The following is a 288,358-nucleotide window of genomic DNA, read 5'->3' as shown; positions in this document are numbered from 1 at the left end:
AAATCCCAAATACAAAATCTAACAGCACACCTAAAGGAAATAGAAGCAGAACAGCAAAGGCAGCCTAAACCCAGCAGAAGAAGAGAAATAATAAAGATCAGAGCAGAAATAAACAATATAGAATCTAAAAGAACTGTAGAGCAGATCAACGAAACCAAGAGTTGGTTTTTTGAAAAAATAAACAAAATTGACAAACCTCTAGCCAGGCTTCTCAAAAAGAAAAGGGAGATGACCCACATAGATAAAATCATCAATTAAAATGCAATTATTACAACCCATCCCTCAGAGATACAAACAATTATCAGGGACTACTATGAAAAATTATATGCCAACAAATTGGACAACCTGGAAGAAATGGACAAATTCCTGAACACCCACACTCTTCCAAAACTCAATCAGGAGGAAATAGAAAGCTTGAACAGACCCATAACCAGCGAAGAAATTGAATCGGTTATCAAAAATATCCCCACAAATAAGAGTCCAGGACCAGATGGCTTCCCAGGCGAGTTCTACCAGACGTTTAAAGCAGAGATAATACCTATCCTTCTCAAGCTATTCCAAGAAATAGAAAGGGAAGGAAAACTCCCAGACTCATTCTATGAAGCCAGTATTACTTTGAATCCTAAACCAGACAGAGACCCAGTAAAAAAAGAGAACTACAGGCCAATATCCCTGATGAATATGGATGCAAAAATTCTCAATAAGATACTAGCAAATCGAATTCAACAGCATATAAAAAGAATTATTCACCATGATCAAGTGGGATTCATTCCTGGGATGCAGGGCTGGTTCAACATTCGCAAATCAATCAACGTGATACATCACATTAACAAAAAAAAAGAGAAGAACCATATGATCCTGTCAATCGATGCAGAAAAGGCCTTTGACAAAATCCAGCACCCTTTCTTAATAAAAACCCTTGAGAAAGTCGGGATAGAAGGAACATACTTAAAGATCATAAAAGCCATTTATGAAAAGCCCACAGCTAACATCATCCTCAACGGGGAAAAACTGAGAGCTTTTTCCCTGAGATCAGGAACATGACAGGGATGCCCACTCTCACCGCTGCTGTTTAACATAGTGTTGGAAGTTCTAGCATCAGCAATCAGACAACAAAAGGAAATCAAAGGCATCAAAATTGGCAAAGAGGAAGTCAAGCTTTCGCTTTTTGCAGATGACATGATATTATACATGGAAAATCCGACAGACTCCACCAAAAGTCTGCTAGAACTGATACAGGAATTCAGCAAAGTTGCAGGATACAAAATCAATGTACAGAAATCAGTTGCATTCTTATACACTAACAATGAAGCAACAGAAAGACAAATAAAGAAATTGATCCCATTCACAATTGCACCAAGATGCATAAAATACCTAGGAATAAATCTAACCAAAGATGTAAAGGATCTGTATGCTGAAAACTATAGAAAGCTTATGAAGGTAATTGAAGAAGATATAAAGAAATGGAAAGACATTCCCTGCTCATGGATTGGAAAAATAAATATTGTCAAAATGTCAATACTACCCAAAGCTATCTACACATTCAATGCAATCCCAATCAAAATTGCACCAGCATTCTTCTCAAAACTAGAACAAGCCATCCTAAAATTCATATGGAACCACAAAAGGCCCCGAATAGCCAAAGGAATTTTGAAGAAGAAGACCAAAGCAGGAGGCATCACAATCCCAGACTTTAGCCTCTACTACAAAGCTGTCATCATCAAGACAGCATGGTATTGGCACAAAAACAGACACACAGACCAATGGAATAGAATAGAAACCCCAGAACTAGACCCACAAACGTATGGCCAACTCATCTTTGACAAAGCAGGAAAGAACATCCAATGGAAAAAAGACAGCCTCTTTAACAAATGGTGCTGGGAGAACTGGACAGCAACATGCAGAAGGTTGAAACTAGACCACTTTCTCACACCATTCACAAAAATAAACTCAAAGTGGATAAAGGACCTAAATGTGAGACAGGAAACCATCAAAACCTTAGAGGAGAAAGCAGGAAAAGACCTCTCTGACCTCAGCTGTAGCAATCTCTTACTCGACACATCCCCAAAGGCAAGGGAATTAAAAGCAAAAGTGAATTACTGGGACCTTATGAAGATAAAAAGCTTCTGCACAGCAAAGGAAACAACCAACAAAACTAAAAGGCAACCAACGGAATGGGAAAAGATATTCGCAAATGACATATCGGACAAAGGGCTAGTATCCAAAATCTATAAACAGCTCACCAAACTCCACACCCGAAAAACAAATAACCCAGTGAAGAAATGGGCAGAAAACATGAATAGACACTTCTCTAAAGAAGACATCCGGATGGCCAACAGGCACATGAAAAGATGTTCAGCGTTGCTCCTTATCAGGGAAATACAAATCAAAACCACACTCAGGTATCACCTCACGCTAGAGTGGCCAAAATGAACAAATCAGGAGACTATAGATGCTGGAGAGGATGTGGAGAAACGGGAACCCTCTTGCACTGTTGGTGGGAATGCAAATTGGTGCAGCCGCTCTGGAAAGCAGTGTGGAGGTTCCTCAGAAAATTAAAAATAGACCTACCCTATGACCCAGCCATAGCACTGCTAGGAATTTATCCAAGGGATACAGGAGTACTGATGCATAGGGCCACTTGTACCCCAATGTTCATAGCAGCACTCTCAACAATAGCCAAATTATGGAAAGAGCCTAAATGTCCATCAACTGATGAATGGATAAAGAAATTGTGGTTTATATACACAATGGAATATTACGTGGCAATGAGAAAAAATGAAATATGGCCTTTTGTAGCAACGTGGATGGAACTGGAGAGTGTGATGCTAAGTGAAATAAGCCATACAGAGAAAGACAGATACCATATGGTTTCACTCTTATGTGGATCCTGAGAAACTTAACAGGAACCCATGGGGGAGGGGAAGGAAAAAAAAAAAAGAGGTTAGAATGGGAGAGAGCCAAAGCATAAGACACTGTTAAAATTGAGAACAAACTGAGGGTTGATGGGGGGGTGGGAGGGAGGAGAGGGTGGGTGATGGGTATTGAGGAGGGCACCTTTTGGGATGAGCACTGGGTGTTGTATGGAAACCAATTTGTCAATAAATTTCATTAAAAAAAATAAATTAATTAATTAAAAAAAAAAAAGAAAAAGAAACTGATCCCATTCACAATTGTACCAAGGATCATAAAATACCTAGGAATAAACCTAACTAAAGACATAAAAGATCTGTATGCTGAAAACTATAGAAAGCTGATGAAGGAAATTGAAGAAGGTACAAAGAAATGGAAAAACATTCTGTGCTCACGGATTGGAAGAATAAATATTGTTAAAATGTCAATACTACCCAACGCAATCTACAAATTCAATACAATCCCAATCAAAATTGTATCAGCATTCTTCTAGAAGCTACAACAAACAATCCTAAAGTTTTTATGGAACCATAAAAGACCCCGAATAGCCCAAGTAATATTGAAGAAGAAGACCAAAGCGGGAGGCATCACAATCCCAGACTTTAGCCTTTACTACAAAGCTATAATCATCAAGACAGTATGGTATTGGCACAAAAACAGACACATAGACCAATGGAATAGAAGAGAGACCCCTGAATTGGACCCACAAAAGTATGGCCAACTAATCTTTGAAAAGCAGGAAAGAATATCCAATGGAAAAAACACAGTGTCGTTAACAAGTGGTGCTGGGAGAACTGGACGGCAACATGCAGAAGAATGAAACTAGACCACTTTCTTACACCATTCACAAAAATAAACTCAAAATGGATCAAGGACCTGAATGTGAGACAGGAAACCATCAAAACCCAGAGGAGAAAGCAAGAAATACCTCTTTGGCCTCAGCTGCAGCAATTTCTTACTCGACACATTTCCAAAGGCAAGGGAATTAGGAGCAAAAATGGACTATTGGGACCTCATCAAGATAAAAAGCTTCTGCACTGCAAAGGAAACAATCAACAAAACTAAAAGGCAACCAACGGAATGGGAAAAGATATTTGCAGATCACATATCGGACAAAGGGCGAGTATCCAAAATCTATAAAGAACTCACCAAACTCCACACCTGAAAAACAAATAATCCAGTGAAGAAATGGGCAGAAGACACGAATAGACACTTTTCCAAAGAAGACATACAGATGGCCAACAGGCACATGAAAAGAATCTCAATGTCACTCCTCATCAGAGAAATACAAATCAAAACCACACTAAGATACCACCTCATGCCAGTCAGTGGCCAAAATGAACAAATCAGGAGACTATAGATGCTGGAAAGGATGTGGAGAAACGGGAACCCTCATGCGCTATTGGTGGGAATGCAAACTGGTGCAGCCACTCTGGAAAACAGTGTGGAGGTTCCTCAAAAAATTAAAAATAGATCAACCCTATGACCCAGCAATAGCTCTGCTAGGAATTTACCCAAGGGATACAGGAGTGCTGATGCATAAGGGCACTTGTACCCCAATGTTCATCGCAGCACATTCAACAATAGCCAAATTATGGAAAGAGCGTAATTTCCATCAACTGACGAATGGATAAAGAAGATGTGGTTTATATGTACAACGGAATACCACTTGGCAATGAGAAAGAATGAAATCTGGTTAATTGCAGCAATGTGGATGGAACTGGACAGTATTATGCTAAGTGAAATAAGTCAGGCATAGAAAGACAGATACCATATGTTTTCACTCATATGTGCATCTTGAGAAACTTAACAGAAGACCGGGGGAAGGGAAGTGGGGGAAAGTTATGGGGGGGGGGGGGGAGTTACAGATAGGGAAGGAGGCAAACCATAAGAGACTCTTAAATACTAAGAAAAAATGGAGGGTTGATGGAGGGTGGGGGAGAGGGGAACATGGGTGATGGGCATTGAGGAAGGCATCAGTTGGGATGAGCACGGGGTGTTGTATGGAAACCAATTTGACAATAAATTTTATATATATATATGAAAAATTATATGTATATATATATATACATATATATGTATATATATGTATATATATATATGACTCTTTTTTTTTAATATATGAAATTTATTGACAAATTGGTTTCCATACAACACCCAGTGCTCATCCCAAAAGGTGCCCTCCTCAATATATATGACTCTTAAATATAGAGAACAAACAGGGTTGCTGGAGGGGTTGTGGGAGGGAAGATGGTCTAAATGGGTAAGGGGCATTAAGGAATCTACTCCTGAAAACATTGTTGCACCATATGCTAACTAGCTTGAATGTCAATTAAACAATAAATAAATTAAAAGAAAAAAGAGAAAAAGAAAAGAATTACCCAAACACACACACACACACACACACACACACACACACACAACACACACACAAAAGAGGGAATCAATAGTAGACTACAGGAACCAGAATGGATCAGCATCCTGGAGAATAGAGTAATGAAAAGTAATCAAGGCAAACAGAAGACAGAAAAAATAATAATAAATGAAAATTGAGTAAGAGAATTCAGCAACACCATCAAGCATAATAACATTTGCCTTATAGATATCCCAGGGGAAGAGAGAAGAGAGGAAAAGAGGCAGAAAATGCATTTGAAAAAATAATGGCTGAAAACTTCTTGAATCTGGGGAAGGAAAGAGAAATACAGATCCAGCATGCACAGAGAGCCCCTAACTAAATCAACCCAAGGAGGTCCACACCAAGACACATATAACTAAAATGGCAAATAGTCAGGCACCTGGATGGCTCAGTTGGTTGAGCATCTGACTCTTGATTTCAGCTCAGGTCATGATCCCAGGGTTGTGGGATCAAGCCCCTGCATCAGACTCCACGCTGAGATTGTGGTTTGCTTATGATTTTCTCTCTCCCTCTGTCCCTCTCCCCTCACTCACACTCTGTCTATATATACAAAAGTAAAAATAAAAGAAAATAATACAATTTTAAAAACTTTTAATGGTGAATAGTGGTGATAAAGAGAGAATTTTAAAAGCATGAGGAGAAAGAAAATAGTTACATACAGGGGAAATCCATTAAGCTATCAGCTGATTTTTCAGCAGAAACTTTGCAGGCCAGAAGGGAATGGAATGATATATTTCAAGTGATGAAAGAAAGAAAAAAAAAAAAAACCTGCCACCATGAATACTCTTTCCAGCAAGACTATCATTCAGAATAAGAGAGATAAAGAGTTTATCTTATCAAACAAAAGGTAAAGGAACTCATTGCCCCTAAATCAACCTCAAAAAACATGTTAAAGGGGATGGTTTGAGTGGAAAGGAAAGACCATAAGCAAGAGTAAAAAAAAGTAGGAAGCAAACAATCAGTAAAATTAAGTATATCTATAAAAATTAGTCAAGAGATTCACAAGACATAATGATATAAAGTATGACATCAAATACCCAAAACATGGTGGGGAGGGGAGTAAAAATGTAGTGCTTTTGGAATGAGTTCAAACATGGGAATGCAAACTGGTGCAGCCGCTCTGGAAAGCAGTGTGGAGGTTCCTCAAAAATTAAAAATAGATCTACCCTATGATCCAGCAATAGCACTGCTAGGAATTTACCCAAGGGACACAGTAGTGCTGATGCATAGGGGCACTTGCACCCCAATGTTTATAGCAGCACTTTCAACAATAGCCAAATTATGGAAAGAGCCTAAATGCCCATCAAGTGATGAATGGATTAAGAAGTTGCAGTTTATATATACAATGGAATACTACTTGGCAATGAGAAAGAATGAAATATCGCCTTTTGTAACAACATGGATGGAACTGGAGAGTGATATGCTATGTGAAATAAGTCACATAAGTTTTCACTCTTAGGTGGATCCTGAGAAACTTAACAGAAGACGACAGGGGACGGAAAGGGGGGGAAAAAAGTTACAGAGAGGGAAGGAGGCAAACCATAAGAGACTCTTAAAAACTGAGACTAAACTGAGGGTTTATGGGGGGTGGGAGGGAGGGGAAAGTGGGTGATGGGCATTGAGGAGGGCAGCTGTTGGGATGAGCACTGGGTGTTGTATGGAAACCAATGTGATAATAAACTTCATATTAAAAAAAAAGAATGAATTCAAACATAAGTCACCATTAATTTAATATAGACTACCATATGCATAGCATAATGTATACAAACCTACTGGTAACTACAAATCAAAATCCAGTAATAGAAATACAAAAAATAAAAAGAAAGAATCCAAGTATATCACAAAGACAGCCATCAAATCATAAGAGAACAGAGCAAGAGAAGAAAGGGACAAAGAAGAACTAAAAAAAATAATTGTAAAAAAATGACAGTAAGTACATACCTATCAATAATTACCTTGAATTTAAATATACTAAACTCTTCAATCAAAATAAATAAGGTGACAAAATGGATATAAAACCAAGACCCATCTGTATGCTAACTAGAAGAGACTCACTTCAGACCTTAAAACACATACAGAATGAAAGTGAAGAAACAGAGGGGCACCTGGGTGACTCAATCGGTTAAGTGTCCAACTTCGACTCAGGCCATGATCTCATGGTTCATGAGTTCAAGCTCCACATCAGGCTCTGTGCTAACAATTCAGAGCCTGGAGCCTGCTTCAGATTCTGTGTCTCCCTCTTTCTGCCTCTCCCCTGCTTGTGCTTTCTCTCTCTCTCTCACTCTGTCTCAAAGAATAAACATTTAAAAAATAATAAAAATAAAAAATTTTTTAAAAAGTGAAGGGATGGAAAAGCATTTATCATGCAAATGGAAGTGAAAAGAACGCCGGGGTAGCATCTCTTATAACGGACCAAATAGACTTAAAATTTTTTTTAATGCTTATTATTATTGAGAGACAGAGACACAGAGTGAGCAGGGGAGGGGCAGAGAGAGAGGGAGACACAGAATCTGAAGCAGGCTCCAGGCCCTGAGCTGTCAGCACAGAGCCCCATTCAAGGCTCGAACTCACAAACCACGAGATCGTGACCTGAGCCAAAGTTGGACGCTTAACCGACTGAGCCACCCAGGCGCCCCTGGACCAAATAGACTTTAAAACAAAGGTAAGAGGAAACAAAAAAGGACTCTATATAATCATAAATGGAACAATCTAACAAGAAGATATGAAAACTGTAAATATTTATGCACCCTACATGAAAGCACCCAAATACATAAAGCAGGCAATAAGAAACACAAAGGAAGTAATTCATAATAATCTAACAATAGTAGGGGAATTTAGCACCCACTTATATCAATGCATAGATCATCAAAACAGAAAATCAACAAGGAAACAGTGGCTTTGAATAACACATTGGACCAGATGGAACTAACAGATTGATTCAGAATATTCCATCCTAAAAGAGCAGAATACATATTTTTTAATGTTTCAAATTTTTATTTAAATTTTAGTTTGTTAACATATAGTGTAATATTAGTTTCAGGAGTAGAATTTAGTGATTCATCACTTACATATAACACCCAGTGCTCATCCCAACAAGTGTCCTCTTGAATACCCATCACCAATTTAGCCCATTCCCCTCACCCACCTCCCCTCCAGCAGCCATCAGTTTTTTCTCTATAGTTAAGAGTCCGTTTGATGGTTTGCCTCCCTCTCTTTTTGTTTTCCTTTCCCTTATGTTCGTATCTTTTGTTTCTTAAATTCCACATATGAGTGAAAATCATATGGTATTTATCTTTCTCTGACATACTGCTTAGCATAATAGACTCTAGCTTTATCCATGTTGTTGCAAATGGGAAGATTTCATTCTTTTTATGGCTGAGTAATATTCCATTGTGTGTATATAAAGATATATATACCATATCTCTATCCACTCATCAGTCAATGGACTTTTGGGCTCTTTCCATAATTTGGCTATTGGGGATAATGCTGCCATAAACAATGGAGTGCATGTGCCCCTTTGATCAGTATCTTTGTACCTTTCGGGTAAATACCTAGTAATGTAATTGCTAGATCACGGGGTAGTTTTATTTTTAACTTTTTGAGGAACTTCAAAAATTGTTTTCCAGAGTTGCTGCACCAGTTTGCATTCCCACCAACAGTGTAAGAGATTTCCCCTTTCTCTGTATCCTTACCAACATCTGTTCTTTCCTGTGTTGTTAATTTTAGCTGTTCTGACAGGTGTGAGGTGATAGCTCACTCTACTTTTGATTTGCATTTCCATGATGATGAGTGATGTTGAACATCTTTCCATGTGTCAGTTAGCCATCTGTAGGTTTTCTTGGAAAAATATCTATTCAAGTCTTCTGCCCATTTCTTTTTTTTTTAATTTTTTAAACATTTTTTCTCTTTTTTTAGAGTAAGAGAGACAGAGCATGGGTGGGAGAGGGGCAGGGATTGAGGGAGACACAGAATCTGAAGCAGGCTCCAGGCTCTGAGCTGTCAGCACAGAGCCCCGTGCGGGGCTCGAACTCACAAACCGTGAGATCATGCATGACCTGAGCTGAAGTTGGCCACTTAACCGACTGAGCCACCCAGGCTCCCCGTCTTCTGCCCATTTCTTAACTGGATTACATTCTTTTCAAGTGCATATGGAACATTCTCCAAAAGAAATCACATTAGGACACAAAGCAGGTCTCACCAAATTCAAAAAGACTGAAGTCATACCATGAATCTTTTCTGACCACAACACTATGAAACTAGAAATCAACCAAAAAAATCTGGAAAGAACACAAATACATGGAGACTAAATAATATGTTACTAACAATGTATTGGTTACTATAATATAATATAATAACATGTTACTAACAATGAAAACAAGAACTCAAAGAAGAAATCAAAAATATATGGGACAAGATGGCTTCACAGGTGAATTCTACCAAACATTTAAAGAAGAGTTAATATCAATTCTTCTCAAACTATTCCAAGAAATATCAGAGAAAGGAAGGCTTACAAATTCATTCTATGAGATCAGCATTACCTGATAACAAACCAGATAAAGACACACACACACAAAAAATGAACTTCAGGACAACATCTCTGATGAACTTAGATGCAAAATTCCTCAACAAAACATTGGCAAACTGAAAGCAACAATACATTTTTAAAAAGTCACCACTATCAAGTGAGATTTATTCCAAGATGCAAGGGTGGTTCATTATTTGCAAATCTATCAACTTGATACATCACATCAATAAGAGAAAGGATTAAAATGATATGGTCATTTCAACATGATGCAGAAAAAGCATTTGACAAGGTACAACATCCACTCATGCTGGCTATTTGAAAATAATGAAATAAATAATAATGATGATGATGAAAATTAAAATCTTCAACACAGTGGGTTCAGAGGGAACACACCTCAACATAACAAAGACCTTATATGAACAACCCACAGCCAACATCATACTCAATGGTGAAAAACTGAGAGCTTTTCTCTTAAGTTCAGGAATAAGACAAGGATGTTCATAATCATCACTTTTATTCAACACAGTACTGGAATTCTAGCCACAGCAATCATACAACCAAAAGAAACAAATGGCTTACAAATGGGTAAAGAAGAAGTAACTTTCACTATTTGCAGATGACGTGATACTCTACATAGAAAATCCTAAAGACTCCACAAAAAAACTAGTAGAACTAATGAATTAATTCAGTAAGGTCACAGAAAACAAAATCTGTGTACAGAAATCCATTGCATCTTGAAAAAGAAAAACAAAACTGGAGGTATCACAACCCCAGGTTTCAAGATACACTACAAAGCTTTAGTAATCAAAACTGTATGGTACTGGCATAAAAATAGGCACATAGATCAATGGAACAGAATAGAAAGTCCAGAAATAAACCCATGTTTATATGGCCAACTAATCTTTGACAGAGGAGGAAAGAATATGCAATGGAGGAAGACAGTCTCTTCAACAAATGGTGTTGGGAAAACTGGACAGCGATGTGCAAAAGAATGGAACCAGACCACTTTCTCACACTATACACAAAAATAAACTCAAAATGGATGAAAGACCTAAAAGTGAGACCCAAAAACATAAAAATCCTAGAAGAGAACACAGGCAGTAATTTCTCTGACATCACCCATAACATTTTTCTAGATATGTCTCCTGAGGCAAGGGAAACAAAAGCAAAAACAAACTATGGGGACTACATCAAAATGAAAAACTTATGCAAAGCAAAGGAAGCAATCAACAAAACTAAAAGGCAACTTACTGAATGGAGAAGATATTTGCAAACAACACATCTGAGAAAGGGCTAGTATCCAAAATATAAAGAATGTATACACCTCAACACCAAAAAATCAAATAATCCCATTAAAAATGGGCAGGAGACATGAACAGACATTTCTCCAAAGAAGACATACAGATGGCTAACAGATACCTGAAAAGATGCTTAACATCACTCATCACAAGGGAAATGCAAATCAAAACTACAATGAGATATCACTTCACACCTGACAGAATGGCTAAAATCAAAAACACAATAAACAAGTGTTGGTGAGAATGTGGAGAAAAAGGAATCCTCATGTACTATTGGTGGGAATGCAAACTCATGCAGTCACTGTGGAAAACAGTATGGAGGTTCCTCAAAATATTAAAAGTAAAATTACCATAGGATCCAGTAATTTCACTATCGGGCATTTGCCCAAAGGATACAAAAACACTAACTCAAAAAAGTACATGCACCCCTGTTTTTGGCAGCATTATTTTTAATATCCAAATAATGGAAGCAGCTCACGTGTCCATCGATAGATGAATAGATAAAGATGTGGTGAGTGTGTGTGTGTATGTGGGTGTACATGTGTGTATGTTACAAAGCCATAAAAAAGAATGAAGTCTTGCCATTTGCAACAACATTACTGGATCTAAAGAGTATAATGCTAAGTGAAACAAGCCAGTTAGAGGAAGACAAATGCCATATGATTCCACTCATATGTGAAATTTAAGACACAAAGCAAACAAGGAAAAAAAGAGACAAACCAAAAAAAACAGATTCTTAATTATAGGAACAAACATATGATTTCCAGAGGGGAGGCGGAGGGAGGATGGGTAAAATAGGTGAAGGGGATTAAGAGAGCATTTATCATGATGAGCACTGAGTAATGTATAGAATTGTTGAATCGCTTTTCCCTTTTTCGGAAGATGGCGGCATAGGAGGGCGCTGGGCTCACCGCGTGTCCTGCTGATCACTTAGATTCCACCTACACCTGCCTAAATAACCCAGAAAACCACCAGAGGATTAGCAGAATGGAGTCTCCGGAGCCAAGTGCAGACGAGAGGCCCACGGAAGAGGGTAGGAAGGGCGGCGAGGCGGTGCGCACTCCACAAACTGGCGGGAGGGAGCCGGGGCAGAGGGGGGGCCCGCCGGCCAAGCAGAGCCCCCGAGTCTGGCCTGCAAAAGCGGAGGGGCCAGACGGAGTGGGTTCCGACAGCAAGCGGGACTTATATCTGGGAGGTCATAAGTTAACAGCTCTGCTAGGAAAGCGGGAAGGCTGGAGGACAAAGGGAGGGAGAGTTGCTGAGCCCAGGGACAACAGAGCGCAGTTTGGCAGGGAACAAAGGCGCTAGCCAGCGCCATCTCCCTCGCCCATCCCCCAGCCAAAATCCCAAAAGGAACCAGTTCCTGCCAGGGAACTTTCTTGCTCCACACAAACACCCAACGCTGTGCTTCTGCGGAGCCACCCCTCCAGCAGCGGGTCTGACTCCCTCCCGCTGCCACAGGGCCCCTCCTGAAGTGGATCACCTAAGGAGAAGCGAGCTAAGCCTGCCCCTCCTGCCCCCGTGCACCTTGCCTACCCACCTTGCCTACCCCAGCTAATACGACAGATCCCCAGCACCACAAGCCTGGCAGTGTGCAAGTAGCCCAGACGGCCCATGCCACCATACAGTGATTCCCGCACCTAGGAGAGAGGAAGAGAAGGCACACACCAGTCTGACTGTGGCCCCAGCGGTGGGCTGGGGGCAGACATCAGGTCTGACTGCGGCCCCGCCCACCAACTCCAGTTATACACCACAGCACAGGGGAAGTGCCCTGCAGGTCCACACCACTCCAGGGACTATCCAAAATGACCAAACGGAAGAATTCCCCTCAGAAGAATCTCCAGGAAATAAGAACAGCTAATGAACTGATCAAAAAGGATTTAAATAATATAACAGAAAGTGAATTTAGAATAATAGTCATAAAATTAATCACTGAGCTTGAAAACAGTATAGAGGACAGCAGAGAATCTCTTGCTACAGAGATCAAGGGACTAAGGAACAGTCACGAGGAGCTGAAAAACGCTTTAAACGAGATGCAAAATAAAATGGAAACAACCACGGCTCAGATTGAAGAGGCAGAGGAGAGACTAGGTGAACTAGAAGATAAAGTTATGGAAAAAGAGGAAGCTGAGAAAAAGAGAGATAAAAAAAATCCAGGAGTATGAGGGGAAAATTAGAGAACTAAGTGATACACTGAAAAGAAATAATATACGCATAATTGGTATCCCAGAGGAGGAAGAGAGGGAAAGGTGCTGAAGGAGTCCTTGAAGAAATAATAGCTGAGAACTTCCCTGAACTGGGGAAGGAAAAAAGCATTGAAATCCAAGAGGCACAGAGAACTCCCTTCAGATGTAACTTGAATCAATCTTCTGCATGACATATCATAGTGAAACTGGCAAAATACAAGGATAAAGAGAAAATTCTGAAAGCAGCAAGGGATAAACGTGCCCTAACATATAAAGGGAGACCTATAAGACTCGTGACTGATCTCTCCTTTGAAACTTGGCAGGCCAGAAAGGATTGGCACGAGATTTTCAGTGTGCTAGACAGAAAAAATATGCAGCCGAGAATCCTTTATCCAGCAAGTCTGTCATTTAGAATAGAAGGAGAGATAAAGGTCTTCCCAAACAAACAAAAACTGAAGGAATTTGTCACCACTAAACCAGCCCTACAAGAGATCCTAAGGGGGATCCTGTGAGACAAAGTACCAGAGACATCACTACAAGCATAAAACATACAGACATCACAATGACTCTAAACCCGTATCTTTCTATAATAACACTGAATGTAAATGGATTAAATGCGCCAACCAAAAGACATAGGGTATCAGAATGGATAAAAAAAACAAGACCCATCTATTTGCTGTCTACAAGAGACTCATTATTTTTATTTTTTTTTAATTTTTTTATTTATTTTTTATTTATTTATTTTTGGGACAGAGAGAGACAGAGCATGAACGGGGGAGGGGAAGAGAGAGAGGGAGACACAGAATCGGAAACAGGCTCCAGGCTCCGAGCCATCAGCCCAGAGCCTGACGCGGGGCTCGAACTCACGGACCACGAGATCGTGACCTGGTTGAAGTCGGACGCTTAACCGACTGCGCCACCCAGGCACCCCCAAGAGACTCATTTTAGACCTGAGGACACCTTTAGATTGAGAGTGAGGGAATGGAGAACTATGCCAAAAGAAAGGTGGAGTAGCCATACTTATATCAGAAAAACTAGACTTTAAATTAAAGGCTGTAACAAGAGATGAAGAAGGGCATTATATAATAATTACAGGGTCTACCCATCAGGAAGAGCTAACAGTTATAAATGTTTATGCACCGAATATGGGAGCCCCCAAATATATAAAACAATTACTCATAAACATAAGCAACCTTATTGATAAGAATGTGGTAATTGCAGGGGACTTTAACACTCCACTTACAGAAATGGACAGATCATCTAGACACACGGTCAATAAAGAAACAAGGGCCCTGAATGATACATTGGATCAGATGGACTTCACAGATATATTTAGAACTCTGCATCCCAAAGCAACACAATATACTTTCTTCTCGAGTGCACATGGAACATTCTCCAAGATAGATCATATACTGGGTCACAAAACAACCCTTCATAAGTATACAAGAATTGAGATTATACCATGCATAATTTCAGACCACAATGCTATGAAGCTTGAAATCAACCACAGGAGAAAGTCGGGAAAACCTCCAAAAGCATGGAGGTTAAAGAACACCCTACTCAAGAATGAATGGGTCAACCAGGCAATTAAAGAATACATTTAAAAATATATGGAAACAAACGAAAATGAAAATACAACAATCCAAATGCTTTGGGATGCAGGGAAGGCAGTCCTGAGAGGAGAAACATTGCAATCCAGGCCTATCTCAAGAAACAAGAAAAATCCCAAATACAAAATCTAACAGCACACCTAAAGGAAATAGAAGCAGAACAGCAAAGGCAGCCTAAACCCAGCAGAAGAAGAGAAATAATAAAGATCAGAGCAGAAATAAACAATATAGAATCTAAAAGAACTGTAGAGCAGATCAACGAAACCAAGAGTTGGTTTTTTGAAAAAATAAACAAAATTGACAAACCTCTAGCCAGGCTTCTCAAAAAGAAAAGGGAGATGACCCAAATAGATAAAATCATCAATGAAAATGCAATTATTACAACCAATCCCTCAGAGATACAAACAATTATCAGGGACTACTATGAAAAATTATATGCCAACAAATTGGACAACCTGGAAGAAATGGACAAATTCCTGAACACCCACACTCTTCCAAAACTCAATCAGGAGGAAATAGAAAGCTTGAACAGACCCATAACCAGCGAAGAAATTGAATCGGTTATCAAAAATATCCCCACAAATAAGAGTCCAGGACCAGATGGCTTCCCAGGCGAGTTCTACCAGACGTTTAAAGCAGAGATAATACCTATCCTTCTCAAGCTATTCCAAGAAATAGAAAGGGAAGGAAAACTCCCAGACTCATTCTATGAAGCCAGTATTACTTTGAATCCTAAACCAGACAGAGACCCAGTAAAAAAAGAGAACTACAGGCCAATATCCCTGATGAATATGGATGCAAAAATTCTCAATAAGATACTAGCAAATCGAATTCAACAGCATATAAAAAGAATTATTCACCATGATCAAGTGGGATTCATTCCTGGGATGCAGGGCTGGTTCAACATTCGCAAATCAATCAACGTGATACATCACATTAACAAAAAAAAAGATAAGAACCATATGATCCTGTCAATCGATGCAGAAAAGGCCTTTGACAAAATTCAACACCTTTCTTAATAAAAACCCTTGAGAAAGTCGGGATAGAAAGAACATACTTAAACATCATAAAAGCCATTTATGAAAAGCCCACAGCTAACATCATCCTCAATGGGGAAAAACTGAGAGCTTTTCCCTGAGATCAGAAACACGACAGGGATGCCCACTCTCACCGCTGTTGTTTAACATAGTGTTGGAAGTTCTAGCATCAGCAATCAGACAACAAAAGGAAATCAAAGGCATCAAAATTGGTAAAGATGAAGTCAAGCTTTCGCTTTTTGCAGATGACATGATACTACACATGGAAAATCCGACAGACTCCACCAAAAGTCTGCTAGAACTGATACATGAATTTAGCAAAGTTGCAGGATACAAAATCAATGTACAGAAATCAGTTGCATTCTTATACACTAACAATGAAGCAACAGAAAGACAAATAAAGAAACTGATCCCATTCACAATTGCACCAAGAAGCATAAAATACCTAGGAATAAATCTAACCAAAGATGTAAAGGATCTGTATGCTGAAAACTATAGAAAGCTTATGAAGGTAATTGAAGAAGATATAAAGAAATGGAAAAACATTCCCTGCTCATGGATTGGAAGAATAAATATTGTCAAAATGTCAATACTACCCGAAGCTATCTACACATTCAATGCAATCCCAATCAAAATTGCACCAGCATTCTTCTCAAAACTAGAACAAGCCATCCTAAAATTCATATGGAACCACAAAAGGCCCCGAATAGCCAAAGGAATTTTGAAGAAGAAGACCAAAGCAGGAGGCATCACAATCCCAGACTTTAGCCTCTACTACAAAGCTGTCATCATCAAGACAGCATGGTATTGGCACAAAAACAGACACATAGACCAATGGAATAGAATAGAAACCCCAGAACTAGACCCACAAACGTATGGCCAACTCACCTTTGACAAAGCAGGAAAGAACATCCAATATAAAAAAGACAGTCTCTTTAACAAATGGTGCTGGGAGAACTGGACAGCAACATGCAGAAGGTTGAAACTAGACCACTTTCTCACACCATTCACAAAAATAAACTCAAAATGGATCAAGGACCTGAATGTGAGACAGGAAACCATCAAAACCCTAGAGGAGAAAGCAGGAAAAGACCTCTCTGACCTCAGCCGTAGCAATCTCTTACTCGACACATCCCCAAAGGCAAGGGAATTAAAAGCAAAAATGAATTACTGGGACCTTATGAAGATAAAAAGCTTCTGCACAGCAAAGGAAACAACCAACAAAACTAAAAGGCAACAAATGGAATGGGAAAAGATATTCGCAAATGACATATCGGACAAAGGGCTAGTATCCAAAATCTATAAACAGCTCACCAAACTCCACACCAAAAAATCAAATAACCCAGTGAAGAAATGGGCAGAAACATGAATAGACACTTCTCTAAAGAAGACATCCAGATGGCCAACAGGCACATGAAAAGATGTTCAGCGTCGCTCCTTATCAGGGAAATACAAATCAAAACCACATTCAGATATCACCTCACGCCAATCAGAGTGGCCAAAATGAACAAATCAGGAGACTATAGATGCTGGAGAGGATGTGGAGAAACGGGAACCCTCTTGCACTGTTGGTGGGAATGCAAATTGGTGCAGCCACTCTGGAAAACAGTGTGGAGGTTCCTCAGAAAATTAAAAATAGACCTACCCTATGACCCAGCAATAGCACTGGTAGGAATTTACCCAAGGGATACAGGAGTATTGATACATAGGGGCACTTGTACCCCAATGTTTATAGCAGCACTCTCAACAATAGCCCAATTATGGAAAGAGCCTAAATGTCCATCAACTGATGAATGGATAAAGAAATTGTGGTTTATATACACAATGGAGTACTACATGGCAATGAGAAAGAATGAAATATGGCCCTTTGTAGCAACGTGGATAGAACTGGAGAGTGTGATGCTAAGTGAAATAAGCCATACAGAGAAAGACAGATACCATATGGTTTCACTCTTACGTGGATCCTGAGAAACTTAACAGAAACCCATGGAGGAGGGGAAGGAAAAAAAAAAAAAGAGGTTAGAGTGGGAGAGAGCCAAAGCATAAGAGACTCTTAAAAACTGAGAACAAACTGAGGGTTGATGGGGGGTGGGAGGGAGGGGAGGGTGGGTGATGGGTATTGAGGAGGGCACCTTTTGGGATGAGCACTGGGTGTTGTTTGGAAACCAATTTGACAATAAATTTCATATATTGGAAAAAAAATTGTTGAATCACTATATTGTACTTCTGAAAGTAATATAACCATGTATGTCAACTACACTGGAATTAAAAGAGGAAAAAAATTTAATTAATAAGATTATAAGCATGTTTCTCATCAGAAACTTTGGAGGTTAGGAAATGGTAAGCTGACACAATCAAAGGTCTAAAAGCAAAATCTCTGAACCAAGAATCCTACATGGGCAAAACTGTCCTTTAGAAGTGGGTGGGTAGAAAATCAAGACATTTCCGGATAAACAAAAACTTAGGAAGTTTGTCACTACTAAACTTCCCTGCAAGAAATACTCAGGAGAGTCCTGTAAGATACAGGATAAGGCCTGTAAGGAAAGGACACTAGACAGTAACTGGACGTTACATGAAGAAATAAAGATCTCAATGAAAGTAAACATGTGGAAGGCATCTGGTTGGCTTAATCAGTTAAGCATCCAATTTAGGCTTAGGTCATGATCTCACAATTTGTGAGTTTGAGCCCCATATCAGGCTCTGTGCTGATGGCTCAGAGCCTGGAGCAACGTTCACGCTCTGTCTCTCTCAAAAAAAGGAATTGTTCTTTAACTAAAAATATTTTTAAAAATTTAAAAAAGGTAAACGTGGACAATAATGAAAGCTAGTATTATTGTAACAGCAGTTTATAACTCCATTTTACTTTCTATATGATTTAAGAAACAAATATATATAAACAGTCTGAAATCTAGTATTACTGTAACTTTGGTTTGTAATTTCATATTTTCTTTTCTACGTAATTTAAGAGACTAGTGTATTAGTAGAATTATTAGTATGCTGGGGCACACAAGGTAGAAAAATGTAATTTTGTGAGATCAACATCAAAAAGGGGTGATGACAGACTTATAAAGGAGCTAGTTTTTGTATGTTTTTGGTTTTTTTTGTTTTTTTTTTTTGTTTTTTTTTGTTTTTTTTTTTGTGTGTGTGTGTTTTTGAAGTTAAGCTGGTATAAAATCAAATTAGAATGATGTAACTTTTGGATGTTAAATGTAATCCCCATGGTAACCACCTAGAAAATAACTACAGAATATCAACAAAAGGAAATGAGAAATAATTTAAATTTTTCACTATAAGAAAACTAAACACAAAAGAAGATAATGCAGGAAACGAGGGACAGAACTCTAAATTACATAGAAAATAAACAGCAAAATGACAGAGGTAAGTCATTCTTTCTCAGTAATTACTGTAAATGTAAATGGATTAAGCTCTTAAATCAAAAGGCAGAATGGTTTTTGAAAAATACGATGCAACTATATGTTGTCTATAAAAGACTCACTTTAGATCCAAAGCCACAAATAGTTTGAAATTGAAACAACCGAAAAGGATATTCCATACACACACACGCACGCACACAGAGACAGACAGAGAGAGAGAGTGCAGTAGTGGCTATACTAATATCAACAAGACAAACTTTAAATCCAAAAAGTTTACAAGAGACAAAGAAGACACTATACATTACTAAAAAGTTCAATAAAGCAAAAAGATAGAATTATAAACATTTATGTACCTAATGACAGACCATCACAATATATGAAGCAAAACTGCCAGAATTGAAGAAAGAAATAAATAGCCCTATAGTACTACTTGGAGACTTCAATACCTCACTCACAATAATGGATAGAACAACCAGTAAGGAAACAGAAAAACAACACAATAAACCAACTAGATCTAACACACATACAGTACACTTTACTCCACAACAACAGAATAAAAACGCTTCTCAAGTGCACAGGATACATTTTACAGGCTAGAGTATACATTAGGCCACAAATTAAGACTCAATTGATTTTTGTTCAATAGATTAAAAAAAACTTTTTTTAATGTTTATTTATTTTTGAGATAGAGAGAGACAGAGCATGAGCGGGGGAGGGGCAGAGAGAGAGGGAGACACAGAACCCGAGGCAGTCTCCAGGCTCAGAGCCATCAGCACAGAGCTCTACGCAGGGCTTGAACTCATCAACTGTGAGATGACCTGAGCCAAAGTGGGACACTCAACCGACTGACCCACCCAGGCACCCCTGTTCAATAGATTTTTAAAGATAGCTATCATATGATGTATCTTGTCTGACTACAATGGGATAAGGTTTGAAATCATTAACTAAAGAAAAACTGGAAAAAAATCCCAAAATTGTGGAAACTGAACAACATATTCTTAAACAATCAATTGATCAAAAAGGACATCACAAGGGAAATGAAAACATAATTAGAAATGAGTGAAAACAAAAACACAATATGCCAAAACTATGGGATGCATAAAAAGTGCAAGTAAGGGGGGAATTTATAGATATAAATGGTTACATTAAACAACAATCAATCTCAAATCAACAACCTACCTTTACAACTTAATGTTGTAAACTGGAAACAAGAGAACAAGGTAAACCCAAAGCTATTGGAAAGATGAAAATAGTAAAGACTAGAGCATACATAAATGAAATAGAGAACCAAAAAAGCAGTAGAGAAAATCAATGAAAACGATAAAAACTCTTAGAGAAAACATAGGGCAAAGGCTTCACAACACTGGATATGGCAATGATTTCTTCAATATGACACCAAAGACACATGAAAAAAAAGCAAAAATACACAAATTGGACTTCATGAAAATTTTTTTCCCAAACTTTAAAGCAAAGTTGACCCACAGTGTTACCTTAGTTTCAGGTGTACAACTTAGTGATTTAACAAGTTTATGTATCCTGCTATGTTAACCACAAATGTAGCTACCATCTGTCCCCATACATTTTTATTATAATATCATTGACTATACTGCTTATGCTGTGCCTTTTATTCCTTTGACTTATTCATTCCATATCTGGAAGACTGTATCTCCCTTCAACCATTTTGCTCCACCTTCCATCCCCAGCCCCCATCTCTGGCAACCATCGGTTTGTGCTCTGCATTTATAGATCTGATTCTGCTTTTTGTTTATTCATTTGTGGGTTTCTTCTATAGATTCCATAGGTGAATGAAGTTATATGGTATGGAAATTTTTAAATTTTGTGCATCAAAGACACTATCAACAGAGTAAAAATGTAATCCACAGAATGGGAGAAAACATTTGCAAATTATAATCATGATAAAAGAATCATATATCTGAATATTCTGATAATGTGCAGAAGATATAGAGAATTCCTATAATTCAAAAACAAAAATACAAACAACCCAGTTCACAAATAAGCAAAGGATGTGAACAGACATTTCTCCAAAGAAGATATACAAATGACTAATAGATACAAGAAAAGATGGTCAACAACACTAATCATTAGGGAAACGCAAATCAAATTACAATGAGATACAACTTCACTCTCAGTACAATGGCTGCTATGAAAGAAAGAAAGAAAGAAAGAAAGAAAGAAAGAAAGAAAGAAAGAAAGAAAGAAAGAAACAAAGAAAGAAACAAAGAAAGAAACAAAGAAAGAAAGAAAAGAGAGGAAAGAAGGAAGGAAGGAAGGAAGGAAGGAAGGAAGGAAGGAAGGGAAGAATAAGTATTAGCGAGGATGTGGAGAAATCAGTAACCTTGTGCACTTTGTGGGAATGTATAATGGTACTGCCGCTATGGAAAACAGAATGGAGTTTCCTCAAACAATTAAAAATAAAATTATATGATCCAGCAATTCCATTTCTTTTTTTTTTAATTTTTAAATGTTTTTTATTTATTTATTTTTTTAGAGGGGGAGGGAGGGGCAGAGAGAGGGAGACAAAGAATCCGAAGCAGCTCCATGTTCTGAGCTGTCAGCACAGAGCCTGACTTGGGGCTCTAACTCACAGACTGCAAGATCATGACCTGAGCTGAAGTCGGAAGCTTAACCAACTGAGTCACCCAGGTGCCCCCCACCCCCGCAATTCCATTTCTGGGCATATACCCAAAAGAATTGAAAAGAGGGTCTCAGAAATATTTGTATAGCCATGTTCAGAGTAGCATTATCCATAATAGCTAAAATGTGGAAGCAACCCAACTGTCTGATGACAGATGAATAGATAAGCAAAATGTGATATATACATAAAAGGGAATATAATTCAGCCTTTAAAAAGAAGGAAATTCTGTGGGGTGCCTGGATGGCTCAGTCGGTTGAGCGTCCGACTTCGGTTCAGGTCATGATCTCGCGGTCCATGAGTTCGAGCCCCACGTAGGGCTCTGTGCTGACAGCTCAGAGCCTGGAGCCTGCTTCAGATTCTGTGTCTCCCTCTCCCTCTGCCCCTCCCCCACTTGTGCTCTGTCTCTCTGTGTGTCAAAAATAAATAAACATTAAAAAAAAGAAGAAGAAGAAGAAGAAGGAAATTGTGGTATAGGCTACTATATGCATAAGCCTTGAGGACATTATTTTAGGTAAAATAAGCCAGTCACAAAAAGACAAATACTGTATGATTCTACTTACAGGAGGAACTTAGAGTAGTCAAAATCACAGAGACAGAAAGTAGAATGGTGGTTGCCAGGGGCTGGGAAGAGAAAAGATGGGGAATTACTGTTTAATGGGTATGATATGGGAAACAAAAGCAGAAGGAAATGGAAGATCAAATTAAATTTCCTTATAACCTGCAGCCCACTGACAAATACTTAAGGCAGGCAGAGTAACTCCCCGCTGCCCCCCCCCCCACCCCCACTCTCTTAATGCTAATGCTTTCCTAGAAGTAAAAACAACCTTAGTTTGACAACAGCTAGGCCTCCAGTACCCTGTGAGTCTTCAGCATATGAAAATCTCTTGGGAAACTTCCTCTTGACTTACCTCCCCCAACTCCCAAGTATATAATCAGTCTCTCCTCAGGGTCCCGGAGCAGCTCTTTCTGCCCACGGGTCCTGTCCCTGTGGTTTATAGAATTGCCTTTAGGCACCAAAGATGTCTCAACAATTCTTTCTTGGCCATCAGCTTCAGACCCGCCCCCCCCCCCCATCACTCCCAAAACCCTACCAAGTACACAGTTTCAGTGTTACTGAAAAAAATTATAGACGGAGATAAAAAGAATTATAGATGGAGATGGAGGGTAGGGATTCTTTTTCAATCTTTTTGTGGTGACAGCCACAATATCTGGGGTGCAGATGTGTGTATAAGCTTCTTCCAGAAAGATACTGGTGACTAGTGACTTGGAATGAGCTAGAGGGAGAAGGTGAGAGAGGAGCTCTGGCTTCCCAAGTCCCTAGTGCCTGCTAAGTTAGAAACCTGGCCCTTTGGGGTCAGCTTTTAAATTATGCAGACAAACCTGTTTCAGGGAAAGTAGAGGAGAGGCAATTGTGCCAGCTCCCTCTGCACTGAGCCCTAAGGGGATAGTCACAGCAAGCGCTGTGTGCTCATTAAGAATTGCTTCTTTACTTGCTGTAGTTTTGGAGTCTTACGGACACAAGCCTTGTTGCTTTCCAATATGGGTGTTTCAGGAGTCTGTTCCTTCAGTGGGAGTATTAAAAGTTGGGATGCTAGATGTGGGCTTCCATCCCAATTGTGTGGCACTGTGTTGGGGTGGGGCTTATAGCAAGACAGTGTCTTGGCCTTTCCTATTCATTTAGATGTGGGTATTTTCTCGTTTGTTAGATGTGTAGGAGCTGTTCAGCTAGTTTCCAGATCTCTGTTACAGGGAATTGCACCATGTGCAATTGTATCTGTACATTTGGTGTGCGTGTGGAAGAAAAAAGCTCAGGGGCTTCCTATATTTCCATCTTGGTCAGCACTTCAGAATCTGCTGACATACTATTCTTGTCATCGGTCCTCTCTCACCTCCTTACCTTCATCTACTTCCACTCCCTTTCACTAAATCTGCTCCAACCACGGTAGCTTTGCCCATACAGAGCATTTAGAATGAAAAGAGCTACTAGGCTATGAAAGAAACTCTGAGAAAGATTTACATGTAAGGACATGTGCCCCAGGAAGTCAGTCTGCCAACCTTGGCTCTGTCTGTAGATATTGAAGCAGCTCTATGATCGAATTCCTGTCCTACTCAGCTACAATCCAGGAGCAGTCCTGCCAGCCTAGGCACCCAGCAGGAGGTATGCCCATCTGTGACCGTAGACCTCAGTCACAGCTGTGGCCCCCAAAGCAGCCCTGTGACCCAGTCCCAGCGCCTCTCAGCTGCAGTTCAGACCAGACCTACCTCCTACCCAGAGACATGCCCAGTGACATGCCAGGAGGCTCCCAAGCACCCAGAGGGAGCCATGCACTAGGTTTCTAGTCATAATCAAAAAGGCATTCTCCACTCCAAAGTTGTAATTGCCTCATGTTTTATTTGTGTTTATTTGGCCTTATTTTTAACATCTAAATCTTTGATTCACTTGGAACTTACCCTCCTATACTATTAAGTATAATAATATTAATCCAACTTTGCATTCTTCTAGATGGTTTTAGTTGTCCCAACACTATCTGAATAGTATCTTCCCCCCCCACCCCATTGATATCATCTTATCATCTACTAAATTCCTGTATGTTTATGGGTTTATTTATGCTTTTTTGTTCTATTGGTCCATCTGCTTATTTCAAACACCATTATCATACCTTTAAAATTGTTGTTGCTTTATGCTTTAATATCTGATAGACATAACCCTTCCTCATTGCTCTTCTCTGTCAGAATTTCCTGGCTGTTCTTATTTGTCTCATTTGTCATATGAACTTTTGAATACACTTCACCACTTCAGGGAGGAAAGTACAGGCATTTTTATTGGGATCATGTTAAATGTACAATTTACCCTGGGGAAAACTGTCAACTTTATGGAAGTGTTTTTCTAAGACCATGCAAAAGGTTTGCATTTGTTCAAATCTTCTTTCATATTTTTCATTGACTTCTAAAGTTTTTTTCATCTGTGTCTTGCTGAATCCGTAGGTATTTCATCTTTTTGACTGCAATTCCAAGTGAGATCTTATCTTCTAACTAGTTGATATATACAGATAATGGTACGGATAGAGAGATTGCCACTGATTTCCCTAGAGTGATTTTGTATGTAACTATCTTTGAATTCCCTTATTGCTTGACAAAACTTTTCAATTGATTCTCACAATTTGAAAGTATAACATCACTATCATCCCTATATATGATAGTTTTATCTCCTTTGCAGAAAGACTAAAATGCATGATGCTGATATTTGAGCTGAGATTAGTTTATTAGAGCAGTAAAATTTCCACTATTCCAATAATATTCCAAAATCATACTTTTGCATGTGGATATCTAATGTATGCAATACCATTTGTTGAAAGACTATTATTTCCCTCCATCAAATCATCTTGGCCCTTTATTCAAAAGCCAACGGACTATAAAAGTTAGGGTTTACTTCTGGACTCTAAATTTCATTCCATTGATCTTTATGGCAGTACCATACTGTCATCACTTTGTAACCTCACAGTACAAACTGCAAAGTACATAGCTTTGAAACTGCAAGTGAGTCCTATAATTGTGTTGTTCTTCTCAAGAATGTTTTGGCTGTTCTAGATCCTTTGCATTTCCACATGAATTTTAGGATCAGCTTGCCAATTTCTGGGATTTTGCCAGAGACTGCATTGAATTGGCAGATCAAAGTCAGGGAGTACCGCCATCTTAACTTGCTGTATTGTCTTCCAGTCTATGAACATAGATGTCTCTCTGCTTATTTAGATCTTTCATTTCTTTCAACGTTTTGTGGTTTTCAGTATACAAGTCTTACCCACTTCTATTTAAATTATTCTTATTTTATTCTTTTTCATGCTATTATAAAAGAAATTATTTTTGAATTTCATTTTCAGATTGTTTTTTGCTAATGTATTGAAATGCAACTGATTTTTTAATATTGCTCTTATATCCTACAACCTTGCTGAAGTTGTTTATTACCTCTAATAGGTCTTCAGTGGGTTCTTTCAGTTTTTCTATACACAAGATCATGACATTTGCAAATATAGTTTTACTTCTTCCTTTCTAGTCTGGATGTCTTTTATTTCTTTTTATTGTCTAATTGCTTGCTATAGGGTGAATATTTGTGTCACTCAAAAATTCATATGTTGAAGTCCTAACATCCAAGGTCATGGTAGTGGGTGGAAACTTTGGGAGGTAAATAGGTCATGAGGATGGAGGAGTTAGATTAGTGCCTCTATAAAAGAGGCCTAGGATAGGTCCTTGACCCTTCTACCATGTGAGAACACAGGGAAAACAACCAGGAAGCGACCCCTTACCAGACACCAGACTGCTGGCACCTTGATCTTGCATTTAGCCTCCTTACCAGCAGGAAATAAATTTGTTGTTTACAAGCCACCCATCTATGGTATTCTGTAATTGTAGCCTGAATGGACGAAGACATTGCCCCTAGAAAGAATCTCAAGTAGACTACTGAACTGAGGTGGTGAGAATGACATCTTTGTCTTGTCCCTTATCTTACGAGGGAAAACACTCAACCTTCACCATTAAGTATATTAGTTGTAAGTTCCCATAGATGCTCTTTATCAGCTTGAGAGACTACCCTCGTATTTATAGTTTAAGTATTTTTATCCTGAGCAGAACCTGACTTGATCAAATGCTTTTCTCCACCTATTGAAACGATCATGTAATTTTAAAATACGGCATATCACACAAATTAATTTGAAATGTTAAACCACCCTTGCGTTCATGGGATAATGATATCTGGTATGTAAAACTCTTTGATAGGTTGATTAAATTTGCTAGTATTTTGTTGAAAATGATTTTTGCAGCTACATTCGTAATGGATCGGCCTATAGTTTTTATTCTCCTGATGTGTTTGGTTTTGGTATCAGGGTAAAACTGGCCTCAGATGATGAGTTGAGAAGTATTCCCTCCTCTTGTACTTTATGGAACTGTATGAGTTGAATTCTAGCTCACTCGATATTAAGATTAGAACCCTCTTTGCTTATATTTGAGTTTCCTGGTATATTTTTGCCCATTCTTTCATTTCCAACCATTTTAAAACATTGTTTTAGAAGTGTGTCTTCCAAAAATATAATTGAGTATTGTTTTGTGATCCCAAATAATCATGTTTTGCTAATGGTTAAGCAAAGTTTTACAGCTATTTTGAACAAGTTGCTTTGCAATTCAATTTTGAGCATTCGCATTGGGCATAAGATTTTCCATGTAATGTTGAATGGCACATAATTTGGGGAAAGAGGACAGGGTGGGTTCTTAATTATTTACACATGTCTTTCTGCGATGAACTTAATTCTATGACATAAATATGAAAGTAAACCCACTAAAAACTGCAGCTGAGGAAACAGGGTTGAACAAACAGAGTTCCTGCCTGCTGAGCTAGGTAGGAACAAACGGGAAAAGTAGGAGTGGGACATTTATATTTGTGGTAATCTTCCTACGTGTCAGATGCTTCACCTCACTGACTCATTTAGTGTTCCTAACAATTTTCTCAAGTAGTTATTTTCATCCCCCCCCCCTTTTTTTCCAGGTGAGAAAACTAAGGTTCAAATAGTTTTCGACACTCAAAGTGTGACTGTCAACATCTTCACCATCTGGGAGCTCGTTAGAAATGCAGAACTTCAGGCTTCACACTAGACCTACAGAAGCAGAATCTGCCTTTGAACAGAAACCTCAGGTGATTTATAGGCACATTCAATTTTAAGACTCACTAGTGATTCTCCCAAAGCCAAAGTGTATAAATAGCAGAACCTACTCCAAAGCCTGAGCTCCTTGCAATAGAGTCAAGTCAGTTATAGCTGGATGTAGGGGTTCATGTTGTAATATCAGACATCAATTTTGTCATCTATTAAAGAGTTAATTACCACCCTAAAAACTGATTCTGTACCTCAGAATAAATAAGATGCTTTGAACACCTAGAACGACAAATAAATTCAACTGCAATAAAAGTTTGTCATATTGAACACTGTTTGAGGTTGAAATGCCACCTTAAGCCCCAAATCCTTTGTTATGCAAGATGTATATGGGTTGCAATGGGACTGGAGCTTATTTCTGAGTGATGCTAACAGCTCTGTACACACTGCAGGTCCATACATCTTCTATATCCATTCAGACCGGAAAAATAATCCTAGTGCACCAATCACATAAACTAAATGTGGGTAACAAAGGAAAGTCTTTCATGGAATGCTACAATAACTCTTCTAGACCTGGGCCTAGGCCTTTAAATGTGAATGACAGTTAAATAAATTCAATTCACACCAGGTACTGAATCAAATTCTTTCAAAAATCCAAAACTGTCCTTCTTTTTATCCTGTTTCTCCTTGTTGACTTTGTTTTTCAGTTTTAGAGGAAATACTGTTCAAGTTTGGTTTTGTTTTGCTAGGAAAAAAATGCCGATGCACTTTGGATCTAGCTCTGGTGCTCTGAGATACGCCAGCTTGTTCTGCTCTGAGGGCTTCACAGAGCCTTTTAAAGAGTAAAATCATAATACAGTTCAGGATCCTGACTGTCCCCAGTGAGACCTTCTAAAACTTGAGAAGACTGGATCATCCGCCTCAGAGAACATTGCATACTGTACCTTACTTGCTTCCTTTGGAATTTGAGAGCAGAGAACCACTTCAGAATCGTCTTTATAGACAATTAATACAGCCCCACTTGTGGCGTTGTAAAAACTAGCCTCAATTTGTGGTTAATTCTCTCAGTAAAATGTAGCCGTTTTTAGAGCACCAGTTTTATGAGAACACACTGTAGTCACTGATGCTATGGGGTGGTTCGTATCTTTTCCCAGCTGGCAAACTCTCTCTAATGATATCCTAGGGATGAGACAGAGAAAGAGATCACATCTCAGGATTTACATGGCAAATAAATCCTTTAAGCTCGTAACTTGCCCCAGGCCAGGGTGGTGGTATGATGAGTGGGGTGAAAACACAGGTAAATAGGACTGAGAGAGAGACAAACTCCTTCACAGCTCCAAAATAAAACATGTCCGGGGATTAATATTACGGTCACCAGCTATGTTGCTTTGCACAAGTCCTCATATCTGTTTGAGCCTCAATATTCTCATCCATAAAATGGAACCAACCACATGTATCTTGCAGGATTGTTGTGAGAATTAAGTGAGTTAATGGATATAAAGCATGTGGCATGTAACAAATAGGAATTATTACTGTAATCCAATTTAAATCTCTCCTGGAAAAGAGAACCTGAAGTTTAAAGACAAAACGGGGGAGTAGAACAGAAGTATTCCTCTTTGGAAGAGGATTTCTTTCCATTAGTGCCAAAAACATTCATCACTCCTCCCCCTGAGAGAGTGTAGGACTCTGGAAGGGTAAAGAAGAAACCTGGCTGTTGTGGAGAGGAAGCCTGCCTGAACCAAGGCTGTGCTCTCTGTGGGGCAGATCAGAAGAATTTGGGAATACCAGCTCTGAGCTCCCCACACAGTTTGCCACCTCACCTCCTTTTCTCTCAGCTTTGATGACTCTGGATTGACCAGAGCACTGAGGCCACAGCGTGGTGGAAACATGGCCAAAGATATAAGCCAGCAAGAAAAAAGCCAGACATGTCACTTTCCTAGCTAACCTAACCCAAGCCTGTACATCAAAAGAAGAGGACCCTCCTCATTCACACTCCAAGAAGGTACAGAAACACCAAAGAAGGGGAGACTGGAATTGGTTTACACACTGCAGCAAACTATCTGCCTGCACCCCAAACTGTCAGCTTCAGTTAATCCCTGAGAAAAAGGGGAAGGAACTAAATGATCATTTTAAGACAATCTGGGCCAGGCACTCCCTCATAAATCCCCTGTCTCACTCCCCACCACGTCTCTGTTGGTGAGGTAGGTATTATGGCCCCTTTTAAGGAAGAGCAGAAGCTCAGAGACTGGCAATCTGTCCAAGGTCACACAGCTCAACAGTCAGAACAGAGATCTGTCTGACATCTAACAAACCGGTCAGCAATGAATGTTGTTATCTGGTATATAGAATTTATTTATTTTTGTGAATTTGGGTTTGTTTGTTTGGTCATTTGGTTAGTTTCTCTTTGGTTCTTCTTTTCCCCTGAACACTGTTAACTTAAGCCACAGGTAAGAAATCCCATCCACTTCTTTCTAAAGGCTTTGAAAAAGATACTTCAGTTCTTCAGTTGAAATGAATATTAAATATTCCCTGGCAAATCTTTAGATTTCATAATCATTTATTATTGTAGGAAATCTAAAGAATATAAGAAAGTAGAAACCTAACCCTGATGGGTTCTTTTCCACAGTGGCTGTTATTTCTCTGAAATAACGGATTAATTTCTTGTTGGCACATTCATATAATACGAATACGTCATATAATATGGAGCAGTCTTTATAGAAATTATTATCAGGACTTCTCAGGCAGGAGCAGCACAAAAGGCTGAAAAGCATCTCAAAAGGACTGCAGGCAGGACACCCATTTAAAGACCTCATATATGTTTTTATATAATTTACTTTTTTTCTTTGTTCTATGACATTAAAAATGTTTCACCCACTTTATGCCAAACAGGAGGGCATAAATTACTATACCTCTTTGAAGGCACTCAGCATTTTCATGTGGTCTTTTAAAAACAAAATGCATGGGGCACCTGACTGCCTCAGTACAGCATGTAACTCTAGATCTCAGGGTCATAAGTGTGAGCCCCATGTTGGGTACAGAGATTTTTTTTTTAATGTTTATTTGTTTTGAGAGAGAGAGAGAGAGAGAGAGAGAGAGCGAGAGAGCATGCCAGCACAAGCAGGGGAGGAATGGAGAGAGAGAGAATCCCAAGCAGGCTACCCACTGTCAGCACAGAGTTCAGGGCGGGGCTCAAACTCACAAACTGCAAGATCATGACCTCAGCCAAAGAGTCTGATGCTTAACTGACTGAGCCACCCAGGCACCCTGGGTATAGAGTTCTTACTCAAATAAAATAAAATAAAATAAAATATATATAATAAAATAAAATAAAACCAGAAGATGTTGGGGCCATGCAAATATTTGTTGAGCTAGCTAAAGGATTATATGTGAAATGACTCCCATCTCCTAAGAATACTGGTTTTATTGAGGTTTTGTTTTGTGGGGTTTTTAAAAATATTTTTTTAATGTTTCTTCATTTTTGAGAGACAGAGTGCAAGCAGAGCTGGGGCAGAGAGAGACTGAGACACAGAATCCGAAACCTGCTCCAGGCTCTGAGCTGTCAGCACAGAGACGGATGTGGGGCTTGAACTCATGAACCAGGAGATCATGACCTAAATGGAAATTGGCCAGCTAATTGACTGAGCAACCCAGGAGCCTTGTGGGTTTTTTTTTTAAAACAACATACTACTCCATTAGAAACAATAGGGTATTAACCAGCATAGCCCTGTGATTGTTTGGTTTGTTCTTTATCCCATTGGAGATGTTCCTGAGCCCTAAAAAGACAGATCAACATTCACAGAAATAGACAGTACTAAGCAAAAAGGAAGTAGTTCATCCATTCCCTTTTACTAATTATTTTCCTACATGCCCACCACTCTTCTGATCATACTAGTTTCTTTTATTCTTCAGTGTCCCTTTCAAACATGCCTCAGTGTTTCTCACGTTTCCTCAATAACCCATTCCTTTATGCAACCAGTCTTTCCCATATCTTCAACTATCAACTCCACATAAATAATATTTAACCATCTCAGATCTTTATGGAGGACAGATAAAGGAGGGAGAGAAGAAAGAGGATAAGGGAGGGAGGGACAATTTATTCCTAAAATCTTTTCCCCCACCTTCCCCCAGAGTTACACATCCCTTTTTCCAACCCTAAGCTGGACATGCCTACCTGAATTACCCACACACAACCTCAAATAAATGCATGTTAGAACCATCTTTTTAAAAAACAGTTTTGAGATATAACTGAGATAAAATAAGCTGCACATATTTTATTTTAAGTGTGTAATTTGTTGAATTTTGAAATATGCTTATACTTGTGAAACCATCACTGCAATCAAGATAGTAAACACTGGATTATGACCCCAAATTTCTTCAGGTCCCTTTGGAATCCCTTCCTTTCCCACTTTTCTGTGCTCCTCCACCCTACATACCTCCCCAAACAAACTGATCTGCTGTTATTGTTGACTGTATCCACAATTCATTCCTTTTTATTGTTGCTACAATGGCATTGTATAAATATGCTACCATGTGCTTATCCATTTACCCATTGATGGAAATTTGGGTTGCCTATCACTTAGGGGCTACAAAGCTGTTATAAACATTTCTGTGCAAATCTTTACAAGGACATAATTCCTTTTTTTTTTTAAGTTTATTTATTTGAGAGAGAGAAAGAGAGAATCCAAGTCTCATGAACCCTGAGATCATGACCTGAGCTGAAATTAAGAGTCAGATGCTCAACCAACTGAGCCACTCAGTTGCTCATCCTTTTCTCTTGGGCAAATAAAAATCTTGGAGTGGAATGGTTGGGTCATGTAGTAGATGTATACTTAACTTCGCTGTTGTTGTTGTTGTTGTTGTTGTTGTTGTTGTTGTTGGTTGGTGAATAAGCTTATTATTGTCTTTATCCAAAAAATCTTCATAGAAAATTGTGGTTTGGTTTATTAGCTCTCAGCAGCCCACTCCTAAGCTCTAAGGAAGTTTGCCTTCTTCTGAGCTACCTGATCTTTCTTCTGGGCAAGAGACATTTGGGGACAATTCCACCTCTTCTTTTTAACTTCTTTCTTAGGCTCCTTCTCATAGACTGGATTCTCTCATATAGCAGCAGGAGCTTTCTTATAAAGGCATCTGATTCTTGTAAGCATCTCATCTTCTTCCCTTAGGTACTGCATATAATCTGTAACGTTTTGACCCATGATGTGCTTCCGATGCCCTTCTGCATTGAATTCCTTGCTTTCTGAATCATAACCAGGAAATCATTTGGTACTGTGAGGAATAGGCAAGCCTCCATCCACAGCTCCCTTGAGGACCCCCAAAATTTTATATCTCCAGTAGTATTTCTGGCAAGCCCTGCATCCAAATAGCAGGTGAAGGCACCAGGTTGATCATCAATACTTTCCACACTGCAGTCATCTCTAGTCACTTCTACTTGGCCTTCATAGATCTTATCCACACCAAACCTATGGAGAAGCCTGCAGGCCAGCAGCAGGCCAGTACAATATGCTGCAGCATAACTTGTCAGGCCAACCTTCACACCATACTTTGGGAGTTCATGAGCATAAGCTGCACAAACTATCATGTCTCCTTCTATACGGGCATAAACAATCTGACAAATGATGTCTCTGTTGCTTACATGAAATATCCTGTATTTAGGTGTGTTGTACTTATTTTTATCCTGAATTACCAAGCATTTCCGGGCATAGTAATCAGTTTTAACTTCTTGTCTTCTTCTAAATTTCACTTGGTATCTCTTGAAGTAAGCCTTATTCTTGATAACTTTAACAAACCCCATCCTGCACAACAGAGACCGGCATCAGCAGCTTGCCAAAGACCAGCAGGCTCAGCCATATTTTTAACATTTTTAAGTAACTGCCCAACTGTTTTCCAAAGTGTTCATACATTTTACATTCCTACCAGTAGTATGTGAGAGTTCTAGTTTCTCCACATCCTCTCCAACACTTGGTGGGGTCAATCTTTTTAATTTTAGTCATTCTGAGAGCTATGTAGTGATATCTCATAGTTTCTAATTTGCATTTTTCCAATAAGTCATTTGGGGAAATCGCAGGGGTCAGCACATCTGGAGTGCAACAGATGAGCCTCACCCTGGGAGAACTACCTTTGTGATCATGGTGTCTCCCCTGCCAGGTAAGTTTTCTATTAGCCATATTTTCATGTAATTTCTTGCCATCTATAGATCTTCTTTGGTGAAGTCTATTCAAATATTTTGTCCATTGTTATTGGGTTTTCTTATTATTGAGTTTTGAGTGTTCTTTATATATTCTGGAATCAAGTCCGTTAGTAAATATATGCTTCCCAAAGATTTCCTCCCAGTCTGTGGCTTGTCTTTTCATTCTCTCCTAACTGTGTCATCTGAAGAACAGAAATGTTAGATTTTGAAGAAGTCTAATGTATCAATTTATCCTTTTATTCAGTGATTTTGGTATTTTTTTCTAAGAAGTATTGTCTGATTCAAGTTCACAAAGATTTTCTACCATGTTTTCTTCTAGAATTTTTATAGTGTTAGGTTTTACATTTAGGCATATGATCCATTTTGAATTCGTTTTTATAAATGGTGCACAGTATGGATCCAAGTTTCTTGTTTGTTTGTTTTTTTAATATAAATATCCATGGGTGCCTGGCTGGCTCAGTTTGTGGAGCACGTCACTCTTGGTCTCAGGGTTGTGGGTTCAAGCCCGATATTGGGTGTAGAAGTTAGTTAAAAATAAAATCTTTAAAAAAATAAAATAATAGACATCCAATTATGCCCACACTCTTTGGTTGAAAAGGCTATCCTTTACCCATCGCATTGCCTTTGCTCTGATATAAAAAAAAAAAAAATCAATTGTTTGTAATGTATGGGTCTATTTCAGAACTCTCTATTCTGTTCCTTTGATGTAACTGTCCATTTCCATGCCAATACCACATTGTGTTGGTGACAACAGCTTAATAATAATGTTTAAAATCAAGTAGTGTACCCTTCCAACTTTCTTCTTACTATTTTAAGGTTGCTTTAATTATTTTAAGTCCTTGGCATTCCCATATGAATGTTACAATCAGCTTACCAATTTCGAACCAGAACAGTCTGAGATTTTTATTGGTATTGCATTGAATGTATAAATCAGTTTGTAGAGTACTGATACCTTAACAATATTGAGCCTTCCAGGCCATTTACAAGGTATAGCTCTCCACTTCTTGAAATTTTCTTTACTTCTGTCAGCAATATTTAGTAATTTCCAGTGTACAGGTCTTTCACATATTTGGTCAGATTTACCCCTAAATGATTGATAATTTTTTATGCTATTATAAATGGTACTTTAATTTCAAACTCCAATTGTTTGTTGCTTGGTACATGGAAATACAATTTCCTGTTACTAAGATTCAATGTATCTTAAATAACCAATATACATTAAAATTATAAAAAGTCTGGGGCGCTTGGGTGGCTCAGTCGGTTAAGCGGCCGAGTTCAGCTCAGGTCATGATCTCGCGGTCCGTGAGTTCGAGCCCCGCGTCGGGCTCTGTGCTGGCAGCTCAGAGCCTGAAGCCTGTTTCAGATTCTGTGTCTCCCTCTCTCTGACCCTCCCCCGTTCATGCTCTGTCTCTGTCTCAAAAATAAATAAACGTTAAAAAAAATTATAAAAAGTCTGGCATGTAACAAGGGATATATGTGTTTTACAAGCATCAGCAAGATCTGATAATGAATTAATTCTATTGTATGTGTATGGCAGGTGTGAAGAAAAGCTAATGGTCAAAAATAAAAGATATTTGAGAGTTCTGAGATAACATGTGGTGGTAATCTTATTAACCAAAATGGTGACAATAGGGTAAATTCACTTCATAGAGAAATTTCGGGACATTGTGTGGCAATGTCTTTTTTGAAATCAAGATAGAAAAATCTAGCAAGTAATTGGAAACTAGACTGTGTTCCTTTGGTGCTTTTGGGCTCCAAGGAAGGCAACTACGTAATCTTGAACCTTCACTGCTCAACTTCCCAGAGTTATAACATGCTGATGTAAACTGCAGATCTTTAAGGTGAGTGGAGTGGGAAGTGCCCATCACTTCCCAAATTTATTTCCTCATGAAACTCTTATTGGTGAGGAGAAACAAAGCTAGTGCTCAGAGATACTCTTTGGAAAACAACACTCTAAATGACAGAGAATTACGGTATTATATCACGTATCAGCTGCTTGAAAGCCTCCAACTCTTGCACTTGCTCAACTCATCCTGTCTTCCAGTATTTAAGCAAATTGGCTCAAACCTTCATTCCACATATATTGGGAAAACTGGTATCCTTTCTAATATGTCTGGGTGCCTGGTGGGGGCTACACATTTCTTTCTTTCTTTTTTTTTAATGTTTATTTTTGAGATAGAGAAAGAGGGAGGGGAAGGGAGAGAGAGAGAACAAGTCAGGGAGTGGCAGAGAGAGAAGGAGACACAGAATCTGAAGCAGGCTCCAAGCTCTGAGCTGTCAGTACAGGGCCCGATGTGGGGCTTGAACCCACAGATCACGAGATCATGACCTGAGCCGAAGTCAGAAGCTCAACCGACTGTGCCACCCAGGTGTGGGGGCTACATTTCAACTGAGTTCCTGCTTCCACTAAATTATTGATATCTATTCTGAATTTCACTTTCTTCCTTATATCAAGCTGATGGGCCCTCCTTAATCCCCTTTCTTTCTGGAACACTACTGACTCAAAGATGAGGGTATGAATGGTACAATAGAGAGGAGTTGAACCCTGTGTGACACAGTCAACAAAAAATTGAGAATTAGAAATCCCCATTAATTTAAAATGCTCTTAACTATCCCTGCTTCCAGGAAAGTTACACTGGTTGTCTTTTATATTTAAACTCTTCTTTCTCATATTCCTAGGCCCTCCTTTGTCTCATCTCCTCTCCTGGCTCACCCCAACCCCAAGTAACTCTCTATCTCACTTATAACCCACCTAGAGAAAGTCCTGAGGGGCAGATTTTCCACAACCATACAAGCTGGTCAGAGGCAGTTTGAGATGGTTCCCTCCCCTCCACAGAATTCCACCACCAGTATTGATTCTATAGGCCATTTTTCCTCCTACCACAATTTGTAGGGCACTACACCACCACTCTGATCCTCCCCCATTGTGATGTCTCTCTAGACATCCCTAATGTTGCCTGTCTTCCCACATTCAACTTCCCCTCAAAGGAAAGAGTTGATGAGTTGGTCACTATCTTGTGTCAAGAGTCCCTATTGCATGTCTTTTTCCTAAGGTACCTAATCCTCATTCAATCAATCTGGCCAAGGTCAAAACTCATAATGCTACAATCCATAAAGAACTTCTCATTTTGCTCATAAGTAAGATGGAAGAAAGGGAAGAGGCAGAAAGAATAAAAGCATAGAGTTATAGTGTTTGTTGGCCCATTTAAGATAATTGAGAGTCCATTCATCTTTAAGAGAAAGACAATGACAAAGAAGTCAAATGATACATTCCAGGTAACATGAGGATTGACAGAGAATTGACTTGGACCAGAGTCTCCTCACTCCAAATCCACTCACAATACCCTTCCACCTGATAAACAAGTAACTTTTAAAACTTTTTTGGCCACAACTCACAGTAATAAACATATTTTACATCAGGACAAGCACACACACACATTATTGATAACCTTTTACACAGCTCTTACTATGTGCATATGTGTGTATGTGTGTAGATATATAGATCTGTGTGTATATCTGTGTGTGTGAATAGATGGATAGGTAAACAGAGAGAAAGGGATTTATAAATTCTAAGCTCTTTACATATGTTAACTCACTTAATTCTCACAATTCTGTGAGGTAGGTACTTTTATTACCTTAATTTTACAGATGAGTAAACTGAGGCACATAGAAACTTGAACAAGACAAAGAGCCAAGCCAGGATTTTAATACACACAACATGGCTCCAGAGTCTATGCCCTTAATCATTACACATACTATCTTTCATGTGTGTTACACATGTAGGAATATATTTATGTATACACATATATGTGTGTGATATTTCATAAAACAATACTTATCTTACTCCCTGTGATGCACTTTCATTAAAAAAATTTTTTTAATTGACTGAAACCCACTAAATTGATTTACAACCCACATTTTAAAAACATTTGAAAAAACACTGCTAAACTAACCAGGCTAGGTTTCCTTTCTAGATCTTCCTTTTAGAAAAGAAGGGAGACAAGTATGAAGACAAATATAAAATGATCACTAAGTAAAAGAGGGAAACCTCCAAGTTTCCACCTCATGGGAAGACAGTTTTAATATCTGTCACTTAGGAGAGAAAAGAAGAGATGGAGAAATGGGTATTAGTGAGTAAATATGCCTACAAGTCAGACATGGAGAAACAATTCCCTAAACCTTGAGCTCATCATAACAGCACAGCTTTCATATTAGTACACCTGACCTATTAGTGTACTACCTATTAGTACCTGACCTATTTTTAAATCAACCAATCCTATCTGCAAAAGATTAACTTCAACAAATATTTTTTACGTTAATAAAAGTAGTACAACACCACTTTAGTTCTTACTATGTGTCAGGATCATTTTAAGCACCTTACATGTTAATTAACTAACTTATTAAGTCTCACTATTCTATATGGTGGGTGCTATTATTAAGCCAGTTTATAGATGAGGACATTTAAGACTTGTCTGTGATCACACAGCTACTAAGTGCGAAGATGGGTTTTACCTTAGCTTCAATCTAACAGCTGTGTTCTCCCAACCACTACTCTAGGCTGTCTTCCACTCAGTGTTTAAGCCATTGTGCTGGGTACTACATGGAAATCTCTGAAGTAAAATAATTTATGATTTCTTATTTAAATTTTTTTAAGATTTTATTTTTAAGTAATTTGTACAATGAATGTGGGCTCAAACTCCCACCCCCGAGATCAAGAGTCACACACTCCACCAACTGAGCCAGCCAGGTGCCCGATTTCCTATTTAAATTGATTAAGTAACACGTGGTCTTCTACAAGTATGCTAAGACAGAATTAACTCAATGTTCAATCCAAACAAGTATTAATTCATCATTTAATAGGTAATATTTGCATACTGTAATGGTTTATATATTATTATGGTATTATATTATTATTAAAAATTTATATTTAAAATTCACACTGGTCTATAACCCATGATTATAGTATGGACTCATTGAGTAGATTCTATTGAAATTGACATCGTGTGATGTTATCATCTTTAAAAATTTTTTTTTTAATTTATTTATTTTGAGAGAGAGAGAGCAAGCATGAGTGGGGTAGGGTCAGCGGGAGGGGGAGAGGGAGAGGGACAGGGAGAGGGGGAGAGAGGGGGAGAGAGAGAGACAGAGACAGAGACAGAGAGAGAGAGAGAGAGAGAGAGACAGAGACAGAGAGAGAGAGAGAGAATCTCAAGCAGGCTCCACACTGTTAGTGCAGAGACTGGCACAAGGCTCACACTCACAAACCACAAGATCATGACCTAAGCCAAAAATGAAGAAACGGATGCTTAACTGACTGAGCCACCCAGGCACCCCTGATGTTATCACCTTTATCATAATTTCTATCTACTTCTACCACTAACATTAGCAATAAAAGTTTCCCATGGGAGGAATGCAAACTGGTGCAGCCATTGTGGAAAATAGTATGGAGTTTCCTCAAAAAATTAAAAGTAGAATTAACATATAATCCAGTAATTCCACAACTGAGTACTTACCCAAAGAATAGGAAAACACTAATTTGAAAAGATATACATACCCATTTCCTGCAGCATAAATAGCCAAATTGTGGAAGCAATCCAAACATCCATCGAGAGATGAATGGATAAAGAAGATGTGGTAACATACACACACATACTGGAATATTACAGTCATAAAAAAAAATGAAATTCATTCTTGCCATTTGCATGGATGCAACATGGATAGATCTAGAGAGTATAATGCTAAGTGAAATAAGTCAGAGAAAGACCAATACCATATGATTTCACTTATATATGGAATTTGAGGAACAAAATAAGTGAACAAATTGAAAAAGACACAAAATACAGACTCTTAACTACAGAGAACAAACTAATGGTTACCAGAGGGAAGGTGGGGGGAGATGGGTGAAATAGGTGATGAGGATTAAGAGTAGACCTATTGTGATGAACACTGAGTAATGTATAGAATTAATGAATGTAATGTGCAGAACTGTACACTTGAAACTAATACTGTACATTATACTAGAATTAAAATTTTTTAATTAAAAATAAAAAACAAAAATGTTTAAATGTTTCCCATGGAGGGGTTTATATATGTGCATATATGTATATGTAAGAATATATGTTTCTGTTTATATTTATACATGCACTTCACACACAGTCCAATGATCTCATGCAATTTCTTTCAAGTTGTTAATATTTACTCTATTTCCCATTTCCTCTGCTGTTAGAACTTGCCTCAATATTCAAAATTAAGGACAGCTGGGGCATCTGGGTGGCTCAGCTGGTTAAGCGTCCAACTCTGGATTTCGGCTCAGGTCAAGATCTCATGGTTGATGGGATGAAGCCCTGTGTCAGCCTCCATGCTGACAGCACGGAACCTGCTTGCGATTCTCTCTCTCCCTCTCTCTCTCTGCCCCTCCCCCACTCATGTGTGTGTGCTCTCTCTCTCTCTCTCTCACACACACAAAATAAATAAACTTTAAAAAAAGAGTTAAGGACAGCTGAATGAAATATTTCAAGGGGGAAATTTTGAACCACAAGAGAAGTAGTGGGAAGTAGTCTTAGTTGCCTATTTAGTTGAGCAGTAGAGTCTAGTCTTGTCCTTGGCCAAGAAGATTTTCATAAATGCCACCACATGATAGCAGCCCAAAAAGAGATCATACAGATTAATATTATCCTTCTTTTTTTTTTAATGTTTATTTATTTTTGAGAGAGAGAGAGACAGAGCGTGAGTGGGGGAGGGACAGAGAGAGAGGGAGACACAGAATCCAAAGCAGGCTCCAGGCTTCTGAGCTGTTTGCACAGAGCCCAACACGGGGCTGGAACTCATGAACCGTGAGATCATGACCTGAGCCACCCAGGCGCCCCTAATGTTATCTTTCTGACACTGCTTTTCAGTTCCCTAGATGCACTGAATCCGCCAAAGAAGCATTAATAGAGCAGCTACTACTAAGCAGAGACTGGTTATGTTTCTGAAGTAACACAGTATATAAGCACAGGATCTGGAGTCAGGGGACCTGGGTTTGAACTCAATTCTGTCACTTATTGAATAATCAAGAGTAACTCAGTTAATCTTACAGCCTTTTTACGAATTTCATCTAACTTTGTCTTTGACCATTCTTCTTTTGTTCACTTCCCTCTAGTCCCATCTCTCCTACGATTCTTTCTATTCAATTCTTGAACACATCAAGAAGCATTCCCTTCTTCAGGCCTTTCTATGCCCTGTTTCCTCTGCCTGGAATATTCTTCCTCTGGAATCCCAAATGTCACATCATCAGAGAAGTTTTTCCTGATCATTCTAAATAGAGCAGCATTCATGGACATCTTCCATGTTCCCTGTCCTTTGTACCCTACTCAACTTTTCTGTAAGGGAATGACATACACCTATGTTTGTTTGTTGTCTGCCTCTCCCCACTAGTACAGAAACTCCACATTCACTATGTATCACCAATGTCTGTCAGAGTAGAGCATTCCTCAATACTTGTTGTTTCTTGGTTTGCCTCCTTCTTTTCCCTTTGCTCAATTGTTTCTTAAATCCCGTATGAGTGAGATCATATGGTATTTGTCTTTCTCTGACTTATTTCCCTTAGCATAATACTCCAGCTCCATCCATGTCATTGCAAATGGCAAGGGTTCATTCTTTTTATGGCTAAGTAATATTCCATTGTATGTATATAAAATATATATACCACATCTTCTTTATCCATTCATCAGTCGATGGACACTTGGGCTGTTTCCATATTTTGGCTATTGTTGATAATGCTGCTATCAATCTCGGGGTTCATGTATCCCCTTGAATTGGAATTTTTGTTTTCTTTGGGTAACCAGTAGTACAAATGCTAGGTTGTAGGGTAATTCTATTTTTAACTTTTTGAGAAACCTTCATACTGTTTTCCACAGTGGCTATACCAGATTACATTCCCATCAATGGTGCCAAGAGGGTTCCCCTTTGACTACATCCTTGCCAACACCTTTGTTTCTTGTGTTGTTGATTTTAGGCATTCTGACAGGTGTGAGGTCACATCTCATTGTACTTTTGATTTGCATTTCCCTGATGATCACTGACCCTGAGCATCTTTTCATGTGTCTCCTCACTATCTGTATGTCTTCTGCCCATTTCTTTACTGGATTATTTGTTTCTTGGGGTGTTGAGTTTTCTAAGTTCTTTACATATTTTGGATACTAACCCCTTATCAGGTAGGTCATTTGCAAATATCTTCTCCCATTCCATGAGTTGCCTTTAAGTTTTGTTGATGGTTTCCTTTGCTATGCAGAAGTTTTCTATTCTGATGAAGTCCCAATAGTTTATTTTTGCTTTTGTTTCCCTTGCCTCAGGAGTTATATCTAGAAAGAAGTTGCTATGGCCAATGTCAAAGAAGTTTCTGCCTGTGTTCTCCTCTAGGATTTTTATGGTTTCAGATCTCACACTGGGTCTTAATTATAGAAAACAAACTGACGTGGATTATGGAGCACACTTGTTGTGATGATCCCTGGGTGTTATATGGAAGTATTGTATCACCACCTTGTACACTTAAAACTAAGTAAATAAATACTTATTGAATTAACTTTGTTTTGGTGTATGACAATATAGTTCCCATCTAGTTCACATAGATGTAAAAAGTCAAATGATTATGTGAAAGCACTTTGTAGAGTGCTACATAAATGATGGGGCTTCTGGGTGGTTCAGTCGGTTAACATCCGATTTCAGCTCAGGTCATGATCTCACAGTCTGTGAGCTCGAGCCCTGCGTCAGGCCCTGTGCTGACAGCTCAGAGCCTGGAGCCTACTTCAGATTCTGTGTTTCCCTCGATCTCTGCCCCTCCCCTGCTCACTCTCTGTCTCTCTCTGTCTCAAAAATAAATAAAAACCTTTAAAAATTTTTTTTGTTTTAAAAAGAATGCTACATAAATGAGATGCTTTTCCTACAGTGAGGAGATTATTAAATGACATTTACATGGCTGTAGATTGTTTACAAAATGCCAAAGAATCCTAACTCAAAAGATCAGGAAGAAATTAGCCATATCACTCATATTTAAGCCCTAATATAGAAGCAACGACTAGGAAATGTAAAAGCCACTCATATTTGACTATTTTGAGAACTTTTTTTTTTATTTGCCATATCAAGAACTTGTTAGTTAACTAATTTTTAGGTCTTCAGAAAGTTAAATGTTTCAAAATTATGTTTCCTTCTCCAGAGCAATCACAAATCAAAATAACATCTTAAGTCAGTTACAAATCAAAATATTAGAACAAAGTTGTTTAATCACTAGATTCGAAGAGCCAGAGCTCAGGCCAGTCTAATTTCTTATATTATTGTGTAATCGCTGCCACTTCTACTCTTACTTTAAAAGATTTACAGAAGGAGTGAAAGTTCTGAACAAAATAATTTTCTATTAGGGGGGTAACAACTTTAAACCTTACATCTTGATTTATTTCAGCTACTTACTGATTCCAGTCTTGTGCCATGTAATTGGATGATCTAAGGATACCTTGCCTTTTTGAGAGTAAGAACTGTTTTTCATTTCCTCTGGAGCTCTGAGATCACTGGCTAGGAAAGGAAGAGGATTAATGATGAGAAAGAAGTCCTTCCCATTTCCTCTGCTGCCAGAAACTTATCTCATTATTAAAGGTTACAGATGGCTGAATGAAGAGCTTTCTTCCTTCCTTTCTTTCTAATAGACCACCCCATTTCAATTCCAAACAGTCTTCTCTAAACACATTACAATGAAACTGTCAAAAACCAAAATCAGAGAGAGAATTCTAAAAGCAGCAAGAGAAAAATAGATATTAAGCTATAGGAACCTCGATTAGGCTATCAGCAAATTTCACAGCTGAAACTGTACAGGCCAAGAGAGAGTGGAATAATAATCAGAGTGCTTAAAGAAAAAAAACAGTCAACCAAGAATACTCTATCCTCTAAAACTATTTTTCAGAAATGAAAGAGAAATAAAGACTTTCCTAAATGCAACTTAACTATGGCATAAAGATTAAAGGAGGGGCACCTGGGTGGCTCAGTCATTTAAGCTCCGACTTCAGCTCAGGTCATGATCTCACAGTCCATGAGTTCAAGCCCCGCGTCGGGTTCTGTGCTGACAGTTTGGAGCCTGGATTCTGTTTCAAATTCTTTGTCTCCCTCTCTCTCTGCCCCTCCCACACATTCTCTCAATAAAGGAATAAACATTTAAAAAAATCTTTAAAAAAAAAGATTAAAGGAAAACATCAGTAAAAATAACTATTGCTACTATAGCTTGTTAATAAATGTATAATACAAAAATAAGTAAACTGTGACTTCATAAACATAAAAGTAGGGGAGTAGAAGGGTCAAGTTTGAGTATGAGATTGAAGTTAAGTTGCCATTGGCATAAAATGAACTGTTCTATGTTTTATGTAAACCTCATGGTAACAAAAAGTAAAAACCTATAATAGATTCACAAAAGATAAAGACAAGGGAGTTAGAGCATACCACCATGGAAAATCACTAATTCACAAAGATAGTCAGCAAAAGAGGAAAACAAAGGAAAAATGAGCTACAAAACAGCCATTAATTAATAAGCAATTAATAAGCAATTATTAAGATGGAATTAGTAAGTACTTACATATCAATTACAATAAATGTAAATGGATTGAATTATCCAATCAAAAGGCAAAGGCTGGAGCACCTGGGTGGCTCAGTCAGTTAAGCATCCCACTTCAGCTCAGGTCATGATCTCATGGTTTGTGAGTTCAAGCCCCACATCAGGCTCTTTGCTGTCAGCAGAAAGCCCACTTCTAATCCTGTGTCTGCCTCTCTCTCTGCTCCTCCCTAACTCACGTGCGCACATACACGCACTCTCTTCCTCTCTCCAAAATAAACAAACATTTTTTAAAAAAGCAAAGGCTGGTGGGCTGAATAAAAAAAAAAAGAAAGAAAGAAAAGAAAAGAAAAACAAGACCCAACTATATGCTGTTTACAAGAGACTCACTTCAGCTTTAAGGACACACATAGGTTCAAAGGGATGGGAAAAGATATTCCATGCAAGTGGAAACCAAAAGAAAGCAGAGATAGATGTATTTATATCTGACAAAATAGACTTTAAGTCAAAAATGGTAACAAGAGACAAATAAGGTATGATAAAAGGATGAACTCATCTAGAATATGTAACAATTGTACATATATGCACCTAATGTCAGAACACTTAAATATATTAAGCAAACACTAAGAGATGTGAAGGGAGAAAAAGAAAACAATAATAATACAAGACTTCAATACTCCACTTTCAGCAATGTATAGATCATCCAGACAGGAAAATCAACAAGGAAATGGACATGAGCCATACTTTAGACCAAATGAACCTGACAGGCATAAACAGATATTCCATCCAACAGCAACGGAATACCTATTCTTCCTCACTGCACATAGAATATTCTCCAGAATAGATTATATGATAGGCCACAAAGCAAATCTAAGCAAATTTGAGATTTAAATCATATCAAGCATCTATTCCAACCACATTGCTTTGAAACTACATATCAACAACAAGAGGAAAGCTAGAAAATTTACAAACATACAGAAAGTAAACAACACACTCCGGTCAAAGAAGAAATCAAAAAGTAAATCAAAATATCTTCAAACAAATGAAAATGGAACTACAACATAAGAAAAACTATGGAATGCTGCAAAAGCATTTCTTAGAGGGAAATTTATAGTGACAAATGCATATATTAAGAAAAACAAATATTCCAAATAAACAATCAAACTTCTTACTTCAAGGGACTAGAACTAAAAATAAGCCCAAAGTTAGCAGAAGTAAATAACAAAGATCAAACCAGAAATAAATAAAATAGAGATGAGAGAAACAGTAGAAAAGATCAACTAAAAACTGCTTTTTTTAAAAAAATATAAACAAAATTGACAACTGATACCACAGAAATACATAGGATAGTAGAGGACTACTATGAACAATTATATGCCAACAAATGGGATAACCTAGAAGAAATGGATAAATTCCTAGAAATATACAACCTACCAAGACTGAATCATGAAGAAATAGAAAATCCACACAGACCACAATGAGCAAGGAAGATCAACTGGTAACAAAAAACTTCCCATCAGAGAAAAGCCCAAAAGCTGATGATTTCACTGGTGAATCTACCAAACAGTTAAGGAAGAATTAATGTCAATTCTCCCCAAACACTTAAAAAAAAAAAAACTGAAACAGAGAGCAGTCCCAAATTCATTTTATGAGGCCAGCATTACCCTTACATTAAAGCCAGAAGAAGACACTGTAAGAAAACCGCAGGCCAATAAGCCTGATCAACACAGACGGAAAAAATACTGAACAAAATACTAGGAAACTAAATTCCACAGCACTCCAAACCATACTCTATGATCAAGCTTCTATATTGCAAAAGAAATAATAAAATGAAAAAAGCAACCTACAGAATGAGAGAAAAGTTCTACAAACCATGTATCAGATAAGAGTTTAACATCCAGAACTCATATAACTCAGTAACACAAAACAATCCAATTAAAAAATGGGCAGAGGAACTGAATAGACATTCTCCAAAAAAAAAAAAAAAACATACAAATGGCCAACAGATATGTGAAAAGATGCTCAGCATCGCTAATCATTAGGGAAATGCACATCAGAACTACAATGAGCTATCACCTCACATCTGTTAGAATGGATATCACCAAAAAGACAAGAAATAACAAGTGTTGGTGAGGATGTGGAGAGGAGAGAACATTTGTGTACTGTTGATGGGAATATTAACTGATGCAATCACTACAGAAACAGTACAGAGGTTCCTCAGGAAATTAAAAAACAGAACTGCCGTTATGACTCAGCCATCCCACTTCTGGGTATACATCAAAAGGGGGGAAAAAACTGGATATTGAAAAGATATCTGCACACCCATGTTCACTGTAGCATTATTCAAAATATCCAAGATATAGAAACAACTTAAGGTCCATTCATGGATGAATGGATTTTTTTAAATGTGATTACACACACACACACACACACACACACACACACACACACACATCATTCACATAAAAAGGAAGGAAATGCTGTCATTTGCTACAACATGGATGGACCTTGAGTGCATTAAGCTAAATGAGGTAAGTCAAACAGAGAAAGGCAAATACTATAAGGTATCACTTACATGTGAAATGTAAAGAAATCCCAAACTCGCAGAAACAGAATAGACTGGTAGTTGACAGTGGCTGTGGAGTAGGGGAATTGGGGATATGTTGGTCAAAGGATACAAATTGGCAGTTAGAAGAGGATTAAGTTCTGGAGATCGAAAGCATAGCATTGTGATTATAGTCAACAATACCGTACACTATATTCTTCAAAGTTGCTAAGAGACTACGGCCTGAAGTCCAGAATTGTGATGCCTCCAGCTTTGGTTTTCTTTTTCAACATTACTTTGGCTATTCAGGGTCTTTTCTGGTTCCATACAAATTTTAGGGTTGTTTGTTGTAGCTCTGTGAAAAACGTTGGTGTCATTTTGATAGAGATTGCATTGAATGCATAGATTCCTTTGGGTAGCATTGACATTTTAACAATATTTGTTCTTCCAACGCATGAGCATGAAATGTTTTTCCATTTTTTTGTGTGTCTCTTCAAATTCTTTCATTAGTTTTCTATAGTTTTCAGCAAGCAGATATTTTACCAAAGCTGTATAATCAAGACAGTATGGTACTGGCACAAAAACAGACATAGATCAATGGAATAGAATAGAGAACCCAGAAATGGACTCACAAATACATGGCCAACTTATCTTTAACAAATCAGGAAAGAGTATCCAGTGAAAAATGACAGTCTTTTCAACAAATGGTGCTGGGAGAACTGGAGAGCAACATGCAGAAGAATGAACCTGGACCACTTTCCTACACCATACACAAAAATAAATTCAAAATGGATGAAAGACCTAAATGTGAGAGAGGGGAAACCATCAAAATCCTACAGGAGAAAATGGGCAAAAACCTCTTTGAGCTAGGCTGCAGCCACTTCTTACCTTTGACATATCTCTGAAGGCAAAGAAAATAAAAGCAAAAATGAACTACTGGGATCTCATCGAGATAAAAAGCTTCTGCACAGTGAAAGAAACAATCAACAAAACTAAATGGCGGTCAATGGAGAAGACACTTGCAAATGACATATCGGAAAAAAGGTTAGTATCCAAAACCTATAAAGAAATTATCACACTCTGGGAATGCAAGCTGGTGTAGCCACTCTGGAAAACAGTATGGAGGTTCCTCAAAAAGATAAAAATAGAACCACCCTACGACCCAGCAATGGCAGTACTAGGCATTTATCCATGGGATACAGGTGTGCTGTTTCAAAGGGACACATGCACCCCCATGTTTATAGCAGCACTATCAACAATAGCCAAAGTATGGAAAGAGCCCAAATGTCCATCAATGGATGAATGGATAAAGAAAATGTAGTATATATATACAATGGAGTATTACTCAGCAATCAAAAAGAATGAAATCTTGCCCTTTGCAACTATGTGGATGGAACTGGAGGGTATTATGCTAAGCAAAATTAGTCAGTCAAAGAAAGACAAATATCATATGACTTCACTCATATGAGGACTTTAAGAGACGAAACAGAGGAACGTAAGGGAAGGGAAACAAAAATTATATAAAAACAGGGAGGGGGACAAAATACAAGAGACTCTTAAATATGGAGAACAAACAGAGGGTTCCTGGAGGGGTTGTGGGAGGGAGGATGGGCTAAACGGTAAGAGGCACTAAGGAGTCTACTCCTGAAACTATTGTTGCACTATATGCTAACTCATTTGGATGTAAATTAAAAAAAAATTTTTTTTTTAAATTTTTTTTTTCAACGTTTATTTATTTTTGGGACAGAGAGAGACAGAGCATGAACGGGGGAGGGGCAGAGAGAGAGGGAGACACAGAATCGGAAACAGGCTCCAGGCTCTGAGCCATCAGCCCAGAGCCCGACGCGGGGCTCGAACTCACGGACCGCGAGATCGTGACCTGGCCGAAGTCGGACGCTTAACCGGCTGCGCCACCCAGGCGCCCCCAAAAAAATTTTTTTAATTAAAAAATAAAAATAAATTAAAAAAAAAGAACTTAATCACACCCAACACCCAAAAAACAAATAATCCAGCAAAGAAATGGGTAAAAGAAAGGAACAGACACTTTTCCAAAGAAAATATCCAGATGGCTAACACACACATGAGAAAAAGCTCACCATCACTCATCATCAGGGAAATGCAAATCAAAACCACAATGAGAGGGGGCGCCTGGGTGGCGCAGTCGGTTAAGCGTCCGACTTCAGCCAGGTCACGATCTCGCGGTCTGTGAGTTCGAGCCCCGCGTCGGGCTCTGGGCTGATGGCTCAGAGCCTGGAGCCTGTTTCCGATTCTGTGTCTCCCTCTCTCTCTGCCCCTCCCCCGTTCATGCTCTGTCTCTCTCTGTCCCAAAAATAAATAAACATTGAAAAAAAACCACAATGAGATACTATCCCAAACCTGTCAGAATGGCTAAAATTAACATCAGGAAACAACAGGTGTTGGTGAGGGTCGAGAGAAAGGGGAGCCCTCTTGCACTACTGATGGGAATGCAAACTGGTGCAGCCACTCTGGAAAACAGTATGGAGGTTCCTCAAAAAAAATTAAAAATAGAACTACCCTGCAACCCAGCAATTGCACTCCTAAATATTTGTGTAAGGGATACAGGTATGCTGTTTTGGAGGGGCACATGCACCCCAATGTTCATAGCACTATCAATAGCCAGATTAAGGAAAGAGCTCATATGTTCCTTGACTGATGAATGAATAAAGATGTGATACACACACACACACACACACACACACACACACACACACATAATGGAAACTAGTTGGTGATGAAAAAGAATGAAATCTTGCCATCTGCAACTAAGTGGATGGAACTAGAGGTTATTATGCTAAGCGAAATAAGTCAGTCAGAGAAAGACATCATATGATTTCACTCATATGTGGAATTTGAAAAACATAATAGATGAACATAGGGGAAGGGAAGGAAAAATAAGATAAAAACAGAGAGAGGCAAACCATAAGAGATTCTTAAATACAGAGAACAAACTAAGGGTTTCTGGAAGGGTGGTGGGTGGGGGGAATGGGTTAAATGGGTGATGGGCATTAAGGAAGGCACCTTTTGGGATGAGCACTAGGTGTCATATGTTACGAGATGAATCACTGGGTTCTACTCCTGAAGCCAAGACCACACTGTATGTTAACTAACTTGAATTTAAATTTAAAAAAAAAAGTTGCTAAGAGACTAGATCCTAAATGTTCTCATCACAAAAAGAAAGCAAAAGCAAAAGCAAGAAAAAGAAAAAGAAAAAGAGAGAAAGAAAGAAAGAAAGAAAGAAAGAAAGAAAGAAAGAAAGAAAGAGGAGGGAGGGAGGGAGGGAGGGAGGAAGGAAGGAAAGGAAGGAAGGAATTACACTTATGTGACATGCTGGAGATGTTAGCTAAGGCCATGGTGGTAATCATATTGCAGTATATAAATGTATCAAATCATCACATTGTACACCTTAAACTTACACAATGTTGTATGTCAATTGTTATATCTCAATTAAAAAAAACAATTCTGGGTCAATTCTTCCCCCATCTCTACTTTTGTTTCTTACTGTTGCTAAATACATAGAATTATAATTAGGGCTTACATTTCAGTAAGTCTATTTTAAATACATTTATTTTTCAGATATCATTCTGATGTCCCTGTGTAGTAACTAAAACAGTTATCATTATCCATATGGCTAAGAAGTAGTAAAGGTATGATTCAATCACAAGTTCCTTGAGGATGACAAGACTTAAAGCCTAAGATGATAAAAACGCTAGCATAATAGACAAAGAAGAGCTTGTTATTAATTTCTGATACACTGAGTTTATGGAGATAGCAGGAGTCCAATGAGATGGGCAGCTCTTATTTTCAACGGCTTGCCAGTTTGAAAAATAATTGATGCATAGTGGCCTAGGCCAGAACATTGTTGTATCCCTCTTCTGCAGTTTTAGGATTCTGAATTTCCCAGATCTGCTTAAGTACCTTTCTATTCCAAGCCAGTTCAACCTGGACACCCTGTAAATAAAATCAGAATAGGCATTTTGTGTACATGACTATTTGCAGCACAATGCTGACACCTAGTGTACTGACTGATTTTCTTTCATTCTTCCTATTTTCCTTTCTTTTGTCCCTTCTTTCCTCCTTCCCTCCTTTTCTCCTTCCATGCCTCCCTCTTTCCTTTTTTCCTTCCTTCCCTTTAAGAATGGCTGTTGGGATGTAGTTTAATAATAGCAAACATTTACTGAGAAATTACTATGCATTAAGCATTGCACAAGCAGTTTCAACATATTTCTCTTCATGAACTATGAACAACTTTTTTTAACATCATTCCTATTTCACACAAAAAGGGGAAAGAAGCTTAAATAGTTAAACCAAATTTTATTCCTGCGTAAGTTAGGATCCAAAGGCAGGTCTGTCAGACTCTGGAGCTGCAGCACCCAATCACAGTTTTTAAAGGAATCAGGTAGGATTGTTTTATTAGATGGCTAAGTTAGATTCTATGTATTCACTTGAAGTACATGTTTACACAGACTTTATTCATGAGTTACCATAGAAAACACAACAAAATCTGAGGCCCACAACTTTGAGCCAGCCCTCCTCTTGAGGTAATGTCTCTTTCTATGGCCGGTGTCAGCCCTAGAGTTATCCTGGTCCTCTACCTTCTCATTCTCCCTCTGAGGGCAGAGAAGACTCTCGTGGAGCCTTCTGGGCAGGTTCCAGCTACCTCTGAGTGTTTCAAGGACAACTCTTCTCCTGTGAGCAATATACATTACAGTGTAATTTTTTGGGAGGTGAGCCTATCTTTCCTTAAATTATCTTGTTGCTTTCTAGGCTAACTGCTCCAAGAAGCAAGAGAGAGCATGTGCCTTTCGCATTTATTGAAAGCAAAAAACTTAGCACATAGGGACTACTCAATAATGCACAAATACATTAATGAAAGGCTAAGAATCTGTTATTTCTTTTCTAATGTTACTTTCTTTACACCTTTAATTAAGAATATGCAGGTATTTGAGTTCCACTGCTTAGCAGCTGGTGCTTAGACTATGGTTGTGAGTACAATCCCCAAGTGAACTGTTCAGCCTCTCTCTTTGAGAAACCATGGTCCCCAGGTCTTGACAGTGTCTCACTGCTGCTGCTCCATTGTCTCTGTCCAATTGGCAGAAGTTTTATTTCCCTTTCTCTTCTTCCTTCACAGCTACACTGTCCCAAATCTGATATGAAGATGCTGTTTTAACCCAGTGGGAATAAAATTGTTATGGAGGTGAGTAACAAGCTCAATGTCATGCTTTTCAATTAGTTTGATCAAGCATAACTTGGCTGCTCCCAGGGCTTCCCTTTTAACTTTCTTAGAGCAGCCTGTAATTTAACCTTTCCAACTGAACCTAATTAAACCTGTACAGAACCAGTCAAATTACTTTTAAACCAGTCTGCTAGACTGGTTTTTACTCCCACTTCCAGTGTCGAGTAAATCACAAATTCTCAATGAGAATGTCTATTAGAGGAAATAATAACTCACACTGATCAAATACTCAGCATATGCAAATTGGTTGCTTAACACAGCATGTGATCTCATTTCACAATAAAAGAAACCTTACTGTTTCCATTTTACAAACTATGAAACAGGCACAGAGAAAATAAGTAATTGATCCAAGAAGCAAGTGTCTTTCCTAAGTATCAGTTTGAAACTGTTCTGTAGAAAACATCTAAATGAAACTGGCAGTCTTACCCTTCTAGACTCTACTCAAAAGTATCCTCTATTCTGAATGCAGTATCCTGCAGCCCCTTTTCTGGGAAGCTATGTTAATAAATTAAAATTAAAATCTGTATGACTAATCCTTGCTGTTTTCTGCCTCCTTTGACAGAAAATCAGATTTAATCGCATCAGTAACCTACACTGTTATAAGAAAGTAATTTCTTTTGTCTGCAAACAGCTGATATTAAAGATTTCTAATATCTGACAGTGACATTAATTTTACCACACTCTCCCAACTGTATAGATTTTATCACTTCAGTAGTACTCAAACTTCAATGTACAAATTCATGTGGAAAGAGGGCTAAGAGTTGAGATTCCTGGGCCATCCTCAAGGGAATTCTAATTCAGTGGCTTTGGTATGAAGCCTAGGAACATACAGTTTTAATAAAAACCCAAGGTAATTCTGATCTAGGTGGTCCTTGAACCACATTTTATAAATTTCACTTTGAAGTAAAAAAAAAATTCAAGTGAATGAAAAATATTCTGTTCTGGTAAGTGGCATTCAGCAATTATGATGTGCCTTGTAGCTTCTCCATGCTTAATCTTTGTTCATTTTGTTTCTTGCACCTGTGCATTTCCAGTTTTTAAGAAACTTGGAAAATTTTTGAATATTATTTCTTCGAACACTTTTTCTGTCCCTTTCCCCTCCCACCCCCCACCCCCTTTGTCTGAGACTCAAATTACACCTATGTTAAACTGCTTATTACTATCCCATGGATCACTGATGCTATTTATTCCCTTTACACGCCTCTTCTGTTTTTGTTTCATTCTGGATGGTAGTCTTCAATTTAATCTCCTGTTAATCCCATTTAGTGATTTCTTATTCCAGATACTTTTTCATTTCAAAAAGTTCCAGTTTGGTCCTTTTTTTAATCCTCCACTTCACTCGTTGTGCTGTTTTCTTATGCCTTCTTGACCACATGGAGCATGGATTATTAATGTCCCGCTACTCCTATCACTGCTGGCATTTCTGGGTCTCTTATTGATTCCACCCCACACCCCCTAAGTTGTGGGTCATGTTCTTCTGCCTTTTGTGTACCTGATTTCTTTCTACTGGATGCTGGACATTCTGAATCTTGCATGCTGCATACTGGATTTTTGTTAAATTCCTTTAAACGTGGTTGGATTTTATTCTGGCAATGGTTATTCGGGGTCAGCTGGATTCTTTGAGTCTTGCTCTCAAGCTTTTTATTAAGGACAGGTACAGAACAGAACCCTAGTCTAGGGCTAATTTAATCCGTTCTGAGGATTCCTCCCATACATTGGTGATGGGAGCAAACTACTCCTAGTCATCTCAGCTCTGGAAACCATTATGCCTACTCTTTTGTAGTCCTTCATTTCCTGGCCTCAGATCATTTTCTCTCAAACATGCGCAAATTAGTACTCACCCAAGACTGAATGGGACCCCTCCGCAGGTCTCTAGAGCCCTTCCTCTGTAGAGCAAACCTCCTCTGTTACTTGACTCAACAAATTCAAGTCATCTTGGCTTCTCCAAGATCTGACCTGCTTCCTAAACTCTGTCCACCCTTTGTGCTATTTGGGTTCCCTGCACTAACACTACCTCCAGGTGGTAATCTGGTGCAGTCATATGGTTGAACTTGTTTCCCTTCACTCATGAATCCCAGTCTTGCACTGTCCAATATTTTATCCAGCTTCCTAGGTGTGGGCAAACAGGGACTTGTATAAGACTTATTTATTAAACACTTAGCTGTCATTCAAGTCACTTTTGTACTCCGATACTGCATAGGAAGCAAAAATAAAAGGAAAAACCTCTGAATCAAGAAAGAAAATTTTCTTGAATTGATTGAGAAAGCTTAGAATTGACAATATAGGGGCGCCTCGGTGGCGCAGTCGGTTAAGCGTCTGACTTCAGCCAGGTCACGATCTCGCGGTCCGTGAGTTCGAGCCCTGCGTCGGGCTCTGTGCTGACAGCTCAGAGCCTGGAGCCTGTTTCCGATTCTGTGTCTCCCTCTCTCTCTGCCCCTCCCCCGTTCATGCTCTGTCTCTCTCTGTCCCAAAAATAAATAAACGTTGGAAAAAATAAATAAATAAAAAAAAAGAATTGACAATATAATTTTTTTATCATAAGCTAACATCAAAAACCCTAGATAAAAACTAAATGTTATAAAAATGGTTATATTTCTGTATGACTTGTGACATGGTATCCTCCTTATATAATCAATGGAATATTATGTAGCCACGAACACATTTTGGAACAATTTTAATACACTGGACCATTTTTCCATGATATTTAATGAGAAAAAAAAAGCAAATAGACTATATATGGTGGGATTCCACTTTTAAAAAAATATATAAAAGACAGAAATGCACACTCAAACATGTATGTGCAAAAAATATTAACAGTGACCATCTCTGGAGCATGATACTATTGATTTCTTTTTTCTATCCTTTTATTTACATGCTTACTCTTAAAAATAGATACGTGTGATTGGATTTTTCCCTACAAAAGATTTTTTTTTTTTTTTTAATTTATGGGTCAGGTATGTCTAGGGTATAGATAAGGGGAACTTACAGGCTTGCAGGACCAGCTAACATTTGCCTCGTTGGTGGGGAAGGAAGCAGTTTCTTACTGTCTTGGAACTCTTGCTGACATTAATATACAGAATTGAATGGCCAGATGTTTACATTCCCAAAGAGAAAATAAGTATGGGGGCTTGCATGAGTCACCATTTCAAACTATCCAGTATCAGATCACACAAAAGTTGGCCAAAATCTTCCAGAATAAGTCGCACTGGGATCATTTTTGTGCTGAGTCCATGCCCTGGGGAAAAGCATAGAATCACAGGTTCTACTACACTGAATGCAAGGCAAGGAACCGTGAGAAGTGATAGAAGCATTAAACATCCCATGCTCAGGAATTCTGTAATAGAGCTGAGAAAAATAACACATGAAAAGAAAGTAATCAAGTGCTAAAACTGCATGAGAAACAGGGTACAGGAATTCATAGGGAGGAACATCAAGAAGAAAGGAGAGAGAGTAACAGGGCAACTGGTTGGGAAATAAACAATACACTCCAGCAAAGGTAAAACAGTAGAGATGGAAAGTGAGGAGGGAAATGTGAGGTCTTCCTGGATAGAAATATGAGAAAATATTGAGGAAATTTATACCAGACTCAAAAAAGAACAAATTCCAAAAAGTTCTGAGGAAAACAGGTATAATATAAAAGAGCACTGGCTTTGGAGTAAGACAGGCCTGGGATTGGGGCGCCTGGGTGGCTTAGTCGGTTAAGTGTCCAGCTCTTGATTTCAGCTCAGGTCATGATCTCACAGTTCATGAGACGGAGTCCCACATCGGGCTCTGCAGTGACAGCATGCAGCCTGCTAGGGATTCCCTCTCCCTCTTTCCATGCCCTTCCACCACTATTCTCTATCTCAAAATAAATAAATAAACTTAAAAACAAACCAACAACAGCAACAAAGACAGGCCTGGGATCGAATCCAAGTCTGTTCCCTATACACGAGTGGCCTTGAATAAGCTTGCTCCTCCTGAAACTGTTTTCTAACCTAGGAAAACACCTACTTTAAGATGGGGTTTATTGTGAAAATTGACTAAAACAAGGTATAATGTTGAATAACACAAAATTACAATTTTAGTAATGTAAAAATATGGTTAAATGCAGGAATTTCATATGGTTGGAAAAGAACCTTTGTATCTATCATGCAGTAGGTACTCACTACATGTGCTGAACCACAATGCCTTATTTCTAAAGAAAACAAACAGTTTAAATAGAAGAATCTAACCAGAGGGCAATGTATTTTCTGCACAATATTTACAGGTCTAAACTCATGTCATAGCTCAGCTACGTACTGAGTGGGTTCAAATTAGATACCTTTTTAAGTTGCATAAAATGAGGATACCTATCTACTTTTTATGATTATTTTAAGGATAAGACATTCTGGTACAAAGTAGGTTATCAGTAGATTGCAGCTAGTATTAAGATTTGTAAGGGATATATGGCACAAACCAATGACAGGAGAATCAGAAAGGTGAAACCCATTCCTAAACCAAAACCTCAGACAAAAAGACTGGTCATGTTTTTACCCTCCTGAAAGTCAGACAACGTGCATGCTCTAATGACACTTACATGGGGCTAATGTGCACTTGCTCTGTACTTCTTTTTAATAAAACTATGCGCTCCTGGGTGGCTCAGTCAGTTAAGCCTCCGACTTCAGCTCACGTCATGATCTCACAGTTTGTGAGTTCAAGCCCAGCGTCAGGCTCTGTGCTCACAGCTCAGAGCCTGAAGCCTGCTTTATATTCTGTGTCTCCCTCTCTCTCTGTCCCTTCCACACTAGCGCTCTCTCTCTTTCTCAAAAATAAACACTAAAAAAAAAACCCAATTCTTTTAAATAAATAAATACAACCAAATGTCCAACTGGAGAAAAGATTCCTGAACAGATTACTCAAACAAATGCAGTTGACAAAAGTAAAAAGAATATATAAAAGTAAAAATAGATAAAACCTGAGAAAAATGCAGAAGTCAACAAAAGAGGTTCTCATAACTATGATCACAGGAAGAAGGAAAACAAAAGACATAGACCTTAAGTTTAAAAGAAATGGCTTATATTTTATATACATAATGTATTGCTGTATATTTACTATATATATTTAGGTATATTGCTATATGTGTACTAGAGTCGATGTAATACACCACACACATCCACACACACATTGATCGAATGCTGTTCAAACTAAAGAGAATACCAAACATTACAGGAAAAGCACTGAAAAAAAAATTTAGGATGTAACAAGAAAAAATCCTGATGCTTTAGTGTGCATAGGTAGTGATGAAAAGAAAAACAACACGTTATGAACCCTGGCCTTGGAATACCATTCATCCTCTGGCATGCCTTTTGAGCCAAGATTAACAAGATCAGGAACATGAAGACAGGTGTTGAGCGGGTGTTCTAGGCATTGTGAACAGCAAATGTAAAATCACCAAAGTGCTAAGCATAATTTTGTAGGGTTAGAGAAGAAAATGGAGGAGGTCAGAGGTGAGGCTAAATAAGAAACTCTTTAAGCTCTTGTAAAGGAATTTAGATTTTATCCCAATGATAATGAAACAGCATTAAGGAATTTAAACAGCGGGGAAGCAGAATCAAATTCTGCTATTAGACAACTCTGGTGCTGGTGTGAATAAGAGACTGAAGATAGAAAGAGACTCAAAGCAGGCAGACTAGTGAAAAGCCTACTACAGAAGTCTTATCTATAAAATGTGGACAATGATACCTGCCTTGCTTGTGTCACTTAGCGTACTGTCAGATGACCAAATGAGAGTATATGTGAAAGTGTTTGGAAACACTTAACAAGTGGTTATTACATACAGAAGGTGAACCAAATGTACGTAAGATGTGAGAGTTGGTATTACTTCTAAAAAATAATGGAAAGCACAGGAGGGGACAAAAGACCAGAAATTGGTAAATACTATTCAATTTTTTTAAAGTAGAAAAGGGTGCATTTCCAGAAATTTTAGACTGTTAAGCCTGAACTGGAGCCCCATTCTAGAATCATCTCTACATTTTTAACACATGCAGGGCCAACACATGGAATGGTCTAGGCTCCCCTAGCCCACTGTGAATAATCTTAGTCTATTAGGGATTATAAAAAGATGTCCTTTAAATGTCATGTGGTAGGCATCCTCTAAGATCCCCAATGATCTCAGCTTCTTGTTAGTTCTGATGTTATACAGTCCCTTCCCCTCAAGTAACTTGCTTCTAACCAACATTGAGAAGGCATCACTTCCATGGTTAGACTACAAAAAAAATTTGACTTCTGCGTTGCTTAGCAGGCTCTATCCCTTGCTGGCTTTGACCAAACTGCTGTACTGGGAAGCTGAAATGGCTAGGAAGTGAGGGCAGCTTCCAGGCAGCAGCCAGAGACCTGACGCCTTAGTCCAACAGCCCAAAAAAGAACTCAGTTAAGCCAACAACCACATAAGTGAGCTTGGAAACAGAGCCTTCTCCAGACAAGCTTTCAGATAAGACTTCAGCCCTGGTTGACACTTTGAAACCATAGGAGATGTCCATGAGGTAGATGACCAGCTAAGCTGCGTCTGCATTCCTAACTCAGAGAAACTGTGAGATAATAAATGTGTGGGTTTTAACCATTACTTTTTGTTACGGTTTGTTACACAGCAATAGGTAACTAGTACATACTAGCAGGAGTACCTTGCACAAACACAATGGCTATGGAACATTCAATTACCTAATAAACAGGAACTGACAATATGCCAGGACACTCTAGTATTCTTGTGAGAAGAAAGTGCTATTCTACTGTCAGGGCAACTTGATAAAGTGATCTTACTTTAGGAGGTGGAAGGCAGAAGATGAAAAAGCATCCTGGTCCAGGACTTCACTATAACACCATGCTCCTATTACCAAAGAGTGATAAAGAAATAGCACAGAAAAGAGCATTAAAGATGCTTAAATGGAAGTATACACTAAAAAAAGATTCAAGGGGCACCTCAGTGACTCAGTCAGTTGAGCGTCTGACTTCAGCTCAGGTCATGATCTCACGGTTCATGAGTTCGAGTCGCGCAACAGGCTCTGTGCTGACAGCTCAGAGCCTGGACCCTGCTTCAGATTCTGTGTCTCCTTCTCTCTCTGCCCCTCCCCTGCCTGTGTTCTCTCTCTCAAAAATAAATTAATAAACATTAAAGAAAAGATTCAAGACCAGGAATGAATTAGACCAGGGAAAAGTAGTCTGGGGTTGTGGAGGTAATGAAGTCAGAAATGTTTTCAAGTACGTAAGGGGAAAATAAACACATGGAAGTCATTTGGTAAAATTATGAGGTTTCCCCTGGAGCTCTTAAAGAAAGACAGCAGGCTCGAGATCATTTCTGTTTTAAAGCCAACCAACAAGCAAGTTGACCTCCCGAAGTCTAGATTCTATACTTAGAAATGTTGTAGTGGTCACTAGAGAATCCCCTGACCATTCTGAAGACTGTACCCAATTCGGCAGACCTCAGCAATCTATATTTATAGAACAATTTATTCATCACCACTTGAAAGGTATTGACAATTACATTCCCTTCTGCAATAAGGAAATCTTTGAAACACATACATATTTACTCTCCAATACTTTTGCAATAGTAAGTGATGCTATGGGATCAAAAGATGTCCTGAAAAAAAGGGGGAATAATAAGGAATATTGAAACTCCATGAATTTCTCTTTTTATTTTAATTTGTGTTTGTTTACTTATTTGAGAAAGAAAGATAGAGAGCAGGGTAAGAGCAGAGAGAGGGAGGGAGACAAAGAATCCCAAGCAGGCTCTGCACTGTCAGCACAGAGCCCGTTGTGGGGCTCGAACTCACAAAATGTGAGACCATGACCTGAGCCAAAATCAAGAGTCGAAAGCTTAACCGACTGAACCACCCAGGCACCCCAAGTTCCATGTATTTCTTAAAATTTAGAATTGAGATAACAATACACCTTTAAAGATATTACCATCAAAATAGCAAGAAAATGATCAGACCATGGCACTCTTTTCCCTCACATATTAGGACATGGCTGGAGTACTTCTGAATCTTAGTCTCCAAATTCTAGTTAAGTTCTGTGCTTCCAGAATCTATATCATTTCAAAATTCCACAAACCAATGACATTACAAGTTTGAACCCTCTAACTTGGTAAAAATATGGGAAGCAGTAGCAGAAGTACAGCCACAGGTCCTGCTGCTAAGGTAGACAGAAATTATGGATAGCAAATACAGACATGCCTGTCTACAGGAGTACTAACTATTATTTTTATTACTGCTGCTATAATTTTGGTTATACAGATCTACAAGTATCTTAGGAAACTCCACAAATACTATATATAGATTCAATATGAACTTAAATATCAAAATAAATTTTTATTTTCACTCTCAAGTTAAACTCTGCCAGAAAGGTACTAAGGGAAACTTGTAAATAAATGGTTGCCATTCAACCCTTTATCACTTCTAAGTGATAATGAAATATCTTGTGCTAGGGTACCAACAGATACCTTACCACATAACTGCATTAAATCATCCCAGGTAGGGGCGCCTGGGTGGCGCAGTCGGTTAAGCGTCCGACTTCAGCCAGGTCACGATCTCGCGGTCCGTGAGTTCGAGCCCCGCGTCGGGCTCTGGGCTGATGGCTCAGAGCCTGGAGCCTGTTTCGGATTCTGTGTCTCCCTCTCTCTCTGCCCCTGCCCCGTTCATGCTCTGTCTCTCTCTGTCCCAAAAATAAATAAACGTTGAAAAAAAAAAAAAAATAGAAAAAAAAAAAAATCATCCCAGGTAGCTTTAAAAGACTGAGCTTTTCTCAAATCAAACCATTTCAACGAGAGTTTGCAGAACCGCAACTTGTTCTACTTTTTCAGCAGGAGGAGAGGCCTTAAGAATAGGGAAATGGGGGGTGGAGGAGTACCTGGGTGGCTACTGGTTAAGCATCTGGACCTTGATTTTTGCTCAGGTCATGATCTCACAGTTTGTGAGATCGAACCCTGTGTTAAGGCTCTGCGCTGACAGTCCAGAGCCTGCTTGGGATTCTCTCTCTCCGTCTCGCTCTCTGCCCCTCCCCCAATCATACTCTCTTTCTCTCAAATAAACATTTAACAACCACAACAACAAAAAAGAATAGGAAAAGGGGATATGAAAACAAATACTGTAGTAAAATTGGGTTCTTTTTTTAGTTTGACTCCAGGTTACCAGTTGCATTCTAGATATGTCTCACACAAAGGACTTTAACTCTTCAGAGTTCTGAGTAAATAAAGAAAATAACTTTTCATGGTTATTCAAATCTTTTTTGCTGTTGTTGTTCCCCTGGCCAGTTATTCCTTTGGTAGGGGTCATGACATAAAAGGAGAGTAGGGTCACTAAGATGACAGAATAGAAAACCCTGGACCCTCCTTCCCCAAAAGTCGATACCAACTCAACAATTCATGGATAAATTCCATTTGTGAAAAACCCAGAAACTAGTTAAGAGGCTAAAATCCAAAAAACTGACAACACCAAAAGCTGAGGAGGATATGGAGTAATAGGAACTCTCATTACATTGCTAAAAATGCAAAATAGTACAGACACTTTCACAGACAATACGCAATTTATTAAAACTAAACACATTCTTCTTTTTAATGTTTTTATTTATTTTTGAGAGAGAGAGAGACAGAACGTGAGCGAGGGAGGGGCAGAGAGAGAGGGAGACACAGAATCCAAAGCAAGGTCCAGGCTCTGAGGTGTCAGCACACAGCCCAATGCAGGGCTCCAACCCATGAACTGTGAGATCATGACCTGAACCGAAGTTGTACACACTTAACCAACTGAGCCACCCAGGCACCTGTGAAACTAAACATATTCTTAATGTGACCTAGTAATCGCACTACGTGGTAGTTACATAGAGCTGAAAACTTATGTCCACAAAAAAACCTGCTAAAAGATGCTTACAGAAGCTTTATTCAAAACTGCTAAAACTTGGGGAAAAAACAAAATGTCCTTCAACAGGTGAATGGATAAATGTGTGGTGTACCCAGAGAATGGAATACCAGTGCTAAAAACAAAAGAGCTATCAAATGAAAATGACATGAAGGAATTTTTTTTTTTTTTGAGAGAGAGAGAGCCTGAGCAGGGGAGAGGGGAAGGGAAGGTGGGGGGAAGGAAAGGAATGGAGAGAGACAGAGACAGAGACAAAGAGAAAGAGAGACAAAGAGACAGAGAGACAGAGAGAGACTGAATCTTAATCAGGTTCCATGCTCAGTAAAGAACCCAACACAGGGCTTGACCCCAAAAACCATGAGATCAGGCCCTGAGCTGAAACCAAGAGTCAGACATTTAACCCACTGAGCCACCCAGGTGCCCCTATGCAGATTTTATATTAAACAGTACTTCCTATAATAAGAATTGACCTGTGTTATAGCCTACAAATTGACTGAACATTACAATGTTCTGTATCATTTTCAATTACTAGGTAAATAATATACTCAAAATATTCATTATATGCAAAATTTTACAAAAACAACAACAAACTTTTAAATGCCGTATGACCTTTAAAAGAAATTATGAGTACGGCCAAAAACTGTTTTAAGTATACTGCTATTTTTATTTTATTTTTGGGACAGAGAGAGACAGAGCATGAACGGGGGAGGGGCAGAGAGAGAGGGAGGCACAGAGTCGGAAACAGGCTCCAGGCTCAGAGCCATCAGCCCAGAGCCTGACGCGGGGCTCGAACTCACGGACCGCGAGATCATGACCTGGCTGAAGTCGGACGCTTAACCGACTGCGCCACCCAGGCGCCCCAGTATACTGCTATTTTTAAAAGCACAACTAACAGTCTTTAAGTGGCATTATTGCTGTAAGAATCAGAGCTGCAGATGTCTTCATTTCTGTGCCAGATTAAAAAAGAAATATCAGTTCATCACCAAAACAGTAAAACTGAAGGATGTCACTTCAAACATCTTTTAAATTTTAATGAAGTAAAAGTTAAGATTTTTCCTATATCAAAATCACTAGTTCAGATCTCACCAAATGTCAGAGCGATTCTAAGGAATTTAGTTGTTAACAACAAATTTTGAGCTTTTGCATTTTCAAGAGCTGTACTTTGACATCACTTATCAATTTCCACTGAAGTGTCCAGGAGTTTCAACTACATAATCTATAAGTCTTCAGATCATTTGTACTGTTACATGGTCTAATGGCCATCCACCAAGTTAAAATCTTGACCATCCTGCTTATAGATTGGAATTTAAGATAAAGCAATGATTCTGAAATTTTTGAGGTATATTCTTTCTTGCTTCCCTCTCTGAATCCCACATGCACACATACACCACACAAAACGGCCCATGGTGTCACTTTTAATAATGAATTCTACAATCTCACCTTGGACTGAAAACCATCTTTGAAGCACTTCCAGGGCAGCATCTCACCTAAACCATTACTGATGAAGTTATTTCCCCTTTTCTTCACCAAACTTTCCCATGACTGTGTGCTGTTATGCTCCTGGAGCTGCACGAGTACAGGTTCCCCAGAGTCCAGTCTCACTGATGACTGTTTAAAACTGATTATTGACTAAAATAAAAAGGAAGTCCTCATCATCACCCAAGCCATGTTCTTTCCCATACCTAAAGATACAGTCAACCCTGATCTCTCCACTTTACTCGTCAAACATTTTTAAATTGTTCATCCAAATCCTGTTTCCTCAAATCATCATTCATGTGTGCCACTTACCTCTGAGTTTTTTCTCCTCTTTCCATGTGTGGAGTCCAAAATTAAGCACAAAATTCTTATGTTTGTAAGGACTCTGCAAAACACTGTTAGGACAGCCATTTCTTTCCAATGTACATTAGATGCCATATTGAGTGGATTGCAATAAGCAAAATTTCTATTTCCAAAAAAGTTATTTTTTTCTTTTTGAAACTCATTGGTTTTCATGAATGACAGTATATCACAAAGATGTCCGACCAATAATTAGTTTTTCAATGGTTTAGTAAATGCTGTTGATCAACCAGTCGAGACGCCTAATTTATTCAAAAACAATATTTAGAAATCAATGAGAAATGTTTCAAGATGGTGACACAGAAGGATCCTGAACTCACCTTCTCCTAGAGACACGCTGAATCCATAGCTACATATGGAACAATTTCCACTGAAAAAGAGCTGAAAACTAGCTGAGCAAATCCTTCACATCGAGCAAACAAACAAGGCCACACTGAAGCAGGGAGCAGAGCTGACACACCATCTCACCATAAAACTCAACCCCAGCTCAGTGACTCAAAATCGAGAGGGCACTTGCAAACCTGAAGCTTCTACCTGAGGAGTGAAGGGTTCATACCCTACAATGGACACCACAACTGTTAGGACCTACACCTGAGAGATGAGCCCCCAAAACATCTGGCCTTGAAAACCAACGGGACTCCTATCCAAAAGATCCACAGAGCTGTAGCCAACCGAGAAGCAGCTCTTGGAGAGCTCACACATGGATCACTCACACAAGGGCCCAGGGGCCCACAGCGTCATTTGACAAATGCTCAGAATTTATGTGTAAAAGATCCACTTGCTAATCTGAAAGCATCAGCCCGAGGGGAGGGGCCTGCTGAGATACTCTCTAAGACAGAGGCTGGTGAGAGCCATCTCTGCACTCTCCTTCTGTCTTGCAAAAGCCAGTGGCACCTTTTTTCTCCTGTCTCGATGGGCACCATCTTCACACTCTCCCTCTGCCAAGCTCCAGGGTACCAGTATCTCCCAGAGGTAAGCTTTTACACACACCTGGTGCCCCAGTTTTTATGGGTGCCATCCAGAGGATGCCCCTTTATCACCTGGCTCCGGTGGAGAAGGAGACGTGCATTTTTGGGTCCCAAAGACCATCACAACTGGCACAGCCCCAGAGACTGCCAGCCCCAGAGCACCAGAAAGACAGCAGACATGCCCCCAGTCTTTCTGAGGAAAAGCCTATATGCTTGTCCTGGAGTTTTGGACCAAGGGGCAGGCTTCAGATTTGGTACACATCTAGAGGCCCAGAAAACTGATCTTGGGGAATATAGGCCAGGAGATGCCATCTTTACACTGTCCCTCTGCCTTGCTACAGCTCACCAGTTATCTCCCAGAAAGGAGCTTATACATTCAGCTAGAGCCCCAATTTTTGTGACTGTCACCCAGGGGATACCTCCAGATCAGCCAGCTCTGGTGGCCAATACCGTTTACGCTTATGGTCTACCAGAACTGTATATATTTGCATCATTTAAAAGCTGCTGAATGAGATTCTGGCTACCAATCAGCCTGAATCTATGTGTTGACTGCAACAGTCCCCTTTAGAACACTGACAGGTCTCTGCACACCGTCAGCTGCTGAGATCTATTAAAAATAAAATATGAGCGCCTGGGTGGGTCAGTCGGTTGAGTGTCCAACTTTGGCTCAAGTCATGATCTCACAGATCCTGAGTTCAAGCCCCGCATCAGGCTCTGTGCTGACAGCTTGGAGCCTGGAGCCTGCTTCAGATTCTGTGCCTCCCTCTCTCTCTCCCCCAACCCACTCACATTCTGTGTCTCTCTCTCAAAAATAAATAAACATTAAAAAAAATAACAATAAATAAAGTAAAATAAAATAAAATAAAGTAAAATAAAATAGGCTACTTGGACAACCATGAAGGTTACAGAGACAACCAAGAACTACAGCGGGGTTGAACTAAGGTTCATCTCCCTAAACAAGGCTACTCCTTCAAGGCTAGGAGAGGTGGATGTTTCATTTCATGCATATAAACCAACACGGACATGAAACTGGATCACTATCTTACATCACACACAAAATTAACTCAAAATGAATTAAAGACTTGAATGTAAGACCTGAAGCCATAAAACTTCTAGAAGAAAATATACACGGGTAAGCATTCTGACACAGCAACTTCTGAAAAGGACTCCAAAAGCAAAGGCAACTGAAGCAAAAATAAACAAGCAGGACTACTAAGCTTTTGCATAGCAAAGGAAATCAACAACAAAATGAAAAGAAAACCTACTGAACAAAAGAAATTATTGTAAATCACATATCTGGTAGGGAATTAATATCCAAAATATATAAAGAACTCACACAACAACAGTAAAAGAATGAACAATCCGATTTAAAAAATGGGCAGAAGATGTGCATAGACATTTTCCTAAAGATGTACAGATGCCCAAAAGGTACATGAAAAGATGCTCAACATCACTTATCATCTGTGACATGCAAATCAAATCCACAATGAGACATCACTTGCTACCTGTTAGAACAGCTATTAACAAAAAGAAAAGAAATAACAAGTATGGGTGAGGATGTGGAGAAAAAGGAACCCTTGTGCACTACTGGTAGGGATGTAAATTGGTATAGCCACTATGAAAAACAGTATAGGCATTTCTCAAGAAATTAAAAACAGAACTACCATATGATCCAGCAATTCCACCTGTGGCTATTTACCTGAAGAAAATGAAAACACTAACTCAAAAAAATAATGCACCCTTATGTTCACTGCACCATGATTTACAACTAGACATGGAAACCACCTAAGTACCCATCAACAGATGAATGAATAAAGTAATGGTGTTCATGCGTGTGTACACACATACAGAGACACACACAGACACTGGAATATTATTCAGCCATAAAATATAAGATGAAATCTTGCCATTTGTGACAACAAATGTGACAACCTTGAGAGCATTATTCCAAGTCAGACAGAGAAAGACAAATACCAAATGATCTTACTTATATACGTGGAACCTAAAATAGTGGTAAGCTCATAGACACAGAGAACAGAATGGTGGTTGCCAGAGGTGGTGACAGTGGATGGGCAAAATGGGTGATGGTACAAACTTCCAGGTATGAAATAAGTCATGGTGATGTAATATACAGCATGGTGGATATAATTAATAATACTGTATTGCATATTTAAAAATTGCTACAATAGTAAATCTTAAATTTCTTATCACAAAAAAGTTGATAACTATGTATGGCAATAGATGTTAACTAGATTTACTGTGGTGATCATTTTACAATATATACAAATATTCTCTCATTATGTTGTACACCTGAAATTAATGTTATGTGTCAATTACACTTCAATTTAAAAAATGTCAATGACACTCTTTCTTAAATAAAGGGGGTAAATACTGTTTGAAAATTAAAGCATAAAAAGCTATATCCCTTCTGATGTGATGTGGTGTAAAAAAGTCAGATTGCAGTGTGGCTTTAGACTTGCACAATTTGCCCTACTATACACAAAGGAACCCCATTCAAGAAGAAACTAAAAATCCATTTTTATTAATAATTTTTTGGAGGGAAAGAAAAACGACATATTTACATACATGTTTACAAACACTTGCATAAAATAACTTTTCCTTTCCTTTGAAAAGTTTTTTTTTTCATTTGGCAAAAGATTAAAACATTATTTATCATAAGCAGTGAAAGCCAATACCTTTATAAATGGTCATGTCTCCGATACGCTTAAAAGCTATGTAAATTGACACCAACATTTAGAAGGACGATGAACGAGTAGGATTACTGATAGGACTGCTCTATTAGGAGATAATACTGAAGTGATGAGTGATAATTAAGAATATGAAATACAGTAATTACATGCTTATAGGGTCTTATTCTCCCTGTTGTGTTTCAGTGAAGGAGGGAGAAAAAGAGTAGGAAAGAGTCAGAGGGAGAAAGAGCAATAAGGAGGCTGGTTTTGGGAGGCCAGAGTTGTTAACGGGGGGAAGGGGAGATCAACCATCTGAGAACACCACTACAAAGGGAGAATGTGCCCAAAATCATGTGCCCAAGCAAATGTGGCGCTGCTGTGAGGGTATCGTATCTCCTGAGCTCCACTCTCCGTTAAAAAAAAAGTTAAGGCTAAAAATACCACAGAATGGACAGATTACCTATGACAAGGAGCTACAGGTTTAAAACTACCTTGAAAACATTTCTCTACAGTAACAGCAGCCTTTTCAGAACTTTAAAAGCAAGCTTATTTTATTACTGTTGTTTTTTATATACAGAGAAAAAATACAACAAAGAGGAAGGGAGGATGGACATATCAGTATCTTTTCTCATTTATCTTAGGGAAATGTGTTTAAATGTAAGAAAATAATAAGCATTATAGAATTAAGCCAGTAATATTAGCGAAGTACCTGTTCCAATTACCTAAAAAGGAGGAGAGAAACAGATGAATCCTGGCATTTACTGCTCTAAAGGCCACATATATATAAGATAATTTAAACATACAGTATCTTTTTCTTGGGAATAACCTATTTAATTTGTTTTCAATATAGTTTATATCTTTAAAAATAGTTTTAACTATTCATATTTTTGCACTATATTCTCCATTTGTAAGCCTCATTATCTTCATTGAAAGAACATTTTTCTTCACTGGACATGACAAAATCCCCACGCTCAAAAATCTCAGTATCTCTATTTTACTATACAACCCATCTGCTTCTTTCTTGAGGGTGTTCCTAGGCTGATCTGCAAATGAGTGTAACATTTGGTAAAGGTTTATTCATTAAGAATATTAAGTGCCATAAGCTGTTATAAAAGAAGGAAGTAAAGTACATCTCCTTATCACAGTACTGCTCATCTTGAAGAGAAAAACTAAAACTCAGTGAAAATGACTCCTTTTTCAAATATCTAGTTTCCTAAAATTGTAGAGAAGATACCAACAACGTAGACATTAAAAAGGGAGAGGAGAAGGAAGAATAATAGGGCAGAAACTAGCAAGAAAAGCTAAAGATCCTAATCAGAAAGCTTTTCATTACCATGTAGTAATGAAATTACTATAAAATTTCTGCTAAAAAATATCATTCTAAGCCATTGTATAGTAACAGTAATTTCACTCATATGAGTTGGGCACAGACACCTGAGGCTATTATGGACAGACATCTCTTCAGGTAAAGAGGTAAAATTTCAAGGAAAAAATAAAGGAAATGTGTTATACCATATCAAAAGCTATTATGATGCACAGAACCAAAGTTCCTTTCAAGTAATAAAGGGGTAATAATTTAAATACAACATATTTACCTACATTTCTATTACTTAAAAATTATTTAAATCTCCGTTTAAAAAATAAGCATAAATGAATCTGGAAATTAAAAAACATTGTTGATGCAAAATCTCTACATTAACATTTAAAATGTAAATTACAATCAAGTAATTCTGAATCTAATGTTAACTCTGAAGTAAATACCTGAGTAGAAACTGATATCCTTTAGATATTCAATCCAAACCCCATTCAAAACGCCAGACCTAAATTTCAGCCTGTTTTAGTACTAATAATTGGTTTAACCTTTCCCCATTCAATAATGTAAACATTTATTTCAAGATTAGTTTTGTTAAGAGAAATTAATGTGAAGATTTTTTAAAACAGCAGAAAAAAAAAATGCAAACCAGGTACTATAAGGTACAATATTTTCCTAACACACAAATAATTCTGAGAACAAAAATTATAAAGTTATCTGTGGCAGTTATAGAGATTTGATTTTAAACAGAAATTTTTAAAATTTTTAACTGTTAAAACATGCATCATTGTTTCATCCAAGTTAATCTTCTCTGACAATTGTACAAAGCAGAACTTTCAGGAAAAGACTTACCCTGCAAGATTCATCAAATTAATAAACATCCAGAAACACAACATTTTCAAATCAACACAAGTACTTAACATTAGTGGAGGGCAGGGAGCGCTTTTGAACCTTAAAAAGGCCAGCTTGTATTTAAATCCTTAATACAGAAGTACTGTATAAGTGGCCTACTGGTGATAGAAAATATGTTAACTTTTGAAAAGAGACAATTTTTTAAGCTTATTTTATTGATCAGGTTATCATGAGATTGTTCACATTGTAGAAGTCAACTTTCAGTAAAGACTTTATAAAAAGATATCCCCCATTTTTAATCACTTCAATATTTAGTGTTCAGGAAATGGGCCAGCTTTCTTACACATTTTAAAAATCATCTCTGGTTCTTATACCAGATTTCAAGCTATCATATTGAGATATCTGAAATGCCAAAAGCCTTGTCTGGATTTAGGCAGCTGCTTGGATGTAACATGTCTAAAAAGTAACAAGATTAATTTTTTGAAGTAACAAAAATTATTTTTACAAATAGTTACTTTAACAGACTACAAGCTTATTCCAATATGCCACTATCGAAATTGTGGAGAGTCTCCACTTTAGGGCAGTTTAATGTATCCCAGGAGAAAGGCAGACTTATTCTTTTACCACTAACATTTTTCCCTCTAAACCATATTGTCCAATCTCATCACCCCGCTGACTTTTGACCATTTCTAACAGACAAATATAACCCCAAAGGTCAAATGTCCTGTCACGTACTCAAAAACACAGTAGAATCTTGAAGGCACCACAAGGCAGTTACACTGAGGGGAAAACACTATGTATATACTCTCTGGAATTTTTCTTAAAAAAATACAGAGATGTTTTAGGATGGTATTTTGCAAACAGAATAACTAATTAAAATATATTCTTCCAATGTTTTGTTTTTCCTTTGGGAAAATATTTGTGCATGCTAATCTTAGAATGGCCCTAAAAAACAGAAATATAAACCTGTTTAAATTCATCTATATTCCATTTCACAAACCAAATCAATACAGCATAAATTTCACACACATATCACAATTTTTACATGATAAAAGAAAGAAGACTGACAATTAACATGTGTCTAAAATGAATGCTTCCCAATTGTTTTTTAAAAACATGTAAAACCCAGTATTCCTAATTCAAAAAAAGATATCAAAGAGCTATAAAAGATAAACTTACAATGCACTAAATTTAATGTACAGTTTATTCAAATTATAAACTCCATATTCCTTAATCCTTAATAAGATCACAAAAAAGTTTGGACTTAATGAGAATCATAGAAAAATCTCTGGGAAAATTATCCAGAAACTAAATTTATCCTTACAATCAGTGTTAGTCAAGGTTAATCCTGGTCCCTGACTATGAATAAGCAGGCCCTGATAAGAAACGAGAAAGTAGGATCCAAGTAGGAAATAATCTATAATTTTAGTTGAACCAAACCCTTTTTAATTTCTACCAAAACAGGTAACTCACTGTGTCCTTCTTAAGATTTCCACCTAAGATATTTAGCTTGTATTACTACCTAAGAGTTTTTACTTTGAGTTTTTCCTTCGCTATGAAATGAAGCTAAGGAAATTAAATTAAACATGGATATAATTTTGAGACAAGCTAAAATAGAACACTAAAATACTTGTTTTAGATCTGGTTCAAAATAATTGTCTTTTTTTAAAGAAATCTTTCATATCTAACAAGAATACTAGTAATGACTTACTTCCTAGGTGAAAAGTGTTTTCAAGAAAAAGTGTTTTAGATGGTCCCAGACACTGACTCTGAGACAAGAATTCAAAAAACAAGAAGCTCATTTGGGAGGTAATCCCAGGGAACACTGGATAAAGGCATGGAAGTGAGACAGTGAAGAGGAGGAAGAAAATAAAGAATACATATTTAACAGTTTCCTGCTGTGGGCAATGAAGTCCAGTCCCACGGGAAACTCTTTAGAGGCAATGTGAAATACGCCTCAGAGTATCACCAGAAGGGCAAGTTAGCTAGAATAATTATCCTCCAACTCCCGTCCATCACTGGCTGAGGGCTGCTCCCAAGGCATTATCTTCCTAGCATTTCCAATCTGCCCTGTGTACAGATGAGACAATCCAAGGCAGAGTCACGGGTGCTTGCAGGACACTCTACGCATGGACTGGAAGGGTGAGAGCCAAGCGTTTGCTGCAAAGTCTCACCATCAGTAATTCACATACCAAATAACCTAAATTTCACTTTTGTCAGTGTCCCATTACAAACCAGCGGTGCATTTTAACGATGGCAAGCAACAGAATAGAATTTTTAGGTCTTAAAGCAAACTTCCGAGAAAAGAAAATAGAAGTCTTCAGAGTTAGTAAAAGTATGGAGTACTTTAATCTACCAAAAGAAGTCTATTTTTGCCTAAATTAATCAAAGTAGACATGTACATGAATGATTCCCATTTTTATTAAAGTTGCAAAATCCCATTACTATTTGAATTTAACATATCTCAAACAGCCAGCACCAAAAACAAAACATAGAGTAGTAATAGTAAGGTATAGCATTTCTAACACATAGGACTGAAAATTAGAGGAACTGAGTTCTTGTCCTTGCTCTGACACTAACTAGCCATGCAAACTCATGTTAAGTCATATTATTTGTATGGGCCTGCATCAGGTTCTCTATCAATAATAAAGTAATAATGTCTGGCCTACTTATTGTAGAGACTAAGAGGAAAGAAAAAGTTGTGAAACGTTTTAAAAATTAAAAGTACAATATATTTAATAATAAGGTATTATTATTGTCATAAAAAGTCAAAGGTGGAAAGGGGTCATATCATTCAATTCTAACTCTGCTCTAGCAAAGAGCAGTGACTTGTTTCAGCAAATCCGTAGCAACTCATCAGCAAAGCTGAAAATGAATTCCAGTGAAAAAGAAGCTATAGTATCTTACTAGTTGAGAGTTGGCTCGACATGTCATTGGGCAAGCAGCTCAAACACATTTTAATTACTGTTTTTAAAACTTTGTAACACTTCTAAATACCAGTAAACACCAAAAGATACTGTAAAATATGAACTAAGAACCTTGGGCCAGTGGTTTCAAATTTACCAGATCACTTACACTATCATTCATTTCATTTGGCACTACAAAGAGCCTGGGAATATTAAGTTCTACCATCTTTTAAAATCAGTAAGGAAGCTGGTTTCCACAATTAAAAACTGAAAATGGAAAAATCCAATTAAAAAATGCTTCCAATTAAAAGGATTATACTTTCCTGTCCTTCAGAAAACACTTCATATGAAGACTCTCTTTTGTTCTCCTTGCTTTAAAATTCATCAAAATCGAACAAATTTTGTCTATTAGATTCAAGTGGATAAATTTTAATAGAAAAGAAAACTTAAAAAAAATTCCATTTATGAAACTGTTAAGCTAAAAATACTTTTGTTAAATCTATCTACTTCAACAGTCTAAGTATTTCATTTAAAAACTCACAAAACTCTGTCATTCATATGTCATTTATATATCATTCTAGTGTTTGTGTTGGATTTTTTTTGAGTTTTCAACATGTTCTAGTATTTCTTACTTAAATGTATGTAACACCACGTTCAGTAAGTAATTTAGAGAATACGGTGGCCAGAAAAATTAAAATATTTTTGAAAAGTTACACTGGCCGATTTAAAGACCAGAAGTCAGGTCTTGCACACAGCCAAATACACTTGGTCTTCAATAGCTTAATAATGGTATTTATATGCTCTTTGGTTTCACTATTAGGATGACAGGAAAAAAATAGGACTACAGCTAGTAAAGTTAAAACCTCACTGTACAGTATAAAATATGCATTTAAACATTTTATAATGAAAAACCAATTGTATTAAATTATGGCTTTCAAAATCAGAAGAATTGGCTTTAAAAGTTTTTTCTATTCTTTTATAGGGTGTTGGCAAAAACCTTGTATTAGAGTTAAACTTACACACATAAGCAATAAATGTGACACATCTTGGGCACAAACCACTCTGAAATCCCCCAGAGAACCTTTAAATAAACAACAAATCTAAAACTCTAAATTTCACATAGTACCCCCAAAAGCAGCATTTATCAATGAACTCATGATAGGCAAACAAATTCCATCCACAACAGTGACTTTAAAAAGACAGAAGTCCCAGTTACCAGCATCACTTGAAGTACTTTTACCAAATATAGCACAGTCAATAATAGTGTGACCTGTCACTCAGTCGTACTTAAGGGTAAAAGAGAAAGAAGGCAGAGAAAATTTATCTGCCAGCTGCTCTTGGCTCCCTTCCTAATATTCGGACATTCACATGTATAAGAAGAGCAAGCTCCCTCAACACCCTCTTCTGCTATGGTTATGGCTGTTTTAATGTTGAAGAAGCACCTGTTTAACAAAGTTAAGTCAATGATTTAAAGAACAACTTAAATGTATTTTAGTAAATAGAAACTTCTAGCTTATATTTAAATGTTTTAACTAAAACAAAAGTATATTAATTATTCTAAGGGTCCAGTGTTCTTCCACTAACATGTAACAATCAATTCATAATCTATGTTGAAAGTTAGTGTTAAATGATCAAAATCAATTTTTACTTAAAAATTACTGCCCTTGATAATTTTATACACATGAAGTAAGTTCCATTTTATTTGTACTAATTCCATTAGCTTTTTTTCAGCTTGGTGTTCCATCATTTAAGATCTACACCAATAATATACCCAGGATGATGCTGATGCTGAAAGTAAAGGATGCTACTCTGAGAACCACTGATCTAGCTTTTGAGTACTTCCAATGCTTTTATGAGGACACAGCTGATTTGCATTTAGAAATTCTCACACAGAACATTAAATGTGGAACCAGAAACTTCCATTTCTTAATTTTTCCACCAAGAACAACAAAGAACAACTCTATTCCTTCCTACACATGGTAATCAAGTATTTGGGGGGGAGGGGGGGAACTCCCTCTCTTTAAACTTATCTTCTCCAAAATAAATATTATCAATTTCTTTAACTACATCCACTCTCTATAGCACTTACGACTTTCATCATTCCAGATGCTTCCCTATGAACACTATAGTTCATAATGTCCCCCTTAATATGTAGCACTTACCATTCAACATAATATAAACGTTTTAGACTGAATGTCAGACTGGATGTGGTTTATTACACCTCCTAATCAGTAATAGTTCTACAACCACACTAGGTCTTTCAAGCAACCATACCCCAGCACTACCCAACTGCCAGTCTATGGACTAATACTAATCTTTGATGAAGTTTTCAGTGATCCAGAGTAAATGAGACCAAAACAGTGTAGTAATTTTCCCATCAACTAAATATTGGGCAGGGTGGGAGTGGGGGGTTAAATATTAAGGGATGGTGATGAAAGATGGTAGTCACAAAATAGAGTCACATTTTACCATATCTCTTAAATTACTGGTCTATGCCTAGAATACTCAGGTAAAAGGTTCATCTCATCCATCTTCTAATACCATCTACATAGCCAAGGGCTTAAAATAATGTCTATAATTTGCAACAACCAGTCACAACCTCTACTCATCACTCTTTTAATTTTTGGTAGCAAAGCAAAACTCTCAATGGACTTCAGCAAATGAAAGGGCTTCAAAGTGCTTTAACACTAGCTCCTAAGACCTCCCAGTTTCCTTTACCCACTTCCTTACTTATCTTTATAATTCTACATAACACTCAAACCCAGCCATGCAGACTACATCAAATTAAGAGAGATTTGGGATAATATAAACTTACAATCATTTGTTGCAATTTTACTGACCAATATTTGAACTACAAGTAAACTACAATATTTAGGACAGGGGATAGCAAACTATGGCCCATGGACCAAATCCAGCTGTATTTTTGTGTAAATAAAGTTTGAGTGAAACAGAGCCACATCCATTCACATACATATTGCCTATGGCTGCTTTTGTGCTACAAGTGGCAAAGGTGAATAGTTGGGACAGAGACTATATGGCCTGCAAACCCCCAAAATTTAGTATCTAGCCCTTTACACAAAACATTTGCCAACGTCTAATCTAGGGCAATAAACTATTTACTGCCAAAGAAAAATGTGTGACCTGCAACAATAATCAATGACTAACTCTGGACATACCACCCACACTGGAGTATCTAAATATAAACACTGGGATATCTGAATAGTCCTTTATCCTACTCTGTATGAAGATTTGTTGCCCACCCAAGACAAAGCATTTACTTACCTGCTCACTGAGCTAATCTTTAACATACATTTCCCAACGCCTCACTAGTAGAATAGTGAAGAATCCATGAATATACTGCTCTGTGCAATCTACGGTTAAAAAAAAAGTTGCTGCAAATAACTCACAAGTACATAATAAAGAAGAAACTGTACAGAACTACATAATAATTTCCTTTACATTTTAGATTTCAAATACAAAACACTTTTAAGGCACTTAAAGTAGAAAAGCTTATTATTTAGGTAATAGTAACTGTACTGAATTATGCAAATTAATTTCCCTTTTGTGTTAAGACTTTCATTTTTATGTATGCAGAGGTGAAATTAGATAAAACTTCTAATCTAATTTAATCATGTAGCTTTTTAACATTTAAGTGACACCAGAATCTCTAAAGAATAGTCCCAACACTAAAATACTTTGATACTAAAATGTCCTTAAAAGATCACTTCCACATTTTACAGATGAGAATGTCTCAGTAGAACACAAAATATTTATGGTAAGAGAACTCAACAGTGGCACAGACTGAACTAGAATCCAGTACTCAACTACCAGTTTGGAACTCTTTCTACTTCATAATTGAGTATGAAAGATATGCTCATATTCTAGGAAAGGGTAGAGTGATGGTGAAATATTCCAGAGTTTCAAATGCACAGTAAACATATTCACAGGGGTGTCACCCACTCAAGCTAAGCAATCCTCTCATGTTTTCTATTAATCAATCAACTACAAAATCACAGAAGGAAAAAAAAAATGTATTCACGGTAAAGCCACTCTTACTAGAATGAACAAAAGTACAACCAATTATTTGCTTAACAAATTGTCAAAAATTTAGAAAATAATAATCAATAGTGGAGAAGGGGAAGTATGATGGGTAGTCATGTATTGCTAATTTGGTACAAACTTTCTGAAGGGTAATTTGGCCATATTTTAAAGTGCCTAAAAAGTTCTCACCATCTAAACCAATTATCCCACTCCCATGAATATATCCTTAAGAACTAGTCTAATATACAGTTCAAATTTCACATACAAAGATGTTCATCCCACTATTATTTATAATTGTGAAATACTAGAAACAATCTGATATCCAAAGAGAGAACTGGTTCGATTATGGTATATATTCATACAATAAAATATTAGGCAGCCATTTTTTAAAAATCACACTTTCCAAGATATGGGGGAGTACTTAGGAAGTTATAAAAAGTAGGATATACAACTATATGGTCAATATAATCTCAATTTTGTTATTATGCACACACACAAACACATATACACACTCATACATATAAATAGCATAGACAAAGACTGAGAGGAAATACAAAAAATATTAACAGTGTTATCTCTGGATAGTGAAGTTGCAGACAATTTTTTCTCTTCTTTATCCTTTTCAGTATTTTCTAAATTTTCTATAATAATCATGTATCCATTTTATACTCAGAAAATAATAAAAATGCACTCTGTAGTCAAGTTTAAAATGTTTATAGTCTGTATAATAAATAAGGAATAAATATTTATGGTACTCAAAAGTATACCTAAGTGATGGGAAATAAATCATTAACGTGTACAAGTATAATTTCCATACACATATAGGTGGGTAATTTTGAATCCAAAACATTATTTTTTCTCAATTCTTGAGTATAGAAAGTTGATATTTAGTAAGTAAGAAATGCAAATCTTTAAATAAAATTGGTGCAAGGCATCTAAAAATTGTGCTATTCCGGCATAAGACTGAAGATACAAATGCTCTCCAGTGTGATGTAGATACCCAGTGTTATACTGAAACAGGTATAATCTAATACATGCATGGTGGCCAATAATTAACTAATCAAATTATATATATTTATATATCTTTTCCCCCCAAAGTGACTAGGAATGGTCTATGCTAAAAAAAGAAATACAACACCATACCATTATTTTAGTTGGAAGAGCCGCACCAAAAATCATGACAAAAAAATTTGTAGAACTGTAAGAAAATCCAGTGGCTTTTTTTGTTTTTGTTATTGTTAATGATTTCTTGCTATAAATTCAAATAGAGAGTCAAACTGCTTAAAAGCACTACAAAGGCATAGCAGTAGTGTTTGGTCTGCAATGATTTGAAAATCACTAAGAATACTCTTCAACATTTCCTCATTTGCAGACTAGTGCCTATCAAACACAATCTTTGAAGGAAAGGACTACATCTACATTCTTTTACCAATCTTGAATTTATATCGTTACAATATAGTAATGACACAAAGTGATGTCACACACAAAAAGGCAAACTATATGTAATTTAAAAGCTAACTTTAAAATATGATTCTATCTGTGATAAAAAAAATCACATAAATATATAAAAAATAAAATACATCCTAACATATCTCTACATGAGCTGAAGTTTACCACTTTTAACATAAAAATTCTGAGATGGAATTAATAAAAAAACAATTTTCTTATGTACCACAGAGCAATAAGTTTAAATCAGACTATTTTGAGTTGTGTAGCCCTTTATTAGCAACTAAAATAGAAGGTATCTGTTGTACAACACGGGTAGTAATTGACTATAACTGGAGATTTATTATATTCTAATACAGATCATTTATAAATGCAATTTCTTTATTAAAAAGCTTCCACCCTTTTTTGTTTGTTTGTGTACAATTTGCAAAACTATTCTGAAAGCGGAATATATGTGCACAAGTCTGCAAAGAGTGCAAATTTAGGATATGGTAAATGCTTTACAAGTTACTCTCAAAAAAACTGTCTCCCACAACTGGGCCTTCACATTGCCATCTTTTTTGATCAAAATATTTTGATGCCAGCCTTCCTTCCACTGCCCTAAACTATAAAGCATTTTTTAATGAGTTGAAATTAAGGAAGGACTACACCTACTAGAAAAGAAGAGAAGAAAGTTCTATTAGTTTGAGGTTTCAGAATCCCCCCAAACCAGGACCAGTATCTTGGTAAGGGCTAGGCTGGGACCCCGGACAGAGAATGAGTATGTGCAGGTGGCATCCCTGAGGATTCAGAGCTTCAGTGGACCGTGAGTGCTCCCGCTGCATAACTCACTGAACTGTCTTGCCAGTTTCTACACTGGCTTGACTGGGCATAATTCAAAAAGGAAAAGCTCATATTCATTCCATTCTTCTGGAGCTCTGTGATAGCCTGGGGGGGGAAAGAAAAATTAGTTACAACAGACCTCATAATAAAAAAGTGAGTACTCTTTGAATGTGTTGGTGGCTTAATTTTGTCCGCTCCACAGCTGAAGCCTAGATTCTTTACTCTTCTCTTGAGTTGTTTCTTGAATATCTTGTCACATATTAAATAGGTAAAACAGAGGACTCCTTATTTCATTCTCTCAAAGAACTTCTACTAACCTAGCTTCTTGATAAGTATCAGTCATCTTTCACCCTACCTTTATTATATTTAATAAGGCCACTTTCAAGAAAAATATACCTCTCTTTTCTCTAAACCAAATCAGAGCCACTTCTGTCATGAAATACTGGGGTCTCTTCTTTGTCTAAGTTTGACGAGATGTGAAATATATATATAAATTAAGTTCTAGATCTAAGAGGTAAACCAGGATTTTTACTTTAATTGTGGATTAGTTCATCATTTACTTCATTAAAATTTTATTTGCTCCAATTCAGACTTTAGGAAATTAGTGCAGCTTACCTAGTTTAAATTTCAAGAATTAGTTTAAAGCCCTGAACAGGCTCTTCTTCCAGCCAATACTGCTTAAGAGAAAACCATTCCTAAAAATCCACAATGTACTAAATCAAATCACACTAAACGAACACTGGACTTCAAGGTCCTACCCTACCCTGTTCTAGACTAACATTACCTTCTCCATGATTTCTCTGCCTCTCCAAACAATGAACACATTATTGCTTCCTCCTCTCATTCCTGAGTATATACACTTTCTTCTTTCTTAAAAAGTCTCACATTTTCTTTCAGGAATGCCATACTGTTTTATTTATTAGAGGAAAAATTATTGTTATTATCTCTTTCAAAAATCCAACTACCTGAAACTTCTGCCTCTTACTACTCTTTACATGAAATATTATTGTTATAAAGAGAAAAATATATACATGCCATCTGTCTTGTGTTACTAAATTATGAATATCTGAAGTTCAAGAACAGAATCTTCTGTTTATTTTTTATGGAGTCTAGAACATTAAATAAAACCAAAAAATTAATAAGGTTACTTATTACCAAAGGTTACTTTTGCTTCTATTTGTAAAGAACATAATGGCTGTGAGTCAAGAGAAAAACTAGGCTTCTATTCTAAATTATTTTTCTATATTTAAAAAAAATTTTTTTTCAACGTTTATTTATTTTTGGGACAGAGACAGAGCATGAACGGGGGAGGGGCAGAGAGAGAGGGAGACACAGAATCGGAAACAGGTTCCAGGCTCTGAGCCATCAGCCCAGAGCCCGACGCGGGGCTCGAACTCACAGACCGCGAGATCGTGACCTGGCTGATGTCGGACGCTTAACCGACTGCGCCACCCAGGCGCCCCTATTTTTCTATATTTAAAAGAAAGCACTGGCCTGTCTTCCAGTAAAAACTTTATTCATGTAACCAAAATAATGGAAATCCAAATTATCTTAAGTGTACTAAAAAGAATATTTACTATATATACCTAAAAACAATGCTAATAACGTAGCACAGATGATAATAATTAAGATATTTTGAAACATCACAGGATCAAATGTTAAAAATCAAGGCTTCCTAAGGATACTCACATTTAATAACACCCCAATGGGATGTCTTCCACATATAGTATTATGGTATTTCTTCAAGTAATTGCTAAAAGATACGGGGTCTAATTGTTCTATAATACTCATACCCTAAAAAAGGAAGAGAAAAAGAAGATGAAAGACAAAGAAAAAGGTACATAATTTATTATTTTCTCATGACATTTTAAAACTGTTACTTAGAGCTAAAAACCATAATTTTTTAGTTAAAGAGAAGTAAAGAAAATACATTAAGTAATCCTTGTGAAATATCCAACTCATTCATCAAAGGTAATCTCATTATAGTCAACTCTAAACAATATGTATACTTTAGTAACAGAACACTTCCAATCCTCAGTTTCAGTTTTTTCTGACCTCCTGGTGTGTTTCTACAGCACCATCACCAGTTACCACTTGGGTCACAATCCTCAAACATTTCATTCACAATTTTACATTTTTCTTATATAAATATATTTACGAAAGTAAATCTGCTGTGAAAATGTTCATATAAAATCTAAAATTAAATTTGACATATGGCTGGTTTTTCCCCATAACCACCATATTTCTCCTGCCACTGGCATAAATAATTAAAATTTTATTATAATTTAGCTAATTCCATAACATACACTTAAACATAACATGCAAGGCATTCTGAATTATCAGTATGTGATAAAAAGATAGCACAAACTAAGAAAAAGCTACCATATTTTAATTAATTTAAAGCTCATAAAAGATAAATGCTTAAGCAAAATAGTCCTTCTTTGAATAGTTTTTAAAAATCTTTTTCTCTCTTGATACTTTCAACTATAATGCATTATTTTTAAGATTTTAATTCAGAATCAAAAATATTATTAATATTATTAAAACAACCACTATGACTTGGACACTTATTCACACTAAATTCCATACTCTGCAAATGCATTTAAATAATGTGTTCATAGTACAATAATAGAGAGCACCTTTAATAAAGCAAATAAATCACTGATTCTCATTCATTCACCAATTACCTTACCTTGTTTTCTAATTCAGGTAAAATATTTTACATTTGTGTCCAACAGACTGGACTAACATACTCTGAGAGGAATGTAAATTGTGGTTTAACCAAGGAATCAACTGCTATATTTTGTGTGGTTTTTAAATCATATTTCAACAAGTTTTAAAACAACAGCAGTGGAAAAGCACCTAGAGTAATCAGATGAACACTCATCTGAAAAATGACAGTAATCAGTAGATTAGTAGCTTGCATACAAGTACTGCAGTGGCAGCATGAAAATTTAATTTTATAAAGAACCTGTTTTCAGAGTATTCAAGTCATTCATAAACATCATCACACTTTCTTGCAAATACATCTGAAAGATAGTTGTGTGTATGTAATCAACTTTCAATTGATTGCACATCAATTAGCCCCTCTCAGATCTGTCCACAACCAGTGTTTAATGTGCTAAGTTGTTTTCCCTTACAGACCAGGAGGCTTCCAGGTCAACAGTCTCCAGTGACATATGGTGCAAGTTCAGAGAAATATGAACAAAAATGTAAACCTAAGATAAACAATTAGTATCATGATTCCGGTACAAAGAAAATGACACAATATATTTCCAAACCAAGTAGTAATGCAGAGATGGAGTTACAAATCTCTTCCATACATATGGATAATCAAGATATAACTTCCTACAAGATGAAGAAATTGAGGCATTAAAAAAAAAAACAGTTAAAAGCTTGCCTCTAAATTTCTAATCTGAGGCTCTTTCTCACTGACTTACTCTGCTTCATATAGTATAAGAGACATACAAACAATTCTTTAAATACTCTCACATAGTTGTAACTGGTACACACATTTTGAGAGAACTTTTATTATTTCTGGATGAAGTTGGGACAGCTTACCTTAAATAGAATTCTAGTCATTAGCAAATTAGGCAACACTGAGGTTCTGTTATATGTTTTAATATTAAAATCTTAATGTACATTTTGAACAAACTTATCACATTTATATATTGACATGAAGAATTCAAAGAGAAGAAAACTTAATGCTCAAATTTGTTAAAGACAAAGAATTCAAAATGGCTGGCCAAGAAGCTTCACAGAGAAAGATATAAAGTTATACATGTAGAGAAGACACTACTAAATAACGTGTTCAAAATTAAGATATAATAGTTAAATTACAGAAGGGAAAAGAAAAAATTGAGATGATGAAAACTAAGGGATTAAAATTAAATTTTTAATTCCCTAAAGTGTGTTATATACCTACTAGGACAAGAATCAATTCCATTACAATCAATTCTCTGACAAATAAAGACAGTGAAAGGGTATGCACTTTTATAAAGGGATACAGAGAAAAAATAAGGCTTTTCTCATGAGTGAAAGTCTCCAATTGGAAAATTCATAAAGTATTGCAAACAACAGCAATAATGATAATGAGAAAGAGGATATCCATTAAGTAATACAGAACATTGGCATATATTCTTTTGTATATATTTATATTTTGATGCTAACAATTTTTAAATTACTGTTACCAAAATTCCAAGGAGATGAAAATGCTAATTTAACACTACTGCCAAAATTCGCAGAAGATGAAGAAACTAAGTGCTTCTCAAATATGCTTAATCTTCTATTCCCTAAAATACTAGAAGATATGATCAAAGAATCTGAAGTCCAGGTGATGAAAATCTTGCCTAGGGCCTAGCACATTGAGAATCTGTTGGCATGAATTTAAATCTAATATGAAGCAGTGAGGATCTAAGATACAAAACAAACATCATGAACTCCAAAAGCCTATATCCATCACGATGTGGGTTTCTGAGAAATTTAGCAGCTTCAGCAAGAAATCCTCAGACTGAAAGCTAACTCTCTACCTTGAGGGGGGACAAGGGCAGAGGGAATCTATCATTATGCTGACTCTCCAAGTAATGAGTAAAAAAGCCTGTAATGTCAAATCCCAAGTGGCAATCCTAAACTGAATACACAGTTTTAACTGACAAAGCTGAAAATTCAGGACTCTGATTAAGACAACAAAAATCTTCCCTTTTAAAAAAAGTTTATCTGTATATGATATTTAATTTAAATTAAAATTTTTCAATGTTTATCTTTGAGAGAGGGAGGGGGGAGAGAGAGAGTGGGGGGGGGGGGAGAGAAGGAGCGGGGGGAGGCGCAGAGAGAGAGGGAGACACAGAATCAGAAGCAGGCTCCAGGCTCTGGGCTATCAGCAGAGAACCCCATGCAGGGCTCAAACACATGCACTGGGAGATCATGACCTGAGCTGAAGTCGGATGTGTAACTGACTGAGCCACCCAGGTGTCCCAAATTTAATTTAGTTTTAAATATTATCACCCAGAAGCAATCTCCCTCTAAAGTAACAAGCACAAAAAAGGAGCAAACGTTTTTAGAGGACTTTAAGACATAAGAACTAAAACCATGTCTTTTTATTACTACAAACACATAATTAATCCCATATTATCATTGAGGCCTCATTTTCTAAAGTAAGGATATATATATATTAGAGAGATGAGTGTACATTTAGGGAGGCAAGGTAAGAAAAGGAAATATTCTGCTTTCTGTAAGAGACGACAAGATAAAATCTTAGAGTGAAAGAAGTTTTATGGGGGAAAAAATCACCCTAAAGACAGTAGTGCTAAGAAGCAACATACTAATAAATAGCTCTCTTAAAAGAAGATATTATAAAACCTTGGCCTAAGTTCAAGAAAGAATAGGAGTAGACAAATATGAACAATTTCACTTACAAAAGAATAGGAAGAAAAGTAGCTCAAGTTCAAATTAAATGAAAGGACTACTAATAAATTTGGAAGGAAAATACATTACAAAGATGGCTACAATGACACTTTCAGATCCTCTTTGCCGAATCATAAATAAGCTGGCAATGTCCATAATGACACATTGGTCTACATCAATAGTGGTACAGAAAAAAATTACGTTATGTGACATATATAAGATATGTATGTATGTACTTATGTATCTTTAATGTTTCTAGTAAATAATCTCCAAAGTACACAAAAATCAATGTCTTAAAGTATGTTCTGCTTTGGTCACTACGATTACTAAAATTGCAAAGTACTAATTACCAAAAACATAATCAGGAGCCAATACTATTGTAACACTTCCAGAATCTATATCTCCTGTAACTAGTTACTCTTTTTTTTCCCCAATTACAACATCTGGAAGATCCAGTTTATTTTCCTATATATTTTTCTTTACATATCTTTTTCACATAATTCAATTCCAAGATATTCAAATTTTAGAGATATAATTATTTTGCAATAAGAGGAAAAGCTGTTTTTCTTCTGCTTTTAGAACCTAGAAACCCTTTTACTTACTTTAGTAACTATATGTAATAAGATTTTCCTGATAACAAAAAAAGAGCCAAAACTTTATTACACACTAATTTTGAACAGATTGTACCTAAAATTTTATAAATAGTTTTTCATTTTATCAAACTTCAAAAGGCATAATAATTACAATTCAGAATTGCTAACATTGCTAATGTATTGCTAATACATCTAGAGAACCATCCAATTATATTTGCTCTCAAAAGATTGCACACATAAACTAAAATATGGTTCTCGAATGAAATAATTTATAACATAAAATGGCACTTTGGAAAAGGAATATACAGAGGGATATTCGCCATTTGGTTATATCAATCAGTTAAAAATCAGGTTATATAAGAGTCTAACAGTGAGTGTACATATATACATATATGCATAAAGACATACATACGTGATTATATGTATGGAACTAGCCATTCTGATTATTTCAACCCATTTACTCCAATCCCCCAGAATTGACTTATAACTTGAATTTAGAGCACGCTAATAAAGGAACGGAACACTTATGAGCCATTTAAAAATTCTATAAATAGAAAGGGACCACAAAAATCAGACTCCAAGTCAACTATCAAATCAAATATCAAATTCAAACATATTAATAAGAAGCAAATACTCAATATTCAGTAATTGTATCCCAGTCTATTTAAATAAAAATTTAAAAATTATGCCCTGGTGATTTTGGACATCTAAAGTGTGGTAAATCGGATGCAGACTTAGAAGCCAATCTTAAGCTTACTGGTTCTACATACACTTTTGAACAAAAGTTCTAATTTCAAAGACTTAGAAGCTACCAGAAAAGGCAACAATTTCAGGAGAATTATGAGAATGATGCCAACGGATAAATGTTACTCTTTTTGCTCTGCCTCAAAGTAAGAAACCAAGGTCTATCTGCCTAACTGATAATATACATCAAGAAAGATAAACAGGGGCGCCTGGGTGGCGCAGTCGGTTAAGCGTCCGACTTCAGCTCACGTCACGATCTTGCGGTCCGTGAGTTCGAGCCCCGCGTCTGGCTCTGGGCTGATGGCTCGGAGCCTGGAGCCTGCTTCCGATTCTGTGTCTCCTTCTCTCTCTCTGCCCCTCCCCCCTCCATGCTCTGTCTCTCTCTGTCTCAAAAATAAATAAACGTTAAAAAAAAAAAAAAGATAAACAAAGCTACTTCTCTTAATAATAGCTAACAATCAATATAGAATTAAAAGACTAAAAGAATTGGGGCGCCTGGGTGGTTCCGCCAGTTAAGCGTCCGACTTCAGCTCAGGTCACAATCTCACAGTCCTTGAGTTCAAGCCCCACATCAGGCTCTGTGCCGACAGCTCAGAGCCTGGAGCCTGCTTCAGATTCTGTGTCTCCCTCTCTCTCTGACCCTCCCTCATTCATGTTCTGTCTCTCTCTGTCTCAAAAAATAAAATTAAAACATTTTAAAAAAATTTAAAAAAAAAGACTGAAAGAATTAAGTACGGATATTTATATATAAATATATATACATATATATATATATATACACACACATAGAATAATAAATAATATTAAAGTTTTTAAATGTGACCACAGTTCTAGAGAGTTCCAAAGAATGGCACTATGTTTGGTGACTTCAGAGCACCGGGTAAACTAATATTTTGGGGAGAACATCTCTCTGTGCTAAAAGCATCAATTCATGGATTCACAAATTCTTACCTGTGCAAAATTAAATGTTGCTTAATTAAAGTTGACTAATGATTTAAAGAGCTGAATAGAAAACAAGGGAAGACAGATAAATAGGAAATTTTGTTCTACTTAAACAGATTAGGGGCTATAGTAAGACAGTTTAAATTCACCTAACAAAGCAAATTTAGGAGTAAAAAGATGTTAGGACTCTTTCCATACTACCAAAAGGCGATCTCCTGGGGCAGGTACGGGCAAGTCTATTTTGAAAAAGTTCCATGGATGATTTAGGTTATAAAGACAAGGTTAAGGATTACTATAGTAGACAATCTTACCTCTGGTCTGGCTCTGATTACCATCTACCTGTTAGAACTCTCAAACTTACTCCAGGCCTGTTCTCTGGGCTTCAAGCCAATATAGTTAATTCCTTAGCAAAGCTCTGTTTAATACTTCTGAAAGAGATCTCAAATCTACCAACTTCTTTCCATATCCACTTATACCACCCTAGTCCAAGTTACTATCATCTCTCCCCTCAACTACTGCCCACGTCCATCATTACTACTCTTGAACCTTATGTAGAATCCATCCTCTACACAACCACCAGAATAACCTTTAAAAGAATGTGATTACATCATTTTCACTTCCCCTTGTACTTACATACATTTCTTACCCTAGAATATAAAGTCCTCCATTATCTGCTCTCTCTCTGTCCCTCCTGCCACAGCTTGTACCATTCTTAGCCTTACCTACTGCACTCCTGCAACACTGTCCTTTTTTTCCTTTTCTTCACACACCAGCCTCTTTCCCATATTTGCACGGGCAGGTCCCTCTGTCAAGAATGCTCACTCCTCAGATCTGAATTTGGCTTGCTCCTTCTTACCATCACTATCTCAGCTTAATGTCTCTCCTCAGGGAAGTATTTCTACAATCACTCAGTCACCAATCACTCAAATCATTTACCATTTCAAAACCCTTTCTATATTTTTCTGTATAGCATATATCACTATTGGAAACTAACTTATACATACCCTTACCTTTATTATATATATATATATATATATATATATATGTATATATATATATATATACATACACACATACATATATATATGTGTGTGTGTGTGTGTGTATATATATATATGTATATATATATATATATATATATATATATATATATATATCCTCCTGTTAGAAAAAAGTTCTGTGAGAGCAAGTGTGTTTACTGCCATATCTCCAACAGTGCCTAGGACTGTAAGTGCACTCAAAAATAACTAGCAAAATGAAAATCCAAATGCCTACCTGACTGACATGTCCACTTGGACATCTTAAAGGCAACAGCAAATATAACACATCCTTAATGGGATTTATGATTTCCCTACTTCCTAAAACATCAGTCCTATCTTCTTGTGCTTTAAGCCTAAGTGAATAGTACCAACACCCAACCAGCAGCATAAGTCAGAAATTTAGAAGCCATCCTTGATACTTCCTTCCTCAGCAAGTTCAAGCAATCTCCAAGTCCTATCATCAATCTATCTCTTAAATACGCTGAATATATCCACTCTGTCCCTCTCTTCCACCATCACCACCCTATCCACTGTCTAAATTACCATCTGTCACCTGGATTACCAAATTGGTCTACTGATTTCTCTTCTGACCTCCCACCAGCCTACTTGCTACACAGCAGCTATGTGATCTTTTCAAATACAATCTGATTTTATCACTTTCCTATATAATACCCCTTAAACAGCCTGCTCCAGATTCTCTAGCTTCATTTCTCACCACTACCCTGTCCATTCTTCCATTGATTCACTCAATAACTATATATATTTAGTACCCAGTGAAAGGCCGAAAATAAAAAATGGACAAAGATCCTGATCTCATAAAGCTTATAACCTAATAGGGAAGGGTATCACCAAACAAATCAACAAATAACAAGTCACACAGTAATTACTATTGAGAAGAAAACTTAAGTAGGGTAGGGTCATAGAAGGACGGTTTACCATAGGGGCGTAATGGAAAGTTGTGGGCATATTTTTGCGAAGTCCCAATAATTAGAAGACGCTACTGGGGAATTTAGTGAGTGGGGTCCAAGGATGCTGAATGTCCTCTAACACAGGACTGTCCTCCACACAAATAACTGTTCTCATCCCAAAGCACTCTGACATGTCCACATAGATGAAACAATCATGTATAATTCTTTATGCCCTTAACCCTATTTTATATATAAATACTAAGAAGTTTTGCCTGGTTTTAATATACAGTAGATTCGCCAGAAATTTCCATATCACGTAAACTGAGGGAAGGCTATATTTTGTTTAGGTTACAACTTTTCTAAGAATTATTCTCCATTTTGGGAAATCGAGTCACCCTGCAACACAGCTTAGTAATGTGAGTCACAAATATAAAATAACTGTTTAGGTCTGGATTGGTGGCTCTTATATTAATGATACAATGTGGAAGCATTTAACTACTTCATAATGTCTCCTAATATAGTTGGCATCTGGGTGCTTACACTATTAAAAAATATACTAGTTTATCATAAATTACTTTCCCTTTATTTCTTTTTCATATTACAGTTAGGGTATTTGCTTAATTTAATTATGTACGGAGGAAGATTATATTCACTAATTCATTCACTTGAAAAATATTTATTGAGCACCTACTAATGTTCTACTCACAACTCTAAGCACTTTGGATATGTCAGAGAACAAAATAAATTTCCTAACAAAACTGTGATAAGTACAATATTTAGTTTGTTGAAAGAAAAACTGCAGCAGGGTTAAGTGGATTGGGAATGCTAAATGGGTATGATGCAAAATTAAACAGGGCAGACAGTACCATTGGGAAGGTGAAGCAGAGCAAAGCCACAGAGTAAGTGAGACAGTCGAGTGTAGAAAGGGCAAAAGTCCTAAGCTAGGCACACGTATGTCATTTTCATGGAACAATAAGGAGAGTGTGTGTCCTAAATATCTCTTACATCTCTACACCATAATAGCTTCTAAGTCTGTTCAATGACTACACTGTAAGTTCCATGAAGTGGGAGACAATGTTTTCTCTTCTTAACATCTGCAATACTTCACACAATACCAGACACGCATTAGACACCCATTAACCACTTGCTACATGAAAAAAATAAATGACAACAGAACCAGAAAAGTTTTCTGAGGCAAGTGAGCACTAAGCCTCAGAAGAATAAGATCAGAAGAAGCCAGAAAAGAATTAAAGACTGAAACGACAACATCATAAAGGCAAAAAAAAAAGTCAGTAGATTAAAATCCAAACAAAATTCCAAAGCAAAAGTGTTCAGACATAATTGGATCTAAGTAACAAGATAAACTTAAATATGATAAAATCTCCTAAGTAACTAAATTTGCATTCATTCCATTTTGCCTTTAATAAAATATACAAGATAATAGCCCAGCTATAGTTTTAGATCCAGATTCTTTACTAAAATGTTTTATCTACTTTAGACTAAATATTCTTGTACTAAAACATATGCATAAGGCTTTTCAAACAGGGGTAAAGTTGATTTTAACAGATCACAGGCTTAAAGTCTGATGGAGTTTAAAGACAATTTAGAGACCACCTACTCCAAGTCTCTTATCTTAGAGATGACAAATTGAGGACTAGGGAACTAAAATGATGTCAAAAGTCAGAGCAAATTAGTGATTTATCTGCTATATTTAATATTCTGTTCAAATTAGAGATTCATCTATATTTAGTATTCTGTTCAAATTAATGATGTATCTGCTATATTTAATATTCTGTTCCAATCAGTGAGATATCTGCTATATTTAATATTCTATTTTAGGTAAAAAAAAAAAAATTATTTGTATGACTTTTTAAATATGAAAACAAGTACTATGACTACTGTACTACTTCAAGGAAAATGACAGCAAGATCAATGTCTACTGTAGTCCTGGGCCATGTAAGAATACAATCATATTTTTAAATTCTATATATAAAACAACAAAATGAAACACCATTTCAGAAAATCCAAATGGCCAAAAGATACAATTAAATAATAAAATAAACTAAGAATTTGCTGTGGTTGTTTCTGCTTAAAAATAAGTAATGGCATTAGTATCCTGTCTTCCCTAAACCTGAGACACTCCCCCAAATAGCATCTAAAATCCAAATCTAATTATTCTTAGTCTCATTAATCAAAAAAAGATAAAGGAAATTTCAACTAATAGAAAAGGGATTATTTTTATAATCAATATTCATATGATGATAAACTATATTTTGCACATTTAGTTAGGTAGGTAGGGAAAGAATTATTAGTCCACTGTATAATTCAACATATTAAGTCTTGAATCACTAAACTGAAATGAAAGAAAACACCTTAGAGCATTAAAACCCACACCTGAAAGACTTACCATTTTATCTAGATGTTCAATGGATCTATAAATCTCCCCCTGGGATTCATCATAGTAACTGTAACGGAACCTTTGACCTTGAAACAAATATCATGTACAAAATAAAATAGGGAAAAATTAGAAGCTAAAAAGAAAGCAAGCGCTTACCAAATAATTTCAGTTCTCATGGAGGGCAAAGCACAGCTTAAGCCTCTGAGAGAATCATTCCCAAGAGCCCTTGTACATAAAAATAAAAGGCATATTTGGGAAGGTGATAAAGAAATGATATATCAACAGTGTTTTATGATGTTAAAAACTATTTCAAACTGTAGAACCTTAAAGTGACGAGCAATACAAAAGACTAAGGAAACAAAACAGCTTAAAAGTTAGAAGCAATGTTAAACATATTGTATCAGTCTGTAACGGAAGGTAAACCCAAAGAATACGATTCAAGGAAATTTGGTTTAAGAAAACTATCTCAATGTAACAAATCAATGGAAGCTTAGCTTTTGCTGGATAAGTACAAAGATTTGATCTCTATTACAGAAAAAAAAAAAAATTGCAGGTCAGAGAAACACATGGCTTATGTGATTTTTATGACCTCAATAAAAAAATTTATCTCATTTTTGCAAAACTCTCTACTTGAAAAAGCAATACAGGTGCCTTAAAATAGGAGGCACAAAAGAATAAATATAATAAATAGTCCTACTCTGACAAAAATCTCAGTAAGAGTACAAGCACAGAACATTCAACGTTTAGCTCTTCTCCAAGAAAGAGAGGGTAAAATGGAAGAAGCTTGAAAAGAAGACAGAAAACAAAAGGCTCAGGTAATACATTTTGCTTCCTACTATAGTTACATAAAAACCAAAAGTTAAATATAGTCATAACTAATTGTGGTTATCTTATTCCACTGATTATGTTGTATTTCAGATACATCTACACTTGTATTTATTTCTGTGATGCCTATGTAGGAACTCATTACTTTTGTATTTAGTCATTTTTAAAGATCCATCAATGCACTTAAAAAGTATTATAGAGTATACCAGTCATGTATGCACACACTATGTGTCTTGTAGCTTCATTTTTACAGCAAAGTTCCCATATACAATTATTATCTTCACACCCGAGAAGATGGGTTTCTCCAGCTGGATAATTATGATTTCTAAGTTTTCTGTTTAATCTTACTATAAATGACGAGCAACGGAAAATAAAAAAAACTTCTTTGATGCTCTTTTTTAGAAAAAAAAAACCACACATCATAGTTCTCAACACTTCCTTTACATGTTGATGTTGGTCATATTTGATGGTCATCTTTCTATAATATACTGTATTTCCTTAAATTTTACATTTTAGCTTTTCACATACATTACTATGTACAATTACTCAATGTAGCAGTTCTTACTTTCCCTCAAGAGCTTCTATTAAATCAGTATCGCATCTTATAATTCATGATATCCTAGAATCAGCAATAGGATTCTAAGACGATTATCTGCTTTCTGGATACAACAACTTTTTTTGTAAACACTGAAGATTACTAAATGTTGCCATAACTATGAGATCCATTACAGTCCTTGCACTGAAAAAATTCTTACATAGTGACAATTCATCACTCAATGCCCCTATGTTAAATAACTCATCACACATTTCTTTCAAAATTTAGAGTTAGGCTTAGTTTTGTTTTTCTTTACAGAATGTACATACTTACTCCTACCTAATAATGAGAACTCTATAACCCTATTTTTCCTATTTTCCAGGTGGCTATTGGAAGGCTCAAAGACATATCTAAAGCCTGTCCCAATAACTCATTGATTCAATTCATTAGTACAAAATTTCTACTTCTATTTCAAAGTTTTTTTGATAGAGTTATGCCAAATCATTTGTGAAATGAATGAACAATTAAATGAATAATCTTAGACAAGAAAATTCTGACTCATTGTCAACTATAGTAAGAGTAATATCCTTGGAAGCAATCACAGTGAATATTCTTTGAACTTGAACTGCTTCAGGTTTATACTAATGTATTCTTTTTCTTGCTTCAGGAAATAGCTATTAGTTTTAGCTGTCAATAAACCCTGTGACTGGGACACAATTATCTAATCTGAAAACTGCTACTCTTCAGGTGCAGAGTAAAATGCATGGACTTTGTGATAACCATTTGCTACTGAAAAGTCTTTTCTGCGTATTTCCAAGTTCGGAGCTGCCATTTTCAAATGAATGAAGTTGGTCAAACCTGCCTTAATCATAAGTGAAAAGGGTAACTACTTGAAAATGCTGCCTTGTTCGTATGGACAGTTTTCAATGTAACATTCACTTAAAAGCTACTTCTGAAGAGAAAAATACAGAAAATGTTTCAAATGTTTTAAAATATTAAATCAGCATGTGATTTAAAAAGGACAAAATACACAGAAGATTGATGAGCAAATGTTTCTAACATTTTGCTATCTACCTCTTGCTACTCTTTAGGTAGCTACCTTGCATTTTGTAGCTGAAGAATTGAGTAGAAATACTTATGAGCTCTAAATAATATATTGACTAAGTAGCTAAATCCACACTACATATAGCTACTACACTGAAAAAATACCTTACTTAAACAGCTCAAACTGTCTTCACAATAATTTTTAAAAATTGTACAAGCATTTAAAAATTACTTGAGTAATTCATTCTGGTCACAATTACTTGAGTAATTCATTCTGGTCACTACACACACAGAAAACATCTAATCTGAAGTAGTTTACATCATCCTAGCCTACATGTGTATATAGGTGTGGGTTGGTGTGCACGCGCTCATGCATGCACACACTTTAGCTACACACCTCTTGGAATTTGAATGCAAAAAAAAAAAAAAAACACTTTTGTATTTAATTATTAAAAAGAAGTTTATCCAGATTTTATTTAGTGAGAAATAAGAGACATGACAACACTAGCACAATACACTGTTTATCAAATGCACCTTTAATCAAATATTTATTGATTTAAAATATATTATGATTTCATATAACTCATGATCAGACATTTGTTTTATAATACTTCTAACATTCAGTAAAGCTTATGCATCTAAACTGAGTAAATACAGTTGCCTATGTACCTGGAGAACTGGACTTGCATATTTTTATAAGTATGAATAAAGCATATCACATAGTAAGAGAAAATTACTTACCTGAAACTTATCCTTTCAGAAGGTACACTGGGAAAATGGATTCTTTGAGCCCCTGTTTCAAATCCAAGTATGAGCTTTCTAGCTTTAAGAGCCATTGACACTGCCCCTAGGGGCAGCACAAGCTTTGGAACTCCCCTAGTGAGTATGTCAGTAGTTTCTTCAGGTGCCTTCCCTCAGTTCTTTTCAAATTCAAAAGATGAGAGGAAAAATAACCCAAGAAAAAAAATCCTGTAAAGCAGAAACCTTACTCTTTGAGGGAAGGAGGGTAGCTCATTTGTGAATCCATTCCAGAGCACGCTTTCTGAGAAAAAGAAATACAGGTAAGTAATTTTCCCATCTCCAAAGGTGACTGGTGATTAATGAGTGGATTCACAGAGTGTGGAGAGTAAGCTCCAGGGATGTCTGTTTAACACACAACAATCAACTAATGAGGACAAACATAACAATGAATGGTACAAGAACCAACACTACTTTTTAAGTACCTCAAAACAAAAAGTAAAAAAATATCAAATACCTCAACATTAAGCTATACACTGGATTGTAGAAATAAACAATGAGCTTGGAAAGTTGATCAATAAACCTCCCAAAAGATTAGTCAACAAGACAGACTTTCAGACATATGTCCAGTAAAAACTGTACTATTATACATTCACTTAGTCACTTTATGTTTATATATTAAAATATTTTCAATTATTTGAGTTAACCTCACAACAACTTGTGAGATAGACTATGAGGCCATTCATTCTATACTAAGGGCCTAAACTGGGGACATTCATAATTGAAATCATAAAAAACTATAGTCCTTACATTCTGAAGTCTTAGTTATAATGTAAAAATAAAGTCTTCTCTCATACTTGCAAAAAATCAAAAACTTAAATATGTCAAATTAGTATGTATGAAATTTGAGAAGACGAATATGAAAGCTTCGATAAGATGTATTTCAGAAATTAGCTAACTTATACTCAAACCAATTTCAATATTTAGAAAATAGTAATACCCTAGTATACTCCTAAGAGACTGACAACAGAAAGGAAAAAGAGCATGCATGAATAATCACTCGTTAATATATATTAAAGTAGAAATCTGAACTAAGATATAAAATCATAAATATTTAAGGGAATGCCACTTTTAATACATGACACATACTTATAAAAGAGAAATTATGTAAACTTAGACAAATAAAAGTTTATATGTAAAAATCCAAAATTGCTGAAGTGACTGTAGCAAACTTTATTCATATTTTAATAATTTATCATTAACATTTACCAAGTAAATTTACTGAAGTTGATTTGTACTTAAAACCACCATAAAAGAAAAATTACATAGAAGAATGAATCAACTTTAAAAATTTCAATTTCTGTTAGATCCAGTTTCATTTAGAAACATCTTACAAGTTAAAAATGTTAATGAAAGCTATCAATAATCTAAATTTGAAAATATGAATTTCAGAGCGATCAGAAAAGTTCAAACATTGTGTGTGTGTGTGTGTGTGTGTGTGTGTGTGTGTGTGTGTGGAGAGAGGGAGAGAGAGAGAGAGAACAGAAGAGCAAAACTGAAAGTTAGGAAAACAGAATGAAAATTCTACCAATTAGAAAAACTAAAATAGGGCCAGTCAAAATTCTCTTATATGGAGCCATCTTATAGGACAAGAAACTTGATCAGAAAAAGTATAGGGTTTACATTACCTAACCAGAGTAAAAATCAATTACTAGCAGCAAATGTCCTTCACTTATGCCACAATCCCTGGTAGCAGCAAGAAGGGTGAAATGAGGTAGGATTATGAAAAGAGTTACTAGGAAACATCACTCTATTGGGCTGACTAATGAATTTCCATGTGGATTAGATTTACGATAAAATAAAAGGCGAGAATTGAAATGCTGAGGGTTTGCGGGGGGGGGGGGGGGGGGGGGGGCGGAGGCAGGGTGCGGATTCAAATGAAGGGACAGAAAGAAGGGGCATAATGTAATCCAGGTTCCCACTCTCCCTTAGTTTTTCCCACCCAAAAAAAAAAACTTGAGAATATTTTAGTCTTTCTGCTTTTTCTCTCTCTAAAGCCATTTTCAAGTCCACATAAAATTTAAATGGGATCTGAGAGATGGAACATCTTTAAAACAAGGTACAATTGAAAAAAAAAAAGTCATTCTTGTAATGGACACTGGCTAACAAATAAAATCAACCAGGCAAAACCCTGCCAATTACATACAGGTTTCCCACTGTCTCTGTCACCAAATTCCCTGCTTTGTTTTTAACAGAAGCTGGACATAATATAAACAATGACTAGAAATGAAATTTGTTGTCTCTGCCAGGACTCTAATCCACTATTCAACAAAAACAAAATTCCACTGTATATATCTGAGTAATTTGTCAACTGTACCATAATCAATTTTGTTTCAAAAATCAGCTATTTAGAAATATACAGTGTGTTGACAGCTTAAGTCAATGATGCTTTGAAAATCTCTGAGTATTTGAGGAAGTGAATCCTTCCTATGAAATGACTTACAGTTCAGTGTTACCATTAATATGATATAGTAAAAGCAATCTATATAGTATCTTCACAAAAAAAGAAAAAAAGACAGAAGAAGAAACCATTAAGAAATATCTTCACAAGAAAAAGCTAGTTTTTTGAAGTGGGAGTATAGCATCCATTAATATAGAAAAGATGACCAACGCCACCAGAGCATGAATTTGAGAAACATGAAAATTTCTGAGACATTTTAACCCATAACTAGACCATGATTCATATTACTTCAATTAGGCACATAAAATAGAAAATAAATCTTACTTTATAAAAATGACAGTTACTATTAGAATTATAGAGGGAAACACCAATTTTGAAATAGTATCCATGCAATACCTTCCACTTATCACCAGACCTTCATCAACTTTCCCAATAAGAATTAGTACAGTGCTTTTTTCATAAGTACAAAGTAAGCACTTAATGGGTATTATTAGTGATAGTCATACTAAAAAAACAAACACTTGGAAAAGTTCTATTACTTAACCACCAAATGTAGATATAAATATGTTTTAGTTTCTGGATAATTCTCATAACATCTACCAATCTTTGGAAACTTGGGGTTCTTTTTTGTAATTATCACCAGGAAATCTTATCTTATAATTTAAATACCAAAATTTTCTAGAACACAGATCAAATGGCCTAAATAATTTTCTAAAAACCTAGGTAGGGTATAAAACAAAATTCATCTCTCTCTCTCTCAATATCGTACTTAAATATAGTAGTGAACTAGGGCTTGTTTGCTTTAGAATTCATTATTGAGGTGAAAAGGATGATTTTACAGAGAAGAGCACTATTATAGCATTATACTGATTTCTGTGTGGATGTATGCTGTGAGTGCACGTGGTACCAACCTAGAGGGAGAACTTCAATTCTGAAGAACAGTATCAGGGGAACTAACTACTTAAATCTTAAAAGTAAAGTGATTCATAGAGGTCTTAAAAGTGAAGAGGGACGGGTCACATGCTTTAAGAATTTTTAATTTCTGGGGCACCTGGGTGGCTCAGTAGGTTAAGCGTCCGACTTCAGTTCAGGTCATGATCTCACAGTTCATGGGTTCGAGCCCCACATCAGGTTCTGTGCTGACAGCTCAGAGCCTGGAGCCTGCTTTGGAGTCTGTGACTCTCTCTGTCTCTCTCTCTCTCTCTGCCCCTTCCCTCCTCAAGCTCTGTCTCTCAAAATATAAATAATAAAAAAAAATTTTTTAAGAATTTTTAATTTCTAAAACATATGGACATGCTTTACTACCAATGTAAATTCAGAATACTAAGAAAAAGAGCCCTTTTTTCCAATAATGATATACCTTAGTTTTTAAGATCAACTATGACTAAACTTCAGAATTTCTAAGAAAAGAACTCTTTTTAAGCAAATACCTAGCCCTCAGATCTAAGTAATATACTTGTAATCCATAAAAAAAAACTTCTGCCAAAGGTAGCAAACTAGCCAATAGAACTGATTACTAAACACCTCTGAGAACCTCTTAGGGAGTTTGGCAAGGTAGTACAGCTACCTGCATACCTTAAACCTGGGCTTCACCACCTCAGCTCTACTGACATTTTGGGCAGGATAATTCTTTGATGTGGAAGGCTGTCCTGTGTACTGTAGGATGTTTATGAAGCAGCTTCTCTGGACTCTACTCAGCAGATGCCTAAAGCATCCCCGCTTCCCACCTCCACCCCATTGTGATGACCAAAAATGTCTCCAGACATTTCCAAATGCCCCCTCAGAGGACAATCAGCCCCAGACGAGAAATCAGTGACTTAAACCCCAATACTTATCTATACCATTAGGGAGGATGGTTCTCTTAAAATGAAATCTCAAAACCACTCACAGAGCAAGGTAAGAGAAAATATCAGCCTAACCAGGCCAGATAAATATTGTCAGCTCTAGGAATCAATGCTTAAGACATATAAAAGCCAGGTCTCCCTGTATCTCATTGAGGATGTTTTTCTGGCCATTCTAGTACTATATCTTAAAATTTATAGTCTTGTGCCTTCTGTTTTCTCTATAATCAAAGAAATAACTGAAGGATGAATAGATATTGGCATTCTTAAGCCAATGAGAGATGTCCTAAAAGGAACAGGATTCAGAAATAATTCAGCACAGCAATGGATAAAGGAGAGCAAATTGTATCCAAAGAAATCAAAAATCAAAATTTACTAAAAGAAGCATCCACAAATGTCTCACTTTCTTTATGATCTATTCACTGTTAAGTTTCCTTACTCTTTTTATTCACAATAACAAAAATCACTTCAGAATCCTTATCCTTATAAACCATTACCAATGAAGACCACAGTGCTAATAGCCAACCTGTTACAATCTTTGTAGGGTAGCTCTAAGCTAATAGCAGAAATTAAGCACCAAAAGAAAAATAGAAAGAAAAAATACACTAATTACAAAAAAAGAAATGTGGTAAAGGACTGGCATAGCACAAAGCGCTCTCCTACCTTCTAAAGAAGAACATTTGTTTTATCTACCAAAAAACTAACTTCAGAGAATCTACCACACAACTCTACCTGGAAATAGGGTTAAAAGATCTTTACTCCCACTATCGTAAGTAGCTAAGCAAGGATGCCCTCACAGTGTGAATCCAATTATACCAGTCGCCTTTGGAAATGTATCCATGACCCACTATCATAATCTGATCCTTTTTAAATGACCAAAAGACTTTTTTATTCACTTTGAAGTATTGTGGCTAAAAGTAAAACTCTCCAAGGAAAGTGATAAGGAACAGAAAATCAGAGCTTACAGTGAAAAGATACCATTAAGCACAAGTATATAATATCTACCATGATATGTTAACATCTAGAACTTACCCCAATGGCAGAAATCAGAAGAAACCACAAAGAGATTACTAGGATCCGCTAGATATTTACTGAAGAGTTTTCCGAATTCCTGTTCTTTTGACTCACTCAGAGCTCCAACCAGTACAGGAATAATGGTAAACTCATCCTTATGGCTTAAAGAAAACAGAAGAAGAAAAAAAAAAAAGTCATTTAAGAAGTATAAGAATAAAAATAGTTTTCCAGTGTGTTGGCACTAAAAGTGGAACATTATTAATTGTGGTAAGGATAATATACATATTATTGAATTTTTTAATCTGCAAATAAAATGTTTAAAGAAGACCATTTAAAAATGAGAGGGGCGCCTGGGTGGCGCAGTCGGTTAAGCGTCCAACTTCAGCCAGGTCACGATCTCGCGGTCCGTGAGTTCGAGCCCCGCGTCAGGCTCTGGGCTGATGGCTCAGAGCCTGGAGCCTGTTTCCGATTCTGTGTCTCCCTCTCTCTCTGCCCCTCCCCCGTTCATGCTCTGTCTCTCTCTGTCCCAAAAATAAATAAACGTTGAAACAAAAAAAAAAAAAATTTAAAAAATAAAAAAATAAAAAAAAAATAAAAAATAAAAATGAGAGACACAATACTAAAAATATCTATTTAAATTACAGAAATATACAATACTCTTTAGGTAAACAAAGCTATTTTACTACTAGGTATAATAATATCCTCAAAAATAAAAATAAGCCCATCAGACCATCACCAAGTCAAGTCTTTTCAACTACCAAGCAAAGCTACAATCATCTGCCCAATCCTTCCGCAATTTTAAAAGAGCATTAAACTCTTCCTCAATATTTTAATCCTATCCTGTTACAAATACCACGACTTCTGGCACTTCTATGACCTTGCCAAGTGAGACCTAAAGAACTTAACCCTTGGCTCCCATAAGATACACCAACTGCACCTTATACCTATACTAACTAATAAACAGATACAGGACAGTCTGACGATACAACTCAAAATTCACTGGTCTCTAGGGTGGACACAGAATTCAAGGAAGTAGATATTAATTTCTAGCAGCAAGAAAAAGACACCACAACCACCCACAATGTTTATGACATATCCACAAGTCCCTTTTTCACTCCACAGATTGACAGATTTATGGAAAAGGAACAGAGCAGATTAATAAAGAATAACTATGATGGGCTATAGAAACAGACGTTTACCCCAAACCTTTTAAAATTTTCATTGTTGTGAAATTTTACTTACATATATTCAATATTATTTATATTCTAAATGATCCCAGATTGGAATTTTAGAAGCGTGAATCATGTTTGTCTGACTTGTTCTGAACAGGACTTTAAAAAAAAAAAAAAATCACCATTATAATAAAGGCTTTTTAATATGATAATCTGACACTTAACTGATGTAGGACAAACAATTCATAAAAGGGTTTTTAAAAATACGAAATTTTAGTTTATTCCCAAAATAAGTGTTAGCCCAGCTTCATAAAGCTAAATTCAGGGCACCCAAGCACCTCCCCCATAAAGGCCCCCTTACCCTTGTCAATTGCGAAATAAACAGATCATACAGATCTCCAGTCCCTCTGCAATGCAGGGGCTTCTTGGGCAGAATCTGCATCTATGGAGTAAGAAAAAAAGAGGAAGCTGGCAGAGGAAGCTGCCATGGAATATCTCTTTCTCTGATTCTTTCACCAGTTTGCTTTACAACTCCAGGAAGGAATAGGGGCTCTTCAGTAAGCTAAGAGTGATTATCATTTGAAAGAAAAGAATTTGAGCTCTAGTAAAAATTCAAGAAGACTGTTATGAATTGTTCTAACTTCAAGTACTACCTACATAAATTAAAAAAAAACTAAGATCATCAAAGAGTGTAAGTAATTATGACATGGTAGGGATGCAGTTATATAAGAGTATTAAAAAACAAGAAGTCAGAAGAAATAGGTTCAAGTACCATCTCCATCATATAATTAAAGTTGAGAGGGTGGATAAATCACTAACCTAAAAACGTATTTTACCTTATCTGTCAAATGATCATAATTACAATATCTATTTTCTGAAACTATTATGAAGTGAGCAACACTATAGGAAAAGTAGTTTATCAACAGTAGTTGGCTCACTCTGAAGAAATAATACATGTCTACTATTCCATACAGCCACCAAACCATTCAATTAACCTCGGTCTCATCTTGCAAGGTGATACGAAGGTAAAAGGCTCAAACTACTCAGAAATCTAAGCTTTGAATCAAGATCCATCTATCTACTTCTTCGTCATTTCTCTTTTAAAAAAGTACTTGTTCTATCTTCTCACAAAGCATGAATTAGAAAAATGAGTATTTGGCTTTGAAATATAATATTCCTAGGCTCTAGAATACAAGTTGTCAAGTTGGTTTTTCCCAGTGAAGGAGTACAAAATCTTGCCCTCAGAAAACAATGATAAAACTGTCAAAAATAACCATTTTGTGGCTCTAGAAATTCAACAAGGCAAAAAACACAACGAGAAGAGTTTATCAGCGTAAAATAAGTGAACATCTTGGGAAGAACAGTGGAAGTCTGGCATCTTACCAGGAGCTGCCTCCATCCCCCTGCCCCAATCCACCAACATGGCAGAGGCTGCCTATGAAAATCAGCAGCTTCACTGCTAAAGGGGGCTCACTTTGACTTGGAGTACAGAGCAGAATACTCACACCCAGCAGGAAACAGAAAAGCCCACAGCTCTTGTAGCCTGAGGTTATGGAACCACTTGAGGCAACCCACAAACCTAGAAATTTAACATGGAGACTCTGGAAAGGAGAGAGCCACGCAGGGACCAGATAAATTCATTTATTCTGAGGAAAGGATTGATGCCCTCCACAAAACCCCATGTGATTAGAAGCCAGCAAGCACAAATGTACAGGGGAGACCCCTAAGGTCCCTAGCTCCCCCCAGAATGCCAGCTAATTAGGAGGTTAAGAACATATCCAAGGCAAATTAGAGACCTGAGAAAAACCAACATCTCCCACATCCTAGGCTGCCTGGAAATCTGCATGTATACACAGGGAGACCAGAGAAGACCCAATAGAAAGTAAAGGAGGCAAGCTAGAAAATGGCCCAAATTTTGAACATACTCCCCAAAATATACACAATCCGCCAGCAGAGGACAAAAGCCTTACTGGCTCAAGGTGTTCAATTACAACTTCCAACCAAACATTTACTAAGCACTAAGCAATGCAGACACAGAGATGAACTCTAGAAAGCCAAAGTTCATAAGAATTTTTAAAAAGTTGAGGAGATAAATCTGTAGCCACACATTTTGGGAGAGAGAAATTCTGTAGATAAAGCCAATCAAGTTACTTAAACAAACAAACAAACAAACAAATGAAAAGTGAATGAATGAATGAATGAATGAATGAAACTACCACCACTACTACCACCTGCAGAAAATTTTAATAAAACCAGAATCAAGGGGTGACTGGGTGGCTCAGTCAGTTAAGCGTCCAATTTCAGCTCAGGTCATGATCTCACAGTTCATGAGTTAGAGCCCTACGTTGGGCTCTGTGATGAAAGCTCAGAACCTGGAGCCTGCTTCTGATTCTGTGTCTCCCTCTCTCTGCCCTTTCCCTGCTCGTGCTCACTCTCGTTATCTCTCTCAAACATAAATAAACATTAAAAAAATTAAATTAAAACTGGAATCAAGTTGCTATAAGATAAAAAGTCCAGTTGTAAGAAAAAATTATGAGCCACAGAAACAGGACAATGTGACACATTATCAGGGGGGAAAAAAAGTAACCAATAGATAGAAGCTGTACCCACGTGAGACCAGATTTAGCAAAGACTTCAAAACAATTCCTATAAATATGTTCAAAACATCAAGGAAACCATGCTTTAAAAAGTTAAAATATGGCAATGACTAAATAATTAATGAATATCAACAAAGAAATGCAAGCTATTTAAGAGAATTAAATAGAGGGGAGCCTGAGTGGCTCAGTCAGTTAAGTGTCCGACTTCAGCTCCAGTCATGATCGTGGTTCATGGGTTCAAGCCCTACGTTGGGCTCTGTGCTGACAGCTTGGAGCCTGCTTCCGACTTTATGTCTCCCTCTCTCTCTCTCTGCCCCTCCCCTACTTATGCGCTCTCTCACACGCGCGCTCTCTCCTCTCTCTCTCTCTCAAGAATAAACATTAAAGGGGCGCCTGGGTGGCACAGTCGGTTAAGCGTCCGACTTCAGCCAGGTCACGATCTCGCGGTCCGGGAGTTCGAGCCCCACGTCAGGCTCTGGGCTGATGGCTTGGAGCCTGGAGCCAGTTTCCGATTCTGTGTCTCCCTCTCTCTCTGCCCCTCCCCCGTTCATGCTCTGTCTCTCTCTGTCCCAAAAATAAATAAACGTTGAAAAAAAAAAATTTAAAAAAAAAAAAAAAGAATAAACATTAAAAAGGAGGGGGGGGGCACCTGGGTGGCTCAGTAGGTTAAGCAGTTAAGCATCCAACTTCGGCTCAGGTCATGATCTCCTGGTTTGTGGGTTCAAGCCCCACATCTGGCTTTGTGCTGACAGCTCAGAGCCCAGAGCCTGCTTTAGATTCTGTGTCTCTCTCTTTCTCTCTCTCCCTGCCCCTCCCCTGCTCGTGCTCTGTCTCTCTCACTCTCTTAAAAATAAACATTAAAAATTTTTAAATAAAAAATAAAAGAATCAGGGGCGCCTGGGTGGCGCAGTCGGTTAAGCGTCCGACTTCAGCCAGGTCACGATCTCACGGTCCGTGAGTTCGAGCCCCGCGTCGGGCTCTGGGCTGATGGCTCAGAGCCTGGAGCCTGTTTCCGATTCTGTGTCTCCCTCTCTCTCTGCCCCTCCCCCGTTCATGCTCTGTCTCTCTCTGTCCCAAAAATAAATAAAAAACGTTGAAAAAAAAATTAAAAAAAAAAATAAATAAAAAAAATAAAAGAATCAAATGGAAATTTTAGAGTTGAAAAGTACAACAAATGAAATTAAAATTTACTAGACGGTCTGAAAAGCAGATTCAATATTACATAAAAAATCAGTGAAATTAAAGATAAAACAAATAATTGAACCTGTAGAGAAAAAAAAAAGATTGAAGGGAAATGACCAGAGCATTGGAGACTTGTAGACAACATCAAACACACTAGATGCATACAATGAGAGTCCCAAAAAAGGTACAGTAAAAGACTTAAAAGAAATAATGGCTGAAAACTTTCCAAATTTCATGAAAAACATTGATCAACAGTTCCAAGAGACTCAACAACTCAAAATATGATAAGCACAAAGAGATCCCCATCTAGATACACTGTAATGAAACTGACCAAAGACAAGGAGAAAATCTTAAAAGCAGCAAACGGAAAATGACTCATTACTTAACAGAATAGTGTTTTCAACAAACAGTACTGGAACCACTGCATATCCATATGAAAAAAAAGTGAACTTAGACCTTTACCTCATACTATATACAAAAATTAACTCAAACTGGGTAATAAACATAACTATTAAGAGCTAAACTAAGAAAACTTCTGGAACAGGGGTCAGCAACAATCTTTTCAAAGGAGCCGTAAAGTAAATATTTTATATTTTCTGGGCCAATCTCTGTAGCTGCCAAAGTGTCACTGTAAACAGAAAGCAGCCACATATGTAAATGAGTGGGTATGGATGGCTATCTTCCAATAAAACACTTACAATAACAAGTTGTGGGCCAGATGTGGTCTGCAGGCTATAGTTTGCTGATTCCTGTTCAAGAAGAGAAAAATCTCTGTGACCCTGAATTAGACAAAGATTTCTTTTTTTTTTTTTTTTTTTTTTTAGATAGGGAGAGAGAACAAATGGGGGAATGGGGGAGAAGGAGGGAGAGAGAGAGAGAGAGAGAGAGAGAGAGAGAGAGAGAGAGGGAAGGAGGGAGAGGGAGAGGGAGAGAGAGAGGGAGAGGGAGAGGGGGAGAGGGAGAGAGGGAGAGAGGGAGGAGAGGGAGGAGAGGGAGGAGAGGGAGGAGAGGGAGGAGAGGGAGGAGAGGGAGGAGAGGGAGAGAGGGAGAGAGGGAGAGAGGGAGAGAGGGAGAGGGAGAGGAAGGAGAGAGAGAATCCCAAGCAGCCTCCATGCTCAGAACAAAGCCCAACTCAGGACTCAATTCCCGAACACTGGGATCATACCCTGAGCTGAAATCAAGTCAGATGCTCAACTGACTGAGCCACCCAGGTGCCCCTAGACAAAGATTTCTTAAATATGATACCAAAAGCAAAATCCACACGAGAAAAAAAATGATAAAATGATTTCATCAAAAACTTTTGCTCTTCAACAGAGTGAAATAATCTGTATCTAGAATATGTAAAATCTCTCAAAACTCAGTAAGAAGGCAAATTATCAAATTAAAACTAAAGCAAAATATATGAACAGACATTTCACAAAAGAAGACATAAAAATGACTAATAACCACACTGAAGAGTTGCTCAATATCATGAGTCACTGGAAATATGCAAATTAACACCAAGTCAGGTTATATATATCTATTAGAATGGTTGTAATCAAAAATGTTATTGTACTCTGACAATAACAGATACTGGCCAGTATGGGGAGAAACTAGAGACCTCGTGTTCCTGCTGGCATATAAAATGGTGCTGCTACTCTGCAAAATAGTTTGGCAGTTTCTGAAAGAGTTAAAACATAGATTTATATGACCCAGCTATATCATTCCTAAGTACTTATTCAAGAGAAACGAAAACATATGTTCACATAAAAACTTATATGATATGTTATTTATAACATTATTCCTAATAGCCAAAAATGGAATTGATCTAAGTGTCCATCAACTAGTGAATGGATAAAGAAAATATCACAGATTCATATAATGTAATAACTATTTGGCAATAAAAAGGAATGAACTAGTGATACATGCTAAAAGATTGGTGAACCTCAAAAACAGTATGCTAAGTGTAAAAGGATAGTTACGGAAGACATCTTGTAGGATTCCATTTACATGAAATTTCTAGAAAATGCAAAATTCTGGGGCGCCTGGGTGGCTCAGTCAGTTAAGCGTCCGACTTCAGCCCAGGTTATGATCTCACGGTTTGTGAGTTCGAGCCCCGCATCGGGCTCTGTGCTGACAGCTCAGAGCCTGGAGGCTGCTTCAGATTCTGTGTCTCCTTCTCTCTCTGCCCCTCCCCTGCTCATGGTCTGTCTCAAAAATAAATTTAAAAAATAAAAAAAGAAAACATTAAAAAAAAAAAAAGAAAATGCAAAATTCTATAGAGACAAAGCAGATAAATGGTTGCATAAGGTTGAGAGTTGGAGCCAGAACTGCCCTCAAAGGGACACAAGGTTTCTTTTTTGTGTAGTGCAAAATTCTAAAACTAGATTGTGAGAATGACTGCCCAACTCTGTAAATTTACTGAAAATCATTGAGTTGTACTCTTAAATGAGTGAATTTTATAGGATGTAAATCATCTTTCAATAAATCTGTTAAAAGAAGAAAAAAGAAAACCCATCTTTGCCACTTGTAAGCTGTGCTACCTGCAGTAGGTTACCTAAAACTATCCTAAGCCTCAATTTTGTCATCAGTAAAACAGACTTAATAATACTTGCCTTACAGGGCTCTTGTGAGCACTTAAGTAATGTAGAGTTAAGGTTTATCCCTTCTTTTTCTGTCCTATATCTTAAACCATGCTGCAGAAAATTAATACATCCAAGATGTGTAACAAACTAAAAGAAACTGAAATCCCAGAACCAAGAGAGGAGCGCTCTCTTTAAAAACAAACAATATTAGTATACCACCAATATTCTTAATGGCACAGAGCACTAAAAATCTATATTGGAATATTTGAGGACCTTGACTGGGGCCACAGTCAGAAAGAAAAGTAAAATTTTAAGATCTAATACAAACCTAAGCTATAAGGAGGGTTAGAATTTCTTTTAAAATAATGAGTCAGAAACTTATGGCAGGCTGGAACTGGCAAAAGAGGAATGGGACTTTTGTAGGAGAGTTAATAGACCTAGTCGGTCTGTTGCTCCAATTTTTAGAAGGGGCTGCTTGTAAAGACTGGCCCTTGGCTTTTACAATGTTCCCTGTGGTGATTAAGCCTGCTTTACCACTTGGGACACTGTACCAGCTTGCCTGGATTGTAAACAAAATGATAATGGCAAACACCTACTTTCCTTCTGAGAGCAGAGAATCTCAGTAGCTGGAGCTAGTTATGCAAGCAGGGGGTCCCTACACGACCAGTCCCCAAACAAAATCCTGGAGTTTGAATCTTAGAGCAGGCTTTTCTGGCCAGAAACACTGCACATGTGTTAAACTGATGTAGGAAACAACGTTCTATTTAGCCCACCCTGTGAGAAGGAGAATGATGGAAGCATACACCTGGATTCCTCCAGATTCTGCCTGATGTGTCTTTTCCTTCTGCTGGTCCTGTTGTGTATCATACCTCTTTCAATAAACCATAACCATGAATAAACTGTGAGTCCTTCTAGTGAGTCTTCAAATGTGAGACTGGTGGTGGAACTCTTGAAACTGCGTTAAAGGCAAAGTGGCATAAAGGAACCATAACTGCAGAGGTTTAGGGAGTCTTCTAAAAAAAATAATTTCTCATCTTTTCTTCCTGATCAAATTCACCTTCAGACCACAGAGACATACATATAGACTTTGTAAAGAATACTATGACTCACTCAAAGGAAGAACAAACTAAAAAGATCCAGAAAACATCAAGCAGAACCGAAGAACCGAGGAAGGAGGAGAAAGGAAAAGGAGGAAGTAAGCTAGCTGTCAATGACAACTAAAAGTAACATTTAAGTCATTATAAATCTTTGCCATATCATCAGGTAAGTAAATCTAATCAGATTATCAAAATAAATTTCAAAGGTTATATAGGCCTTTCTTAATTTCCATTTGAATAAGAATACTAAGAAAAAAGGTTTTTTACATGGGCAGAAATATCTCAGGTACTACTCAACCATCTGAAGCAAAATAATCCTATCATAAATTGGCCAAGCTTGCAATCCAAATTATAGAGAAATTTCAGTATTTTATTAGGAACAAGTCAACATTTCTATTCCCTATATTCCCTTAAACTGATACCTATTGCTAACTTTACCATCTCTGATAATGATATACAATTTGGCATTTCACTTTTGCACTCTTAAAATCACATTACTGCTCCAGACAGAAACATTTACCAAGTTCTATGATTCTAATCTTCAAATGTCTCCTATTATCTGCTCAGTTTGCTACCCCATCCACCACTGCCTTAGTTCAAAGTCCCATGACTTCTTTACTAAACTATTTCTTTCAATCTTTTCCAACTCGAATCCATCCTTCACCATCACACCATCAAGGAGTAGTATTCGGGGTTCCTGGCTGGCTCAGTTGGTACAGCATGCGACTCTTGATCTCAGGGTCGAGAGTTCAAGCCCCATGCTGGAGATGGAGCTTACTTTAAAAAAAAGGAGTAATATTCTTATGATTCCAAGTTCCAACCATGTCCTCCTTCCTTTGCTAAGCAACTTTTACTAGCTCTATACCAATCAGGGGATAAAATACAAATATCTTAAAATGACATTCAATGACCTCTATAATATGGTCCCAACCCACTGTTCCAACTAGCTAATCTTGCCCCTCTTACTGTATGTCTTTACAGGTCACTTACCCAAATGCCTCCAGCTCCAGGCTGGCATTATATACATGTTAAAAGGTGGATAAGGTATAAGATAACAGGAAGTGGCAGGACTAAGAGCCAACCAAAAACATTCATATATATAAGAAAATGTTTTCTAAATTTGCAGGCCACACAAAATAATCTATAGACATACCTCAGTTACTAGGCAAGCCTTCTGCAACTACATTAGGCCAAGGCAGGTAGCTCTCTATTCTTAAGCCCTGGGTTTTCCTACTCCTGTACTTTGTATTGACAGAAGCCCCTTTCCCACAGAAACCTCCTGCCTCATTCTGAGAAAACTTTAGCCATCTTCAAAGTCCACTCAAATGCTCTCTCTGCCATGAAGCAACCTGTGTGCTCTCCTAACTTCATCTCTGTTCCCACATCCCCTTTTTCTGATCCCACAAACTCAACTGCACTTAATACATTTTGTATTATATTACATTTATTTATATACATTTTTTAACTTTCTTACCAGGCTATATGCTGAGAAAAATATACCATGTTTGCTTATTTGTCTATTTCCCATTATTCTTTCCACAGAGATTAGTACAGCTAGGTAGCTCTATAACATTTGAAATGTTAACATATTAAATGTTAAAATAACCAAATGTTTTAAATCTTGACAGGAGAAATGTCTTAAACCATTTTAAAACCAATCAAATTTTTATACATATTAACTAGAAAAACTTAAGGGAGGAGAATCACCACTTGGGAGCCAAAATGAGTTTTGTTTACTAGCCTACAAAATTACTCCCCATATATAAAATACATTATTCTTAACTTGTGATTTAAACAAACATCATTAAAGGAGTTTCTCGTGTATTCCTGAGGTGGTGATAAAGAATTCCTTCTTTCGGGGCGCCTGGGTGGCGCACTCGGCTAAGCATCCGACTTCAGCCAGGTCACGATCTCGCGGTCCGTGAGTTCGAGCCCCGCGTCAGGCTCTGGGCTGATGGCTCAGAGCCTGGAGCCTGTTTCCGATTCTGTGTCTCCCTCTCTCTCTCTGCCCCTCCCCCGTTCCTGCTCTGTCTCTCTCTGTCCCAAAAATAAATAAATGTTGAAAAAAAAATTTTAAAAAAATAAAAAAAAAAAAAAAAAAAAAAAGAATTCCTTCTTTCAACCCAAAATAGCAAGTACTAAAAAATACAATCAGAGGTATCAACTATTAAAAAGTTCTTCAGAAAAAGGGAAAATGATCTAGGTCAGAAACTCAGATCTACATCAAGAAAGAAAGCAATAAAGCAACATCTTTAGTTTATTTCCATTTATTTTTCTTATTTTTTTAAGTTTATTTACTTATTTTTGAGAGAGAGACAGACAGACAGACAGAAAGCACAGATGAGCAGGGAAGGGGCAGAGAGAGAGAGAGAGGAAGAGAGAGAATCCTAAGTAGTCTCCACACTGTCAGAGCAGAGCCCTACACAGGGCTCAATCTCACCATTGTGAGATCATGACCTGAGCTGAAACCAAGAGTCTGATGTTTAACCAACTGAGACACCCAGGCACCCGTATTTTTCTTATTCTTAATTGATCCAAGAGATAACAATTCCTTCAAAACTTAATAGTAGCAACATGCTGTAATTATAGCTTACAAATGACTGCAGTATTACAAGGGACAGGAAGGACAAATAGGAAATACTGTTATAAGATACTTGTACTACCTATGGAACAGTACAGTGTTGTTTTAAAGTGCACTTGGATTCACTGCAAATGTATGTTGCAAACTTTAGAGCACCCACCAAAGGTTTAAAAAAAAGTACTATAACTGGTATGCTTAGAGGGGAAAAAAATGGAATCATAAAATGCTCACTTAAAACCACAGAAGGCAGAAACATTAACAGAAAGCAAAAAAGAAATAAAAAACAAGGGCAATAAGTAGATAGCAGTAACACATGTGAGAGATATTAATCCAAGTATACCAGTAATCCTTTAAGAGGTGAATGGATAAACTGTGATACATCCATAGAACACAATATTCTCAGCAATAAAAAGAAATAAGCTATCAAGCCAAAAAAAGACATGGAGGAATCTTGAAAGTATATTATTAAATCAAAGAAGCCAACTTGGGCTGCATATAGTATGGTTCCATTATATGACATTCCAAAAACAATATGACTATATACTATGGATACAGTAAAAAGGTAAATGGTTACCAGGGTATGGTTGGGGGGAGTGGAGGGGGAGAGGATGAACATGCAGAGTACAGGGGATTTTTTAGGACAATGAAACGATTCTGTATGGTACTATAATGGTAGATAACATGACATTAGGTATTTGGTAAAACCCATAAACTATGTAACACCAAAAGGGAACCCTAATTAAGCTACGGACTTAGGTATTAATAATGTATCAATATTTCTTCATCAACTGTAACAAATGTACACTAATGCAAGACATTAAGAACAGAGAAAATTGTTCAGTTAATAGTGTTTAATACCAAACCAAGCCATCGGATAGTGTTCTCACTCGAGGAACTCAAACATATAATCAATATGGACAAACATAAGAATTACAAGACTTCGGCTTAAATATCTGGGTAAACTACACAAAATCAAGTTGCTGGTTTTTTTTTATAATAGTCTAAGCACTTCAAGAGTTATCAAATCCTAACCACACTGAATTTATAAGATTGACTAGAACCTAAAGCAGAAGATGGGACAGATTTAAGTACATTGTACTGTACTTTCAAGTTGTCTATGTTCCAAAATATTGGCAGTAACAAAAAGTAGTAAATGGCTAAGATAATAATGATGACTATTTTTATAATGAACATGAACGGTTTTAGAGTGCCATATTTCTCAATGGAACACTTTCAAAGTTACTAAAGCATTCTATTTACTCTGCACATTTCTCTGAACAAAAAATTGTGCAACTGAGGCAGAGGAATTGTTTTATATCTGGACTGTGGTGGATATATACAACTCTGCATTTGTCAATACAGAATTCTGTGCCTTAAAGAGTACATTTTACTGTATATAAATTGCCAAAAAAATCAATTAAAATTTTAAACTGCAAACAAACAGTACATGGGTATGACACAGAAAGAATGTGGGGGGGGGGGGAGACATTAAATGTAACTGAACAAGTAAAATAAAATGGGGAAAAAAAAGAAGAGCTGAGATCCAGTGCTGTTAATTTTCAGAGTTAACTCAATTTTTTCAAAATGGATCATTTCTACATATCCTAAATTAACTGTCTGAATACAATTATTAGCAATATAAAAATTATTATGAATTTCAATAGTAAAGATAATACATGGAAAAAAGGATCAAAATAAAGTACCTAAGATATTATCTCGTTTGCAGGTTTTATTCACACAAATAAATATGTATGTAAATCTTATATATATAATATATATATACACAAACACATATGCATACATATATTGTTAGCATATGCATAACAATTTCTACTACTAATCAACATTGGTTGAGGAGAAGCAGGGAGGCTTTAACTGTTCATTTTATTCTTTTTGATGCTGTTTACATTTTGAAGCCATGTACGGTACTGTACAAGTATTTTTTTAATGTCAACAGGATCAAACCAAGCAAGGAGATTATGGGTCATATCATGTTTTCTCCTTTACACTACTCATTATTATTTTAAAAGTTGAAATGAGTATTGTTTTTTAAATCTGTTTAAGATAATACACAGAATTATAAGTAACACCTTAGGTATTTAATTTTTAAAAATCTGTAATGATTATAGTGAAAAAAATGAAAGAAAAGTTAGGAAATTAAATGGTCAATTGATTAAACTATTACATAAACATATACTACAAAGTCCATGTATACTCAATCAAAAAGAGTAAAAATGACATGGAAATATGGTCATGATATGAAAAGCTGCTAATAAAAAAGAACATCTGACCTCACTTTGGGAAAACTATTTAATGAAAGTATTGCAAATGGGAAGATCATTATTAATTCACTTAACAATTAATTACAGAAATCCTTTTGTGTACCAGGTACCGAGCTGGGCACGGAAGGTGAAGACAAGCTGCCCTCAGGCACAGAGAAGACTGGGGAATTACCAGGGATAGGCGACAAACAGGTAATCACCAAAAGAGCTATTTAACTGCAGTGGTACTATGGTAGGCTGCCTTTAGGTAACATCCCTGAAAATTCCTCCCACTTCTGAATGCTCATGCCACTCCTCCCATGAAAAGTAGAGTCTCTTTCTCCCTCCCCTTGAACCTAGCCTTGAAACTTGCTTGAATGAGTAGAATATGGCCTGACACTGTGCCAGTTCCAAGCCTAGATATTACAAGGCCTGAACAATTCTAGCCTGCTTTCTTGCTGCCCTGAACTGCCATGAACTTCATAATAGTCCAAGGCTATCCTGCAAGAGGACACCATGGGAAGAGAGAGGCCCTGAAGGGCAACAGGTGGAGATGGGAGATGGGAGATCACAAAGACGAGAACCAAGCTGCCTCAGCAGACAACCAGCATCACAGCCCCAGACAACAAGTGAAGGCATCTTAGAGCCTTCAGCCTATATCAGCCTGCTTCAACTGGCAGCAGATGAAACAGAGAAGAGCTGTCAGCACTCACCCCTGACCAAATTTCTAGTTCAGGGTCATAAGCAAAAAAAAAAAGAAAGAAAAAAGGCCCTTTGAGGTGATTTGTTATGCTATATACAATAGGTAAGTGAGACGAACAATGGTGCTTAAAAAGGTTACTACTGGAACAGAAAACCTAAAGCATTGGCTTTGAGGACACAGAGGCAGGCAGAATCTGAAAGGGCAACAAGAAGACAGTAAACTGGAAGAGCAGTAAGGAAACTGCTATGCAAGACCAGGAGAAAAGGGGCCCGTATTGTTTACTGTCAGAACAATTAGCATAATTACACACAATTCCAAGTAGTAACTTAGAACATTAAAAATATACCTAGTGAACACGTAGATCTAGCTAAGAAGATTTCCAGGCAAAATATTCAAAGTGTCACTGGCTTCTCTATAGCCAAGTGTGAGAAGGTAAAAGAAGAATAACATGAGCTAAAGAGTTACAGGCAGAATTTAAACGAAAGATTTCTAAGCAGGAGTTGCCTAATTGGAAAATAGCTGTTTCTCATCACAAGCCTCTACAGATAGCAAGAGACTGTCAAAGAAACAACATAAAGACAAAGATCAAATTCGGCGTGCTGCCAATAAATCATGGGCTCACAATCATCAAATCAAAAATTCATCTGTAAAACCTTTTATTAAGACCACAAAAAGACTTTTTTTAAGTTTACTTATTTTGAGAAAGAGTGAGAGTAAGCAGCAGAGGGGCAGAGAGTGAAGGAGAAAGAGAGAATCCCAAACAGGCTCCACACTGTCAGCACAGTGTCCAATGCAGGCCTAGATCTCACAAACTGTGAGATCAGAACCTGAGCTGAGATCAAGAGTTGGACAGTTAACTGAATGAGCCCCAAAAACGGAAACACTTAGTAAGGTAAGGCTTAAATACTCTCTTAGATAGGCAAAAGGGCTTCTAAGAACCTTACAGGATCCTAACTTGGGATCCAAAGTAGAGAGAGTCCTGTCACTGAAAGAACTGTGGATGCAATTTTTGTCTAATGGAATGCACTTATAAACTGATAAATAGAAAACTCACAGTATTTAATGGAGTTCTATCCGTTTGGACTAAAACAAACACTGTTCCAAATGAAAAGAGAGAGGCCTTTAGGTTTTCAAACTGTCACATACATGAAGCCGGCTGAAATGGCTACTTAGGTGTAAACAAGGCCCATTTCTTATGGAGAAATAAAAATGAGTCAGTGAGTAGAGCCAAGAGCCCAAAGGAGCAAGCTAAGAGCTAAGAAAAATAAGGAATTATGAAACTGCAACCAGAAGCCAGAAACAAGCCATAATCAAAGAACATTCTCTGTTCCCTGATCAGATTTCAGAAATGCTTTGGGTCAGAGGCTGCCATTCTTTCACTCTCCACTAGGAGGCTCTATTGTGATTAAGTGTTCCTGTCTCAAAATTGTATACTGAGTGTGTATGGCAGGGTGGGAATGGAGTAAAACTTGTCTTCTTAGTTCACAGGTATCCAAATCAAGAGGAGCTGTACCCAGAAAGCCTCATCCACATCTTAACCTCATGCAGATCATAAGGCAACAGACTTTGAACCTGAGGGTATAAATGAATGAGATTTCTGGGCATCTTAAGAGGGCTGAATACTGCATGTTGGAGAAACACTGAATTGCCCACCAGAAGAACTGTGGTAATCCATCTGCAAAGATGGCTGCCAACAATTCTTCCTATTCCTGTCTACACGTGCTACTTCTCTCATCAAGAAAAGTATTGATCATCTATTTCTAATCCTGAAACCAATATTATACTATATGTTAACTAACTAGAATTAAAAAAAAAGGGGGGGGGGCGGAATCTATTTATTTCTCCTTCCTTTAAATCTTGGCTGACATTGTGTTCTGCTTTAAAAAAGAGACTGTGATAGGGGCACCTGGGTGGCGCAGTTGGTTGAGCGTCCGACTTCAGCCAGGTCACGATCTCGCGGTCCATGAGTTCGAGCCCCGCGTCAGGCTCTGGGCTGATGGCTCAGAGCCTGGAGCCTGTTTCCGATTCTGTGTCTCCCTCTCTCTCTGCCCCTCCCCCGTTCATGCTCTGTCTCTCTCTGTCCCAAAAATAAATAAACGTTGAAAAAAAAAAATTTTTTAAATAAATAAATAAAAAGAGACTGTGATAAAAATAATGCCATGTAGTTTCAGACCTAGCCCTTAACAGGCTGAGAAACTTTTGTTTTTGTTCTCTTGCTACCAAAATCACCATGTAAACAAATCCAGGCTATGCTTCTAGACAGAAGCCAAGAAGAGAGAAAAGCCCTGGTTGATGAATGAACCAGCTACCTAGAGAACAAATGAGGTCAACTAACAACTAAAAACCAGCACTAAGGCCATCTTGGATCCTCTAACCCCATTCAGGTTACCTCAGTCAACTCTTCATGGACCAGAGCAAGGTGTCCCCTGCCTAAACTCTTGACCTAAAAATTATGAGCAATAAAATAGTTGTGATTTTCAGCCTCTAAGTTTTGGAGCAATATCTTGTGCAGTAACACATAACTAATATACACAGTGAGTGCACCAAAGGCTATAAAGGAAAAGCACTAGGTACCTTCTAGGTACTAGTCAGTATCAGAGATGCAAATGTAATCTGGGAGAGAGGGAAGGTCTCTTGAGAAGTGATATAATTTAATAGTGGTTATTTAACACCATTTGATAGAAGGGGAATTATTAAAAAGAATTTTTGTTGATTTTAAGTTTCTATTTTCCTAAATTTTCAATATTACACATTTTACTTTTGAAATAACAACAAAAAATGTTATTTTGTTAAAACTTCCTTAAGGATATTGTTGGCTTTAATTGTACTGGTTCTAGTGTGTTGAAATTTACCAGGCCTAAAATATATTTTTTCATAACAAAATATGCAAACATTTCAGGAAATAATAAAAGTTTTCTCTTATTCTATGTAACTGAAGAATGGAGTGTTCTGATTATACTAGCATTCCGAGAAATAAACAGCATACATTGGTTTAACAATTTCTGAAGAATTAGAATGTAGTAAAACACAATTAACCTAAAATTATATTCTTTATAATTTATTATCACACTGATTTTTGGAAACTTCTTCAGGTATATACAATTCATCATAGTTATCACTGTGTATAGATGTGGATAACATAAGACTGAGAGAAGTTAAATAATACTTTGATAACAGAATTAAGAGTGGAAATGATCCAAAAAGACTGCCATAATAGACTAAAACCAATAAGGAAAAATTAAACAGTAGTAACTGAGGGTTGAAAGGAAACCCCAAAAGTACAAGAGAGAAAATAATTCAATTTAACTGTATGAAAAAGACTTGGGTTTTAGCTGGCCACAAGTGTATTAGCCAATAGTATGTAAGCCATATCAGCATGGATAATGTTAATGTGATCTCGGGCTACAATGATCATTTAATTAAAAAACATTTACTGAAAACCTATATGATATACCCTGTATTTTACTAAGAGAATATAGGGACAAGATCCAGATGGAATAATCTCACCATATTTAGAACTAGTGGAACTATGTACGGAATATTAAGTCCATATAAAGGAAACAGTTGAAAAATTAGAGAAATGTGACCTACAAAAGGAAGACTTTCTAATTTGAATACTGCCCTAAAAGAAGAAAGAAAGCTCTTTAAAAAATTTTTCTTTTTACAAAATACATTAATGACTGTGTAATGGGCATTGCACTACGCACTGGGATACAAGTGAAGAATAAAATAGATACTGTCCTTGTCCTCATTCTACTTAGTAGTTTTGTGTACATCCTATCACTGGAAGACCTTTAGGAGTCCCAAATAATAATCTGTCACACATATTTTAAAAGATATTCATGTACTTTGCATAAGACTGAAATAAATGACCTTCTATGTAATTTCCAAATCTAAAATTGTGTGATTACTTACTTACAGCATAAAAGAATGTAACTGTTATTCTGAGATAAATGTCTAATGAATAAAATAACAGGCAGATCAATACACACACACACACACACACACACACAGGTTTTTAAAATATTATCACCCAATAAAACAACCGTTATCAATTCATATGGTCAGCCTTTATAGGCAAACTAGTCAAAACCAACTTCAATCCACAATAGGAAAATCTATCGCAAATTTTTATATCATTTCAAAGAACAAAAAAAACTTTTTTAGGACTTTTTATTTTTAAGTAATCTCTACACCCAGTGTGGGGCTCAGACTCACAACTCCAAGATCAAGAGGCACATGCTCTACAACTGAGCCAGCCAGGCGCCCATCAAACAACAAAAAAAATTTTTTATATCTCCTTATCCTAAAAATTATTTTACCCAGTGAAAATAATTCCAAAGAAATTAATATTTATGATTTCTCTGGGATTTCTTATATTAATCAGTATACCTTTCCATGGCTTTAGCTGTATAAGGCAAATGCATTTCAATACTGTGTTCGTCTTCATCTGTCTGCAGAGACATGCGTTCAAACATTCCTGTCTTCCATAGTTCTCCGTAAACTAAAGAGATTTCAAAATATAGTAAAACAAATATATTAATGTATATCCTTATTCTGTGAGACTCCACTCAGTAACAAAAAACTACACGCTTTGGCAAGAGACAGAAGTACCACATAATAATTTCCCTCGTTTTTATCTTAAAAAAAGAAGAAAAACGTAGCTTTTTATATACCAGACAAAGCAATAACACATGTAATGACTACTTAGCACTTTCATATATTACACAGTTATATTAAAATAGTAATTCAAAATTCTCATCAGTTCTTTTCATTACATCTAAAATCACCTCTGGGTCTAAGCTTTTCCTTGACTTTAATCAGCATATGCCAACAAGAACGTAGTTGATTAGAACTCCTAGTAAAATATGGCAAAGCCACTGATCTACCTACTTGTGAGGTTAATAATACAGTTTTTATGTTTTGTTTTCTTTTATAATAAAATCTATGGGATTATTATTTCCCACCTCAGATGCCTGCCACACTGGGAACAGAAAATTCCTATGAAGCATGCTATATTCCTCAAAATTAAAAATTAGGCCTCTGGGGCAGCCCAGAACATAAATTCACCAGAGTACCATGCCATAAATAATCTTAAAATGATCTAGTAATTCAGACCCTTCTGATAAATCAAACTTAAAACTGGATATTGTATCAAAAAAAAGATGAAATTTAATATGTAAAATGAGTGAGAATAGTTTTATCATAGAAGAGAACCAACATTTTTATAAATGGGTTTACCAATATCAGAGAAAGACACAAGTGATGGTATAACTCTTTTTTTTTTTTTTTTTTTTTTTTTTCAAAACTATAACCTTATTAAAAATCATCCATTCCCTCATTAGGAAGCTATCTAAAACCAAAATTTTCTGAATGCCCCAAGGTATTAAAAATAAAGTGTGTCCCCTAAGAGCATCACAGAGAATAATAAGGCTAGTTATACTCCAGCTTCATTAGTAAAAATTATTCTAACAACAAATTACTAATACTCCATGGTAATGAAAACCCCAAACTATGAAAAATTAGGCCTAAAAATAGGAAAATGAGGTGATCATCTATTTTGCAAATGGCTTCTTTCATTCTACAGAAGAATGTGTTCCAAAATTTCTAGAAACAATAAGCACACAACATACTTAAAATGTAATTTGATGCCCTGGAAGAATACACAGCAAGTTCATGAAGATGGTCTTTGGGAAAGTAAACAGAATTCAGATAAGGGAAAAATTCTGAGTCAATTGTGGATGGTAAGTACAAGAATATTTGTTACACTATTCTCTGTACTGTTCTGTATTTTTAAAATTATGCTCCCCCCTCCTCCAAAAATACTATTATAAAGTCAAAGGTTTTAATTTATACATTCAATGGATAAAGTGAGATACAACTAAATAAAGATGTGATTTCTAAAATCCTATGGAAAAAATATATCAAAGTTAACAGGCATGTTTTAAAAATAAAATACACTTGAGATTTATTTCAGCTTTTGTTTCAGAGTTTCACAAGTACCATCTTATTTCTTTTCCCCCATAAAGATTATTTGAGAGGAAATAAAGGCATTATCAGAATAATCTATTTACAATGAGGCAAGTAATAACACAGAGGCAGACTAACATGTCCAGGATCTTTCATCAAGTTACGGTGCATACTAACTTCTTGTCTCGTGGTATAGTGAGTACATGGTACTTCCCTCAATACAGATGTAACCACTAACAGTCTGGAGACTAGTGGACCTGACAGATTTTTGTGGCTGGCAAAAAAAGTCTAGTCATCTTTTAGGCATACAGAGGATATCCTTTCTTTGTTTTTGCTGTTTGCAGATAAGTTGCAATCAATTTTATCTTTAAAACTGAGAGAATACTTACAATATTCACATTTTCAATTTTTTAAATTAACTTACAATTCTTATTTTAAAAACTCTTTAGCTGTTTAAAAGCTATAAGATTTCTATATACTTACTCTTTTGGTCAATACGAAGGTCATACAGAGGTGTCCTATATATATCCACACTGGAAAGTGCACATCGAGAGAGGGGCACATGATGAGAAGGCCCAAGGATGAAAATTCTCCGGCTAGGAGATACACAACAAAAAGCACAGAACAATTGCACTTCTACACAAACCTTATTAAACGAAAGGGAAAAAAACAAGTAATTTTTAAAAATCACATGTGGTACCATTTTCCTTCTTGACTGATTTCATTACCTACTGTTATGAGCTAAATTATGCACCCCTAAAATTTATGGTGAAGTTCCATCCCAGTACCTCAGAACATAACCATATTAGGAGCTAAGGTATTTAATACATCATTAAGTTAAAATGAGGCTGTTCGTGTAAGGACTGAATCCAGTGACTGGTATCCTTATAAGAAGGGGAAGAGATGCCAGGGGTGCACATGCACAGAGAGGCGACCATGTGAAGAGGCATCAAGAAGACAGCCATCTGCAGGCCAACGAGACAGGCTTCAGGAGAAACCAACTCTACCAGCACCTTCATCTTAGACCTCCAGCCCCCGAACTGTGAGAAAATAAATTTCTGTTGTTTTCAGCCACCTACTACATGGTATTTTATTACGGCATCCCTAGCAAACTAATATGCCCACTAATGATTTGCTTCTCAGTTAATTAAATTCAATTCCTTATCTTTGTCTTTTTGTTGGAAGGCCTTTAAAGGAACCATTTTCAACACCTAGGCATACTAGTTATTGATTTACTGATCTACAGTAAAGCAACTGATATGCTTAAAATCATTTCTGTATTCACAATGCCTAAGATACAGAAGGTTGTCAGTAGCTATATTAACTGAATTTAAACATTTCAGCTATTAAATAAAATCTTAAAATTCTAACACATTCTAACCTTGCCTCCGAAGATCTGCCACAATTTTAATAGAAATACATAATAGCATAACTTATAAAACTCTACAAAATATCACTACAAAGAACCATTCTGATAAAGTTATTTCCACATTTCTACCATAGCAGAGAAAAAAGGAATCTTGTTGAGAAAAATTCTGTATAATAAGCTTTCTCTGTTCCCATTCAAGTAGAAGTCATTCTCAAAAACAAAGAAATTTGATTATGTGTTATTTGCACTATAGCTAAAGAAAAGAACTGGGTTAAACTATAGCTTAAATCTTTGTAATCCCTTTATCTTGACATCAAGAGTAAAATTAACTTCCCCTCATTTTACCTCAAACATCCCTACAATCTAAATTCTAAAACTATCCATTTTCTCTGTTTTCCCAGATTCATATGAACGAAACTTCCCCCCACCACACATACACACAAACTTTTAGACTCGAGAAACCAAACCTATGGGAAAGAAGGGGTTATATGATAAGCTATGTACCTAGAAAAAATTAATTACTACTCATTGCTCAATTAATGGACAAAGACTGAGACATTACCTAGTTTTTTCATATCAAAAATTTGCAAGTAGGGGCACCTGGGTGGCTCAGATGGTTAAGCGTCTGACTTTGGCTCAGGTCATGATCTGGCAGTTCATGAGTTAGACCCCCACATGGGGCTGTGTGCTGACAACTCAGAGCCTGAAGCCTGCTTCAGATTCTTTGTCTCCCTCTCTCTCTGCCCCTCCCCCGCTCATTCATTTTCTCTCTCTCTCTCTCTCTCTTAAAAATAAAACATCAAAAAAAAAAAAACTAAAAAAAAAAAAAAAAGAATGGAAAAAAACTTGCAAGTCAAGGAATGTACTTAGGCAATATACTTATTTTCATAAAATTCAATTACAGCTAAGACAACCTATTGTCTGCTATATGTTACATGCTATGGCTGCGGGAGGGGACGGTAAGAAAGCTGTGGATAAGGAAACAGCAATTCTCAGTTTAGAGTCCCAAAACTTCCTCAAGATGTCATATACAGAAAACCATAAGACCTGAACCACAGGCCATTTCTAGTTAAAATCATAATCTCCTTTCCTCCCCCTCTTCTTACACTACTAATACTCACTTCTTGTCATCACCTCTATGAGCAAATCAACAACCATTTACACACACATACACACACACACACCAAAGATCAAATCAAATTACAATGCTAAATGAACAAAAGAGCTATCAGTATGTCCTCTTATCTTAACAGTACATAAATATCACCACAATTTTTAAAGTTAAAGTCTAATGTGGGAAACAGACAATGGTAACTCTGAGTGCTCAGGTGACTTGCCTAAGGATGGCTATTACATGAACCAAGAATCAAGTATGAAAAAGAAGGCATTTTTATGACTGAGGAATGCATTTCTATGAAAAGACAGAAGAATAGAATATTTAAAATCAGAACACTTCTAGGAAATCCATCATATATAATTAAAATATGAGATGACTTTTAAAACACCAATTTAAACTCAAGACATAGATACGTTTCTAGGTAAGTGTAGCAAGGTTCTAACAGTGACCAAAATAGGAGCACTACTCCAGAAATAAACATCAGAGGTCAGCATGTAAAGTCTAATTGCCTCCTCTGGTACCTGACTATTTATTTACCTTGTTCACCTTTTTTGCCAGACCCAACCTGGATGAAATGGTAACACCTACAGGGAAGAGTTCCCACTCATCTTAATTCGCCAGTTGTGTACCCAACAGACTCCTTCTAGTTTGGCAGAAACTCACTCATATGCAACACAGAAAAAAAGTTTAGGTCACATCAATATAAAACCCTTATAAGTGATGAACCCCAAAATTAAAAAAGGCTACATGACAATGAAAAGAAGGAAAAAAAAGTGCATAATCTCAAAATGGGTCTCTTTGTTGGCTACATGCCAACCAAATTAATACTGTAAATAAAAAACACTATTTTCTTTCTTTTTGCTAGATTGCTAGATCCATAAACACCACGGCCACAGGAATATTTTGAAGAGAAATAAGTAATACAGGCATTGGAAGCAACGTCACTTTCCCTTCTTTCAATTAATTTCAAAATTCTTGCAATTAAACACACTCTTGGTTTCAGCTCAGGTCATGATCTCATGGTTCATGTTATTGAGCCCTGCATCAGGCTCTGCACTGACAATGAGGGTCCTTCTTGGGATTCTCTCTCTCTTTATCTCTCTCTTCCCCTCCCCTGCTTGTACTCTCTCCCTTTCAAAATAAATAAATAAAACTTAAAAAGAAAGAAAGGAATGTAGTTCATGTATAATACCTCCAGAGAATTTACATTTGTGGAATTACTTACTACAAGAATTATAGTCTATGCATCAAATATGTAAGTTACCTTAGTATCTGCCCTTATAAATATTCAACAATTTAATCTAAATAATGGAATACAAGTAATTCTCTAAAGATGTTTCCTGGCAAGTGGAGATATTTTAACTGAAGAACTAAATGACATGTGGCCACAAAGAAGATTCCTTTGGCTCTCTTTTCCTAACTGAAAGGCTTTCTGAAAGATATAAATCAAAATCCAATTACTATCTAAGTACATCCTGAATTCCAGGTTTTTAATTAGAGTTTTAGTAATAGGAAAAGACTCAGCAATGATAATTATGGGAAAGAACTTACTTAAATGCATCATTTTTTAAATTCCTTTACTCCTTTTGAAACATAAATCAGATCCTATCACTCCCTTGCTGAAAAAGTCTTGGGGCACCTGTGTGGCTCAGTCAGTTAAGTGTCCGACTTCAGCTCAGGTCATGATCTCACAGTCTGTGAGTTCAAGCCCTGCATCAGGCTCTGCGTGACAGCTCAGAGCCTAGAGCCTGTTTGGATTCTGTGTCTCCCTCTCTCTCTGCCCCTGCCCTGCTCTCTCTCTCTCTCTCTCCCTCCCTCCCTCTCTCTCTGCCCTTCCCCCACTTGTTCTCTCTCTCTCTCTCTCTCTCTCTCTCTCTCTCTCTCAAAAATAAATAAATGCTAAAAAAATTTTTTAAAGTCTTTCGGTGATTTTTCATATAATTGGAGGATAAGATCTAAAATCCTTAAAATGGGTTCTAAAGTGTCAGTGAACTAGCCCTGTCTTGCATTACTTTCCCCACCCCCACCCCTTGATCACAATAGTCTATGATACTGGTCTTGCGGTTCTTTGATGACTGGAACAACTCCATCTAGGCGAAAGCCTTCACACATGCTACTGTTCCTTCTGCTTGGCTTCAAAATCATTTCTTTCCCTAAAATCAAATGCCTTCCCCAACACCTTTCCCATTATCTAAATCCAATCATCCTGGTATCACAGCATTTCTTGAATTGTGGACTGTAGATGCCTCAAGACCCTTCCAAGAAGTCCATAAAATCAATACCGTTTTAGTAATAATGAGGAACCTGCCTTTCCCACTATGTTGCCATCTGCATTTATGGTACAAAAATGCGGCTGGGTAAATTAAACCATTGGCACATCAGAACTGTGATCAAGATAATGGAATCAGAACGCACTACTAGTCATACATCCGTTACCTCCACCCACACCAAGGTTTTTTGCTTGTTTTTTTAAGGCCAGTATCACTTACTTCCAATAAATCTTGAACTGTGAGTAAAATTTTATAAAAATATTTTGTATGACAAATGTTTAAATTTGTAGTGATTGAAATGCATAAAGCACTTTTGATATATATAGAATTATGTCTCAGGGAAAACATTTGTGTGATTTTTGAGTGTAATCCAAACCTAGACCTTTTTTTCATGGAACACAATTTTTACTTCAAAAAATGACTGTAGACAAATTATGGCTATACCAATTTAGGTACTTAGCAGAAATTTCCTAGAAAATGAACAAAATTGGCCTGCCACTTCAAAGAAAACATTACCCAAGATATACCTGAAGTTTTCCAGTGAAAATTAGACTTCTGCGAAACTTCTATGACTATGAAATTAACAGCTTCCCAATAATTAAAGATATTTCTGATGAAATTTGTGGTAATATCAACAAATGTGTTTTTTTGGCACTTTCTAATGAAATGTCAACTTTCAAAAGATTGGCAAAACTCAATTAACAAATATCTTCTAGGGGTGCCTGGGTGATTCAGTCCATTAAGCAACCGAATTCGGCTTGTCAGGACCTCACAGTTTGTGACTTCAAGCCCCACGTTGGGCTCTGGGCTGACAGCTCAGAGCCTGAAGCCTGCTTCGGATTCTGTGTCCCTCTCTCTCTGCCCCTCCCCCATTCGCATTCCCTCCCTATCTGTCTCTCTCTCTCTCTCTCTTTCTTTCTCAAAAATAAACATCAAAAAAAAACCAAATATCATCTAAATGTTCTATGTAAGATGTTAATGAAATGATGCAAAGGTAAAAGATCCATTCAAAGTACAAGATAGTACAAAAGATGATCGTGGTTGACATGTAGGGAATGAATTAGTATGGAAGGTAAGAATGGAAGCTAGTGGTATAGAATTTAATCTCTCTTGGACTGTTATTTCTTCTCTATACTTTTCATAGTTCCCAGAAGGATGTTCTTTCTCTATTTTCTCAAAGAACTTTGTAACACTGCCAATCTCAAGGACAGCCACCTTCAAGAGAATACAGCTATGACTGTGAATTATTTTTAATATTAGGACCTTTAGATTTATTCAAAATTCAATTATTATATACTAATTACAAAAATAGGCTGATCACATCATCATGCATCATTTGCCTCTCTTTACTCACTCACTTTATCATCATCATCTTAGTCCTTGGCTTTCTTCCTTTTTCTCTTTTTCTTCCCATTCTCACTTTCTGTCCACTTATTTAATACATGCTTTCTGCTTCTACCAATATAGATTCTATATCTCTCTACATAACATTATCAAATAGAAAAAGGTTTGGGAGGGGCGCTTGGGTGGCTCAGTTGGTTAAGCGTCCAACATTGGCTCAGGTCTCCAACGTCGGCTCAGGTCGTGATCTCACAGTTCCTGAGTTAGAGACCCACATTGGGCTCTGTACTCATAGCTCAGAGCCTGGAGCCTACTTCAAATTCTTGCCTCCCTGTCTGTGCCCCATCCCCACTCATGCTCTGTCTCTCTCTGTCTTAAAAGTAAATAAAAAACATTAAATATATATATATTTATATATACATATATATGTGTGTGTATATATATATATATACACACACACATATATATATGTGTGTGTATATATATATATATATATATGTATATATATATATAAGTGAAAGAAAGAAAGAAAGAAAGAAAAAGGTTTGGGAAAGGCTATCATATAAACTACGTTTGATTATCACTGATTTACAGACCCAGGATCAAATGAAGGAAGCTTCTGAAAATCTTTCCAATCTATTTTTGCTCTTACATATGAAATACATTAGTTAAAATTGTAGATTAAATAGGTATTAAATACTTGCTAAAACACTCCTCAAAACATAAATGAAGGCTAACCAAAACTTCATCAATTTGGCAACATTTTATTTATTATGAAAAACTTACTAAAAATAATTTCCAACAAAGGTATGATACAATGAGCAGAGCACACTACATAAGAACAAAAAAGAGCATCTCTTTTGAACAAATTGCTCAAAGGCAAAGGAGGAGGCTGTGGGGTGAGGCTTCCTTTTTAAACTCATGGCTGCTGTGAGTTACTTCCTTGGAATGATTACATCCACCGCCACCAGCACAATTCGAACCTAGCAATCAACATTTGACACAGGGAAGATAACTGACTTTACCTATGTGTAGAGTGTCTGTATAACTAGCATACAGACTGGAGCCTGATACTGGTTCACATTTGTGAATTAACTATTTAAATAAAATGCTAGTCAGTAAATTAAGTAATTTGGGTGACTATTTCTAGCAGAAGCTTTTCAAACTTCACAAATTTCTTATTTTAGAGAATAGTGTATCACTTTATAAGTCTCAATTTGCCAGAAAAAAATTTTAAAGCTAATTTCAGAGCTCCCACCAAATTACTAAGAGCTAACATGCTTCAAACGCCATATTAAGTTCACTATCAGATTCTAAAATAATTCAGCTACTTCATCTTGTCAATGAAATATTATTTTCTTTCATTAACCACAAGTACAATAAAGAATTTTTAATTACAAAATGATTAACACAGAACAAAGTGCTCTGCATTCTTCTTAAAGATGTTCATCTCCTGGGTTTTGAAAGAAAACTTTAAAAACCAAAATATTTAACCTTCTAACAGTTCCACAACTAAACATTTACCGACAAAAGGAAAAGTCAAGACTAAATGTTCAGAAATGAGAAACAATACAAAAGCTTCTCATGATCTATAGAAGGTATTAAATAAAAAGTCAAATTCCTAATGAAATCGAGTATATGACAATAAGCACGCAAAAGCAAATTACTTCATGAAAGAGCAGTTATGATATAATTCCCAACCTTCTCCCATTTAAACAAAACCATGTATTACTTACGTAATGGATGGATCCACTTGTTTGTAAGCATGAGCAGCACAAGACCCACAGTACGTATATCCTGCGTGGCTAAAAAACAAAATATTTTTAAATTTAATCATCCGATTCAAAATCAAGATGTTCTGAAACAAAAAAACCTTTTGAAAGAAATAAAACTATGGTAAACATAACAGAAGTGAGTGTAAAAATAAAAGCAATATAGCTAATGATGCAAACTCTAGAAGACAACAGAAAACACATAATTGCTTTATGTTCCAATTTTAAATTTTAAAAAGTCTTTTGTAACATTTTTGGTCTACAGGACAATTAAATTTAGATATTCAAGGCTTACTTAAGTTGCTAATGTAATACTAACAGAATTTATACATTCCTCTTCAATACCATTAGCAGACTCTTACATAGTAGTAAGACCAAGAGCAAGTCAAATCTAAATAAATCAAATATCCTATAATAATAACTCATCTTTTTTAAATTTCTTTTTATTTTTTAAACTTTTTTCTCAAATTTTTATGAAATTCTAGTAATTAACATATAGTGTAATATTGGTTTCAGGAGTACAATTCAGTGATTCATCACTTACATACAACACCCCGTGCTCATCACAAGTGCCCTCCTTAACAACCATCACCCATTTACCCCAGCCCCCACCCACCACCCCTCCAGCAACCTGTTATTCTCTATAGTTAAGAGTCTCCTTGGGAATGCAAGCTGGTGAAGCCACTCTGGAAAACAGTATGGAGGTTCCTCAAAAAACTAAAAATAGAACCACCCTACGACCCAGCAATTGCACTACTAGGCATTTATCCAAAGGATACAGGTGTGCTGTTTCAAAGGGAAACGTGCACCCCCCATGTTTAGAGCAGCACTATCAACTACAGCCAAAGTATGGAAAGAGCCCAACGTCTATTGATGGATGAATGGATAAAGAAGATGTGGTATATATATACAATGGAGCATTACTTGGCAACCAAAAAGAATGAAATCTTGCCATTTGCAACTACCTGGATGGAACTGGAGGGTATTATGCTAAGTGAAATTAGTCAGTCAGAGAAAGACAAAAATCCTATGACTTCACTCATATGAGAACTTTAAGAGACAAAACAGATGAACATAAGGGAAGGGAAACAAAAATAATATAAAAACAGGGAGGGGACAAAACAGAAGAGACTCATAAATATGGAGAACAAACTGAGGGTTACTGGAGGGGTGGTGGGAGAGGGGATGGGCTAAATGGGTAAGAGGCACTAAGGAATCTACTCCTGAAATCATTGTTGCACTATATGCTAACTAATTTGGGTGTGAATCTTAAAAATAAAAAGTAAAATTAAAAAAAAAAAAGTCTCCAAAAAAAAAAAAAAAAAGACTCTCCTATGGTTTCTTATAACATAACATACAGGGATATATTAATTTCAGGTATATAAGATATGATTCAACAATTCTATTCATTTCTCTGTGTTCATCAAGAAGTATATACTCTTAATCCTTTTTACCTATTTCACCCATCAACCTCACAGACCTCCCCTCTGGCCACTACTAGTTTGTTCTCTGTATTTAATAGGTTGGTTTTTTGTTTGTCTCTTTATTCCTTTGTTCGTTTTATTTTTTAAATTTTACATTGGAGTGAAATACTGTATTTGTCTTTCTCTGACTTACTTCACTTGATACCCTCTAAATCAATCTATGCTGTTGCAAATGGCAAGCTCTCATTCTTTTTTATGGCTGAGTAACATTCCTCTGTGTGTGTGTGTGTGTGTGTGTGTGTGTGTGTATCTCACATCTTCTTTATCCATTCATCTATTGATGGACTGAATTCTTATGTCCATAGCTAAGCAATGGCTGCAACTGACAAGTGTAGAACAATAAAAATACATGCCTGACATGAATGACTTCTCTGCTGATTAGATAAGTTTTCAAATATTAGGAAGAATATTTCCTTCTATACTTTCATACACTTTTTTTTTAAATGTTTATTTTTGAGAGAGAAGGAGAGAGAGTAGGGGAGGGGCAAAGAGAGAGGGAAATAAGAATCTCAAGCAGGCTCTGCAGTGTCTGCGCAGAGCCCAATTCAGGGCTCGAACTCCAACCAAGAGATTGTGACCGTGACACAAAAAACAGACACTCAGATCAATGGAACAGAACAGAAAACCCAGAAATGGACCCACAAATGTGTGGTCAACTAATCTTTGACATAGCAGGAAAGAATATCCAATGGAATCAAGACAGTCTCTTCTGCAAGTGGTGCTGGGAAAACTGGACAGCAACACGCAGAAAAATGAACCTGGACTACTTTTATACACCATACACAAAAATAAACTCAATGTGGATGAAAGACCCCAATGTAAGACAGGAAGCCATCAACATCCTCAAGGAGAAAGCAGGCAAAAACCTCTTTGTCCTTGGCCACAGCAACCTCTTACTCAACACGTCTCCAGAGGCAAAGGAAATAAAAGCAGAAATGAACTACTGGGACCTCATCAAAATAAAAAGCTTCTGCACAGTGAAGGAAACAATCAGCAAAACTCAAAGGCAACCAACAGAATGGGAGAAGATATTTGCAAATGACATATCAGATAAAGGATTAGTATCCAAAATCTATAAAGAGTTTATCAAACTCAACACCCAAAAAACAAATAATCCAGTGAAGAAATGGGCAAAAGACATGAATACACACTACTCAAAGGAAGACATCCAGATGGCCAACCGACACATGAAAAAATGCTCAACATCACTCATCACCAGGGAAATACAAATCAAAACCACAATGAGATATCACCTTATACCTGTCAGAATGGCTAACATTAACAACTCAGTCAACAACAGATGTTGGCAAGGATGCGGAGAAAGAGGATCTCTTTTGCATTGTTGGTGGCAATGCAAGCTGGTGAAGCCACTCTGGAAAACAGTATGGAGATCCCTCAAAAAAATTAACAATAGAACTACCCTATGATCCAGCAATTGCACTATTAGGTATTTATACAAGGGATACAGGTGTGCTGTTTCGAAGAGACACATCCATAGCCAAAGTACGGAAAGTCCCAAATGTCCATTGATGGATGAATGGATCCGTCATTGTATATAGAATCTAGTGAATATACCAGGATGGCAAATAAGCACACAAAAGAATGCTCAACGTCATTCAGTCACTATGGAAAGGCAAATTAAAACTACAAAAAGCTACCACTAAACAGCCAGTAGAATAACTGAAACCAAAAAACGTGACCATATCAAGTATGTTAAGGATGCAGAAGTGAAATTCGAGCTATACTCAAAATGTAAAGTGGAAATGTATACTGGAAATGTAAAATGTTACAACCACTTTCAAAACAGTTTGGCAATTTCTTAAAAAGTTAAATATACTCCTACCATATGACCCAGCTTTCCAGTCCCAAGAAAAATGAAAGCATTATTACCACAAAGATTTGTGCACAAATGCTCATCCCCGCTTTATTTGCAACAGTAAAAAACTGGAAACCTAATTCCTCAAAAGATGAATGGATAAACAAATGGAAGTATAGAGGTGCCTGGGTGGCTCAGTCGGTTAAGCGTCCAACTTTGGCTCAGGTCATGATCTCGTGGTTTTTGAGTTTGAGCCCCATGTTGGGCTCTGTGCTAACAGTTCAGAGCCTGGAGCCTGCTTCAGATTCTGTGTCTCCTTCTCTTTCTGCCCCTACCCTGCTCTCATTCTCTCTCTCTCAAAAATAAATAAACATTAAAAACAAAAACAAAAACAAAAACACAAAAAAATGGAGATACAGTCATATAATGGAAAACTCTCCAGCAACAGAAAGGAACTATTGATACACCCAGAAATAATTATACTTAAAAAGATGGTTAAAAAAAAAAAAAGAGAACGCAACAAAGAGTTCATACTGTATCATTACACTAAAAAATAAAAACTAATCTGTAGCAACAAAGAATAAGTCAATGGATGTGACTGGAAAGGAGAGGCAGAGAGGTACAGAAGGCATGAATCACAAAAGGGCACAAGGAAACTTGAGGATGATGAATATGTTCATTATCTTCACTGTGATGGTTTCATAGGTGTATAAATATTTCAAATGTATCCAACTGTACACTTTAAATATATGCAGCTGCAGGTTAACCTACCACAATAGAGCTGTTTTAAAAAGGGTCATCATCTGATCTAGCTTAAGATATGAATAGAGAAAAAGAGATTCACATAAGTCAATCAGAGCAATATAGGATAGTAGTATGCTTAATCAGGAGTTAAGTAATATGGTACCTACACTAAGCACACTGAAATCACTAAAGGTTTTATTGGTTGGGTTAATGTAGTCACTCTATCCGTATACTTCTGGCAAGAGAGCCTATCAAGTTGCTTTAGTACAGCAATATTCTCCACAACCCGGTTCTAATCTTAGCCAGAAGAAATGTAAGTTGTTCTATGGCTCAGCACATTCGGTTTTGCTGATCTTGATATTCTAGCCTAACCAGGGGCTCAATTGTTTCCAATTCGGTCCCCAATCCTCCAGTGCCAAACACCCCAGTACAAACTACTTCAGATTCCTGACAGCTGTTCCTGATCTTAACATTACTGGCTTCCCCTTGTCAATTCAGAAATATGTTAGCTTCCCTAGTCAGGTGGACCTTAAAAACCATTTGATCCACCAGCATCTGTCCTGGTCTGTGTCAAACCAGAATAATATCTCAAATTTTCAATACTGCATTGCTCTCAGCTGTCACTCATATCCTATCCATCCATGTCCCAACCCTTATTCTTTAAATTGATACATCTTAGATCAGCTTTTCAGACTTTAATTCCTATTTGCCATTCTTCAATTTAAAGGCCCTGACCTTCATTCCATACTCCGATTTCTCAGTCTGTCTTTCCAGTGTGAATCTCTCCCAGTTTCATCAATCCTGTTCCTACTCAACCACAGTTCTTAAAAGCCAGAAAGTTGTCTTAGAAACGTGGGATTCTTGAAGTACAGATACGATAGAAATAATAGTAAGAGTAGAGAAGTAAAGGCACAAAGGAAGAGCATCAAAGTTGAAGGAAGAACATGTGCAAATGCCCCAAGTGTATGACGTAGGTGAGAAAATAGGAGACTGGCCTGAGTGGAACAAGAAGTAGTTTGAAGGCGCAGACAGACAAAGGAGTCTGGGCTTGATAAAACAAGTTACTGAAAAACTGCTGTACACTCTGGAGCAGTGTAGTGACAATACGAAACTGTTACTAGTCTAGAACTGAAAAATATAAGATCAGAGACAGGAAGTGTTAAATGACTCTCTCTCAAAAATTTGGCCTGTGGTAGTAATGTCATGGTCTAGAAAGATCTCAATGCCAGTGGGAAATGAGATATGAATGACCTACACTGTAAAAAGAAAAAGTGACATAGCTTAGTAACCAAGGAGGTATCGGGGAATGAGGAAGAGGAGAAGGAAGAGGGTAACTACGATAATGATAATAAACTAACATTTACTCAAAGCTTACTATGTGTCACTCATCCACGTAAGGCAAGACAGCAATTCACTGAATCCTCACACCAACCCTATGAGGTAGGAATTACTATTTTTCTTCTACAGATGAAGAAATTAAAGCAGAAAGGTTAAGATAGTTACTCTAAGTCACACAAATAGTAAGTGGCCACATCAGGACTTAAAAGGTAGGCAGTAGAGTTCCAGAACCCATTCTTAACCTCCGTAAGAGACCTTTACATATTTTAAGGAAGAAGGGAATGTTTTTATGGTGTAGGAAAATCAACGACCCTAAAAACTGGAAGAATACCATATATCCTATAAGACTGTAGGGAAGGTGGGTGGTTCTGAAAACATGATTAATTGACGTAAGTATGCTTTATAGTATACTCAGTATATATATAATATATATATAAAGTATATAATATACATATAAAGTATAAAGTATATTTTATAGTAGAACTCAGACTTCATAATTTCAGATTTTCAAGTTGAGGGCTTAAAAGTCTGCTAGAAGACAAAACAGTTGTAAAAAGAGAGGAAGAATCTTATTAACTTGAATAGAGAATACACTGCGGAGTGTTTAAAAAAAATCATTAAGTGTACCATCCCTCTTAACCCATATCCTGAGAAACTCTACTTCATAAAAGGACCAAGATCATAGCCAAAGAAAAGAATTTCTAGTACTTTCCTTTATCCTGGCCCAGACACATGGTAAGTAAGAGAGCCATGGTAACAATCATCAAATCTCATTAATGATCCTCTACTCCTACACCCTTCTCTTGCTAATAGAATCCATGATTACACATACATGTGGAAGCAAGGTTTCATTAAGGGATCATTCACCATAAAAGAGGCTTCACTAAGGGAACAGCTAAGGTATTTTTCATTTGTGCCTATAGTCGGAAGAGCAATGAAAATGTGAGCTCTACAGGGGTGCCTGGGTGGCTGAGTCGGTTAAGTGGCTGACTTTGGCTCAGATCATGGTCTCACATGGGTTCAAGCCCAGTGTCAGGCTCTGCACTGGCAGCCTGGAGCCTGGAGCCCACTTCGGATTCTGTCTCCCTCCCTCTCTGCCCCTCCCCTGCCTGTGCTCTCAAAAATTAATAAACATTCAAAATTTAAAAAAAGAAAATGTGAGCTCCACAGATATTTGAATATACATCATAAAAGTATGTTCCAATCAGTCTTTCAAGGCTCTTAAAACCTTAATGCAAAGTCATCCCTGTTCGCTTTTCCAGATCACTCTGGTTCCCAATGTAACCTCATGAAGACAAACACAAATTTATACTGTAACACCTATCATTTCTCATTAGACTAAAAACATGTCTCTAAAAACTGATCCTTCTTATAACACAGGGTACTTCTGCTTCTGTCCTTGTTCCTACACACCAGTTCACCTCCTAACCTTCTAGAATTTCTGTATCCCCCATAGAGCTGCAACAAATGAGGATGCAAGGGTACTCTCCATGGTCATTCACAGTTTCGCACACAGCCAGCCTTGCAGTGTGGGTATAATTAAAATTCCTATGTGAGGAAAATTGCCAATTACTACATGACATGGACTTTCACTTATTCATTCTGAGACCTTCAAAGGTTATAGGTGAATAGCATAAAGTGTGAATGCCAAGAGCCTACCACATATTCTATGAGAGGCTTTTCATCAAAGAGGATATGGAGAACAATAAAAAAACACTTGGACTCAACAAAATCAGGTTCTCATAGCCTGGTTCTATTTAATAGCAGCAAAAATACAAAATAAAAAGATTGCCCTAGATGGAATGAGAAGATGGGACCAGATAAAATAATCTCCTGCAGCAATAAGAAAAGTCAATAAGATCTACTAAAGCTATGATCTAGAAAGCCAGAAACTAAATTTAAAAACACTTGGGAGCATATGGGATTAACACGAACAACTGGTTCTAAACAGTTCCCAGAAGCAGCGGCCTCACATTGCGACTCTCCATTTTACTTTGCTGCACCTCGTCTTTTATTCTTTTATTCTCATAGGCATTGCTCAAAGGTCCCCAAGATTCCTGCTTCATAAAAAAATATTAGATGAGGGGCACCTGGGCGGCTAGGTCAATTAAGCGGATTTCAGCTCAGGTCATGATCTCACAGATCATGAGTTTGAGTCCTGTTTGGGATTCTTTCTCTCTCTCTCTCTCTCTCTCTCTCTCTGGCTCTCTCCCACTTGTGCATGAACGTGCTCTTTCTCTCTCTCAAAAAGAAATAAACATCAAAAAAAAATTTTTTTATTTAAATGATTATATCTCAAAAAACGTCCAGGTTCAAAAGTCATTATTCAGAATATTTTATTTTTAAAAATGGAATCTTACAAGTATTAAGTAAACAATACTATGAACTAATAAAAGGTATTAAAATTATCCAAGTCAAATAAGAACAAACTGACCACAATGTTCCACATCTAGATTGTCTGACCGCTGAAGTATACAGGACCTAAGATACTGCCATAAATAACCTACCACTTAAAATAAACAAGGACTAGAAAAAAACAATTTATATATCTCCAGTAACTTAAACGAACTACATGATTTATGAAGATTCATTGTCTCATGATACACTGGTGGAGCTCAACAGGTATGCCTCACAGTATGTAAACTGGTCTTCTATATAAATGTTCCTCAGCTTTTTAAAATTATTAAACTCACTTTTGTGTTAAAAGTAATACATGCACACAGTGTAAAAAAGTCAAACAATAAAAAAGGGGGCACAGTGAAAAGTGAAAGTATCCTTTACTCCATACTACTCCTACTAGGTTAACTAGTAACAAATCAAACTCTAGTTTAAATACATGAAGAGTGCTTCAATATCCACAGTATCTGCTTAATCATATAAGTAAGCCCCTTTACTTGTGTAAGTAACCTCTCCAATTATCTGATTATATTTTTCTATCCAACATGAGGTTTATTTTTTTTTTACGTTTTTATTTATTTTTGATAGAGACAGAGCACATATGGGGTAGGGGCAGAGAGAGAAGGAGAAACAGAATCCGAAGCAGGCTCCAGGCTCCAACCTGTCCGCACAGAGCCTGACGCAGGGCTCGAACGCACAAAACCGCAAGATCATGACCTGAGCTGAAGTTGGAAGCTTAACCGACTGAGCCACCCAGGTGCTCCTCCAATATGAGGTTTCTTAAGTGATGCATAACTGTACAGCTCCATTCTAAGGGTTCCTGAGATATTCCTGCGTACTGCAAGATAAACAACAATTTTGGCATCAAGGTGTCTTGCAGTCATGGTAGGAAGGCTTTTGGAACTCCTAGTCCATGAGATCATTTCAGTATATATCTCTGGGCAACACACTGTTTCCTGCACCTCAAGGTACATAAGGCGATCCTAAATTCAATCAAAGGATATTTTTAAATCAAATTAAATTCTTCTGAATCTTCCAACTGTGCCTGCCTATATGTCATATAGATTAAAATCATTAAGATTGATCAACAGTTGGTTTATGGGTCGATATTTATTCTTTAACAACATCATTCTATTTAATCTACATCAATAAACAAATGAGCAATCTGTTAAAAGTAATCTGTTAAAACTCAGGTTCTGAGTTGGGTTTTGTTTGTTTTTAAGGCTCCCCTTACAGAATTTATGCCTATGAAGGTAAAATCTAAGAAAAGCTGGCCCCAGAGAGCTAAATTTTATAAAAGTTAAATAACTTTTTTTAGGGACACCTGGCTGGCTCAGTCGGTAGAGCATGCAACTCTTAATCTCAGGGTTCTAAGTTCTAGCCCCATTTTGGGTGTAGAGAATACTTAAAAATAAACCTTAAGAAAAAAAAAAGAATGTTTTTTTAATAGACTTCAAAGTAGAGATCTAAAAATTTTAAGTTTTCTAATTACTAGATAAGCATGTTCTTAACAAAGATGATTTTGTGTCTCTACATAAACAACAAAATATTTGTTGCTGCTTTTCTACCTCAAAAAAAAAAAAAAACTACTTTGGGTGTCTGGGTGATGCAGTTAGTTAAGCATCCAACTCTTGATTTCAGCTCAGGTCATGATCTCACGGTTCATGAGATCGAGTCTCTCACTGGGCTCTGCACTGGCCATGAGGAGTCTGCTTGGGATTCTCTCTCTCCTTCTCTTTGCCCCTCTCCCACTTGCACTCTTTATCTCTCTCTCTCTCTCAAAAATGAACAAATAAACTTAAAAAAAGACACTTCTGGAAAGGAAAAGCATTACTTCTGGAAGCCATATAATAAGATAAGCTTGAATATATTTAAAGTTTTCATATTAACAAAATGGAAATTGCATTATATATGCATAAAAATAACTACAAAGTCACTATATAACAGAAACATTCACACCAAAGCCAAAACTATTTTCAAATATCCATTTTAAAACCTAAGGTAACCTGGGAATCTTTTCCAAATCAATTTATTTGTAACTTAGACTCAAAAATTTCATTTCCCAGTCTATTGCCAATTTCAACTTAAAGCTAATAATAAAAAGGAAACAAGTCTAGCTACACTTTCATGAATAACTAGCCTCAACTTAATTGTATGTTCATTTAGCACAGCTTCCACATTTAGAACAAGTTTTAACTAGGAAGGTAGCATAAAATACTTAAATACCAGCAAAGTAATTAGAATGACAATAGGACCTATGTCTTGAGTTACTATAAAGACATGATTATTAATCCATTCTTACCCAATCGAGAATTATGCAAACTTCCCCCCCCATCCCTGCATCAATTTTTCTTTCTCTACTGGATCATTTCATCTATATCATAAACACTTTAATATCTCCCATCTTAAATAAAAATTTTCACCTGACAACATACTCCCATTCCCTCATTTCCTTGATTTATAGAAAAGCCTGTTAAAAAAAAAATCAAAAAAAAACCATCCTCACTCATTTCCCTCTCCAATTCTTTCTTGAACCCAGTGCGATCGTGCTTTCATCCCTACCAGTCCACAGAAATCGTATGTATCAAGGCCACCAGTGATCTCCAAATTGCCAAATCCAATTATCAATTCTTAGCCCTCATCTTATTTGACCTATTGGCACAGAATTTGACACTGCTGATCATTTTCTCCTCCCAGACACATTTTTCATCCTTTTTTGCCTCCTACAGACACCACTCACCCCTGGTTTTCCTACTTCCCCACTGGTCTTCCTTCAGTACCTCCTTTGCAAATGCTCACCTTCATTCAGATCTCTAAATGAAATTAGTTTGCCTAAGGGCTTAAGTCTTTGAACCTCTTCTCTGTATTTTACTTGCTACACAACCACAGGCTGTTTAGACTTTAAGTGTGATATATGTATCAACACAGCCATGGCCCTTCTTCTCTGTACTCCAGATTCGTATTTTTAGCTGCCCATTTGAGATCTCCACTTACAGACACCTAACAGGCGTCTCAAAACATTAACATGGTCAAAATACAATCCTAGATTCTACAAAACACTTTATTTTTTTTTAATATATGAAATTTATTGTCAAATTGGTTTCCATACAACACCCAGTGCTCATGCCAAAAGATGCCCTCTTCAATGACCATCACCTATCCTCCCCTCCCTCCCACCTCCCATCAACCCTCAGTTTGTTCTCAGTTTTTAAGAGTCTCTTATGCTTTGGCTCTCTCCCTCTCTAACCTCTTTTTTTTTTTCTTCCCCTCCCCCATGGACTTCTCTTAAGTTTCTCAGGATCCACATAAGAGTGAAAACATCGTATGGTATCTGTCTTTCTCTGTATGGCTTATTTCACTTAGCATCACACTCTCCAGTTCCATCCATGTTGCTACAAAGGGCCACATTTCATTCTTTCTCATTGCCACGTAGTATTCCATTGTGTATATAAACCACAATTTCTTTATCCATTCATCAGTTGATGGGACATTTAGGCTTTTTCTACAATTTGGCTATTGTTGAGAGTGCTGCTATAAACATTGGGGTACAAGTGCCCCTATGCATCAGTACTCCTGTATCCCTTGGGTAAATTCCTACCAGTGCTACTGCTGGGTCATAGGGTAGGTCTATTTTTAATTTTTTGAGGAACCTCCACACTGTTTTCCAGAGTGGCTGTACCAGTTTGCATGCCCACCAACAGTGCAAGAGGGTTCCCCTTTCTTCACATCCTCTCCAGCATCTATAGTCTCCTGATTTGTTCATGTTAGCCACTCTGACTGGCGTGAGGTGGTATCTGAGTGTGGTTTTGATTTGTATTTCCCTGATTAGGAGCGACGTTGAGCATCTTTTCATGTGCCTGTTGGCCATCTGGATGTCTTCTTTAGAGAAGTGTCTATTGACGTTTTCTGCCCATTTCTTCACTGGATTATTTGGTTTTTGGGTGTGGAGTTTGATGAGCTCTTTATAGATTTTGGATACTAGCCCTTTGTCTGATATGTCATTTGCAAATATCTTTTCCCATTCCATTGGTTGCCTTTTAGTTTTGTTGATTGTTTCCTTTGCAGTGCAGAAGCTTTTTATCTTCATGAGGTCCCAATAGTTCATTTTTGCTTTTAATTCCCTTGCCTTTGGGGATGTGTCAGGTAAGAAATTGCTGCGGCTGAAGTCAGAGAGGTCTTTTCCTGCTTTCTCCTCTAGGGTTTTGATGGTTTCCTGTCTCACATTCAGGTCCTTTATCCATTTTGAGTTTATTTTTGTGAATGGTGTAAGAAAGTGGTCTAGTTTCATTCTTCTGCATGTTGCTGTCCAGCTCTCCCAGCACCATTTGTTAAAGAGACTGTCTTTTTTCCATTGGATATTCTTTCCTGCTTTGTCAAAGATTAGTTGGTCATACTTTTGTGGGTCTAGTTCTGGGGTTTCTATTCTATTCCATTGATCTATGTGTCTGTTTTTGTGCCATCTACAAAACACTTTAAAATCTACTTCCCACCTCTACCTCTGTTTGCCCCTTACAGTATAAAATCAATTCCATGTTTGCAGTTTCACAGGCCAAAACTTAAGAGTCATCCTTGACTCTTCTTCTACTCTGCTGGTCCTACCTTCGAAATATATCTGGAAGACACTGCTTCTCGCCACATCCACCACTAGCCCCCTGTCAAAGCCACTATGTCATCTCTTTCCTGTGCTATTATAATAAGCCTCCGAAACTGGACTCCCTGTTTCCACAAAACTAAACATCCATACAATAGCAAGAGTAATCCTTTTCAAATCTAAGTCAGGTCACGTCATTTCTCAAAATTTTTCACGACTTGCCATATCACTTAGAATAAAACATAAAGTTTTCATAACAGCCTACAAAGCCTCCTTACAATGTAGCCCCTGGTGCCTGTCTCATCCACTACTGTTCCCTTTGTACATGCCACTCCAACTACACCTTCCTCCGTGCTTTTCCTCAAAATATGCTAAGCATATCCTGCTCCAGAGCCTTTGCACTCACTGTTCCTCAACCGGAAAACCCTTTCCCTGGATATCTGCATAACTTCTCTCTCGCATTATTTAGGCTCAAGTGTTAGTTACCTTATTGGGGAGACCTTTCCTTACTATTCTATATAAACTAGCACCTCCAAACTCATATTGTCACACTCTTGATCCTCTGATCAGCTTTATTATTCTTAGCACCCATTAGCATCTGATACAGAATATACAGGCATTTTATTGTGCTTTGCTGTATTGCGCTTCACAGATACTGCTTTTTTTTTTTTTTTAAGCAAACTATAAAGTCTGTGGCAACCCTGCATCAAGCAAGTTGATCGGCACCATTTTTGCAACAACATTTGCTCACTTCATGACTCTGTGTCACATTTTGGTAATTCTTGCAATCCAAGCTTTTTTATTGTTATTACAAGGTTATCTGTGATCAGTGATTATAACTCACTGAATGGTAAACATTTTTTAGTAGTATTTTTTTCTTTTTTTTTTTAAGTTTATTTATTTATTTTGAGGGGGGGGGGCAGGGAGGGAGGGCAGAGAGAGAGAAAGGCAGAATCCCAAGCAGGCTCTGCACTGCGAGCATAGAGCCCAATGTGGGGCTCAAACTCACAAACCATGAGATCATGACCTGAGCCAAAATCAAGAGTTGGATGCTTAACTGACTGAGCCACCCAGGCGCCCCTAGAATGTTTTCTAGTTAAGGTATATACACTGTTTTCTTAGACATAATGCTATTGTACACTCAAAAGAATACAGTGTAAACATAACTTTTATATGCACCGGGAAACAAATAAATTCATTGGTCTCATTTTATTGCGATATTCGTTTAATTGCAGTGATCTGGAACCAAACCCACAATATCTCTGATGTATGCATGTAATTATTTATTGTCTGCTTTTCCCAAGTACTCAAAGGTAAGCACCATGAAAGTAGTAATGTGAATTTATTCATAATGCAACTCTAGGAGGGTAGTCGAAAATGGCAGCACAGGAAGATCCTGAACTCACTTCCCACGGACACACCAAATCTACAGCTACATATGGAACAATTCCCTCTGAAAAAGATCTGAAAACTAACTGAATAGTTCCTTCACAACAAATGGTAAAAGGGCCACATTAAGATGGGGAGGAGAGACAGGACAGTCTCATCAAAACCCGACCCCTAGCATAGGGACCCACAATCAGGAGGACTCTCACAAATCCAGAGTTTCTCCCTGAGAACTGAAGGGTTTGTGCCCCACATTAGGTACCCCAATCCTTGGGAAGCGTAACAGTGAGACAAACCCCAAAAACATCGGGCTTTGAAAAACAACAGGGCTCATATCCAGGAGACCCTGAAGGGCTGTAGAAACTGAGATACTTCTCTTATGGGCTCACATGCAGACTCAGTAGCTCTGGAAATTGGCACAGAAACAGCAGTTTGCAAAGTGCCTAGACTGTAGGGAAGAAGATTCACTGGCTAATCTTAAAGTGTCTACCAGAGGGGCAGGAGTCTGTTGGAACTCTCTCCAAAAACAGAGGCACAAGGCCATTTTTGTACTCTCTCTCTACCTTGATAGCACCAGCAGGGTGACCCAGCATCGTGCTTTCCTATGGCCCTGTAAAAAGCTGATGTGTACACATCAGCCATGCACTCTCCCGTGGCCTTGCTAAAGCCGGCAGGCACACGCAGTCTACACAGGGGACACTCCTTGATCGATCACCTGCTTCCTGTGGCCAAGGCGGCTTGCGTTTCTGGGTCCATTGGGCTATAACAATTGGAAAGACAGTTCTGGACAGGCTACCTCCAGAGCACCAAGCAGACAACAGTCTGAAACATATCCTAGTCTTTCTGTGAAACAAGCCTATTTACTTGTCCCAGAGGTTCAGCCTGAGGGGCAGCATTCACGTTGGCCACACAACCAGAGGCTACGGAGGTGCTTTCAAGGAAAGTAGGCCAGCGGACACCATCTTCACACTCTCCTTAAGTCTCACTACAGTTCCCCAGTACCTCCCAGAAAGGAGCGTGTACACTCATCTGAAGCCCTGATTTTTGCCACTGTCACCCAGGGAACACCTTTAGGTCACCTGGTCTGGAGGCCAACAGGGTTTACAGTCTCCAGGACTATGTATGCATACTTTAAAAGCTGCTGCCTGAGGGTCTGGCTTCTAATCAGACTGAAACTAAGGGCTGAGTGAGATCTTTCAGAACACTGACAAGTCGTGGCACACTCTCAACAACTGGGACTTATCAAGAATAAATCAGGCTGCTCAGACATTCACAAAAGTTTCAGAGACAGCCAAGAGCTAGGGTAAGGTTGAAAGATAAGGTTCATCTCTTACACAAGGCCACTCTTTCAAGACTGGGAGAGAGGGGTACTGCACCTCATGCATAGAAACAAACACAGAGAGTCAAGCAAATTAAGGAAATAGAGGAATATGCCCCAAACAAAAGATTAAGATAAAATCTCTCCAAAAATCTTAACGAAACAAAAAACAGCACTAAGAACACCTGGCATTTAGCCAGGTACATATTTGTTTAAGTTATTAGTTTAAGTTATGCTAAAAGTTTATAAAGATTAACTGATTTAATCATCAAAAACCCGGGGCGCCTGGGTGGCGCAGTCGGTTAAGCGTCCGACTTCAACCAGGTCACGATCTCACAGTCCGGGAGTTCGAGCCCCGAGTCAGGCTCTGGGCTGATGGCTCAGAGCCTGGAGCCAGTTTCCGATTCTGTGTCTCCCTCTCTCTCTGCCCCTCCCCCGTTCATGCTCTGTCTCTCTCTGTCCCAAAAATAAATAAACGTTGAAAAAAAAATCATCAAAAACCCTATGGAGGTACTATTAATATTTCAATTTTACCAATGAGACAAAGGCACAAGAGATTTAGTAACTTGTATGTCACATTCCTTGTAAGTGGTACAGTCAGCCTCCTATATCTATTAAATGAGATCAAGTTAGATCATACAAATGGAGCATTTAACAAAATGTTTGGCACATTAAATACCTAGTATTTATGGAGTACTTATTACATGTGCCAGACATTAATGTAGACTCTTTATGTGTATTTACTGATTTCTCATATTGTTTAATAAGTAGATGCTATATTATTATTTTCACTATTTTTTATTTATCGGGGCACCAAACCTAATGCAACAGAAGTTATAGAAAAGACACTGCTGTGAAAGAAATGGGAGAAACACTAACCTTTACTCTTCTCAGGAAACAGTTAACATGTGCTTAAAAAAATGTGTTTTGAAAGTTACACTGGAAACCAAATCAAAATGAACTGAATTCCTATCACATACAGACACTCTGTTAACTGTTTATTTGTTAGCTTGTAGTTCCAAAAAGCCTTCTGAGATTCAAAGACAAAATAGTCACAGATTTTCTGTCAATAAAAAAAAAAAACAAAAAACAAAAAAACAAAAAAACCCTCCCACAGGTTTGTTTGCTACTCCATACTGCATGATATTCTGTTTAACGCACCTTTTTTAATATAAGGAAAAAGTTGGCTGAATAAAAGTAGATCTTTTTAATATTTAAAACCGAGATTACTCATTTACACCAATCTGAAATCACCAAGTTTATGTAATGCAAATAACCCTCAGCTTTAAGTCAGTTTTATTACCAAAAATAAACTTTAAAATTACTGCACCTGAGAAAATAGCTAATTCCTTTATCCTTGAGTTAAAGTGGAAGCCAAAGGAATCATGAAAATGGCTAAATATAATTTCTTCAGCTCAACATAGCATTTATTTTTTAATTTTTTAAAAATTTAGTTCAATTTGTAGTTACTCATTCTATATTAATAATTAACATATGAAACATGTAAAGATGTCTTTAAGGTAAAGAACCTTAAAACTTACGGTGCAATAATGGCTCTAGCAGGTCTTTTTGTAGACTGTACTTGTGAGAGCCAACCTTCTAGCTGTGCGTTCAGCTGCGGTCCTATAAAAAGAGAAAGAGGGAAACTGGAGTCAGCAGAGAAATGTACTATATATAACTATATGTGACACAAAGCCCTCACTGAACCTATTTAGGACTAAAATAGCTTAATGGGCAGTGGGATCATTAGCTTGGATGATAATGTTTGAAAGTTAACCAACTACTAAGCAAGCCATAGATAAGATCATGTACTGATTAAACAATATTTGCTTTTATCCATTTACTTATTTATATCCGTCTTCATTCCAGAACTATTCAATCTACAATTTGAGGCACTGTTTAAACAAAACAAGAAACAAAAGACTGTTGGCAAATGAAAAGAAAATACCCAAGTGATTGTTTTCAGAGTGCCAAAACTTGGTTAAGTCACTAAAATCACATCCATGGAGTGATCACTCCCACACCTAATACCTTTCCCTCCTATCCATTCCAGCCCCTACTCCGCTGACCACATTAATAACCGATGACTATGCCATGTCAAAAATCTCAATTTCAGTTGCCTGGGTGACTCAGTTGATTGAGCATCCAACTCTTGATTTCAGCTCAGGTCATGATCTCATGGTTTGTAAGTTCAAGCCCCATGGCAGGCTCTGCACTGTCAGTGAGAAGCCTGCATGGGACTCTCTCTCTCTCCCTGTCTCTCTGCCCCTCCCCCATCTGTACTCATGCTCTCTCTCACTCTCTCTCTCTCTCTCTCTCAAAAATAAGCATTTAAAAAAATTTTTAAGTAAAAAACAAAATAAAATACATTTTTTAAAAATCTCAATTTCAGGGTGCCTGGGTGGTTCAGTTGGTTAAGCGTCCAACTTTGGCTCAGGTCATGATCTCGTGGTTCATGAGTTTGAGCCCCGCATGGGGCTCTGTGCTGACAACTCAGAGCCTGGAGCTTGCTTCAGCTTCTGTGTCTCCCTTCCTCTCTCTCTCTCTCTCTCTCTCTCTCTCTCTCTCCTCTCTCTCTCTCTCTCCCTCTGCCCCTCCCCTGCTCATACTCTGTGTATGTCTCTCTCTCAAAAATTTAAAAAAAAATTTTTTTTATTAAAAAATCTCAATTTCAAACATCCCACTCTCCTCACATCCTATCTTTCCAGTTCACTTCTAGAAATCTGTTCGTTCCCAACAGATATGGAGTTACTTTTCCCACTATCCTTCCTCTCCTTTCTTCTTCACCTCTTAACCCAGCCTGAGACTTGATGATCCATCACTACAATCATTTCCTTGCCTTTGCCTTCAGTCTTGTACCTCTCTTCCTCCATCACAGTAAAGTCATAGTTAAAACCATCTTTCCACTTGACACAGTACCTTCATCTATATAGCTGAATGAGATAACAAAGAAATACAACCAAATGAACTTTGAAATTATGCCCATAAACTTCAGCAGACCCTTAGGAAAGCTCAGAAAACATATTACATTAACTTAGAGAATTTGCTCTCTCAGCCTTAAGACAATCACTTCATAGAGCTTTCCATTTTATCTTGAACTCTCATCCCCCTCTCACTCCCAGATGATCATGCTTTTCAATTTGTCAAAGAAAATCAGAAGATGGCCAACCATCCTGGTTTACCCAGGACTTTCCCAGTTTTAGCAATGCAAGTTCTGCATCTTGGGAAACCTCTTAGTCTCAGGCAAACTTGGACATTAGTCACCCTAAATTCAGAAAAGAACTCCTTCCCCTTTCGACCACTTATTCTGCTTTCTCTCCTGTGTCAACAAATGGTCCTTACTCCTATCAAAAGCCAACAAATTACTTCTGCACTGGGTACCATTGTTTTTCTTCTCAAGGACGCTGCTCTTTTGTAACTATCCCAGTCTTCCTACACTAACTTGGTCCCTTTTTACTAGATCATTACCATTAACATGCAAATATATAAAATAAGCGGACTGATTTCCCCCCAACTACCACTCATTTCTCTGGCCCCCTTTTTCTCTTTTTTTTAAGCTTTTGATCATAACATATTTAAACATTACAAGAGAATCTAGATAATAATAAAACAAACACCCATGTAACCACTGTCCAAATATAACATTCTTATTTGCTTAAGATCTTCCTTTATTAAAAAATAAAATATTACAGACACAGCAGAAAAAATTGCTGAGCCCATTATATATTTCCCTCCTTAGAGGTAACTACTTCCTGATTTTGGTGTTTTTCATTGCATTACAGTTTTACTAATATATATACCTATAAAACTATGCATTTCTCTGCACAGCTATTGTTCTACATGTTTTAAAATATTAAATAAATATATTGCGCATATTCTTTTATAATTTGAGTTAGTCACTCAACATTGTAAGTTATTCATGTTGATTTTGTAGCTCTAATTCACTCACTCTCAATACTGTTAGTATTGTGTGAACATACCAAAATTTACCTATTCATTCTCTTCACAGACATTTGGTTGTTTCCACAGCTTCACTGTTAATACTCAATGTTACAAGTCTCTTATAAACATGTATTAAGAGTTTCTCTGGGATTTAACTAGAAACAAAAGTACTGGATCATAGAGTAGGCACATCTTCAACTCTGCCAGAACGTTGCAAACTAAATTGCCCACTAAAGTGGCCAGATCAATTTACCCATCAGTGTAAGGGCATAAAAAATGAGAGCTTTAACTCTCCCTGTTAAAACTAAGGGAAGAGAGGGACACCTGGCTGGCTCAGTCAGTGGAACATGTGACTTTTGATCTCGGGGTCGTGAGTTGGAGCCCCACGTTAGGTGTGGAGCCTGCTTATAATATAATATAATATAATATGATATAATATAATATAATATATAATATATAATATAATATAATATAATATAATATAATATAATATAGTATAATACAATATAATACAATATAATACAATATAATACAATATAATACAATATAATACAATATGGGTCATCTGGTTAAGCATCCAACTCTTGCTTTCTGTTCAGGTCATGATATCACAGTGTATAAGTTAGAACCCCGCATCAGGCTCCACACTGTTAGTGTGGACCCTGCTTGGAATTCTCTCTCTTCCCTCTCTCTGCCCCTTCCCCACATTTGCATGCTCTCTCTCAAAACAAATAAATAAGCTTTAAAAATAAATTAACTACATAAAATCAAACAGGGAAGAGATACCCCACACATTTTTCTTAGAGCACTTTCTCTAGAAAGCTTGTAATTGTAAATTCTTTCTTTATCCCTTTGAAATATATGTATATGTAAATCATTTTAAAAGCTAAATAAACTTCTATCCCCTCCACGCACCCCAGCTGGGGCTCAGTCAGTAGATCATGAGACTTTTGACCTCAGGGTCATGAGTTCAAGCTCCATGTTGGATGTAGAACTTACTTTTTAAAAAATTAAATAAGTAAATAACTATGTAATGAAAAAACAAACAAATAAATAAATAAGCAAGATTCTAACCAGCACCCCAGGACTATCTTAAGGACCTAATAACCACTTCTTTGTAATGTTATTTGCACCAAAGGAGAGAGCACCCTCTTTCTGCCAGTTTCTGTGGGAAGACATGAGCACTACGTAGCCAGCCACCTACCTCCAAGTTGCAAAAGATTCAAGTTTATTTTTAGCCAATTAACAAATACATATGGTCACCCCAATTACCAAGAGATTTAGGATAAGCCACATGTGAGAAATGCTGCTATCAAGTTCTCTTACTTGAGCACTACTTACAATTTATCTTGACAGCATGTATGTAATGAGTTGTATCTGCTTGGCTATAGAAAAGCGTGAGCTCTCCTTAGATCTTTGCACTCTTTTAGCAGATTGCCTGTAATGTGCTTCACATTCTGGCTCAATGCTTACTCAAGAAAAAAAAAAATTTCTTTCTCTTCTACCTCTGAAGAGAGGTTTTTCTGAAATAGAGGCTTTGGCTTAAATTATATTTCTCCAACATCAGGAATGCTCAACAATTTGCATTTCTCTTCATCCTTACAAATATATGATACTGTCAAAATTTTTAACTTTTTGGCAAATTATGGGTATATAATAGTATCCCTTTATTAAATCTTATTTGTATTTCCCTGATATCCACTCAGACTAAACATCTACTGATTTGGATATCCCTCTGTATATATATTTAGGACTATACACATAAAAGAGTTTATAATGAACAGCCCCATTAGTAAAATACCAAAGTAGAAAAAAGTTCTGATTTCAGCAAATATTGTGGTTTGTTTTAAAATTTTAACTTTTTTAAAGTTTATTTATTTATTTTGAGAGAGTGAGAGCAAGTGGGGAAGAGACAGAGACAGGGGGAGAGAAAGAGAATCCCAAGCAGGCTCTGCACTATCAGTGCAGAGCCCAAAGCAGGACTTGAACTCACAAACCATGAGATCATGACCCGAGCCAAAGACACATGCTTAACCGACTGAGCCTCCCAGGCACCCCTAAAAACTTAAATTTAAGGACAATTACCCCAAAAAAATTATATTACATAATCTCATTAACTGAAGGAAAAATAGTTCAGATTTTCAAAGTAAATTTTTAGCTACCTAACAAATTTCATACTAACTTAAAAAATAGTGCTCTAAATATTTCCACATTATAGAAAGTTTATAAAACAGAAAATGAATAATGGATAAAAGCAAAGAACATATTATCTCCCAATTTAGGCACTCTACTGCCATCAACTTCACTGATTTTAAGCTCTAAATCAAGCTCTCTTAGCAGTCTTTTTATTAAAACACCAATTTCCTCAGAAGGATCCTAAGGTAAAAGCTAAACTCCAAGTTTCTTAACTATCTTTAAATAAGATAACTGAGCATATCTATTTATTACATATGGTTGCTTAATTGTTGATCTACAAAGTGTCAAGTAAAAAAATGAATTCTTCCAGAGAGGCTAACTGATACTTGGCCATAAGGTATCCTTACTTAATACAAGATGATGATGAACTATTGCTTTATTTTTCAAATACCACTGGATTTGAAGGCACACTAATGAGTAGGAAAATCAAAAGTACTATTAAATCCTAGTAAAACTATTTAATGGCTGTGTGATCTTGCCCTAAAAGGGATAAATGGGTATTTACTTCTTAGGATAAGATACTAAAAGTAGGCTCCCAAAGGATCGATGCTCAGGTATTTCCTTAGAAACAGACAATAAATAATGGGCTGTATTTACTATAATGTAACTTATTAACACTTCTGTTTTTATCCTTCTTGAGTTAAACAAGTTCACAAGCAAGTTTATTCTCATGGTGACAAAACTAAAGAGATACTACACACACACACACACACACACACACACACACACACACACGCACACACACACAAAACCAATCCTGCTCTTCCTATGCAACTGACACAATTCTAAGATATGTAATTGAGTAAGCCAAATTGGTTTTCTATACTTTTCTATCTGTTTGGCCTGCTGAAGAATAAGATATTTTTCTTTGCAAATAAAAACTTTCAGTGGTCTCCTACTCTGAACAAAACTCATGTGTTCTGTAAGCTCTTCTCTTTTTCTACTGAATAAATTAACACATCAGAGGGTTCGTTATGACCAATAATGTTCTAACGTCACAAATAACTTTGCCGTCATTTATTAATTGAATAAATATTTATGGAACACCTATTTATGTGCCAAGAAGTGAAATGGATGATGCAGTTACAGCATTAAAAGGACAGATGCGATGCCTGCCTCCATGGAGCCTCTGTCGGTGTCTTAAATCCAAAGAATGGCTCAAAGACAAAAACTTCAGACACCAGGACAATCTAGTAAAGGAGACACTTTTGGTTAAAAGAAGAGACTTCTAGAGTTGCTCAAAGTATCTCATATATATCAAGAATGACCAACTGCCACAATTTTTTTACCATTAATTTTTAAGTGGTACCTGCCCATTGACACAGTAAACTTAATTCCACAGGACTGGTTAAGGCAAAGTAACACGAGACAAAGCAGAAGCAAAAAATACAAATCCAAACACAAGTATGCTGTCAGATTTTGTTAGCAATCATTCTGTGAAACCTCTTCAAAGTAAAAAACTAATCTGTGATCAAAAATCTACAAATAATAAGAATTTATGCTAGACTTTTTATAACAGTGGCTGCTGGATCTCTGAGTTTCAAAGGCCAATAAATTTCAAAAAAAAAAAAAATGGGGGTAACCAACACACTAATTTTTATTTTAGCAAGAAAGGACACTTAAAACATATCAGCCATTTATCTACGATCACCATGACTTCATAAAATAAATAACACCAAAAAGTAAGATGAGTACAAAGTAAGATAATCTCAGTCCTTTAAACTGAATAAATTAACCACATTTCGTTGAATGTGTTAAAGAAAGAGAATCCCAGTGTTAAAGTGCATCATTTAAAATAGAGACTTTGGCTTAAATTATATTTCTCCAACATCAGCAAAGCTCAACAATTTGCATTTCTCTTCATCCTTACAAATATATGATACTGTCAAAATTTTTAACTTTTTAACTTAACCCAGTATTAAAGTGCATCAGTGTTAAAGTGCACCATTATGTACCACTAAGAAAGACAAAAATACTCCCAATTAGACTAGGACACATGGCGTCTCATCACTTAGAATTTATTTACTAAGAAAGTTTTTTAAAACTTACCGAGATATGAATTATCAGAAACATTCATGTTTATATTTTAAAAAGCAAAATAGGAGCACCTGGTGGCTCAGTCAGCTGGACATCAGACTCTTGATTTTGGCCTCCATGCAGTCAGTACAGAGCCCGAAGGGGGGGTCTAGATCTCACAAACCCATGAGATAATGACTTGAGCCAAAATCAAGAGTTGGTCACTCAACCCACTGAGCCACCCAAGCACCCCTCAAAATATTCTTAACGTCTTCAAATTCACAATCTGATATCTAAATTGCTTTTTAACTCACAGTCACTGGTAATCTTTGTTTTTCCATAAAATCATCCTCTGTACCATTTATGGAATTAGTGATGCAATATTTTTTTTTTATCTTTTTTTTTTTTTTAAGAGAGAGCAAGCATGAACAGGGGAAAGAAGCAGGGAGAGAGAGGGAGGGGGGAGGGAAGGAGGGGAAGAGAGAGGGAGAGAGAGAATGAATCTCAAGAAGGCTCCATGCTCAGCTCTGAGCCCGACATGGGGCTCGATCCCACAGCCCTTGAATCATGACCTGAGCCAAAATCAAGAGTCCAAAGCTCAACCAACTGAGCCACCCAGGTGCCTTAAAATATTTCTTGTAAAAGCGTTCTTCTATTGTCTCTGGGACTCGTGTCCAAAAAACTGACACAAACTGTCCAAGTTCCCATGCCATACATTTCTTGATCTTATGAAAAGTGTCACCAGAAAATGTAACTAATGAAAGGTTTCAGAAGACAACCCAGGAATGGTAATCTCTTCCACAAATGGTCCTTAAATGCTATGTTAACTAAAACATCAAGGGGTCACAGGTGTCCAGTCATAGAAGCAGAATGAATTCTTGAGTTCACATATATGTAGACAGTGGCAACTATTTCACAACCAACAATAATGTCAAGGTGCCATTGATTATAAAACATATCAATTTCAGAAATGTTAAAATGTGGGAATATATACATCTTAAAATTGATGAAATACAGTAGGCACTATAAAAACTACACTCACTACAATGTTCTGATTTTTTCCTTTTATCAGTGCAGAACAGCAAAAATTATATTCATCAAAGACCAACATTTGGGACCACTGCTTCTCACTACAATGAAAAGTGTTTTGAGAAGCCTTACCAACTATAATAATCTCATTTAATTTTAAGTAAACTTTCAGCAGTTCTCCCTAAATCCTTTCTCTCATTATTGATGCTGTATTGTAACCACATACCTAAAATTTATTGTTATGCTATTTACAAAACTTAGTATCTTATTTTTAGATACATCTAAAGAGATACTATTTGTTTTTATGTATCTATGACAGGACTAATCACATAGAAAATAATATGCTCTTGGGACCACAGGCATTGCCACACTGAATCTAACCTAAAACTATCCAGAGCATTACTATATCAACCCAAAAGAAACCTTTGCTGTGAAGAACAATGATTATTCTCTTTAATAAAAACCTTAAAGTTTAGGCCAAATCCAAATATCTTGGATTCCTTATTATCCACCAATTTATTTAAACATTTTAAGAATTTACTCACATTTTTAAAACTCTGTAATTCAGAATACAATTGCATTAGAGCAATTAATCATTCAAATAAATGTTTAGTGTGTACCAACCAACTCTTATATTTGGCCAACCGGAAATTATGTCCCACTCTTCTACCCACTCATATACAGTTTCTCACAATTTTCACAGTTAATACCAATTCCATTGGCATTTCATATCTAAAAAGGTTGCAAATTTGGAAGATAACAGTGTATTTCTCCCTCCAAGTCACACAGAAAACTGTCATCTGAAAATAGGTTTAGCAGTAATCTCTTTAACAGTCTATGAATTTGCGTTGTCTATTCCTACTCCCATTCTCCGTTTATAAACAAATTCCCTATCCCTAACAAATGAGGGCACTTAGGTGGCACGGTCAGTTGTGTATCCAACTCTTGATTTCAGCTCAAGTCATGATCTCACAGTTCATGGTATCAAAACCCACAGCGGGACCAGCGCTGACAGCACAGAGCCTGCTTGAGATTCTCTCACTCCCTCTCTCTACCCCTCCCACGCTCACACAGACGCTCTCACTCTTGCTCTCTCTCTCAAAATAAACTTAAAACAGGGGCGCCTGGGTGGCGCAGTCGGTTAAGCGTCCGACTTCAGCCAGGTTACGATCTCGCGGTCTGTGAGTTCGAGCCCCGCGTCGGGCTCTGGGCTGATGGCTCAGAGCCTGGAGCCTGTTTCCGATTCTGTGTCTCCCTCTCTCTCTGCCCCTCCCCCGTTCATGCTCTGTCTCTCTCTGTCCCAAAAATAAGTAAACATTGAAAAAAAAAGTTAAAAAAAAAAATAAACTTAAAACAAAATGTGACCCAAAATTGCATCCGTTCATAATTATGTATGACAATGCCTATTTCACCAAAACCTCACCATTCCCTTCAAAGTAATATTTTGAAAGATAAAGTAATTTAATTCATGCCCCCATTTGATAAAAATTAAAATCTAATGCCCTTATATTTGGCATTTCAAATTAAATTAAATATTCTATTTCTTTTTTTTTTTTTAATTTTTTTTTTCCACGTTTTTATTTTATTTTTGGGACAGAGAGAGACAGAGCATGAACGTGGGAGGGGCAGAGAGAGAGAGGGAGACACAGAATCGGAAACAGGCTCCAGGCTCTGAGCCATCAGCCCAGAGCCCGACGCAGGGCTCGAACTCACAGACGGCGAGATCGGGACCTGGCTGAAGTCGGATGCTCAACCGACTGCGCCACCCAGGCGCCCCAAATATTCTATTTCTTTAACCAAAGAAATGTTAGTTAACTTCTAAGCAAAATGTATTTGGACTTCTAAGATACTTATTTCTGCTTGGATGGTAGAACAGCAATGTGATTCTTGCCAGTCACAAGTTTCCCATTACCAATGTTCAGCAAACAACTACTATCTATAGGCCTTTACAGAAGACAAGTTCAATTCAAAATCAAGCGTATTATGCTGCATCATGCTGCTGTTTTAAATCACCATCCTGAAGATTTTGACATGCTCCTACCATTAAATTTTCTAACTAATGGGGTTTCTCCTTCAATAGTCAAAAAGTGGTCTACTGGGGCGCCTGGGTGGCGCAGTCGGTTAAGCGTCCGACTTCAGCCAGGTCACGATCTCGCGGTCCGTGAGTTCGAGCCCCGCGTCAGGCTCTGGGCTGATGGCTCAGAGCCTGGAGCCTGTTTCCGATTCTGTGTCTCCCTCTCTCTCTGCCCCTCCCCCGTTCATGCTTTGTCTCTCTCTGTCCCAAAAATAAATTAAAAATGTTGAAAAAAAAAAATTAAAAAAAAAAAAAAAAAAAAAAGTGGTCTACTGACCGGAATCATCTGATGTGTTTACCTAAGAAAGAGATCTCTAGGTCTTACCACAGAGCATCACAAAGCCATTATCATTGCAATCTCAGGGGATGAAGACATTTTTTTAAACAAGATTTTAACAAGCTCTCCAGGGGACTCCTATACACATTAAAATGTTAGGCCCACTGCCATACATGAGTTTATTTGCCCATGCTATATGAATGAATGTGGCAACAGGCTCTTGGAAGGTTTACAACTGAGATTTTTTCATTACCATAAAAAAAAAAAAATCACATAATCTTTAAATTAGCAAAATATAAATGGATGAACTTTTACCTCCAAACTACTTTAAAGCTGTAACTTTCATTGTTTCTTAAAATTTACAATAGTTTATTTTTAATGATGTTTTTAGCCTCCCATTAGGATCACTGCCTCTCCAGCTTTTGCTCTCAAATAACCTTGATGACAAAGTCAACTCAGATTCTTAGAAACTAGGTGATACACAAATTCAAATTCCCTCTTAAATCTTCTGTTTTAGTCCAAAAATTCATGACATTTATATTTGTGTTACCATAGTAATAGGAGTAACTATTTGTAATCTCAAAACTCCCATACTCCTATTTGCAATTTAAATGGAGGCTTCAAGAAGATATACCATGTTTATCCTCTAACACAGAGTCAGGTATTCTACTGAGGAAATATGAACCTGAATCATAAAAGGCAACCACCTAAAATGATAGAAATGCTTAAAATTGGGTCCATAATACTTAATGGGTATCTAACCAAGAATCATTTTCTTCCAATTGCAACTAGTGTGTTTTTCTTCCTTTTTCTAATGTTTCTTTGGGTTATAACCAGTCAGTTGATTGATACTAGTGAATCTGGATACTTTGATAGCAAATCCAAAAACATAATCTGTAGAAAAATAAAACAAGTCTGCCTTATTGGACAGAATCAGGACTAAGGTAACACTTCCCACACAAGGTAACACTTCCTTCACCAAAAAAAAAAAGAAAAGAAAAGAAAAGAAAAGAAAAGAAAAGAAAGAAAGAAAGAAAGAAAGAAAAAAGAAAAAGGAAAAAGTTTAAAAGGAAAAGTCAGAATTTTCACTTTTCACATATTTCCACCCCAAAACCGATTTATAGACATGACCACATTCTCACCTTATTCTGTGTAATACAGATCTTCTTCTCTAAGAGCTTTCACTTACAGACTTTAACCAGAAAAAGTAGATCGGGCCCAGTGGACTACATCAAATGAAACGTGTAATATGACTGCCTATTTGTGAACTGATAGAACAATAGATCTGAAACAATCTAAGCGTCCACCAAAAAAACCCAACCAAACAAAAGAAATGCCTGATTAAATAAATTATAGTGAATCCATGAAGTAGAAGACTAAACAAATGTTAACCAGTGATGCAAATTTTTATGAACCCCTATGGGAGATGTCTTAATTCAGAAGAAAAAGAAAAGCACTGTACAGAACAGAAGGTATAATATGTTGTCATTTTGTATGTGCACATATGTGATTATGTAAAATATTTCTGGACGAACATGAAATAAGTGGATAAAAGTAACTGCATCCTGACTAAGAGTAGAGCGAAATTATACTTCTCACTGGGTAGTTTTTTTGTATCTTTCACATTTTGTACTATGTACATGTACCACCTATCCAAAAACTGAGTACAAAAAAAGATGGTGCATTCATATAACATAATAACATGAAGTTATAAACAATGATGCTGCACCAAGATACGGAAGCAACCTAAGTTCCATGAATTACTGAATAAAGAAGATGTGGTATGTATACAGAATGGAATAATGCTCCATTAAAAAAAAAAAAAAAAAAAAAAGAATGAAATCTTGCCATTCATGACAACACGATAGACCTACAGGGTATTATGGGAAGTGAAATACTCCAGAGAAAGACAAACACCTTTATCATTTCCCTTATATCCAGAATCTAAAAAACAAAGCAAATGAATGAACAGGCAGCAACAACAAAAGAGAAACAGACTGGGTGGCTAGAAACAGACCCAAGAGGAACAGACTGAGCACCTGGGTGGCTCAGTCAGTTAAGCACCCAACTTTTGATTTAGGCTCAGGTCATGATCTCATGGTTCATGAGACTGAGCCCTGCAATGGGCTCCATGTGCTTGAGATTCTCTCTCCCCCTCCTTCTCTCTCTGCCCCTCTTCCACTCACTTGCATGCATTCTCTCTCTCTTAAATAAATAAACTTCTTAAAAAAAGAAAGAAAGGGGCGTCTGGGTGGCTGAGTCAGTTAAGCGTCCGACTTCAGCTCAGGTGATGATCTCACTGTTCCTGAGTTCGAGCCCTGTATAGGGCTCTGTGCTGACAGCTCAGAGCCTGGAGCCTGCTTTGGATTCTCTGTCTCCCTCTCTCTCTGCTCCTGCCCTGATCACACTCTGTCTCAGTCTCTCAAAAAGTGAATAAAAGCTAAAAAAATAAAAATAAAAAAGAAAGAGAAGAAAGAGAGAAATAGACTCATAAATATTGGGAACAAACTGGTGTTGCCAAAGGGGAGAGGAGTGGAGGGATAGGTGGAATGGGTGAAAGGTATTAGAGGTACAAACTTCCAGTTATAAATAAATAAGTCTCAAGGATGAAAAATGCAGCATAGGGAATATAGTCAACATTACTATAATACACTTATCGTGGTGAACATTTTGTAAAGTATATAAGAGTTGAATCAGTATATTCTATACCTGAAGCTAATATTTTATGTCAACCACATGTCAATTAAAAATAATTTTTTAGGGGCACTTGTGTGGCTCAGTCAGTTAAGCATCCAACTTCAACTCAGATCATGATCACCCCGTTCATGGGTTCGAGCTCCACATCCGGCTCTGTGCTGACAGCTCAGAACCTGGAACCTGCTTCGGAGTCTGTGCCTCCCTCTCTCCCTGCCTCTCTCCCGCTCAAATTCTGTGTGTGTCTCTCTCTCTTAAAAAAAAAAATAATAATAATACTTTTTAAATACTTTTTTTTTAATGTTTATTTATTTTTGAGAGAGAGAGACAGAGAGACAGAGTGCAAGCAGGGGAGAGGCAGAGACAGAGGGAGGCACAGAATCCGAAGCAGGCTCCAGGCTCCAAGCTGTCAGTACAGAGCCCAACGCCAGGCTTGAACTCATGAACTGCGAGATCATGACCTAAGCCAAAGTCAGACACTTAACTGGATGAGCCACACAGTGCCCCTCTTTTTTTTTTAATGTTTATTTATTTTGAGAGAGGGAAAGAAAGCATGAGCAGGAGAAGGGAAGAGAGATAGGGAGACAGAGAATCCCAAGCAGGCTCCACCTGTCAGCACAGAACCCAACGTGGGGCTCAAACTCATGAACCATGAGATCATGACCTGAGCTGAAATCAAGAGTTAGACGCTTGACTGATCCACCCAGGAACTCCTGAATTAAAAATAATTTTTGTAAAATGATGCTGCATGGGACGCCTGGCTGGGTCAGTCAGTGGAGCATGCAATTCTTTGTCTCAAGATAATAGGTTGGAGCCAGGCATTAAAAAAGAAAAAAAAAAAAAAAAGATGCTGCAGACATCTGTTTATTGACATGGGGAAAAAAGCCTCTAAACGCTAAACCCAACTAACAAACCATTGTTAGACTTAAGACAATACCTATATTAATAATCTAAGTTAAATAAAACCCACTGCTAAAAATTGCCATTGACCAAGAAAAGATACATTAAAGTATTAGGATACATACACATGGACCAATTTGACAAGATTTCCCCCACTAGCAAAAGGGGATTTCCCCTTCTTATTTCACTTCCCTACCCTATTTCTGAAAGGTATAAACAGAGAGCAAGAAAACATTCTAGGAGGACCTGGGTGGCTCAGTCGGTTAGGAGTCCAACTCTTGGTTTCTGCTCAGGTCATGATCTCATGTTCATGAGTTCGTGCCCTACATCAGGTTCTGCGCTGGCAGTGTAGAGCCTGCTTGGGATTCCCTCTCTCTCTCTCTCTCTCTCTCTCTCTCTCTCTCCCCCTATCTCTCTCTGTCCTTCCCCTGCTCGTGTTCTCGCTCTCTCTCAAAATAAATAAACTTTAAAAAATTTTTTGAAAGCATTCCAGACAAGAAAAGAGGACATTAAACACCTTATTAGTATCTTCCTTCATGTAATATATAAAACATAATAGTTTCAGGTTGGTTGGTTGTTTTTCTCACTTGTCCTGCAAGAGATTTGAGTTATTCTCCACTCTAACTCTTTCAGCCATCATTTACCAGACAATGTAGAGAAGTCAAGTTGCTTTTTGAAGTAATTAACTATAATCTAATGCAATTTTTGTTTTTGTGCTTTTGTTGTGGCATGTTTGAGGCCTGTTTTTTCAGTAAGCATTGGTAGTGCATGTGCCAGCTCATCCGTCTAGAATTATGTTTCTGATTTTGCAACCATAAGATGTAAACAAAAAGAATCTCAGCAAGTTCTTCCTTGCTAACTAGCCAAGAAAACACACCTAATATGCACTAAGAGATGGGCATGTCAGGTATCAGATACACACGAAAAGGAAAGGTAGTCAGGCATAATGGCCACAAAGATAAAAGGCTTTCCAAGGAGTTCACAGATGGGTAATTTAGGAGGAAAACTAACTTTGAAAACTAAGGGCTGTGGTTAAACATGGAAAGTGAGCTGTATGTGTGCATCCACTCTACCAAACCTTTCCATACCCCTTTGGATTATTTTCACTGAACTATCACTAAAGCAAATGTATTAAGGTAAAAGCTTCCCAGATTGAAGAATATTTGGGTTTAAATGCAGGTGCGTCCTCTCCCCATTCCCAGAAGATCATACCATAAAAGTTTTGAAAGCCTCAGCCATGCTCAAGAACTTGTACCTTTAAGAGGTCTTAGACAATACCACTGGCACCTTCTTTTAAACCACAGCCACCGGAAAAATTCAACTAAAGAAATAAAAACTCCTTCCCAAACCCCCTCTGCACTTAGGCCAATTAGATAGATAGATAGACAGACAGACAGACAAACAGACAACCACTCAACCAACCTTAGCTCTATAAGCCAGCATTTCCCAAAATCAGAATTGGTAGACCTCTGTATCAAAATAAATTGGAGGGGGTGAGTGAGCCAATGATGACTATGTTGGGGACAGGAAAAACAAGAGTACCAATACCAATGACAATTAAGGAAGACCACGAAGTCTTTTCTAAGATGAAGACTTTGACTTGGACACACTGAAAGTTTTAGGAGGCAGAAAGACAACTAGGTAAGATGTCTAGCTGGTAAAGAGTAAGAGCCTTAAGTGCAAAAAAAAGCATGAATGACAGAAACGTATATTTCAGAGCCATTTAATTAGTGGTGAAAGATGAGAATGGCTGAGCAATCTTAATATGCACAAACTACTGATGACAGCACAACTGCTAAAAACATAAGTCTTTGGATACAGACACTTGAGCATGCAAGTAAGAAGTTGAGCCAGGGAGAAAGAAAAATGGGGTGCAGCTCAAGACACAGAGGGAAAATACAGTACAGTGAAAGCAAAGAGTTAAAATTTTCGATGTAAACAGAATTTGATGCACTGTAATGAATGAGCACAATGAGAACAGAGAAAATGCTAGTCAATGTATTTGGTGAGTATGAGAAATCAGTAACCCTAGGGCAATTAGTTTTCAGTATTTGGGGGTAAACATTAAATTACAAGTAGTGAAAGACCAGAGAAGTTACAAGAAAATGGAGACGGCAAATGAAAACCGCTCCAAGAACAGCTGAAAGCAGCTATCATTGCCTTAAAAAAAAAAAAAAAAAAAAGGTCTCTATGTCTCCCAATCTGAAATCTCCAACACCTCAAATACATCAATTCACTCACTTTATGAAATAGAACCTTAGGCATTAGCAATCATATGTTTAAACCTCCCAACAAAGTAAGTTATCTTTGCTGTCATGGGAAAGTCAACATTTTTTTAAGCATGCTTTTGGAATAGATGGCAACCAACATGAATGAGAGGGCATTTTTTGGAAGATAGTTTCTAAGATTTTTCTCTACACATTCAAATTAAACATGTATTAGACATTAACAATCCTGTACATGGTTCTATAGAACTCAAGCCAATAGTTCATACTAGTTTTTTAAGATTTTTTTTAATGTTTATTTTTGACAGAAAGAGATAACAAACGGGGGAGGGGTAGAGAGAGAGGGAGACAAAGAATCCCAAGCAAGCTCCAGGCTGCCAGCACAAAGCCCTACATAGAGCTTGAACTCATGAACCATGAGATCATGACCTCAAAATCAAGATTCACATACTTAACCAATTGAGCCACCCAGGCGTCCCTTAAAGATTTTATTTGTAAGTAATCTCTACACCCAACGTGGGGCTGGAACTCACAACCCCAAGATCAAGAGTCACATGCTCCACTGACCCAGCCAGCCCGGCGCCCCATCAATAGTTCATGTTAAAAAGGAGAGTGATAATTTAAAATACTAGCATTTGGTAATGGTAGCAAAGCTTTCATCTAAGGACATCAAAGCAACTCTTAAACACCTATTAATTATAGTCATTCTGAACTGTCCTGTTTGCTGCAGCAGAATACAAGCATGAACATGATCACATTCTACCTGAATGACACAAAGTATTATTTAAAACATTTGTGTTTAATATTCAATAATTATGATAAATGGGGGTATAACAACAAAAGTTGTTTTGGATAAGTACTTCCAAATGAAAAGTAAAATCTTCTCAACATGAACTTCAGTAACTGTCATCCAGAAAAATTCAGAAGGCCAGAATAAACTTTTTTTATTCTACTAAAGAAAAAAATCTATTAAATAAACTACAAACACTGTAAAAAAAAATACAACAAAAACACTGTTTTCAGCTACTTTAGATATACTTGATGTTTAATTCAAAAGGAGGTAATAAGGCAGAAAGAACTACAAAATGGGAGTAGAGGAACAGCCAGAATTTAGTGTACCTACAATGTGACAGGCACAGTACTGGGTTCCTTAAAATGTTATTCTTGGTTAACTGTCATAGCAATCCTATGACACAGTCACTATTATTTTTAGCTTACAAACAAACAAGAACACCAGAGTTTCCTCAAGTTCATATAGCCAGTAAAGGGCAATGCCAAGATTCTTGGCCACGCTGGTCTGTCTCTGAGCTGTGAAGCTGTCCTACTCAGCACAGTACCTACTCTAAGAAGCAAGTGATCCAGGTTAAAGTACTAACATTTCCACAGATCTAGGTTTCAGTTTCCTTTTCTATAAAATGAAGAGGGTAAACTCAATTATGTCTATAATTCTAGGTTATTATAATATACTAAGAGGTAGAATTATTTAGATTCATGCTTAAAGATACTTACCAATCACTTGTATACATTTTACTAGGTATAGCTCTAGGTTATCAGCTTTCATTCTATGCTCTTCTTGAGTGTTCTATCAGAAACTTAAAAAAGATCAACATAGGGGGTACCTGTCTGGCTCAGTCAGCAGAGAATGCAACTCTTGATCTCAGGGTCATGAGTTTAAGCCCTACATTGGGTGTATAGCTCACAAAAAAAAAAAAAAAAAGAGAGAGAGAGAGAGAGAGAGAGAGAGAGAGAGAGAAAGAAAGAAAAAGATCAACATAGGAGAGACAGAGCAGATACCAAGACCTCATTCCCAAAAGTAAGAAAAGAAATACACCAAAAGAAATATATAAGACAATTTAATGATGCTTAAGAAATTACAACTTTTGGGGCGCCTGGATGGCGCAGTCGGTTAAGCGTCCGACTTCAGCCAGGTCACGATCTCGCTGTCCGTGAGTTCGAGCCCCGCGTCAGGCTCTGGGCTGACTGCTCAGAGCCTGGAGCCTGTTTCCGATTCTGTGTCTCCCTCTCTCTCTGCCCCTGCCCCGTTCATGCTCTGTCTCTCTCTGTCCCAAAAATAAATAAACTTTAAAAAAAAAATTTATAAAAATAAAAAAAAAAGAAATTACAACTTTTTTTTAATGTTTATTTATTTATTTTGTGAGAGAGAATGAGCATGAGCAGGGAAGAGGGACAGAGGGAGAGGGACAGAAAATCCCAAGCAGGTTCCAAGCTCAGCGTGGAGCTAGACACAGGGCTTGATCCCACAACCCTGGGATCATGACATGAGCTGAAATCAAGTCAGACACCCAACAGATTGAGCCACCCAGGTGCCCAAAAAAATTACACCTTGATAAAAATCCTACAACAAAGCCTTTTAACATAAAGCTTTTAAATTTATGAATCTTAATGTGTTTTCATCATCAAAAGAATCACCAGAGTTCATTTATTAATTGCCAGCATTATTTATAAGACTTTGACACTTTGACTTTAAGACAGTAAAGACTGAGGTTCTTTGGAAAAAATGGCAGATTCTACATCTGGGGCAGGAAATGTAAAATGAGCCTGGAACATCTTATCCCAGATATGATGGTTAATTTTATATGACTCCTTGACTGCCAGGATGCCCAGACATTTGTTCAAATACTATTCTGGGTTTGTCTGTCAGGATGTTTCTGAATGAGATTAACATTTGAAATTGTAGACTAAGTAAAGCAAATTGCCCTCCCTGATGTGGGGAGCCCTATCCAATCATTTGAAGGCCAGAATGAACAAAAAAGCTGACACCCTCACAAGTAAGATGGAATTCGTCCTGCCTGACAGACTTCAGGCTGGTACACTGGTTTTCTTCCTTCCTTCAGACTAAAACCAAAAAAACACTGGCTCTTCCTGAGTCTTGAGCTGGACCGGAACTACATACACCACTAGCTCTCCTGGGCCTCCAGATGCTAAACACAGATCTTGAAACTTGTGAGCCTCTAAATTTCATAAGCGAATTTATTATAATAAATCTCTTTCTATATATATGCATATATCCTTTTGGTTATGTTTTTCTAGATAATACAGACTAATACACCACAATGCAAGAAAGTTATCACCGACTATTAGGGCCATGTCTAGAGGACGCAAGAGTCAGCTTAAAGAGACTCCAACTGACTAAAGATGGGACAAATTGAGTATCTTTTAAGTCTATGAGTTCACAATGACACTTGAAAAATTTTTTTTTGCTGGTCACCTGTATCCAAAGGTACCTTTTATCCTAATGCTAAGGAACCAATTCATTATTTTGATAACTGGTAAATAAAGGAAAAGGATCAAGCATTACTTATCCCACTTTTTCTAAATGAACTGTTCCTTCAAGTAACTAGATTGAGGACAGGAAATATCCTCTTAGAGAAATATTATAGATAATAAATGAGGATAGAGTGATTAAAAACTGTCACCACTTCACAAGTCCTAATAAATTATTAGATCTAAACAGTGATCACGAATGGCTACCGGTATCACCAAAGAGAGACAATCAGGCAATTCCCTACTGTCTGACAAAAACAAAAACAAAAACCCTAAATCTGATCTAGTCCCTAAATCTGTGTTGTTCACTACAGGAGTCACTAGCCCCATGTGGCTACTAGGCACTTGCAATTGTAGCAAATTCTAATTGAGATGTGATATGTGTAAAATATACACCAGATTTCTAAGATTTAGTACAAAAAATGTAAAATACATCAATAGTTATGCTGGCTTCATGTTGAAATAATATTCTGGATATAGTAAGTGGAATAAAATATATTAAAACCAATTTCTCAGGGCGCCTGACTGGCTCAGTCAGTTAAGCGTCTGACTTCAGCTCGGGTCATGATCTCATAATCTGTGAGTTCGAGCCTCGCGTCGGGCTCTGTGCTGACAGCTGAAAACCTGGCACCTACTTCGGATTCTGTGTCTCCCTCTCTCTCTGCCCCTCCCTGCTCACACTGTCTCTGTCTCAAAAATAAATGAAAACATTAAAATAAATAAATAAACAAATAAATAAATAACCAATTTCTCCTGTTTTATGTTTTTAAAGTGGATACCAGAAAGAATTCAAATTATCAATATGTGGCTCAAATTTATGGCTTTCTTTTTATTTATACTAGACAATGCTGCTCTAGATCTCATTAACAATTTTTATAAAATAAATGTGACAGAAAAACATGTTGAACACCATCCCAGAGATGGAGTTACAAAGATCCAGGCTGCAAGAATCTCTAAAAAAGAAAAGACCCAGTTTCTTCAACAACAAAACAAAATTGCAAGGAAAAAAAAAAAGAAAAAACAGAGTGAGATGGAAAGGGAATGTGTAGATTTAAAAAGACATAATATAAGGAAGGAGGCAAAAAGGTCTCCTCATCACATCTTTTCTTTCTTTCTTTCTCTTTTTTTTAACATTTATTTATTTTTGAGAGAGAGAGTCCAAGCATGGGAGGGGCAGAGAGGGAAGGAGACAGAAAATTGGAAGCAGACTCCACACTATCAGCACAGAATTTAACGTGGGACTCGAAGTCATGAACTATAAGATCATGCATGACCTAAGCCAAAGTTCAACGCTCAACCAATTGAGCCACCCAGGTACCCCAGCTCTTTGACATTAAACTGGAAAAGACAAGAAAAGAAAAGGTATACAGATCGGGAAAAAAAAAGAATAAAAACTGTCCATCTAAGCAAATGACATGATCATCTATGTAAAAAAATCCACAAGAATCAGTAACAACTCCTGAAATAAATGAGCAAGTATAGCAAGGTTGCAGAACACAGGTTAAAATACAAAAGTCAACTGCTTTTCTATATACCAGCAATGAAGAAGTGGAATTTGAAATGAAAACACAGTAACATTTATATTAATACCAAAAAAAAAAAAAAAGTTTCATACTTGGGTATGAAACTAACAAAACTGTATAAAACCTACATGAAATAAACTGCAAATTCTGATAAATGAAACCATAGAACTAAATAAATGAATGGAAACATATTCCATGTTCATGGATAGTAAGACTCAACATTAACAAGATGTCAGTTCTTCCCAATTTAATCTACAGATTCAATGCATCCCAATCAAAAGCCCAGCAAGTTACTTTGTGGGTATCAACAAACTCATTCTGAATATTTATTTCATGGAGAGGCAAAAGACCAAGAAAAGCCAACATAATATTGAAGGAGAACAAAGTTGGAGGACAACTGCTGCTACCCAACATTAAGACTTACTATAAAGCTACAGTAGTCAAGACAAAATGATATTGGCTAAAAAACAAATACAGCAATGGATCAGAATAGAGAGCCCAAAAATAGACACCTGGAAATATAGTCATCTGATCTTTGACAAAAGAAAGGAGTCAATAAAATTAAGAAGAGTCTTTTCAACAAATGGTGGCTGAACAAACAGACATCAAATATGGTAAATCTCTACCTCTTCTATTCAATTTTGCTGTGATCCTAAAACTGCTCTAAAGAAATATTTTTTAATAGTAATATTTTTTAAATACTTATGAGACATATTAACCACTTGCAACATATGAGCCTTATTTGAATTGCAACTTAAAAACAGTTTAAAAAAAAATTGTGACTGGGCGCCTGGGTGGCTCAGTCAGTCAAGTGTCCAACTCTTGATTTTGGCTCAGGTCATGATGTCATTAGTTTGTGGAGTTGAGCCCACATCAGGCTCCACACTGACAGCACAGAGCCTGCTTGCGATTCTTTCTCCCTCTTAGCCCCTCCCCCTTCTCTTAAAATAAATAAACTTTAAAATCATAATAATACGGAGGTAAAAATAATATGGGAGGGCAGATGCAAGGGGATACAGGTGAAACAAACTGGCAATGAGCTAATAATTTTGTAGTCCTGGGACAGGTAAATGGGAATTCATTACACTATCCTCCCCAGTTGTGTAAAACCACAGAATTTGAGTTAAAAAGAACTTTGGAGGGGTGCCTGGGTGGCTCGGTCAGTTAAGCGTCTGACCTCAGCTCAGGTCATAATCTCACAGTTCATGAGTTCGGGCCCAGAGTCAGGCTCTGTGCTGATAGCTCGGAGCCTGGAGCCTGCTTTGGATTCTGTGTCTCCCTCTCTCTCTGCCCCTCCCCTGCTCAAGCTCTGTGTCTCTGCCTCTCAAAAATAAATAAATATTTTTTAAAAAAGAAGAAGAACTTTGGAAATCAGAGAATGGTAAACGTGAGCGAAAGAAATGGAAACAAAGCCAAAAATATCTGAGTTTGTGACCTGGATAAAAAACTTTGAGTTTCATTTTTTTCATCTATAAAAATAAGTATAAAACACTAAGTACCTTACACAGGGTGGCTTAGCATTAAGTGGAATAACACATACAAAAACATGTATTTCCTTAAAAAGCCAAATGTTTCCTAAAGTACTAAACAAACACAAACTCGACTGGCCTAATCTCTTTTTGAAAGTGAGAAAAATTTTTTAAATCCTCATAAGTCTACATGCAATTTGCTCCTCCTTCCTAAAACCATCCCTTTATCCCCAGTAACCATCACTTTATCCCCAGAATATACTGTATACAGTGTATCCCAGTTTTATACAGAAGACACTCTACATATTCCCCATGCTTAAATGGTGACTTATTTTAAGATGAAAAGAATTTTACAAACTTACCGCTCACCAGCTAGTGTTAGTTACTACTACCAGTTATTTGGTGATTTTTAGAGTTCCAAATAGACACACTTCTTTTGGCTAACAGGTGGTACTTATTACTTTTGCCATTAAGAAATAGTTTAATGAGGGGTGCCTGGGTGGCTCAGTCAGTTGAGCGACTGACTTCAGCTCAGGTTATGATCTCACGGTTTGTGAGTTCGAGCCCTGCGTCAGGCTCTGTGCTGACAACTCAGAGCCTGGAGCCTGCTTCGGATTCTGTGTCTCCCTCTCTCTCTGCCCTCCCCCGCTCATGCTCTGTCTCTCTCTGTCTCAGAAATGAACATTAAAAATTAAAAAAAAAAAAGAAAGAAATAGTTTAATGAGCTTCCTTTCCAACCCAGGCCCAGCAGAATGGCTCCTGCAAAGAAGGGTGGAGAGAAGAAGAGTCATTCTCCATCAACGAGGTAGCGACCAGAGAATACACAATCAACATTCACAAGCGCATCCATGGAGTGAGTTTCAAGAAGCATGCTCCTCAGGCACTCAAAGAGATCCGGATATTTGCTATGAAGGAGATGGGAACCCCAGATGTGCGCATTGACACCAGGCTCAACAAAGCTGTTTGGGCCAAAGGAATAAGGAATATTCCATACCATATCCGTGTGCAGTTGTCCAGAAAACATAACGAGGATGAAGATACACCAAACAGGCTCTATACACTGGTTACCTATGTACCTGTCACCACTTTCAAAAATCTACAGACTGTTAATGTGGATGAGAACTGCTGATTGTCAAATAAAGGTATAAAACTATAAAAAGAAATTGTTTAATGAGTGTTTGCCATTAAAACTAGCCCTGATATTCACATCCCAGAGAAAGCTAAATCACTTGATGCCAGTTCTTTACGGATTTCAAGGATCTCACACATATTTTAGTTAAAATTTATTAAAAATTTCTTTCCTCAGGGTGCCTGGGTGGTTCAGTCAGTTAAGCATCTGACTCTGGCTCAGGTCATGATCTCAGTTTGTGGGTTCGAGCCCCACGTTGAGCCCCATGTTGAGCTCCACGCTGGCAGTGTAGAGCCTACTTGGGATTCTCTCTCTCTCCTCGCCTCTCTCTCTCTACCCCTCCCCCACTTGTGTGTACATGTGCTCACTCTCTCAAAATAAATGAATAAACTTTAAGTTAAAAAAAAAAATTTCTTTTCTCAATTTTTTTAAGTTAAATACCTTAGGAAAGAATAACATATTTAGGCAAAAACAACCTAATAGATGCTGCAACATTTGTACAATGGTATAAATCATTTCGGTCAATGGTTATTTTGGGGTGTCAAATTTTAGATACTTTGGTCACCTCTATATAGTCTAAAGTTTTCTATATAATGAAGCATTTTTATGATAGAAAAAAAGCTTTGTATAAATATAGAATAATAGAGGACTTCATTCTATAAAGGAACATGGAAACAATAATGAATACTAAATTGTTTTGTAGTTACTGATGTAACTTCATTAAATGAAAATTGCTATGTAAAAGAAGTTAATAGGTCTCCATCAGTTGGTCATCAATTAATAGTAACTATTTTTAATAGAAATATAATCTTTTAATAAAATTTTATAAATTTTTAATGTTAGTGTCCAGTGGAAAATTTTTAAATTTTGAGGTGACATTTATGTAATTGAAGAGTTCTGAAAATAGTTACAATGACATTACTGTTCTGACCTCTGTTCTCATATATTATCTTGGAGAGCCATCTGAGGCCTCAGAAGAATGGGGGAATGACCAGGAAGCTCAGACAACAGGAATCAAAATTTACAAGTCCCAACCAAGAGTCAGGAGTCCTACCTGTGTAACTCAATCTGTGGTTCAAGAACCACATTCAAGAAATCAGCTGGTGTGCTTAATAAAAAATCAGACTCCCCCAAAACCTAACCCAAAAAGACTGAATCAGAATATATATGAAAGTATCAAGCCACATAACAGCACTTCACTAAAGATTATTTTATTTTTTCCTATAAACCTTAAATAGCTTCCCCCAGCCCATGAAACCATCTCACATCATTTAAATAATTCCAAATATCTCATCTTGCAAAGTGATCCTAGTACCTGGTTCTGCCTCTCTTGGCAAAAGGATGCATCCGCAGACCTGAGATCCTTCTGGCTTCAGTTAACACCAAGGGACCCAGGGCTGCCTACACCTAAGTGGGGCGGACTACAAAGAGCTTCTACCCTGGGATTAACAACTCTGCTCAGGAGCTTTCATGTTCATCTTCTAACCTGGAAGTCTCTGAATTTTGCACTGCCTACAACTCCTAGTAGTATTAGCAAATTTCCTTCTCCTGGTAGCAAACCTAGTTATTTGTTCTGTCAGTGATTCAACTGCAGAGTGTTCTGTCAGTGACCAAATTGTACAGTGATAAATCTTCGAAGAAGTGCCTCAGATTAATTACAAAGGAGGCCTCCTTCTCTTACTTTTTATCTCCTTGATACCAAAACTACCTTCCACACTTCATATCCCTGAATTTCAACTCCATACTCTCCCCCAAATTCCTGACATATAAACTGTTTTATTTCACAATCAACATCTATTTGTGTTTTTTGTTTTCATCTTAATTTTATTGTCAATGTTGTCCATTATAGATAGAATTTTAGATATAAATACATCTTCTCTCTAACGAGGACATTTCCATTCTTCGTTTTTAACCTATTCTCAAAAGCTAGAAAACACTACAGTACTGTTTCAGGTTACAGCATATTATTTATGAAAGAAAATTTTTAAAAAATTTTTAACGTTTATTTATTTTTGAGAGAGAGAGACAGAGCATGAACAGGGGAGGGGCAGAAAGCTAGGGAGACACAGAATCCGAAGCAGGCTCCAGGCTCTGAGCTGTCAGCATGGAGCCCAATGTGGGGCTCAAACTCATAAACCTTGAGATCATGACCTGAACTGAAATCAAGAGTCAGACACTTAACCAACTGAGCCACCCAGGCGCCCCTATAAAACAAAACTTTAAAAGGGTGGAGATACGTAGTTGATTAAACTACTAAAAAATTTAAAATACCAAACATTTTGATTTGATCATATGTACATACTATATTTTTATTAATATTCATTAATAATGTTTATTTTAGGGTCACTTGGGTGGCTCAGACAATTAAGCCTCTGACTCTTGATTCTGGCTCAGGTCATGATCTTCATGGTTCATCAATTCAAGCCCTGTGTCAGGTTCTGCATCAGCAGTAGAGACACTACTTGGGATTCTCTCTCTCTCTCTCTCTCTCTCTCTCTCTCTCTCTCTCTTTGCCCCCTTCTCTCTCTCTTAAAATAAATACATTTTTAAAAATAAGAATAATAATGTTTATTTTAGGGAAATGTTATAAACAATTCAATATTATTATACAGAAAAGGCTAGTTACTACATCCAGTTAGTCATTTAAGACTGTATTAATCACACAGGAAACTTTCTGGCAGGATTCCTAATCTCCAATATTTTAACAGAAAGTTACATATGTTGAACTTCCAGTTAAGTGAATCTATCAGGTTACAAAGCCATATATATATGTGAAATGAAGTTATTTTAGGATAAGAGATGATTTATTTCAATTTTACATTTACTTATATTTTCTAAAATTTCTTTAAGGTATCTGAACTACTTCTGTAATAAGAATAACACAAGCTTTTCTTTTTCATAATTTTCAATAGCCATCTCTCCAAACAGAGGAACAATTCTGTTCCTGGGTGCTCAAAACACTTTTACTCACTACACTTCAAAATGTGGCTAGTTTAAAAGAGCTAATGTTGGTTTAATTGATCTCAGCCTCTGTCCTATTTCAGACAACTACTCAAGCAGTTTTATAGTTACGTTTGTTTCGTTGATTCATCCACTTAATCAAACATTTTATTAAATACCCATTCAATGCTAGGCACTGTCACATCCTGGCTTCCTAATGAGTCTTAGGGTCACTGTCTGTTGACATCTTTATTTTATTTTATTTTATTTTTGAGACAGAGAGAGACAGAGCATGAGCGGGGGAGGGGCAGAGATAGGAGACCTAGAATCTGAAGCAGGCTCCAGGCACAGAGCCCGACACGGGGCTAGAACTCACTGACCGTGAGATCATGACCTGAGCTGAAGTTGGACGCTGAACCGACTGAGCCACCCAAGCGCCCCTGTTGACATCTTTCTTGATGAAACAGCATACATAGTTCTCATTCACACTCAGGATGCACTATAATTCCATAGAGATCAAGTAAAAAAATACTGTAACTACATGAGCAAAACACCACCATTATTGCCACCATTAATACCTTGTCCAATCTGAAGCAATGTTTCAGGTTGAAAGTTATTTCATACAGTCACCCACTAACTAGCCAGGAAAAGTTTACCTCTCTCAAACCCCACCTAAAAATTTTGCCTTTTTTACATTTTCAGATTAACTTACACATTGATACATTCACATGGATGCTAACAACAGCCTGCAAATTATGAGATATTCTGTTAAATTATAAAGATTGTAGACCCTTCTTTCTTGGGTATAAACATAAGACAGGCATATTTATGCAGAAAAATGTTTAAAAAAATAAACTTTCTGTTTTGAAATGCCACTAAAACCAAGCATGAGGAAGATTCAATAATATAAAATTGAATCAAAAAAGTCTTACCACCAGATTCAGAAAAATACAAACTAGTAATAGCACCATACAAAATTAGGATTAGGTGTGTGGTACATTTTTTTGTTAATAATCTTTCACTCAAATGTTTCTCTAACTGGTATACCTGGGATGTGGTCTGGGAGTATAATGAACCTAACCCTAACTCTCCTTGAAATGACGTACAGTAATGCCAGTACACAGCTACTTTTGGAGGTGATATTTGTCATGTTTCCTATTCCTCCATCTTTTAATGTGTGTGAAACAAACTGAACTGCATTAGAGAAACATACCAAATCACGAAATAATCTAACAAGACAAAAATGAAAGCTTTATTTAAAAACTAATTTAAAGAAGACAACACTAATGACCTTACAGAAATAAAAAAGGTTATAAGGGAACACTATGAACAACTGCACACCAACAAATGAGACAACCTAGATGAAATGGATAAATTCCTAGAAACACACAAACTATCCAAATTGACTAAAGAATAGAAAATTTCAACATATGTATAACAAGTAAAGAGACTGAGTCAGCAACCTCCCAACAAAGAAAAGTCCAGGACCAGAAGGCTTTACTGCTGAATCCTACCAAACATATAGAATAGAATTAATGCAATCCTTCTCAAAGTCCTCCAAAAAACAGAAGAGCAGGGACCACTTCCTAACTCACTCTACTGCGCCACCCTGATAACAAAGCCAGACAAAGACATCACAAGAAAACTACAAACCAATATTCTTTATGAATACAGATGGAGAAACCCTCAGTGAGATACCAGCAAATGAAATCCAGCAACACAGTAAAAGGATTATACTCAACCAGTAGAATTTATCTCAGGAGTGCAAGGGCAGTTCAATATATGTAACTAAACAATGCAACAGACCACATTATTAAACGAAAGGAAACACAGCACATGATCATTTCAATTGACACAGAGAAAGCATTTCACGAAATCCAACACCCTTTTGTGAAAAATACAGACTTGGAATAAAAGGAAACTTCCTTAAACTAAGAAAGGGACATTTGGGAGAAAACCCATAGCTAATATCATACTCAACAGCAAAAAGTGAAAGTTTTCCCCCTAAAATTAAGAATAAGACAGGAATGCCCACTTTTGCCACTTCTACCCAAAGTAATTAGGCACGAAAAAGAAATAAAAGGCATCCAAATTGGAAAGGAAGATACAAACTCTCCCTATTCACAGATGACTTACATTAAAAAGTTCTAAAGAAAAAAAAAATTCTAAAGAACCCACATTTATTTAAAACTATTTAAAACATCTAATTAAAACTATTAGAGCAAATAAAGGAATTTAGCAGTGTTGTAAGAAGATCAAACAAAACTCAACTGTATTTCTATGTATTAGTGAGGACCAACCCAAAAAAGAAACTAAGAAAACAAGTCTATGTATGATAGAATCAAAAAGAATACTTAGCTATAAATTTAACCAAGTGTATGTAAGACATATACACAAAAAACTATAAATATTACTGAAATAAAGATCTAATAAATGAAAAAAAAAATCCTGTGTTTATGAGTCGAAAGACTTAATACTGTTAAAACGGCAATAATCCCCAAAGTGATCAAAGGATCCAGTGAAATCTCTATTAAAATCTCAACTCTCTTTTTTGCAGAAATGGAAAAGCTGATCCTCAAATTCATTTGGAATTTCCAAGGGCCCTGAATAGCCAAAATAATCTTGAAAAAGAACAAAGGTAGAAGACTCACAATTCCCAATTTCAAACCTTACTACAAAACTAAAGTGATCAAAATAGTGTGGTACTGGCATAAGGACAGACCAATGGAATAGAACTCAAAGTCCAGAAATATGTCCAAACATCTACAGAATAGAAAAGAAAATCCAGCAATAAACCCAAACATGTATAGCCAATTCAATGGCAAAAGAAGAAACTCTTCAACAAACGGTGCTGAGACAACTGGACATCCACATGCAAAAGAATATGGGAATGCAAGCTGGTGCAGCCACTCTGGAAAACAGTATGGAGGTTCCTCAAAAAACTAAAAATAGAACTACCCTACGACCCAGCATTGCACTACTAGGCATTTATCCACGGGATACAGGTGTTCTGTTTTGAAGGGACACATGCACCCCCATGTTTATAGCAGCACTATCAACCATAGCCAAAGTATGGAAAGAGCCCAAATGTCCAGCAACGGATGAATGGATAAAGAAGATGTGGTATATATACACAATGGAGTATTACTCGGCAATCAAAAAGAATGAAATCTTGCCATTTGCAACTACCTGGATGGAACTGGAGGGTATTATGCTAAGTGAAATTACTCAGTCAGAGAAACACAAAAATCACATGACTTCACTCCTACGAGGACTTTGTAAGAGACAAAACAGACGAACATAAGGGAAGGGAAACAAAAATAATATAAAAACAGGGAGGGGGACAAAACAGAAGAGACTCATAAATATGGAGAACAAACTGAAGGTTACGGGAGGGGTTGTGGGAGGGGGGATGGGCTAAATGGGTACGGGGCACTAAGGAATCCACTCCTGAATTCATTGTTTCACTACCTGCTAACTAATTTGGATGTAAATTTTTAAAAATAAAATTTTAGGGGCGCCTGGGTGGCGCAGTCGGTTAAGCGTCCGACTTCAGCCAGGTCACGATCTCGCGGTCCGGGAGTTCGAGCCCCGCATCAGGCTCTGGGCTGATGGCTCAGAGCCTGGAGCCTGTTTCCGATTCTGTGTCTCCCTCTCTCTCTGCCCCTCCCCCGTTCATGCTCTGTCTCTCTCTGTCCCAAAAAAAATATATATATAATAAAACGTTGAAAAAAAATTTTTTTAATAAATAAATAAAAATAAAATTTTAAAAATAAAGTATAAAAAAGATGTGGCATACATACAATAGAATATTACCCATCCATAAAAAAGAATGAAATCTTGCCTTTTGCTAAAACATGGATGGATCTAGAGGGTATAATGCTAAGTGAAATAAGTCAGTCATAGAAAGACAATACCATATGATTTCACTCATAAGTGGAATTTAAGAAACAAAACAAATGAACAAGAGATACACACACACCAAAAAAAGAAAAAACAAACAAACAACAACAACAACAACAACAACAAAAACCCCTTTTAAATATAGAGAACAAACTGGCAGTTACCAGAGGGGATACAGGTGAAAGAGGTAAAGGGGATCAAGAGCACACTTACTGTGATGATCAGTGGGTAATGTACAGAACTGTGCAATCATTATATTGCACACCTGAAATTAAATATAGCGCTGCATGTTATTACACTTGAATGTAAAAGAATAAATTAATTTTTAGAAAAGAAAAACAAAAGAATAAAGCTGGAACCCTACCCTCACCCTATATACAAAATTTATCTCAAAATGAACCAATAACCTAAATGTAACAGCTAAAACTATAACACTCTCAGAATAAAAACAGGGGCAAATCATCACGACCTTGCATTTGCTAACAATTTGGGTGGTTTTTTTTTAACGTTTATTTTTATTTTTAAGAGACAAAGAAAGACACATCATGAGCCAGAGATAGAGGGAAACACAGAATCCAAAGCAGGCTCCAGGCTCTGAGCTATCAGCACAGAGCCCACCCAACATGGGGCTCGAACCCATGAACCGTGAGTTCATGACCTGAGCCGAAGTTGGACACTTGATTGACTGAGCCACCCAGGCGCCCCAGCTAAGTGTTTCTTATTAGACATACTATCAAAAGTACAAGCAAACAGGGGCGACTGGGTGGCTGAGTTGGTTAAGTGTCCAACTCTTGATTTTGGCTCAAGTCACAATCCCAGAGTTGTGGGATCGAGCCCTGCACAGGGTCCATGCTGAATGTGGAGCTTGTTTAAGATTCTCTCTCTCCCTCAATCCCTCTCCCCGACACATGCATGCATTCTTCCTCTCTCTCTCAAATGGAATGAAATGAAATGAGATGAAAAATAAACAAAATGACTTTAAAAAGTACGAGCAAACAAAAGAAAAAATAGGTAAAAGTGGACTTCATCAAAATAAAAAAGTTCTACACATGAAATGATATTGTCAAGAAGTTGAAAAGACAACCGTAAAGGAGAAAATACTTGCAACTCATATATCTGATAGAGAATTAATACCTAGAATATATACAGAACTCTTACAACTCAACAACAAAAGGACAAGCAACCCAATTTAAAAATGTGCAAAAGACCTGAATAAACATTCCTCCAAATAAGGTATACACATGGCCAATACACACATGAAAAGATGTTCAATATCATTAGTGATTATGAAATGCTAATCAATCTACACTGCCATACCATTTCACGCTAGTTAGGATGGCTATGAAAGAAGGAAAGGAAAGGAAAAGGAAAACAAAAAGGAAAAGGAGAAGGAAAAGGCACCTGGGGCCTGGTTTAGTCAATAGAATATGCAACCCTTAATCTCAGGATCATAAATTTAAGCCTCATGTTGGGCACAGAGCTTACTTTAAAAAAAGAAAAAGGGGCACCTGGGTGGTTCAGTCGGTTAAGCCTCCGACCTTGGCTCAGGTCATGATCTCGTAATTCATGAGTTAGAGCCCCACATCCAACTCTGTGCTGACAGTTCGGAGCATGGAGCCTGCCTCAGATCTTGTGTCTCCCTCTCTCTCTGCCCCTCCCCTGTTTGTGTGCTCAAGCTCGCTCGCTCTCTCTCTCTCTCTCTCTCCCTCTCAAAAATAAACGTTAAAAAATTTTTTTCTAAAGAAAATAACAAGTGATTGACAGGATGTAGAGAAATTAGAATGTTCGGATGTTGCTGGTGGGACTATTACATGGTACAGCCAGTGTGGAAAATAGTTTGGCAGTTCCTAAGTAATTCCTATAGAATTAGCATATGATCCAGCAATTCCAACAACATCCAAAAGAAATAAAAACAGATATTCCAACAAATATTTGTACACAAATCTCCATAACAGCACTAGTGACAAACACCAAAAGATGAAAACAATTCAAAAGCCTACCAACCAATAACTGGATTAACAAAATGTGGTATGTGCATACAAAAAAATATTATTCAATCATAAAAAAGGAATGAAGTACCAATATATACTACAATTTGGATAAACCTTGAAAACATTATACTAAGTAAAAGAAGCCAGACACAAAAGGTCACAAACTGTATGATTCCATTTATATGAAATGCCCTAAATAGGTAAATCCACAGAGACAGAAAGCAGACAGGTGACTGACAGCAGCTATAGGTAGGCAAGAATGGGGTGCAACTTAATAGCCTTAATAGGTTAACTGCTTAATAGATTTCTTCTGGGGTTGTAAGAATGTTTTGAAACTCAATACAGCTGGTAGCTGCACAATATTGTGAATATAATAAATGCCGATGAAATGTACACTTTAGGAGTGCCTGGGTGGCTCAGTAGATTAGTCCGACTCTTGATTTCAGCTCAGGTCACAATCTCATGGTTTGTAAGATCAATCCCCATGTCAGGCTCTGCACTGACAGTGTGGAGCCTGCTTGGGATTCTCCCTCCCTCTCTCTCTGCTCCTCCCCCGCTCACATTTTATCTCTCTTTCAAAATAAATTAAAAGAAAAAAGAAATGTACACTTTAAAATGGCTAACTTTACATGATGTGGATTTCACCCTGGTAAAAAGAAAAAACAGACAATTTACACAAATCTCCAGTTTACAGAAGTTCGTAAGCATGATAAAAATGAAAAATCATTATATCAGAAACTGTGAAACTTTCTCTCTTTCCCTCTGTCTCTAATCTTCTGTACCTGGTTTAACACCAAGGACATCCATAAAACATATTAACTTACTCTGTATTACTAAAATAGGGGCACTTTATTTACTTACTACATTTTTGCCTGATAATCAATGAAAGAGGTAGGTTAAAAAAAAAAAGAAGAAGAAAAAAAGAAGCTAGGTCAGTTTATCACATCATTTGCAGTTAACAGTTGAAATAAATGAAAATTAGGGGCACCTGGGTTACTCAGTCAGTTGAGCGTCTGACTCTTGATTCTGGCCCAGGTCATGATCTCAGTTCAGGAGCTCAAGCCCACCATCAGGCTCCATGCTAACAGTGCGGAGCCTGCTTGGGAGTCTCTCTCTCCCTCTCTCTCTGCCCTTCTCTTGTACTCTCTCTCAAAATAAATAAACTAAATAAGGAAATATATGAAAATTATTTTCAATTAACATAATATTGGTTGGAATCATATTTTGTTTTTATATTCGAAACATGATTGTTTTAAAAAAACCATGTTATATATACCTAACAAGATGACTTAGTAAAGGATACTTCAGGTGTTACACACATTTCTTGGGACTCAAACTCACTCCTATGTAAAAATTAAAGGGGCCCTTAGCTGGCTCAATCAGGGGAGCATGCAACTCTTGATCTCAGGGTCATGAGTTCAGGCCCCACGTTGGGTGTACAGATTAATTAAAAACAAAATCTTTTTTAAAAAATTTAAAACATGCACATGCATACAGTTTGTTTTCTCAGGGCTTCAACATCTTTGGAATATAGCACTTCAAACTGCAAAACGAAATAAACTTAGAAAACATCTATGGACGGACATAGAGTACCAAAATCTAAATCAACTCAAATTTGCATTTATAATGCTACACCAAACAATAAAACAATGGTCATGTGTAATAAAATAGGTAGTGAAACCATGAAAGTTCTCAGTGGTATATTGAATTTTTAAATATTAAATAAATTAATACCAGTTTGGCAAGTAGAATGACACCTAAATTATGCATTCTCCTGGGATAAAGCTCCTTTAACTAGACAAAGCTGGGATTTAGGGAAAATTCTCATCTCTAGATCTGTGTGACAGACAGAGGAGTCAGCAGGCAACATACATAGAATAGGGTCTTACTGGCCCCGTTTAAGTGGAAGCCTACACTCGTCCTAAACCCATGCCCTGCCACCTAGACTCATGGAAGATGTCACCGAGATCTCGAGAGTACTTGGTCAACGCATTGTTTAGTGGGCATCTAGAAAAAGGTAGTCTGTTCTAGTTTCTTTTCTTCCCCACTGCCCCCCACACGGGGGCAGAGTACTAGAACACAAAGTATCTTTGCCTGGAAACAGTCTCTAGACAGACTGAAAGGAAGAGAAGGAAGCAAATGTACAGCAATGGTGAGCTGAGAAAGGAGTCTAGACTCTAAACATATTTAAATATGGCAAAAATTAAAACTGCTGAAAATACTTAAATCCTCCTCAAACATTTCCCAAAAAATATAATAGGAGAGAAAAAAAATATCTAATGTATCAATCCTTGGTTTTAATGTATTAAAAATGTGGGCAGTATCTAATACTAAATGTTTTTTTGTCTTAGGAGAAACATTCGTTCATGGCCCGCAATCAATACCATTTTATCCATGTGAATTTCCAAAGGTTGTGGAGAATGTCAATCCAGTAGCATAACAGACTACCTGTCTCAGAGAAAAAAAGTCTTGTGAACAGAGCCCTAGAACGAAAACATTGATTAGCTGCTCACCACAGGGCTGTGCTAGTAGCTAGCTGCATGGTCATGTAATCTTGTGAAAATAATAATAATGATAATAATAATAATAATTTTAAGGCTGAAAATAATGTGAAAATATATACATTATAAAGATGTAGTATCAGTGGTGACTAACTAGCCATGTTTCTAAAATGTACTAAAAAATATGTGCCCCAACATTAAAAATATAAAGAGATAATTTAAAAAGAGCCCATAATGCCCAGAAAATTGTGTGGACTGCACCTACAAACTGCTTTCTTTTGACATGGCCCATAAAATGTGAACAAGGTAAACTTAAGTTCCATCTAGACTCTTAATATAGCTAATTTCAATTGCTTTCAATAAATGTTTCTCCTGAAATCAGTGCTCCTCAACTAAACACTGAAGACTAGAAAGATAAAGTGGCAAATGAGGAAGCAAATCCTCACAGAAAGTTTAAAATTTTTAAATAGAGTTGAAAGTAAAAAAACACTAATGAAGAACATAAACAAGCTGAATTTAAAAGCTTTCTCTATGTACATTCCAAATTTAGAAAGAAATGTAAGCCAAATTTATAAAGAATGTTTTCAAATCAATATAAAGTATTCAGGAAAATTATTTTGGGGGTACAGATAACTAAATATATCAAGTGTCAAAGGCAATCCATTTCTAAAGACTTAAAATACTGGGGCACCTGGCTGGCTTAGTCAGTGAAGCGTGCAACTCTTGATCTCAGGGTCATGAGTTCAAGCCTCATGTTGGGTGTGGAGCCTACTAAAAACAGAAAAAGAAAGAAAAGAAAAAAAAACTAAAAATATTAATTACTATGATCATATTCTTGCTATTTATACAGACTGACACATACCTTTTTTTCTCTTTTAGAGCTCCAACCTTTCATTTCTTCATGAAATTAAACACTAAAATCTTCCACAAAAATATAAATTTTTAGATTTTAAACTTAAGATTTATAATGAGATAAGATGAACAAAACGAAATGTTTATTTTAAAACATTATTGAGGCACCTGGGTGGCTCACTTAAGCGTTTGACTCTTGATTTCAGCTCAGGTTGTGATGCCAGGGTTGTGGGATCGAGCCCCACACTGCGCTCCACACTCAGCGTGGATCTTTAGATATTCTCTCTCCCCTTCTGCCTCTCTCTCGGTCTGACACACACACACACACACACACACACACACACACACACTAAGATAAATAACAATAAAAATATTACTGACATTGCATATATGGCTTTTTACCATCTTTTCACTAGCAAGCAGCTATTGAGCTCTTTGTATGTATAAAACACAAACTATAAAAAGGTATCAATGACAGCCATTTCCATCAAGAGGTTTACCTAGCTGAGGAAATAGATAAATAAAACAAGGTAAGGTATATATACAGTGCCTAATGAGAGATTTAAGAGTTCAGATGAAGGAAAAATGCTGGGAAGAAAAATAAATTAACTTAGGTCTTAAAAGCTGAACCAGAAAAGCAGAAGATGGCAGAGTATTTCCAAACAGAAGGAAGCTATGCACAAAAGCGCAAACGTGGAAATGACCTTTCAGTTGCATGAAATAAAAGCTTGCATAGTTGAGAAAGGAAGAGCTAGAATAAGTAACCCCTTAAGCTGACATTAAGGAGTTTGCTTGGAGGGGCGCCTGGGTGGCTAGTTGGTTAAGCATGAGACGCTTTCTTGATCTCAGCTCAGTTTATGATCTCACAGTTCGTGGGTTAGAGCCCTGTGTCGGGCTACACACTGTCAGTGCAGAGCCTGCTTGGGATTCTCTCTGTCTCTCTGTCTCTCTCTCTCAAAATAAATAAATAAACTTTAAAAAAAAAAAAAAAAAAAAAAAAAGGAAGCTACTTGGAGACCCTAGGACAGAGGAGCCAGCTAAGCCACACGTGGATTCTTGCCCCACAGACACTGCGAGATATAAAAAAAAAGGTTACTTGTATTCCATATAGACAATGGGTAACCAATGAAAGTTCTTATGCTTGAAAATGTGTTTTAATTACAAGACAGAATATTGAAACATGTGCACTATATAGTTTACACAACATGCAGGGATAAAAACTTTACATATTTGAGATTTTTTTATTATCTTGCTTTTGTCAATTTACACAATGAAGCTCCACAAAATAAAATGTTTTATAAGTTAAATGATTCCCTAACTTCTTATTTTCAAATAAACATATATGTTTAATAGTCTAAGATATAAATTTATTAAAAGCCTTGTATGGGAATATGGAATGGTAGTTAAGAGCTCTGAGTGTGGATCGAGCTGGTGGGAACCCTAGCACAACGCTGTGACCTTGAATAACTGAAGCCTCAGCTTTTTCATTGGCTGCGATATTAAAAGAGAAATGCAAGTGCAGATGCCTGACACACAGTATAGACTTTCCATACAGTACAGACTCAATAAATGTCGGCCATACTCACTAAATAGAACCCAGCAGCCCCACCACATGGCTCATCTGAACTTGTGTCAGGGTTGTACTGATCTTCTACTTCCTAAAATTCTTAAACACTACCGCATAGTTAGTAAACACTTCCTGACCAACTGATATGTACAAACCAACCATTTATTACCATGTCAGATGGACAAACGGGTAAATAGACTGCATAGAAGTCTATAAAATACAAATTGTCTTAAGTCAGTTATTTAAAAATAACTTTTAAATTTAGGAAGAATTAAAAAATGATGATTAGAATACATTAATGTTAAAATTCATATTAGCAATGGAATTTTAAAATATTCTAAGATTTTTTTTATTTTTAAACCACTACTCTTCATTCAATGTTTATCATAAACATTTTAATGCCCAATCAGACTTTTTTCTGAGTTCTCCCGGCCACTTCAATTTCCCATTATAATTAGAATAAAACCCATTTAACCAGACCTACAAGAATCTATATGATGTAGTCCTAATCTCCTTCTCCAACATTCTTCACTATAATTCAGCCACTTATTCCCTCTTACTGGAAATCTCTCTCCCTGAGAATTTCATACCATTTGGGATTTCAATTTAATTTTTACTTCCACAGAAAGACTTCTTCTAATCTCTATCTATGGTAACTTCTCCCTTAGTCACTCAGTATTACCTCTTCACTGCAATCAAACGTAAAGACAAGTAGTACTAAGTACAGTAATACCTCATGACCCTTCCAACCTGGTCACAACTGACTGCTAAATCAGGAATGGGAGTCTGAACCCAAGAAGAGCCAACTGACAGGTTAGGCAACAGCCCATATGGTAACCTCAGAAATTGAAGAATTATATACAAAGCAGAAACGGAGAGTAGATAAACTAATCTGTGTCCTACTGAACAGCTCCCTCCCTTCTATTCTCACAGTTTATGTTGGTCAGCCTCACCAACTGAGAAGTAAACCCTGAATCACCTGTAAAGCACTAGAGCAAACAGGTATTCATCAGAATCACCTGGAAAGCTTTCAAAAAAAACCACACCAGAATCGACATTCCTAGGAGAGTCTTAAGTGACTCAACAGATCAATTTGACATGTATCCATGAACAAAAAGTTCCTTAGTGGGAGCTGTGGGAATCAGCACCACATGCCAACAGACCCATGAGGAGTCTTGCCCACCCATGCATTGAGGAACAGGCCTACAGATCTCAGTTCTGGCTCCGGATCCTGCAGTGGTCCACAAACTTGCTCCAGTCCCTCTTGGTCACAGTACTAGAGCCCCTGGAGAAGATGGTCTTATGCAATCACCCACAGATGACAGAGCCTTTGTGGAAGACTAGGAGCCCAGCAGCAAAATTCCAGCATACCACTGAAGCAAAAAAATAAATAAATAAAAATTAAAAAGTCTAGGCACACTAGAGAGCGTAAGAGGAAGTCTGACTTTTCCCATGGCACTTGTAGCCCAAGGCAGCACAGCTCAGTACCAAAAGACCCTCCCCAGTGGCACAGGATTGGCTCAGTTAGTAGAGGATATGACTCTTAATCTCAGGGCCATGAGTTCAAGCCGCACAATGGGTGTGGAGCCCACTTAAAATTAAAGAAGTGGAGCACCTGGGTGGCTCAGTCAGGCATCCAACTCCTGGTTTCAGCCCAGGTCATGATCTCACAGTTCATGGAATGGAGCCCCACACTGGGCTCTGCGCTGACAACATTGTGCCTGCTTGGGATTCTCTCTCTTCCTCTCTGTTATTTCTCTGTGCATGCGCTAGCACACACTCTTTCCCATCCCCCCACTCCAAATAAATAAATAAACTTTAAAAGAAGAGTGGGGCACCGCACCTGAGTGGCTCAGTAGGTTAAGCATCTGTCTTCAGCTCAGGTCACGATCACAAACCTGACAGTTTGTGAGTTCAAGCCCCTGTCAGCACAGAGCCCAATTCAAAGCCTTTGTCTCTCTCTCTCTCTCTCTCTCTCTCTCTCTCTCTTTCTCTGTTCCTCCCCCACTCATTCTCTATCTCAAAAATAAAATTTTTTTTAATTTTTTAAAGAAGAGTGCTGTAAAAATTTTAAGGTAAAAAAAAAAAGAAAAGCAAGAGAAACCTCCTCTGCTCGTGATTTCTCCCACAAGGGAAAATGAAAGGATGTGAATGATCCAGCTGTGCAGGATGCTGCCAGAGGTCCATTTCTCCACTGAGCATTATTCATAATAGCCAAGACATGGAAAAAGCCTTAAGTGTCCATCAAAGATGAATGGATAAAGAAAATGCAGTTATGTATACAATGGAATATTATTAAGCTATTAAAAAAGATGAAATCCTGCCATTTGTGTCAACATGGAGAAAATATGAGGTCACTATGCTAAGTGAAACATGTCAGAGAGAGAAACAAATACTGTATGATCTCACTTATATGTGGAATCCAAAAACATCAAACTCATAGAGAGGAAAATAATGATTGCCAGGAGCTGGAAGGTGGTGGAAACAGGGAGAGGTTAGTCAAAAAGTACAAACTTCCACTTATATGATGACTAGGTGCTGGGGATCTAATGCCCAGCATGGTGACCACAGTTAACATTGTAATGTCTATTTGAAAGTTGCTAAGAGACTAAATCTTAAATGTTCTCACCACAAAAAGGAAATGGTAATTATGTGAGTTGACAGAGGTGTGAACTAACCCTTCTTTGGTAATATATCATGGAATCAAATCATCACATATACACCTTAAACTTACACAATGTTATATGTCAGTTACACCTCAATAAAGTTAAAAAAAAGAATGTGTTTCTGAAAATTGAAAATATTGCATATATTTCCAAATCCCTAAAATAAAAGCTGTAACACTGAAAGTGGTAACTGATCTAAAATAAATGACTCCTTGGATGGTTATAAACAGCAAAGGTTTTATCTTATTCATTTACATATTTCCCATCAGAAATTATTGTTATTCCCTCTTATAAACCAGAAGCCCTAATCTGTATGTAACATTTCACGTAATTTAGTAGAACAAACTTATTCACATAAAGTCCTTAATTATTAATAAATATAGACATTATCTTTTCTATTAAGTTTAAGGTATTTCTTGAATAACCAGGGGCACCTGGGTGGCTCAGTTGGTTAAGCATCTGACTTCAGCTCAGGTCATGATCTCATGGTTTGTGGGTTCAAGCCCCATGTCAGGCTCTGACACAGATTCTGTGTCTCCTCTCTCTGCCCCTCCATGACTCATGCTCTGTTTCTGTCTCTCAAAATAAATAAAAATGTTAAAAAGACATATAGAGTAACCAAAATAATTTTCTTTCATATATTCTCTTCACCTATTCATTAATTTATTTATTTAATGAAGTTTACAAAATTCCTATTTCATGTCAAGTCTGTTTCTGACACTGAGGAGACAACAATAAGGAAAGGCAGGCAGGTCTATGTTCTCATGGAACATGTATTCTAGAGAAAGGAGGCAGTCAGTAAATAGGTAAACAACAAAATAACTTTGAATTTTGATCAATGCTATGACACATAAACAGAACCATTATTTCATAGCCACTCTATGTCCAGTAGAGAAGACAGTTTAAAAAAAGAGGGGGCAGGAAAGGCACCTTAAGTAGCTACCAACTGAATTGAGATGTAAAGAATATGAAGAGCCAAGGAAATACTTGGGGGCAGAAATTTCTAGAAAGAGAAAACAGCAAGCACAATGGCCCTGAGTAAAGACCTTACCATGTTAAAAGAATCCGGACGGAAAAAGTACCAGTTTCATGAATCCTAGCGAACAAGGGGGAGAATGACAAAAGATAATGTAGGATAGTCAGGCATAGGCCAAATCATGCAGGCTATCCATAATCAGAAGCTTAAATACAAAAGAAAATCACTGAAGCAGTACAGTCACATCTGATTTACACGGCTTTTAAGTTCTAAAACATACTCTTGTAAAGTAAGCACACTACGAAATATAATTAAACACATAAATTAAAGCTAACTTTGTCATCCTATATTTGGCAAGTTAGTATCAGACAAATAACAGAACAAGGTAGTCAGATTAATCATCTAATCATTCATAAAGCATTTAGTGAGCTCCTGTTATGTGCCAGATGCTACTTTGGGTGCTAGAAATGCAAAGATGATAGTGGTGATGTCACCTTTCACTCTGACCAGTAAATACAAAACTGAAAATGGTGATATCATCTACTCCGAGCAACCCAGTTTTCTTCCTAAAGTCTCAAAGCAGTGGTTCTCTATGCTCTGTATTAGAACCATCTTTAGTGTATGTAAAAATGCAGATATCTGGGCCTCACTTATCAGCAATCCTAATTCAACAGGTTTCCAATAATCCCTCACACTTTAAGAAACAGAGGTGAAGGAAGAAGTGTATCAAAATCACCTACAATTTATAAATTACATCTCCCCATTATCCTACTCAGAATCAGGCAAAAATGAGCCACTATAATTAGTGGAAGGAGTATATTATAGTACAGGGTATGTTGGGGGGGGGGCGCGGAGACAGGAAGAAAAGACAGTAAGATTGACAGTCACTACAATAGAGAAATCTTGAGGGCTTGTTTGTTTTTGGTGAGGGCTTAATACAATTGCAAAGGAAGAAATGAGGGTTTCTACAGACCAGCAGTTCTCAGAGTAACATTTCCAGATTCCTGGGGATCCCCAAGACCCTTTCAGAAGGTCCACTAAGTTAAAATTATTTTCATAATAATACTAAAAGACTGTTTCTTTCACTGTATTGGTATTTACTTTGATGGTTGAAAAGTAACTAGGTCAAACTGCTGGGATCTTATTAGCAATAGCACTAAACAATATTAGCAGTTATTACAGTCTTCACCACCACACACTTACCAAACTTTAAAAAAAAGAAAAAGCCAGTTTCTTTTAAGAATGTCTTTGATGTAGCTATAGCTGTAAATATTACACATTTTATTAAATTTCAAGCCTTGAATATACACTTTTCAATATTCTGTGCGCTGACATGGGAAGTATGACAGTTGTCTCAAGGGAAAGCACTTACATGACTGAGTTGCAAGCTGACCTAGCCACTTTTTTATGGAACACCGTTTTTCTTGAAACAATGACTGACAAATAGTGGTTACTTAATCTTGAGTATTTAGCAGATAATTCCTTGAAAATCAACAGTGAGCCTATCACATCAAAAAACATACCTGTCAATGTATATTGTTGAGTATAAAATCCAAGCTTTGAGAAAACTGAAATTTTGCAAAACTTGTTTCTACCATTAAGGGCTTAAAACCTTCCAAAGTCAAACAGGATTTTCTGACAATAATGGTGATAATATTAACAAATGTGATTCTTTAACAATGACTGATAAAATGTGTAAGCATTTGGAAGATCTATATAACCCAAGGAACAAGTATTTTCCACATGACTAATACATGGTGTTACAAGAATTCTGCAAGGATGAAAGATCCACTTCAAGTGGAGGATAGACTGATATTAATGAAAACAGTATGAAAACTTCATTGCTAAGATTTCAAATTCCAGATTGGAGTTAATCTTTCTTCTTCTTTTTTTTTAATGTGTATTTATTTATTTTCAGAGTGAGAGAACATGCGTGCAAGCAGGAAAGGGGCACAGAAAGAGGGAGAGAGAATCTGCTGACATCACAGAGCCTGACGGGGGGGCTCGAACTCATGAACTGTGTGAGATCACGACCTGAGTCTAAATCAAGTCAGATGCTTAATGAACTAAGCCCCCCAGGCAACCCTGGAATTAATTTTTCTAAAAGTGCTTTTAGAAGTAGACCATCTTGATGTTGTTGTTGACAGTCTCACAGGTATATTACATTTGTGTCATTCATCATATGTCAACTATATTTCAATAAAACAATTTTTAAAAAACTACAACTTTAGGGGCACCTGGGTCAGTTAAACATCCAACTTCAGCTCAGGTCATGATCTCGTGGTTCATGAGTTCGAGCCCTGCGTTGGCTCAGTGCTGACAGCTCACTCAGAGCCTGGAGCCCACTTCCAATTCTATGTTTTCCTCTCTCTCTGCACCCCCCCATCCCCCACCCCCCCACCCCCCGCTCATGCTCTGTCTCTCAAAAATAAACAAACATTAAAAAAAAAAATTTAGGTTTAGTACAGCATCAGAGTAGGATATCCACAATAATCTGAATAGTTCACTAAAATATTCTGCCCTTTTTCCAATTTCATATTTGTATGAGGCCAGATTTTCTTGATATGCTTCAGATAAAACAACAAGTCACAACAAAATGAATGCAGTAACAGATATGAGAAGCCAGTTGTTTTCCATTAAACTAGACATTGAAAATATGTTCAAAAATGTAACAAATGCTAATTTCTCATATTTTCCTTGTTTTGGAAAATAAAGTTATTTTCATTAAAAATGCTATTCATATTAACATGCAATGGGTTTTATTATTTTTTAAATAAATTACACGTATTTTAAGTTTCTCAGTTTTAGTGTCTAATGACATATATTGATAGATTAATTCACATGCAAAAAAAAAGTGCTTTGGCGTTATCAATCATTTTAAGGAGTATAAAGGGACTCTGAGACTGAAAAGTTTCAAAATAACTGCTAGAGATCTAATGATACTTTATGTAGCTATTCAACTCTGTATCACCTTACTGAATGCATCATAACTATCTTCCTTTGAAGAACCAGAATAAGCAATAACCAAAAAAGGGAGTGTGATAGGTAGAATAATGACTATTGGTGTTGTAACACAGAAACACCTTCAAATACTGAATTTGTTAAGTACAAAAGTATAAAAGAATTATACAATACAGTATACTACCATTTGCTGAAAAGGTGTAGGAAACGATGACATATTCACATGTGCTTGTATATGCATAACAAAACAATGGACAGACATGCAAGGAATTGATAAAAGCACACACCTACAAGGAAGGGGGAATATGAAATTTACAAAGGTGGTATAGGAATGAGCTTCTCAATCCTTTAATTTTTAAAACATATGAATGTATTCACAGTATTTTTAAATGTATAACTTAATTTAATTTAAAAGAAAATAATACTGGGGGTGCCTGGGTGGCTTAACGCGTTCGACTTTCACTCAAGCCGTAATCTCAAGGTTCATGGGTTGGAGCACTGTGTCGGGCTCTGTGCTGTCAGCCCAGAGCCTGGAGCCTACTCTTGATTCTAGGTCTCCCTCTCTTTCTGCCTCTTCCCTGCTCATGCTCTGTCTCTCTCTCTCAAAAATAAATAACCATTAAAAAAATTAATTTAAAAGAAAATAATTCTAAACCAATATTAAGTATAATTCACATGTATTTTCAATTTCTAGGTTGCCCTGATATCAGGAAAAAAATAAAAAATAAAAAGTTACTTTTTAAAAATTTTTTTTAATGTTTTTATATTGGGCTCAATGCTATCAGCACAGGGCCTGCTTCAGATCCTCTGTCCCAGTCTCTCTGCCCTTCCCCCCATTCGCACGCACACATGTACCCACTCTCTCTCAAAAATAAATTTTAGAGGCGCCTGGGTGGCTCAGTCGGTTGAGCATCCCACTTCAGCTCAGGTCATGATCTCGCGGTCCTTGAGTTCGATCCCCGTGTCGGGTTCTGTGCTGACAGCTCAGAGCCTGAAGCCTGCTTCAGATTCTGTCTCCCTCTCTCTCTGCCCCTCCCCCGCTCATGCTCTGTTTGTCTGTCTCTCTCTCTGTCAAAAATAAATAAACATTAAAAAAAAATGTTTAGTTAAAAAATAAATCAATTTTAAAAAAAAATTTTAAGAAAATATTCAGATGAGGGGAACGTGGGTGGCTCAGAATCAGTCAGTTAAGACTCCAGCTCACAATCTTGGCTTAGGTCATGATCTCTTAGTTTGTGAGACTGAGCCCCAGGTTAGGCTCTGCGCTGACAGTACACAGCTTGCTTGGGATTCTGCCTCCCTGTCTCTCTCTCTCAAACTCAAAACAAATAAACTTAAAAAAGAAAAGGTAATATTCAGGTGAAATTAGCAGTTATCTCATTAACTTTTTTGTACTTAAAAGATGTCACTGATGGAATTGAAAGCAAATTTAGATATTGCACAAGACAAAAAAAAAAAAAAAATCAGTGAACTTAAAAGAAATTACCCAAAAGGAAGCACAGAGAGAAAGAAGAAAACAATTCTGAATTAACTATAGGGCAATACCAAGCTATTTAGCATACTTTTAATTGGAGTCCAGAAAACAAAGGGGGTAAAAAGAAAAAATATTTGCGGTAATAATGATTATGACAAGTATTTTTCTAAATCTGCTGCTAACTATAACCCACAGATCCAAGAAACTTAGTGAATCCCAAAAAAGGATAAACTCAGATCACTCAAAGGCACATGATGATAAAATAGCAGGAAAATGGTAATAAGTTTAAAAAAAAAAAAAGCTTAACACAACCATAGGAAAAGAAAAAAAAAAAAAACAACACTGTATTGAGAGAAACAAATACTTTTTTAAAAAATCACAGAATTCTCAGAAGCCGTGCAAGCCGAAATTCAATAAAACATTTATAAAGTGCTAAAAGAAGTAATGTCAACACACCTACTGAATTCAATTTTTACCAAACCACCTATCAAAAATGGGGTAAAAAAGCTACAGTAATGAAAACAGTGCGGTAATGGAATAGGAAAGATAGACATAGAGACCAATGGACTAGAACTGAGTCCAGAAATAAACCCAAACATCTATAATCAATTGATTTGAACATTCAACAGAGAAAGAATAGTCTCTTCATCAAATGGTGCTGAGACAACTGGACATCCACATGCAAAAGAATAAAGTTGAACCCAAACCCACCCCATATACAAAACTTAACTCAAAATGAATCAACAACCTAAATGTAAAAGCTAAAACTATAAACTATATAAAACTATATAAACTTATTTCTCAGAAGAAACTGCAGAAGCAAATCTTCATGATCTTAGGTTTGTCAATGGTTGCTTATACATCACCAAAGCAGAACTAACAAAAGAAAAATAAATAAATGAATAAATAAATAAATCTGAATTTCATCAGAATTAAAGTTTTTGTGCATGAAAAGATACTATCATGAAAGGAAAAGACCATCTATAGAATGGAAGAAAATACTTATAACTCATATGTCTGATAAAGGATTAATTTCCAGAATATCCAATGAATTCTTTTAACTTCATAAAAAGAAACAAACCAATTTAAAAATAGGAGAAAGACCTGAGTAGACATTTCTCCAAAGATAATCTACAAATGGCCAATGATCACATGAAAACATGTTCTATATCATTAGTCATTAGGATGGCTATTATCAAAGAAAAAAAGGGGGGGAAGAACAAGTGTTGGCAAGGATGTGAAGGAAGTAGAACCCCTGTACATTGCTAGTAGGCATGTAGAATAGTGTGGCTGCTGTGGATATCAGTTTGCTAATTCCTCAAAGAGTTAAATATGGAATTACCCTATGACCCAGCAATTCTACTCCTAGACAGATACCCAAAACAACTGAAAGCAGGGACTCAAGCAGATACCTGCACGCCAACATTCACAGGACTATTAATTCACATAGCCAAAACGTACAAACAACCCAACTGTGCATCAACAGATGAATGAATACAATATGGTTTATACATACAATGGATATTATTCAGCCTTGAAATGAAATGAAATTCTGATACATACTAATTTGGATATGGACGAACCTTGAAAACATATTAAGTAAAGTAAGTCACACAAAAAAAGGACAAATATTTTATGAGTCCACTTAACCTAGACACCTAGGATAGGAAAATTCACAGATAAAGAAAGTAAAATGGTGGTTGCCAGGAGATGAGAAGAGGAATCAATAGGAAGTTAGTATTTAAGGAGTACAGACTTTCAGTTGGGGAAACCATTGGTGATGGCTGCAAATTATATTAATATACTTAAATGCCACAGAAGTGTACACTTAGAAATTGGTAAAATAGCAAATTTCATGCTATGTATATTTTACCACAATAAAAAAAAAAAAAGGGTCTTTGTATACCTAGGGCCTTGCTAGTTTATGCTAACAATATGATTTGTCATAAATTCCTGTTTTTGTTTTCCTGATACCATGGGCCACACTGTATCACTATGAGCTATGCAAAAGACAGGAGAGCTAGAGACTGATAAGTTAAGGTCAGTCACAAGAGTGCTCTATGCCTATAAGACTGACACCCCCAATAAAATAAAAACCTGTGATACCACGGCCCAAATGGGCTTGCCTGGCTGTCAAGACTTCATACTTGTTGTCAAATCATTGATGACAGAATTTAACACTGTCAGAGCAACTGCACTGAGAGAGGACACACTGATACCTGATTTGTCCTGTACTCCACTATATGCACCTTTCCCTTTCTGTGATTTTCATCTGTATCCTTTCTCTGTAATAAACTGTACCTGTAAGTATAACAGCTTTTCTGAGTTCTAGGAGTCCTTCTAAGGGCTCATCAAACCTGAAGGTAGTCTCAGTGACCCCTGACACCGATGAAAAAGCATGTACCATACAAATATTACCTATGAGAAAGCTGGACTGGCTTTATCAATATAAAACAAGGAACACTTCAGAACAAAAAATATTACCAGATATAAAGAGGAACATACATAATAATAGTTAATTCAAGAAAACATAATCCCAAACATGTACATTAAATAAGATATTTAAAATACATGAATCAACAAATCAACAAAACTAAAAGAAACAATACACAAACCCAGAACTATAGTTGCAAATTTCAATACTGCTCTCAGGAACTAACATAAATAATAAAATAAGGAAAATCAATAGGAATGTAGAAGACTTAAATACAATAACCTAACTTAACCTAATTAACATTTAGAAAGCATTCCACCACACAACTACAGAAAACATACATTATTTTCAAATGAACACAGAACATTCACCAAGACAGACCATGTAATGAGCCATAAAACAAGTCTATTGTTAGTTATCTGGGCCCAAGGGAGAAAAACAGATGCAACATTTCCTAAACTTACTTGACCATAAAGCCTTTGTGCAAAGGCATCTCCAGGGACTACTGTTTGTCATCACACTTTGAGAAAAGCTATCCCACCCATTTTCACCCCTTCCTATTTCTACTCCTAGTTGTGACTAGCAAAATAAGGGAATTAGTAAAAATATCCTTTCCTTGGCTACTCTGCCCGAACTAGCCAATCTTGGGAAGTACCTGCAAAAGTCCTAAGGCAGGAATAAGCTTGACATATTTGGGAAACAGTAAGAGGGCCAGAATGGTTGGAACAGCATAAAGAATAAGTGGTAGGAGATGAAATCAGAAAGTTGAGCAGAGGAGAGCATGTAAGACCTTCTAAGCCTCAGTAAGAATTTTGAATGTGATTTTAAGTATGAGGGGAGGGTTCTGAAAAATGACCATTATCTCATTCACATATTTAGAAGATATCTCTCTCGCGCGCTCTGTCTCTCTGTCTCTCTCTCTCTCCCTCTCTCTCTGTTGTGTAAAGAACAGAATGGAAAGTAGGCAACGAGTTGAGAAGCTCTGGCAATAGCATAAACGATGTCGAAGAGCAGAGCAGCCTAGACCAGACTGAAATGTGTATGTCAAAGAAAAAACTCCAAGGCAAATCTATATTAACTGCACTGAGATGTCTTCAAGCATTTTCTTTACTTGGCTCCTAGGCTATCTCATTCTCCACCTAATGAGATGCTCAGTTGGTCTTCCTTACATGATCTCCCTCACCTACCCAACCTCTTCAGGTTGGAAACGTTTTAAGGCTTAGTCATGAACCTCTTTGGCCTAGCTATTCCTTTCTTGTGATTTCACCAGACACTTGGCTTTAAATACCATCTATATGATAATTCCCAATTCTACATCTCCAGTCTAGGCCTCTCCCCTAAAGTCTAGGCTCATGTACCCACGTGACTTACAGTAAGTACCTCAAAATTTAAAACCAAAATAGAGCTCCTAACCTTCCTCTACCATTTTTTTTTTTTTTCCTCATAAGTCTTCCCTACCTCAGGTGGTAGCAACTCCATTACTGCAATTTCTAACAGATAAACCTTAAGAAATATCCGTGACTGGAGCGCCTGGGTGGCTCAGCTGGTTAAGTGGCCGACTTTGGCTCAGGCCATGATCTCATGGTTTGTGAGTTTGAGCCCTGCATCGGGCTCTGTGCTGACAGCTCAGAGTCTGGAGCCTGCTTCAGTTTCTCTGTCTCCCTCTCTCTCTGCCCCTCCCCCACTCACACTCTGTATCTCTGTCTCTCAAAAAAAAAATGAATAAACATTTAAAAATTTAAAAAAAAAAGAAAGAAAGAAATACCTGTGACTTATTTCTCTCATACCCCACTTCCAAGTATGGCAGCAAATCCCGTCAGCTCTACCTTCAAAATATATCTAGTAACCAATCACTCTGACCTGCCTCCACTGCTATTATTACTCAATGCCAGCCTTTATCATCTCTTACTTGGATTAGTGCTTTCCTTGTAACTGGTCTCTCTGGTTCTGCCCATGCCACCGGCTTCACCACTCCCTGACACTCACTACAGCAGTCAAGTGATTCTAGTAAATCTAAATGGAGCATGTCATCAACTGCTCAAAACCTTCCAACAGCTGTCTCACTCAAGAAAAGTCCTTACAATGGTCTTCAAGACCTGTCTGACCAAAGCACCTCTGTGCCTCTGCTCCAGCCATTTACTTTTAACCTCGTATCACACTACTCTATCCATGTCACTTCATACCAGTTGGCAATGGCCTCCTTGCTGTTTCTCCAATACTCCAAGCCAGCTTTAGCTTCAGGACCTCTGAACTTGACGTACCTTCAGCCTAAAATTATCTTGGCCTCTAGGGGCGCCCGGGTGGCTCAGTCAGTTAAGAGTCTCATGCTTTCAGCTCAGGTCATGTGAGTTTTGTGAGTTTGAGCCCCATGTCAGGCTCTGCACTGTGTGGAGCCTGCCTGGGATTCTCTCTTTCTCCATCTCTCTCTGCCTCTCCCCAACTCATGCTGTCTTTGTCTCTCAAAAATAAATAAACTTAAAAAATTATCTTGGCCTCTAAAATTACCTACAATGCAAGGCTTGCTCTCTCTCCTCTACCTCCAGTCTTCACTCAAAGTCATTCAAATGAAGTCTTCCCTTCCAATGTTATTTAAAATTGCAAACTTCCCTCCGATTCTTAAACATTTTTATGCATCAGCAGCTCTGATTTGCTTTATAATTCTCCATAGCACTTTCCCGTATCTAATATACTATATATTTTACTTACTTACCTTATTTATTGTCTATCTCCTCCAAACAGAATATACACTCTAGGGATTTTTGTTTGTTTCATCTCCTGCTACACTACTAGTCCCTAGAGCAGTACCCTTCACACAGAGCTCAATTTATTCAATACTGAATCACTGAATGTTAAACAAAGCCTCTCCAGAAGTATCAAGTTTTGTTCGGCCTGATTCAAATTCTGGGACCAGCCTAATTAAAATAAACCAATTCCTTTACCAGTATTTATTTTCTATGAATAATATTCAATATTCATAAGTGTTTCTAGTCACACTTTTATTATTTTATAATCTAAAACATTTATTTAACAATTATAGAGATGCTTACTGACTCCAAATAATTCCACTTCTCTCTTACTCCAGCAGCACTACAAACAAAAAACAGTAGCCTTCAGCCAGAAGTCCTGTGTTCAAATCCTAGCTCTCCGTTTACCAGTAGTATGACTCAGGCAATTTAGCCTCTGCCAAGTCTTAGTTTCTCATCAATAAGAGACCAAGGAGGGGGTGGATTAAAGAAAGCCTGCCTGCCTTACCTATCCTATACCTAATCACAGGATTATTGTGAAAATCAAAAATGTATGAGAAAATGCCTTATAAACCATAAGATATACACAAGTGTGAGTTAAATGTCAATAGTTTAGAAAAAACCTGAAGAGCAGAAAACTTCAATGTTTGGAGCAGCATATCTCACCATATCTCCTTGCAGTCAGACTGGCTGCCTGCAATCAGACTCCTCCACTTAAATATACCTTAAACAAGTTATTCAACCTCTCTGAGTCATTATTTCCACATCCATAAATGGAGACAATACCAACCTTGTAGTGTCCTTGAGGATTACAGATTATATACAAATATAGGAAACGTACCCATGGAATATGTTTAATGAAGGACATTTTTGCTATCATCCTGGTCTTTCAAATGGACAAAAATCCAAAAGGAGATAACTACAAACTATACCATGGAGGTAAGAAAGATGACTTTGACTTGGAAAATACATGAGAAAAAACAAGAAGGAAAGTGAGAAAGAGCCAGTGGTAATCAAACAAAACTTTAACAGTTTGCCTATTAAATTTGTTCTTTCCTTCTTGCCTTTTTCCAACTAAAACAGCAGGATGAAATGCAAAGAAAAATCAGCATACAGAACACTGTATCTAGTAACCTAAAAAGTTAATTTTAAGACTAAATATTATACATATAATCTCTTTACTTCAAAGGAGAATATCTTTATTAGACAGTTTTTCAATTTCTCACACACTGAGATGTATTTTGACACTCTAAACTCAAGGCACATGTCAAAAAAATAAAACAATTGCAGTTTTCCAACCACAGCACCCTGACAAAATTTTATTAAAAGTTTAGAAATATGGCAAAATGAATAAAACAACTCAAAAAGTAAAACTGCAATTAAGACATATATCATACAGGGGTGCCCAGGTGGCTCAGTCAGTTAAGTGTCCAACTTGAGCTCAGGTCATGATCTCACAGTTCATGGGTTTGAGCCCCATGTCAGGTTCTGTGCTGACAGCATGGGGCCTGGAGCCTGCTTCAGATTCTGTCTCTCTCTCTCTCTCTCTCTCTCTCTCTCTCTCTCTGTGCCCTTCCCCCATACTCACACACATGCTCTCTTTCTCTCTCTCAAAAATAAGCATTAAAAAAAAATTTTTTTTAAGATATATATCATACAAACACTTCAAGAATGCTTTTTGAAATCATCAGACTTTGCTATATTTCCTTGATTCCAGGACACCAGTAATTATGAGATGTACCATCAATATAACAACCATTTTTGGGGACAGGGTAGGGGGGAAAGGCCCCACATTAAATATACACTTAGACATACAATTTCAAAAAACATTTAAACAGGGCACCTGGGTGGTTCAGTTGGTTAAGCATCCAACTTCAGCTCAGGTTATGATCTCACAGTCCATGAGTTCGAGCCCCGTGTGGGACTCTGTGCTGACAGCTCAGAGCCTGGAGCCTGCTTCAGATTCTGTGTCTCCCTCTCTCTGCCCCTCCCCTGCTCATGCTCTGTCTCTGTCTGTCTCAAAAATAAATAAAAACATTAAAAAAAAATTTTTTTTTAACATTAAAACATAATGTATCCTTCTGGAATGCTGGCAACATTCTATTTCTTGATATAACAGGCTGGTTACATAGAGTATGTTAAATCTGAATATTCATCAAAGTGTACACTTGAATACTTGTTCTGTATCTACATTTAGTTCAACAAAAAAAATTTATGTAATATACCTACTTCATACACATACAGCTATCAACCAGATGAATTATTGATATAAATATGAAAGGTAAAAAGATAAAGCTTTTAGGGGTGCCAGTGTGGCTCAGTCAGTCTGTTGGGTGGCTAACGTCAGCTCAGGTCATGATCTCACCATTGGTGAGTTCGAGCCCCGCATCAGGCTCTGTGCCGACAGCTCAGAGCCTGGAGCCTGCTTTGGATTCTGTCTCTCTCTCTCTCTCTCTCTCTCTCTCTCTCTCTCTCTGCCCCTCGGCCCTGCTCATGCTCTGTCTCTCTCCCTCTCAAAAATAAATAAACATTAAAAAAATTAAAAAAAAAAAAGATAAAGCTTTTGAAAGAAAACATGGGGGGTGGGGGACAGTGCCTGGGTGGCTCAGTTGATTATGAATCTGATTTTTTATTTCAACTCTTGATTCCAGCTCAGGTCATGATCTCATGACCTCCTCTGTGCTATCAGCCAGGAGCCTACTTGGGATATTCTCTCTCCCCCTCTCTCTGCTCCTCCCCTGCTCGTTCTCTCTCCCTCTCCCTCCCTCTCTCCCTCTCTCTCTCTCTCCCTCTCCCTCTCCCTCTCCAAATAAATAAATATTTAAAAATAAAAATTAAGAATTAAACATAGGAAAGTAGTTTCATAACATTGACATAGGCAGAGATTTCACAAATGGAAATTAAAAAGCACTAACCAATTGACAGACTAGACTTCTTTAAAATTAAGCACTTTGATTCACCAGGACAAAATTAAGCACTTTGATTCAGCACTTTGATTCACCAGGACACCGAGATCCTGGAAGGGCTAGCTACAGAGTAAAAAATACCTGCAATATATAAATCTAACAAGACTATAACCACAATATGTAAAGAACTACAAATCAATATGAAAAAAGTAAACAACCTAATAGAAAAAGACCCAAAGACTTTGTAATAGGTACTTCACAAAAGCAGAAATCCAAATGGCCAATATCATAGGGTCCCTAATATAAAAAGGTGTTCAACTTTATTAGTCATCAGGAAAATAAAATTAAAACTACAATGCAATACCACTACCTACCAATCCAGAATAAGTAAAAATAAAAAGACTGACAATAGTAAGTGTTGACAAAGATACAGAACAACTAGAACTCATACACTGGTGGTGGGAGCATAAATTCATAAAACCACTTTCCAAAACTTTAGCAGAATCTACTAAAAATGAGCATACCATAATCATGACTTAACAATTCCACTGTAGGGGTGCCTGGGTAGATCGATCGGTTAAGCAGCCAACTCTTAATTTCAGATCAGGTCATGATCTCATGGTTTGTGGAATCGAGCCCTGAATCAGACCCCTCGTTGAGTGTGGAGTCAGCTTGGGATTCTCTCTCTCTGCCCCTTTCCAACTTGCCGGGTAATGAGTGTTCTCTCTCTCTCTCTCTCTCTCTCTCTCTCAAAATAAATTTTTTAAAAAAAACTTTTTTTTTTTTACCAGAAAAAAAAGTACAACTATGTTCATTGCACCAAATAATCCAATGTCCACCAACATGAGAATGAATAAACTGTGGTATACTCACATAACAGAATAAAGCAACAAGAAAAAACAAATTACAACACAACAGGGGTTAATCTCATAAATATAATATTTTGAGCAAAAGAAGCTCAAATAAGATATACTTTATGATCCTACTTTATATAGAGTTCAAAAACATGCAAAACTTTTCTAGTGTTAGAATACAAAGAACACAGCAGGGGTTGGGGATTCCAACACTGATACGTTTCTTTAGCTGGGTACTGATTACACGAACGTGCTTATGATGTGAAAATTCATCTAGTCATACGCTTTTCTAAAGGCATGTTACACTTCTTTAAAAGTCTTGTATAAAATGAGGTCCCCAACTGGTGAAAGGATTTCTAATCCTTTCCCACCACCGACATTCTTCATTGGTACTACACTCAGAGATTTAACTTATATCACGCTGCTGTTCTTCAGGATTTAAACAATCAAGATCTTTGTCCATATTTACTACATGTGAAGCACTTTAACATTCATTCATTCAAATACTTACTAAATACCTACTAAGTATAAAATCTGTTCTGAGTACTCAGGGTACAAAAAATGAGTAAGAGGGGCGCCTGGGTGGCGCAGTCGGTTAAGCGTCCGACTTCAGCCAGGTCACGATCTCGCGGTCCGTGAGTTCGAGCCCCGCGTCGGGCTCTGGGTTGATGGCTCAGAGCCTGGAGCCTGTTTCAGATTCTGTGTCTCCCTCTCTCTCTGCCCCTCCCCCGTTCATGCTCTGTCTCTCTCTGTCCCAAAAATAAATAAACGTTGAAAAAAAAAATTAAAAAAAAAAAAAAAAAAAAAAAATGAGTAAGATACTGCTCCTAGCTTCAAGCAATTCCTAGCGTTACAGAAGACCACACATACAGAGAACCAAGTAAATGTAAAGCTAAGCACGTTATGAGAGTACAAAGGAACATCAAAAACAGCCAGGAAGAGGCAAGGCAACAGGATAGGCTTCTTGGAGGTACGAACACCTGAGTCTTTAAAAGAAGAGTAGGAATTATCCTGGCAAAGTGCATTCCATCAGACAAACAGCTTGAGTAAAAAAGCACAATGTATTTAAAGAAACAATTACAGCTGCTACATGTTGCTTTAAGGGGTGGTAAAAGCAAGGACTGGGATGGGGTAGAAGGGAGTGGCCAAAAAGGAGGATGCCAAGTCATGAAGAAACAGACCTTTTCCAACAAGCAAGATGGTCAGTGAGATTTATGTGAAGGAATTAATGTGGTCAGAAGATTATTCAGGGAGCTACGTGGAGGATGGACTTAAGGAGGATAAGACGGGCAGAAAGAAGGCCAGTTAGGAGGCAGTTATAACTGTCTTGATATAAGATAGTAAGAGCCTGAAATAATGAAATAAAAGCTGTAAGAGAAAATACAGAGTACAGATACATTATGCTGCTGGTCTAGAGATCACACTTTGAGAACCACTAACCTACACTAGAAGCTGGCATATTTTTCTGTAAAGGGCCTAAATATTTTAGGTTTTACAGGCCATGCAGTTTCTACTGCACTTTTTGGTTTATGCTTGTTTTTTAAACCCTTTGAAAATTAAAAACCATTCTTAGTTAGTGGACTTAACCAAAAAAAAAAAAAGACCGCAGACTGGATCTGGGCTGTGGGCATAGTTTGCTGATCCCTGCTATACACAGGTAAAGAACTGAGGGTTAACCTTCCTATGAGATTAATTTTCCTAAAATGCTACTCACATATTAGCTCCCTACTCAGAAACTTCTCCCTTGGTTCTGACTGCCTACTGAATAAGTCAAATCACTATTATGCATAGCATTCACAGGCATCAATACTGTAGCACCAACCTACTTACTATTCCAGGCTCAAGAACTATACCCAAGTGTGAACCTTCCATTCTTATTAAATTGATCTATTCACATTATTTGTCTCTGTATTTTGTGGTGTTCCCCAATGTTCTTTTCTCCTCTCCAAACCCACCTAAATACCATTCCTTCAAAGCACAATTCAAATCCTACCTTAAAGTGATTCCACAATCCTCAGAACTCCTATAAAAGCACTCCTAATTTATCCAAAATGTATTTGCTGTCTTATTACTTACTTTAAATAAACTGTAAATTCCTCAAGGGCAGGGAATAATTTAGACTTCTATTAGTGGATCTAGCATATAACAAGAAGTAAATAAAAATAAAGATATATATGTGTATATACATGTAACATATATAAGTACACACACACTTTTTTTTTTTTTTCTGAACTGAAGCAAATGTGATTTCACCCATACCCAAATACTTTAATTCTATGGACATGATCTGAATGATGTAGGAAGAACAGAATGACAATCCACAATGACATCTGTCTCTCTCCTATTACTCAAGTTTTTAAGAGTAGTTCACCAGGGAAAACAATAACACAAGTAAAACTTTTCCAATGGTCAAAGTTATCAATATAGGTACACTGGGTAATGTTAAACAAGTTACCAAACCAAGTTGAAGTTTACTTATTTTTACTTCACTTATTTTTCAAATACAAAATAAGCTTTTACAACTACACTGCTTTAAATTCATCCTTAATAATTACTTAAGTTTAGGGGCGCCTGGGTGGCTCAGTCGGTTGTCTGACTTTGGCTCAGGTCATGGTCTCTCGTGGGTTCAAGCCCAGCGTCGGGCTCTGTGCTGACAGCTCAGAGCCTGGAGCCTACTTCGGATTCTGTGTCTCCCTCTCTCTCTGCCCCGCCGGGCTCGTGCTCTGTCTCTCTCTCTCAAAAATAAATACACATTAAAATTTTTTTTTTTAAAATAATCACTTAAGTTTAAAGTCACACACACACATATATATACATACACACACACAAGACACTCATGCTCTGAATTTTTTTAACAATGAAGTTGTCTATAACTATTCACATTATCAAAATGGCATTATCGATTTCTTTGAAAGTTTAGGGAAATAAGATTGTATTTCAAATTTTTTAAGAAAACAGTCCATTACAGGAATTGTTGAATCACTATACTGTACACCTGAACCTAACACTGAAAAAAATAAAATTATGCTTACACATACACACACACACACACAAAGAAAGAAAGAAAGAAATTACTTCATTTTCATTCCCTAATGATAGCTATACTTAGAGAATGTTTTGAGCCGGATAAAAGAATTCCCATATTTGAGATTATTGAAGAAGTCTCTTCAAGTCCAAAGTGTCAACTCTGCCTTATTTTATTACCCAAAGAATGTTCAAGAATCTATAAAAATTCCTCCAGAATCCTTTGTTGAAATTTCAATGCAAGCTACAAAAAAAAAAAAAAAAAAAAGTTTAAAACACTTAACACTTATAGAAAGGCATAGAAAACAAAACCAAAAGAAATAAATCAAAAGAAGGCCATGAAAGTGAAAACTGAGACTTTTTAACCTTCAAAATACACTGAAGAAGCTTAGTGACTTACAACCCTGAAAAGACTATAATTGATAAACTGGATGTTAGCAATACACTAAATTGGAGGGCAAACCCAGGAGCTAGGGACTCCCCCATTTCTCAGTTCCTGTTCTGCCTAGTACACAGTCTTGGGCACAGCCCCATATGTTGAACAAGAAAAGCTAACTGACACTCTCAGGTTGTGAGAAATGATTAAATGTTTATGAAGTACTTTAGGACCATGAAGGTAAGTCAAATGTCATTTGCTTAGTACAAAACTACAGCTACCTGTTAGGCTTGCAAATTATGATTCTTTTGTGTCTTCCTAAGGCAGCGAATCTTCAGTGAGTCAGTAAAGTGCATGTATTTATGAGCTCGTTTAGCAACTTCAGAGAAATGAATTTTCCTCCAAATTCTTGCTGTCTCACAAACCATGTCACTAGCCAATCCAACTATTTGCAAAAGGAAACATGATGCGATCCACGTTAAAGTTAGGTCTCGTTATTGATAAGCCAATACCAAATGACTGAAAACTATTAGGAATCACAGGGGAACTTTTCTTTGTTAACTTACCAGAAATGTGACTCCTGAAAGTAATCCCAGAAAACAGTCGCTCTAACAAAACGTTTATTAAAGGGAAAGTCCCTAGGCTTTCTTAAAGAGCTCTAAAATGTTTTTAGGCAGTGTGGACAGAAGCCTCCGTTCGCTCAGACCCTAATCTAATTCCTTAGGTACTTCAGCACCTGCGTGGTGCTGAGCGACTAGAGAGTGGCGAGGCTGCTGAGCAAAAGTGCTGATGCCAAATCCCAGCTGCCCCCTTCGTGAGTGACAGTAACAATGAAAACACTGACAAAAGAGCTGGGAGGCCACCCCAAGCCACCGCCTGGCAACACTTCTACTCTACCCCCAACACACAAGAGCTGCAAATCCCAGAAAAGACCCCGCTCCCGCAGACCTCACGGGCGGAGCCGTGGGCTCCGGTCCGGCAACGTGAAAAAGTACTACCCCGCGCACTCCTCTCCAGACAGCTGAGCACCTTAAAGGTGAGAGCGGAGCGCTGCCTCCTGCCAAACTGCCAGCGGAGGAGGGAGAGGACTTCCTCGCGGGAGAGGGGAGAGCGGACGCGGCCGTGCACGCCGCCAGACGGAGGACTGCCCCGGTGGCGGGCGCCGCTCGGACCGCCGGCGGGGAGCAACCGCGAGCACAGGAACGCGCGTCCCTCCCTCGGCGCCGGGTGGGGGAAGCGGGGCTCGGGCGCCGGGCAGACCGTCCTCTCGGGGGGGTGGCAGCGGCCGGCCGGCCGCCCGCCTCCCGGGAGCCGGAGGCGGCGACCAGCAGACTCGGGTCCGGGAGCTCCGGGAGCGCATTCCCTGCTCCAGCCGGGTCCCGAGGGAGGGCGCAGGCTGCCGAGGCGGCCACTCTCCCTCTCGCCCAACTCCGGGCTGAGCGAGAAGGGCGGCCGGCCCCGGGCTGCCCGGCGGGCTGCCCAACCCGGGTGGGGGAGGCGGCGAGGCCGGCCTCCGGGCCGCTCCCTCCCCACGCGGTCCGCGGCCGGCGGCCGTCCGCGCCCTCGTCCCTCCCGCCGCCGCGCGGGGCCGGGCCGCCGACCTCGGGCGGCCGCGGGCGCGGGGCCAGGCGGCGGCGGCGGGCTGACGGGCCGGCCGGCCTGGGGCCCTACCTGAGGCTGTGTACCAGCTCCCGGCGTGACTGGCTTCCCGGCAGACCACTCGGTTGGACATCTTGGTGCCTGTGCCGCCTATGGTGCACGAGGATGAATGAGGAGGCGGCGGCGGCGGCGGCAGGAGCGGCTCCGCGAGGGGACGAGACACCGCGGGCCCAGCCCAGGAGGAGGCGGCGGCGGGGAGGGGATCGGCCCGGCCCAGGAGGAGGAGGAAGAGGAGGAGGCGGCGGCCCAGGAGGAGGAGATGGCAGCCGGGGCGGTGGCGGAGGCAGCAACAATCACCACAAACTCCGGCGACCGCCGGAAGATGGGGCCCGCGGCGGCTTCAGCGAAGCCCGGAACGCCCTGGCCCCGGCCCCCGGCCTCGCCGCTGCTCCCCAGCCGCGGCCGGTTCCGCCGAGCCGCCCCCACGGCCCCCTCCCCTCCCAGCTGGCCTCCCCGAGCCACCGCCGGTGACCCCACCCCCGTGACTCCGCGCCCGCCCCCTCCCCCCACCCCCCGCGGGACTCCCCGCACCCACCCCCACCCCCGGCAGGGCCCTCCTGCCCGCCCGGCCGCCGGCCCGCGGGCCCCGCCCCGCCCCGCTCCTCCTCCAGCCGCGCGGCGAGGTTAACGGCGGAAACCGGACAGGCCGGCCGGCATCTGGGGTCGGGCGGCCCCGCGAGGAGGCAGCGGCGGCTGCAGCTCCGCGCACACAAAAGCCCAGGGCCGGGGCCTGAACCGGGGAAGGCAGACCCAGAGAGGAGCCAACGCTTCCTTACTCGCCACTCTAACGGGTCCTGCCCACTGAGCATGCCCAGCAGCCGCTGCCAGGCCCGCCGAGGAATCTCAACGTGCACGCTCCGCTCTCCGGGGTTTAGCGGCAGCAGAGGCTTTGGGGGGGGGGGGGGGGGAGGGTGCGGGGAGCAGGACGCAGCCGCAGGGCAAGCCCCCTCCCCCAGCCAACTTCCTTAAATGTAGAGCTCCGAGGGCACGCCGATGCGGTTTTCCACGAGGACAGTCCAGTTTGCCCTTCCCCCCGCCAATCCCCATCATGCACACGAATTTTTAGTGAATTCACACCCCCAAGGTTTCACTCCCAGGGATGCGAGCTCGTGGCCACGTTGGGAAGTTCATTTGTAGAAACAGGCACATGGTGGTGTGCCTGTGGTCCCGCAAATTCTAGTTTCTGCTTCACTGGGCCACCCTGACCACCTAATCCTGGCTTTGACTACTATAAACGTTATCTTGTTTCATTTTATATGGATGGAGGTGCCTGTCTTAACTCCCTAATTGAGATTCAAGTGTGATAGACCTAGCATCAGTTATTCTCTATGAAAAGGGAATAATTTATTCAAGGAGTGTCCCTAGAATTACAAGAGTTAATAAATGTAAAGAGCCTGACATAGGATGCATACATTTCCTCCTCTTATAAATCCAACTTTTCCACAGAAGTGCCAGGAACAAAGAATTCCTTTAAAATTATAGAAGAATCACAGTAAAGTAGGATATCTTGGACCTCTGAGGAAGTGTTAAATTACTGCCCTGTTCCCATCCCTCCTCCCACCTTTTCAGCTTTAAGGCCCAAGGGTCTTGTGTGAGATCCCAGGCCTAAAAACCTGGTCAAATACTGGACCATTTCTGACTTTCACACCTTCTTCTACACAGTTATTAGACCAAAAAAAATCCATTTTTATTTTAGACTGACCTGTATTTCTTTACTCAATTTTTAACCCTCTCACTTTACCACTAACCTGCCCAAATATAAACATATTTTACAGCCAAAAGAAAAAAAAATGTGCCAAGTAGTCAATTTAAAGATAACAAAAAGGCGGGCTGGAGCTCTAATTCCATGGTACTCTTCTTGGGATACCAAAACTCAGTGGCAAATGATGACATGGTAAATCGGTAAACTTTTCATCATAAATTTCAAGAAAACTGTTGATACGGTTAATATGGCATTGATAAGCAGTGGTAGTTCCTCAAGTTAATGACTCCTAATTGTGTTTCTATGGCCCCAAAAAAGACAGGGAAGGGACACTGGATACAATGAACTAAGAAAGCTTCATATTTCAGGCTGGTCAAATTAGAAAATCAGATTTGAGTCCTGGCTGTCACTGATCAGCTATGTGATCATGGGCATCTAGTGATTTAACCTTTTCAAGCCTCAGTTTTCTTACCTGTCAACATGCAAAAAATAATATCTAACTCACAGGCTTGCTGTGAGATTAAGTGAAAATAATCTGAAAACAATTTATAAGCTGTTCTTGGTTTTTTCTTATCATTATCCTCTACTCCTAGCAACAACTCTAGGTCTCGTTCCAAACTAGTAATTTAATTTAAATTTAAGCTTCCTCCCTATGGAAATGCTCTGTTGAAGGCTTCTTTCCCCCAAAGGAGTTTTCTTCCTGGTCAAACTCAGCAAAGACCACAATGCCAACAGAAGTGAAAGGTTAAAAGATCTACTATTATCTCTAGAATGCTCTCAAAATATCCCATCATTATTCCTCCTGTCCATCTTGTATTCAAGAACAGACTCTTGAAAGAAATATGTTGAAACTATTCACTTACCTCCCCTTAAATTAATGGAGATCCATATAATGCAAAATATTCATTTCATATCCTAGGAGAAGCCTGTGTGGCAATACTGTGCAATTCCTGTGTTATAGCCTGTATTATATACAATTTCCATTATATCCACCAGGGGTTTGGATTTGACACTCCATAAACATCAGTCACAGCAAAGGGCAAGGAAGAATTCCTCACTAATACAGTCCTTATGAAGCACAGACTTTAATAAATAAGGCACCACTAGTCCCAGAACCCAACATTCATAGCCCAACATATTTTCTGAAACAGCATGTCATATATTCACTGCATCAGTCTGTACTAGCAAACAACTAACACAACCACAATACCCATCAATATGAGTCTTGTTAAAGTAGGATACATCCACACATATGCACCCGTTAAAAAGAATAGGTGGTGCTATATACTGGTATGGAAAGCTTTAAAAAAATTTTTTTAAAGCAAACTGGAAAACAATGTTTAAAGTATGCTATGATTAATGTAAAAATGAATACTTGTAAGTATTCTCATACACTTGCAATATATACAGATTACCTCCAGAAGGAAACACAATAATTTGTAAAGGTACTTGTTTAGGTGGCCAAAGCATAAGGATGGACAAAAGATTAAACTTGTGCCATCTACATATATACCTACACACACAAACACACACACACACACACACACACACACACACACACACACACACACTACTTACATCTTTAGACTTCATGTTTGGAATCTACATGACAATATTAAATTGACCATTTTTATAATTTATTTATCCATGGTTGGCAGCTTGAGGAGCAGCCTACTACTTACTAAAACCCCCATATCTGAAAAATATTCTAGAATAAAACTACAGAGTTTTGGACAAATCAACATTGAGAGAAGACTTTAACATAAAGATGCTCTTTGGATTTCAATTAAAACTGGTACTCTTAAGGGGCACCTGGGTGGCTCAGTTGGTTGAGCGTCTTACTCTTGATTTCAGCTCAGGTCATGATCTCATGGTTCATGGGTTTAAGCCCCACATGGGGCTCTGTGCTGACAGCAGGAAGCCTGCTTGGGATTCTGTCTCCCTCCCTCTCCGCCCCTTCCCCACTCATGCTTGTTCTCGCTCTCAAAAATAAATAAAAATAAATTTTTAAAAATGGTACTCTAAGAAAGACAAATACCATTATGATTTCACTTATAGGCAGAATCTAAAAAACAAAACAAATGAATAAACAAAAAACCAGAAACAGACACATAAATACAGAGAACAAACTGATGGTTGCCAGAGGGGAGAGGGTTGGGGGAATGAGCAAAAACTGGTAGAGTGGGAGGTGCAGGCTTCCAGTGATGGAATAAGTCACAGGGTGGAAAGGAACAACACAGGGAATATATATAGCCAATGATACTGTAATAGTGTTGTGTGGTGAAAGAAAGTAGCTATACTGTGAGCACAGCAAAACTTAGAGTTGCGAATCACTATGTTGTAAACCTGAAACTAATGTAACATTGTGTGTCAACTATACTTCAGTTAAAAAAAAAAATTTAACTAGTACTCTAATTGCCAGTCAACTTTGCCCTTCCATTAGAAGTCAAATTTTATAAGTAATATCTATTAAACACTTAACTATGTACCTGACACTAAGCTAACTACAGATTTAGTGATTCCTATTGAGATGAAAATTTGTTCACTTCTAATTTTTTGGAAAAAAATTTTCAAAACTTTTGTCAAATGTATTGTTAATATTATTTAGAATTCCCAGAAATGAAACAACTGAGTCAAAAGATTTAGGGTTTTTTGTTTTTTTGTTTTTTTAAGTCTGACAAGAGGGTTTTTTTGAAAGAAAACTCATGTTCATTACTTCCTGGCCCTTTTATCTCTGGTGACCTATTTTCCACTATTATATTACTTTCCTAATTTAAACTTAGAGATTTTTAAACAAATAGATTCTCAGTGATAGCCATTTACAGCTTTCATCTTCGTCCTTCATTTCTACAGGTTGATGACAGGTATCGGGCATCCAATTTGTTAATGCCTTTTTGGAATCCAGTCCAGAAAAATATCTGGCTACAATATTTTATGCTATCCCTACAACCATTCTATCAGGAAGCAGGAAGTTATCAATCCTAAAATCTCACTATACCTTCTCCTAAATGAGATTTAAGCAAAGGTTCAATATTCTTTCTATAGGATTGTCAGAATTAAGTAGACAATATCATTCTATCCAAGCCATTTTTCTTTTTTTTTTCGATTCAAGGTCTCCATTTCCTCTATGAATCTATGCCTAATTTGCTCTCCTCATCTTCCCACTAAGCTATCTACCAACATAATTCACAAATTCTCTGTAACACGTAGCACTTCTTACTCTATTTCTATAGTTGTTTATTAAACAATAACCTACCCAAATAAGTGTTCAAAGGGTAGGAATGGCTTCTATAATATAATTGCCAGCTACACATAAAATACCTCATCAAAGTGTAGTAGAAACTTTCTTAACTGGTTTCTACTTCACTAACTTACTGGAGTAAGTGATGCTCTCCATTCCCATAGTCAAATATAAGTTGAACTCTTGAAGGTTATAGACTACACTCTTTAGGAAAGTCTCACACTATTACAATCTCCTCCCAGGTTTATGTACATAACTTACAAGAGTCCATTGTGTTCTCCAGTTGACTTATACCAGTTGTACTAGGTACAACCACTACACAATTTAATCAAATATTACATAAACTAATGAAATGCAAACACATAATGCAAAAGAGGTACAAAAATTAGGTGGAATACTCTGGAAAGACTTAGTAAAAACTGCCAAATTAGAGGCAGATAAGATGACTGAAGCCTGGAGAAAAAAAATCATTAAAAAATTATAGGATTCTACAAATTACTTCTTAAATGTCTAAAATAATCCTCTACTTTCAGAAAAAAACCTAAAACTGGAATTTTCAGACCATACATTACAGAAGTGGTTTGAGGAAGAAAAACGAAACAGAATTCTAAGCAGAGAACCCATACCCAAGAAAAGATTGAAAAAAAATATTATCAGGTTAAAAAGATTTATATTTTTTTAAGTTTAAAAAAAATTGTTCAGTGTCATTGAGGCTTCCCTACCATGACTCGCTTTTCTGTCTACCAACTAGATAAAAGGCCTCCTACTGTACACACACAAGGGCAAACTGATTTTCCCCCAAAGAAAAATTGTAAGCACCCCTGAGAACATTAAAGCAGAGGGTAACATAGCATTAAGGGAAGGTAATATAGCATTAATCTGGGTTTGAATCCCTGCCCCAAACTTATTTCCCCTTGAGCAAGTTAAAAAAATCTCACTCTTCTCATCTAAAAGTGAGTTATTAAAATTAAATCTACCCCACAGGGTTTGAAGATTATATCACAATTCATGTATTTAGCATGGGTGCCTGGTACATGATAAGCATTCAGTAAGAAGCATGTGTACTACCAGCACAAAATATGCCTATTCTCAGCTGTAACTTTTAAAAGGATCAATTTCAAGAGTGAGTAATTTAAACCCCATCTCAAAGAGAATTCAGTAGAACACCAGAAATAATGTAGCACTAGGCAGAGTACTGCATTACTTCAAAGTGGTCATTAACCAGAGGTGTATATCAGAATGGCTTAAAGAGCTTTTGTCAAAGTCAGAAGCCCAGGCTTGATCACAATTGAATCAGGCTCTCCAGGACTATTTATATATGAAACAAATATGAAAAGTTCCCTAAGTGGCTCTGATGTGAGTCACAGGTGAAGAACTGCTGTCAAGATGATAAAATTATTGGTGCTTTAATAAAAATTACCCAGTTACTACTTAATCAAATGTTAAAAATGTCACTAAAAAGACTCAGGCAGATTAATGTAGGAGCTAGCCAAATAACCAAAATGAATCAGATAGAATTAATATTTGTGGAAACTATAAGCAAGAGATCCCAATCTTTACAGGTTTTTCCTATTCAAATATATAGATATGCAATTTTAAATCAAAACCATGTCACCTCCCCACAAGTGTCACTCCTATTGAAATAAGCTTTTGCTGCATTAAAGTGAACTATAAGACAGGAGTGCCAGGGTGGCTCAGTCGGTTAAGCATCTAACTTTGACTCAGGTCATGATTTTGCAGTCTGTGAATTTGAGCCCCACATTGGGCTCTGTGCTCAGAGCCTGGAGCCTGCTTTGAATTGTTTCCCTCTCTCTGCCCCTCCCCCACTCACACTCTGTCTCTCTCTCAAAAATAAACATTTTAAAAAATAAAAAAAATTTAAAAAGTGAACTTTAAGACATACGTCATTAGCATTAAATTCCTAACTTGGCCCTCACATGATTAGTTTTAATACACTTCCAAAGCAAGCTTTTTCTTTTTTTTTTTTTAAAGTGAACTCTATGCCCAATGTGGGGCTCAAACTCATGACCCTGAGATTAAGAGTTGCATGCTCTACCAACGGATCCAGCCATGTGCCCCTAAACCAGGGCTTCCCAACCTTAGCACTGGTTGATATTTTGAGCTGGATAATTCTTGGGGACAGGTGGGGCACACAGGTTGTCCTATGTATTATAAGATATTTAGCAGCATTTCTGGCCTTTATCCACCAGATGCCAGTAAAACTCTGTATTACTTCAGTTGTGATAACCAAATTGTTTCTAGACATTAGCAAATGTCCTCTGGGGTGAGAGAGCAAAGTCACTCCCCACTGAGAATCACTTCCCCTAATGAATATTTCTCCTGCCTGGCTTTCTTCAGACAATTTTTTTTTTTTTTTCTGAGCTAATGAGTTATTTAATTTCTTCATATAGGACAAAGTGAGCAGACCCCCAGAAAGGACTGGCTGGTGTTTTCTATTGCAAAAAGCAGCAATGATGTTAACTTGCACAAGTACTTCTCACTTAGCTATCAACAACGCATTGGCAGAACTGAGTTTGAATGCCATTCAAGCACTTACCAGCAGTGTGGTCTTGAGCAAGTCACTTAACCTCTCCAAAGGTTTCATCTGCAAAATGGGAATAACAATATCTACTTTGTAGAGTTGCTAATGTTAAAGATAATTTAAGTAAAATAGTACTTATGCCTGACACACAGAATTGCAACGACAGCTGTTATTGTATTACCATAAAGGTTTAGAGCAATGAAGGATATTGTACACCCTCCACAATGCCTCTATCAGTACTCCAACTTCATTGTGCATTAGAATCACCTGTGATGTTAAAAACTGAAGATGCCCAGATCCCACCCTCCAGGAGGTCCAGGGACAACAAAGAGAAAAACTGGCTGAGATTGTTATGTTAAACTTGACTCTGTTGTATTTTCATGCTGTTGTAAAATTTTGCAGCATTCTAAGACCCAAGAAAGAAGCAATTCATGAAAATAACTGAACCATATAAAATATTTGTCATAGAGAACAAAAACTACTTTCAAATAATGACGTTTTAACAGTTTATTTTGAAGGTCATTTTAAAAACAAAGTTAAAGACAATCTGAGAAAAAAATTGCACAGAATACACTCATTAAATAAGTATTGTGATTAAATCAAAATAAGGGAAATGTTTTCTTCTGCAATTCCGGAAATAAGTTCTGTTGTCCTGAAGGTTCTTATACTTCCAAAAGGGGGGGGGAATCTTGGCAATTAAAGCTGCCTCTTAATCATGTAAATCTACAGTAGAAACAAAATTTTTTCTGTTCTTCCCAATAAGTCAGTTTCGATCTTCAAACTGTGCCTTGTTTTTTAAAAGATATGATGCTAGAAATTCAATGGGATTTGGTGGTCTGGAAGGGAAAAGAAATCCAAAATTTAGAAATTTATATTCTAGGTGTATTAATTTAAATGTATTATTCCATTAACAAAAACACATCTTTTTAAATTTAATTTTCATTTTACACTCAAAGGCCATTTGTAGTAAATATGGTAAGTGAAACAGACAAGCAAGTTAGTCAACAATATGGTTTAAAGAGGCTGAGATTTTTGTATGACTTAAATCTGGTTATAAACTCAATTCTAAAACACAAAGTTTCAAAAATGTAATGTTTGACAGTGGGATGACGATTACCCAGGATATTGAAATAAGGACTTAAAGGGGTCACCAGGGAGAACTCTGGGGTGCTGACAGTACTCAGTTTCTTGATCTGACTGCAAGTTTTGTGGGTATGTTTGGATTCTGAAAATTCATCGAAGTGTACACCTATGACATGCACAATTTTCTCCACAAGTATCATCCTTCAATAAGAGTACAAAACCAATATAGGAAAATGGCTGTAGCATCACTGAGACGAGTGGATGAACTCCCAAAAAACCAATCAAAGGAATCAACATTCATTTGGACAAGTAAGTTCTATTATATTTTAAGTCACCTGTATTTTACTTCAAATATTTAAATCAATAATAATTCTAATACTGCTACCCTACAGCACACCTGAGAAGTTAAAACATATTTTTTAGAATTAAGAGGTGGGAGAATGGGGAACTGGAGAAAGGTGGTCAAAAGGCACACACTTCCAGTTACAAGATGAATAAGCACCAGGGGTGTGATATCTGGCACGATGACCTCGGCTAACACTGCTGTGTGAGAGACAGCAAAGTTGTTGAGAGTAGAATCTTAGAGTTCTCATCACAAGGAGGATTTCTTTTCATTTTTTTTTTCCTTTTTATTGCATCTATGTGAGATGAAGCATGTTAACTAAATGCCCTGTGGTAATCATATCACAATATATGTAAATCAAACCACCGTGGTATATACCTTAGGCTTATACAGCGATATATGCCAATTATTTCTCAATAAAACTAGGAAAAAATGTTAACAGAAGATGTCATTTCCCAATTATCACTTTTCCATAGATTATGCTTGCTGAAAAATGAAGATGAAAGATGAAAAATTGGGGGAATCAGATATTTAAAATCCTACTATGAAAAGGTGTATTTAGAATTCATTTATAGTGATCTCAAAACATTCCTTTACCATTTTAAATAGCCTTTTGAACTGCCTAGACATAAACGACATTTTTCACAAAATATTTATGGTTAATTTCATGAATAATTTTGCCAGAATTCCTTCCTTAAAAATGGTTTTTAATAATAGCATGTTACTTAAAAACTTCTTCAAATTTTTCCTTCTAGCATTTAAAGTAATATTTATAATTTCTAATATATTGGATTTCTGTAAACAACAAGAAAATATAAAAGATGCCCATATTTTAATTGACAGAATTAGAGCCGAGACATAACTTGCAGTCATAAATAAATCCTCTTTTATACGTATAACTAATTTATAAAAACATTTTCCCTATTGGATTTGCTTATACAAAAAGAATTTAGGCAGAATTACTAGGAAAAAACATATACAGAAAAAACTGTAATGTTGCTAATAAATATAAATCAAAATACCTTGACAAGAAAAGTTAACAGTCACACTGTTAAGACTATGATAATGGAAGAAACTTAAGGATAAGTTTTTGGATGGAAAAATGGTATTATGTGTCAAACACTATAAAAAGAGTCATGTTCCTCAAACTTGCAAATCAACTCTTGGAAATTTATCATAAGAAAGTAATGAAACAAAAGCAAAAGAGGCATGAAAACATATAACACAGGTCGCCTGCTAACCTATAATAACAAAGGAAATTGGACCTAAGAGCTCAACAATAAGAAAATGGCTAACTGCAATACTGTTATAATTTAAATTATAATCACAAAGCCTATGCAGAGATATGGAAAAAGTTTTAGTTTATAATATTAAGTAAAAAGGAGATAAAATTACATGTACACAATTGCAAATCTTTACAAATATGCATATGATCTAAGATCAGTAGAGATAAATGAAAGTGTCTTAACTGATGATATTAGGGCTGACTTTTATTTTATTTTATTAACTCTTTATATTGCAAGAAATACTTAAACATAACTAATGATAACTAATGAGATTTCACTTAGGGAAGTCTTTATTTTGCTTTCTCCAGGAACTCCATTTGCAGACACTATCTTACCTTTCTTTTGCAAGCACAGCCAGTCCCTGTAATAATATAGGCACAACTGTCTGATCCAGGTAGGCACGAGTTGGCAAAGACTGAAGATCCACTTTCTGTTTTGATGACTTTTCTGCATTAATCTTCTCATTGTCTACTATCCTCTAGTGGATTCAAAAAACACGCATGTATATTACAAATAACTAGATTGAGTGCTAAACAAAAAATAACGGAAATATGACATGAGTAGAAAAGGCAAATCAATGACCAGAGAGTTGGTATGGTAGGGCAAATCTCTCTGCCAAAATAAAATCAGACCCATCTCTAAATTTCATTTAAGCCTTTCTTCTCTGAAGGCACCATAGTGTCTATTCTTTTAATGTCTTATCTCTAGATTCTATTCTTTCTGTCTCTCTTTCTGCCTGTTTAGGAATAAATACAAGTGCTTTTTCTTTCTTTCATAAGAATACTTTCCTACAGTATGCTTTAAAAAATATGGACATGACAATAAGTAGCACTGAATCACAGTGAGAAAGCTAGTCCTGTTTCAATTCTTTCATCACAGGCAGTTATCAAGGATAAGCCTCACTTCCGTAGTAATAGGTGTGTAACACTTTAGCAACACTTGCTAAACTCTTAACAGAGAGAGCAGGCTTCAGGCTCAGAGCTTTCCAATGGCAACAGAATATAGCTAAAACTTATCCCCACCATTTCACATTCACTATTTTCTTGTTTATGGTTATCCTCTATCAAATGAGAATGTTTTTCCATTGGTTTCTTTTTTAAAGAAATGCATTCATGATTTTTAAAAGTGAACAGAATTAAGAAAAAATAAAGTAAATGATAGTCAAAAAATGAGGATCATATGGAAAAGATCATTAATGTGATATTTAAATGATGTTTAAGAAACGACTTATACTATTACTCCTAGAAACCCCCAAATTTAGGTCTTTCACATAGATTCATCTGACATCTTTACTGAAAAACTTTGCATTCTTTTACAAATCGACCATTTTAGAAATTTAGAAATAAGTGGCTATCTACAAGACAAACCACTATTAAGAACACTTTCATTTAAATAAACTTTTGGGGCACATGGAGGACTTAGTTACTGGAGCATGCAACTCTTAATCTCAGGGTTGTGGGTTCAAGCCCCACGTTGGGGGTATAAATTACTTAAAATCTTTTTTAAAAAATGAACTTTTGGGGCACCTGGGTGGCTCAGTCGGTTGAGCATCCGACTTCGGCTCAGGTCATGATCTCACAGTCTGTGGGTTCAAGCCCCGCGTTGGGCTCTGTGCTGACAGCTCAGAGCCTGGAGCCTGCTTGCGATCCTGTGTCTCCCTCCCTCTCTGCCCCTCCCTCACTCTCACTTTGTCTCACTCTGTCTCTCAAAAATAAATAAATGTAAAAAAAATTTTTTTAAAAATGAATTTTGCTTCAATCATACTCAAACTGGATATAAATGAGTCAATGACAACAAAGAAACATTTTCTAGACTTAGCTTTTTTAGACAATTTTATTTTGTAAAAAGTGGTAAAAAACAAAAAAACTTTAATCATATACCTACAATATATATGTACTATGATTTCCAAAGACACTTCCCACAACTATGTCAGGCAACTACTCTAATCAGGCTCATGATTTTTCCATCTTATTTTGAGACTTAGTAAGATGATAATGTTCTGTACTTAATTAATGTATAAAATATCTATTTACTTGCTCATGGATTAAGAAACTTACTGTTCCTCAGTAAATTTCAACAGATAATGCCCATATATGACAAAAACTAGTCAGTTACATGACATTCCAATACCTTCAATAAGGAAGCAATTAATTGCTTCAATTAAGCAATACCTGATTAACTCCTATATATTTTATAATAAAACCCCTTGACCAAATCCTCTCATCTTTCATTCAAATATTTAATGAATATGCACTATGTGCCAACTGCTAATGCTTAATTTTAGTTAAGCCAAAATCCTGAATTGATATATATGTATATGTGTATATATATATATATATATACACACACACACACACACACACACACACACACACACACACAAATCCACCCCCCTCCAAAAAAAGGTATAAGATGTTAACGGTGTAGAACAATGATCACAAAAACAGGAGGGAAAAAAAGTGACCCCTACGATTGTCATAGGCTACTGCTTCCTGCTAGAAAACATATAGGATGCAATGCAGAAAGAACCAAAGCAGAGCCCAGCAATCTCCCCAAGCTGAGAAGACAGACTTGAAACTTCAGGGAGATCAAGACAACTAGAATTTACAGGACAGTGTACTGAAGAGTACATGGAAAGGAGAGAAATGTGCAGAAAGACACTAAAGAGACTGCTTTGCAGTCTTCAGGTGAGTACTTATCAGTGCATGGATGTAGGGCAACTACCCAAGGCTAAGGGAAAAAACACCTAAAATAAGCAGGAGACAGAATCCCCGGAGCTCACACAAGACCAGGAATAGTTCATGTTCCTGTGACACAAAACTGGAAAACCACATAATATACGGAGCCTTGGGGGAGATGCAAGAGGAGGATATTAGGCCTCAATTAAAGGTCGGTCTGGTCTCACCTGGAAAAGCTTAAAGCAAACCTCAAAGAGATCAAATTGTTTCTCAGTAACTTAACTGTGTCCTAGACCAAAGTTCAAGAATATTTGAAGGAATACAAAAATAACCAGTACCCAACAAGATAAAATGCATAATGCCCAGCCTCCAATAAGAAATCACCAGGCAAGCAAAGAAGCAGGAAACTACTACACATAATGAGGAAAACAATTCAGTCCACAGAAAGAGACCCAGAAATGATATAGATGATAGAATAGGCAATGCCATCAACCAGCTATTATAATATATTCCACATCTCCAAGAAGGGAAAGGAAAACGTAAATAAATTAAGCTAACAGTATTTAAAAATATTTGAAGAAATAATGGCCGAAATTTTTCCAAATTTCATGAAAACTCTAAACCCACAAATCCAAGAAACTCAATGAATCCTAAGCACAAGACACATAAAAATAATTAAAAAAGAAAAAACACACCAAGACATATCATAATCAAATTATTTAAAACCTGTAATAAAATTTAAAACACCCAGAGAAGACATATTAAGTATGGAGAAGAAAAGACAGAAATGATTGCAGATTTCCTGCCAGAAATAATGTTAGCCAAAGACAATAGAACAAATCTATACCCAGCAAAAATATCTCAAGACAAAAAAATAAATTAAAAAAATAAACATAAAGACAAAATAACGTTTTTAAGACACTCAGAAGCTCAAAGACTTCCTTACCAGTAGACCTACACTATAAGAAATGTTAACAGAAGCCCTTAAAGCAGAAGGAAAATGATGCCGGATAGGAAATCTCCATCTACACAAAAGAATGAAGAGTCAAGATGGTAAATATGGTAAATGGTAAATAAGTGAGTAAATGTGAAATATTCCTTTTTCTTATTGTTTAAATCTCTTTAAAGACAACTTTTTAAAGAAAATAAAAATAATGAGGGGCACCTGGGTGGCACAGTCAGTTAAGGGAGCAGCAACACTTGATTCTGACTCCAGTCATGATCTCATGGTTCAAGAGTTTGAGCCCTGGATCCAGCTCTGCACAGTGAGCCTGCTTGGGTTTTTCTCTCATTCTCTCTCTCTCCCCACCCCCCGCTTGCACTCTCTCTTTCTTTCAAAAACAAATAAATAAACTTTAAAAAATAAAAAAAGTAAAAATAATGGGGGCGCCTGGGTGGCTCAGTCAGTTGAGTGACCGACTTTGGCTCAGGTCTTGATCTCATGGTTAGTGTGTTCGGCCCTGCATCGGGCTCTGTGCTGACAGCTTGGAGCCCGGAGCCTGTCTTTGGATTGTGTCTCCCTCTCTCTCTGTCCCTCCACGACACGCACTCTGTCTCTCTCTGCCTCTCAAAAATAAAGAAAACCAATAAAAAAAAATTTTAATAAATTAAAAAAAAAATAAAAATAATGACTTATGGTATTTATAAAATATGTAGAAGGTATATAACAATGGCACAAAGGCCAGTTGAAAGACAATGGGAGAACACTGTCATTAAGGTTCTTACACTGCACACTAAAAGAAATAATACCACTTGAAGGTAAATTGTTAAGCTAGACTTGCATGCTATAAACCATAAAGCAAGCCCCCAAAAAGAAATTAGGAAACAAAATGGAGTAAGACAGAAAGTAGCAGCAACTGTAGTGGTTTCCAGACTTTCAGATATCACAAACAACAAATTCAAAATTACACAATTAATGAAGGGACCAACATAGGGAAATGAACTCTATTTTCCAATGTAAAAACTTACAAATAAATAAATATATTATTTTACTACCACCATTAATTCATAAGAGAATGGGCATTTTTTTTAAACATTTTTTAATGTTTATTTATTTTTGAGAGAGAGAGAGAGAAGGGAGGGGCGGGGAGACACAGAATCCGAAGCAGGCTCCAAGCTCTGAGCTGTCAGCAGAGAGCCCGACGTGGGGCTCAAACTCAGGAATTGCGTGATGGTGACCTGAGCCACCCAGGTGCCCCAAGAGAATGGGCATTTTTAAATTATAAAAGCAGGAAGACTAATCACCAAACAATGTATCATTATCAAATACTCCCTCCGCTCATTTTTTCCTCACTTTTCCATGGAAATTGGTCTGAGGACTTGAGAGAAACACTTTGGGAAACACTGCTGTACTGTATCACGGCTCTGCCTTCGTACACAAGCACCATCACAGAAAGATTGTGCTGATGCCTTAAAAGAAGTTTCTTAAAGGAATAGAACACAAACTGGTGTAATTACTTTACACAAAGTTTTCTTTTGTGTAAATAGTAGCTGCTACTATTATTACTTCGCTTGGAAATACTCCTGCACTCATTTATCCAAACTTAATCACTGGCAAGGTCTTTCCCTATTTTTTTTTCTCCCCCAATAAAACATACACATCTCCTGGAAGCCTCTATTTTCCTAACCAATCCCACCCAGCCTTGGCTAATTCATTTGCTCTAGCATTTACTCATTCATTTACAAAATAACTTCTACTTCTTTTAATTTTTGTTGTTGTTTATTTATTCTTGAGACAGTGCATGAGCGAGAGAGAGGCAGAGAGAGAGGGAAACACACAATTTGAAGCAGCCTCCAGACTCAGAGCTGTCAGCACAGAGCCCCCACATGGGACTCGAACCCAGAGCGGTGGGATCATGACCTGAGCTAAAGTCGGATGCTTAACCCACTGAGCCACCCAGGCACCCGTAACTTCCACTTTTAAACAACCTCCTAGCACTTATATGCAAAAGCTCTGGGAAAGTATATCCACTTGTGTATGTTTTTTGTGTGTACTCTTTGAATTCAGACTTCAATGTGTAAGACAAAAACAATGTCTATTATGTGTGTTACAGCTTCCAAAGGCATCTACTACTGAACGCAAAAAGAACACAACACTTATTCATTCCACCAGCACACTATTCTGCTACAAAGACAATGGGTGTAATTTTAATGCGCAATTTTTCCAAAGAATATCCCAACAGATTCATCAATAGCCACCAAGCAAAAACGATTCTAACAGTCTCCATTGGTGACGCATGTTTGTTTCTTTATATCACTTTCAGAAGTTCAAACTCTTGACTCAAAAGTAATTTGGACTTCTGTATACCACGAAGCATTAGTACCACTAATAAAACAAGCTACCCATAACTTGATACTGTTTGGTTCATGCTGAGATAAAAGTTTTCCCTTGTGCAAAGCAACCTGGTAAAAATGGATCCTAAGTTTTCTCCAGCACATAAGAGACGCTCAGATACGGCAAAAGAACTGGGCGAATTACCTCGACATTGTCTGTAAGACCGTACTCAGAGTGAGGGTTTTCTGCAACCTAGAAAACAAAACACAGGTCACTGAGACACGAGCCGCCCCTTCTCGCTGCACACCGCCACCCTGAAGCCAGGGCCTCCTGGTACCTGCGTCTGTCCCTCCAGCATCTGCTCTGGCTCCATGGCGGACCCTGCAAGTCACAATCCCCGGAAACCAGTCTTGGAAAACAAGAAGAACGGCGAGTTACCCGGGAGATTTCAACACGAAGATGCCAGGATGGAGTCCAGCCCAGCCCAGCCCCCGACCCCGCCCCTCACCCCCACCTGGGCGCGGGAGCACCCGGAGCAGTAGAGGAGCAAGGTGGGACAGTCCAAGACAGGGCGCCCGCATCAGGTCCGGAAGCTCCGCGGTAGTCCCAAGAACCTAGAAGAAGTGGGAAAAGGGGGAAAGGGAGCTGATTACCCGCGCCCAAGCCGCTCGTTCTTATGAGCCCTGCACCGCGCCACCAACTCCCAGCACAAACCGCTTCAGCCGTAAGTGACGGATGTCGCACGACTGCCGCGCCTGCGCAGAACTCCCCAGCCGACCTGGGGCGGGATGGTACCTTGGACCTGTCCTGAGTTTACGTTGCACTGTGCGGTCCGCAGTGTCCTGGTCAAAATGTGGCCCAGGAGGTCGCGAGAGACTCGTCCTTCAACTTGCCCACTCAAGGCAAGAGCCAGCCCAGCTGCAGACCCAGTGACCACCGCAACTGGCAGGAGTTCAGCCCCGCCATGCCGCGGTGCTGCCTGAAAGCTTCTGCCGAAGCCCTTCCGCGCGGAAGCAAAATCACCCACCCGCTGGGTGGTTTTTATTAAAAAAATCAGACCTAAGCTAAGGAGTCTACGAAAGAATGTCAGTGTTTTACTCTAAACAGATGGGGGAAGAAGCAGTATTTAGGGGTTTCATGGTAAGCTCTGGTCAAGTCCTTAAATCTGTGAATATGCGATGTTAAAGCTATTTTACACTTGTATCAAAATTAGCAAAAAGCAACCTGCTTTCCAAAGTGTGATACTATTGATACTATTGTATTTGTAAAAAACAGAAAGGATAATATGCCTCCTACATACAATTTGTAAATAGCAAACAAGATTGTTTTAATTTCAATAAGTTCCATTTATTTTAATGTAAATAAAAGTGATACACTGAAGTTCCTACCTTTGATTCAACAATCCCATTTGTAGCTGCACTTGTAATATGAAAATTTGGAAACTTCATATGGAATATTTGGAGACTAAATATGTCATTTAAACATAAAGGAATGTAAGCTATTAAAAGTCATTACTCTAGAAATACAGAAATATTTATGATTATAATATTACATTTTGAAAAAGGTAGAATACAACTTTATTTTGCTACTCTGCAAAAACTGAATTGATAAAGGCCTGAAATAAATTTGTTTAGTAACTAGACTTGTGGGTACATTTTTAAAGTTTAATTTTGTAAAGTACACTTGATTATATTGTAATTGGTGGTAGTTACCATGTGGCACTTTGAGGATTTTTCATGTAGGACTGATGCAAAGATGTGGATGCATAAGTGTAGGAAATAGAAATTGACAACTACATATATTAAGGTTAAATACTTTTCAGGCATGGGAAATAACAGCAAATAAGTCTAGAGAATAGTTGGGAAACTTAATAGTTAATGTGCATTACTATATCAGCATATATCCATACATTTCCCAAAACACAATAGGTGCATAATAAATATTTCCAAATTCCAGGAAGTAACTGAGAGCTGCTAATTTATATTTTCTAAATGCCAACAGTTTTAGTAAAGTGGGAAGCTAGACTGAGCTCCTTCAAGGCAGGGACCTTGTCCTATATAACTTAGTACTTCATAAGGTTCACAGCATATATGGAGTTGATTCATAGTCAAAGCTGAGTATGAATATATATGCTGAAACTACTAAAGACTATATATCTTTGTATATATGCGTGTGTTTGTGTGCTCTCTCTATATATATATACACATATATACATATGTGCTGCTCCTTTTAGTAAATACACACACGTGCGCGCACACGCACACACACACACACACACACACACACACACACAATTAACTATCAGCCAGGTTTCTCTCAATCTAGAAGAGACTTCTAAGTATGGTTTACAAAAAGCTTCACTAAAATTTTTACATTTACAACTTTTTGAAAAATTCAGAGAAAAAGACATAGCCACAGAGAGGTGGGAGAAAAACATGACAACTACAGATGATTTAAATGAACTAGCACAAAAGTGATAGGAAGTGTAAAGTTACTTGAAGAGACTGCAGAATGCTGAGTGCTTGTATGAAATTAAAGATTCTAAAGAGGATGGGCCCTGAGAACCATAATTATGACAGAAATTTGCAATAATGTGTACTCTCTAGAGAGGGATAAATGAAAAGAATGAGAAAAACATTTAACTGTTATTTGAACTTGGAGTACCAAACTTGGTTCAGCACTCTCATCTGCTTCTGTTATGTCCTTACATTACAGCGCTTACCTCATTCTGCCTTATACATTGTTTGCAGTCAAACACAATTAGATTCTTTAGTTCTTCAAAGAGAAAAATCTTATTACATTCATCTTTGTATTTGTTTCTTATATTCAATAAGTTTTTTTTCCAAAGAAGTGAATTTATAAGGAAAGCAAGCACTTGCGCCAAAGCACTACTCTAGACTTTCTGTCTTTCTTGCAGTTTTAGGGAGACAGTAGTTTAGAGATTCTAGAACTAGAATTCTAGAATCTAGAATAATAAAGGCAAATTACTGTGCTTGAACCTTTTTATAGACTTGATGCAAATCCCATTTATAAAATATTAACCTATTAGATGATACCTATTTGGAATAATGCAATATGTGTAGTAGAGAACGCTTGATTTGGGATTAGATGAATATCAGAACCTGGTTCCTTCACTTGTTTGTCACATGGAAATAAGCAAATACTTGAACTCTTCTGAGCTTCATGTCTTTTCACATGTAGATTAGGATAACAGTTCTTCATGTTGAGGATAAAATGAGATAAAACAGAAGAAACAGCATTGTGTGAAGGTACATAAGTGAAACATTCTATTTTATCTACATTTACTACTTCTTTATAAGACTATGTTCTACCTTTTTTGTTGTTTCTAGTCTTTTTTCTTTTGATTTGTGAGCAAGTGCTCAAATAAAGAGCATGATTCAGCACACACTCATACACACACACAAACACAAATGTCTTTGCAGAGGAATACATAGAATTTATTGAATGTAAATAGACCCTCCTGAGAATAGTCTGTGCACAGGGACACCAACCACCTCTGAAGAAGACCTAGAAATGTATATTCCAGATGTGCTTAATAGCTTTCCAAGGAAGTGTCTTTTGGTGGCTAATATTAGAAGACAACTACTCTACCCATAACTCCCTTGTCTCCATTACCAAACCCCATGCCCAAGCACCGTTACCACCATCCTCATCTCAGAAATGTTGATATACCAAGGAACATGTCAAATGGGCTGTTAAAAGACGTTAATAGAGTGTATTCAGATTTTTATGATACAGCCATGATCTTAGCAATGAGAGTACTAAAAATAAAAAAGCTAAACTTCCTATAATTCCCAGTCCCTAAATTGTCAATTATTTCCATTTCACATAAGAGGTTGGTTATATTTAGATTTTTCCCCAAAATTTCCTAAGAGATTTTCAATTTTTTTAAAATGTTGATTTTTAGGGGCACCAGGCTAACTCAAATGGAAAGGCATGTGACTCTTAATCTCAGCGTTGCGAGTTCAAGTGCCACATTGGGTGTAGAAATTACTTAAAAACAAAATCTTTAAAAAAAAAGTGTTGATTTTATGTTTTATGTTTTCTTTTTACAATCCAAATAACTTAAATGTATGTTTATAACTAGGTCATGAGTTATTAAGTAATAAGTACAATATATAAGTATGATATGTTTTAATTTTAAGACACCCAGAGCCATTCCATATTAATACTTGTTGAAATCATTTCTCTCTTTCCCTTTTCTTTCTTTCTTTTTTTTTTTTACGTTCTACGCCCAACATGAGGCTAGAACTCACCATTCCAAGATCAAGAGTTGCATGCTCTGACCAAGCTAACCAGATGCCCCAAACCTTTTCTTTTCTTAAAGACAAACTTGGTCAGTAAAATAGAAATTGGTAGTTATGCCACCTAATTTACTACACAATAATACCAGATTATTGTGTAAAGTGTTTCTCTATAGTATCATTATCAGAATGCATTACTGATGTATTCATGTATAAGAGAATGCAGAAAAAAATTGAATTAGAAGTCCAACTAGGGTGAAAAAAAAAAAACATCCAACTGGATTCAGGCACCCTGTGAAATGATTTACATATTCTACCACATAATATTCTAATCCCTTGTAAAGTAAATACAATTATCCCCATAAAATAATAAAATTGATTCAGAAAATGTCATATAAAGTTACATAACTTACATGGCTAGTTGAAATTTTAACCCAGATCTACCTAATTCCAAAAGTGGTGCTCCTAGCTATGCATAAATAGAGGACAAATGTATTAGTATACTTTGGGATTCCAGTAACAAATCCCAACTCCAGTTTGTTAAACAACAAGCAAGACTTTTTGAGTAACAACTGAAAATTCCAGTGGTAATAAGGTGGGTAGCTAACACACTCTATTCATGGCTTGTAAATTTTTTTATGTTTATTTTTTTATTTTTGAGAGAGAGACAGAGTGCAAGCGAGGGAGGGGCAGAGAGAGAGGGAGACACAGAATCTGAAGCAGGCTCCAAGCTTCAAGCTGTCAGCACAGAGGCACACATAGGGCTCGAACTCACAAACCCCACGAGATTATGACCTGAGCCTAAATCGGACTGCTTAACCAGCTGAGCCATCCAGGCACCCTCGTCATAGCTTTTAAGTATTTTAAGAAATCTCCACTCCCAAGATGGGGCTCACCTAATGACTCTGAGATCAAGAGTCGCACGCTCCTACAACTGAACCAGCCAGGTGCCTCCAGGCTTAGATTTTATACTGTTTATCTACAAGTTTCTCACCTTCATCTCTTCTATATATCACCTTCATTCTCAGGCTGATTTCTCATGGTCAAGATATCGTTGCTACAAGTACTCAGGACAGCTTGCTTTCTTTTTCATATTCAAAGACAGAAAGCATCACTTCTCTTAGGTTTACCCATGTACCAAAAACCTGAACTTTCCTTTAATCTATCCGTCTTGAACCAGTTATGTTGATAATGTGGATGTGATGTGCTAATCTGAATTAATGCCCATTCCTGGTAGTAGTTGATCCCACCAGAATTGTATGAACATGGTACAATGGAAGAGGGTTGGTTCTACAAGAGAAAATCTTAGAACGGGTAGGAAGGGGAAAGAAAGGGATTGGATGCTGGCTAGTCAGTCAAAAAACATTCACTACTGCATATTATGTAAAGAGTTCAATTTCAACATGAGCTTACCATAAAAGGGATAAACTAAAACAGAATTTTCACTATAACACAGCATTGCTCTGTGAAGGACTTTATCCCATATGAATACAAAAATGCACAAATAGAAAGATATTTATTGTACCATAGTTTTTAGCAAGAAAAGATTGGGAGTAGGTTAAATTAAGATACCTCAATACAATGGGCTACTGTGTAACCATTGAAAAGATTGAGACAGATCTACAGATACTGGCATAAAAAAACATTTGTTACATAATTTTATGTGAAAAACAATGTATGTTGTAGGAAAATGTATAGTTAAGAATCTGTTTTTGCATGTATATATTGGTGCAAAGCAGAGAGCCTGGTATCTGAGAATTTGAATGATAAACAGTTCCCCACACAAATACAAAACTTTCCCTAAATGATTAGAGTGACTTAAATTGTTTGTGCAAACACTATAGTTTCTTTTAAGCACTAGCTTTCCTTCTAGGAGTCTGGAATTTTGGTACACCTTGGTCAGTGGGTGCCTAGTAAAACCCAAGTGCTGAGTTTCCGATGACTGTCATGGTGGACAATATTGTTGTCAGAACTCATTGCTGGAGGAATTAAGTGTGTCTTGTGTGACTCTACTGAGAGAAGACTCTTGGAAGCTGGCACCTAGTTTTCTCCAGACTTTGCCCCACCTGCCTTTTTCTCTTTGCTGATTTTGCTGTGTATCCTTATGCTTTAATAAATCATAGCTGTAGGGGCGCTTGGGTGGCTCAGTTGGTTAAGGGTCTGACTTCGGCTCAGGTCATGATCTCGCAGTTCATGGGTTTGAGCCCCACATTGGGCTCTGTGCTGACAGCTCAGGGCCTGGGGTCTGCTTTGGATTCTGTGTCTCCCTCTCTCTCTGCTCCTTCCCAGCTCACACCCTGTCTCTCTCTCTTGCTCTCTCTCTCTCAAAAATAAATAAACATTAAAAAACTTCTCAAAAGTAAATCATAGCTGTAAGTATGACTATATTCTGAGTTCTATGAGTCCTTCTAACAAATCAGGAGGTGATATTGGGGATCTCAAAATCTCAGGGAATTTAAGATAAATATAAATTGCAGTGCCTGCCCTCATAAATTTGTATTCTAGTTAATTTGTATTAGATATATATACATATACATGATACATTTAAATGACAATATAAGATAATAACCGACTAAAGGTTAAGATAAATGATATAGAAAATGAATTCTGAAGAAGTTCAGATGAGGTTGAGATATATGTCTTTGGAGTCGTATTAACAAAGAATCGGTGTTTAAGCAAAGCTGGGAGGAGCAGGAAGACAGAAAACAGACTGAAACAGTAATGAGGAGAGTAAATGGAGAAACTTAGGTATCTTTACCAGAATATAGGATATGAGTTAACCTGACAAAGTGGAGAGGAAGATCTCAAGGATAAAGAAGCCTTCCTGAACCCACTGCTGTTGGTTTGAAAACAGACAATTCCGTTGGCGTGCCCCAACACTCACCTGGTGCTAACAGTTCCCATTGCCCTGCTTTTCATGTGCGCTAAACATGCCCTGCCCACCATAAATACAGAAATGTAAGAGTGTATTACTATAACCAAGTACTCCAAGTGATGATTGAATGTACTCTCTCATAATCTAGGTGACCATTTCAGGGCATTCATTTCAAATTCTGTATTAGCTACCTCTGCTTATGGTTCCACAGCATCACAGTTTGAAAACTCACGTTGAGCAGGTTAGGTAACAATTTGTACTCTTACACCTACTACTATTTCAAAACCATGAGCTCATTCACGCTTTCACTAAGAACAAATCCTCTGTCAAACAGAGAATCTCAAACTGGTGTCTCAGTTTTGTTTTGGTTTGTTTGTTTTTAAATTTTGAGCCCATATCTCCTCAGCTATAGATTTCAATAAAAATTGAGAATTCTCATTTCTCTTGAGATGTTTTAAAAATCTGGCAACAGTACACCAATATTCTTTTTTTAAGTTTTTTTAAATGTGTATTTATTTTTGAGAGAGAAAGAGAGACAGAGTATGAGTAAAGGAGGGGCAGAGAGAGAGAGAAGACACAGAATCTGAAGCAAGCTCCAGGTTCCAAGCTGTCAGCACAGAGCCCTACTCAAAGCTCGAACTCATGAACCAGGGGATCATGACCTGAGCTGAAGTTGGACGCTTCAGTGGGGTTTAGGCTTTAAGAGAACTTGCCACCCAGGTGCCCCAGTACAGCACATATTCTCGAAAAGCAAAAATCAGCTGGGGCTGATTAACAGCAGCCCTGTTTCATAAGGGGATGCTACTCTGATTTCTCATAAATTTCATCGTTCATACCATACATACATTTTTGAATACCACAACCACACCTGGAACTCCTGTATATGTCTCATCACTGTTGCTAGTTGCTACTTGAGTTTTTTAGTTACTGTATCAGACAATAAATCTGGTTTTACCCCCTCCTATAATCTTGGTAACTTACTCATTGCCTGGCATGCTGTCAGTGCTTAATATCTATTTGTTGAACAAGTAAATGAATAAATTGCATCACAATGTGGACTAAATACAGAGAAATGATTAATTGTCCACAATTAGGTTTTTGCTTAACACAGCTATTGGATAATAATCCCCCAACTGTTACTGTTACTGTTTTGTTTCTCTCTTAACTTTTCTGAAAAGTGGTCCTTAATATCTGTCATTGGACCCTACTTCTGATAATCCAGTGTCTCTCAAGCTGAAGGTTTGAGAAGTTCCTTAGAAGAGAAGTAGAGCTAAAATAGCCAAAAAAAAAAAAAAAAAAAAAAAAAAAAAACCCCAAACCAACAAACAAAAAAAACTATCTGGTGATAATCACTTTGTAAATAAGTTAATGGGTTAAAGTGATAAAATGACCAAATGTCCTGGATTAGTTAGCACAGTACTCAGCTCCTCCTTTTTGTCCTGGTGAAACTGGCCCAGATTCCATTTAAGATTAAGTGTCCTGCAAGTCCTTACCATCTGCAAACTGGGAGGCTGTCCCACTGTAGGTTAAATGAAAAGGTTAGGATCTTCAATCCAGGCAGACTATAAGGCCAGGATAACAACCAGGCACTGTTCTTCTTGAAACAAATTTAGGAAGATGTCAATTCAGAAAATGGATTTGACTGGGGTATAATTCCAAGAGGCAGAAGATGTGTATTGAGTTTACTAAAAATTGAGATCCCAGGAAAGTCTGATTTCTGGAACAGCACTGTAGGTGTAAAAGACAGAAAATTTATTGATACCTCTTATATCGTAGCTGTTATGCTGAAGGCTTTAAGTGAATTCTTTCATTTTGTAATGTCATTCTTATTCCACTCATTTTACAGAGGAACTACTTAAAGAACATGTTCCACATTACACAGCTATTGACTGCCAGAACCAGAACACCAAACCTGTCTTTCTGACTCTCAATCCCATATTTTTACTATACAAAAAATTGGCAAAGGTATATTGGCACAGTCTATATTAAGCACAAGTGAATAGCAGAGACCTAGCAAGTGGGAGGCCAGAGGCCAGAGACTTAACACCTGGACGCCAAGGGAAAAAAAAAAAAGATCACTCCTGCTCTAGGGGCCAAAGATATATTTATTTCATAATTAATAATATATAAACAGACTATGTAAAAACATTTTCCTTAACTCCCTGAAGTAGTATGTATCTTTAATATGTGATGTTTGGGCAAGTAACAGACTTTTAGAGCTTCAGGTTCCTTATTTTTAAAGATGTAGACAGGGGGCGCCTGGGTGGCGCAGTCGGTTAAGCGTCCGACTTCAGCCAGGTCACGATCTCGCGGTCCGGGAGTTCGAGCCCCGCGTCAGGCTCTGGGCTGACGGCTCAGAGCCTGGAGCCTGTTTCCGATTCTGTGTCTCCCTCTCTCTCTGCCCCTCCCCCGTTCATGCTCTGTCTCTCTCTGTCCCAAAAATAAATAAACGTTGAAAAAAAAAAATTAAAAAAAAAAATAAATAAAAATAAAGATGTAGACAGCAAAGCTTGCCTGAAATAGTGATGGTTGAATGAGACAGTATAAGTTAACCTGCTTAGCCCAGAATATGGAGTCAATAAATGTTAGCGGTAGTACTAGTCATCATCTTATTGTTCCTGTTACCCTAAAATTGTGTTAATTTACCTCACCATTAAAACTAAGAAAGTTTTTGTGATTCAGCAAAATGATTGGGAAATGCTTTCTTAGATGAGTAATCCATCTACAGTTTAAGCTGAAATTTTAACTTGAGATAAAAGGAAATTTTACACATAATCACTAGGGTAGATTATTTGCAAAGATGGCCACAATAATTCCATATAGAAATTCCCCCTTAGCAGTGTGAATTTGTCACTCCTCCATCAAGTGTAGAATTTATTCTCCCATTTCTGGCTTTGGAGTTGGACTTGCAATTTGCTTTGATGACAGAATGCAGCAGAAATGACAATGTGCAGCTGTGGGGTTTAGGCTTTAAGAGAACTTGCACTTCCACTCATACTCTCTTTAAAATTTTTTTTTTAAATTTTTTAAACACTTATTTATTTTCAAGAGAGAAAGAGAGTACACGCAGGGGAGGGGCAGAGAGAGAGGGAGACACAGAATCCGAAGCAGGCTCTAGGCCCTGAGCTGTCAATACAGAGCCCGATGCTGCTGGGCACTAACCCACAAGCCGTGGGATCACGACCTGAGCTGAGGACGCTTAACCCACTGAGTCACCCAGGCGCCCCTCCACACATGCTCTCTTGAAGTCAGACGCTATGTAAACAAGTCTGGAATATACTGCTGGAGACACATACCCGAGCCAACAGCTACCACTGCCATTTGGGCACATGAGTGAGGATAGTTAGGCCACCCAGGCTCAATCAAGCCATCAGATGACTAACATCTACATGAATGACCTCAGGCAAGGCAAGGCCAAAAGAAGAATGGCCTGCTAAACTCAGCCCAAATTGCTCATCCACAAAATCATGAGTAAATAAATGGCTGTAATCTTAAGCCAGTAAATTTTTGGAGTGGTTTATTACACAGCAACAGATATTTACAACAATTATCTGTTTGAATTGTTTTTCGAATTATTGATTTTTTTTAATTTTTAAAAAATGTTTATTGAGAGACAGAGAGAGTGTGCACAAGCAGGGGAGAGACAGAGAGCAGAAGACACAGAATTGGAAGCAGGCTCCAGGCTCCGAGCTGTCAGTGCAGAGCCTGATGTGGGGCTCAAACCCACGAACCGTGAGATCATGACCTGAGCTGACTGAGCCACGCAGGTGCCCCTCAAATTGTTGGTATTTATTAAGTGAGTACTATAAGCAAGGCATCAGGCTAGGTGCAGAAAGTAAGCCAAATGGGTAAGCCACTGCCTTGAAATAAGTTTATCATCTATACCAGGAGGTGACAAAGCATTTAAGTAACTGTCACACAAGGCAATATATTAGAAGAGTCATAGAGTAACACAACCAAATTGTCATAAGAATTAAAAAATAGAATCATTTCTGCTGCAGGTGATAAGGGAAGGATTTATTGACAAGATAACATTACAGGGGTGCCTGGGTGGCGCAGTCGGTTAAGTATTTGACTCTTGGTTTCAGCTCAGGTCATGATCTCATGGTTTGCGGGATCAAGTCCCAAGTGGGGCTCTGTGCTGATAGCATGGAACCTGCTTGGGACTCAGTCTCTCCCTCTCTCTCTGCCCCTCCCTCCTCAAAATAAATAAATATTTAAGAAAAGAAGATAACATTATGGTTAAGCCATGAGAGATTTTGACAGTGGAAGTAGGAGGAGAAGCAATTCTAAGGGAAAAAAAATGACACAAGGATAACTGTGGTCTTAGGAAAGAGCAATGAATGTTTGGAAACTTGCTAGTAATTCATTTTAGTGGATTATAGTATATGTGTAGATGTGAGAGAACCATTCTTCATTCAACAACTTATCAAGCAGCAACTTCATTCCAGGCACTAATCTGTTGTTATGTAATAGATGTGAAAGCTGAGTCACTCACTAGTCCAAGATCACAGAAAGTGGTGGAGCAGGGATTTAAATGCAACCAATCTGACTCCAGATCCACTCTACTATATGCCATGTCTTGGCAAGTTAAAAAGTTGTTTAAGGAAAAACAAAAACAAAACTGGCACCATCAACAGTTGAATGGTAAAATAAGTTGTTGTAAATTCATATAGTGGAAAACCACATAGCAGTGAAAATAAATGTACTATACCTATACAAATCAACAAGGAGTTATCACAAACACTTAACTATTGAGCAGAAAACTGCTAATTAAGAATACATGTGGTATGGTTGCATTTGTATAAGGTCAAAACCAGGCAAAACTATACAATATATGGTATAGAAATACATACAAACATTGCAAAACTAAAATGAAAGGCAAAGGAACAATGAGTACAAAATTTTGGACAGCAGCTTCCTCGAAAGGGGGAGATTGAGATTAGGGAGGGGCTCACAAAGTGCTTCAAGGAACAGGTCACATTAGTTTTTCTTAAACTGGATGCTGTTTGTTTCATTATTTTTCTTTGTACATATAAGTTACACATATCTTCTTTGCACGATATATGTATAAATATAAGGGATTTCACATTACAACAAAAGTACTATGGTGTTCAAAAGAGAAAAGTCAGGAATGGAAATTAATCAAATATGAAGGAAAGGACATTTCAGAATGAGGAATTGGCAGAAGCACAGAGGCAGGCAAAGGGGTGGGGAGCAGTTGGAGCAAAACAGGGGGTAAGTCATTTTTGCAATAACCTATGTTTGTAGGGAAGTAGTGGTGGGAAAAAATTAGACAAAATTTTGGCCAGAATACGGAGATTCTTGGAAGCTGGCATGAAGCATTTATAAACATCACTCTGTCAACAATGGGGACTTTATCAGTTAGGATTCCTTAATTTTAGGCAACAAGAAACAACTATAGCTAACCCAAGTAAAAAGAAAAAGAGAGGAAACAAAAGAGAGATAGATGGAGAAAGGGAGAGAGAGAAATAGAGATACAGGCTGAATAGTTTATTGGATAGGTTACACTATCAAGTGACCAGTCCAGGAGACTGGCAGCTCTGGGGATCTCAATGAGATGAACTGATAGACTAGCTCTTCAGAGGAACTCAGTTCCTACTATCTTTTATCCCAGTGTGTCCATCCAAGATTTCAGTTTCTAGGAGAGTATATTAACCTCATGTTTCCACTTCTGTGATCTGGGAGGTTGGGTTCAGTGCTTGCAGCTCATTGGAATACAGGCAGCAGAAGTGGGTAGGTAGTTCCCCAAAGGAAGGGACATCCAGTAGATTTAAAAAAAAAAAAAAGGCCCAGTCCGGACTCTTTAGTAAGCTGTGGGGTGATTACTGTGCAAAACCTAGGAATGTCCCTATTCAAACAAATTAATTCTTCAAAATAGACATCTAAACACATACTAATTAAACCTCTAGAATCGTTCACTTCATTCCAGTGAGCTAACATTTTTGTTTTCGGTGACCTTGAGTTTATACGTCTCTACAATTGCTTCTTTCTCAGATAATAATTCCCAGATTGGTACCCTTACTTTTTTTTTTCCTTTTTAATACAAAATAGGATCATACCACACCAATCGGTAATTTCCTATTTTCACTTAACAATATATCCTGGACACCTTCCTTTATCAGTACATATAGGTCCACCTCATTCTTTTTAAATGGTCCACGGAATTACATATAGGTATTCCAAAATTCATTTAATCATTTTCCTATAGATGGACACTGAGAGTGTTTTCATGGTACCCATTACTTTTGAGATGGAACACAGGTGAACCATCCCTTGCGGAAGACTGGCAGAAAATGCTCAAAGAAATATAAGAAAACGATGACAGTGCGAGATAGGAGCCCTGCGAACTAGCAGAACGACCCCAAGCCGCAGCTGTACCGCAGCCGTGCGTTGAGGAGTTGATGACCAAGGTTCCCTGCTAAGCAGTTGCCGGGGACAGCGTTGTCAGTAGAGCGACCAGTCCCTAAGGACAACGTAGCCGAACTGTACCTTGGGAACAGTAGTCCCGCTGGGAAGGGCCCAAAGGGCGGGAACTGCACACGCGCAGTAGGAGCTCGGGTCAACAAAGACGGCGGCGTGCGCGCGCGCGCCGGAGAAAGACATGGGTGTGCGTGCGCGTGCGCGGTCACCGCTCGGAGCTACCAGGAGGCTGAGAGGACACCGAGAGGGAGGGGCAGGAGCTACCGACCGCTGGAGGAGGAAAGGGGTTGTGCTCTTGGCCGAGCGCGGAGAAAGGGGCGGAGCCTGCAAGCAGCGCGTGGAGGTGCCGAGCTCCTGGGACCGGCGGGCGCGCGGGCGTCTGTGGCCCTCGCCGTCCCAGTGGCCGCCGCCGTCGCTTGGTCGCCGTCGGTCTGCGGGAGGCGGGTTATGGCGGCGGCGGCAGTGGGAGCTGTGAATGAATTCTCCGGGTGGACGAGGGAAGAAGAAAGGCTCCGGCGGCGGCAGCAGCCCGGTGCCTCCCAGGCCTCCGCCCCCCTGCCTGACCCCCGCCCGTCCCGCCCCCAGGCCGGCCCCCCCGCCCGAGTCGCAGCATAAGCGGAACCTGTACTACTTCTCCTACCCGCTGTTCATAGGCTTCGCGCTGCTGCGGTTCGTCGCCTTCCACCTGGGGCTCCTCTTCGTGTGGCTCTGCCAGCGCTTCTCCCGCGCCCTCATGGCTGCCAAGAGGAGCTCCCGGGCCGCGCCGGCGCCGGCCTCGGCCTCGCCCCCGGCACCAGTGCCGGGCGGGGAGGCCGAGCGCGTCCGAGCCTTCCACAAACAGGCCTTCGAGTACATCTCCGTTGCCCTGCGCATCGATGAGGACGAGAAAGGTAACTAGGGGGCTGAGGGGAGGGGGGAGGCGGCGCCAGGAAGAAAGCGTTGGGGTTGCCGAGGGATGGCAACACCTGCGTCCCTTTGCTCTGGGAGTGGGCAGTGCACCCTCGGAATTGATCCACCCCACCAGACGGCTTCACCGCGGTCAGACCCTCGTCCTGTTCTCAGTTAAACCTCCCCCCATTCAGCCACCCTAGCTGTCGACTTTGTTTCAGGCACCAGCCTTCCCCTTCACTTCGACATGACCCAAGTCCCTGAGACAGCCGGACGTGCTAGTGACAGTGACAGTTGTCCTAGAGTGACCACACGGATCCTTTCTAGCACTGTAAACAGTGTGTGGCTTCCTCTGAGCCAGGTTTCCAAAAGGTTTTGGTATCGGAGAAGCTGTGCCTTGTTAGAAGCTTTTAATGAAAGCAAGGTACTGTAGTGTCAGAAAAAAAAAAAAAACAAAAACAAATGGTGATTTAATTTTGAAAGGCACAGCTGCATCGGATTATAGCTAAATTGGCATTTTGTTTGAAGTTACAGGACAGGCATTTTATCAATAGAATGACTCCCAAGTGCTCTTCTATCAAGTTCTAGTTTAACGTGAAATTTGTGTCTTGTTTGATTTTATGTAAATCAGTATAACAAGGTTGCCTCTAAGTTTCTAAATTGAAATGTTAAATAAATGAACAGGAAAAACTTACATAGCTCGTTTTATAATAAAACTTGAAGCAAAGATGTATATCTTTTTTTTCATCTCCCTCTTTCCCACTTTGCCCACTTTGAATGAAAGCAAAATCTATATCCTTTAGATTTTTTTTAAACGTTTTTAAGTGGTTCTGTGCACCAAGCACTGTACTATTAGGTTTGTGTGTATTACCTATTTAATCCTCACAATTACTCTGTGAGTTAAAAGTACTGTTAGTATCAGCATTTTACAGATGAACAAACTGAGTCCCAAAGGATTAAAGCATTTCAAACCTATGCTGATTGCTAATGAAAAAAAAATTTTTATGGAAGATGAGAGCTGAAGTTAGAAGACGTCTTAAAACATTTTGAAAATCCCTCCTTTCATCTCTCCCTCTGGTACGCTGAGATCTTCTTTTTCCTGTAACTACCAAAGAACATTTTTCTATCCCACCTCAATTAGGTGTTCACTTACATTGTCAGTTAGAAAGGAAAAAAAAAAAAAACAATCTGCTGTTCATTTGCAATATTTCACCACTGTCAACTGCAGAAACTGTTCTAGAATTTCAGTTTTGTTGAAACCTGTTTCCTTTGGATTTAAGGAAAGGGACAGGCATTCATGGTTTTTGATTGTTAGGACAGTGGAGGTTAAGAGAGTTCTAGGAAAGGACACCTCGCTGGCTCAGTCGGTGGAACACACAGCTCTTGATCTCAGGGTTCTGAGTTTGAGCCCCCCGTTGGGTGTAGAGATTGCTTTAAAAAAAATCTTTATTTAAAAAAAAAAGAGTTATAGGAAGGAGTTTTGTTTAAGAACAAAAATACCATGTGTTTGTGGAAGGAAGTTTTTTGTTAACTGCTTTATGCTGTACCACCACTTAGGAACATCCAAGGATCCTTGGTGAGGATGAAGAGTACCATCATCTCTTCCTAGAGAAGCACTGTTTTATTGCACTATCTGGTTACAGTAGGGTCTTCAGAAGTTTACCAGTCTAGGTCAAAAGATGGTTTAGAATAGAGGGAAGATCTTTAAAGGTAGAGTCATTGTAGTATTTAGGAAAAGAATGCCAGAAAATATAAGGATATTTTATTTAACACTGAGTGATGGGAGTTAGGAGGGAGGTAGGATAAGAGGAGAGGGCAAGGAAAACCTAGATATGAGAAAAAAAAAAAAAGATCTGGGGCTATTAGATTTAAAGAGAAATCAGTTTCATGTGAGGGATAAGTGACAGAAGTAGAATTTAGACTTTGTGTTTCATACTTATAATTTATCTTAGAGTATCACATGTATGCCTGCATCTATTATAGTTAAATCCTCCTAAAATATTTTTTAAGTATAAATATTTCAGCAATCCATGGACCACATCACCCTCATTCTACCAATAATGTTTCTATTCAAAGTTTTTTGCTTTATTTTAGTTTCTAAAAGATGTCGGAATGGGCTTTGGTAACTCTTCAGTTTGAGTTCTGCAACTGATGCCTTATATGCCAAAACTAATTCAAACTGAAACAAATTATTCATTTTCCTTTAAAAATGAGTTAAAGTTGGGGCGCCTGGGTGGCGCAGTCGGTTAAGCGTCCGACTTCAGCCAGGTCACGATCTCACGGTCCGTGAGTTCAAGCCCCGCGTCAGGCTCTGGGCTGATGGCTCAAAGCCTGGAGCCTGTTTCCGTTTCTGTGTGTCCCTCTCTCTCTGCCCCTCCCCCATTCATGCTCTGTCTCTCTCTCTGTCCCAAAAATAAATAAACGTTGAAAAAAAAAATTTTTAAAAAATGAGTTAAAGCTAAGTTTATATTGTCATGGTTCCCTTCTATCTCCTATTTTTTCTTTAGAATATTGAAACTTTTTGTACTTGAGCCTTAATCCAGTAGTTGCAAGAGTTCACATTTGAAGCCTATTTATCTCTCAGCTGTCTTTGACAATATAGAAGAATACGAGAATTTCATTCTCCCTCTTTCCCACTGTGTCAAAATACTGTATATATGAACAAATAGAACCCTTTGAGGCTGCTGGGTGGCTCCGTTGGTTAAGTGTCCGACTCTTGATCTTGGCTCAGGTCTTGGTCTTGGGGTCGTGAGTTCAAGCCCCACACTGGGCTCTGTGCTGGGCATGAGGCCTACTTAAAAAAAAAAAAAAAAAGAAAGAAAGAAAAAGCAAGAAATGAATTGTCTTTAAATCAGTCATCAAAGGTTTCCTAACTCTGGTAAACCATCAAGGGGCTAGTAATGTGATGCACTGCTATTCCCTTGGCAACTTGACTTAGCTTCTAAATGTGCTGAAAGCCACTTTGTTTCTGCAGGTGAAGTGCGCTATTTCAGACTGTAGTGGTGTTAATTAATTGAAACATTTGATGCCTTGAAGTAATAAAGGCCAAATTAAATCTTATTTTAATAAAGTAGTGTATATGTGTAGTTTATATAGTGACTGCTTATTTTGTATTTTATTCTTTTGGCATACTCAGCTTTGATACTGAATTTTCATAAATGCCTAAGTTTGTATGAAGCCACACTATTTTAAACAGAGAAGAATAACACAGCAAATTCTGTTTACCTACTGTAAGGATAGTTGAGTTCTATTCATTAAAGCAAGAATTTATTGGATACTAATTCATTTGCATAGCTCTGCATTCTTGATGCTACTTAAGAAAAACTCACTTCCTCTCCAGTGAAATAAGACGGCATTTGCTATGTGATTAATAAAAGATGTGTGTGTTTTCATGCATTTTATATATCTCTCATTTTTGTCAAGGAGTTAAATAATTTGTGGATATATTTTTAATTGTTGAACATCTTTGGAAAACTGATAACCTTTTATATTCATCATGTGTATGGAGAAACTGAAATTTAAAGAGTGAACTCACATTAGCAGAACCAGGAACAGAGTTTAGGTGAACTTAAGAATATTGTAGTTTCTGCTTTATACTAGGCAGATTCTCTATTTTGTAATGCTTGCACTAGACCCTTTGGAATACTTGGGGGAAAGGAGGAGGTTGTCATAGTGGGTCTTTGGATTAACCGGAACATGACCGAACATGTTTGGCATGACTCCTGCAAGTAGTGGTGCAGGTTTTGTAGGTGTGGTTTGATTACCTGGAGTATGTAGAACTTGACAGTAAGGGCCCAGTACGTTGTATGAAAGAGAGAGAGTTGGTTTCTCAGGATATTGTAGCGCTGAAGAACCTGGCATCAAGGGCAGAAATTGTCTAATAGAATCTTTTTATATTTATTCCCAGTTTATATTTAAAGCAGAATTTTGAAAAATTGTATAATTGTGTAATTCCCTATAATTCATCCTTACACTGTTTAAAACACGCACAAAATGCTTGCCTATCTGTATTTTCAGAAGGTAAAGATAGAGAATAGAGAAAATAAATGTCAGATTTGGTATGCTTTCTTTTACCCTTAAAACCTGCTAGTTACCATGTTGAAAAGACTGATTTCAGACAATTTTCTTGGGCCTGATGATTATGCTCTGAAGTTTCTATGATTAGAACAAGGAAATAATTATTCTGATGGATGGACATTCACATAATATCACCCTTTTCCAAAAGAATAACATCATCTTTTATTAAATACACAATAAACATTTCACATTTCTCTTCAAGACTAGTTAGTGGCATTTGCACTAAAAAGACAAAAAGGCAGCCACTGTTAGGAACTGTATCCCTTGCTCTGTTTTTAGATCTTTTTTTATTGCAGTTTATATTTTTCCTAATGTAGAATGTAGTTAAACCCTATAAAACTCACCTGGTAACTAGATTCCTAAGAATCTATCCAGATGAGTCATCTAGATGATAGTCGAGGAATAGTCAGTAAATGGATATTAAATTATTAAATTATTAAAATTATTAAATTATTGCAAAGGATCTTCTCTAACCTTTCCTACCTCTTTTTTCTACTGTCATATTCCCCATGCTCCATCCAATCCAGTAGTTGGCCTTTTGACTTCTAGCAAAGTATGGATTCTCTATTTTTCTAATGGTTTCCTCTTTTTTTTTTACTTACAATTCTCCTTGACCTATATAATACCCGTGAAATTATTAATGTGCTAATGTAGCCTATTTTTTCTCTTTGTGGATTAACTGCTCACGCTAGATATCCTATAGAATAAAACTTTGAGCAGACTCACATGTCAGCAGTTGTTCTTTCTGGTCAATGAAGAAAGAAAAATAGCAAAATCTATGATTATCTTGGAGACTTGTTTTACAGCTAACTAGGTAGAGCATAGACATTCTAAACTTATTCATGTATCTTTCCAGCTCTTTTACAGATACTTTATGCTACAATAGAGAGGAAGAGAAGTAACTGTTGTTTTTAAGTGGGTTTTGTCAATGTCTTTCAGTCAATCATCGCTAGGAACACACATCTGTAATTGAACAGGTGCGATTTATCATTGAAGCAGGGAGAACGTGCGCTGTGGAAACCATGGCATCCTAGGGAAAGGGTGTTGGAAATAACTTACTCTAGGATTTGGGCTTGTATTGGGTGATTTTGAGGAGGATTTAAGGAAGTAGAGTTTTACTCTGTATTGGATGATATGAGGAGGTGGAGATATTCTATGATTAAGTGTGATTAAATGTGATTTAGGAAGAGGGAAGAATAGAATAAGGCTAAAGCTGTTACTGGTTGAGAAGCACTCATTAGGCTGAAAAGGGGGGTGTTTGGTATTTCATGGCTTGGACAGTGTTCATGTTTTGTCTGTGTCTTGTGTTTGTCTTGATCCATCACCATCATAGAGTAGCCTTATCTGATGCTAATGTTGTATGAAATTGTTTATGTTCAAAAGAACACCAGACCTAGGTGTAATGCCAGATCAACTCTTAGTTACACCAGACCCTAGCTGATACTGATTAGTACTAGGCCAGCTCCTGGGTGTTAGGGACTGCTTTCCTCTTCCTTATATTTGAGGGTCTAATTTTATCCTTTTTTTAATTGCAGCACCTAATACCCAAAATGGCATTTGAATTCTGACTATTTAAGATCTTGAACAAGTTACTTACTATACTGAGACCATGTTTGGAAAATACTTAGTGCTTACACCTAGTAGGTCCTCAGAAAATGGAACTACTGTTTTTAATTTCAACAATCCTCTTAAATTATAACTCCTAGAGGTTATGTTAGAACATTGTTTTAAACCTTCATACCTAGTTTCTGTTACCATTTTTAGGACACAAGTGCAGTGTAAATTACATTTGGGAAAGAAAGAGAATTATCTAAAGAGTGATATAAAAATCTTTTTGCTAATTGTGACCCTTAGTTCAGAAAAAAAGTTGGAAGTCTCTGCCTAAGCTCACTTAGTGTCTTAGCTTCTTATTATAAAAGAGATAAAATTAATGTTTTTGTATTTTCTTTAAAATTTTGGTAAAGTTTATTTTGAGAGAGAGCGAGAGCATGCGTACATGCACATGAGCAGAGACGGGGCAGAGAGAGAGGGAGAGAGAGACAATCCCAAGCACGCAGTCAGGCTCCACACTGTTAGTGTAGAGCCTGATTCAGGGCTCAAACTCATGAACCATGAGAACATGACCGGAGCTGAAGTCAAGAGTCAGACACTGAACAGACTGAGCCACCCTGGCACCCCAATCTTTCTGTATTCATATATGAATGTAATGCAAGCTTTTTGTGGAGAATTTGGAAAATAGAGAAAATGCACCGAAAAAATTAAACTTACCCACTACCCATAGTAAATACAAAAGACTTTTAAAAAGATAAATTAATTGGCATTCTTAAGGTTTAAAGAAAACGTCCAAAACCGAAATGATTTCTTTACATGGGATTCAAAACTTTTTAATTCAAAACATGGGAATTAAATGGGAAAATAAGTTAAAAAATATTTTTTTAATGTTTATTTTATTTTTGAGAGAGAGAAAGACACAACATGAGTCAGGGAGGGACAGAAAGACAGGGGGACACAAAGTCTGAAGGAGGCTCCAAGTTCTGAGTTGTCAGCACAGAGCCCGATCAGGGGCTCAAACCCACAAACAATGAGATCATGACCTGAGCCGAAGTTGGACCCTCAACCGACTGAGCTACCCAGGCGCCCTGGAAAATAAGTTTTTACTTTAGAAATAAACCTTGAAGTTAGAAAGTGAATGCAAGTGTGACTTTCTTGCTGAATTAAAACACAGTAGAAAGTGTCCTTTTCAGGGGCGCCTGAGTGGCTCAGTTGGTTGAGCGTCCAGCTTCAACTCAGGTCATGATCTTGTGGTTCATGAGTTTGAGCCCCACATTGGGCTCTGTGCTGACAGCTTAGAGCCTGGAGCCCGATTCGAATTCTGTGTCTCCCTCTCTCTCCACTCCTCCCCTACTTGTGCATATGCACGTGCTCTCTCTCTTTGAAAAAATGAATAGACATTAAAAATTTTTAAAAATTAAGTGTCCTTTCCAGTGAAAGTGACCTATGAGAGAATCTGGGGGCTGTTTGCTGATGCTTCATGGTCCCTGTGGTTTCTTAGTATTTAGCACACAATAAAATCTATTGTAGGATTTTTAAAGATATTTGTTACTCTGTCAATTGTGACACTTGCAAGTTGCTAGCAGAAAATTGTGTAGGAAAATGAATATATTTGTTCCCTGGAATTTTTTGTAGGCGTATACTAAGGACTAAATAAGTAAAAGCAGTGGCTTTATATAACTTAAATGAGGAAAACTCAAGAACGTACAACTGTGCATGCATTTCAGAAGTAGAAGGATTTAAATTAGTCAACCAACAAATGTACTAAGTGTAATAAAAATAGTAAAAGTAATGTTTACATGCTTCTTTATTATTTAAAGTATTGTCTGTCACATATCCTGTTTCATTTGATTTTTGACATAACTCGGTTAGGTAAAAAAAAAATGTCATCTTGCTTTTAGGTCAGGAGACTAAAGCTCAGAGAGATTGACTGACTTTCCCAAAGTCATACAGCTATTAAATGATGACCAATGGGGTGCCTGAGTGGCTCAGTCAGTTGAGCGTCCGACTTCGGCTCAGGTCATGATCTCACGGCTCTCGGGCTCTATGCTGACAGCTCAGAGAATGGAGCCTGCTTTGGATCCTGTGTCTCCCTCTGTCTCTACCCCTTCCCCATTCATGCTGTCTCTCTTTCTCTCAAAAATAAATAAACATGTAAAAAAAATTTTTTAAATGATGAGCGAGGACTTATGTCCCCATCTTCTTACTTACTACAAACACATATCCTCTCTCTCTACCTCAAACTACTCTTGTTTTGACCCTCCCTCTGGCAGTGTGGGTACTACTACTATATGAATGAAAAAGATGAAGTAGATAATTCATAACTTAGTCCACTATATTTACCTCTATTTATTTATATTTTTTAAATTAAAATTGTTTATTTTGAGAGAGCGAGTGCAAGTGGGGAAGAGTCAGAGAGAGAATCCCAAGGATGCTCCATGCCATTAGGCAGAGCCCAGCATGGGGCTCGATCTCACAGATCATGAGATTGTGACCTGAGCAGAAATCAAGAGTCAGCCCCTTAACTGATTGAGCCACCCAGGTACCCCTAGACTTACCTCAAATTTAAAGACGGATGTTGTTAGTATTTCTGTTGCTTGTACAGTAGCACATACTCAAAAATTAAAATAATGAACAAATATAGGGAGTGAAAATCCTCTGTAATCTTAGCCTTGGGAAGATGATTGCTAATAAGTTATCTGATTTTGTTTACTTATATAAATGTAAGTATTCATTAGAGGAAACAAATGTTATAATAAACTGATCTGTACCTTTTCAATGTATTGGGACTCTCTTTGCATATCAATATATCTGATCTCCTGTTCTTTAGTTTTTAAGTAAACTTTGATTAACTTATATATAAAGTGCACAATTACTTTATTGCTTAATGAATTTTCAAAGTGAACATAGCAGTCTGAAACCCCACCAGGTTAAGAAATAGAATATTACTGGTGCGCCTGGGCAGCTCAGTCAGTTGAGTGTCTGACTTCAGTGCAGGTCATGATCTCGTGATTCATGGGTTCAAGCCCCATGTGGGGCTCTGTGCTGACAGCTCAGAACCTGGAGCCTGCTTCGGATTCTGTGTCTCCTTCTCTCTCTCTCTCTCTCTCTCTCTCTCTCTCTGCCCCTCTTCCACTTGCTCTCTCTCTCAAAAATAAATAAAAACATTAAAAAAATAGAATATTACTTCAAAAAGCCTGCCTTTGTCATGCTTTCTTCCATCTTCCACGTGCTCCTTTTCCCCATCTTTTGTGAAGGTATCTACAAATCCTAACTCTAACACTATAGATCAGTTTTTCCTCATCTTGAGCTTTACAATGAAATCAATAAATGCTTGTCAATTATTCTGTGATGTTGCACATGGCAACAGTTTTGTTCATTTTCATTGCTGTATACCAAGGGATAGCAAATTGCTTATAATGGGCCATTTAGTAATTTTTTTTAAGTTTATTCATTTTGAGAGAATGTGCACGTGCAGGGGGTGGGGTGGGGGGAGAGGCAGAGAGAGAGGGTGAGAGAGAATCCTAAGCAAGCTCTGTGCTAATGCTGGGCTCAATCTAATGAGCCATGAGATCATGACCTGAGCTGAAATCAGGAGTCAGACACTTAACCAACTGAGGCACCCAGGTGCCCCAGTAATTTTTTTATTGTGGTAAAGCATAGATAGCATAAAATTTGCTGTTTTAATCATTTTAAGTATACAATTCAGTGGCATTTAATACATTCCCAGTGTTGTGCAACCATCACTACTATCCATTTCTAGAACTTTTTATCAATCCAGACAGAAACTCTGTACCTATTAAATAATGACTCTCCACCTATATTCCCTTCTCCATTCTCCCCTTTCCTCCATCCCTGGTAATTTCTGTCCTACTTTCTGTTTGTATGAATTTGCCTATTCCAGGTACCATATGTAAATAGAATCATACGGTATTTTTTGTGTGTCTGACTTGCCTCACTTAACATAATGTTTTCAGGGTTCATTAGCCATGTTGTAGTATGTATCAGATTTCATTCCTTTTTTTAAATTAATTCATTTATTTTAGAGAGCTAGAGCAAGCAGGGCAGGGGCAGAGAGAATGAGAGCGAGAGCATGAGAGAGAGAGAGAGAGAGAGAGAGAGAGAGAGAATCCCAAGCAGGCTCCCCATTGCCAGTGCAGAACCCGAAGTGGGGCTCAAACCCACGAACCATTACATCATGACATGAGCTGAAATCAAGAGTTGGACTCTTTTTCTTTTTTTTTTTTTTTTTTTTTTTAAATTTTTTTTTCAACGTTTATTTATTTTCGGGACAGAGAGAGACAGAGCACGAACGGGGGAGGGGCAGAGAGAGAGGGAGACACAGAATCGGAAACAGGCTCCAGGCTCTGAGCCATCAGCCCAGAGCCTGACGTGGGGCTCGAACTCACGGGCCGCGAGATCGCGACCTGGCTGAAGTCGGACGCTTAACCGACTGCGCCACCCAGGCGCCCCAGGAGTTGGACTCTTAACCGACTGAGCCACCCAGGCGTCCCAGATTTCATTCCTTTTAAAGGCTGCCTAATATTCCATTATGTGTGTGTGTATATATATATATATATATATATATATATATATACACACACACACACACATACATACACACACACCACATTTCGTTTAACTATTTGTCTTTTGATGGACATTTGGGTTGTTTCCATCTATTGTGAATAATGCTACTATGGACATGAATATACAGGTATCTGTTTGCTTCCCTGCTTTCGGTATTTTTGAGTATCTGCATAGGAGTAGAATTGCTGGATCATATGGTAATTCTGTGTTTAATTTTTTGAGGGACTTTTCCACATCAGTTGTACCATTTGTATGTTGCTACTACCAGTGGGCAAGGGTTTCTAATTTCTCCACATTGGTTAGTTTCAGGGTTTTTTAAATAATAGTCTTCCTAATGGATGTGAAACAATGCCTCATCATGGTTTTGATTTGCATTCCCTAATTTCTGATGTTGAGCATTTTTTCATTTGCTTATTGGTTATTTCTATATCTACTTTGAAAATGTCTTTTTATGTCCTTTGTCAGTTTTTATGTTGGGTTTGATTTTTTGTTGTTGAATTTAGTAAATATTTTAAGTTGTCACAGCTACTCAAAATTCTCATATAGTAGGTGTGATCCAGTAAAGTTTTATGTACTAAAACATTTAGTTGACAATATTTGACCTTTGGGTCCCTGCCATAGATTATGTAGTTTGCTTGTAGTTAAAATTATTAGCTAATAATTTCAACTACAACAGTGAATGTAAGTTTCTGCCGCCCCACTCTTCTCTTGACTTGGTCCAGTTTGGTTGGTTGAGTTTGAGTATTACTTGGGTTTATAGAGTTAAGAACAATGTATAAAGGAAACTAAGAACTGTATTGAGGGCCTTTTCTGTGCTAGAGACCATTGGAAGCTTTGGTTTTTCTGCCACAGTTTAGTCGAAAGGGTGATCAGTGGATGGTAAGGGCTGTAGTTTCCCTTACTTTCAGGGTAAAGGTAGTGAAGTGATTTAAGTATGGTTTCTAGCCATTGTGCAGGCTGGTCTAGTTCTTTTTTTTTTTTTTTTTTTTTCAACGTTTTTTAATTTATTTTTGGGACAGAGAGAGACAGAGCATGAACGGGGGAGGGGCAGAGAGAGAGGGAGACACAGAATCGGAAACAGGCTCCAGGCTCTGAGCCATCAGCCCAGAGCCTGACGCGGGGCTCGAACTCACGGACCGCGAGATCGTGACCTGGCTGAAGTCGGACGCTTAACCGACTGCGCCACCCAGGCGCCCCATAGTTCTTAACTCTTCAGTAATGCAGGGTCCCAACCAAAATCTTGGAAGCTTTGCCACTATTTTTTCTGGACATGTCCTGGAATTTGCATTTTGTCAATTTAGTTCTATGAGTCTGCTGAAAGCTCTGGTTAGTTTCTTGGCCACTTTTGCTTTCAGAATTGGCAGTTGCTTCAGGTAGAAAAGTGCTCCAAATGCTAGACCCACCTCTGTTGGCTTTTTTCCTTTCTATATTTTAGTAATTTTTGTAATTTTAGTAATTCATCCTAATGAATATGAAATGGTACCTTTACAAATTTTGGTACTTTTCACTGTTTTGAAACTCTTTGATCCCTTTAAACAGATGTTTTAAAAATATTTTTCTAATTTTTGTATTTTAATCTTGTAATGAAGATTGTAGTTCAGGTGTAATGTTCTAAGCCACAACGAATATACTTCTACATAAATGTTGAGAGTATTGCACTTTTTAAGAGTCAGATTTATTGAGGTATAATTTACATACAGTAAAACTGAACCCTTTTAAGAGTGTGTAGTTAAGTGAGTATTTACAAAGAGTTGGGTAACCATAACAACAACATATACTGAATGTTTTATCATTCCAGAAGCTACTTTGTGCCCCTTTGTAATCAGTCCCCTTGCCTTTCGATTAGCCCCTGGTAGTCACAGATCTGTTCTGTCCCTATAGTTTTGTCTTCACTGAGTGTCATTTAAATGGATTCATACAGTCTGTAGCCTTTTGTGTCTAGCTTCTTTCGTTTAGCATGTTTTTGAGATTCATCCACGTTCCTACATTTACCAGTAGTTTGTTCCTTTTTACTGCTGGATAATATTCTACATATGGATGTACCACATTTTGTTAATCCATTCACTAAATGATGGACATCTAGATTGTTTCCAGTTTTTAGCTCTTATGAATAAAGCTGTTGTTATAAGCATTCATGTACTGGTCTTTAATGTTTTCATTTCATTTCTTTGGGTAAATACAAAGAAGAAGGGATTGCTGGGTCATGTGGTAAACATGTGTATGTTAATATCATAAGCTATCAGACTTTCTCCCAAAGTGGCTGTACTTTGTATTCAGCCTTCCAAGTATATGTGAGGTCCATTTTTATTTTGTCTTATAATTTTAAGTGCTTTAAAAAATTTGGGCGGGGGGGTATAGTCGATGTATTGGAATTGTCTTCCATTCTAAATTAGGTACTTAGTGGGATCTTGTGATTTTAATTTGTAGTTACCTAAAAGCTAATAATGTTGAACATCTTTTCTTGTGCTTCTTTGCGAGGTACGTCTGTCTTTGATAAAGTGTACATTGTTTGATCTTTTGCCCACTATATTTTAATGAGGATAATTTTTGTAATCATTGTAAGAGTTCTTTATGTATTCTGGTTACATGTCTTTTTTTAGACATAGTGGTTTGCAAATATTTTCTCCCATTCAATTTGGGGCTTGTGTTTTCATTATCTAACTCTGTCTTTTAAGGAGCAGGAGCTTTTAATTTTTTTTTTTTTTTTTTTTTTAAAGTAGGCTTCGTGCTCCACACAGAGTCCAGCATAGGACTTGAACTCACAACCGTGAGATCACGGCCTGAGCTGAGATAAAGAGTTGGACGCTTAACTGACTGAGCCACCCTGGTGCCCCAGCTTTTAATTTTAATGCAATCTAGTTTATCAGGTTTTTTTCTCTTAAGGTTTGTGATTTTTATCTTCTAAATCTCTGCCTAAGCCACAATCACAAAGAATTTTGTCTGTTTTCTTCTATCAATTAAGTAGTTTTAGGTTTTACATTTAGGTCTGTGATCCATTTCAAGTTAATTTTTTCTATGTTGTATGAAGGTTTCTTTTTTATATGGAGGGCTGTTATTCTAGCATCATTTTTTGAATAGGCTCTTCTTTCTTCATTGACTTACCTTGTCATCTTTGTCAAAGTCAATCCATGTTATGTGTGTGGGTCTATTTCTGGACTTTCTCTTCTGTTCTACTGACCTATATATCTATCCTTTCTCCAGTAGTCTTGTACTTATAAGTCTTGTAAGAATTATTTATGCATTTTCTACTATCATACTGACTTAGAGATTCAATTAATATAGCAAATCAACTACCTCGTATCAAAAAATGTTAGGTAATTGAGTATTGAGCACGTGAATTTATCTGTAATCAGTCATTTCATTTGCAGATAGTAATATACTCAGCCTCCTTAAAACATTTATTTGGATGTTGCCAGTGGTAAGTGTCATACACTGCTATTAGGAGTGGAAATTGGTGCAAGCACTCTCAAAAAGTAGTTTGTTGATTTCTGGTGGATGGAAATGAACTGAACTATGACTCATTAATTCTACCCCTTAAACATACCCTAGAGAAATTAGCACATATACATACAAGGACAGGTACAAGCATGTTTATTGCAGCATTATTTGAAATACTGAGACACTGGAAATAAACTAAATATATTTTAATAGAAAAATAGTCGAATAAATTATAGGATGATAAAGGATACTATATAGAGAGGCACCTGGGTGGCTCAGTCGGTTGAGCATCTGACTTCAGCTCAGGTCATGATCTCACAGCTTGTGAGTTTGAGCCCCACTTCGGGCTCTGTGCTGACAGCTCAGAGCCTGGAGCCTGCTTCGGATTCTGTGTCCCTCTCTCACTCTGACCCTCCCCCCGCTTATGCTCTGTCTCTCTCAAGAATAAATAAACATTAAAAAAAATTTTTTTAAAGAATACTATATAGAAGTCAAAATGAATGAAGTAGATCTCTATATGGCAACACAGAACTCAAAAGCGATGTAAAATTTTTAAATGGTAGAAATAAAATAGGTACAATAGAAAAACATGTACTAGAAAGATGCTCACTGAATATATTATAGTGGTTTCTAGAAAGGAAAGGAGCTTGGAAATGGGAAGAGGCACAAAAAAGGAACTTCTTTTGTATCTATTATTGTAATTTATGAAAAAAAATGTTTAAGCAAATGTGACATTGTTATCATTTCCCACCACTCAGAATGCAAATGCTATTTTACTGTTTTCTATATTTCTCTCCCTTTTTTTTCAAATTAAAAAACCAAAAGTACATGTAAATAGGTTTTTTTATTAAAAAAATAGGAAGGTCAGCATCCAAATAATTTGAATTGGATGGTAAGAAATTTGAATTGAATTGGGATGTAAGAAATTATTTTTTTTAAGTTTATTTTGAGAGTGAGTGGGGAGGGGCACAGAGAGAGGGAGAAAGAGAGAATTCCAAGCAGTTTCACGTTGTCAGCATGGAGACCCATGTGGGGCTCGAACTTATGAACGATGAGATCATGACCTTAGCCTAAACCAAGAGTTGGATGCTTAACCGACTGAGCCACCCACCCTTATAACAAATGCTTAATAATTTCTTCATGTGTCATTATTCTGGCCTAGAAGCTGTGTGAAATACTAGTGGCACTACAATTAGTAAGAAATTACCCCATCCCAGGGGCTGAATCTAGTTAGTGATTTATTTGGGGGATGATGGAAGGAGTAGGTGGTACACATTCATAAGGGGACAGCATTACTTAGTTGTGTGTGGTGCTTCTGGTAAGACTACTTCATCTTTGTTAATCAAGGGAGTCATGATATTTTACTGGCTTTGAAATTTCAGATAATACTAAGGAATGACATGGGAGCTGTTGTTTGATTAAATGGGGACATAAGTTGGGAAAAAAAGAAAAACTTAGTTCTGATAGATGATTTCCACCTTTACTGTATCTCTGTGCCACTTTTAAGATTCTAAAGACTAAGAAATTAATTTTCAAAAACAATGAGATTTGCATGTGGTTGTTACCACTTTACATACATACACTTTATAGAAATATTCTACATACATATTGATACATATTGATTATGCTGAATTTTTAGGTCTTTTTTAGGCTTAACTTGGATCAAGAATTAATGTTGTAAACCAGTCATTTGTTTGAAAGAAAATAGACATTTACTAAATGCCACACTTGTAATCTCATGTATCAGTTCTCATGATGCAATCATTTTTAAAATAAAAGCTAACTCCAAAAAGGAGGCACCCAACAATGAACAAATTACATCCGATTTGAATACAGTTGGGTTGGTTAAATAGTGCTTTTTTCCCCCATTATTGAAATCAGGTTTATGTTTTCTAACTGTATGTATTTTCAATACCATTATTTAAAATAAATTCTCCCTAATTAAAATTTCTTTCCATAGTACAGCATTTCAGTGGTTACAAGCATCAATACCATGAGATGATAAAGGACTCAACCCTAAAATTTTGACAAATATTGATGTCTATACCTCCCCTTTGGGAAATGTATACACATTAGGATGCTAAAGGTACCAAGAAGTCATATAGTAATATTCCTCAGATTTATTTGATCACAGTCCTCTTTTTCATATATCATCTAATAACAGCATGATTTTGGAAATGTTTAGTATATTCTAGTATGTAATGCCTCGTATATATACAAATAATTATTTCTGTTTTAAAGCAGGACAAAAGGAGCAAGCTGTGGAATGGTATAAGAAAGGTATTGAAGAACTAGAAAAAGGAATAGCTGTCATAGTTACAGGACAAGGTAAGATTTTATTTACATTTGTTTGGTAGCCATCCCAAATAATATTCATGTGATTGCCCTGATTTCAGATCCAGCTACTTCCTGAAAGTATTTGACAGATTTTTAAGTGTTATTATTAATGTGTATAGACTTACAGTTAATGCTTTATTACCTGTGTTCAAACTTGATTACCTATAGCATTCTGACAAAAACCAGGATATTACTTGTGTCCTCCTTGGTCCCACTGTTGGAGATGTTTAGCCTCATTTTTAGCTCTGTTTTGAAACTGGTCCTTCCCTCATTGTCAAGGCAGGAAGGAGTGGTTTAATCAGACTCCCTTTTGTGTTTAAGGGTAATGCTTGACTGCATGTTAGAATATGAGCTGTAAATGTCTTACTTTGATGTACACTTGGCATTTTAAAACCAAAGCAGTTATTTTTCATCTTTACTTTCCTATCACCTAAAATTAAAAATTATAGTCTAATATTATCTTTATATAGTCAGCATTTATTTTACACTGTGCTGTGTGCCCAAGCATCAGTGTGTGTGCTTCATGTGTGTTATCTCTTAATTTTCACCACAACCCCACACTCTGAGGCTGCTGCTATTATCCTTACTTTTTACATAAATAACCTTAAGTACCAAGAAGTTTAGTAACTTGCCTAAGGTCTCATAGCTAGCAAGTGGTAGGTAGAGTCAAGATTTGAACCCAGGCAATCTGACTTCAGAGCCTGAATTCTAAAATACTATGCTGTGACTATTGTGCAGTATGTGGGCATCACTATTAAATAAGTAAAATATTTTAGTTATCATAGATAAAATAAATTCAGAAGGAAAAATTATATAGGATGAGAATCTTAGCCTTATGGATCAGTCCACCCAGGGATATTTGTTGTCTGGTTGGCTGATATCTACTACTTACATCATCTCATCCCCAGTAATTGCAACATGTCTAATGTCTGCTAGGTTTTATTTCTTTGCCCTTTTTGACTACTTCTCTAGCTACTGGTGTCCTATAGAAAAGAGAGCAGAATAGAACAAGTATATATGAGAGGTTAGGCCTTTGAGACTTTTCATGAGTTTATGAGCATGACTTTATGAATTATGTACAGAATGTATTTACTCTTCCTTGTCAATTGTGTAGAAGAAGAGCTAGAAGAAAATAAATTATAAGAAAAATGGTACTTCACTGAATCGAAAATGCCTTTGATTATACCACTAAGAGAAAAAACAGTGTCAGTTAAAATATGACACATTCTCTTCTTATCATCACTTTGAAGTTGACTTTTACCTTATTGAATGTACTGTCTTCATCCTATTTAGACAAAGCTATAACAGCAATATTAACATCAATGACCAAATTTGTTCACGCACGGGCAATGACAAACTGTGGTATGACTGCAGCCTGGCTGAAAGCTTTAGTAAGTTGGTACTGGTTGTAAAACCCATCTCAGTTTGAAAGATTTTTAAATGTAGGGGAAAAGATATGCTTCAAAATCCATGAAATCCATGAAATACAACAGTAGATCTGAAACCATCAAAAGGAATGTAACTGATTTTTTAAAGATACTCTTTTCATTATAAAGACTATGACTCCCCATGAGATTAGTTGGGATAATATGTTATCTTCTTTTTTTTTTTCAAGTTTATTTACATATTTTGAGAGAGAGAGAGAGTGAGTGAGCAAGAGCAGGGGAGAGGCAGAGAGAGAGAGAGAGAGAGAGAGAGAGAGAGAGAGAGAGAATGAGAGTGTGAGAGAGTCCCAAGCAGGCTCCGTGGTGTGGAGCCCGATGTGGGGCTCGAACCCATAAACTGTGAGATCATGATCTGAGCTGAAACCAAGAGTCAGACGCTTAACCGACTGAGCCACTCAGGTGCCCCGATAATATTTTATCTTGAAGTAATATTAGTAGGGAAATGTAGATGTTTTCACTTTTTTTCCTCTTCTTTCAGGTGAACAGTGTGAAAGAGCTAGACGCCTTCAAGCTAAAATGATGACTAATTTGGTTATGGCCAAGGACCGTTTACAACTTCTAGGTATCACTTAATGAATTGTATAACTGGAATGAGATGTATTTGAAATGTGTGTTCAGTGAAACTTTAAAATTAGATGGAAATAGATCAATCTTAAAAATGTGTTCTAGGCTTTTTTTATAACTTACAGAAAATTTCTAACATATACAAAATAGAAGAGTATAATGAATTAATTATCCATCATTCAGCTCTAATAGTTATCAACTCCTAGTCAGTCTTGATGTATCTATATTCAAGGGCTGGCAAATTACGGCCCATGGGCTAAACCCAGTTCACTACCTATTTTTATAAGATGGCACACAGCTACTCATTCCTGTAGATACTGTCTGGATGCTTTTATGCTACAGTGACAGTGGAGTAGTTGATACAGAGATCCTAAAGCTCTCAAAGCCTTTTAATATATAGCTTTTTAAAATATTTTAATATTTACTATCTGGCTTCTTACAGAAAAAGTTTGCCAACTCCAGTGTGTGTGAATGTGTATATATACATATACATATGTGTGTGTGTGTGTGTGTGTATATATATATATATATATATATATGTACAGAATTTGTTTCAACATAATATGAAGGGGGGAAGTGGGTAGCATATATACCCACTTTCCCCCCTTCATATTATGTTGAAACAAATTCTTGACATTTTTTTAAGTCATTTATAAATATTTCCTATTGTATTTCTAAAAATGCCTTAAAAATAAAATTATCAAATGCCGTTATCACATCTAAAAAATAACCAATATTTCTTTTAATATTAACAAAAAAATCATAGCCAAATAAATGATTAGTGTCCAAATAGAATTTATATATAATATATAATATAATGTAATATAATGCATAATGTAATGTTTAGTTAGTATCTCATAATTGAATAACTTAGTATTTTTCTGGTAATTTTTTGAATCAGGATCTCCAGAAGATTCATACGATATGCCTCTTTTAATATCCAAGTTCATCTGATAGGTGGTTTGTCAGTACTTCTGGCATTTTGTGATAGTAGTAGCAATTGATGACTGATGCTTAGTGATATAATTCTGTCATTCTTTCTGCATTTATCAGTTTGAATAGGTCTACAAAGAGAAACTTTTCATCTTCTCTTTGAAGGTATAGATTTTAAACTTATTTTTTTTAAGGTAAATCTACCCCTAAAACAAAGTGGAACTAAAATCCATCCTTCTTGGGTGATTCTGTACCATAACTTGTTTTGATAGAAGCATATATTTGGTAAACAGATAGACCTTATATATTTATTACTCTGTGATTTATGGTAAGTTATTTAGCATGTTTGAGCCTTTTTCATCTCATTTATAATATGGTAGTAGATAATACTTATCTCACTATATTTGTGACAGTCACAGAGACCATAGTAAGTACTCAAAGATGCTGGTTTTTATTCACCTCCTTATCTATCTGTAATCACTACCTTGCTTTTGTGGAAAAATGTATTTACACATGCATATGTAAATATTTCATTCATTCATTCATTCTTATATGACCCATTGTGTTGGTAAATTTTTTGCCCCACAGTGATGAAAAAGAAGCCTTTAATGTTTTCAGGTAATTAACAAGGCAATGTTCGCCTAGTGTCTATGGCTGACAGAGTTTGTCTTCTTACTTCCTATGTGAAGATCACTAGTGTGTCAAGTAAAATTAAATACAATATCAAAGGTTATTGTAGTAAAATAATTAATTGTTCTAGTTGGTATTTTCTATGTTTTAGCTATAATGCCTTTCACTATATGTACAAATTATCATATCTATAATGCAGATTAAGTTTAATTATGGCACATTTAGTAGCATGTTTCTAATTGAGTAATTAGGAGTTGGTTGATTTATCTTTTGAAGATGTGATATGATGAATTATTGGAAGCATCTCCTCTATTATAGACTTGTCTTTTAATGTGGCTTTGTAATTTCTTATTTGTGCTAGGATGAAAAGAGAATCTATAACAAGCTAGGCATTAAAAGAATTAATGTTTTGGATGTCATTGTCTGTTGTCATCCTCAAAAGTGCTCTTTGCCTGTTCATGCAAGAGGTTCCTTTAAAAAAGAAGAGGTGGAATAGAGGCCTCAACATATTCCTGTCTTCTGAGATCTCAAAGTCTAGGACTGTATCTACCAAAGACAGTAAAAAAGAGTTGTGCACACGTGCATAGTAGAGCATATTTATATACTACGTATTGATTGAGAAATGGAACTTTTCAGAGGTGGAATGCCCAGTAGTTACCTAGTTAGGATGGAGAATCATACTAAGAGTTCTGCCTACAGATTGGTTAGAGAGGATGCAGACTCTCTGATAAAATGAGAAGAGTTCATATATATTAGATTCAAGTTAGTAAGCCTTCGAGCAAAGCTTAACCATAAATAAATAATTTTGGCATACCTGGAGGTTACCCTTTTGTAAAAAAATAAATAGCTTCATTCAACATCCACTTATTAAATCTTTACTCTGTACCAGGTACAGTGCCAATGATATTAACTGAATTTATTTAGTAATTCAGCAAAATTTTTTTAATGTTTATTTTTGTGAGAGAGAGAGAGACAGACAGACAGACTGTGAGCAGGGGAGGGGCAGAGAGAGAGGGAGACATAGAATCCAAACTAAGCTCCAGGCTCTGAGCTGTCAGCACAGAGCCCAATGTGGGGCTTAAACTCACGAGTCATGAGATCATGACCTGAGCCAAAGTCGGACACTTAACCAACTGAGCCACCCAGGTACCCCTCGAATGTTTGTTTTTTTTAAGTTTATTTATTTTGAGGGAGAGAGTGCACAAGCGGGGGAGGACAGAGAGAGAGAGAATCCCAAGCAGGCTCTGCAGTGTCAGCGTGGAGCCACACATGGGGCTCGATTCACAAATCCCGAGATCATGACCTGAGCTGAACTCAGACGCTTAACCAACTGAGCCACCTAGGTGCCCCTCATCAAATAGTTTTTGGGTGATTACCATGTTCTACATATAAATGTTAGGGTATAGACAAGGATCCATCCTTCATAGAGTTTTTATTCCAGCAGGGGGAAGACTGACAGTAGGGAATAAACATAAAAAAGAATTAAGTTATACAGTATGTTGGAAGATGATAAATATATGGAAAAAAAAGAAAAAAATAAAACATAGTAATGGGGATTAGGAGTGGATGGGAGGTGGTTTGAGCTTTTAGTTTTAAATAGGATGGTTAGATACACCTCTTTGAAAAGATGACAGGAGTTAGCCATGCAGGTCTCTGGGAGAAGAATGGTCCAGAGAGAAGAGCTGATATAAAACCTTAAGAAAACATACCTGGTGTGTCTGATAAGAAGCAAAGAGGCCAGTGTGCCCCAGCCAGGAGAGTATGGTAGAGAGGAGGTAAGAGAACTGATGGGGCAGGGAGGTTCATCCTAACAAGCAGGGCCTTATAGGCCACCATAAAGATTTGAACTTTTGCCATCTCTGAAAAAAGGAGCAGTTACAGGATTTTTAGGAAAGGAATGACATAATCTGACTTATATTTTTTAAAATGTTTATTTTTGAGAGAGAAAGAGAGACAGAGTGTGAGCAGGGGAGGGGCAGAGAGAGAGGGAGACCCAGAATCTAAGCAGGCTCCAGGCCCTGAGCTTTCAGCACAGAGCCCAGTACAGGGCTTGAACCCACAAACCATGAGATCATGACCTGAGCTGAAGTCAGATGCTTAACTGACTGAGCCACCCAGTCACCTCTCTGACTTAAATTTTGAAAAGATCACCTTGCTAATAGGCTCCAAGGGTAGAGCCAGGGAGAACAAGTTGGATCACTATTGAATTGTAGTAAGCTAGGAGAAAAACGATGGAGGCTTGGACCAGCATAATATGAGGAGAAATTGTAACAAGTGGTAGGATTATAATTATATATGAAGGTTGACCAGATAGATATACTGACATACTGGATATAATGTTCCTCTCCCTAAGGCTTTCATGATATGTTGGCTGAGGCAGATACATAAATAGATGAATCGTCATTACTGCTGGACAAGGTGTACAAATATTTTATAGGGGTGGAAAAATAGGTGTCTGAGAAATATTCCTGGAAGAAGTGAAACCTAAAGGGGAGATTAAAAAAGATAAATCTTTCTTTTTTAAATTACTTTTATTTCTTTTTTAAGTTTATTTATTTTGAGAGAAAGAGTACGAGCAGGGGAGACGGAGAGGGAGATGGAGGGAGAGAGAGAGAGGGAGAGGGAGGGAGAGAGAATCCCAAGCAGGCTCTGCACTGTCAGCACAGAGCCTGAGAGCCTGATGCGGGGCTCAAACTCAAGAACTGTGAGATTATGACCTGAGCCAAAACCAAGAGTCAGACACTTAACTAACTGGGCCACCTAAATGCCCCAAAAAAGACAAAGCTGTAAAGAATGTTTGGAAGAAAAGACATTTCAGGAAGAAGTAACAGTATGAACAGAGGTTCTCGGTAAGAAATAGCATGGCAAGTAGGGAAGGGTGCTGGAGAAAAAGTGAACATAGGATTTACTCCAGTATGAGAGATGCAGGCAGATCATGAAGGGCCTTAATGTTATATAGCAAGAGGTTTGAGCTCTGGTCTGTGGGCAGTGGGAAGCTGCTAAAGGGTTTTAAACAGAAAAGTTACGTGGTAATATTTTCCTTTTAATAAAGTAGATGACTCGAATGGTTGTGTGGGAGCCAAGAAGCAAGATGATGGTTTTATTTTAAATCATTAATGAATCTATACAACCTTAGTGATTCTAAACAGAAACATTAAACTAAGTTTACTTTAACAAAAATGAATTGGAGCAAGCTCATATTAGCAGTATAGTAGTATTGTGTATATGTGTGTTTCCACACCTATAAATCTAAACCCTACACACCAAAACAACTTCTCTGGCTTTTTATTCCTAGTTATTAGTTATCAAAACCAAGGAGTTAGTTACTTTATGTTTAGTATGTAATGAATGTATACGTGATCTTCTTGTTACATTTCAGTGAAGGGAGTGTTAATTGATAAAGAAGATAGTTACAGGTTTTTTTCTAAGTTATGTCTATTACCAACATAAATGGTTTCTTTCTCAGTGATTTGAAAAGTATTATCATTGAGAAAAATCAGATGACCTATCTGTTAACTAACAACAACAACAAAAAGCTCCAAGGTATATTGTATCAGCCAGTTCTAGGATACAAAAACAGTTCAGTACTTTGTGCTTTGTGCAGAAAGGGTAGCTGCTATTTAACCTGTCCCAAAGGCATGTGTGGTTGTACCATAAACCAAGCATGGCGCCTGCTTGTCTGACCTTAGAAATGAAAGTTTAGGAGAGTTAGTATATATGTGCTACATTTTTTCGTATATTCATTGAGCTCCTAGTACAGAAGAAAAGAATCAGTATGACAGTTGGGAGTACTGCAACAAAATAATTATGGTAAGAATTGGGCCCCTGTGATGAATAGGGGCACACAGCAGGTTCTTCCTGTATATTATTTTGTTTAATCTTTGAGACCCTCAGAAAACTGAGGCTAAAGCAAGTTCATGCTGGTAAGTGGTGAAGCAGGGTAAACAGGGTCAACTAGTAGTATGGATGACTTGAATGGGGAAATGGTAGTGCATCAGTGATAGGGGCAAGATAGCACAAAATGGTACCCTCCTGGGCTTGAGGTGCTAGACATAGTGACCTGGGTCTTGACAGGATTTGTCGTTACTTGAAATTGAGGGTAGGGTTGAAACAATCTTTTTTTTTCTTTTTAAAAATGTATTTATTTTTGAGAGAGAGAGTGCAAGTGAGAAGGGGAGAGACAGAGAGAGAGGAAGAGAGAGGATCCCAAGCTTGAACCCATGAACCATGAGATCATGACCTGAGCTGAAATCAAGAGTTGTATGCTTAATCGGCTGAGCCACCCCAGGTGCTCCTATACAATCTTTTTTTTTTTTTTTATAATATATTTGTGTTGTAAAAAAAAAAAAAAAAAAAAAAATTGTGTTGTAAGTTGCCAGCCATGTTAAAGAAGTATCTGGATGATAAAAACAATATTCATTTTTTTTGTCTCCAGGCTATTCCCCTACATAATGATGCGGGCATATTAGATACTCAGAAAATATTTGCTAGTGATAGTGGTAATATGAAACCTGCTTACAGCACCTATATAAAGCATATTTTGAAAATAACCAGTTGTGAACTTCTGTTGCTATTTTAATGTCTGAGTTTTTACTAATTATATTTTTAAGATAATTTTATATAAATGCCAAAATCCTTCATCTTCTAACACCTTGAATTACTTTTTATTTTCACATGTACATCTTATTTTTTCATTATGTGTTTTTGCTTTTTATTTATTTTGTTCTTTTTTTTACCTGCCTCTGTTGCATAGAGAAGCTGCAACCAGTTTTGCAATTTTCCAAGTCCCAAACGGATGTCTATAATGACAGTACTAACTTGACATGCCGCAATGGACATCTCCAGTCAGGTGGGTTAAGGTTAACTAACATGGAAGATAATAAAGCTTGCATGCAGAGTAGAGTCCTATATAACCTGATAATGTTGATTTGATTTTATAATGGTTTATTTCGTTGGCTTTTGTTTTCACAGGGCTGTGTTGAAAATACAGTATCCCTGTCATTCATGGTATATAAATATGTAGCAAATAGGATGTAACCATTCTCAACATGCTTTATTTGCTTATTTTGCAACCACCCATTTTTTGAGATTATAAAATATGAAGGTTCATTTTCCTAAGCTATTAAAATATTCTTTTGTTTCTGTTGCATTTTCAGCATTTGTGGTTTTTTTCATGCATACCTGTACCAAGTTTTCATGAAGTGGTGTTTTTTAAGTCAGAAATTTTAATTTCTCTTTGTTAAATATCAACATTAATTGCACATATTTAATTACAATTTTAATTACTATGCATGAACGTTTTAACATAGTACCTTAGGAAAAATTTGAAGCTGAGTTCACATAGTAAGGGGAAACATTAGAATACTATTATTAACTATGGGTTAAATTTGTTTTCCACGAACTTTGGGGTATCAACTCCGACAGAAACTTACAGCAGATCTTCATTTCCTAAGTTCTCTGACATCTTGGCTAGTTTTATTGGTGACTTTTTCAGCATTAGTTTCATGTACAGGGCTTAAATTTTATGAAAGTAAACATTGCTTTGTTCAATTTGTAGCAGAAAAACCTTAGTTTAGACTATAAGACAACTGTCTTCTTTATTCATACATAATACAAACCTTCAAGACTTGAATTAAGAAGAATTAAGGTAAGTGGACTGGAGACAGTAGGTCATCAAATCTTTCCCTTCTGGCTTTACTTCTCTCTTATGGAGTTCTCATTTTGGTTTGGTCTTCTAGTACAGAGCCCCTTGTGACTGGCTGTATTCCTTTTCCTCCCTGTACATGATTTAAAAAAATAATATTTAAGGTTTATTTATTTTTGAGAGAGAGAGGCATAGTGCAAGCAGGGGAGGGGCAGAGAGAGAGGGAGACACAGAAGCTGAAGCAGGCTCCAGGCTCTGAGCTGTCAGCACAGGGCCCAATGCAGGGCTTAAACTCACGAACCACAAGATCATGACCGAGCCGAAGTCAGACGCTTAATCAACTGAGCCACCCAGGTGCCCCCTTCCTGTACATGATTTAAAACACCATTTCTAGGGGCGCCTGGGTGGCTCAGTTGGTTAAGCGGCCGACTTCGGCTCAGGTCATGATCTCACGGTCCATGAGTTCGAGCCCCTCGTCAGGCTCTGTGCTGACAGCTCAGAGCCTGGAGCCTGTTTCAGATTCTGTGTCTCCCTCTCTCTGACCCTCCCCTGTTCATGCTCTGTCTCTCTCTGTCTCAAAAATAAATAAACGTTAAAAAAAAAAAAAATAAGTAAATAAACAAACCCCACCATTTCTAATATAGAAATAAATATTTTGCCTGTTTCGCTCAGCCCAGCTATGAAGAGCTGACATTTTCATAAGGAACTTTTTTAAAAACCAAGAAATGTAAGAATTTACCACATATAAATAATTAAGTTTCTAAGATATAAATTTGAGATCCTAATAATCCTCCAATGTAAACAGCAAAATTTTCTAGCGCTGAAGAGCTGGTATGCTTTTCCCTTGTTTTCTTGCTTCTCTTCTACTTCATTTCACATGTGAGATCCCATTGTATTTTTCTGCCATGCAAGAAACCCAAAACAAAACAAAAAAGCAACTTTCTCTTCCTGATACCTATGTTAAAAAAATCAAACCATCTTATTTCAAATCCCTAGTGATCAGTTTTTATGTTTATTTATTTATTTATTTATTTATTTTTATTTTTTAAGATTTACATCCAAATTCATTAGCATGTAGTGCAACAATGATTTCAGCAGTAGATTCCTTAGTGCCCCTTACCCATTTAGCCCATCCCCCCTCCCATAGTAATCTGTTTTATCCTGTTTTCTTGATGGGGGTATTTACCAAGTGCACAGCTAATTAATGCAGCACTGGTATTTGATACCCATTGAGTCCTAGTCAATGAACTTGCTTACTCAGGCCTATTTTACGAGTGTCACACACTCCTGGAATATTCTGTGATGTTTCACACGGATGAGTTATTTCATCTCTCTTAGGAAATAGTTATGCCAAAGTCTACATATTACTTCAGTGTATTATCTATAGTGTCCAGTTTTCAACTCAGAATTTCCAGAATTTCCAGACATGTCCAGACAAAGAAATAAGAAAGTGTGACCATTACTTAAGAAAAGAATCAGGGGCGCCTGGGTGGCTCAGTCAGTTGAGCAGCTGACTTCGGCTCAGGTCATGATCTCGCAGTTCTGGAGTTTGAGCCCCACATCAGGCTGCGCGGTTCCGACAGCGCAGAGCCTGGAGCCTGCTTTGGATTCTGTGTCTCCCTCTCTCTCTGACCCTCCCCTGCTTGTGCTCTGTCTCTCCCTCAAAATAAACAAACATTAAAAAATTAAAAAAAAAAAAAAAAAAAGAATCAGTCACAGGTGCCTGGGTGACTCAGTCGGTTAAGTGTCCGGCTTCAACTCAGGTCATGATCTCACAGTTGGTGAGTTTGAGCCCCACGTTGGGCTCTGTGCTGACAGCTCAGAGCCTGGAGCCTGCTTCAGATTCTGGGCCTCCCTCTCTCTGCCTCTCCCCTGCTCACACTCTCTCTCTCTCTCCAAAATAAATAAACATTAAAAAAATTTTTTTGTAAGAAAAGAATCAGTCAATAGAAATTGACTCTTGAATGGGCCCAGTTGTTGATGTAGCAAAGACTTACGAGCAGCTATTATTAAATGTGTTCAAAGAGTTAAAATACGGCATCAGGGGGCACCTGGGTGGCTCAGTTGGCTAAGTGTCTGACTTCAGCTCAGGTCACGATCTCGCAGTTTGTGGGTTCGAGCTCCGCATCGGGCTCTGTGCTGACAGCTCAGAGCCTGGAGCCGGTTTCAGATTCTGTGTCTCCCTCTCTCTCTGACCCTCCCCCGTTCATGCTCTCTCTCTCTCTGTCTCAAAAATAAATAAACGTTAAAAAAAATTTTTTTTTAATAAAAAAAAAATACAGCATCAGTTAGCATACCTGTGATCTTAGCACATAACATACTATACGATAAAGATAATGGAAAATCTAAAGTTGAAAAGTATACTTGCTAAAATAAAAAAAAATTACTAGATAACCTCAACAGCATATTGGAGATGTCATATGAAAGATTCAATGATCTTGATCCTAGATCAATAGAAACTACTAAATCAGGTGACCCCCAACATTGTCAGAAAGCATATGAGTGTTTGTGTAGGGCCAGGGACAATAAGGGATGAAGTGCAAATGAGTACAAAGAAACTTTTGGGTAGGATGGAAACATTTTGTATCTTGATTTTAGTGGCTATTTCATCTTTTTTTTTTTTTTTTAACATTTATTTTGAGAGGGAAAGTGTGAGGGGGGAAGAGCAGAGATAAAGGTAGAGAGAGAATCCCAAACAGCCTCCACAGCCAGCACAGAGCCTGAGGCAGGGGTCAGTCCCACCACCCATGAGCTCATGACCTCAGCAAAAATCAAGAGTTGGATGCTTAACCTACTGAGCCACCCAGGCATCCTGTCATCTTTATATCTTTATAAACTCAATCAAATTATACATTTTAAATGGATGCAATTTATTACTCATAGATTATACCTCAAAAGGTTGATTAGAAAAGAAATACTGAAAGGCTTGTAAAGAAAGATAGTAATCCTGGGATGCCTGGGTGGCTCAGTTGGTTAAGTGTCCGACTTCAGCTCAGGTCATGATCTCACGGCTAGTGAGTTTGACCCCTGCACTGGGGTCTGGGTGACAGCTCAGAGTCTGGAGCCTGCTTTGGATTCTGTGTCTCCCGCTTTCTCTGCTCCTCCCCTGCTCGTACTGTCTCTCTCTCTCAAAAATAAACTTAAAAAAAATTTTTTTAAATGATAATAGGTTAACACTTTTTTCTTGCTACCGTGTTTTGAACTTACCTATTCTGTTGCCTACTAAACTTTTGCTATTTTTTATGAAAAGCCTGCTGTCTGTTCTCTTAGTTCCTTGTGGAAATTTCTATTCACTTACAGTCTTAGGACTGTATGTTTACTGTCTGAAGAAATTCTTCTCCACTCTTTTTTTTTTTTTTAATGTGTATTTATTTTGAGAGAGAGAGAAAGAACTTGAGCAGGGGAGGGGCAGAGAGACACGGAGAGAGAGAATGTCAAGCAGGCTCTGCACTTTTAGCGCAGAGCCTGACACAAGGCTCAAACTCACAAACTGAGAGATCATGACCTGAGCCAAAATCAAGAGTCAGACGCTTAACTGAATGAGCCACTCAGGCACCCCTCCCTCTCCTTTTTTCCCTCTGAAATGAATCTTTCTCTTATCTCACATGCTTTTTTATTTTGGGGTGGGGGACAGATACTCATTTCCTAAGTTCTGTGACATCTTGGCTAGTTTTATTGGTGACTTTTTCAGTATTAGTTTCATGTCCAGGACTTAAATTTTATGAAAGTAAACATTGCTTTGTTCAGTTTGTGACAATAAGAGCAGATTTTGCTCTTTTTTCACACCTTTGCTTTCCTTATTATTTTCCCCTTTTCTAGATTGCTTTCCTGCTTTGTCCTTTAGGGTCACTGTCCACTAGTTCTTTGAACATATGGTTCAGAACTTCACATTTATTTACTGGAAGAACCTCTTGATCACCTTTCTCTACTCTAACGTTCTCTTCCTTTGAGTTTCCTTAAAACACGTAGAGGGATTTGATGAAAAACACAAAAATAAGGTTTTTGTCTTTTCTTTAGGCTGTTCTGATTTAACATTTGTCTTTACTGTAAACATTGTTACTAATAAACTGATGTTTGTTAGGGAGTATATAAAAATATTAGAAGTATAAGATTTGAACATTTGAAAGCCTGTAATGCATGTAGAAGTGCAATATAGGTAGGTCAGGTAACCTTTTAAGCTTAATTGAAATTTTTTATATGTGTTTATTTACATATATACAGCACATAGAATACTCAGCATATAAAACCACATCTTTGTACCCTTTAAATTAAAAATTGATTGATATTAAATTAATTGATTATTTCCTTTGGTGGGCACAGACTGTGGACTTTCATACTATTTTACAGTCTTGAAAGTTTGGAACAAGGTAATGCAGTGTCTCCCCCCCCCCCCCCCACTTCTTCTACAACATAACTTTAATGCCTTTATTGCATTTTGTTTTTTAAATATTCAGCAACTTTGGGTAATCTTCTTATGTCCTCCTCCTGTCCCCACAAATAAATGTGGTTCTTCTTATTAAAAATAAATATTTCTGGGGCGCCTGGGTGGCGCAGTCGGTTAAGCGTCCGACTTCAGCCAGGTCACGATCTCGCGGTCTGTGAGTTCGAGCCCCGCGTCAGGCTCTGGGCTGATAGCTCAGAGCCTGGAGCCTGTTTCTGATTCTGTGTCTCCCTCTCTCTCTGCCCCTCCCCCGTTCATGTTCTGTCTCTCTCTGTCCCAAAAAAAATAAATAAACGTTGAAAAAAAAAAAAATTTAAAAAAAAAAAATAAATATTTCTTATAAGACTATTATAATATACATCAGGAAAAGGAAAAACCTAAATACCCATAATCTTGTCCACCAAGTGATAACCCCATGACCACCCTAGTAGATAGTCTAATTGAAATCTTATTTTGAAATATTGCTAATGTAAAAAAAAAATAGTATTTAGCTTAGTTTTGCAAATTTGTACCCATCTTTATTTTATAATGTTTAGCTGCAGTTTTCTATCCATGATGATTGTACTTTTTCTTTGATAGAAAGTGGAGCTGTTCCGAAAAGAAAAGATCCCTTGACACACACTAGTAATTCACTGCCTCGTTCAAAAACAGTTATGAAAACTGGATCCACAGGTCTTTCAGGCCACCACAGAGCACCTAGTTGTAGTGGTTTATCCATGGTTTCTGGAGTGAGACAGGGACCTGGTCCTGCAGCTGGAACTCATAAGGTATTTGGAGATAGTAACTTTAATTGCTTGCTTAAGAAATACTTTATAAATCAAATACTTTATAATAAATAAATACTTTATAAATCAAATACTTTATAATATCTTAAAGAATTGATAAGTTTATACAAAGTGGAATGTAATTTTTTTTTTAATCTACAGGAAAAAAATCTGTAAGGACAACTTGCTATTAAAAAGTAAATCTTACTTTAACTCCCTTTGGACCTAATTCGGTATTGTTTAGTAAACTGCTTATCCAATCTGTTTTATATAATGCTATGGAGTTCATTTTAAATTTGTTACTCAGTTGTTTAAATATATATACATGTTTTATAACATTAACCACAGAGTTTTGTTAGAATTCTAACAATAATCAAAATTATCATAGGGTCTTTTTATTTTATGGTATCTAAATCTTTCTGGATTAAATCCTCTCGTAAGCCCACTTCAGGCCAAATGTAGTTCTGTAGTTAATACCATTTTGCCTTGGAGTAAATACACAGTTTTGGGTTTTTTATATCCTTTTTCCTATTGTTAAGCTTTTAATTCTGTGAACTTTGAGGTTAATTTACTTGTGAAAACTGTTGTTTGTATTTTTACATTATAATTTTGTGTCCTTTAAGAGTACACCAAAAACAAACAGAACAAATAAACCTTCTACCCCTACAACTGCTGTTCGCAAAAAGAAAGACTTGAAGAATTTTAGGAATGTGGACAGCAACCTTGCTAACCTTATAATGAACGAAATTGTGGACAAGTAAGTTTTGCCATCTAAAGTGTTTCATTTAATGGTTTTAGTTTTGAATTTATTTATTTAATATAAGTAAAATAGATAACAAATATCTTGTCTAGGAGCACCTGGAAGCCTTGGTCTGTTAAGCGACCGACTCTTGATTTCATCCCGGGTTATGATCTCACAGTTTGTGAGTTCAAGCCCCACATTGGGCTCCATGCTGACAGCACAGAGTCTGCTTGGGATTCTCTCTCTCCGTGTGTGTGTGTGTGTGTGTCTGTCTGTCTCTCAAATAAACTTAAAAAAATTAAGTATCTTGTCTAATATACTTTTTTAATTTTTATGTTTTCAGTTACAGTAAATGCAGAAAACCATTGTTTTACTGATTAATTATAATTTCACAGTTAACATAAAAATAACTGTATTTCAAAAAAATAACTTTATTTCATATGGTAGTAACTGAAGCATATTTTGTTGTGGAGCTAACTGTAATTCTCTTTCTTAGTGGAACAGCTGTTAAATTTGATGATATAGCTGGACAAGAGTTGGCAAAACAAGCCTTGCAAGAAATTGTTATTCTTCCTTCTCTAAGGCCTGAGGTAAGCACTTTATATTCTCATTTTCCTGTAGCATCATTCATTACTGAATCCATACTAGCAGTAAAGAAATGTGTGAACTATGCTAGACTGATTAATTCATATAATTCATTTGATGTTTTTAAAAAGAAAAAAACAGGGGCGCCTGGGTGGCTCAGTCGGTTAAGCGGCTGACTTCGGCTGAGGTCATGATCTCGCGGTCCGTGAGTTCGAGCCCCACGTCAGGGCTCTGTGCTGACAGCTCAGAGCCTGGAGCCTGTTTCAGATTCTGTGTGTCTCTCTCTCTGACCCTCCCCCGTTGATGCTGTGTCTCTCTGTCTCAAAAATAAATAAAAGTTAAAAAAAAAAATTAAAAAAAAACACACAAAAACATTAGCAATTGATGTTGACTGGTTATTAGAGGAGAATGACTATAATGGTTCCTAATAACCAATCTATTTTTAACATTCAGAGGGAAAAGTAGGTAACAGAAAATAATTTTTATATCAAGGGAAGAGGAATTTAAAATTAAGAGACAAATCATACTGCAGACAAGGGAAGTTAAGATAAAATTATGAAGTTTGAAGAACTATTTTCTGTCAAAGTAGAGTTAAGATACCATGTTATTTCAGTTTCAGGTGTACAACATTGACAACTCTGTACATTAAGTCATGCTCGCTATGATAAATATGGTTATCATCTGTCACCATATGATGTTACTACAGTAGAACTGTCTAAAGTCCCCATGCTGTGTTTTCATCCCTGTGACTTACTTATTTTAAAACTGGAAGCTTGTACCTCTTAATTCCCTTCACCAGTTTTGCTCACCCCTCAACTCCTTCCCCTCTGGCAACCACCTGTTTGTTCTCTGTATTTATGATTATGTATCTGTTTGTTGGTTCTCATTGTAACAACAACAAAAAAATGATAATTGTGTGAAGTGAAGGATGTGTTAACTAACCTTATTTTGGTAAATATTGTTCAGTATATGTATGTATCAAATCATACCGTACACGTTTAACTTAGCGTTATGTCTGTTATATCAAAGTAAAACCAGAAAATGTTAAAAACAAAAAAAAAATGCCACAGTAATCAAGATAGTGTGTCTTTGGCAAAAGAATAGACAAATAGATCAGTAGAACAGACTAGAGAGCCTAGAAACACAAGAGACACAAATATCAGTTGACAAAGGCACAAAAGCAATTTGATGGAGAAACTATGATGTTTTCCACAAATGGTGCTAGAACAAATAGGCATCCATGTGAAAAATAATTCTAGAACTGTACTTTTCCACCTTTCATAAAAATTAATTCAAATTGGTTACAGACCTAAATGTGAAAGGCAAACCTAACTGTAAAACTCCTAGAAGATAATATAGGAAAAAAATCTAGGTGATCTTTTGGTTTGAGGATAGCATATTAGATATAACACCAAAAGCATGATCCTTAAAAGAAAAATTGGTAAGTTGAACTTAATTAAAATTAAAAACTTTTCTGTGAAAGATGTTAAGAGAATGAGAAGACAAGCCACAGACCAGGAGAAAATCTTTGCAAAATATATTACATGATAAAGGACTGGTATCCAAATATATACAAAGAACTTTTAAAACTGCACAGTAAGAAAACAAATGACCCAGTTAAAATGTGGGCATAACCGTAAAATACCTAGGAATGAATATAACCAAAGAGGTGAAAAACCTATACACTGAAAACATTAGAAAGCTAATGAAAGAAATTGAAGAAGACAAAAAAAATGGAAAAATATTCCATGCTTCTGGATAAGAAGAACAAATATTGTTAAAATGTCAATACTCCCCAAAGCAATCTACATATTCAATGCAATACCTATCAAAATAACACCAACATTCTTCACAGAGCTAGAACAAACAATCCTAAAATTTGTATGGAACCAGAAAAGACCCAAATAGCCAAAGCAATCTTGAAAAAGAAAACTAAAGCTGGAGGCATCACAATCCTGGACGTCAAGTAGAATTACAAAGCTGTAATCATCAGGGCGGCTCAGTCGGTTGAGCATCCGACTTCGGCTCAGGTCATGATCTCGCGATTTGTGAGTTCGGGCCCCGCGTCGGGCTCTCTGCTGACAGCTCAGAGCCTGCAGCCTGCTTCGAATTCTGTGTCTCCCTCTCTCTCTGCCCCTCCCCTGTTCATACTCTGTCTCTCTCTGTCTCTCAAAATTAAATAAATGTTAAAAAGAAAATTAAGGAAAAAAGCTGTAATCATCAAGACAGTATGGTATTGACATGAAAACAGACACTCAGATCAGTGGAACAGAATAGAAAACCCAGAAATGGACTCACAGACATATGGCCAACTAACCTTTGACAAAGCAGGAAAGAATATCTAATGGAATCAAGACAGTCTCTTCAGCAAATGGTGTTGGGAAAACTGGACAGCGACATGCAGAAAAATGAACCTGGATCACTTTCTTACACCATACACAAAAATAAACTCAAAATAGATGAAAGACCTAAATGGAAGACAGGAAGCCATCAATATCCTTGAGGAGAAAACAGGCAAAACCTCTTAGATCTTAGCTGCAGCAACTTCTTACTAAACATGTTTCCTGAGGCAAGGGAAACAAAAGCAAAAATGAACTATTGGGACCTCATCAAAATAAAGAGCTTCTGCACAGCGAAGGAAACAATCAGCAAAACCAAAAGGCAATCGACAGAATGGGAGAAGATATTTGCAAATTACATATCAGATAAAGGGTTAGTATCCAAAATCTATAAAGAGCTTCTTAAACTCAACATCCAAAAACCAATCCAGTGAAGAAATGGGTAAAAGATGTGAATAGACACTTCTCCAAAGAAGACATCCAGATGGCCAACCAACACATGGATAAAGATGCGGTGTGTGTGTGTGTGTGTGTGTGTGTGTGTGTACATACAGTGGAGTATTACTCGGCAATCAAAAAGAATGAAATCTTGCCATTTGCAACTACATGGATTATAGTATTGTAGTATTGTAATCATTTTTTTTAATACTTATTTTTGAGAGAGACAGAGCATGAGCAGGGGAGGGGCAGAGAGAGAGGGAGACACAGAATCTGAAGCAGGCTCCAGGGTCTGAGCTGTCAGCACAGATCCCGAAGTGGGGCTCAAACTCATGAACCACAAGATCATGAACTGAACCGAAGCCAGACGCTCAACCGACTGAGCCACCCAGGTGCCCCGAAAATAAATACTTTTTTGAAAGTTGAATATCTGCCAGATCCTTTGTCCCCTTCTCTCTCTGCCCCTCCATGACTCGTGCTCTCTCTCTCTCTCTCTCAAAAATGTATAAACAATAAAAAAAAAATTTGTTTAGTATTAGCCATTTCATATGGTTCAACTTAAAAATACATACTCTTTCACTATTAAGCAAAGTGGTATCAGTCTCGTGCTTCACACTTGACTCTCTGCCATGCCTGGTGTCTTTGAGTCTGGAGACTCAGGTTTAATATCTCTAAAGAACAAAATTTTTGCCTCCTTTGTTTGTGAAAGAGGAGTACTTGGATCTTGGTGATCTTGGTGGGGCGGGTGGGCACCTCAGTTTAGTTGTTCCTCATACAAACTTTCAAGCAGTTCCTCTGTGGCTGTCCGCCTTCCTCCTGCTTTCTCTGATACATCATACTTCCACGTCCTGACGTTTTCCAGGGTTTTTGTTCACTTCCACTCACTGCTGGTATCTAGGTATCCCTTTACAATCAGGCACTTAGGTTTTAGCTCTATCACCCCTGCAAAATAATTTACCACACTTTGTCCGTTCTCTCTCTACAAAAATTTTTGTGTCTTCTGTTTTTTCCTTTCGTGTTCTCTTTATTTTGAAGATTTATATCTTCTTTTTTCATCTACTATTATTTTGGTGAGATTTCCAAAGGAAGTAGAGAAGCATATGTGTTCATTATGTCTTGTTTAACCAATTTGCTTTATTTTTCAATGAGATTCTTAAAAACTTTGTTTTCTTCTGTTTTTAATAATTACACCAATTTATTGATTATATGTGTTCTCTTTAGAGCTCTGAGGAGTTCTGTTTAGGAGGATGCTACAGAAAAATGCTTTTTTTTTTTTAAATTTTTAACAATTATTTTTGAGAGAGAGAGACAGAGTGCAAGTTGGGGAGGGGCAGAGAGGGAGAAAGACAAAGACAGAATCTGAAGCAGGCTCCAGCCTCTGAGCTGTTCACAGATCCCTATGCAGGGCTCGAACCCATGAACCATGCGATCATGACCTGAGCTGAAGTCAGATGCTCAACCAACTGCACCCCCAAGCGTCCCCAAAATGATGCTTTTCAGATGACAGACTTAAAATGTTTGGGAAAAAAAGTGTCTCCAGAATCATAGTTGTGAACTAAAGTATATGATTTTAGTTGTTCACAGGGCTTAGAGCTCCTGCCAGAGGATTGTTACTCTTTGGTCCACCTGGAAATGGAAAAACAATGTTGGTAAGAATTCTTTTAGAATTTGAATGTTCTGTTTAGATAATTAGAGATAATGTTATGAAAAAAAGTTTATATTGCCTCTGAGTTGTTTTTTAGTACATGTGCTGCCGAAGCGTGCACAACCTCTGAGTTATTTTTATGGTTTGCTTTTTGTTATAATATATTTCTCCTAAGTTTTTTTTTTTTTTAAGTTCTTTTTTTTAACGTTTATTTATTTTTGAGACAGAGACAGAGCATGAACGGGGGAGGTCAGAGAGAGAGGGAGACACAGAATCGGAAACAGGCTCCAGGCTCCGAGCTGTCAGCACAGAGCCCGCGCACGGGGCTCGAACTCACAGACCGCGAGATCGTGACCTGAGCCGAAGTCGGACGCTTAACCGACTGAGCCACCCAGGCGCCCCTTCTCCTAAGTTTTTAAACATGTTTTCAATGAAGAAGTAGATGGAAAAACACATTATGTTCTCTTCAGTAGTATGTTTTGGATTGGTTATATTTAAGTGTAGTTTTCATTATTTTCCCAAGTTAAATAATAACATTTTTACTTCAGAAAAGCTTACCTTACTATATTCTGTATCTTCCTAGCCCTTGATTTTTTTTTTCTTCCTATCTTAACAGCTTTATTTAAATATTCAGCAGAGCGGGTGCCCAGGTGGCTCAGTCTGTTAAGTGTCTGACTGTTGATTTTGGCTCAGGTCGTGGTCTCAACGGTTTGTGAGTTTGAGCCCCATGTCAGGCTCCCAGCTGGCTGTGTGGAGTCTGCTTGGGATTCCCCCTCTCTCCTCTCTCTCTCTACCCCTACCCTCTCCCTCTCTCTCAAAATAAATAAAAACTTTCAAAATAAATAAATAATCAGGATAACACACTTTTTCTTTTTTTATTGAAGTATAATTTACATACAGCATTTTTTTTTTCCAGTATCCTTTTGCCCAAGGTTTTACTGGGATCTGGATACCTTTCTCCTGTATAGCTCTTTTAGAGGGGAAAAGTAAAGAGGAAAAGAGTTTAGCTGTTTCTCTTTCCCCAACCAGTTATCTTTCTATAACTGAGAAGGGAATTAACACCCTTTTTTTTTAACCCCTCCTTATCCATCTCCCTTAGAAAAAATAGGGAGAATGGAAAGAAGCATAGCTCTTCCTAGACTTTTTCTTCATTGCTGAGAAGAAACACACTGATTGCCACATATCAGGAATCATGTAATATTTTATATTTTTGGAAAGTCTTTTTTAGTGTTTAAGTTGATCAAATGTTCTTTTATTTAAAAAAATTTTTTTAATGTTCATTTGAGAGAGAGACAGACAACACGAGTCGGGGAGGGGCAGAGAGAGACAGAGGGATAGAATCCAAAGAGGCTCCAAGCTGTCAGCGTAGAGTCTGACGTGGGGCTCAAACCCACAAGCCATGAGATCATGACCTGAGCTGAAGTTGGATGCTTAACTAACTGAGCCACCTAGGTGCCCCTCAAATGTGGTTCTTTGTAAAGGAAGATATTGAACTAATACAATGTTTTGCCCTTGTGATTTTTAAGGCTAAAGCAGTAGCTGCAGAATCCAATGCAACCTTCTTCAACATAAGTGCTGCAAGTTTAACTTCAAAATATGTGAGTGTTCTTTTTCCAGTATTGTCATATTTTATGTTGCTGTCTAGATGTTACTAAGTATAAATGGTAATAACATTACACAAAAAATATTTTTGAGTTTTATATCTATTATTTAGCTCTGATGGACATTAATCACTCTTCAAAAGACAAAGTTAGGCTCTTTTGAAGTTAGGATTGTGCTCTTAAATACTGTTTTAATTTGCTGGGGCTGTGTAACAAAGTACCATAAACACAACAGAAATTTATTGTCCTATAGTTTTGAAGACTAGAAATCCAAGATCAGGTATTGGCTGAGTTCTCATTTTTATAAAATAATTAAAAGTAACTGTAAAATGATACCTCTTTTCTTAGTTATATTTTACTTTCTATGTGAAATTTTATAAGTGAAATTGTTATTAAAGTAGATGTACCCAACATGATACACATAGTATAATGGAAAACACTGTCTTGGAAGTTAGGAGATAGGGATTCCAACTTAACGTTGGGTACTGAGCTGGTGTTAAGAAAAGAAAACTTTTAGGCCTCATTTATAAAGTGTTGATGTTGTCAGCAGGTGATCTCTCACGGGGGTCCTTCAGAATATTTGCTTTGTGATTCTAAATCTGAGGCCATTCTTTTTTTTAATGAAATTTTCAATTAAAAAAATAGATGCCACCTAGAGGACAGAAGAGTTTTTACAGTGGATTACCCCAAACCTCATGACCCTTTCATGAGTTGATTTTAATGCATAGAATTGTTTTATTATAGCATTTCATCCCCTGGAATGTCACAAGGGGTGTTCATAGACCTCCTTGGCTATCTAGAAATACTTTTATACTTATTGACAGTGATATTGTGAGAGTTAATTTAAGTAAGTTTAGTTTAGTAGAGCACTTTGCAACTTACCTGGTTGTATGAATATACCCTACAACCAAAGGCTTAAGAAATATGTACAGTGTCTGTTTCTCTCTCCTAATATTCCATCTTCTCACTAGTTATACCCCTAATAGCTATTCCATTCTCAAGTCTTAAGAATGTAGGATCAAGCAAAGCAGAGATGTATTTCATTTTTTAAAGTACTTACCGGACCAGTCTAGGGTTCAGCACCAAAAAAAACCAAAAAAAACCCAAAAAACTTATCAGACTGTATTAAATAATAGTCTTTTTTTGTTTGTTTTTAATAAGCGATGGTTCAGTAACCTTCCTCCCACGATTCCTTAAACCAAATCTTTGGTTGTTGCAAAGAAAGGAAATTCCTAGATGTAAGACTTTTAATCATGAAATTTAAACAGCTGGAATAATGTTGCATTTTATGTGTATTACAGTGTATAATGCCTTGTTTTTAGGTGGGAGAAGGAGAGAAATTGGTGAGAGCTCTTTTTGCTGTGGCTCGAGAACTTCAGCCTTCTATAATTTTTATAGGTAAGAAAATGTTTTCTAACTAAGTTAGTTGAATATTTATGAAATTCCCTTCTCCAAGTTTGAGAGGTATAATGAAAGAGAGTATTCAGAAGGAGCACATTAAAAAAAATTTTTTTTTTAATGTTTATCTTTATTTTTGAGACAGAGAGCATGAGCTGGGGAGAGGCAGAGAGAAAGGGAGACACAGAATCAGAAGTAGGCTCCAGGCTCTGAGCTGTCAGCACAGAGCCCGACGTGGGGCTCAAACTCATCAACTGTGAGATCATGACCTGAGCTGAAGTCTGACGCTCAACCGACTGAGCCACCCAGGCGCCCCAGAAGGAACACATTTTAAAGAAGTGCAAAGTTTGGGGCGCCTGGGTGGCGCAGTCGGTTGAGCGTCCGACTTCAGCCAGGTCAAGGTCTCGTGGTCCGTGAGTTCGAGCCCCACGTCAGGCTCTGGGCTGATGGCTCAGAGCCTGGAGCCTGTTTCCGATTCTGTGTCTCCCTCTCTCTCTGCCCCTCCCCCGTTCATGCTCTATCTCTCTCTGTCCCAAAAATAAATAAACGTTGAAAAAAAATTTAAAAAAAAAAAAAAAAAAAAAGAAGTGCAAAGTTAAAGACTAATGAATTGTGCAGGACCTACAATATTAATAACTTGAGTAGTAAACTAGATTAATCTCAGATGACTGGTGTTGTGTGGCTTTAAGTTAAAGTCTTACCCTTTTGTTTCCTTTAGATGAAGTTGATAGCCTTTTGTGTGAAAGAAGAGAAGGAGAACATGATGCTAGTAGACGTCTAAAAACTGAATTTCTAATAGAGTTTGATGGTGTAAGTATTGATTATGGTATTTTTAAGGTGGTAGCATCTTAGTGTAGATATTTTCAAATTAAATGACTCAAATTAGAAATACAGATTTTATCGTATTTTTGTTATTACTTTACCTAAAAGTACTGAAAAATTTTTTTGTCTTACAGGTACAATCTGCTGGAGATGACAGAGTGCTTGTAATGGGTGCAACTAACAGGCCACAAGAGCTTGATGAGGCTGTTCTCAGGTAGGGGGATTTATGTAGAAACACACTTCGATTACAGGTGTATTTGCTCCTGTGTTCATCTCACAAATGTCTTATTTCCTTCACTCTCAATTTGAAGACAAATTATTTCCCTCCTGGTATTCATCCTTTGCCCTCTTGTTACCTACTAAAGATTTTGAAGGCAGAGCCAACATGATACCACAAAAACTAGTTTTCACTTTGGTTGCAGGCAAATTGTTTATTTCTTCTGATTAGGATTAAATTATCTTAAAACACCAGAATTGATTCTTACTTTTCTTTTAGTTGGCTTCATGAAAAGCCAATAAAAGCAGGATTCATGGAAATTATGTTCTGTGTTCTTGTATGATTGAACAAATTTATTCCCTTCCCACTAGAAGGATGGTTTGACTCAGCATAAAATTCTTGGGCCTCCCTTTCTTGGCCTGACGAATTTATTACATTGCTCCATTGTTTCTAGGATTAAATGTTGCAGTGTAGAAGTCTGAAGCCAGCCTGCTTTTTATTCACATTTATGGATTAACTTGATTTTTTTCTCTTTATTGGATATAATTTTTAACTATTGAAATCTAGTTATTTGAAAAAGATGTCGATCTGTGTTTATTTTTTCTGGGATTTGGTGTTTGTTTAAATTGAGAGTTAGGAATCTCTTTTGTTTTAGGAAAGTTATTTTGAATACTACCTTTAATTGTTTTTCCTGATTCATTATTCTGGGTTTTTTTTTCTTTGACACAATTTATGCATTATGTTGCCTCTTTTTGTCTTCCTTATCTTTAATTTCCTTTCTAGTCCTTTTTAACTCTAATGTCTTTTTTTGTTTGTTTGTCTTCTTGTTTGTTGTCCTTATTTCCTACTTAGTTTGTGTCTGATCTTCTTTGTGCTACCATTGTAACCTCTGTGTCTTTGGTGGTTTTCTTCTTCGCTTTCGTTGCTTTCCGGATCTCTGCAATCCCATTTTTCATCTTCTATTGTCTTATTTCCTTGAGCTTTTGTGTGTCATTGCCTTGAGACACTTATATCTCATTGAGCTCTTGTTTTGTAAAAAACTTTTTTTTTTCATTAAAGAATTTTATTTCACAGAAAGTTACTTGGTCACAAATTTAATTTGCTCTATGGCAAAATCTTTTTGTGTATGTTCTCTATATTTATTGTAACCTTTTCCCTCTTTTTTTTTTAGCACTTAAAAGAATAGCCATGTGCTTTTGCCTGTTTGGTTACTATTTTTATTAGAATAAAGGGAGTTTTCTTGGCAAACCTAGTTTTGGAGTGATACTCTAGGAGAAGAGCTACTGAGCAAGTGTCTTGAGTTGTCGTATGAGTAGACTGGACTATCAGGCAGTCTCCCTGAGTCACAATCAAACCGTACCTGATGAAGATTAGTCCACACAAGACAGTTTGTGATCTTGCCAGACTGATTGATGTTTTCTTACAAAGATGATGTGTCTTTGAGTTTCTTCGTTCAGCCCCACCTGCCTTGCAGTTCCCCTGCTTCTGCCTGACTAGGTTTCACATGATATGCAGAGCCGTTCTTCACATGATTGTTTAAATATGGGGAGGTTGGCTTTATTCCTCCTGAGTGTGCTCTGTTTCCTTTGGAAAACTCTGTGCTCTGATAGCCGTGTCTGGAACCTCCAGCAACAGATGCTATGTGTACCCTCCTTCGTCGGTGTAATTTTCACTGCCCTAGGCAGCCCTTCTTCATACACTCTAGTTGTGTAAATGTTACCTGAGTTTGTTGATAGTGAAGTTTGCATATCTGTTTCTGTGGTCCTTGTTGATTTTAATTGTTTTCCCTTTCAAGAAGACAATGGAGATCTCTCTATTCTGCTCCTCATATCAGATTTTTTGTTTTAATAGCTCTCATATGTTTGTATTAAAAATATATGAGAACTTGACAATAGTGAATTAAGGAATTTTAAACATTATCTAGAGAGTTTTAAAGAGTAACTCAAGGGGCACCTGGCTGGCTTAGTCGTGTGCCTCTTTATCTTGGGGTTATGAGTTCAAGCCCCATGTTGGGTGTAGAGATTATGTAAAAATAAAGTCTTAAAAAAAAAAGTAACTCAAAATAACTCTTCACTTTAATGACTACTAAAATGCATTCAGATACCTTGAGTATAACACTTAAAACTTTTTTATTGTTGGGGCGCCTGGGTGGCTCAGTTGGTTGAGTGTCTGACTTCGGCTCGGGTCATGATCTCACAGCTCATGAGTTTAGCGTCGGGCTCTGTACTGACAGCTCAGAGCCTGGAGCCTGCTTCAGATTCTGTGCCTCCCTGCCTCGCTGTCCCTCCCCCAGTCGCATTCTGTCTCTGTCTCAAAAATAAATAAACATTAAAAAAAAAAAAAACTTTTTTATTGTCATTTGCTGCTTGAGTGGAGTTACCTGTAAATTCAAATCTATGTTTCTGAAGTTGTTTGAATCCTTTTTTTTAGGCGTTTCATCAAACGGGTATATGTGTCTTTGCCAAACGAGGAGGTATGTATCTATGTCTGAATTTTTTTTTTTAACATGGAAACAAGGACTACCATCTTGACAATATTGATCTTCCAATTATTGGTACAGCCAGATTGGAAATCAGTTTGGCAATTTCTTAAAAAGATAAATGTAAACTTACCATAAGACCCTATAATTCCATGAAAACATGTCTACACAAAGACACATATAAGAATTTTTATAGCAGCATTATAAATAATAGCCAAGAACTGTAAGGAGTCTGAAATGTTAATCAATTAGACAATGGATAAACAAATATGGTATATGCATTTAATGGAATACTGTTTAGCAATGAAAGGATTGAGATACTTAACACATGCTGTAATATGGAAAAACCTCAAAAACATACTAAGTGAAAGATACCAGATGTAAAAGATAACCTATCATATGATGCCATTTATATGAAATATCCAAAAAAGGCAAATTTCTAGAAACAAAGGAAACCGTGGTTTGCAGAGGCTGTGGGTGGGAGTGGGAACTAAGTGTAAATAGGCGTGATTGAACTTTTTGGGGTGTTAGAAATGTTCTAAAAGTGGAGTATGGTATGGTTGCAAAACTATATATTTATTAAAAGTCACTGAATGTTACACTTAAAATGGTGAGATTAGTGTTATATGAATTCATATCTCGAGAAAAGTGTTTTTTTTTTTAAATTGTGGTTGTCTAGCTCAGACCTTAACATCCTTGATAGTAGCAGCAGCTAATTCCTTAGTGCTTTATTTGGATTATCTTTAACTCTCTTAAGAGCTCTCAAAAAATGGTCGTTTTAACTCCAATTAACAGACATGAGCGAGGCTCTAAGAACTAGAGTGATTTGTGTGTGATCATTCAGCTCGTAAATGAGGGTCAGGATTTGAATCTAGTTTTTGGATATTTCATTAAGCTAATTCTTGAGACTGATAATTCTTTAATATTTCTTTTTAGACACGACTACTTTTACTTAAAAATCTATTATGTAAACAAGGAAGCCCATTGACCCAAAAAGAACTAGCACAACTTGCTAGGTGAGTAATTTGATTTGGTCTATCTTAAAGTTTTTTCTTTTATAAAGAAGTCTTTTTCTTTTTTGTTTAAAGTAAACTCAAGTGTGAAATGAGTAATTTATTTTTCAGAAAACTGCTCGTCTCATCCTCTGCTTCCTTTGTTTTTTCTTATCTCTCATTGTTAGATATGGTATCTAAATTTAAATTTCTAGATCCTCTACAAGACATGACCTAAATATCTGATAGTAGTACATGCTTTTTATAAATTTATTAAAATTTATAAGTGGTATTAAAATAGTTTAAAAATTTTTAAGACACTTATCTCTGCCCACACCAGCACAAATATTCTCATATAAATTTGTTCTTTATATTACACATAATTTTTTTAACTTTCACATCTTCTAAGTGGTGTACTTAAGTAGAAACTGAATATGGGAGGTGCACTTGTTGAATTTTAGTCTCTGAAAAATCTCACAAAGTAATTTAAATATTCAAGAAGTATGTGAATAGCTGGTAATTTTAGTAAATACTCTGAGTCCCAGATAACCTATGAAGAAAGAATAAATTCAATACTTGGAAATAGTGAAGTTCTTCTTTGTTGTTCCAGTAAAGAATTCAGCTAATAATGTTTGATCTCTATAGTTATTTAACATAGTACATGATAAGTAAATGCTTTCTTTTCGTGTTTTATTTTCTTCTTCCCCTTTGCCCTCCCTAGTTCTTAGTTCCCTTTGATAATCTCTTGGCTGCCCAGGACTCTCCACTGTGGCATCCCATTCAGGTGTGCCTCTTTTTGCCAATGTCTTCTACCCCAGACCCGTCCTTTACCTTGTCTGTCCTATATTTAAAGAAATGTACCTTGGACACCTGGCTGGCTCAGTCAGTAGAGCATGCAACTTTTTATCTCAGGGATGTGAGTTCAGGCCCCATGTTAGGTGCAGAGCTTACTTGAAAAATTAAAAAATATATATTCTTAGTTAAAAAAAAGAAAAGGAATCTACCTTGACTGGCAGTGTTCTTTGTCAAGGTAAAGAAACATTCATTTCATTAACTTACTTACAGAGCAATAATTAATGGTTATGTATCAGTTGGCCAGCAATGGCTTATGGCTGTTACCTTTCCAGGGGATGTATTTATAATCTAATGGAGCTTCCTGGACATATAATATGCCTTAATGTAAAGAAATGATTCTTATGATAAAAATTTGAGACATTCATTCTAAGGAGCCTTGCCTGCCATAGATGGTTTTCTTTGTTTTCAGCAAGTGGGCCTTTCTGTGCCCTTAAAATCAAAGTGTGTAGCTGTCTGCTTGATGACAGAGGCAAACTAGATTTTACACTCTTTCTACATGGAGGATTTTAAATCTGCAAAGATGAGAATCATTTGCTCTTTCTTCCTTCCCATTCTCAGAATGACCGACGGATATTCAGGAAGTGATCTAACAGCTTTGGCAAAAGATGCAGCACTGGGTCCTATCCGAGGTATGTGTACAGAGCTTGAGACATTTAGACCTATTTATTAGACCACTTTCGAAGTTTAGGAAGCCCTATTGAGAGGTGTTTTTTAAGTAGTAGTAGGAAAGCATTGAAGCTGCTGGAAAACTTGATATGAAGTAGTTTCTTTTTCTTGTTTGTTCTTTTTAATTTTTTTTTAATGTTTATTCTTGAGAGAGAGAGCGAGAGAGAGGGAGACAGCACAAGGCGGGCGAGGGGCAGAGAGAGAGAGGGAGATACAGAATCCAGAGCAGGCTCTGAGTGCTGAGCTGTCAGCCCAGAGCTCAATGTAGGACTTAAACTCATGAACTGGGAGATCGTGACCCAAGCCGAAGTTAAGACACTTAACTACTGAGCCACCTTGGTGCCCCGGTATGAAGTAGTTTCTAGACTGAGTGTCCACAAACTTTTCAGTGAAGGGCCTGATAAATATTTTAGGCTTGTGGGACCACATAGGCTCTCCATTGCATATTCTTTTTGTTTTTTGTTTGTTTTTATAAAAAAACAAAAATGTGAAACCATTCTCAGCTCACAGACCATACAAAGACAGTCCATGGGTCAGTAGACCATGACCCCTATTATAAACAACAGGTTTCAGTTGTTTTTTTTTTTAATTAAAAATTTTTTTATTGAAATATAGTTAATATACAAGATTATATTCGTGTACAACATAGTGATTAGACAGCTCTGTACGTTAAGGAGTGCTCACCATGATAAATTACCATCTGTCATATGTTTCACTTCTTGATAGTAGGTAGCCAGCAGAAAACCCAAAGGAAAAGAAAACATTTTTAAGCAAGCAAAAAAAAATAAAGGGAAAATGTTCTTTTCTGGTTTTGGGCTTTTTTCAACTTGAGTAATCTGATTATCACTTGAAATTAAAGTGCGTAAGAGAAGTTTTTACTTGTATTATTATTTGTTATCTTTTGAGGAATTGCTTTGTGTTGATTCCTATTTGTTGATTCTGAAATACCATTCTGATACCACTTTAGACTAGATATTCTCAGCTGCTTTTCCACAGGCGGCATGGGCAGTGGATGGGTGATGCTCTTAACTATGCACTCAGATTGCTGGCTGTGGTAATAAAATAGAACATGGAACATGCAGCTTCTAGAACACATCTCCTGCAGTGAGACAGCGTACTGACTCGGAATTGCTGCTTTGGAGCAAAATGAGTATAACCTTGAGAATATATTTTGAGATTCTGGCAAAGCATTCTAGTCAAACTCTTACTGCCAGAGGTACAAAATCTTGTTCAAATAGTGGACTCAAAACAGTAGCTAATATAAAAACCATTTGTATTTTTTTCCAAAATGTTTTAGCTATTAATTCTGAAGCAGACAAAAGCTGTTGGCTTAAAAAAAAAATAACCTAAAGCCTTTGTAAAGAACAAGTTGAATCTTTTAAGTTCAATCTCAAATTGGTAAAATTTATGACTCCTAGGCAATATGCAAAGAAATTGAATGCCTCCCAGTTACTCCTAAGAAGGAATGTTATTCTAAGCATTTATAAATTGTGCTTAATATTTTGTGTCTTCCTTTTAATACAAATAATTTATATCAAACATGTACTTTTAGATCATTTTACTTGGTTTTGCTTTTCAGCAATTTAAACTTACAGACCTTTTTTTTAAAGTGGCTGTCTTATATTTTACAGAACTGAAACCAGAACAAGTAAAGAATATGTCTGCCAGTGAGGTATACTGTTCTATAATTTTCTTTGCTCTGGTTCTCTATATTGTAAGACTTCTCTTTTGTCTGGATTTTTGTCTGTGATTTGGTTAGAAGCTAGAAAAAGTTCTTTGTTTCATTTCAAAATCTAGAGGCATATCAAATTACAGTCTCTTACAATGTTCTTTGGTAATGGACAAAAAATATTGTACATAGTCATTAAGTCATTTTCTATCAAATCATGTTTTGTAACTACTAAACAGAAGAAAATCATAGAAAACTTGAGGATTTTACTCTTTGTAACAAGTTAATCCCTTCATATTCTATTAGTTTTTCAGTGTTTGTTTTCCTCCTTATAAAAACAATACCAATGTAATGTGATTCATTACAGTTTCTTAGTGTGATAGGCCCTCTTATGAGATGCTAACGCATTTCTTTTTTTTTTTTTTTTTTTTTTAATGTTTATTTCTGAGAGAGAGAGAGACACAGAGTGCTAGTGGGGGAGGGTCAGAGAGGGAGGGAGACACAGAATCCGAAGCAGGCTCCAGACTCTGAGCTGTCAGCACAGATCCCATCGTGGGGCTCGAACCCACCTGAGCCAAAGTCTGACGCTTAACCAACTGACCCACCCAGGCACCCCCATACTACATTGTTTTTTATTAGTACTGGTGTTGAATTAGACTATTCCAATGGCAAGAGCCTGAAAATACATGTATTTTTAAAATACCATGAATTCGTTCTGATGGAGTACATTTGTTCCAGTATTACAGCATAATATCTACTTGAATTTTAATCCCATACTTAAAAATATAACTTTATCCACTATTTTAAAAATATATATGAACCTTATGTAAAAATCTTTTTAATGTTTATTCATTTTTGAGAGAGAGAGAGACACAGAGTGCGAGTGGGGGAGGGTCAGAGACAGAGGGAGACACAGAATCTGAAGCAGGCTCCGGGCTCTGAGCTGTCAGCCCAGAATCCAAGGCAGGGCTCGAACCCACCAATGGTGAGATCACACCTGAGCTGAAGTTGGACACCTAACCGACTGAGCCACCCAGGCACCCCATATGAACCTTATTTTAAACTAAATGTTAGGTTGGGGCGCCTGGGTGGCGCAGTCGGTTAAGCGTCCGACTTCAGCCAGGTCACGATCTCGCGGTCCGAGAGTTCGAGCCTCACGTCAGGCTCTGGGCTGATGGCTCAGAGCCTGGAGCCTGTTTCCGATTCTGTGCCTCCCTCTCTCTCTGCCCATCCCCCGTTCGTGCTCTGTCTCTCTCTGTCCCAAAAATAAATAAACGTTGAAAAAAAAATTAAAAAAAAATAAAAATAAACTAAATGTTAGGAACACTAAAATATGAAACTACTGAGTGAATTACAAGAAATAACATTACCGTACCTTTTGTGACCTTGTTATAAGTTTTGGTTCTGTATGTTTTATCCAGTTTATTTTTAATCTGATGGTTTTAGTATTAATTATTTGGTAGACTTTTAGCTGTTAGTTCCAGACTTAGGAGTTAATATATATAGCATGCTTAAAGCAGACTGGCACTTACATAGTATCCTAGTATTCACAGTATCCATACGGAGACTTAGTTGTGTGTAATGTGTGGATACTATGTATCCATATGTAAGTGTCCATAGATTTAAAAATACATAAATACTTAATAATGGCATTTTGATATAGAAATTAAGGAAATCTATTTTATCAGTCACATTTATGAGATGAGAGGAAAACAAGTAATTTGGTTTTTAAAATTGTATACTAGAATTTTGTAATTTTTTAAGTTTTATTTTTTTAAAGTTTACTCATTTATTTTGAGAGAGAGGGGGCACACATGTGAGTGAACATGAGTGGGGAGGGTCAGAGAGAGAGGGGGAGAGAGAGAATCCCAACCAGGCTTTGCACTGTCAGTGTAGAGCCCCACACAGGGCTTGATTTCACAAACTGGGAGATCATGCATGACCTGAGCCAAAATCAAGAGTCGGACACTTAACCGACTGAGCCACCCAGGTGCCCTAAGTATACTAGAATTTTATTTAGTACAACTTTAATAACTAACTGTATTGTCAGGTACTGGTTTGTATACACACATTTAGGTGAGATGAACTCCATTTGACTTTTATAGTTTATAAGAATAGAAACAAATAATAGTATTGGAATTCTGTGTTTTTAAAAGTTAATGCTAAAAATTTGGGGTTATAAATTCAGGGTATAATATACTTTGTTTTTAAAGCGCACAGTTTGTATCCATCTTAACTTTATTATTTCATTATTTTGTTAAGACATCTTTGCTGTTTATTTTTCTCTTTCTCAAATTAGCTACCATTTGCTTTTTCCTGTTGTATACATTTGTCTCTTACTAACTTCAAAATATCATATATAAATTCCATATGTATATGTACACCATACTTTACAGTTCAATTAGAATTTTGTCAAAACCTTTAAAACCTTAATTTCTATAATAAATTTTATTCAGGAATATCATAGGTAATACATTTATCATCCTTCCACACTTTGGCCTTTAGGAAGAGCCAGTGTGTGTTTTATAGCTAAATAAGAAAACATGTAGGGCTCATATAGTGATTATGTGGTAACAATATATCCTTTTACTTTTTGACTAAGATTAGGCTACAAGTTACAAATGTGGGTGATTTTCTCAATCTGTGCACATCAAGATATCAGAGCGTGCGTGAAGTATTTAGGTTGGGTCTTATAAGAGTCATAAAAAGAATATATATAAATATCCAGTTGACATTTTGTCTCAGATTCTCCTTTAACTTCTTTTTGGGCAAAATACACATGTATATACTACTGACAATTTTTAAAAATGGGTCGTTTCGTGCCAAGCCAAAACTTTTGGGTTTTAAAAATCTCTCAGTAGATACAGATACATGTTAACTCAGCATGTTTTGGTCTATATTCTCATAGCCCATTAAAAAGGTCAGAAAATGAGACAAGAAATGTAAAAAGCAATATTTCCTTAAAGTCTCATGTGCTTCTTGTAAACCCTCTTTCCCTTTTCGATAAACATAGCATGAATTTAGCTAGTGAGTGAAACTTGAGAATTCTGAAGGGTGGGATTGTGATTCTTTTTTCTGCCTGTCTATATTTTGTCACATTTTGTATAATGAGTGTTTTCTGTTTTTATAATGGGAAGATACTATGATTTAAAATGTTAATGCCTAAGAAGCTAAACACATATGTTAGTATAGCATTTTTGTAAGATTTCTTACATAGCAAACTTGCCTACCCTATAATAGGTAAAATAAGATGATTGGCGTGATTTTCTAAGAATATATTTATATAGATTTATAACATTAATAAGCAATAGCATCATTACTTCAGTCCATCTTTGGGTTAACTACTGTGTACGTATTCATCATTTGTATCGTCATGTGTTTTTTTAAAATCTAGATGAGAAATATTCGATTATCTGACTTCACTGAATCCTTGAAAAAGATAAAACGCAGCGTGAGCCCTCAAACCTTAGAAGCATACATACGTTGGAACAAGGACTTTGGCGATACCACTGTTTAAGGAAAGACCTTCATAAGCCTGCAGAACGTTTTTGCTTTCGAAGAGAGTAACACACCATCTTCGTCGAATAGTTAATCAGCTACAGAAATTCAACCTAAGTTTACAGGACTTTTCAGAGTCTTACAATTACTTGTGCACCCCAGCAGATGAACCATACAACAAATTTAAATAAAATATACAATGCAAATGGAGTATTCTGTTGAAGGCCTTCTTGCCTATGTTGCTAGTTATCCCAATGGGCACTGTAAGTTAGAGCACAACAAAAACTGATTCTGGTCTTCTTTACCAATATAATCATAATGTAAATAATAATTTGTATATTGTGTTGCAGATGAAGGTATTCCAGAGACAGTGAATGGTAGAAGACACAAGCGCCTTTGGTTGTTTGTCTTCTGATGTCTTTTCTTAAAATAGTAATTTTTCTATTTTCCTTTCCTACTGTTGTCTTTACTACAGATTAGAATACCAAACACTCTAAGTTACTTTTTTTTTCTTCCCTCTTTACAAATCCAGTGTGCCAAATGAAACTTCTTCCTATGTAACAGTAAAAGGAAAAAGTGTTTTGAAGGTTTTGTTTTTGTTTTTTTTCCATCAATCTACAGTCAGGATACAATTGCATTTTCACCTTTCTGTTACCTTGCTGCCAATTTAGAAAGCCATTTGTTGATAGCAACAAAGCAAATCTAGTAAAATAGAAAAGGAGAAGGTTAGAAGGTTTGAGTCACTCTGTCATACAACGTGTAGATCAATCCTCGTGTGACCTGCAGTATTTTTTTCTAATATATTTGTCAGAAATCTATTGTAGACTGTTAATTTATTCCTAATGGAGTTTATTTTCTGCTAGATTTATTCTAATATTTAAGAAGGCCAATTTTAACTGCCGTAAAAGTGGTTCCTGTGTGAGAGAAGGGAAGTACTGAGAGCTAAGACGTTTCTAATTTATTGCTCATTGCTTTCTTACTGTTTACAGGATAATTATAAGCCAGTGGATCTACCATCTTTTATTCCTAATAATGATTAATCCCTTCAATGAAACTTTAAAAATTACTGAATTTTTATACATTGCGTACATTTTATAGGTTTCTTGTGCTCACTTTGTTAACTAAAAAGTTAGTCTGTTAATCTGCCTTTTGTTCCCCCAAAAATGTACAGTAATTCCGTTTCTTGTTTGTATAAGTATGCCTGGATTTTATTATAAAACTGTCATTGTAGGAAGTAGTGACTCATATCATGGCTTTTTAAATACTGTAATAAAGGCAAATGGATATTTGCCCTTAGTTTACTGGTTAAAAGTTTGTTTACAGAAATTTTCTTTGGTGCTTTTATGTAAGATGTCATGGGTGGAAAGAATAATTTTATAGTAGTAACAAAGATTTTTTCATTTAGGAGAAACACCTTTGGTTTTGAAAGAATACATTAAAAACTCGCCCTGGCTAGATAAGAATTTTATAATGAAAACATACATTCTTCTTAAATTTCCTCTTGTTCCTGTCAAGGATTTATGTAAATATAGAAGATGTATCATTTCTTAAGATAATATGCTATTTGTAGCTGTAATTTAAATGTCTCTTCTAATCATGACCTTAGAACTCCCTAGGTAACAGAAGTGAGGCTTGGGATAAATAGAAAAAAAAAACTTTTTTTAAGCCAGAACCATGCCTATTTTCAGTCATATGTTCTATCTTTTTAACGTCTCAAACATTAAAGCATCAATTATAAAATCTTGATAATAAAAGATGATGCAATATACATACCTGATGACAAGAATTGGGAATATCCAAAGTTAAGACATTTTCAATAAAGCTCATAAAATTTCACTTTGTATTTTCATTTAAATAAAGGATTAGCATTATTCATATGTGAATAACTGTTCAGTCATATTAAAGATCTGTGTGCTTCAAGCCCAGCTTTTAAAATATAATCTTTAAAATTATCATGATTCTACCTGCAATAATTTAATGTAGCTCACTATTTTTTTTTTTCAACGTTTACTTATTTTTGGGACAGAGAGAGACAGACCATGAATGGGCGAGGGGCAGAGAGAGAGGGAGACACAGAATCGGAAACAGGCTCCAGGCTCTGAGCCATCAGCCCAGAGCCCGACGCAGGGCTCGAACTCACGGACCGCGAGATCGTGACCTGGCTGAAGTCGGACGCTTAACCGACTGCGCCACCCAGGCGCCCCTGTAGCTCACTATTTTTATTGGAATAGTTTTTATGTAACAAAGATTTCAAATATTAAAAGGTAGACAAGTTAATATTGTCATAAACACTAAGAATTATATTATTGTATGAATAACCATACAGTATAGAAATTATTTTACTTCCCTGACTAAAGTCTGAAGTTGAGCTTAGAGCTAGAGACCTACTTTCTATGACTTACTATGACCAAGTTTTATTTTAAGCGTTTTTTTTTTTTTTTTCATAGAAGGATCATGAAAATAAGATAATGATCTAATAGGAGGTGTAAGGGATTGGTCTGGTCATTTTCGATAAAGATAGAAGTTGTCGAGACTTTCTGAATTAATATTAGATTGTGACCTTTTGGGTTCTGCATTGAGCTCTGTGTCATATTAACGTCATGAAAGGTAATGCTTTAAAACATTCAGCTTTGGTGTGCTCAGGTTAACATGGCAGAGTTTTATAAACTACATTAAAACTTACTGATGTACAGGACTTTGAGCTAGGGGAAAAAGCAGTACTGTCTTTCCAGATAAGGGTAAAAGCTTATTCTTTTTTTATTTTTTTTAATGTTTTTATTTATTTTTGGGAGACAGAGTGCAAGTGGGAGAGGGGCAGAGAGCAAGGGAGACCCAGAATCTGAAACAGGCTCTAGGCTCTGGGCTGTCAGCACAGAGCCCAATGCAGGGCTCAAACCCACAAACTGCAAGATTATGATCTGAGCTAAGCCAAAGTCGGACGCCCAACTGACTGAGCCAGCCAGGCAACCCAGGTAAAAGCGTATTCTAAGTCAGTCTACCCACTGAGGTTATTAGATTTCTGACTGTGCTTTGTGCTTGGGAAGAAGTGGAGGAAAAGCAGCTACTAGCATTCCAATGTAAGTAAATATGAAGCAGTCTTTGTTTATAGGCTAGAATTCTTTATATTTTGTACAAAAATGAATTCTTTAAAAAAAAATTTTTTTAACGTTTATTTTTGAGACAGAGAGAGTGTGAACAGGGGAGGGTCAGAGAGAGGGAGACACAGAATCTGATGCAGGTTCCAGGCTCTGAGCAGTCAACACAGAGTCTGACGCGGGGCTCGAACTCACGGACCGTGAGATCATGACCTGAGCCGAAGTTGGCCGCTTAACCGACTGAGCCACCCAGGTGCCCCCAAAAATGAATTCTTTTGGTAGAATGAGCCTTTTACAGGTTGGGTTTTGACCCTTAAGTCAAAGGATTTTCCTTGAAATGCTTCAAATTTTAATTTGGTCTTTTGTATTTTTCTTCAGAAAAAAAAATGAATTAGGTTCAGCTGCATAAAGTGGGATTTTATCCTAATGGAGTGGAAATAAATGATAAATTTTATTTTGCCTTTAACTTGTTTATTTGAAATGTGAGGTTTCAGAGGTTGCAGTCTAGCAGTAGCTTGTATTGGACTAACTCTTGCAAATAATTATAAACTGAATATAAAAAGCAATAATTAGAAGACTCTAGAGAGCAAGCAGAAATAGGCAGAAATTGCACAAAATCATGTACTAGAAGAGATCCACATTAACAAGCTTTTGCCCCAAGGGCAATTTCCAGTTTGTGCACTGTGCTTAGAAATAGACTTCAAGTAGAATGTAATAGTCTTTCTGGGCTGAGGGGACATTTGGGGCTTGTAGAACAGCTGGAAATTAGGAGAGAAATCTTGAAGAGAATTTCAGAACTATAAGCCCTAGAATATGCCTACAAATTTCTTTCAAATCCTTAGTGAACTCCAAAATTGTACCTGTGCAGTATAATAGTCACACCTAGCAGAAAGCAATAGTTGAAGTCTAACGAACTGTAGAGAAGAAGTAGCTGCCAGGGGAATACAAAGTTCGAAATTTCCACTAAGAGACGTTTAGTAAGTATTTTGGGTTTCCCATTGAAATCCAAAAAGGACCATAATACGGAGAAAGCACAGCATCCTACACCTAAGGGCCATACTTTTGTTAGGACTATGGGCAAAAGGATAAACTCACTGTAACAAAGTTTAAAATAAAGCTTTCACAGCATCAAGATTATCCATTGGTAATTTAACAGCTAGCCAGAAGAAAACACATTTTAGAAGAAAATGAAA

At 37.3% G+C, this 288,358-nt stretch overlaps 3 protein-coding genes, 1 non-coding gene and 2 pseudogenes across 9 annotated transcripts; 2 read left to right on the top strand and 4 right to left on the bottom strand.

The window, feature by feature from the left end:
- Nucleotides 1-32,529: 32,529 nt before the first annotated feature.
- Nucleotides 32,530-33,475, bottom strand: LOC125161670 (60S ribosomal protein L5-like; annotated as a pseudogene).
- Nucleotides 33,476-33,642: 167 nt separating this feature from the next.
- On the bottom strand, nt 33,643-33,803 carry LOC125163176 (U1 spliceosomal RNA). The gene has a single exon (XR_007151333.1). It is a non-coding gene; the product is annotated as a U1 spliceosomal RNA (small nuclear RNA).
- A 33,595-nt stretch (nt 33,804-67,398) lies between these two features.
- Nucleotides 67,399-204,289, bottom strand: MEMO1 (mediator of cell motility 1). 2 transcript variants are annotated; one of them, XM_047851478.1, is made up of 10 exons: nt 203,625-204,289; nt 203,102-203,179; nt 144,044-144,125; nt 127,393-127,461; nt 120,043-120,155; nt 117,982-118,093; nt 99,451-99,593; nt 90,984-91,060; nt 80,636-80,740; nt 67,399-79,051 (listed from the first exon to the last, which is right to left on the bottom strand). In XM_047851478.1, exons 1-10 carry the CDS (start codon nt 203,896-203,898, stop codon nt 78,920-78,922), a joined length of 1,185 nt encoding a protein of 394 aa, XP_047707434.1. In that variant the 5' UTR covers nt 203,899-204,289; the 3' UTR covers nt 67,399-78,919. The 2 variants fall into 2 exon arrangements, with proteins under 2 accessions (XP_047707434.1, XP_047707433.1); XM_047851477.1 differs by lacking the exons at nt 99,451-99,593; nt 203,625-204,289 and having other exon boundaries at nt 203,102-203,161.
- LOC125161672 (60S ribosomal protein L31-like) lies at nt 166,885-167,261 on the top strand (annotated as a pseudogene).
- A 6,777-nt stretch (nt 204,290-211,066) lies between the features above and the next one.
- DPY30 (dpy-30 histone methyltransferase complex regulatory subunit) lies at nt 211,067-222,121 on the bottom strand. Of its 4 annotated transcripts, none has more exons than XM_047851483.1 (6): nt 221,961-222,121; nt 219,753-219,852; nt 219,576-219,647; nt 219,443-219,490; nt 213,622-213,764; nt 211,067-211,410 (listed from the first exon to the last, which is right to left on the bottom strand). In XM_047851483.1, the coding sequence occupies exons 3-6, from the start codon at nt 219,609-219,611 to the stop codon at nt 211,338-211,340; spliced, it is 300 nt and encodes a 99-aa protein (XP_047707439.1). In that variant the 5' UTR covers nt 219,612-219,647; nt 219,753-219,852; nt 221,961-222,121; the 3' UTR covers nt 211,067-211,337. The 4 variants fall into 4 exon arrangements, with proteins under 4 accessions (XP_047707439.1, XP_047707438.1, XP_047707437.1 ...); XM_047851482.1 differs by lacking the exon at nt 221,961-222,121 and adding an exon at nt 220,034-220,049; XM_047851481.1 differs by lacking the exons at nt 219,753-219,852; nt 221,961-222,121 and adding an exon at nt 219,892-219,979.
- A 10,928-nt stretch (nt 222,122-233,049) lies between these two features.
- On the top strand, nt 233,050-285,381 carry SPAST (spastin). 2 transcript variants are annotated; one of them, XM_047853248.1, is made up of 17 exons: nt 233,050-233,712; nt 249,611-249,694; nt 251,627-251,710; nt 258,029-258,124; nt 263,940-264,127; nt 264,748-264,881; nt 265,363-265,456; nt 269,803-269,877; nt 271,400-271,471; nt 272,797-272,872; nt 273,591-273,682; nt 273,829-273,908; nt 276,342-276,384; nt 277,327-277,406; nt 278,796-278,866; nt 280,535-280,575; nt 283,967-285,381. In XM_047853248.1, exons 1-17 carry the CDS (start codon nt 233,298-233,300, stop codon nt 284,087-284,089), a joined length of 1,848 nt encoding a protein of 615 aa, XP_047709204.1. In that variant the 5' UTR covers nt 233,050-233,297; the 3' UTR covers nt 284,090-285,381. The 2 variants fall into 2 exon arrangements, with proteins under 2 accessions (XP_047709204.1, XP_047709203.1); XM_047853247.1 differs by having other exon boundaries at nt 249,608-249,694.
- The last annotated feature ends 2,977 nt before the right edge of the window (nt 285,382-288,358 follow it).

Source organism: Prionailurus viverrinus, chromosome A3 (assembly GCF_022837055.1).
Source record: "Prionailurus viverrinus isolate Anna chromosome A3, UM_Priviv_1.0, whole genome shotgun sequence".
In the NCBI taxonomy this organism is placed as follows: domain Eukaryota; kingdom Metazoa; phylum Chordata; class Mammalia; order Carnivora; family Felidae; genus Prionailurus; species Prionailurus viverrinus.
The sequence above is the reverse complement of the archived record's forward strand: the minus strand, read 5'-3'. Positions and strand labels throughout refer to the sequence as shown.

Excerpts from the sequence above, each read along its gene's own strand:
- DPY30 (XM_047851483.1), bottom strand. The coding sequence starts at position 219,611 with ATGGAGCCAGAGCAGATGCTGGAGGGACAGACGCAG. Across the intron at positions 213,765-219,442 it reads GTCTTACAGACAATGTCGAG|AGGATAGTAGACAATGAGAA; the intron begins GTAATTCGCCCA and ends TGAATCCACTAG. Across the intron at positions 211,411-213,621 it reads GCTGTGCTTGCAAAAGAAAG|ACCACCAAATCCCATTGAAT; the intron begins GTAAGATAGTGT and ends TTTCCCTTCCAG.
- SPAST (XM_047853247.1), top strand. The coding sequence starts at position 233,298 with ATGAATTCTCCGGGTGGACGAGGGAAGAAGAAAGGCTCCGGCGGCGGC. Across the intron at positions 265,457-269,802 it reads TTCCTTCTCTAAGGCCTGAG|TTGTTCACAGGGCTTAGAGC; the intron begins GTAAGCACTTTA and ends ATATGATTTTAG. Across the intron at positions 276,385-277,326 it reads TGTCTTTGCCAAACGAGGAG|ACACGACTACTTTTACTTAA; the intron begins GTATGTATCTAT and ends ATTTCTTTTTAG.
- MEMO1 (XM_047851478.1), bottom strand. The coding sequence starts at position 203,898 with ATGCTCAGTGGGCAGGACCCGTTAGAGTGGCGAGTAAGGAAGCGTTGG. Across the intron at positions 120,156-127,392 it reads CAAGTGGATCCATCCATTAC|CCGGAGAATTTTCATCCTTG; the intron begins GTAAGTAATACA and ends TGTATCTCCTAG. Across the intron at positions 99,594-117,981 it reads ACAGCTAAAGCCATGGAAAG|CCATAAGGATGAGTTTACCA; the intron begins GTATACTGATTA and ends GTTTTCTTTAAG.